General features: G+C 43.4%; 6 protein-coding genes, 2 long non-coding RNA genes, 1 other non-coding gene and 7 pseudogenes across 18 annotated transcripts; 9 read left to right on the top strand and 7 right to left on the bottom strand.

Annotated features, from left to right (window-relative positions):
- Nucleotides 1-5,532: 5,532 nt before the first annotated feature.
- Nucleotides 5,533-6,648, bottom strand: LOC128122552 (ribonuclease SLFN12-like; annotated as a pseudogene).
- Nucleotides 6,649-19,258: 12,610 nt separating this feature from the next.
- Nucleotides 19,259-19,467, bottom strand: LOC128123601 (uncharacterized; annotated as a pseudogene).
- Nucleotides 19,468-43,633: 24,166 nt separating this feature from the next.
- LOC128122551 (E3 ubiquitin-protein ligase RBBP6-like) lies at nt 43,634-47,581 on the top strand (annotated as a pseudogene).
- A 16,191-nt stretch (nt 47,582-63,772) lies between these two features.
- Nucleotides 63,773-64,887, top strand: LOC128122550 (ribonuclease SLFN12-like; annotated as a pseudogene).
- Nucleotides 64,888-65,273: 386 nt separating this feature from the next.
- LOC128122549 (E3 ubiquitin-protein ligase RBBP6-like) lies at nt 65,274-76,517 on the bottom strand (annotated as a pseudogene).
- Nucleotides 76,518-78,118: 1,601 nt separating this feature from the next.
- Nucleotides 78,119-80,202, bottom strand: LOC128122665 (E3 ubiquitin-protein ligase RBBP6-like). The gene has a single exon (XM_052758301.1). It carries the CDS (start codon nt 80,200-80,202, stop codon nt 78,139-78,141), a length of 2,064 nt encoding a protein of 687 aa, XP_052614261.1. The 3' UTR covers nt 78,119-78,138.
- Nucleotides 80,203-84,586: 4,384 nt separating this feature from the next.
- Nucleotides 84,587-84,767, top strand: LOC128123600 (uncharacterized; annotated as a pseudogene).
- Nucleotides 84,768-89,167: 4,400 nt separating this feature from the next.
- On the bottom strand, nt 89,168-99,737 carry Slfn14 (schlafen family member 14). Its single transcript, XM_052757770.1, has 4 exons — nt 98,682-99,737; nt 96,941-97,078; nt 93,284-93,998; nt 89,168-90,962 (listed from the first exon to the last, which is right to left on the bottom strand). The coding sequence occupies exons 1-4, from the start codon at nt 99,706-99,708 to the stop codon at nt 90,140-90,142; spliced, it is 2,703 nt and encodes a 900-aa protein (XP_052613730.1). The 5' UTR covers nt 99,709-99,737; the 3' UTR covers nt 89,168-90,139.
- Nucleotides 99,738-109,180: 9,443 nt separating this feature from the next.
- On the top strand, nt 109,181-114,795 carry LOC128123405 (uncharacterized). Of its 2 annotated transcripts, XR_008222661.1 has the most exons (3): nt 109,209-109,595; nt 111,869-111,996; nt 114,146-114,795. It is a non-coding gene; the product is annotated as an uncharacterized LOC128123405 (long non-coding RNA). The 2 variants fall into 2 exon arrangements; XR_008222660.1 differs by lacking the exon at nt 114,146-114,795 and having other exon boundaries at nt 109,181-109,595; nt 111,869-111,984.
- On the top strand, nt 111,656-111,752 carry LOC128123556 (Z30 small nucleolar RNA). Its single transcript, XR_008222731.1, has one exon. It is a non-coding gene; the product is annotated as a Z30 small nucleolar RNA (small nucleolar RNA).
- Nucleotides 112,431-115,819, bottom strand: Pex12 (peroxisomal biogenesis factor 12). Its single transcript, XM_052759776.1, has 3 exons — nt 115,687-115,819; nt 114,858-115,411; nt 112,431-113,902 (listed from the first exon to the last, which is right to left on the bottom strand). Exons 1-3 carry the CDS (start codon nt 115,810-115,812, stop codon nt 113,500-113,502), a joined length of 1,083 nt encoding a protein of 360 aa, XP_052615736.1. The 5' UTR covers nt 115,813-115,819; the 3' UTR covers nt 112,431-113,499.
- Nucleotides 115,820-116,335: 516 nt separating this feature from the next.
- Ap2b1 (adaptor related protein complex 2 subunit beta 1) lies at nt 116,336-243,505 on the top strand. Of its 3 annotated transcripts, none has more exons than XM_052759774.1 (22): nt 116,336-116,448; nt 124,465-124,524; nt 132,713-132,818; nt 137,346-137,481; nt 140,567-140,812; nt 150,921-151,111; nt 153,529-153,750; nt 155,195-155,315; nt 155,436-155,531; nt 158,265-158,380; nt 160,864-161,029; nt 162,220-162,318; nt 167,194-167,453; nt 170,308-170,500; nt 186,240-186,281; nt 187,086-187,232; nt 190,883-191,028; nt 193,871-194,000; nt 220,678-220,762; nt 221,821-221,907; nt 229,612-229,766; nt 240,889-243,505. In XM_052759774.1, exons 2-22 carry the CDS (start codon nt 124,488-124,490, stop codon nt 240,961-240,963), a joined length of 2,856 nt encoding a protein of 951 aa, XP_052615734.1. In that variant the 5' UTR covers nt 116,336-116,448; nt 124,465-124,487; the 3' UTR covers nt 240,964-243,505. The 3 variants fall into 3 exon arrangements, with proteins under 3 accessions (XP_052615734.1, XP_052615735.1, XP_052615733.1); XM_052759773.1 differs by lacking the exon at nt 116,336-116,448 and adding an exon at nt 119,060-119,197; XM_052759775.1 differs by lacking the exons at nt 116,336-116,448; nt 186,240-186,281 and adding an exon at nt 119,059-119,197.
- LOC128121435 (60S ribosomal protein L10-like) lies at nt 233,997-240,882 on the top strand (annotated as a pseudogene).
- A 4,344-nt stretch (nt 243,506-247,849) lies between the features above and the next one.
- Rasl10b (RAS like family 10 member B) lies at nt 247,850-260,127 on the top strand. Of its 4 annotated transcripts, none has more exons than XM_052756503.1 (4): nt 247,850-247,982; nt 251,067-251,423; nt 256,839-256,963; nt 257,648-260,127. In XM_052756503.1, exons 2-4 carry the CDS (start codon nt 251,208-251,210, stop codon nt 257,916-257,918), a joined length of 612 nt encoding a protein of 203 aa, XP_052612463.1. In that variant the 5' UTR covers nt 247,850-247,982; nt 251,067-251,207; the 3' UTR covers nt 257,919-260,127. The 4 variants fall into 4 exon arrangements, with proteins under 4 accessions (XP_052612463.1, XP_052612465.1, XP_052612462.1 ...); XM_052756505.1 differs by lacking the exon at nt 247,850-247,982 and adding an exon at nt 248,317-248,490 and having other exon boundaries at nt 251,072-251,423; XM_052756502.1 differs by lacking the exon at nt 247,850-247,982 and adding an exon at nt 248,317-248,490.
- Nucleotides 260,128-260,695: 568 nt separating this feature from the next.
- Gas2l2 (growth arrest specific 2 like 2) lies at nt 260,696-274,409 on the bottom strand. Its single transcript, XM_052756500.1, has 6 exons — nt 267,916-274,409; nt 266,109-266,350; nt 265,115-265,222; nt 263,993-264,089; nt 263,179-263,431; nt 260,696-262,485 (listed from the first exon to the last, which is right to left on the bottom strand). Exons 1-6 carry the CDS (start codon nt 268,298-268,300, stop codon nt 260,982-260,984), a joined length of 2,589 nt encoding a protein of 862 aa, XP_052612460.1. The 5' UTR covers nt 268,301-274,409; the 3' UTR covers nt 260,696-260,981.
- Nucleotides 261,099-267,922, top strand: LOC128121659 (uncharacterized). Of its 4 annotated transcripts, XR_008222231.1 has the most exons (6): nt 261,099-261,212; nt 263,545-263,939; nt 264,839-264,973; nt 265,104-265,371; nt 266,226-266,324; nt 267,752-267,922. It is a non-coding gene; the product is annotated as an uncharacterized LOC128121659 (long non-coding RNA). The 4 variants fall into 4 exon arrangements; XR_008222229.1 differs by lacking the exon at nt 261,099-261,212 and having other exon boundaries at nt 263,316-263,939; nt 265,104-265,150; XR_008222228.1 differs by lacking the exon at nt 261,099-261,212 and having other exon boundaries at nt 263,316-263,939.
- Nucleotides 274,410-287,225: the final 12,816 nt, after the last annotated feature.

Here is a 287,225-nt window from a genome sequence, read left to right as displayed (position 1 = left end):
TAAAGAGTTATCATTCTTACTCATTAACCCAATAACCCAATTTTTGAGAATCTAGAGGCATATGACAGCCTGTGCTCAGGTCGGTTGTTTTTTTTTGCTTTAAGGACATTAGACCAAAACAAAATCTTTAACCACCCTGGGCATTTTGCCATGTCCCAAGCAGTGTATTATTAACTCTTAGTGGTCAGAGTGGCCAGGAAAAATCCTCAGGCCAAAACTGCTGCAGTTATTATTTAAATTCTGGCATAATACAATCAATATTCACATTTATATCATTATAGAATTTGTCTATATGTCTAATCCTGGCATTCTGTTGTTCCTTGGTCATATGACCTTATAGTGGCTCTACATGAGCTAACTTCTAAGAGAGGGAAGTCCTGACACCTCATACGGTTATCATCTTTCCACTCTATACTTTACTTATCAATATATCTCTATGTAGGGCAGAGTTGTATGTCACGTAATTGTCTGAGTGTACAGTGGGAAGAGCCTTATAATCTGAACTGTGGACAATTCCTCTAGCCCACTGAATCTTGTTGACCTTTTTAATTTTACTTTGTTTTGAATATCTTGTTCCTGAGTAAGTACAGGGACAAATGTTTCAAGAATGTCTCATAGCCTCATAAAGAGACTTCTGGCTTCTTCTTTATTGGTCACAACCTCCAAGGCATAAGAAAGACCTTCAAGTAGATAAAGATATCTCCCTCCAAGTGTGTGTGTGGGAAAGATAGTATGTTCAGGACTTTCCTGGATAAGCTTAGAAGCAGCATTCCTGGGAGAAGGCATAAATGATTTATAAGGAATTTCCCATCAATCCAATATCCTCAAATTGTACACATATTAAAATTACCCCAAGTATGTAACAGGTAGAGATGAAAACCAATGGTGGCATGGCATCCATCATGTGGCTCGGCTTTGCTGGATCTTTGTCAAGCAGCTGTGCGGGCTTTATGACTTCTGCCATTCCATTTAGTTATGGCTGTGCCATTTTTCTTTTTCTCTGGGGTGGGGTTCAAGACATGGTTTATCTGTGTAGCCCTGGCTGTCCTGGAACTCTGTAGACCAGGCTGGCCTCCAACTCACATAGATCCATCTGCCTCTGGCCCCTGACTGCTAGCATTAAACTCATGTGCTTCGACTGCTCAGCCTGGAGAGCCTTTTTCAATCTAGTAAAGTTGAGTCTATAAATTCTAAAACCTATGACTCCTTCTTGACATAGTCTTAGACATAGGCCCGGTCAAGCGTAGTTATCCTACAAGAAACTACTAATATTCCTGTAGGCCTGGTTCATGAGCCCTCTGCTTCAATGTCCTCTCAGCAAGGTGTTTGATTCTCCTAGAGGTTCGTAAGGACCCAATGTCCTGCACTGTTTATTCTTGATTTCTAGCAAGGTGGCGAGGAGGAGTGACCTGAGTAAGATCCTTGAAAATCTCCAGGACACCATCTAATCCTGCAGAGTCCATGGCTGTAACCCTCGGAATATACCCTTATCATTGAGAAAATGAGACTTACAGTAGAACTGTCTGCCTGTTAGGAATTATTTTCCCACTGGGCAGCAATATAGACCTGGACTTTGTTGGGACTCACCCTTGTTGCATTTATTCTTGAATGCCCTGCTCTTTTCAGGATGCAGTTATTAGTTTCAGCCACGGGGTGGCACAAACTCACTTGTTGCTAAGTGGCACCAAATGAAGGAAGGTTGGGGAAGAACCGATTTATTTACCTGATATTCCAGTGGACACGGGAAGCTACATTTCCTAGAATCCAGGTCAGATTATTGAATAAGGAAAAGAAAAAGAGATGAAAAAGTGTTAGAAATTCCAGCATTTGGGAAATGATGCAGGGGGATAGTCACATATTCAAGGCTAGCCGGCTGAACTACATAGTAAGTTCCATGCCAGTCTGAGCTACAGAGTAAGACTTGATTACAAACAAAGATGTAATGTCTAAAAAAAAATACAAACATACACAGACACACACAGACAAACACACACACACACACACACACACACACACACACACACACACACACACACTCAGAGAGAGAGGGGGGTGGGAGACAGGAAAGATCCTATAAATATGTTCATCCATTAAGAGTACTTGCAGCTTTTCCATGGGACCAGAGTTCAGATTCTCACACACATTCTTGGCTTTTCTAGGTGTGCATGCACATGCTTACAAACACGAGCACACACACACACACACACACACACACACACACACACACACACACACACACCTAAATAAAAAGTGATACAAATAAATCTTTAAAAAATACATATTGTTCTTCCCCTTGCTCCTGCCACCTGCGGTGGGCGACAAAGCTGACCCTCCCCCTTAATATCTGCAGCACATGGGAGAGGAGGCCCTGCACCTGGCCTGGGCAGCACAGTAGAGCTAACCCTGTTGACTGGATGCAGGTGAGGCAGCTGGAGAATGTGATGCTGAGAGATCTGCCCCACCCCTCATCTGTAAAAAGGTGTTGGTGGGGAAAGATGCCCTGCTCCCCCTCCCCAGCTGTGGCTGGTGGGAGAGCTGGCACTGAGGTCATAAGAGTGCCAGAGCTGTCCCTACCCCCATCAGCTGCAGCACTCAGGCCCTTGCACTTCTTCTGAGCAATGCAGTGGATGTGGCCTGGATGGTGTAGGTGTGGGTGAGCTGACCCTGAGTGCATGAAAGCAGGAGCTCTGGCCTGGCCCTTGCTCATTGCTGCAAGAGGTGAACTAGCCAGGGCAGTGCTGGAGAGCTCACACTGGTGGTGAGGTCAGGGCACACTATGATCTACTGAAGCATGTAAAAGGGCTGGTCCTGCAGATCCAAAGCTGCAAGATCTCCATGACACAGGACAACAGGAATCAAGAGGAGTCCAGTGAGGGTCCAGTATCCTTAGTATCACAGAAACCAGAGGCCTCGAGCCGGACCAATGACTCTTTGCAACAAACACTTGCAAGTAAGGATATATGGATAAAACAGTTTACTACATGATTTACTGTGTCATACTACAGCTTCCAGATTCCATGATGAGATTTTCCTTTTTTTTTTTGTTTTTGATCCTTAAATTTTATTTTATCCTATTGTTGGGGGGGGGTAGTTTGCAAAGGCAGAGGTCAGATATAAAGGGATAGGGAAATAAATGGAAATGAGATGCATGGTGTGAAAGATACAGTAAATAAAAAGAAAGTAAAAAAATACTTCTTGGAATGAAGGAGAAGAGAAGGAACAAGAGATATAGGAATCTGAGAGGAAAGATGTAAAATGAGCTAAGTGTGGTAACTCTTGTCTATAATCCCAGCGCTTTGGAGCCTGAAGCAGGAATACCAGTTATGACTTCTAGGCCAAGGTGGGCTACATACATGAATTAAGTCTAGTCTGGGCTTGAGAAACCATCCTAAAAACAAACAAACAGACCAATAGAAAAGCAAAAACAATCCAAAGCTAGACTGAAGCTTAGTTGGTAGAATGATTGCAGAACTCTGCTTCGTCTTCAGCACTGTGTAAACTGGGTGTGAGGGTCCACACCTATGATCTCAGCACTCGGGAGGTAATGGCAAGTTCAAAGTCAGCCTCAACTCTATGGAACTATGTCTCAAAACCACAAATAAGGTCTTGGAAGAGGGATGACTCAGTCCATAAAGTACATTCATGAGAATCTGAGCTTGATCCCCAGTACTCATGTAAAATCTGGGTGTAATAGTGTAAGCTTGTAATCACAGTGCTGGGGAGGTAGAGACAGGACTATCACTGGGGCTCTCCTGCCGGAAACCTTGGCCCAAGTAGTAAGCTTCAGGTTGGTAGGAATCTGTCAGGGACAAGGATAGAATCTCTAGTCAGTGGAAAAATACAGACCCCCATAAGACAGGGAACTAGATCATCTTACAGTCAGGTAGCCTAGCAACAGGACATTGAGGCAGAGCCCTTGACCCTTTTACCCTGTAAACATCCTATACAAACATCCTGTTAGCTTGCCCCACCTTATGCAGATGACAGCTTCTTGCTCCCCTCACCCTGCAGGAACTATATAAACCCTCTTGGAGAAAAATAAAGTGGCACCTTGATCAGAATCTAGACTTGGGGTATTTCCTTTGTATCTCCTGTCCCTATCACTCCATTCTTAGGGTGGTCCAGAACCCGTTGAAGCCCTGCAGGTGGGGCAGGAATCTCATGTCTCAAAGGAGATGGACAGCATTTCTAATGATGATACTGAGGTTCCTCTCATCTCCACAAACAGGTAATACATGCAAGTGCACACATACATACATTAAATAATAACAACAAATGAATTTGAACTGAGAGATGAATTTGCTGGGTATGGTGGCACATGCATATAATCCCAGCACTTTTGAGGCAGAGGCAAGTGGATCTCTTTGAACTTGAGGCCAGCCTGATCTATATAATGATAGCCTGTTCTAGGCCAGCCATAGCTACATAGTGAGACCCTGTCTCACAGTCTCAAAGTACTAGTAGCAATAATAATATAAAACGGAGAGATGAGTTCAAGCTTCACCAACAATTTCACTATGGGTCCTCTTTGATTCACCTTGTCTGAAAACCAATAGCAGGTTGATGCTGGAAAGGCCTGAGTGCTTAAGGGGGTACTTCTCTTGCAGAGGACTTGAGTTTGGTTCCCAGAATCCATATCAGGCAGGTTACAAGCTTTTGTAACTACAGCTTCAGGAACACTGGATACCCCTGTCCTCTGTGAGCACTCTACCCACATGGGCTCACACACAATTAAAAACAATAATAAATCTTAAACTAAAAAATTTAATAGCCCTTTAATCCCAGCACTTGGGAGGCAGAGCCAGGTGGATCTCTGTGAGTTCGAGGCCAGCCTGGGCTACCAAGCGAGTCCCAGGAAAGGCACAAAGCTACACAGAGAAACCCTGTCTCGAAAAACGAAAAAAAAAAAAAAATCCAATAACATTTTTTATATGAAAATGAAGATTGCCCGATTCCCTTGTACAAAAGGAGTCATGCAGCCATCTTGGTGCCTGGCACAGGTTGATATTCTCAGCTACTCAGCTTCAATAGGCAGGAAGATCAAAAGTTCAAAGGCAACCTGGGCAAGTTAGACAATGTCTCAGAAAGTAAAAACAAAAGGACTGGAGGTGTGGAGCAGTGGTATAGCACCTGTGGAGCAGTGGTATAGCACCTGTGTGGTCCATACAAGGCCCTGGCAGCCATCCACTTTATTGGGAAAAAACAAAAACTGAGTTTTGCCTCCGTTAACCATTCATTCAGTGATGGGACATCAACGCAAAATTTGAGTGTTTGCTACAAATATGATGTTTTGTTAATGCAAAGCAATATAAAGATACACAATGATGGTATCTCATGTCTTTAATCTAAGCACTTGGGAGGCAAGGGAGGAAGATCTCTGTGAGTATGAGGCTAGCCTGGTCAAAAGTTCTAGGACAGCCAGGGCTACACACAGAGAAACCCTGACATGAGGAGTGTTGATGTTGCTGAAGTCCCAGAAAGCAATCTTCCAACCTTCAGAGTACAAGAAAAGTGGTTGTTAATCCCCCTTCCTCAAAATGGTGGGGCATCCACCTGGATCTTGACCCATTCCTCTGAGGTGAACCTATTCACACAGCTGTCTTCCACATGCCAGGAATCGGACTCTGCACAGCAGAACACAGCACAGCAGAATCTCTCCACTCTGAGTGCACAGACATAGGAACACACAGCTCCAGGTCTGTGGACTTGGATGAATTTGCATGTGTACTTTATCTTCTCCTGCTCCTCACAGAAGTGAGTGACAGGCAGCTGTTAGATTAATGCAAAGCAATATAAAGATACACAATGATGGTATCTCATGTCCTTAATCTAAGCACTTGGGAGGCAAGGGAGGAAGATCTCTGTGAGTATGAGGCCATTTCTTTATTACACGCTCTAGATGCACAAGATCGTTCCTCTCTGCTTCAAAACCAATGATTTGCTGTTTTTTCCCATCTAAACCAATGAACAAATTTCCCCGACAGCGTTCGCAAGTTCAGAAACAGTTTTAGGGAGAATCTCTATCACCTTTTCTTTAGGGGACATTTTAACCTCTGCATGTTTTAATTTAGGGAAATAGAATGGCTCCTCCAGGGTCAACTTTCCTTGTTAAAAAACGGGTCAAGATGTTCTAGTTTGAATTCCTCAGAGTCAAATGATCCATGCAAACATTGTCTTGAACTTGATCTCAATTCATCCTTCATGGCTTTGAGGAACCAAACTACATACAGGTGCTTTCAGTTCAAATGAGGATGACAAACTTCTCACATAAATATTAGATTTTAATGTAAGGACACGCTGACCAGAGATATCCCGGATCCATGGTCTTACAAAAATTAAAAAGTAGCCTTTGTTCTCCCTGTAGTGTAGGTATTTATGAGGAAATGGAAGAATATTATGAACAGAACTTTCCAAATCCAGCCCTATTCCATCTCTGGTGAAGCTGTAATTGGAACTCTTCATGTGAGCCTTGACTAAGCCCCCTCCAGAATTCAGCAGATTACACACAGCCTCTAAGATATTTTGGACCTCTCTTTTTCTCAGTTGAGGATCTTTTGTTGACTTCCCATTCTTCTCTCTAAGTGTGATTTCTCCTTCCGATAGAACCAGTTCTTCGTAGTCCATCTCCTGACCAACGACGATGCTCATTTTCCAAGCACTGCCTCTGCATCCCAGAAGATATTCTTTCCTGTAAAACAAACAGAGCCATTACAGTAGGACCTGAGCAGTCAGATCCAACTCTTTACAGTACAGACACAGCACCACCACTGAGCTGCTCTGAATGAGTAAGTGTGAAAGTCAGACTTGATGTTTTCTTTAGGGGCTGTTGGACACATTTGCAACAGAATACAATAACTTGTGAGAGTAGTAAAATTTCCAATTTTTGTCATGACTGTATATAATTTGTTTCTAATTGTTTGCAATTAAGAAACTTAATTGTGCTGTGCAAAGGTAGCATACCCCTTTAATCCTAGCAATTGGAATGCAGAAGCAGGTGGATCTTGTGAGTTCAAAGCCAGCCTGGTCTACAAAGTGAGTTCCGGGGCAATGAGGACTGTGCCAAGATCAATTCAGACTGGCCAAGTGTTCCAATAGGTCCCAGCTAAAAGAAAGCATTTGAAGACGCTGATGAAAGTCAGTTAAAGGAAAAAGTCTGGTCTCCCAGGAGATGAATAGCAAGGAAGCCAGACAGGTGTGATCACTCAAGTTAAAACTGAAAGCTTAATAATGGTGATAATGTGTTGTAACTCTGCAGAAAATATCCAGGAGGGAGTGTGTTCCCATTTGATGAGCGTTCTGCTTCATGGGAGGGGAATTAGTATGTGTTAGTGCCAATCACTACTTATTTCTACACAGGTGGGCTGCCCCAGATGTGAGTCCACTTTCCCTAAAGCCCTGCCAGAGACCTTCATCTCCATCCAAAAAACTGCAAGGAGTCAAGCATGGTGTTGGCCTTTGGAGCCTGATGTGGGCAATGTGAGCTTGAGGCATGCAGAACACACACAGTGAATTGCAGGCCAGCCTGGGGTACACATCAAGACACTGTCTGCCACATCCTTCCTTTAAAATACTAAAGCAAAACCACAACCAAAGTAATCTGGATCTAAAGCAGCCTGTAGTGCCCAGAAGGGAGCAGTTTGAGTTCTGTCCAGTTAGAAGATGCAGACCTGCCCTGCAGTTCCTCATTCTCTCCCAGTTACTCCTGTCCAGCACCCTCCTTATCAGGACCTGTGTGCAGAAAATACATGGCTCTTGTTTTCATGTCCATTCTGTTGGCCTGTGTCTTTTTATAGATGAATTGAGACCATTGATATAAATGGATTTTAATGACCAGTGATTGCTAATTCCTGTATTTTTCTGGGGGTATTGTTGTATGTTTCCCTTCTTTGGTATTTGTTGGTTTGGGACTATCTATTGCCTGTGTTTTCATGGGTGTATCTAACTTACTAAGGTTGGATTTTTCCTTCCAGTGCATTCTGTAGAGCGGGATTTGTGGAAAGATATTGTTTAAATCTGGTTTTATCATGGAATATTTTGTTTACTCTGTCTATGATGATTGAGAGTTTTGCTGGGTATAATAGTCTAGGTTGGCATCCATGGTCTCTTAGTGTCTCCATAATGTCTGTCTAGGACCTTCTCGCTTTTAGAGTCTCCATTGAGAAGTCAGGTGTTATTCTTATGGGTCTGCCTTTATATGTTACTTGGTCTTTTTCCTTTGCAGCTCTTAATATTTTCTCTATAGTCTGTATGTTTAGTGGTTTGATTATTATGTGGTGAGGGGAGTTTTTTTTTTTTTTGGATCCAGTCTATTTAGTGTTCTGTAAACTTCTTGTATCTTTATAGGCATTTCCTTCTTTAGGTTGGGAAAGTTTTCTTCTATGATTTTGTTGAATATATTTTCTGTGCCTTTGAGTTGGTGTTCTCCTTCCTTCTTCTATCTTAGGTTTGGTCTTTTCATGGTGTCCCAAATTTCCTGGACATTTTGGGTCATGACTTTGTTGGCTTTAGTGTTGACTGATGAATCTATTTTCTCTACCATATCTTTAACACCAGAGATCTGCTCTTCCATCTCTTGCCTTCTGTTGTTTATGCTTGCATCTGTAGTTCCTGTTCATTTACTCAGATTTTCCACTTCCAGCATTCCCTCAGTTTGTGTCTCCTTTATTGTCTCTATTTCAGATTTCAAATCTTGAACTGTTTCCCTCATTTGTTTAATTGCTTTCTCTAGGCTTTCAAGGGATTTACTGATTTCTTCCCATTTTTTGTTTGACTTTTCCTCAAATTCTTTAAGGGAGTTTTTCATTTCCTCTTTCAAGATCTCTATCATCTTCTTAAGGTCATTTTTAAGGTTGATTTCTTCTGTTTCTTCTGTGTTGGGATATTCAGGTCTTGCTGATGTAGGTTCTGAGGGAACCGTGGTGGGTTTTTTGTTGTTGACTGTATTTTTGCACTGGCGTCTACCCATCTCTTTCTCCCCTTGGTGCAAGTGGTGTCTGTGTCTGAGGGTGGCTCTCTTGGTCTGATTGATACTCTTGGTCCAGTGGGAACTCTTGGTCTAGTTGGTGCTGATGGACTGTTTGTCTCAGGGAGAAGCTCTTAGTCCAATTGGCCCTTGTGGGCTCTGTCTCAGGGAGTAGTCATAATCTTGGTACATGGGTGGGTTGGGGGGGGGTCTTGTGGGTTACAAGGTCTGGTGAGGGAGGGTGGTGGTCTGACCTGTCTGCAGGAGGTCTGCCTGCCTGCCTGGCCTAAACTAGGACTGCAATGGGTAGTGGTGGTAGGGGGCAGGGCTGTGCCCCTGGGCCCAAACCCTGGGGGCTGGTGTGTTCAGGTTTGAGGATAAAGACTCACCTCTTAGTCCAGTTAGGTGCTGGCAGGCTCTCGTGACGCTATTGCTTTAGACTGCAGCATTACTGGGACTGAAATGGCAGGTTTGGCTGCCGGCTCTGCCCACCTCAGTTTTCCAGCACGGCAGTGGAGGCAGTGGAGGCACACTCCTTTAGTCCCAGCACTCGGGAGGCAGAGCCAGGTGGATCTGTGTGAGTTCGAGGCCAGCCTGGACTACAGAGCAAGATCTTGGACAGGCACCAAAACCATATGGAGAAAACCCTGTCTTGAAAAACCAAACCAAACAAAAACAAAAACAAAAACAAAAATACCCACAAAAAAACAAAAAAACAAAAAACACACTGCAGGACACCCCAGTTTATGGCCCTGTGGCATTGGTGGTATAGTAGTGAGCATAGCTGCCTTCCAACATGACAGTGGTTTGTTTACCGCCAGCTCTGGCTCTAGGAACCACGTGCACCACCATCTCTTGGAAGCAGTGGGTGTATACCTCCATTAAAGCAGCGTGTAGTCCAGAGACCTTTTGTTGTTGTTGTTCTGTACTAGCAAAGGCTAAATCCACCATGGACCACACAGTGCGGCTTGGAGACACCTCTGTGTACTGTAGCGGCAATCTGCAGCCATGCCGCTTAGCTCAGTTTTAGTGTGCTTTTATACATGAATGTAACAAAGAAAGCAATGATATAAGGAACGTTGTTAGAGTTCAGAAAAACATGTAAATAAATGCCAGTAAGCACATACTAAACATGAACAGAGCAGTCATTTCCCAGAACTTTCTCAGGACACTCCAATTTAAACACTATTGTCTGGCACACGCTATAGAATATATCTGGGAATGCATGGAACAAAGGGTACACTGACCAGATTGGGTTCTGTAGCTATGTTCTGACATCCAAGAAGTATAAATATGTCTCCTAAATTGAATGTGAATGTTTAATACAGGAGACACAAAGTCACGAACAAGAACAATCCAGGGAACAAATGCACCTGAGGTAAAAGGCCCTCTGCCTTTTTTCCTGGAGCCTCTCTCACAGTTCCTCAAGGCATTGTTCACCATGGGTCATTCTTTTTTTTTTTTTTTAAGATTTATTTTATGCATATGAGTGCTGTGTCTTTATTTTTGCCTTTCTGCCAGAAGAGGGCATCAGATCCCACTATAAATGGTTTTGAGCCACCATGTGGTTGCTGGGAATTGAACTCAGGACCTCTGGTAGACAAGCCAGTGCTCTTAACCACTGAGCCATCTCTTCAATCCTACCCCAAACCCACTTTGAGACAAAGTCTTGTTAAGTAACTGCCAGGATCTGGGATTGCATGCATGTACCATTAGCCTAACAGACAAACAGAGTTTTTTTTTAATTTAAATAAGGGGGAAAGGCTAAAACCAGCATCTGACTACAAAAGATGAGTACTCATGTCTCAGAAAGAGTTGACTCTGCAAAGGAGCACATATGGTAGAGCCATGCCTAATCACTCCAATCCAGAGCCTCAAAGAAAGTACTTGGAGAACTGTGGGTAGGAGCATGGATCATTTAACCTTGGTGTTGCATAAGTACAGTTTTAGAGAAAAGAAAAGTTGTCCCTATTCATGAATGAGACTTTTAAAAATAATTTTTAGCCAAGCATGGTGGCATACACCTTTAATTCCAGTTTCTCATATGCTATGGACTCTATCATCATGATATAGCCCCACACTGTTTTTTATTTTTATATATTTTTAATTTTGAGACAAGGTCTCAGTAAGTTGCCCAGGCTGACCTTCAACTTGTGATCCTCCTGCCTCAGTCGGGGGAGTAGCTAGGACAACAGGCCTCCACCACCAGGCCTAGCTTACTCTAAGTTTTGTTCAAATGATTTAGGAAATGTGTAAGTAGTATATTTTCTATAAATGTGTAGTAGTATAGCAGAATACACACACACACACACACACACACACACACACACACACACACACACACACACAAAACAAAACCCAAATTCAAACCCTCATCCTTGTTTTCACAAGGCCCCCAGCTGTTTCCCATTTTTGCTCTTTGCTGTGGGATGGTCTGTATGTCAAATGTGTTACTGATTGGTCAATAAATAAAACACTGATTGGCCCGTGGCCAGGCAGGAAGTGTAGGCGGGACAAGGAGGAGAATAGAGCTGGGAAGTGGAAGGCTGAGTCGGGGAGACACTGCCAGCCGCCATGATGACAAGTTGCATGTGAAAATGCCGGTAAGCCACGAGCCATATGGCAAGGTATAGATTAATGGAAATGGATTAATTTAAGCTGTAAGAACAGTTAGCAAGAAACCTGCCACGGCCATACAGTTTGTAACCAATATAAGTCTCTGTGTTTACTTGGTCGGGTCTGAGTGGTTGTGGGACTGGCGGGTGGCAGAGATTTATCCTGACTGTGGGCCAGGCAGGAAAACTCTAGCTACAAATGGCGTCCAATGTGGTGGCAAGAGTTTCCACCTAAAAACTGAGGAAAAAAAAAGATTCTAAAATGGAGCTAAAAACAGCTTCCTAATTGTCTCTCTCAAATGAGCGGCAGCTGCCGGTTTGAGCTACTGGCAGGTTCCTAGCGTGCGCGCTCGAACTGCAGTATGGCAGAATGAGGCCTCTGCAAGTGGCACATTAAGCTGTGTGGTGGATTTAGCCTTTGCTAGTACAAAACAAAACAAAAAAAAGAGGTTTCTGGGCTACATGCTGCTTTGATAGAAGCATAGACCCACTATTTCTGAGAGTTGATGGCTCCCAGAGCTGGCAGAAAACGTATCACCGCCATGTTGGGAAGCTGAAGTGGGCGGAGCTAGCAGCGCCAGTGCCGTTTCAGGCTTAGAAGGCTACAGTTCAAAGCAATAGGCTCAAGCTAATATAAAAAAATAAGCCACGTAAAGATGGCTACCACACAGAGAATCTGGATTATGTTCTCTTTGATATTTGTAACTAAAGAAAAACATTTGATTACAAAAGCTGTTGAGTTATGCCAAAATGTGTATTTTAAAGGTACCTTGACTTCAAAATTTGGATGTAAGGATATGTTGCTTTGGAAAGGAGACTCTGCTTTTGTTTCCACAGAAAGCAAGAGACTATAGATTTGTTCCAGATTAAGATACATCAGGTTTGACCAGCCAAGACCCCCTGAAAGGTCTCTGATGACACCATGGCCCAGATGATCCAACATCCAGAATGGTTTCAGGCAACTGGCTCAGACGATACACCCTCATGGACTACTCCATAATCCTAAAATATTCTTTGTGTCCCCATAAGATACAGCGCCCCCCTCCAGCAGGAAGTAGTAAGAGAAACTACGCCCAAATTCCCAAATATACCAAGCTGACTTTGGAGATGTGTAAAGGTTAAAACCTTCCTTTTTAAGAAAAGAAAAGGGGAAGTGCTGTGGGATGGTCTGTATGTCAAATGTGTTACTGATTGGTCAATAAATAAATCACTGATTGGCCCGTGGCCAGGCAGGAAGTATAGGCGGGACAAGGAGGAGAATAGAGCTGGGAAGTGGAAGGCTGAGTCGGGGAGACACTGCCAGCCGCCATGATGACAAGTCGCATGTGAAGATGCCGGTAAGCCACGAGCCATGTGGCAAGGTATAGATTAATGGAAATGGATTAATTTAAGCTGTAAGAACAGTTAGCAAGAAACCTGCCACGGCCATACAGTTTGTAACCAATATAAGTCTCTGTGTTTATTTGGTTGGGTCTGAATGGCTGTGGGACTGGCGGCTGTCAGAGATTTGTCCTGACTGTGGGCCAGGCAGGAAAAACTCTAGCTACAGTTCTTTCATTTCCAGGGCTAGTACACTGGCAGATATGCTTTTGCTGAGTTGTAATGACAGGCACACTCCTCTTGGTGACCGTTTAGGCTGATGTTCCACAACTCCTTCCCACTCTGCAGTCTCCCACTTGGCAGACAAAGCATCTCCCAGGTCACAGCCTAGGGACAGCAGGTCCTTGCTGCCTTTGAGCAGGGAGAGGCTGGCAATGCTGGTTTCCTGCAGCCTGAGCTCAGGCCTGAGGTAGAGGAAGAGGGTGGTGGGTTAACATTTCACTTCAAGAAGGCCTTAAATCCCAGGGCAAGGGGTGTGGGTGGAGCTCCAACACTCCATGAGACATGGCCACAGAGCAACACAAGACAGAAGCATCTTCTCCTGTCATCTCCCCACTGTGAGAAGATGGCACAGGTGGCATTTGTGTCCTCCATGATGAGTGGCAGTTGCCAGGTACAGAATCCAGGAAGTCTGTAAGCAGATCCCTGCTTACCCAAAAGGTTACTAGACAGTGGTAGGAGATGCCACACCACTATATGCTGTTTTATTTAAGGCAAATGAAAACTGCAGATTTAAGAGAGACAATGTCTTTCTTTCTCCTCATGGAAACAGGAGAGGAAAATTCTCACATGAAGGATGCCCTCCTTATAGCAAAGAAACATGCTTCCATGGGAATCTCAGGGAAGGGAATCTATAGACCTTTTAAAATAAATCTTCCCTCTATAGGTTTTTTTATGTACCCTCCCTCCCTTTTCTCTCTGCCCCTTCCTCTCTATGCTCTTCCCCTTCAGGGCGTTTACCCAACAACCCCACAGTTCCCCAGAGTTTTCTTGAGTGCGAGCAGCAGGAAATATTAGATAGAAGGATTTAGATTGTGGAGATAAACAGATAGAAAATAAAGGATAGCCTCAAGAGGGCCTGGAGCCTATTCCAATGGGCCCTGACTGTATATGCCCCAGGGTATTTATAGAGATGCCAAGGGGTGGAGCAAAGGACCGCCCCCTAGCACAGCCAAGTGCAGACCATCTCAGACACCTGCACTCAGGCCTGTGGTCCTAATCATCCTCTCTATGCAAATCTGCTGAGTAAAGCCATGAGAAACCTGAAAACGGGCTCCCACAGGTCCCCCCTTTCTTAATATGTAAAAAATAACGCATTATTAATAGCATACAGCAATCTGCATAGCTGTTAGACCTTCCAGTATGGGAGTAGAGGATAATAAAGATGGCATTTCTCTTTTGGATTAGGTCTGGTGACCACAGCATTCTGTAGCTGCATCCAGCCCTTTCTAAACCAAAAACTCTTAATGTAATTGCAAACTTAAAGAATCCCTTATTTCATTATCACCAGTCACAGGTTAACATAAATATTGCTGTCCACAGTTACAATTATCTCAATCTTACACCTTTAATTCTTAACAAAATTATTTTAATTTCTTGCTAAGAGAACATAGGGAAAACTTCTGATGTATTTACATCAAACAAATATTTCCTTAACTCCACAAAACCAGGGTGCATTAATATCAATAGCTTAAACATAATTTCTGCAGATATACATTCAACCTTAATTCACTCATTGTCGCATCCGCCTCGAAAAGCAAGGAAGACACAACACCGAGCTCTTCTTCTAAACTGTTTAATCAGGTCTTTTCAAAATCTGTGTCCTTTGTTCTTCTCTCCTAGGGAGAGCCCGCCCAGCCTTATATAGGTCTCAGACCACCAGCCATCATGCGCCACATGGGATTCCTGGATAGGTGCACATATGCCTTAGCAAGCCGAAATCTAAAGCCAATCCAAATAAGGAGTTGTTTAACATAGAGAGCACTCGCCATCGGGGAGGGCGGGGGGGGGGGGGGGGGGGGGGGGGGGGGGCGAAAGCCAGAGCCATCTCAAGAAGGCAGCTTCACGCAGCTCTCTACAACTCATAACTCCTCCTTTTCTTTATAATTTTTTAAAACAAAATCTCAAACCTAGTTAGAAAAAACCCAAACTCATACAATTCCTACAAACCCATATTTAAAAGCAATATTTTCTATCTAACCAGTAACACTTTGAAAACCTTTAGCAAAACATCCAAAAGCAGTTTCTTAGTAAAACTCTTTACACTTTAAAATAATCTCTTAGTATACCCATTTGCATTTTTACTAACAAAACATAACATTAATCCACTCAAATAAGAAAATATTTTTAAATTAAATAGACTAAGGAATATTAACTCTCCCTTTTCTTTATAATTTTTAAAGCAAAGTCTCAAACCTAGTTAGAAAAGACAAACTTTTCCATTTAAACAGTTTCATTTGTAACACAAAACCAGTTTCATAAGTAATTCCATTTTTTACATAAACAGTCCCATAAAACAGTTCATGAATCACCAGTTAATAAAACATATGCATACGCAAAACTGCATCTTGACTCTAGGTAGAAACAATAAATTTCTTCATTTAAACAGTTCCATTTTTAACACAATTTCAGAAAATAGTTCCTAGGTCATTACCATAAGTAAATTCAAAATTGTCCCATGGCCATGAAATCGCTATTGTTCATTTCATTTTTAAAGTCCCAAAATTCAAATAATAAATTCTGGTACGAACCTTCTAAATATGAAGAAATCATAGCAAAAATCTTTTTGTAGTTTTATCTCATTTTTTTTTAAGTTCAAAAAGTTTTAAAAAAGTAAATTCTGGTATCAGGCTTTCACTTTCAAGTATGAAGAGAAGTTTTACAACCAAAACTTTTTGCAATAAACAATTTTAGTTCAAACAAGTATCTCTGCAACTTTTACACTCAAGCTGGAGACATTTTTAGTTATAGTAACATTTTAAACTGCACTGTTTTTGCTGTTAGCTCAGGTTTTTCTGTGTTTCATTGATTTTCCACAGATCTTAGCTGTGGACGCCTTGTGCTGGTTCTGGCGTCTGCCATTCTTAGCTTCTTAGTGGCTTCTGGAGCTTTTGAAAACTGCTCAGACTGCCTGCTTTGCAGTCTACTATGACACTAACTTCTGTGTCTCAGCTTTCTTCACCATAGACTCACACTTAACATTTACACTTTTTTACAAACTCATATAACGTATGCTTAAGCATAAACTCACTCAACATTTACACTTTTTTACAAACTCACGTATAACATTAACATCTACTTACTTATACTCCTTAAGGAAACTATAGAATTATTTTAGCAAATATATTTCTTATTTACTTCATATATTCATCGAAACAACTGCATCTTTACTTATTTACTTCCTATATTCTTATTTAAAACTTACATTTACAACTAGTATCTTTACTTCTTACAAGCTTATTACTACATATCTTAGAACTACCTCAGATACTTCTTGCTAACTAAGATCTTTATTTCTTAGCATATATCTAACTTAGCAAACACCAAAAGATTTAACAATTAGAGAGTTAACATTTTCTAACAAGACAGAATAATTTTCTACTTCTTACTCTTAATTATCATCACTATCTCTAATAGAAAGATTCTCTTAACTAGACAGAAAATACACAAATAATTTCTAAAGTTCAGAGCTTATCAGCTTTGCTATTCTAAAAGTTCTTGATAGATTGAAACCAGAGTGTAATTCTTAAATAGCTTTCTCTTAACTCTGGGACTTAGTGACTTCTGTTGCTATGCATTTCAGATGTTTTATAACAACTCTATTAAGAGCTACGTCAGTTTACAGCAAACCCAAAAAGGAGTTTGCATTGCTTCAGAGGATCTTGGCATTAGAACGATTAGAAGCACCTTTTCATTCTGAAATGCTCACTCAGAAACAAAACCCTTGATGCCTCAGCTCAGCTGTAACTGAAAAGCTCGGCTTTTTTGCTTTTTCCAGGTAAACAATTTCCTGCCCTATTGGGTTCTTTATGGCTCTTCACCTGCACTCTCCCAAGTATTTCCCTCAGGGTACTCTGACCCATAGTCTTTTACTAGCTTGAAGAGACAGAGCTTAGAAGAGGTTTTTAGGAACTCCATCCCTGCTTTCTGCTTTGCAGGGAGGATTTTTAAAGCTTGAAAGACAGAACTTAAAGAGGTTTTGCTGTTTTAAGATTTTTGTTGTTTTCCCTTAGAGCTAATCACAGGTGATTCCCATATTAATATCTTCAGGTGATTCTAATTTTTGTCTTTCTGAGAGAGAAAGTTAAAGGCTTTAGCTTTTAAGTTTTTTAAGAGAGCTTTAGTTTGAGAAAGAAAGATGAAGGCTTTTGAGTTTTTTCCCCAAATTTTCCAAGAAAAGCTTTTAGTTTAAGTGAAAGATTTTTTTTTTTCCCAAGAGAGACCAACTTTTCCCAAAACTTCATAACTTTAAATGTTTTGGCTTCTTACACCTGCATTTTTGCCTCAGGGAGAAATCACTTTCTCCTGCCACTTGGACTTAGCATTTCAGCTGTCCCCAGGACAAAAGCTTCCATGGGAAACTTTTGCTTCCCCATAAGCTCAAAGAGGAGCTTTTTTACTACCTGTAAAGCTAAAAGTTTTCCCCTAGTTTGCGTTCATAGCCCCCAAAGTTAGAAAATTCAAGTGTTTTTCTGTCTAGTTGCCTTACTTATCTTAAATTTTTGCTACACCATCTTACACTTCTAAGTTTTACCTACACTATATTACTACACTATACCTTATTCTTATTTTTCACAGATAGAAATTGAGAAAGAGATACAAGATAGAAAATTTTTAGAGTTTTTTGCGCGGAAGCATCGGACATCCTTCCAGTCCATTTTTCTCTTGAGGATGAAATCCCCTGCCTCTTATTTATATATATATATTAATATATATATATTCCATAACAACTAACACTGGGCATTCCCCTTTCCACTGGCAGGCCTGACTCAGCACTTTCGCCTAAAACTCTGTAATAAAACTATTATTTTCCTTTGTCTTTAGTCCCTATTGCTTTGTCTTTAGTCCTCCCCTGTTTTCTTCTTCTTTTCTTTCTTTAGTCCCTGTTCATGGCGCCATACTGCGGGGCATTTACCGACCAACCCCACAGTTCCCCAGAGTTTTCGGGGTGCAAGCACCAGGAATTATTAGATAGAAGGATTTAGATTGTGGAGATAAACAGATAGAAAACAAAAAATAGCCTCAAGAGGGCCTAAAGACTCTTCCAATGATCCCTGACTGTCTCTGCCCCAGGGTATTTATAGAGATGCCAAGGGGTGGACCAAAAGCCCTCCCCCCAGCACAGCCAAGTGCAGACCATCTCAGACACCTGCACTCAGGCCCGTGGTCCTAATCATCCTCTCTATGCAGATCTGCTGAGTAAAGCCATGAGGAACCTGAAAAGGGGCTCCCACTTTCTCCCATCACCCGTTCCCCATTTCCTCCTCCCCACTATCCTTTCTTCTCCTCCCTCTCCCTTCAGCTCCCCTCTTTCCAAAGAAATAATAGATTTTGCAAACTCGAGAAAATACTTCATATTTGTTATCCCAGGCCCCACTTTTTTCACTAATCACAGTCTCTTCCCTGACAAAGGTATCATTTCATTTTTATTAAGGCCAAGTAAAAATGCCATGGTGTACACTTTCTTTGTGGGTTCATCAGCTGATGGAAGAGAGAAAGCATTCACATCTTGGCTCCCGTGAGGAGTGCCACAGTGAGCACAGTTATACAGAATCCGTCCTTTGAATCCTTAAAGTCCTTTCCTTACCCAGAAATGTTTTGAGATTCTCTTACAAAGAAACCAAAACAAACACAAGATCCCATGTTTTAATTATGATAGAAGTCTAGGTCAAACTCATGGAGCGATAAAACAGGGCTTGATTTTTTTTTCTTTCTCTCCTATATATGGGATGTTATATTCATTATTTTAAAACGTTTTAATTTTAGTTTTTTCAAGACAGGATTTCTCTGTGCAGCCCTCCCTGGTTGTCCTGGAACTCACTCTGTAGACTATGCTAGCGTGCCTGCCTCTGGTCTGTGCCACAACATCGGGTGTGCACATTGTACAAGTTTAAAAAAAAAATCAAAAAGATTAAATGACACCCAATGGAAACGGGCAAATATTTAATCAGCTGGTTGAGGGCCAATGTTATATGGTGATGGTTCAGAAAAGAGAAGCTCAGAAGAGAGCAGGTCAGCTCAAGCAGTGGTAATGACACTGCTGAGAGACTGATCTTAGTTTAAGCTACAAAATTAATCCCCACGGGAGTTCACCGTTTGTGGAGATACTGCAATACCGGGTCCATGCGGGGGAGAGGATGCGGGAGCTTTCGGGGACTAGCAAGCTCCTAGTCCAACTCCTAGTGTCAAAAATCCATTTAATATATTGTCCTCGGGTAGAGGACATATTAGATATTAAACTGATAAGCACAGATACTATATTTGATCTTAGCCAAAAGACTGAGACCTGATAACTGCATTTCCACCCACACCAACACTACTGACATGCATGTAACCTCCACTGCATGGTCATAAATACACTCAGGCCGACAAACACGCACCCTGCATGGACTCCCTAGTTCTCTTGTGCCCACCACCTATACTCTAGAGAAAGTCTGTGAGATCCAACAGAAGGTGAAATTTTTAGTTGCACTTTTCGTTCCCAGAATTCTGAGGAGACTGGGGCCATATTGTTATTTGCATGCACCGCCCAGCGTGCTTTCGATCTTCAAGTTTCGAGAAGTGGCCAGATGCCTGATGGACCTGCAGATTGATTCTCGTGGTTCTCTCCCAGGTTCTTCTTCACAATCTTTCAGACACAGACTTGACAACACCCACCATAAATAGGTTCCCTTCCCCTTCCACACACTCCTGTTCTTATATGTAGTCCATTCTGCATCACCTCTTTCCCTGAGATAACATCCATGACTGAGGGGAGGGGACCGAAGCCCTCCCCGAGAGTGGACCCAGGGAAGACAGAGTCTGATCTGCTCATAGGGTGGAGTGAGCCTCGGAACTTGAGCCCTTGGAATTTCAACTCCTTTGCTGTAACTGTTATTCGGTTTTTAGTTTTTAGGTTTTTTTCTTTCCCTCCATCACTTTTGTTTATTTCTTTCCTTGTACGTCTTATTTTAACGTGCAATCTCTAGCTCGGACTGACGCAAAATTTTCGGTGATCCTCCCACCACAGCCTGGCCCAACAGCTGAGTTCATTCCTTTTATATTTTGAGACAGGTTCTCTCTGTGTAGGCATTGCTATTCCAGAATTTGCAATGTCAACCTGGTTGGCCTCAAACTCATAGATGTTCCTGACCCTATCACTCTAAAGGTGTGGACCACCTACCCAGCACAGTTCCTTTAAAAAAAAAAAAAAAAAAAAAAAAAAAAAAAAAAAACAGACCAAACCTCACTTTGGGTTGGGCTTTATGACACAGACCTGTAGTCAACTCCATAGGCAGATCCATAGGGGGACCCAGTGTTCCAGGTTGGTCCAGGCTCCTCAGTGAAAGGATATGCCATGAGATTAAGGGTGTGTGCTATAACTCTGGCTGGCTATTTAAAAATTTTGAGGTTGGGTTTTAAAGATAGCTTGGGTGTGGAGGAAGGGAAGGTCTACTGGAAGATAAAGCAAGAACTCATGTGGACATTTTGGAGACTAAATCACATGGGGGTCTCTTTGTTCTTTCCCAACAGCCTCCAGGAAGCATTGCTGAGTTACATGAGGAGGATGCAGGAAGAATGTGGTGAAAGTCATATTCATTCCAGGACATTGCTCAGACCTCATGGTTATTTTCTGTATTCCTTTTCTATTGCTCTCAGGGGCCCCTGGTGTGCTATTCCGTTCATACTGGCCAGTTTCTTCCACCTAAATAGCCTCCCGTCCGGTATCAGTTGGAAGTGTTTCTCCCTGGGATTTGGGTCAAGACCATTAGTCCTGATTTTACTCAGTTAGTGATCACCAATGGATGCAGTCAAGAGTTCATGACCTCTTGTCTTCTCCTCACTCAGAAGATGCCACACAGCAAGCATATGAGCTCCTCTTAGTAGTCCTGTGTGTGATCCTCAGCGCTCTGTCACAGTGGCAAGTCTCTGAGATTGTAAACATAGAGGAAGACACAGCTGTGTAGGCCTACAGCTTCAGAGTTCCATGTCTGTGAGCAACAGACACTGGTGTAGACAAAATTCTAAATAGTCTTAGTAAATAAGAAACACAGAGCCAAATACAGAGGTAATAGCAAAAGGGATCAGAGAGCCACGACTACCTTATCTTCCTGTCTGATCTGTGTTTTTATTGTCTTTCTGTTCCGCTTTCCCATTGGCTCTAAGCCCAGCCACATGACTTACTCATCACTGCCTGTCTATACAGACCTCCAGGTCTGTATGGTACCTGGGATTAAAGGCTCATGTCACCACGCTTGGCTGTGTCCTTGACCACACAGAGACTCTGCCTGCCATATGATCAGATTAAGGGTGTGTGCTACCACCATGACTTCTGCTTATGACTTGCTACGTGACCTTGCTATGTGACCTCTGATCTCCAGATAAACTTTATTAACATACAAATAAAATCACATTTCAGCACAATTAAAATATTACCACACACTGGTCCTTTTGGAGGCAGCTTGTTGGGCAGTGAGCCTGTGGGAGAACAAGGCTCTCTGTCTCATGGCCAATGATGAAGAGATGAAGGGGCCAGAGTCCCCTGAGTCCCTTCAAGGTCTTGGGAGACCACACAACAAACTCCTATAATACTCTGTTTACACTATTATGAGATTTTCCTGAGAGTCTCCACAAGTCCCCTAAAGACCCTAATTAGCATCACTGTGAGCAGCAGACCTTTATGAAGTGAAGGTCTGAGTGATACTCAAGATCCAAACTACAGCAGTCTATCCCAGGTCCCAAAAGTTCTTGTCATCTCACAAAGGAAAACACATTTAATATAGCACCAAGAGCCTTGAAGTCTCAACTGCTTCTGCCTCCAACCTGGGGCATAGATCCCTCTCCCCCTGGATATTTCACCCTGAGGACCTGTATAAAGCGATAAATCCATGGGAGTCTTTTTAAGAAGTATTAGGGAAATTTTTTAAGGTAAATTGAGGATATACACACACAAATACAGAACGGAGTAGACAAGTGAAGTCGTCCTCTGATCTGACTGGAAGCAAATCCACCTCATCGGCAGGAGCAGGGAGAAGGGACATGTGACCCTCCTCCATTCCTTTCTAAGAAGTCACATACAATGGCAGGAAGCACTGCCTCCTTCAGGCTTTTTGCTCAAGGTCATGGACAGAGCAAATACCAGTACTTTCCCCCTTTTTGTCTAAATAAGAAGGTTCTAAACTTAATGTAAACTATATCCAATAAAACAAAGTGTAATAACATAAACAAAAATGGAACTACAACCAACAAGAATAACATCAAACAAGAGAGACAAGCTACATGTCTAGATATGTCCAGAACATAGGTGAATGGTAAATTACTGAGATTGATCCAATAGCTGTCCTATCTTGAAGATTCTAACTCTAGTACTAATATGTTCTAGCTAAGATACAAGAAGATTGTAACTGTAACTATCTTGTCTTCAAACTCCATTGAAGACCTGAGAAGGAACATAATAATGCCTGAGAAAATGTAAATGCAAGCAAGCAATGTCTGAAAACTCTGTGAGAATAGACAGAAACAGCTGGCAGCCTGGATAGTCACCGAAAGTTTCTCAGCATCGTTGTGGCAACCAATTTGGCTACAGGCCTAGAATATCTGACAGGCCATTTTCAGAAGTGGGAATTTTGAAAGACCATCTTACCCTGTCTTGGCAGAGTTCAGTAGTTGTTTTTTCTTGTATCCTGCTCATCTGGAAAGGACAGAGTTCATACTGTCAGCAGTTGAGGCAAGGGCAGTTCTTTGCCCAGCAAGCCATTTGGTGCTAAGAAGAAGACAAACTTCCAAACAGATATGTCTTAGAAGTCCAGCATTCCCTTGGGATCAGATAAGTGCTTCCAGGAGCAATTGTGTCTCATGTCAACAGAATTCTAAGTTATCAAAACATTTGAATGCCATATTCTTTAGGTCTATGAAGTGTTTGAAGATTACCTATCCATCTGACATATGTTTTTGTAAATCTGGAGAACCTGGCTAACATAACTATAGAAATGTCAAGCATGGGTGACTATAGCTTTGTAAGTCTTATCTACCTAAATAACTTAAAGACTAAGGCTTCATATTAACTAGGTAAACAGTCTGTAAACAGGTGTACTGTATAAGGACAATGACCTTAAAATTGTGACAATACACAAAATATCTTAAACAGAGGTAGAAATGTATAGTGCAATATACAATATGACAATAATATCCTTAATGTGTATCAATATGCAAAATATCATAAACAGAGGTAGAACATACATATAGTATGATAAATATATTATTACATTTGTATCAATATAGAAAATATTTCAAACAGGAGTAGGAATATGTGTACAATATGACAAATATAGTTTTGTATTTGTATCAATATACAAATTATCCTAAATAGGAATATAAGAATAATTTGTATTTGTATCAATGTGACGGGAATTTTCTCCAGTCTGGACAAATCTCTCCCACCTAAGGTCCCATAGCCACTTATAAAATAATCACTCAGAGGTTTATATTAATTACAAACTGGAAGGCCTATGGCTCAAGCTTCTTGCTAGCTAGCTCTTATAAGTTACCCCATTTCTACTAATCTATAAGTTGCCATGTGGCCATGGTGTTACTGGTCTGCAGCATCTTGCTGCTCTTTGGCCATCAGCTGGCATCTCTCTCACTCTGCCTTTCTCCTCTCTGTATCTCTACTTGGATTTCCTGCCTGGCTAAAAGCTTTCTTGCTATAGGCCAAAACAGCTTTATTTACTAACCAATGGGAACAGCATATATTCACAACATACAGAAAGACATACTTTAGTACTTTCCTTTTTTTCTTTAATCAAAAAGGAAGGTTTTAACTTTAACATAGTAAAATCATATTTAACAAAGCAGTTTTCAAGCAAGAATCATATTTATAATATCTAATCTATTTATATTTGGCAAAATTAGGAAATATTCTACTATATATCCTATTTTGTGAGTCTAAAATTTTATATCTAATTTATCTTTTATCATGACTAAGGAAAGCTATAATTATAACTATCTGGTCTTCAACTCCATCAAAGACTCTAGAAGGATATAATATTACCTAAGAAAACAGGAAGTGCATTGTGAGCAACTTCAAAAAATCTAGAATGACAAAGACATTTGACTGCCTGGACAGTCACCCGAAGTTCTTCTGCAATGATGATGCATCCATGTTCAGCCTATAGGCCTAGAGTTTTTCAATCACTTCTCACTCTGTCCTGTAGAATGTCTGGCAGTCTCCTCTGCAAAGCAGGAACCCGAAGGACCATTTTGCCTTATTTTGGCATAATTCAGTGGTCATTTTCCTATGGGTCCTGCATGTCCAGTTAATACAACATCCAGTTTATACAAGCAGTTCAGGCAAGGGCATTTTTTTTGTCCAGTAGCTAACTTTTGCCACAAAGAAAGGAAACTCATTGAAGAAATGAGTTTCTTCAATGCCCATCATCCTCTTTGAAGTAATTGGTGCTGCCAGGAGCAGACGAGTCTTACTGTCCAGAAAAGTCTAAGTTCTTAAAACATTTTAATTGCTGTATTCTATAGGTCTTTGAAGTTTTTGAAGATTACCTACCTAACTGAAATATATCTTTGTATATCTAAGAAAGTAATTAACATGACTACAAATTTGATTGTCATAGAAGACTAATTATTAATCTGTATTTTTTAATTATACATTACAATTTAAATGAGTTGCATAAACATAATACCTTAAACAAGAGAAGAAATCATCCAAGGCTCATAGTTTGCTATATCAGTATACTAATAGATACAATAATCTACCTTATAATACTATACCTATCCATTCCCCCTTTTCTTTTCTAAAGGAGAATACTAAGTCTAAATTTTTTTATTCCACCCCCAACTCTATAACCATCCATCCATAACCCTGAGAAAAATGAAACCTTTGGTAGAGGGGCATCATTTTCTTAGAATTGCTTTCTGCTGTTAGGGTGTAATGGTATCTCTATGGGGTCCTGTAAGAAAACTTAGATAGTTAGACCTAAATAGGGCTAGCTATAGAGTCTCTTACCAGCCTCAGAGTAATGGATAAGATTGTCTGAGATTAAAGATAGAAGTGTAGTATGATGGATCATCTCATATTAGAACTGTCCTGAAGAGTTTTCAGTCCAAAGTTGATCACTGAGTAATGTTCTTAGGTGTGGTGGCATCCTTCTGGACCAAGTAGAGTCATTGTTGTGGGGCCCATCATCCTTCTGGAAACTTCAGAGATCGATATTGGGGAGACTTATTTTCGCTGTGGAAAACTTGAACATTATTGTTATCAAAATGTAAAGTTTGCATTTGCACTGGAACAAGAAGGGATTCCCAGAAAGCAAGGACAAGCATGGAAAGAAATAGAATCTTGACAACAATGGTCCCTAGATTATTGGTTTTCTTCTATCTCACACAAGTTGGCTCTTCCAACATGAGACAGAATCTCCTAATTTTTTCTTTTAGCGATATTCTTGGGTTTAGAGAAGGAGAGAGCCACATTCCAACTCAAAAGCCAGCTTGATTTATAATTGTATCAGGACCACAACTATTCTAGAGTTAAAGAGATATTGAAGTTAGGCAGTGAGATATTACCCTGTAGAGTATAATGGTACCAATATGTTCTTCCCTTCTTCTGTAGACATCTGGTTGTCCAAGGCCTTATGATTTCTTGAATATGGATATTCCTATTATCCTGTAAAGACAGAAACACAACCCTGCCCTGACCCTTGTTTGTTGAGTTTTTCTTACAACTTGTAGAGTTGTCACATTGGTGGATGAGCTATTACTTCTTCTCATCAAGGGGTTTCTACTATTCGAGGCAAATTTTTATTAATTTTATTGGTATCCATGGCTTTTTCTCTTCTGCAGAAACAAAAGTAAAACCCCTTCCCCAACATAGGTTGTATCCTGGTTTTCATTCCAAGGTCAACATATCTTTGAAGTAAACCGGTCAGTTTAGCTCAGGAGATTTTCTGTTGTCCAATGTCTCTCCACAGCTGTTGTACCTTTCTTATCAGCATTGAGAAAATTCAAGGTTAATAAAGCATTATGTATCTTATTTCTAGGAGACATTGTTACCTGTTGCTGTTTATTTAGCATATCCTTTAAAGTTTGATTGGATCTTTCTATGACTGCTTGGCCTGTGGGATTATGTGGTATACCTATAACATCCTTTATATGGTAATAACCAAAAAACTGTTTTATTTTATTTGACACATATGCTGGAGCATTGTCATTCTTAATTTGTACAGGTATTCCCATGATGGCCACAACTTCTAAAAGGTGTGTAATTACAGAGTCTGCCATTTCAGAACTCATAGGAGTTGCCTATTGAAATCCTGAGTAGGTGTCAATGGTATGGTGTACATATTTAATCTTCCAAATTCTTCAAAATGAAACATATCCATTTGCCAAATTTTATTTCTTTGTATACCTTTGGGATTATTTCCTGAGGTTAATGAACTTAGGTTGTAGAAGGAACAAATAGGACATTTTTTTTTTTACAATTTCCTTGGCTTGTTGTCAAGGGATGGAAAAGTCCTTTTTGCAAACCTTTGCTATTTACATGGTGTTTCTTATGAAAATTAGAGGCTTCTAGCACATTATCTATCAATAACTGATCAATCTCATCATTACCTTGTGTTAGAGGAACTGACAGACCCATATGAGAGCTGATGTGTGTTGTAGATATAGGATGTTCCCTATTTCTGATGATATCCTGTAATAGTATAAATAATGAAGTTTATTCTCTATTATCAGGAATAAATTTAGCAGTTCCAATATATCAAACAACTCTCTCTGCATATTGAGTCAGTAACTATATTGAGAGGTTTCGTGAAGTCTACTAGTACCATAAGAATGGCATACAGTTCTGCCTTTTGTACAGAATTGTAGGGACTTTAAACCACTTTAGTTAAGTCTCCTGATTTATATCCTACTTTTCCAGATTTATTTGCATCAATACAGAGTGTGGGAACTATAGGGATTGATTTTTGCTGTACAATATGAAGAAGGACCCATTCAGTTATTTTTATGAATTCTATTATCTTGCTTTTGGGATAGTAGTACTTAATCTCTCCCAAAAAGTTATTGGAGGCTCTTTGTGAGTATTCATTATCTTTCCATAAAGAGGAAATTTCCTCATTAGTTAAAGGTACTACAATTTCTACTGGGTCTATTCCTGTCAACTGACTAAGTCTTAATTTTCCTTTTAGAATCAAATCAGAGACCTTTTCTACACAAGTCTGTAACTTCTCATTCAGTTTACATGGTAGAGATATCCATTCCAATGTTTTATCTCCCCTCTGCATCAAAATCCCTGTGGGAGAGTGTCTGGAGGGTAGTATGACCAAAATGCAGTTAAGTTATGGATTCACATGATCCACATGTGCCTCTTCTATTTTCTTTTCTACTAGAGCCAATTCCTTCTCAGCTTCAGCTGATAATTCTCTTGGACTTTATAAATCCTTGTCCCCTTCCAGAGTATGGTCAAATTTGCTAGTTCATCTTTATGCATTCCAATGATAGTCTATAAGTTAGAAATGCTTTCTGACTATTTTTGAAAACCATTAAGAGTCCGCAAATGATCTCTCTTGAGTTGTACCTATTGGGGTTTATTTTTTTGTAGATCCTTCTTATATTGTAAGTAATTAATAGAATTTTCTATTTTTATTTTTTCAGAAACAATTTATAGTCCCCAGCAAGGCAAAACTTTCTTTACTTCTTCAAACATGTTTTCTAAGGTACCTAACATTGGATCAGCTAATAGGATATCATCCATATAGTGGTAGATTATAGATTGTGGAAATTCTGCATGAATTATTTCCAATGGTCTTTGCACAAATTATTGGCACAGGATAGGGCTATTTAACATTCCCTGTGGGAGGACCTTCCATTGATCTACTTGACTGGCTGGGAATTATTGTAAGTAGGTACTATGAAGGCAAAATTTTCTCTATCTTTTTCTTGTAGCGGTATGGTGAAGAAATAGTCTTTTAAATTGATAACTCTAATAGGCCATTTTTTTTTAGGTAACAGAGAGGGCAAAGGCATGCCATTCTGTAGGGAGCTCATAGGCTGAAATACTTTATTTATGGCTCTCAGATCTGTCAGCACTCTTCATTTACCAGATTTCTTTTTAATAACAAATATAGGAGAATTCCAATGGCTGGTAGATTCTTCAATGTGTTGAGCATTTAACTGCTCCTGAACCAGCTGTTCTAAAGCTTATAGTTTCTCTTGTGTCATAGGCCATTGTCCAACCCGACAGGTTTATCAGTTAGTCATTTTAAAGGTAGGGCTGTTGGTACTTCCTAGAGTTCAACATCAGTTGTTCTCTGTTTAAGTACAGCCTAAATGTTTGGTGGCTGCTTTTTTATAGTATCTTATAATATTATTCCCAGAAATGTGAATTGGTCTATATTCCACTCCTGAGACTGGAGGAATTTTAATCTGGGTACTCCATTGCTATAACACTTCTTGGCTCCAAAGATTCACTGGTACATTTGTCATATATGGCTTCAGCCTTCCTCTTTATCCTTCTGGCCCTATGCATTCAGCCCATCTTGAACTTTGTTTTACCTGAGGTAGGGTTTCAGTCCCTAGAAACTGGGCATCTACCTCTTGACAAGGCAATTCAGATGCCATGATTTTGGTGTCATTATAGTCACATCTGCACTTGTGTCCACTAATCCTTCAAGGACAATGTTATTCATTGACACTTTAAGCTTTGGTGTTTTTTTCATTTATAAAAATCTGCCAAAATATTCATTTTATGGAATTTTTGATTCATCTATCAAAGTTGTTCTATCATCCAGTACAGTATCATTCTTTCCATTAGGCACTGGGTTATTTAATTGTCCTGGGGAGGACTTTCCTCTACAGTGATTGGAAATGTTTGGACCACATTTAATTTGGGGGACTGTGAGAGCCCCCCCAGGCATTTTTCATTGGTAAAGGATTGCTTGGTATGTCTCTTTTTGATCTGCCTTCATTGGTCTAATGTTGGCATTTACCACATCTTATCCATAATCCAGAATGTTGGGTACTCTTGTTAGGGTCATTTCTAGAAGAAGCATTGCTTCTAGGAGCACCCTGTGTACAATTTCTTCTTATAGGACCTACTGCACCACAGATAAAACATTTGTTACCTTGATGCCTCCTTCCACCTTTGGAAATCGCCACTCCTATCCAACCCTTATTACCATAGTTAAGAGACTCAACACTGTTTATATGTTGAATCCATTCTTCCTTTAAAGGTGTAAGTATGCTTTTGCACTTGGTATTAGTATTATCAAAAGCCAAAGACTGAGTTAATATTTGTCTTAATTGTGGGTCTGATATTGCCTTTTATACAAACATTGTCAGTTTTTTTTTTTTTAATCAGTAAATGGTTCTTTTGACTCTTGGAAAAACTTTGTATATAGCTCAGTTGGTTTCCCTGGTTCTGGAATTTTTTCTAAGTACTTAAAGCTGCTGTTTGGCATAGGGATAATATATGCTTATCCAAGATAGTTTGTACATTTAAATCAGCAAAATGGCCCTCACCAAGAATTTGATCTTGGGAGATCTCAAAACCTCTGATTTTACCTTGCTGTTCAAGGTCCTTAGCCTCTTGTCTTAACCAGCTTTTTCATTGTAACTGCTGGCTGTACTCTAATACAGCTGAAATTAACTGATTCCAGTCATCTAGTATGATTCTATTTCTAGAAGAGCACGTATTTAACATCTGTTTTACATATGTTGAATGTATTCCATTGGTGACTATTGCCTCCTTAATATTTTAAAAAATCTTTCATATTAATAGGTTGCCAGGTATATTCTATATATTTTCAGCATGCATATCAACTGCTGGCTTCTCATGGATGGTGACAGGATAAGCTATTTTATAAGAGCCATCTGCAATCTTATTACTTCTATGGCTCTGCCCTTCTGCTTCTCAGTTTTTTTTTATCATCCTTACTGAGAGATTCCTCCAGAGCTTGAAATCGATTAACTACTGCTTTTTTTAGTGTTTGAACTTCTTCTGTTGTAAAGGAGTCTAGAGATTTTCTGGAATCATACAAATTTTTATGTTCTTTAGAAATGTATTATTTCACAGACTTTATTCTATCAATTAGTGATGATCTTTCCTCCTTAGAAATTTTCTCAATGGGATTAAGGTTATTCTGAAGAGTTATTATTTTATCCATTAAGTGTTCATATTTGTTATCAATAGAATTAAATCTGGTTGTCCAGTTATTATTAATGGACTGAAGTTCTTGTGGAAAATTAGTGGATTCCAGTGAAAGAATCCTTCTATTTAAGTCCTGTGTCAGTTTCATTAATGTCTAATTTTTGCTGTTATTATTAAGTCAATTTTTCAATGATATGAGATGAATCACAATGCTAATTGCTAGTATTGTGAACATTATATATGTCCCAGGAAAGTTGTATATGTTCTGTAATATTTCATTCATAGTACAAACAAAAAAGATCTTAAATTCCTGAGTGGTGAAATAGTCATTTTTTTTTGAGAAATATTCAAAATTAGTAAAGAAAAATTTTATTAATTTGATTATTTATTAATCAGTTTAAAGTGTAGAATTATCAAGTAATTTATCTCAGATAAAATCCTCAAAAGATTGTCCTATGTGTCCAAACATTCCAGGTGTAATTAATCAGGTTAGGCAAATGGCTGATTCATATGATGATTTTTGCATGTAGTATCATTGCTTGGCCAGTATTGTTCACAGGTATAGCACCAAAACAGGTGTGTTGCATGCTGACTCAGGCTCCCTGAATGGTTCCTGTGAATTAAGCACTGACCCAGGCAACCCCTAATCACTAGGTAGGGTTGCTGGGACCATAACAGATTCTATACAACAACGAGGCAATACACCAATGAGCTGGAAGTGGTCATGAGCCTGGCAAGAGCCAACTGTCTGGCTGGTGCTGTAGGGCTCGCCATGCATGTGTGCTGCACACAAGATGGAGGTAGTGGTCATGGCCAGGGCAGTGGCTTATGGTGTCCTGGAATTGGCAGCAGCTATACTGAACACTTTTTCAAAGTAAGGGAACATTCTGCTGGTGATCTTTAACCAGGCAGGGGTCTGTGACTTGTCCAGCTGCTACAAGCATGGAACTAGAGAGGCATCTAGTATGGATACCTTTCTCTCTGACATGATGCTCTATCTACCACAGAATGTGCATGCTTCTGGCAGTGGTTACAAGAACTGCTGCCACGAGAGCTGCCTGGTCTGGGAGTTCCTGGCTCACTGGCCTAGTGAGCTTCCTGGTCTACAGGCTCCCTACATGGCCACAGGGTCAGGCAGTCCCTGGGGGTTTGTACTGCTTGAGGGCTCTGCAAGGTGATGAAATTCATCAGCAGCCACTCATGGGCATTAGGATTTGGTCATACCAGTAGCCCCAGGAGAGGCATGTGGGGTTCAAATCCACATGTTTGGGTGCCAGATAAAGTGATGAATCCATAGGAGTCTGTTTAAGAAGTATTAGGATAATTTATTAAGGTAAATTGAGGAAATACACTCATGAATACAGAATGTAGTAGACAACTGAAGTTGTTCTCTGATCTGATTGGGACCAAAAACCAACTCACAGGCAGGACCAGGGAGAAGGGGCATGTGACCCTTCTCCCCTCCCTTATAAGAGATCACATAAAATGGCAGAAAGCACTGCCTCTTTCAGGCCCTGTAGCCCAAGGTCATGGGTGGAGCAAATATCACTACACCTCTACTTGTATTACAGTTTATGACTTTTTTGGGTTCCTTTTCTCTGCCAGTTAAAGAAATTGTTTATGTGTTGTTATTTCTAACAGCTGTCATACAAAATATTGGCACAAAGTTGGGCTATTTAACATTCCCTGTGGGAGAATCTTGCATTGATAGCTCTTAACAGGCTGAGAATTATTGTAAGTAGGTACCATGAAGGCAAATTTTTCTCTGTCTTTTCTTGTAAGGGTATTGAGAAGAAACAGTCTTTTAAACTGATAAGAATAAGAAGACATCCTTTAGGTAATATAGTAGGCAAAGGAATTCCAGATTGTAGAGAGCCCATTGGCTGAATTACCTTGCTAATAGTTCTTAGATCTGTCACCATTCTCCACTTACCAGATTTCTTTTTAATAACAAATCCAGGAGAATTTCAAGGGCTGGTTGATTCTTCAATATGCCAAGCATTTAATTGATCATGTACCAGCTGTTCTAAGGCCTATACTTTCTCTATTTTTAAAGGCCATTGCTGAAACCATACAGGCTTGTCTGTTTACCATTTTAAAGGTAGGGCTGTGGGTGTCTCTGAAAGATCAGCAGGTGTTGTGCCCTGTTCTTGTACTATCTGGATGATTGGTAACTGTTGTTTATAATACCTTCTAATATTTTTCTCAAAAATCTGTGTTAGATTATGGTTTGTTTCTGAGGTTGTTAATCTGAGTATTCCATTGTTGTAATAAATCACGTCCCAATAAATTCATTGCTATTATTAGCCACATATGGCTTTAATTTTCCTCTCTGTCCTTCTGGCCCTATACATTCAACCTATCTAGCACTCTGTTTCACTTGATATATTGTTCCAATCCCTAACATGTGATCATTTACCTCCTGAAGAGGCCAATTTGGATGTCAAGATTCTGGTGCAATTATTGTTGCTTCAGCCCCTGTGTCTACAAGACCTTCAACGAGAACATCATTTATTTGTGTTTTTAATTTTGGTGTTTGTTCATTTATGGAAGTTTGCCAAAAAATTCACTTCGTGGTTTCTCCCAGATTTTTTGTTCTCTCTTCTATACCTGTTCTATCACCCAGAGCAGTATGATTTTTCTTTTTTACAATAGGAATTAGATTCTTTAATTGCTCTAGGAAGGGGTTTCTTTTATGATGGCAAGAAAGGACTGCACTGAATTTGACATATGGGCCTATGGAGGTCCCTCAGGGAGTATCCCAATGGCAAAGGCAAAGGATTACCTGGTTGTACCTTGTTGATCTACATTTATTAGTCCAATGACTGCCTTTACCATACCTTCTGCACAATCCAGAAGGGAGGGGCATTCTGTTGCCATTGTTCCTTGAAAAAACATTATTTCTAGGAATGCCCTGTTTATAGCCCCTTTTCAGGTGACATTGTTTATTGCAATTGAAATACCTGACATTATTATTTTTCTTCAAACCTCTAGAAATCACCTCTCCTACCCAAGTATCATCGTGGTCATGAGATTCAATATTTACTGTATCTCAGATCCATTCCTCTAAGGGTGCTGATCTTGCCTTTAATGACCTATTTACCCATTTGCATTGTACATTAGCATTTTCAAAAGCCAGAGATTCAATTATTATCTGTTTAGCTTCTGAATTGGTAACATTCTATTTACTGCTGAAGACAGTCTTTGTAAGAAATTAGTGAAGGTTTCTTTTGGTCCTGTATAACTTTTGTAAATGACTCAATTTTCTTTTCTACTTCTTCAATTCTGTCCCAAGCATTCAAGGCTGCTATTTGGCATAAAGCCAGGGTGTGGTCATCATATAGAGATTGCCTTTCTACATTAGCATAATCTCCCTCTCCAAGAAGTTGATCTTGGGAGATTTCCATACCTCTAGCCCTACTCTGTTATTCAATGGTCTTAGCCTCATCCATCCAGCAGGTCCTCCATTGTAATTGGGGACCAGCTTCTAAGACAGCTGTAACCAAATCCTTCCAGTCTTGAGGGATAATTCATACTGACCATGAGTTTTAAGTCTGCTTCACAAATGGGGGATACATACCATATGAGGCTATAGCATCTTTGAATCTCCTTAAATCTAACATTTTCACAGGAGTTCAGTCAGCTCCTATAGAGCCTTCAGCATTTGGCAGTTCCTGTCAGGTTACTGGATAGATGAAGGTTGGCTGTTTGAAAGCCTTAGGCTGTTTTTCTGTAACCATATAATGCAATGCTGAGATTGGTTCACCTTTAAATTCCTCTGTCTGGGTCTGACTATCTCTATGATCTATTTTAACAAGTTTACCTAAAACTTTTATCTTGGCACTCATATTAACCCACTTCTTAAATCTGCCGACAATGACGATTCAGATGTGAGACTGACTGCTTCAGCGTAGGACAGTAGAAGCCCTAGTGGGTTTCAAGGCAGCTACCTAGTGTGGTAGCAGCCCAAGATGGGGATTCAGGGAGAGCCCACAACCCACCAGGAGAGAGGAAGCAGAGAGGCTGCAACAAAAAATTGGCCAGTGGGTTAGGGACTCCAGCCCACATGGGGTGGAGACTCTGGCCGCATGCGGCTCAGACCCGAGCCTGCAATGCCACAGGCAAGCAGCTTTTGGTGAATTTGTGCCCCTCAAGTCGGACACCAGATGTTATTCAAATCTTAAATGGTCTTATAATAAAAAAAAATCTCCAGCCAGATATTGGGGTGAAAGCTGAAAACTCAGAGAAGCAGAACAGTCAGCCACTAATTCTTACCTCTACAACATCCTCAGTCTAAAGAGAGTGATGTCCTGTTTCCTCATACCTTATATACCTTTCTGTTTCCCGCCATATTACTTCCTGGGATTAAAGGTGTGTGTCACCACTGCCTGGCTCTGTTTTTCTCATGTAGTCCAGTGTGGTCTTGAACCCATAGAGATCCAGACACATCTCTGCCTCCTGAGTGATAGGATTAAAGGTGTGTGCCGCCACTGCCTGACCCCTATGACTTATTAAGTGGCTGGCTTTGTCTTCTGATCCTCAGGCAAACTTATTGGGGTACACAATATATCACCACACAGGTGTGATCTTGTGTGTGTGCTTGGGGGCTGGCATCATGGTGTGGATTGGTTTCTGTTTGAGACAAGGTTACTCTAGGGACCTGAAAACAAGTACCAATCCCAGTGCAGGAAGCCTGGAGACAGATTTCAACACAGAGCTCTGTTAAGGCAAGGGGGCGTAGACATAGTCAAAGCAACCAACCCAGGGAGCCACAGTGAAACAACCTGGGAGTTGATAACTCTGTTGCTGAGATTCTGGAATGTCATCAGCACACCAGCTACAGGGACTGAGGGGTGGAATGCTTGATTGAAGGGTCCATTTATCTTTTTGCTTGGAAAAACCTGAGAAGACAAAAGGTGATTTTAAATTTCCCACAGGCCATACTGTTCACTAACTAGTACAACATGTATTAAAGGTCTCAGTTGAACTGTGATTTCCTAAGAGAAAATGTGGTTAGATATTGGGGTCAAATACAACTCACAAAAGTAAGCTTTGATGGTACTGAAGTGCTTGACACTACACTTAGAAAAAACCTAACAGCAAAAACTGCACTAATAGTAATTGAATGTATTAACAACTAAGTAGGTCTATTTTCCGTTGTCCTTTTAGAATTGAGACAGGGATTCACATAGACCATGCTGCCAATAGACCCACTATGTGGACCTTGGGACACAAGTGCACGACTATGCTCAGGTTTATGGTTTTACAAAAGGGAGGTAATTGAAGCCAGGACTTCTTGGTTGCTAGGCAAGCACTCCATCACCTGAGAAAACTTCCCAGGTTTGGTTTCTTTTAAAAGCAGTTAATTCCAGAAGGGACAATGGCTGATAAAGAAGTGAGTTTGTGAAGAGATGAGGAAGATCACATTTTCAGAGTTTGTTTTAATTTCTGGTGCTCATTTCAACTGAGGTATTTTTATTCTAAAGGAGATAAAATGCCAGCAATTTTTCTTTCCTTTTGAAAAAAATTTAGGGTTCTATTTTGTATAAAATGTGAGATGAAGCAGGAGGTTTTAAGGCAGAGGGGGGAATGGGAATAAAGAGGTAAAAAAGGACAGAGGAGCAGACTAGATGGTGGTGTTTCTGAAATAAACAGAGGTAACCACAGGCTCCAAAGCAATGGAGACAATACATGGTGGGTGGGTTCATACATCGAAATGCACCAGCAAAGGAACATTCCCTTTTCATAACTTGATTTTCTAATGTGTTTGTCACTGTTAGTGAAAGATGATTGACAGAGAAACTTGACAATGAGAAATGAGATCAGTGCCGTGGGTACCTGGGATGGGCTACGGAAGCCTTTGCAGTAGGAGAGAGTTGGACAAGCAAGCTAGACATAGTCTGGAAAGAGGCAAGGAGAATTTGACAGGCAACTCTGGGTGGCTGCGCAGACGCTCATGATGCAAAAAGGACAGTGTCCATGAAAGGCTCTACTGATCAGCTTTCTGATGGAAATGGGCATGCCAGTGAGGCTAGGACTGGGGACCACTTTCAGTATTCAGTATTCTGTTGCAAAAGTCAACCTGCATTTTGCCCATGGCCTGAGTCTTAGCAGGGATCTCAGCTTAAGCCCTGTGGGAGGTGAGAAGACTCCTGAAGGGAATTATTAGACCTGGCTCCTTCCTCTTCCCGCTTCAGTCCCAGCCACTGGAGAAGCAGGCTGTATCACACTTGGTCATTGTGAAGAAAATAGCTCATAGCATTACTGAATGCAGCTAATACAGGGAATCTCCTAAGTGGGGAGAAGAAAACAGGAGGTTGTGAACTCTGGGTTGTATCTAGCAGAGATCAGTAAATTAGCTGTTGAGATGTGAGGAGTTTTGATGTTGCCCAAATCCCAAAAAGCAATCCTCCAACTGGAGCCAAATGTAAAATGATTGTTAATCCCCCTTCCTCAACCTGGTGGGCATCCATCTGGAGCTTGACCCATTCTTCTGAGGAAAATCCCTTCACACAGATGTCTTTGTCGTGCCAGGAATCAGGCTCTGCAGCGAACACAGCACAGCAGAATCTCTCCACTCTGAGTGCACAGACATAGGAACACACAGCTGCAGGTCTGTGGACCTGGATGAATTTGCATGTGTACTTTATCTTCTCCTGCTCCTCACAGAAGTGAGTGACAGGCAGCTGCTGGATGCATTTGTCTATTTCACTCTCTAGATGCACAAAATCGCTCCTCTCTGCAGAGTACACACAGCCTGTGAGATATTTTGGACCTCTCTTCTTCTCAAATGAGGGTCTTTCATTGACTTCCTATTCTTCTCTCGAAGTGTGATTTCTCCTGCAGATAGAACCAGTTCTGCATAGTCCATCTCCTGATCAATGACGATGCTCATTTTCCAAGCACTCACTCTGTGTCCCATATGAAATTCTTTCCTGTAAAACAAACAGAGCCATTACAGTAGGACCTAACCAGTGAGAACCAGCTCTGCTTTACAAGACATTAAAAGACCCTAACCCTTCAGGCTTACACCCCCCCAGGCCCCAGGAGAAGGGGGAACTAAAAAGAAAACTAGTTCCAAAGGCAAGCTGACTCAATCATTACTCAACTACCCCCCTGCAACAATGTAACAATGTAAAAGGATTTCTGTTAAGAGATGTGCTCAACTGTGACTCGGAAAATTGCAAATGTTCCAGGCAGGACCACCATGACCTGTATGTAAACTCCACTCCCGCCCTGATACCCACCTTGAGGTTTCAAGAAAATGTGCACACTGACGTAACTGTATCCCCCTCTGTGATCACTCTGTAACCAGACAATGATTTTATGAAATTAGCTTCTAGACATAAATCAATCGAAATGACATTATATGGAAATTGTAATCTTGTGGGTTTTGTGGGTTTTTCCTTTAAAAGCCCTTATGGGGCTGCAGTAAGATGCGGCTCTTGCTCTTAGGAGCAGAGTTTGCCCATCTGTACAGATGCTTCAATAAAAACCTTGTGCTGTTGCATCAACTGGACTGGAGTCTGGGTTCTTGGGGCGCCCACTTGAGACCCTAAACTTTGGGGTCCAACAACATACAGCACCACCATCTGAGCTGCTCTGGATGAATAAGTGTGAAGGTCAGATGTGATGTTTTGTTTAGGGACTGTTGGACTCATTTTGAACAGAATGCAATAACTTGTGTGCTTAGTAAAATTTCAAATTTGTTGTCATGACTGTATATAATTTGTTTCTAATTGTTTGGAATTAAGAAACTTCATTGTTCTGGGAGACAGTGGCGACACACTCCTTTAACCTCAGCATTTGGAAGGCAGAAGCAAGTGTATGTCTGTGATTTCCAGTCCAGCCTGGTCTACAAATTGAGTTCCAAGACAGCCATCCCCAAAGATCACCTGGGAATGCTTTGCTCAACATTTCAACTTTTAATTTCGATTGATTTGGCTTATTGAATCAGCAGAGAAACTCACAACCTGAGATTCAAACACTTATCAGTTTCAAGACAGGGCTCCTCTGTGTAACAGCTCTGGTTGTTCTGGAACTTGCTTTGAAGACCAGGCTGGCCTTGAACTCACAGAAGTCTTTCTGCCTCTGGAGTGCTGGAGTTAAAGGTGTGCACCACCACATCAGGTGGGGTGCCTCTCTTAATTGACCACATGCTGCCATGTTTGGGCCCTTTGCCAATAAAGGATGTAAATTGAAGAAGAAGAGTTAGAGAATTAACCCTTTTCCTCACAGAAAGTTCCTAGACATTTTTTAGATTTATGTATGTATGTATGTATGTATGTATGTATGTTTGTTTGTTTGTTTGTATGTATGTATGTATATAGTATTCTGTCTCCATGTATGCCTGCAGGCCTGAATAGGGCCCCAGATCTCATTACGGATGGTTGTGAGCCACCATGTGGTTACTGGAATTGAACTCAGGACCTCTGGAAGAGCTGCCAGTGCTCTTAACCTCTTTGCCATTTGTCTAGCTTCCAGTTCCTAGACATCTTATATGACTTGGTCTGCCTCTACTGCAACCAGCCTGCAGAGAAGGGTTGAGTCACCCTTGTATATCCATGTCTCTCTACCGTAGGGAAGATGAGTCCCAAAGATAATAAGGGTGAAAAACGGAGAAGAAAATGCTATTAAAAGTTCTTGCTGTATCCCACTTTACAATAAGGGAAAACAAGGTTCGCGTGTTCCCAAGTCATTCAGGTAACATAGCCAGAAGTAAAACTGGATCTGTAATCATATATGATAGCTTGTATCTGTAATCTTAACACCTTGGACACAGAGGTAAGAAGATTGTGAGTTGAGGGTGTCCTAGGCTACATGAGACCCCCATCTCAAACAACAACAACAATAAAAAAACCCACCAAAATTATGGGGACAGAGTTATAGCTCAGTTGGTACAGCACTTATCTAGCATGAACAAACCCCTGGGATTCAACCCCAGCACTACCTAAAACTAGGCATGATAGAACACACCTGCCATCCCTGCCTTGGAGGATCAGGAGTTGGAGGTCATCCTCATTCACATAGCAAGTTTAAGGCCAACCTGGACCAAAAAAAAGTAGTTTTGTCAAGATGTATGTAGTAACAGACTCAGTGATGAAGATTTTCATGTCGTGGTGATTCAGTAAAGCTCTGATATAGCCAGGCTGTTGTTACCCTTAACTTTTGCCTCTTCTTCACCAGACTGACTTCTTACTCTTCCTCACAAAGTGCAGGATATCTAGTTCATGATTCAATCAGGCTTTGATAGAATCTAAAAAGGTGGGTCAAGTGGGAAGTGTTCTAGAACCCAATATTCAGAAAAATTAAATATGCCTACTCAGCAGCGTGACCTTCGAGCCTTATAAACAGGCCCTCCACCTCTTGACTGTCAGAACAGACTCCCCAAATATTCGTCATCATCTGGAGACAAATAGTCTGTACTCTTTTGCAACCAGTGAATGAATGCACAGTGAATGTTTGAAATATCTATAAGGATGTTGGCCTGATTTAATCTAATTCTGTGAAAATGTACTTTGACAGGGGAGTCCTGAATTTGAATTCTATCTCTCTACCCCTTAGCACTGTTAAGAATTGGGCCATGGTAAGAAGAGCTGGTGGGGTAACTCCAAGGTAAATCACTTGCCATGGAATCCTGACATCTGAATTTGATCTCCAAACCCCATGGTGGAAGAAGAGAATCAGCTCCTAAAAGTTGTCTTCTGACCTCCACACATGTACTAGGACACATGCATGCCCACATCCACGACAAAAACAAGGGTAAAGTCAGGCCAGCAAGATGGTTGAGCAGACAAAAGTGCTGCTCTGGAACTCACAGGATGCAAGGAGAACCGGTCCCTTCAAGCTGTCCTCTGACTTCCACATGCACACACACACACACACACACACACACACACACACACACACACACACACACCTCACATACACACAATAATAAATAAATGTAAAATTAAAAAGTAACTTAAAAATAGTTTAGCCAAGTTAAAGCTGGGCATGGTGGCTGAGAGTGACAATCCCAGTGCCTAGAAGCTGAAGCAGGAGGAGTGTTTCTAGTTCTAAGTGATCCTAGGCAATAGAGTGAGAACCTATCTCAAAACAAGCAAAAGAAGAAGAATTTCAGTAAGTTATTACCTTTCTATGAACTTTTTCCTATAGAAAAAATGATAATAATATCTGGTTCAGACTGTCTTAAGGTGGGAATGCAGCTCAGTCAGTAGAGTGTGTGCCTATTGCATACAAAGCTCTTAATTCTCTCCCAACATTGCATAAGACCAGGAGTCTGGGGCTGGAGAGAGAACTCAATGGTTAAGAACCTTGCCTCAGCCGGGCGGTGGTGGCACACACCTTTCATCCCAGCACGCGGGAGGCAGAGCCAGGTGGATCTCTGTGAGTTCGAGGCCAGTCTGGTCTACAGAGTGAGATCCATGACAGGCACCAAAACTACACAGAGAAACCCTGTCTAGAAACCCCCAAAATGTACATATTGTCATTTTAGTCCTAGGAAACTCCTTCAGGGAGGTGGTATTACTCCCATGCCATCGCTGTGGCAAAGTATGTAGTAGTTTTGCCAAAGTTCATCTTCAGTATACTCAGACAAAACATTTGGGCAAAGGTGCTATCTGCCATGCCCTGGTGTGGTTGGTGCTTGTGGTGTTTTCGGACAGATCTCACTGTGGTGTTCCCTGGTGGCCTGGACTCAGGGTCCACATGATCACCATGCCTTTGTCTACCACATAGCTTGAATTATAAAGACTTGTGCCCCTTTTCTTTTTAAATATTTATTTATTTATTGATTTTATTGAGACAGGGTTTCTCTGTGTAGTTTTGGTGCCTGTCCTGTATCCCGCTCTGTAGACTAGGCTGCCCTCAAATTCACAGAGATCTACCTGCCTCTGCCTCCTGACTGCTGGGATTAAAGGCATGTGCCACCACCACCCGGCTGCCCCTTTGCCTTTTAAATGAACATAATCACCTAGGTGTAGATATTGCTGTATTTTGAATCATTTCTTTCTGTTTTACTTTTTTTTTTGAGAAAGGATTTCTCTGTATAAACTTGAGTGTCCAGGAACTTGATTCAGTCTGGCCCAGAACTCACAGAGATCAGCTTGCCTCTACTCCCATGTTGGATTAAAGGCATGTGCCACCACTACCCAGCTTTTGCATTTTTTTCAACACCATGGTGTCTTCATAGGCACCTAGGAGAATAGTATCCACCTAAATCATTTGGAACTTGAACCTCGGTATAACTTAACTGACTTCATTTCACAGTAAGACCATAACAGGTCCTAGAAATTGACAGCTTGGTTTGGTTTCTTTCCTCTCATTTCAATATAAAGAATGAATAGGGCCAGCCAGAGTGCTCAGTGGGTAAAGGAGCTTACAGTCAAGTCTGATGATTGAATTTGATTCTTGAGACCCACATGGTATAAGGAGGACAATGACTCCTCCAACTTGTTCTCTGGCCTCGGTGTGTGCCATGGCACACACATGGGTATTTGAACACACATGCAAATGAATAAAAATAGTTGTAATTAAAAAAATAGGTTCAAATGTGGTGGGTGCACAACTGCAATTCTGGAATCTAGGAGATAAAAGTAGGGCAGGATTTCAAGGCCAGGCTTAGCTACATAATGCGTTTGAGCCTAGCCTGTGCTGCATGGGATGCTTTAAAAAAAAATGAACACATAAAAATTACCCAAACAAGACAGAAGAGAATAGGATTGGAATGTGCAGACAACCCCACCACCTTACTTTGTCATACATTAAAGCAGAATTTGTCTGGATCATTCCACTGATAAGTGGAAGCCAGAAACATTCCTCACAGAAGTGGGGGAGAGAATTGAGTCTACAGCTGCTGGGAGTGTGGGGAGGAAGAAGGATAGAAAAAGGATGGGTGTGGAGTATGGAGACCTTATTGGGAAGAAGTTCTAGTTCTCTGTAGCACTTATGGCTTCAATGAACAATTTAGTAAACATTTCAATATACCTAGCTAGAAGAGGGTTTTGAAGGTTCACAACACGAAGTTTAAAGTGATGAAAATGATAATTACTGTCATTTGATCATTATGCATTATATTCATATATTGAAATATCACATTACACCCCAAATTGTGCAGTTATTGTATGTCAGCTAAACATGAAAGCACACAGGGAGTGGTGGCCTTGAATCCCAGAGAAAGGCAGAAGCAGACGATCTCTGAGTTCCAGGCCAGCCTGATCCACAAAGTGAGTTCCAGGAAAGCCAGGGCTACACAGAGAGACCCTGTCTCAAATAAAAAAATAAAAAATAAACAGAATAAAAGCACACAACTTTAATCTCTGTGGTTTAGACAGAGACAGAGTCAAGTGGATCTCTGTGAGTTCAAGACCACCTAGGCCAGACAGGACCACATAGCTTGAAGATGTTGTATTAAATATAAATTTTAAAAAGTTGGGAGACCTGGAAGTTTCCCTAAGAAATATGGATAGTTTTATTGAACTTTTTAGGCTAAGTATTAAGACCATTTAAAATCCAGCCATGGAAGACAACATGAAGACAAATGCTTGATGCCAGATGGGACTCTTAGAACCTCAAATCTTGATGGTTTGTTTGTTTATTTTTTTTAAAGTCTTATGTAGCTTGGTCTCTAGCTCATATGTAGCTGAGTATGACTGTGGTGATATTTTGTTTGTGCCCTACCAAATAAAGGTTGTCTGAAGATCACAGGGCAGATCCAGCCACTAGTCCACCATAGAGGCCAGGAAGTGGTGGCACACACCTTTAATCCCACCACTTGGGAGGAGGAAGCAGGAAGATCAGAAGTTCAGGGCCACCTTGGGCTCCATATGATTGAATCAGTCTAAAACAGCCAAGGGGTGGGGATGGGTCATGCCTTTAATCCCAGGAGCAGGGAGGTGGAGACAGGAATATAAAGCCAGTGGATACAGGATTTCAGGTCATTCAGTCTGAGGATTTCCAGAGACCGCATCTACCCCTGTCAGCTGAGGAGTTGAGAAGGTGAGAGGTGGCTGTGGGTTGTCTCTTGGTCAAACTGATCTTTCAGCATTTACTGTGATATCTGATCCTGGGTTTTTATTATTCAAACCAATTAGAATTGGTGGTATAGCTGGTGCCCAATGTGGGGCAAGAACCAATTACCCTGAGAGTAAGACTCTTAAGCTCTACCCCACAGAGCTAGCTTTACTCTGAGACACCATCTCTGAAGACAGGAGTTAAATCCAAGTGCCAGGGCTAACTTCAGGCCCACAAAACTCGGTGCCAGAGCTACAAAACGCCAGGGTTCAGAGCGGCGCCCAGCCCACAGAATCCTGCGCCACCATGCCCTGTGTGCACTATAAATTTTCCTCTAAGCTCAACTATGACACAATCATCTTTGATGGGCTCCATATCTCCCTCTGCGACTTAAAGAAGCAGATTATGGAGAGAGAAAAGCTGAAAGCTGCCAATAGCGATCTGCGGATCTTCAACGCAGAGACTGAAGAAGAATATACTGATGACAGTGCGCCAGTTCCTAAAAACTCATCTGTGATTGTCAGAAGAGTTCCTAGTGGAGGCGTTAAGTCGGCAAGGAAGACACACGCTCTGAGTCGAACTGAACCAGCGATGGGAACCACACAGGCAAGGGATGCCTCTTCTGCATCTATTTCTCTGGCCCAGCTGACAGAGACTGCCAATCTAGCTGAAGCCAGTGCTTCGGAGGAAGATAAAATCAAAGCGATGATGTTGCAATGTGGCCGTGAATACGACCCAATCGGTTCCGTGAAGAAACCTCTGGGTCCACCACCTCCGTCTTCTACATGTTTTCGTTGTGGTGTCCCTGGTCATCATATTAAGAGTTGCCCAAGAAACAGGGATAAGAACTTTGAATGTGGCCGGAGAATCAGAAGGAGCACTGGAATTCCTACAAGTTTTCTGACCGAGGTGAAAGATCCTCACACGAAGGGTGCAATGTTCACGAGCACTGGAAAATATGCAATCCCAACCCTAGATGCAGAGGCCTATGGGATTGGGAAGAAAGAGAAGCCACCCTTCTTACCAGATGAACAGTCGTCGTCGTCATCTTCATCATCATCTTCACCAGAAGAAGAAAATCCTGTTCCGGAGGAGCTCCTGTGCCTCATCTGCAAGGACATCATGGTGGATGCTGCTATCATCCCCTGCTGTGGAAACAGTTACTGTGACGAATGCATTAGGACAGCACTCCTGGAATCAGATGAACATACGTGTCCAACATGTCATCAGAACGATGTTTCTCCAGATGCTTTAACTGCCAACCAGTGTTTAAGACAGGCTGTTAAGAACTTCGAAAATGGAACTGGCTATACCAAAGGACCTCGCAAACACTTCCCTCCACCCCCACTCCCAATACCACCACCGAGACCGCTGATTCAGAGGAGCCGGCAGCCTCTGGTGGGGACTCTGGTACGGAGACAACAGGATCCTCTGAGGATCCCAGTGACATCTTCCTCAGCACTCCCAGCTCCCTCTGTATGTTGGTTAACTTCAAGTCCGCCCCCCTTGGCTCCCTCTTTGCCTGGAACTGCATCCTCTGTGCCAGCTCCGGTACCTGATTTGACTGCCACAGTGTCTGTACCAGTCCATTCTGAAAAGTCAGATGGCCCTTTGCGGGATTCGACTGATCAATTATCGCCATCTGCAGCGGTTGAACCAGAACATTCTAAGGGAGCCTCCTCAATTGCAACTGGGGCTCTTACTGAGGAAAAGGGTCACGAGGTGCCTGTCCTTGCAACTCCGTCTCACTTGGCACAGTCATCATTGCAGGGCCAGGGGATCCCCACAACTGGTCCGGTCAGCCAAAATGCTGTTCGTCCAGGTGGTGGTCGATCAGGTTGGGGATATTTCAACAAGCTTGGCTACCTGGTTCCTCCACCACAGCCAGTCAGAAGAGGGGAAGGAAGTTGTTACAGGAGCACAGAGCGCCTGCAGCGACAGCACAGCCCAAGATCCCAGAGGGCTCAAGGCCCATCACTCCCAGGATCTCCAGTCTGTGTGCCTGTTCCTCCACTTCCTTTGTATCCTACGCTTCCCTGTATGCTCCCTGTTCCTCCAGGTGTCCCTCCCCTACAGTTCTCACCTGGGTTCCCTCCTGATCAGCCCCAGCCTTCAGGATACAGTGTCCCTCCTCCAAGGTTTCCACCAGCTCCTGCCAGTATATCGAAACCTTGGGTATGGTCGTCAGGAGTGCAGAATGCTCATTTAAACCCTATGCCTCCAACACCAACACGGCTTTTGTCCAGGGAAGAATTCTATAGAGAGCAACGACGACTGAGGGAAGAGGAGAAGAAAAAGTCCAGGCTAGATGAGTTTACAAATGATTTTCCTAAGGACTTGACAGACAAAATGATTCCGAAGAAGCATAGGCGCTCCTTTTCAAGGTCTAAATCTCCCTGTACTGGTTCATCGAATTCAAGAAGTTCATACACTTACTCAAAGTCAAGATCTGGCTCGACAAGGTCAAGCTCTTACTCTGGATCCTCCAGCCGCCCACACTCTTGCTTCTGTCCACCATCACCTTAGTACTCCAATAGAGGCAGAGGCGAGGGCCATCATCAACTTTCAGGATCTAGATCTGAAGGAAGTCGCCGATCCATGTCAAGGTCACCTGAATATAGACGTTATCATTCTCAGTCAAGATCTCCTCAGAGAAGGTCCACCCAGCTATGACATCAACTCCTATTAAGGGCCAAGCCTCCCCATCAGAGACCCATTTGAGAAATAACGCTATCACACGGGAGAGGAAATACCTACCGAAAGTGGTACAACAAAGGGTATGTTGTGGGGCACTGTCTAGAATCTCAGCTACCAGACACGACTTCTCTCCATAGAGACTTTCACCTCTTTTTTTTTTTTTTACATTGTCAATTTTCAGTTTTATTTCTTCCACAAAATGGCTTTTGCCTACTTTTTAAACACTCAATAACAATAAACAAGTGCTTAGTTTCCCACACTTGTTATTTTATAATAGTTTTGTCTATATAATAGGTGAGTAATAATTTCAGTGGCTAGTTTTTGGATATTAGTGAGGATAAGTATTTTTTTTTGCAATACAATTCAGTTCTACATATCAGCCACGGATTCCCTTGTTCTCCCCACTTCCGCTCCCCTCACCTTCCCCCCAGCCCCCCCCCCATTCCCACCTCCTCCAGGGCAAAGTCTCCCCCGAGGACTGAGATCAACCTGGTAGACTCAGTCCAGGCAGGTCCAGTCCCCTTCTCCCAGGCTGAGCCAAGCGACCCTGCATAGGCCCCAGGTTTCAAACAGCCAACTCATGCAATGAGCACAGGAGCCGGTCCCACTGCCTGGATGCCTCCCAGACAGATCAAGCCAATCAACTGTCTCACCCATTCAGAGGGCCTGATCCAATTGGGGACCCCTCAGCCACTGGTTCATAGTTGATGTGTTTCCATTCGTTTGGCTATTTGTCCCTGTGCTTTATGCAACCTTGGTCTCAACAATTCTAGCTCATATAAACCCTCTTCTTTCTCGCTAATTGGAGTCCCAGAGCTCCACCCGGGGCCTAGCCATGGATCTCGACTTTCACCTCTTAATATCAGAAATTCACCCTTCACAAGAGGGTGCCGAGAAGACTATGCCACTGGACAAAGTCATAGAAATAGAAATCCAGGTGGCAACTATCCAGAAAAGCTTTCAACAAAATATAGTGACAATTGGAAAGATGACACAAAATCAAAAGAGAAGGAGAGTGGGAACATTCCATGAGACTAAGACGGAAATAAGCACAAAGGACACGGAAAAAGAAGAAACTGGGAGGAGAGTGAGAGCTTCTGAGTTCTGAGCTGTTAGAGACTTCCAGCAAATCCAGGGAGTTGTCAGGTGTTGATGACACTAAGGCAGATACACCGTTTGTCCTCCCAAGGAGAGACGATGCTCCACCTGTTGGGGATGAACTGACGGATGCAGAATCCATCACTTTCAAATCAGTGTCTGAAAAGGACAAGAGAGAAAAAGATAAACCAAAAGTAAAAAGTGACAAGACCTAATGGAAAAGGGACATGTCTGCTACAGTCAAGAAAGAAAATGTTTTCAACCTTCTAAAGGACCCCAAGACTAAGTGGATGGGGGCGTGAAAACTCTCCTAGGTCTGAACCTCCCCTTCAAAAAGCCAAAGAGCAGGCTGCAAAGACTGACTCTATAAAACTCCGATCTTGTAGCTATATGGGGAGTGATGGCAGGATATCCTTGAGACTAATTTCTTGGACTGGGTGTCTTGAGGGCAGCACCTAGACCAGCATCTGATACTGTCTGTGGGGCTCAAGCTTCACAGGTTCAAACTCGATTTCCTTTTCCCACAATGTCTAGATTTGTCTCTTGGGGTTGACATTCTGCTAAGCAAGGACACAGAGGACAAACACATGAGTGAAAATGTCACTCTGTTAGTTTAGAGTGTGAACTGTATTAACCAGTGGGCTATGGGTGTTTTGTTAATTTGTGCACTCATTATGAACAAAGAAAAATAAAAAGCTCCTAAACATCTCATGACCCCAGTGTATTGTTTTGTTTGCTTGTGTTTTCATTTTTGCTTATTTCCACTCCTTTTTATATTTTACACACACGGCAAGTTCTGCAGTCAACTTTATATCCTATGCGGCTGCTTCTTCCATTTAACTTTTTGCAAAGCATTGCCACAGTGGTATTATGTCACATCTGCCTTTAGTTCTACACTTTGTGTATCTTAGCAGTAGAGCTACCTATTGAAAACTGGTATAGCCACTCTGGAAATCCTGAAATAGCTAAAAAAAAAAAAATCTACCCTCTAAACTCTCCTGGGCCAAATGCTCAAAGGACTTGACATCATCCACAGATACTTGCTCACCCACATTCATTGCCACTGTATTCACAATAACTAGGAAATGGAAACAGCCTAGATGACCTTTAAAACTGAATGGATAATGAAAAGGTACTTGTATACGAAGGAATTCTACTGAGCTGCAAAGAAAAATGAAACCATGAATTTTGCAGGTAAATGGATGGAACTAGAGTATATACTGAGTGAAGGAATCCAGACCCAGAAACACAAATGTGTTTTCTCGTATCTGCGGTGCTTAGCTCAGAATCTTCACATGAGTAGTCACAGAAATCAGGAAAGTAAAAAGAGACCAAGTCAGGGAAGCTCTAGATTGGGGGATGGCAGGTCAAGGTGCCATGAATCAGAAAATGGGGAAATTGGAGTTGGGCTTTAAGTAGGCAGTGGCAAAAGTGAGCAATACAGAGAGGTTAATAAATAACACTGAGAATGTTTCATACAACATATAGACCATGTGATTTCATGCTTACCTAAAATTACATGTAATATATATGTGTATACATAGATGTATAGTTTAAGGAAGTTATGACACCGAGTGATAATGCTCTCCAAAAGAGCCATGAACTATGTAATGCCCCCAGTACCATGTATGAGAGACATGAGTTCTCTTGAGTTGTTGCAAGGGTAGTCCAAGGGACGCCCCCAAACAAAACAACATAGGCTATTACTGTTGCTCTTGGTTGCCTCCCAGAATTTGAAGGTAAGGCTCTGTTGCTGGGGAAGTCCTGCTCTTCAAACACTGGACTTGGAGGAAATGAGCAGGAAATGGCCCTGAATTCCCCTCCCTGATGACTGGATCTCGGAGTATCAGAAGATTCTATGGAAGCTGCCAAGGGGTAGGTGCATTTGCTAGTCCTACCCCACTGTAAACCTATGTACACAACAGTGACTGGCCTGGCAAGATATCCATAACGGTGCAATACTGGCACTTTTATTTTGGTTACCATCAACTGTCTGATTGAACTTAAGGCCTGCTCAACAGGAGGGATTCACATCAAGTACTGTAATCCTAGTTAACTACCCATGGCTAGAAAGAACATAAACCCGGGAGGAAAGCTTACTACTCCTACTTCCCTAAACCAATAAGATTTGTTTTCTGCAGTATCTCCACAAACGGTGTACTCCCGTGGGGATTAATCTTGTAGCTTAAACTAAGATCAGTCTCTCAGCAGTGTCATTACCACTGCTTGAGCTGACCTGCTTCTCTTCTGAGCTTCTCTTTTCTGAACCATCATCATATAACATTGGCCCTCAACCAGCTGATTAAACATTTGCCCGTTTCCATTGGGTGTCATTTAATCTTTTTGATTTTTTTTAAATTTGTACAATGTGCACACCCGATGTTGTGGCACAGACCAGAGGCAGGCACGCTAGCATAGTCTACAGAGTGAGTTCCAGGACAACCAGGGAGGGCTGCACAGAGAAATCCTGTCTTGAAAAAACTAAAATTAAAACGTTTTAAAATAATGAATATAACATCCCATATATAGGAGAGAAAGAAAAAAAATCAAGCCCTGTTTTATCGCTCCATGAGTTTGACCTAGACTTCTATTATAATTAAAACATGGGATCTTGTGTTTGTTTTGGTTTCTTTGTAAGAGAATCTCAAAACATTTCTGGGTAAGGAAAGGACTTTAAGAATTCAAAGGACGGATTCTGTATAACTGTGCTCACTGTGGCACTCCTCACAGGAGCCAAGATGTGAATGCGTTCTCTCTTCCATCAACTGATAAACCGACAAAGAAAGTGTACACCATGGCATTTTACTTGGCCTTAATAAAAATGAAATGATACCTTTGTCAGGGAAGAGACTGTGATTAGTGAAAAAAGTGGGGCCTGGGATAACAAATATGAAGTATTTTCTCAAGTTTCCAAAATCTATTATTTCTTTGGAAAGAGGGGAGCTGAAGGGAGAGGGAGGAGAAGAAAGGATAGTGGGGAGGAGGAAATGGGTAACGGGTGATGGGGGAGAGTGGGAGCCTGTTTTCGAGTTCCTCGTGGCTTTACTCAGCAGATCTGCATAGAGAGGATGATTAGGACCACAGGCCTGAGTGCAGGTGTCTGAGATGGTCTGCACTTGGCTGTGCTGGGGGGAGGTCTTTTGCTCCACCCCTTGGCATCTCTATAAATACCCTGGGACAGAGACAGTCAGGGACCATTGGAATAGGCTCCAGGCCCTCTTGAGGCTGTTTTTTGTTTTTTATCTCTTTATCTCCACAATCTAAATCCTTCTATCTAATATTTCCTGGTGTTTGCACCCAGAAAACTCTGGGGAGCTGTGTGGTTGGTGGGTAAATGCCCCACAGTATGGCGCCATGAACAGGGACTAAAGAAAGAAAAAAGAAGAAGAAAAAAGGGGAGGACTAAAGACAAAGCAATAGGGACTAAAGACAAAGGAAAATAATAGTTTTATTACAGAGTTTTAGGCGAAAGTGCTGAGTCAGGCCTGCCAGTGGAAAGGGGAATGCCCAGTGTTAGTTGTTATGGAATATATATATATATTAATAAGAGGCAGGGAGTTTCATCCTCAAGAGAAAAATGGACTGGAAGGATGTCCGATGCTTCCGCGCAAAAATCTTTAAAAATTTTCTATCTTGTATCTCTTTCTCAATTTCTATCTGTGAAAAATAAGTATAAGGTATAGTGTAGTAATATAGTGTAGGTAAAACTTAGAAGTGTAAGATGGTGTAGCAAAAATTTAAGATAAGTAAGGCAACTAGATAGAAAAACACTTGAATTTTCTAACTTTGGGGGCTATGAACGCAAACTAGGGGAAAACTTTTAGCTTTACAGGTAGTAAAAAAGCTCCTCTTTGAGCTTATGGGGAAGCAAAAGTTTCCCATGGAAGCTTTTGACCTGGGGACAGCTGAAATGCTAAGTCCAAGTGGCAGGAGAAAGTGATTTCTCCCTGAGGCAAAAATGCAGGTGTAAGAAGCCAAAACGTTTAAAGTTAGGAAGTTTTGGGAAAAGTTGGTCTCTCTCTTGGGAAAAAAAAAAAATCTTTCTCTTAAACTAAAAGCTTTTCTTGGAAAATTTGGGGAAAAAACTCAAAAGCCTTCATCTTTCTTTCTCAAATTAAAGCTCTCTTAAAAAACTTAAAAGCTAAAGCCTTTAACTTTCTCTCTCAGAAAGACAAAAATTAGAATCACCTGAAGATATTAATATGGGAATCACCTGTGACTAGCTCTAAGGGAAAACAACAAACCTCTTAAGACAGCAAAACCTCTTTAAGTTCTGTCTTTCAAGCTTTAAAAATCCTCCCTGCAAAGCAGAAGGCAAGGATGGAGTTCCTAAAGACCTCTTCTAAGCTCTGTCTCTTCAAGCTAGTAAAAGACTGTGGGTCAGAGTACCCTGAGGGAAATACTTGGGAGAGTGCAGGTGAAGAGCCATAAAGAACCCAATAGGGCAGGAAATTGTTTACCTGGAAAAAGCAAAAAAGCCGAGCTTTTCAGGTACAGCTGAGCTGAGGCATCAAGGGTTTTGTTTCTGAGTGAGCATTTCAGAATGAAAAGGTGCTTCTAATCGTTCTAACGCCAAGATCCTCTGAAGCAATGCAAACTCTGTTAAGCATTGTATCCTAGCTTCTAACAAACAACTGAGAAGCAACTAGCCAGTGTCTCCAAGTTTGAGTGCATTCTGGAGATACTAGAGTTCCTGCAGTTGTGAACTCTCTGGAGCTTAGAACTGAGGCCAGAAGGTGCAGGACTGCCAGTGAAAATTGCTAATGAACAAACAAAGCAAAAGCCAGTGGGAACAGCACAGTTGTCTGCTTTCCTATTAAGTCCTGGGTTGATAGGTCCACACTTCAAAAAGAAATCTGAGAAAAGCTTTCCTATCAGAGAAAGTACATTTCTGGGAAAACAGTAAAGCTGAACTGTGTCTGAAGCACTTGTGCAGCTGAGTCAGAATGTTGTCTGGGAAAGAGCCCAGCCAGGACAGAACAGAACTATCCAGGAGTAAAGCTTTCTTTTCTATCAGAAAACATATTTTGAGAAAAGCTTTGTTTCTACTGACTCCAGGTGAGATGAGGGAGTGTAGCCCTAAGGGGTGATTGCCTCTGGCATAAGTTCTGTCCTTGAGCATCTGGACAAACAAATGCAACCCCTGGGAGGGCTGGGCCAGGTGAAGGCCTGATGAGGCAAAATACCTGTTGTAAATGCCAGTTTAGGGGGAACAAATACCTCCCTTATTTAAAAAAAAAAAAAAAAAAAAAAAAAAGAAGCTTGATTTTTTAACACAAACCTCACAGACCCCGAAAACAGAAACAGACAAAAAGCCACTACCTTCAGTAGCAGGAAAAGTCAGCACTTTAGTGTCAGAAACTGTTTCTGGGGCAGAGGGAATAAACTGAGACCAAACTGGGAACTGTGAGGGAGAAAGACTCTCTGAAGAAATGGAGAAGGGTCAGATTCCTCCCCAGAAAGGGCATGATCTGAGAAAAGCTGCTAGAGTTTGAGTCAGATTTGGGGAAAGCCCCTACCTCCAAAGGCAGAGAGCAGAGGTACAGAGCCACAGACAGTTACCTGAAGCTCTGAACAAGCAAAATGAGAATAAGATCAGTGGGGGAAAAAAATCTCTCTGAAGGAGCCATGGAAAAGCTCTGTTGTAAATGCTTTTGTTTTCTACTGACTGGCTAAGCCAAACACAAGCCCGGAGGAGAGTTGCTATTAGGAATGCCAGCCTCAAATGTGCTCTAAGGAGGCAGGTGCAGTTCTGATTTGGGGCATGTCAAATGAAGGAGGGACACATGTTGAGGCCAGCTCAGAGAGAGCAGACATCTCCCAATCTCCGGTAGTTGAAAACTTAAAACACTTTGTTCAAATCTCCCGTTGCAAAAGCAAAAAACTTGGTTCAAACCTCCCAGGCAAAAACTTCAGAAGTGAGCCGGTAAGAAAGCCACAAGTTGACTTTCAGACCCAAAAAGAACTTTGGGGAATGAAGTCCGAAAGCTAGCTTGCAACAAAGGACTGATATAAGAGAAATGCATTCTGGGAAAGGTAGTTTTTCCACTAAAGATGGCAACAGTGCCTGGAAGAACTTTTCAGCTCAAAAAGACATTCATAGTAAACTTAAAGTACAGCTTTTAAAAGAAAGAAGAAAACCATCTCAGAGTTTGTTGAATGTCAGTTCCAAAGAAAAATTAAAAGGATATGGAACTCGGAGGTTCGCCGTTTTGGGCACCTTTGCGAAAATGTCTTATTTTCCCTAATAGCTGTACAAACAATTTTTGCTAGGAGCTTTCTAGTGGTTCAAGGGGAATTTCACTCTCATTCTGAAGTGATGAATTTGGGTAAAGGGACAGCCTCTAACTAGAAACCGTTTGTCAACAAGCCGTTTTAAAATCCTTAACAAGGAAAAGCAGTCTATATACTGAACATTGTTTTAGAAGAAACGCATGGGAAATTTAAAAAAGTTCTTTGCCTTAAACAAACAGCCTGCAATGAGTGATTCCTTTGCAAATCTAATAAGGAGACAAGGAAACAGGCATTCAAAAAGAAATGACTGCTTTATAGATGGGAACAAACTTTAGAAAATCTAGCTGTTTTACAAAATATAGTTGTTTCATCTGAAAGTTCCGTACACAAAATCAACGCTAAATATCACTGCTGCTAAAAATAACATCAGGAGTTAAAGCTAATGAAGTGAAAATACTAAATCATGAAAATGCTTTTCCTCTGAGTAAGCTAATGAAGGATATGTTTCGTGAAAGAACATCTATGTTCTTGACTCCTTTAAATAGTAGCAGTTTTGCTGAAAATATTGGGCTAATAAAAATCTATCAGAAACATCAGCATTGTTAAAACTCATGGCACATACAGCTTTAAAAAATGAAGAAGGGGAAAACTGTATCAGAGTTTGAGTATGAAAAGCAGCTAAATTAATTTTCTTGATATTGAGGTCCTGTCTTGCAGTCTGGGGATAGTAAGAGTATAAAGAGGTTTCCAGACTGCTGAGGAGTTTGAGACAACTGTAACAGAGTTTCAGCAATGTTTTCAGACCTGTTGAAAGCTGCAGATCTGGAACCTCTCACTCCAACTTAGACAACTATCTTCTGTTGGGAATTTGACTGTTATGGAATGACTAGCTAAGCAATTCAGAAACAGAATATTCCTTACAAGGTTTTTCTTTTCTCTTTTCCTTTTTGGGTTTGCTGTAAACTGACGTAGCTCTTAATAGAGTTGCTATAAAACATCTGAAATGCATAGCAACAGAAGTCACTAAGTCCCAGAGTTAAGAGAAAGCTATTAAAGAATTACACTCTGGTTTCAATCTATCAAGAACTTTTAGAATAGCAAAGCTGATAAGCTCTGAACTTTAGAAATTATTTGTGTACTTTCTGTCTAGTTAAGAGAATCTTTCTATTAGAGATAGTGATGATAATTAAGAGTAAGAAGTAGAAAATTATTCTGTCTTGTTAGAAAATGTGAACTCTCTAAGTGTTAAATCTTTAGGTGTTTGCTAAGTTAGATATATGCTAAGAAATAAAGATCTAAGTTAGCAAGAAGTATCTGAGGTAGTTCTAAGATATGTAGTAATAAGCTTGTAAGAAGTAAAGATACTAGTTGTAAATGTAAGTTTTAAATAAGAATATAGGAAGTAAATAAGTAAAGATGCAGTTGTTTCGATGAATATATGAAGTAAATAAGAAATATATTTGCTAAAATAATTCTATAGTTTCCTTAAGGAGTATAAGTAAGTAGATGTTAATGTTATACGTGAGTTTGTAAAAAAGTGTAAATGTTGAGTGAGTTTATGCTTAAGCATACGTTATATGAGTTTGTAAAAAAGTGTAAATGTTAAGTGTGAGTCTATGGTGAAGAAAGCTGAGACACAGAAGTTAGTGTCATAGTAGACTGCAAAGCAGGCAGTCTGAGCAGTTTTCAAAAGCTCTAGAAGCCACTAAGAAGCTAAGAATGGCAAACACCAGAACCAGCACAACAAGGTGTCCACAGCTAAGATCTGTGGAAAATCAATGAAACACAGAAAAACCTGAGCTAACAGCAAAAACAGTGCAGTTTAAAATGTTACTATAACTAAAAATGTCTCCAGCTTGAGTATAAAATTTGCAGAGATGCTTGTTTGAACTAAAATTGTTTATTGCAACAAGTTTTGGTTGTAAAACTTCTCTTCATACTTGAAAGTGAAAGCCTGATACCAGAATTTACTTTTTTTTGAACTTTTTGAACTTAAAAAAATGAGATAAAACTACAAAAAGATTTTTGTTATGATTTCTTCATATTTAGAAGGTTCGTACCAGAATTTATTATTTGAATTTTGGGACTTTAGAAATGAAACGAACAATAGAGATTTCATGGCAATGGGACAATTTTGAATTTACTTATGGTAATGACCTAGGAACTATTTTCTGGAATTGTGTTAAAAATGGAACTGTTTAAATGAAGAAATTTATTGTTTCTACCTAGAGTCAAGATGCAGTTTTGCGTATGCATATGTTTTATTAACTGGTGATTCATGAACTGTTTTATGGGACTGTTTATGTAAAAAATGGAATTACTTATGAAACTGGTTTTGTGTTACAAATGAAACTGTTTAAATGGAAAAGTTTGTCTTTTCTAACTAGGTTTGAGACTTTGCTTTAAAAATTATAAAGAAAAGGGAGAGTTAATATTCCTTAGTCTATTTAATTTAAAAAATATTTTCTTATTTGAGTGGATTAATGTTATGTTTTGTTAGTAAAAATGCAAATGGGTATACTAAGAGATTATTTTAAAGTGTAAAGTGTTTTACTAAGAAACTGCTTTTGGATGTTTTGCTAAAGGTTTTCAAAGTGTTACTGGTTAGATTGAAAATATTACTTTTAAATATGGGTTTGTAGGAATTGTATGAGTTTGGGTTTTTTCTAACTAGGTTTGAGATTTTGTTTTAAAAAATTATAAAGAAAAGGAGGAGTTATGAGTAAATTAAGGTTGAATGTATGTCTGCAGAAATTATGTTTAAGCTATTGATATTAATGCACCCTTGTTTTGTGGAGTTAAGGAAATATTTGTTTGATGTGAATACATCAGAATTTTTCCCTATGTTCTCTTAGCAAGAAATTAAAATAATTTTATTAAGAGTTAAAGGTGTAAGATTGAGATAATTGTAACTATGGACAGCAATATTTATGTTAACCTGTGACTGGTGATAATGAAATAAGGGATTCTTTAAGTTTGCAATTACATTAAGAGTTTTTGGTTTAGAAAGGGCTGGATGCAGCTAAAGAATGCTGTAGTCACCGGACCTAATCCAAAAGAGAAATGCCATCTTTATTATCCTCTACTCCCATAATGGAAGGTCTAACAGCTATGCAGATTGCTGTATGCTATTAATTACGAGTTATTTTTTACATATTAAGAAAGGGGGACCTGTGGGAGTCTGTTTTCAGGTCTCTCATGGCTTTACTCAGCAGATCTGCATAGAGAGGATGATTAGGACCACAGGCCTGAGTGCAGGTGTCTGAGATGGTCTGCACTTGGCTGTGCTGGGGGGAGGTCCTTTGCTCCACTCCTTGGCCTCTCTGTAAATACACTGGGGCAGAGACAGTCAGGGCCCATTGGAATAGGCTCCAGGCCCTCTTGAGGCTATCCTTTTTTTTCTATCTGTTTATCTCCACAATCTAAATCCTTCTATCTAATATTTCCTGCTGCTCGCACTCAAGAAAACTCTGGGGAACTGTGGGGTTGGTGGGTAAACGCCCTGAAGGGGAAGAGCATAGAGAGGAAGGGGCAGAGGGAAAAGGGAGGGAGGGTACATAAAAAAACCTATAGAGGGAAGATTTATTTTAAAAAGTCTATAGATTCCCTTCCCTGAGATTCCCATGGAAGCATGTTTCTTTGCTATAAGGAGGGCATCCTTCATGTGAGAGTTTTCCTCTCCCGTTTCCAGGAGGAGAAAGAAAGACATTGTCTCTCTTAAATCTGCAGTTTTCATTTGCCTTATATAAAACAGCATATAGTGGGGTGGCATCTCCTACCACTGTCTAGTAACCTTTTGGGTAAGCAGGGATCTGCTTACAGACTTCCTGGATTCTGTACCTGGCAACTGCCACTCATCACGGAGGATACAAATGCCACCTGTGCCATCTTCTCACAGTGGGGAGATGACAGGAGAAGATGCTTCTGTCTTGTGTTGCTCTGTGGCCTTGTCTCCTAGAGTGTTGGAGCTCCACCCCCACCCCTTGCCCTGGGATTTAAGGCCTTCTTGAAGTGAAATGTTAACCCACCACCCTCTTCCTCTACCTCAGGCCTGAGCTCAGGCTGCAGGAAACCAGCATTGCCAGCCTCTCCCTGCTCAAAGGCAGCAAGGACCTGCTGTCCCTAGGCTGTGACCTGGGAGATGCTTTGTCTGCCAAGTGGGAGACTGCAGAGTGGGAAGGAGCTGTGGAACATCAGCCTAAACGGTCACCAAGAGGAGTGTGCCTGTCATTACAACTCAGCAAAAGCATATCTTCCAGTGTGCTAGACCTGGAAATGAAAGAGCAAAAATGGGAAACAGCTGGGGGCATTGTGAAAACAAGGATGAGGGTTTGCATTTGGGTTTTGTTTTGTGTGTGTGTGTGTGTGTTCTGCTATACTACTACACATTTATAGAAAATATACTACTTACACGTTTCCTAAATCATTTGAACAAATTTAGAGTAAGCTAGGCCTGGTGGTGGAGGCCTGTTGTCCTAGCTACTCCCCAGACTGAGGCAGGAGGGTCACAAGTTGAAGGTCAGCCTGACCTTGTCTCAAAATAAAAATAAAATAAAATAAAAAAACCAGTCTGGGGCTCTACCTTAATGATAGAGTCCATAGCATATGAGAAACTGGAATTAAAGGTGTATGCCACCATGCTTGGCTAAAAATTATTTTTAAAAGTCTCATTCATGAACAGGGACAACTTTTCTTTTCTCTAAAACTGTACTAATGCAACACCAGGGTTAAATGATCCATGCTCCTACCCACAGTTCTCCAAGTACTTTCTTTGAGGCTCTGGATTGGAGTGATTAGGCATGGCTCTACCATATGTGCTCCTTTGCAGAGTCAACTATTTCTGAGACATGAGTACTCATCTTTTGTAATCAGATGCTGATTTTAGCCTTTCCCCCTTATTTAAATTAAAAAAAAAACTCTGTATGTCTGTTAGGCTAATGGTACATGCATGCAATCCCAGACCCTGGCAGTTACCTAACAAGACTTTGTCTCAAAGTGGGTTTGGGGTAGGATTGAAGAGATGGCTCAGTGGTTAAGAGCACTGGCTTGTCTACCAGAGGTCCTGAGTTCAATTCCCAGCAACCACATGGTGGCTCAAAACCATTTATAGTGGGATCTGATGCCCTCTTCTGGCAGAAAGCCATACATACAGATAGAGCACTCATATGCATAAAATAAATCTTAAAAAAAAAAAAAGAATGACCCATGGTGAACAATGCCTTGAGGAACTGTGAGAGAGGCTCCAGGAAAAAAGGCAGAGGGCCTTTTACCTCAGGTGCATTTGTTCCCTGGATTGTTCTTGTTCGTGACTTTGTGTCTCCTGTATTAAACATTCACATTCAATTTAGGAGACATATTTATACTTCTTGGATGTCAGAACATAGCTACAGAACCCAATCTGGTCAGTGTACCCTTGGTTCCATGCATTCCCAGATATATTCTATAGAGTGTGCCAGACAATTGTGTTTAAATTGGAGTGTCCTGAGAAAGTTCTGGGAAATGACTGCTCTGTTCATGTTCAGTATGTGCTTACTGGCATTTATTTACATGTTTTTCTGAACTCTAACAACGTTCCTTATATCATTGCTTTCTTTGTTACATTCATGTATAAAAACACACTAAAACTGAGCTAAGCGGCATGGCTGCAGATTGCCGCTACAGTACACAGAGGTGTCTCCAAGCCGCACTGTGTGGTCCATGGTGGATTTAGCCTTTGCTAGTACAGAACAACAACAACAAAAGGTCTCTGGACTACACGCTGCTTTAATGGAGGTATACACCCACTGCTTCCAAGAGATGGTGGTGCACATGGTTCCTAGAGCCAGAGCTGGCGGTAAACAAACCACTGTCATGTTGGAAGGCAGCTATGCTCACTACTATACCACCAATGCCACAGGGCCATAAACTGCGGTGTCCTGCAGTGTGTTTTTTGTTTTTTGGTTTTTTGTGGGTATTTTTGTTTTTGTTTTTGTTTTTGTTTGGTTTGGTTTTTCAAGACAGGGTTTTCTCCATATGGTTTTGGTGCCTGTCCAAGATCTTGCTCTGTAGTCCAGGCTGGCCTCGAACTCACACAGATCCACCTGGCTCTGCCTCCCGAGTGCTGGGACTAAAGGAGTGTGCCACCACTGCCTCCACTGCCGTGCTGGAAAACTGAGGTGGGCAGAGCCGGCAGCCAAACCTGCCATTTCAGTCCTAGTAATGCTGCAGTCTAAAGCAATAGAGTCACGAGAGCCTGCCAGCACCTAACTGGACTAAGAGGTGAGTCTTTATCCTCAAACCTGAACACACCAGCCCCCAGGGTTTGGGCCCAGGGGCACAACCCTGCCCCCTACCACCACTACCCATTGCAGTCCTAGTTTAGGCCAGTTAGGCAGGCAGACCTCCTGCAGACAGGTCAGACCACCACCATCCCTCACCAGACCTTGTAACCCACAAGACCCCCCCTCCTAACCCACCCATGTACCAAGATTATGACTACTCCCTGAGACAGAGCCCACAAGGGCCAATTGGACTAAGAGCTTCTCCCTGAGACAAACAGTCCATCAGCACCAACTAGACCAAGAGTTCCCACTGGACCAAGAGTATCAATCAGACCAAGAGAGCCACCCTCAGACACAGACACCACTTGCACCAAGGGGAGAAAGAGATGGGTAGACGCCAGTGCAAAAATACAGTCAACAACAAAAAACCCACCACGGTTCCCTCAGAACCTACATCAGCAAGACCTGAACATCTCAACACAGAAGAAACAGAAGAAATCAACCTTAAAAATGACCTTAAGAAGATGATAGAGATCTTGAAAGAGGAAATGAAAAACTCCCTTAAAGAATTTGAGGAAAAGTCAAACAAAAATTGGGAAGAAATCAGTAAATCCCTTGAAAGCCTAGAGAAAGCAATTAAACAAATGAGGGAAACAGTTCAAGATTTGAAATCTGAAATAGAGACAATAAAGGAGACACAAACTGAGGGAATGCTGGAAGTGGAAAATCTGAGTAAATGAACAGGAACTACAGATGCAAGCATAAACAACAGAAGGCAAGAGATGGAAGAGCAGATCTCTGGTGTTAAAGATACGGTAGAGAAAATAGATTCATCAGTCAACACTAAAGCCAACAAAGTCATGACCCAAAATGTCCAGGAAATTTGGGACACCATGAAAAGACCAAACCTAAGATAGAAGAAGGAAGGAGAACACCAACTCAAAGGCACAGAAAATATATTCAACAAAATCATAGAAGAAAACTTTCCCAACCTAAAGAAGGAAATGCCTATAAAGATACAAGAAGTTTACAGAACACTAAATAGACTGGTTACAAAAAAAAAAAACTCCCCTCAAAACATAATAATCAAACCACTAAACATACAGAATATAGAGAAAATATTAAGAGCTGCAAAGGAAAAAGACCAAGTAACATATGAAGGCAGACCCATAAGAATAACACCTGACTTCTCAATGGAGACTCTAAAAGCCAGAAGGTCCTAGACAGACATTATGGAGACACAAAGAGACCATGGATGCCAACCTAGACTATTATACCCAGCTGTAGCTTAAGTTTTCCTGCCTGGCCCACAGTCAGGACAAATCTCTGACCCGCCAGTCCCAAGCCGTTCAAACCAGATCAAATAAACACAGAGACTTATATTGGTTACAAACTGTATGGCCATGGCAGGCTTCTTGCTAACTGTTCTTACAGCTTAAATTAATCCATTTCCATTAATCTATACCTTGCCACATGGCTCGTGGCTTACCGGCATCTTCACATGCGACTTGTCATCATGGCGGCTGGCAGTGTCTCCCCGACTCAGCCTTCCACTTCCCAGCTCTATTCTCCTCCTTGTCCCGCCTATACTTCCTGCCTGGCCACGGGCCAATCAGTGATTTATTTATTGACCAATCAGTAACACATTTGACATACAGACCATCCCACAGCACTTCCCCTTTTCTTTTCTTAAAAAGGAAGGTTTTAACCTTTACACATCTCCAAAGTCAGCTTGGTATATTTGGGAATTTGGGCGTAGCTTCTCTTACTACTTCCTGCTGGAGGGGGGTGCTGTATCTTATGGGGACACAAAGAATATTTTAGGATTATGGAGTAGTCCATGAGGGTGTATCGTCTGAGCCAGTTGCCTTGAAACGGTTCTGGATGTTGGATCATCTGGGCCATGGTGTCATCGGAGACCTTTCAGGTGGTCTTGGCTGGTCAAACCTGATGTGTCTTAATCTGGAACAAATCTATAGCCTCTGGCTTTCTGTGGAAACAAAAGCAGAGTCTCCTTTCCAAAGCAACATATCCTTACATCCAAATTTTGAAGTCAAGGTACCTTTAAAATATACATTTTGGCATAACTCAACAGCTTTTGTAATCAAATATTTTTCTTTAGTTACAAATATCAAAGAGAACATAATCCAGATTCTTTGTGTGGTAGACATCTTTACGTGGCTTATTTTTTATATTACCTTGAGCCTATTGCTTTGAACTGCAGCCTTCTAAGCCTGAAATGGCGCTGGCGCTGCTGGCTCCGCCCACTTCAGCTTCCCAACATGGCGGTGATACGTTTTCTGCCAGCTCTGGGAGCCATCAACTCTCAGAAATAGTGGGGCTATGCTTTTATCAAAGCAGCGTGTAGACCAGAAACCTCTTTTTGTTTTGTTTTGTACTAGCAAAGGCTAAATCCACCACACAGCTTAATGTGCCACTTGCAGAGGCCTCATTCCCACCATACTGCAGGTCGAACATGCACGCACGCCAGGAACCCGCAAGTAGCTCAAACCGGCAGGCTGCCGCTAACTTGAAAGAGACAACTAGGAACTGTTTTTAGCTCCGTTTTAGAATCTTTTTTCTCAGGTTTTAGGTGGAAACTCTTGCCACCACGTTGGACGCCATTTGTAGCTTAAGTTTTCCTGCCTGGCCCACAGTCAGGATAAATCTCTGCCACCCGCCAGTCCCACAACCATTCAGACCCAACCAAGTAAACACAGAGACTATTATACCCAGCAAAACTCTCAATCATCATAGACAGAGTAAACAAAATATTCCATGATAAAACCAGATTTAAACAATATCTTTCCACGAATCCCGCTCTACAGAATGCACTGGAAGAAAAAATCCAACCTTAGTAAGTTAGATACACCCATGAAAACACAGGCAATAGATAGTCCCAAACCAACAAATACCAAAGAAGGGAAACATACAACACTACCCCCAGAAAAATACAGGAATTAGCAATCACTGGTCATTAAAATCCATTCTAATCAATGGTCTCAATTCATCTATAAAAAGACACAGGCCAACAGAATGGACATGAAAACAAGAGCCATCTATTTTCTGCACACAGGTCCTGATAAGGAGGGTGCTGGACAGGAGTAACTGGGAGAGAATGAGGAACTGCAGGGCAGGTCTGCATCTTCTAACTGGACAGAACTCAAACTGCTCCCTTCTGGGCACTACAGGCTGCTTTAGATCCAGATTACTTTGGTTGTGGTTTTGCTTTAGTATTTTAGAGGAAGGATGTGGCAGACAGTGTCTTGATGTGTACCCCAGGCTGGCCTGCAATTCACTGTGTGTGTTCTGCTTGCCTCAAGCTCACATTGCCCACATCAGGCTCCAAAGGCCAACACCATGCTTGACTCCTTGCAGTTTTTTGGATGGAGATGAAGGTCTCTGGCAGGGCTTTAGGGAAAGTGGACTCACATCTGGGGCAGCCCACCTGTGTAGAAATAAGTAGTGATTGGCACTAACACATACTAATTCCCCTCCCATGAAGCAGAACGCTCATCAAATGGGAACACACTCCCTCCTGGATATTTTCTGCAGAGTTACAACACATTATCACCATTATTAAGCTTTCCGTTTTAACTTGAGTGATCACACCTGTCTGGCTTCCTTGCTATTCATCTCCTGGGAGACCAGACTTTTTCCTTTAACTGACTTTCATCAGCGTCTTCAAATGCTTTCTTTTAGCTGGGACCTATTGGAACACTTGGCCAGTCTGAATTGATCTTGGCACAGTCCTCATTGCCCCGGAACTCACTTTGTAGACCAGGCTGGCTTTGAACTCACAAGATCCACCTGCTTCTGCATTCCAATTGCGAGGATTAAAGGGGTATGCTACCTTTGCACAGCACAATTAAGTTTCTTAATTGCAAACAATTAGAAACAAATTATATACAGTCATGATAAAAATTGCAAATTTTACTACTCTCACAAGTTATTGTATTCTGTTGCAAATGTGTCCAACAGCCCCTAAAGAAAACATCAAGTCTGACTTTCACACTTACTCATTCAGAGCAGCTCAGTGGTGTTGCTGTGTCTGTATTGTAAAGAGTTGGATCTGACTGCTCAGGTCCTACTGTAATGGCTCTGTTTGTTTTACAGGAAAGAATATCTTCTGGGATGCAGAGGCAGTGCTTGGAAAATGAGCATCGTCGTTGGTCAGGAGATGGACTATGAAGAACTGGTTCTATCTGAAGGAGAAATCACACTTAGAGAGAAGAATGGGAAGTCAACGAAAGATCCTCAACTGAGAAAAAGAGAGGTCCAAAATATCTTAGAGGCTGTGTGTAATCTGCTGAATTCTGGAGGGGGCTTAGTCAAGGCTCACATGAAGAGTTCCAATTACAGCTTCACCAGAGATGGAATAGGGCTGGATTTGGAAAGTTCTGTACATAATATTCTTCCATTTCCTCATAAATACCTACACTACAGGGAGAACAAAGGCTACTTTTTAATTTTTGTAAGACCATGATCCGGGATATCTCTGGTCAGCGTGTCCTTACATTAAAATCTAATATTTATGTGAGAAGTTTGTCATCCTCACTTGAACTGAAAGCACCTGTATGTAGTTTGATTCCTCAAAGCCATGAAGGATGAATTGAGATCAAGTTCAAGACAATGTTTGCATGGATCATTTGACTCTGAGGAATTCAAACTACAACATCTTGACCCGTTTTTTAACAAGGAAAGTTGACCCTGGAGGAGCCATTCTATTTCCCTAAATTAAAACATGCAGAGGTTAAAATGTCCCCTAAAGAAAAGGTGATAGAGATTCTCCCTAAAACTGTTTCTGAACTTGCAAACGCTGTCGGGGATATTTGTTCATTGGTTTAAATGGGAAAAAACAGCAAATCATTGGTTTTGAAGCAGAGAGGAACGATCTTGTGCATCTAGAGCGTGTAATAAAGAAATGGCCTCATACTCACAGAGATCTTCCTCCCTTGCCTCCCAAGTGCTTAGATTAAAGACATGAGATACCATCATTGTGTATCTTTATATTGCTTTGCATTAATCCAACAGCTGCCTGTCACTCACTTCTGTGAGGAGCATGAGAAGATAAAGTACACATGCAAATTCATCCAAGTCCACAGACCTGGAGCTGTGTGTTCCTATGTCTGTGCACTCAGAGTGGAGAGATTCTGCTGTGCTGTGTTCGCTGCAGAGCCCGATTCCTGGCACGTGGAAGACAGCTGTGTGAAGAGGTTTATCTCTGAGGAATGGGTCAAGCTGCAGGTGGATGATGCACCACCATTTTGAGGAAGGGGGATTAACAATCACTTGTCATTTACTCAAGAGGTTGGAAGATTGCTTTCTGGGACTTGAGCAACATCAACACTCCTCATGTCAGGGTTTCTCTGTGTGTAGTCCTGGCTGTCCTAGAACTTTTGACCAGGGTGGCCTCATACAGAGATCTTCCTCCCTTGCTTCCCAAGTGCTTAGATTAAAGACATGAGATACCATCATTGTGTATCTTTATATTACTTTGCATTAATAAAACATCATATTTGTAGCAAACACTCAAATTTTGCATTGATGTCCCATCACTGAATGAATGGTTAAGGGAGGCAAAACTCAGTTTTTGGTTTTGTTTTTTTCCCAATAATGTGGATGGCTGCCAGGGCCTTGTATGGACCACACAGGTGCTATACCACTGCTCCACATCTCCAGTCCTTTTTGTTTTTACTTTCTGAGATACTGTCTAACTTGCCCAGGCTGCCTTTGAACTTGTGATCTTCCTGCCTATTGAAGATGAGTAGCTGAGAATATCAACCTGTGCCAGGCACCAAGATGGCTGCATGACTCCGTTTGTACAAGGGAATCGGGTAATCTTCATTTTCATATAAAAAATGCTATTGGATTTTTTAGTTTAAGATTTATTATTATTTTTAATTGTGTGTGAGCCCATGTGGGCAGAGTGCTCACAGAGGACAGGGGTATCCAGTATTCCTGAAGTTGTAGTTACAAAAGCTTGTAACCTGCTTGACATGCGTTCTGGGAACCAAACTCAAGTCCTCTGCAAGAGAAGTACCCCCTTAAGCACTCAGGCCTTTCCAGCGTCAACCTGCTATTGGTTTTCAGACAAGGTGAATCAAAGAGGACCCATAGTGTAATTGTTGGTGAAGCTTGAACTCATCTCTCCGTTTTATATTATTATTGCTACTAGTACTTTGAGACTGTGAGACAGGGTCTCACTATGTAGCTATGGCTGGCCTGGAACAGGATATCATTATATAGATCAGGCTGGCCTCAAGTTCAAAGAGATCCACTTGCCTCTGCCTCAAAAGTGCTGGCATTATATGCATGTGCCACCATACTCAGCAAATTCATCTCTCAGTTCATATTCATCTGTTGTTATTATTTAATGTATGTATGTGTGCACTTGCATGTATTACCTGTTTGTGGAGATGAGAGGAACCTCGGTATCATCATTAGAAATGCTGTCCATCTCCTTTGAGACATGAGATTCCTGCCCCACCTGCAGGGCTTCAATGGGTTCTTGACCACCCTAAGGACGGAGTGATAGGGACAGGAGATACAAAGGAAATACCCCAAGTCTAGATTCTGATCAAGGTGCCACTTTATTTTTCTCCAAGAGGGTTTATATAATTCCTGCAGGGTGAGGGGAGCAAGAAGCTGTCATCTGCATAAGGTGGGGCAAGCTAACAGGATGTTTGTATAGGATGTTTACAGGGTAACAGAGTCAAGGGCTCTGCCTCAATGTCCTGTTGCTAGGCAACCTGACTGTAAGATGATCTAGTTCCCTGTCTTATGGGGGTCTGTATTTTTCCACTAACTAGAGATTCTATCCTTGTCCCTGACAGATTCCCACCAACCTGAAGCTTACTACTTGGGCCAAGCTTTCTGGCAGGAGAGCCCCAGGGATAGTCCTGTCTCTACCTCCCCAGCACTGTGATTACAAGCTTACACTATTACACCCAGATTTTACATGAATGTACTTTATGGACTGAGTCATCCCTCTTCCAAGATTTTATTTGTGGTTTCGAGACATAGTTCCATAGAGTTGAGGCTGACTTTGAACTTGCCATTACCTCCCGAGTGCTGAGATCACAGGTGTGGACCCTCACACCCAGTTTACACAGTGCTGAAGATGAAGCAGAGTTCTGCAATCATTCTACCAACTAAGCTTCAGTCTAGCTTTGGATTGTTTTTGCTTTTCTATTGGTCTGTTTGTTTGTTTTTAGGATGGTTTCTCTAGCCCAGACTAGACTTAATTCAAGTATGTAGCCCACCTTGGCCTAGAAGTCATAATTGGTATTCCTGCTTCAGGCTCCAAAGCGCTGGGATTATAGACAAGAGTTACCACACTTAGCTCATTTTACATCTTTCCTCTCAGATTTCTATATCTCTTGTTCCTTCTCTTCTCCTTCATTCCAAGAAGTATTTCTTTTACTTTCTTTTTATTTACTGTATCTTTCACACCATGCATCTCATTTCCATTTATTTCCCTATCCCTTTATATCTGACCTCTGCCTTTGCAACCCCCCCCCCCCACCAATAGGATAAAATAAAATTTAAGGATCAAAAAAAAAAAAAAAAAAAGAAGGGAAAATCTCATCATGGAATCTGGAAGCTGTAGTATGACACAGTAAATTATGTAGTAAACTGTTTTATCCATATTTCCTTACTTGCAAGTGTTCGTTGCAAAGAGTCATTGGTCCGGCTCGAGGCCTCTGGTTTCTGCGACACTAAGGATACTGGGCCCTCACTGGACTCCTCTTGGATTCCTGTTGTCCTGTGTCATGGAGATCTTGCAGCTTTGGATCTGCAGGACCAGCCCTTTTACATGCTTCAGTAGATCATAGTGTGCCCTGACCTCAAGACCAGTGTGAACTCTCCAGCACTGCCCTGGCTAGTTCACCTCTTGCAGCAATGAGCAAGGGGCAGGCCAGAGCTCCTGCTTTCATGCACTCAGGGTCAGCTCACCCACACCTACATCATCCAGGCCACATCCACTGCATTGCTCAGATGAAGTGCAAGGGCCTGAGTGCTGCAGCTCATGGGGGTAGGGACAGCTCTGGCACTCTTATGACCTCAGTGCCAGCTCTCCCACCAGCCACAGCTGGGGAGGGGGAGCAGGGCATCTTTCCCCACCACCACCTTTTTACAGAGGAGGGGTGGGGCAGATCTCTCTGCATCACATTCTCCAGCTGCCTCACCTGCATCCAGTCAACAGGGTTAGCTCTACTGTGCTGCCCAGGCCAGGTGCAGGGCCTCCTCTCCCATGTGCTGCAGACAGTAAGGGGGAGGGTCAGCTCTGTCGCCCACCGCAGGTGGCAGGAGCAAGGGGAAGAACAATATGTATTTTTTAAAGATTTATTTGTATCACTTTTTATTTAGCTGTGTGTGTGTGTGTGTGTGTGTGTGTGTGTGTGTGTGTGTGTGTGTGTTTGTAAGCATGTGCATGCACACCTAGAAAAGTCAAGAATGTGTGTGAGAATCTGAACTCTGGTCCCATGGAAAAGCTGCAAGTACTCTTAATGGATGAACATATTTATAGGATCTTTCCTGTCTCCCACCCCCCTCTCTCTCTGAGTGTGTGTGTGTGTGTGTGTGTGTGTGTGTGTGTGTGTGTGTGTGTGTCTGTGTATGTTTGTATTTTTTTTTTTTTAGGGATTACATCTTTGTTTGTAATCAAGTCTTACTCTGTAGCTCAGACTGGCATGGAACTTACTATGTAGTTCAGCCGGCTGGCCTTGAATATGTGACTATCCCCTTGCATCATTTCCCAAATGCTGGAATTTCTAACACTTTTTCATCTCTTTTTCTTTTCCTTATTCAATAATCTGACCTGGATTCTAGGAAATGTAGCTTCACATGTCCACTGGAATATCAGGTAAATAAATCTGTTCTTCCCCAACCTTCCTTCATTTGGTGCCACTTAGTAACAAGTGAGTTTGTGCCACCCAGTGGCTGAAACTAATAACTGCATCCTGAAAAGAGCAGGGCATTCAAGAATAAATGCAACAAGGGTGAGTCCCAACAAAGTCCAGGTCTATATTGCTGCCTAGTGGGAAAATAATTCCTAACAGGCAGACAGTTCTACTGTAAGTCTCATTTTCTAAATGATAAGGTTATATTCTGAGGGTTACAGCCATGGACTCTGCAGGATTAGATGGTGTCCTGGAGATTTTCAAGGATCTTACTCAGGTCACTCCTCCTCGCCACCTTGCTAGAAATCAAGAATAAACAGTGCAGGACATTGGGTCCTTACGAACCTCTAGGAGAATCAAACACCTTGCTGAGAGGACATTGAAGTAGAGGGCTCATGAACCAGGCCTACAGGAATATTAGTAGTTTCTTGTAGGATAACTACGCTTGACCGGGCCTATGTCTAGGACTATGTCACGGAGGAGTCATAGGTTTTAGAATTTATAGACTCAACTTTACTAGATTGAAAAAGGCTCTCCAGGCTGAGCAGTCTAAGCACATGAGTTTAATGCTAGCAGTCAGGGGCCAGAGGCAGATGGATCTATGTGAGTTGGAGGCCAGCCTGGTCTACAGAGTTCCAGGACAGCCAGGGCTACACAGATAAACCATGTCTTGAACCCCACCCCAGAGAAAAAGAAAAATGGCACAGCCATAACTAAATGGAATGGCAGAAGTCATAAAGCCAGCACAGCTGCTTGACAAAGATCCAGCAAAGCCGAGCCACATGATGGCTGCCATGCCACCATTGGTTTTCATCTCTACCTGTTACATACTTGGGGTAATTTTAATATGTGTACAATTTGAGGATATTGGATTGATGGGAAATTCCTTATAAATCATTTATGCCTTCTCCCAGGAATGCTGCTTCTAAGCTTATCCAGGAAAGTCCTGAACATACTATCTCCCCCCCCACACACACACACACTTGGAGGGAGATATCTTTATCTACTTGAAGGTCTTTCTTATGCCTTGGAGGTTGTGACCAATAAAGAAGAAGCCAGAAGTCTCTTTATGAGGCTATGAGACATTCTTGAAACATTTGTCCCTGTACTTACTCAGGAACAAGATATTCAAAACAAAGTAAAATTAAAAAGGTCAACAAGATTCAGTGGGCTAGAGGAATTGTCCACAGTTCAGATTATAAGGCTCTTCCCACTGTACACTCAGACAATTACGTGACATACAACTCTGCCCTACATAGAGATATATTGATAAGTAAAGTATAGAGTGGAAAGATGATAACCGTATGAGGTGTCAGGACTTCCCTCTCTTAGAAGTTAGCTCATGTAGAGCCACTATAATGTCATATGACCAAGGAACAACAGAATGCCAGGATTAGACATATAGACAAATTCTATAACGATATAAATGCGAATATTGATTGTATTATGCCAGAATTTAAATAATAACTGCAGCAGTTTTGGCCTGAGGATTTTTCCTGGCCACTCTGACCACTAAGAGTTAATAATACACTGCTTGGGACATGGCAAAATGCCCAGGGTGGTTAAAGATTTTGTTTTGGTCTAATGTCCTTAAAGCAAAAAAACAACCGGCCTGAGCACAGGCTGTCATATGCCTCTAGATTCTCAAAAATTGGGTTATTGGGTTAATGAGTAAGAATGATAACTCTTTATTAATGATGTCAAAACTTGAGGGAAAATGATTGAAAATGATAACTCTGTTCTGTCATAGTTTATTAATAATGACTAAAAGATGAGCAAAAGGAAGTAAAACACATGTCCAAAAACAAAAACGATATGATCCATATAATGGAACACCATGAATGTATCCCTGCTAACTAAATTCTATATAAATAAAGAAACACTCTGGCTGCTAGTCAGTCAGGCTGCAAGATTCTCCCGACCACCATTGCCTAGCTCACTTCCTTCTCCCACTGACTCCTTACACCCTCTGCAGGACCCATCCACCGCCAGGGGATGGCCGACAGAAAAATAAAAAAATAAAAAAAACCACAAAGAAACAGAGTCTTACTGTGTTGACCAGGGGGCCTTAACTCAATGATCTGCCTGCCTCTACTTCCTGGGTGCCTGGATTAAAAAGTGATTGTCACCAGGCCCAGACATCCCCTTTCTTCTCTTCTTTGTTTTTTTCAAGATGTATTTATTTATTGCTTTGCCTGTAAGATGGCTCTGGGTTTAAAGGTGCCTGCCACCAAGCCCACACCTGAATTCCATTTTCCTTTGGGACTTACAAGGTAGAAACTGGTAATGTGTGTTACAAGTTGTCCTCTGAACTCCACAGCACATGGCATGATCCCCAACCCTACACAAAATAAAAAATTTTAATATAATTTATAAAAGATTGAATTTTTAATTTGTGTATATATGTGTTTGCATGCATGGGTTTGTGTGACCATGTATATGCAGGAACCTCTGGGGGCCAGAAGAGAGTATCAGATACCCTGGAACTGAACTTAGAGATGGTTGTGAGACATCCAGTGGGTGCTGGAACCGAACCCAGGTCCTCTGCAAAAGCATCAAGCACTGCTCACCACCCTCAAGATCCTGGGTCACTGTCTGATGTGTACTTCACTTCTTTTGTTTATGTGTGTGAGACAAGATCTCATTTAGCCTGTGCCAGCCTCCAAATAACTATAGCCAAGGATGGGCTAGAACTCCTCATCCTCCTGCCTCCACTTCTGGAGTACAAGTTCAAGGTCAACTGTCACTAAAATTCTACTTTCTTTTAATAGTAAAAACCCAGAGCCAGATATCAGAGGAAATGCTGAAAGATCAGAGAGACAAAGGAGCAAGTCACAGCTACCTCTCCCCTTGCCAACTCCTCAGCTGAAAGGGGGAGATCCTGTTTCTGTGAATACTCAGACTGACTGGAGTGAGATCCTGTCTCCACCCGTCTTATATTTCTTTCTCCAGCTCCCTAGAGCTGGGAATAAGGTGTGAGCTACCACCACTGCCTAGCTCTGTTTCCCTTTTAGACTGGTTCAATCTCATATAGCCCAGGGTGGCCTGAAACCTCAGGCAAGCTTTATTTGTCAGAGTACAAACAAAATATCACATTTCTGCTTTTTGGTCTAATACAAAAATAATTTATTTAGAACGAATATAAGAATATATACAGACTTTGCTTCTTCACGTAACCATTTGGTATCATAGGTGGCTTGATGACCATGAGGCTTTTTGTCTCTTGGGGGAGTAAAATTACTTTTTTTGGACTCTGTCCCCTTTTAAGGCAAATCTCTTTCTCTCTTGGCTCACTTTTCTGTCCAGCTGAGGAATGTTTACTCCAGGAGGGAGTCCTTCCTTCTTGCTAACTCCCTTCTCCCATCTCTGCTCTGAATGGCAATCCTCTCCGCTGTCACAGTCCATTTTCTTGTCTCTACTGGGAGTGAAGTCTTTCTTGGAGGAACCATGAAGGGATTCATGCTTAGCTGAGGTCCTAGGCTCTTTAGAAGTCTGAGACAGAGTCTTAGAATTTCCCTGTTCACTCAGACATTCCTTGGTGCTTTCCATCTCTGGCAAGGTGCTGCTCTTCCTCTTGTCAGAGATTTCCATTTCTAGCACTGAGTGATCCCTGTCTTTGGTTCTCTCCATCTCACTGGACACAGAGACTGTTGAGCTTCTGACCTCATGGGTCACCTTTTTTGTGAGCTTCTGTATTTTCTCTGACTGCTCACGTTTTTTCTAAGTGTACTTGACTAGATATGATGGCCTAGTAGTAATCAATTTTATAATATATAAACTGTGTATAGTTTATAATATATAAACTGTGTACGGTTTATAATATATAAACTGTGTATAGGTTCTGTGGTTTTCATATCTTCTTCTTCAGAATTGAAGTCATCTTGATCCCATTCAGATTGAGGATCCTGGATAATTATAACATCTTCAGCAGGAGCTGTATTATCATGGATCTACTCCTCCATAGGTTTAATGACTATTCTCTCTGTATCTGTATTGTCTTCAGATTTTCACACAGGACTGCCTCCAGTTGAGCTTGCTTGTACTGGTGTAATCCAAAAACGTAGAGCTGGAGCCTTCAGTCCCAGCTACTTTCCCCTTGGCCTTTCCCTTGACGTTTTCCTCTTTAATTTTGCTACACATTGACTGCACCTCTTCAGAGGGTTCCTTCGAAGTAGATGTATTTTCTGCACTTCCAATTTTTTTTCCCAGTTTCTCTGTTGAGTTTGATGGTTTTGGCTAGGGCAGTTGATGATACAAGCATGTCCTTTTCTGGGGTCCTTTCTAGTTTTTTAACATCACCTTCTATTTTCTGTTTTGGGGACAGTTTCACTATTTCAGCTCGTTCTACTTCAGAAATTTTCATGGACGATGACTCAAAATTCTTTTGTTTAGTTTTTGTCTTTCTTTGTTTTTCTTGCCACCAAGTAGATGATGTGTCTCAGGCTTCTTAGCTTATTCTTCCTTATTGGGTGGCTTTCCTAACTTCATGCCCTTGGAACAGTCCGTTTTCAATAGTTCCTTCTTGACTGGCTTTGACTCCGGAAGTCCATCCCAGATTTAGAGTGGGTTTCTCTGGGACCTCCAGTGATGTTGTCATTCTTCTGAAGATTTACAGAGTCAATAGTGGGAGCCTCAACTAGGGTTTTTTAAGTTGGTGTTCACACACTCATCTTCAGCAACAAAGGAGTTAGACACCAGCATATATAAAACTCTTATTTAAAAAAGAATTTTTGATATCTAGCTCTACTGCTAGGATACACAATTGGAACAACTAAAGGCAGATGTGACCAATCAGGCACAATACCACTGTGGCAATGCTTTACAAAAAGTCAAATGGAAGAAGCAGCCGCATAGGATATAAAGTTGACTGCAGAACTTGCCGTGTGGATCAAATATTAAAAAGGAGTGGAAATAAGCAAAAATGAAAACACAAGCAAACAAAACAATACACTGGGGTCATGAGATGTTTAGGAGCTTTTTATTTTTATTTTTCCATCTCTCAAGCTGATAGGATCACGTTCCCTTGCCCTCTTTTAACAATATTTTTGTTAAAATAGACAGTATCAGATGCTAGGCTAGGTGCTGCCCTCAAGACACCCAGTCCAAGAAACTGGTCTCAAGGATATCCTGCCATCACTCCCAATACAGCTAGCTCCAAGATCAGAGTTTCATAGAGTCAGTCTTTGCAGCCTGCTCTTTGGCTTTTGGAAGGGGAGGTTCAGACCTAGGAGAGGTTTTCACGCTCCCCATCCACCTGCTCTCAGGGTCCTTTAGAAGGTTTGAAAACATTTTCTTTCTTGGCTATAGCAGACACGTCCCTTTTCCATTTGATGTTATCTCTGCGATTGTGACTCTCTCTGCATGGAAAGCTTTCCTGGATAGTTGTCTCCTCGATTTCTGTGTCTATGACTTTGTCCAGGAGCACAGTGTTCTCTGGGCTCCCTTGGGAAGGGTGAATTGCTGATATTAAGAGGTGAAAGTCTCTATGGAGACAAGCCTTCTCTGGTAGCTGAGGGTCAAGCCTGTGCCCCCACAGCATCCCCTCGGTAGTCCTTGTTGTACCACTGTGGGTAGGCATTTCCCCTCCCATTCCCGGGAGCGTTCTTTCTCAAAGTGGTCTCTAAGTTCGACGAAAACGCTCTGCCCTTAATAGGTTTGGATGTCACAGGGAGTGGACCTTCTCTGAGGAGATCTTGAGCGTGAACGATAACGTCTGTATGGAGGGGACCTTGACCTAGAACCATGACATCGTCGAGACCTGGCCCCTGAACCGTGAGGACGGCTCTCGCCTCTGCCTCTCCTGGGGTACCGAGGTGATGGTGAAGAGAAGCCAGAGTGTGGGCGGCTGCAGGATCCAGAGGAAGAGCTTGACCGTGTGGAGCCAGATCTTGACTTTGAGGAAGAAGCAAAGGGACTTCTTGAATCCCATGAACCAGTCCAGGGAGATTTAGACCTGGAAAAGGAGTGCCCTGGCTTCCTCTGAATCTTTTCACACCCCGACAACGCCTCAAGAAAGCCATTGGTGAACTCATCTAGCCTGGACTTCTTCTTCTCCTCTTCCCTCAGTCGTCGTTGCTCTCTATAGAATTCTTCCCTGGACAAAAGCCGTGTTGGTGTTGGAGGCATGGGGTTTGGGTGAGCAGTCTGCACTCCTGACGACCATACCAAAGGTTTCCATAGAGTGGCAGGAGCTGGTGGAAACCCTGGGCAAGGGACACTATATCCTGAAGACTGGGGCTGCTCAGGAGGGAAGCCAGGAGAGAAGTGTGGGGGAGGGACACCTGGAGGAAGGGGCACAGAGACTGGAGTTGCTGCCAGGGATGGGCCTTGAGCCCTCTGGGATCTTGGGCTGTGCTGTGGCCTGTGGCGCTCTGTGCTCCTGTAACAACTTCCTTCCCCTCTTCTGACTGGCTGTGGTGGAGGAACCGGGTAGCCAAGCTCCCTGAAATGTCCCCAACCTGGTGGTCCACCACCTGCAGGAGCAGCAGCATTTTGGCTGACCGGACCAGTTGTGGGGATCCCCTGGCCCTGCAATGATGACTGTGCCAAGCGAGACGGAGTTGCAAGGACAGGCACCTCGTGACCCTTTTCCTCAGTAAGAGCAGCAGTTGCAACCCAGGAGGCTCCCTTGGAATGTTCTGGTTCCACCGCTGCAGCTGGCGATAATTGATAAGCCGAATCCCGCAAAGGGCCATCTGACTTTTCCGAATGGACTGGTACAGACACTGTGGCAGTCAAATCAGGTACCGGAGCTGGCACAGAGGATGCAGTTCCAGGCAAAGAGGGAGCCAAGGGGGGCGGACTTGAAGTTAACCAACATACAGAGGGAGCTGGGAGTGCTGAGGAAGATGTCACTGGGATCCGCAGAGGATCCTGCTGTCTCCCTACCCGAGTTCCCACCAGAGGCTGCGGGCTGCTCTGAATCAGCGGTCTCGGTGGTGGTATTGGGGGTGGGGGTGGAGGGAAGTGTTTGCCAGGTCCTTTGGTATAGCCAGTTCCATTTCCAAAGTTATTAACAGCCTGTCTTAAACACTGGTTGGCAGTTAAAGCATCCGGAGAAACATCGTTCTGACGACATGTTGGACACCTATGTTCATCTGATTCCAGGAGTGCTGTCCTAATGCATTCGTCACAGTAACTGTTTCCACAGCAGGGGATGATAGCAGCATCCACCATGATGTCCTTGCAGATGAGGCACAGGAGCTCCTCCGGAACAGGATTTTCTTCTTCTGGTGAAGATGATGATGAAGATGACGACAACGACGACCGTTCATCTGGTAAGAAGGGTGGCTTCTCATTCTTCCCGATCCCATAGGCCTCTGCATCTAGGGTTTGGATTGCCTATTTTCCAGTGCTCGTGAGCAATGCACCCTTCGTGTGAGCATCTTTCACCTCAGTCAGAAAACTGGTAGGAATTCCAGTGCTCCTTCTGATTCTCCGGCCACATTCAAAGTTCTTATCCCCGTTTGTTGGGCAACTCTTAATATGATGACCAGGGACACCACAACGAAAACAGGTAGAAGATGGAGGTGGTGGACCCAGAGGTTTCCTCACGGAACCGATTGGGTCGTATTCACGGCCACATTGCAACATCATCGCTTTGATTTTATCTTCCTCCGAAGCATTGGCTTCAGCCAGATTGGCAGTCTCTGTCAGCTGGGCCAGAGAAATAGATGCACAAGAGTCGACGGTTGCCTGTGTGGTTCCCATCGCTGGTTCAGTTCTACATAGAGCGGGTGTCTTCCTTGCCGACTTAACGCCTCCACTAGGAACTCTTCTGACAATCACAGAAGAGTATTTAGGAACTGGCGCACTGTCATCAGTATATTCTTCTTCAGTCTCTGCGTTGAAGATCCGCAGATCGCTATTGGCACCCTTCAGCTTTTCTCTGCCCATAATCTGCTTCTTTAAGTCGCAGAGGGAGATATGGAGCCCATCAAAGACGATCATGTCATAGCTGAGTTTAGAGGAAAATTTGTAGTGCACACAGGGCATGGTGGCAGAGGATTCTGTGGGCTGGGCGCCGCTCTGAACCCTGGCGTTTGCAGCTGGCTCTCAAGTCCACCCCGGGACCTTGATTGAACTCCTGTCTTCAAAGATGCTGCCTCACAAGAGAGCTAGCTCGCTCGTGGGGTAGAGCGAGAGACTCTTATCTTGGGGTCCTGGGTTCTTGCCCCACACTGGGCACCAGCTGTAGCACCAGTTCTAAATGGTTTCAACAGTAAAAACCCAGAGCCAGATATCACAGACGCTAAATGCCCAAAGTTCAGAGAGACCAAGAGGCAATCCACAGCCAACTCTCACCTACCTTTTCAATGCCTCAGCTGAAAGGGGGAGATCCCGTCTCTAGGAATCCTCAGACTGAATGAGCTGAGATCCTGTCTCCATCTGCCTTATATACCTGTCTCCACCTCCCCAGGGCTGGGATTAAGGGTGTGGCCCAACCCCACCCTGATCTTCCTGCTTCCTCCTCCCAAGTGCTGGGCTTAGAGTTAGGTGCCAACAGTCCCTGGCCTCTGTGCTGAACTAGTGACTGGATCTGCCCTCTGATCTTCAGGCAAGCTTTTTTGATTGGGGCACAAACAAAATATCACCACACTCACCCCCAACTACAGAGGAGTTAGAGACCAGGCTACCCAAGACACACACACACACACACACACACACACACACACACACACACACACACACAAGAATTTACCATTTCAAAGCTCTACTTCTAGGATACGCAAAAAGTAGAACTAAAGGCAGATGTGACCAATCAGGCACAATACCACTGTGGCAATGCTTTACAAAAAGTCAAATGGAAGAAGCAGCCGCATAGGATATAACGTTGACTGCAGAACTTGCCGTGTGGATCAAATATCAAAAAGGAGTGGAAATAAGCAAAAATGAAAACACAAGCAAACAAATCAATACACTGGGGTCATGAGATGTTTAGGAACCTTTTATTTTTATTTTTCCATCTCTCAAGCTGATAGGATCACGTTCCCTTGCCCTCTTTTAACAATATTTTTGTTAAAATAGACAGTATCAGATGCTAGGCTAGGTGCTGCCCTCAAGACACCCAGTCCAAGAAACTGGTCTCAAGGATATCCTGCCATCACTCCCAATACAGCTAACTCCAAGATCAGAGTTTCATAGAGTCAGTCTTTGCAGCCTGCTCTTTGGCTTTTGGAAGGGGAGGTTCAGACCTAGGAGAGGTTTTCACGCTCCCCATCCACCTGTTCTCAGGGTCCTTTAGAAGGTTTGAAAACATTTTCTTTCTTGGCTATAGCAGACACGTCCCTTTTCCATTTGATGTTATCTCTGCGATTGTGACTCTCTCTGCATGGAAAGCTTTCCTGGATAGTTGTCTCCTCGATTTCTGTGTCTATGACTTTGTCCAGGAGCACAGTGTTCTCTGGGCTCCCTTGGGAAGGGTGAATTGCTGATATTAAGAGGTGAAAGTCTCTATGGAGACAAGTCTTCTCTGGTAGCTGAGGGTCAAGCCTGTGCCCCCACAGCATCCCCTCGGTAGTCCTTGTTGTACCACTGTGGGTAGGCATTTCCCCTCCCATTCCCGGGAGCGTTCTTTCTCAAAGTGGTCTCTAAGTTCGACGAAAACGCTCTGCCCTTAATAGGTTTGGATGTCACAGGGAGTGGACCTTCTCTGAGGAGATCTTGAGCGTGAACGATAACGTCTGTGTGGAGGGGACCTTGACCTAGATCCATGACATCGTCGAGACCTGGCCCCTGAACCGTGAGGACGGCTCTCGCCTCTGCCTCTCCTGGGGTACCGAGGTGATGGTGAAGAGAAGCCAGAGTGTGGGCGGCTGCAGGATCCAGAGGAAGAGCTTGACCGTGTGGAGCCAGATCTTGACTTTGAGGAAGAAGCAAAGGGACTTCTGGAATCCGATGAACCAGTCCAGGGAGATTTAGACCTGGAAAAGGAGTGCCCTGGCTTCCTCTGAATCTTTTCACACCCCGACAACGCCTCAAGAAAGCCATTGGTGAACTCATCTAGCCTGGACTTCTTCTTCTCCTCTTCCCTCAGTCGTCGTTGCTCTCTATAGAATTCTTCCCTGGACAAAAGCCGTGTTGGTGTTGGAGGCATGGGGTTTGGGTGAGCAGTCTGCACTCCTGACGACCATACCAAAGGTTTCCATAGAGTGGCAGGAGCTGGTGGAAACCCTGGGCAAGGGACACTATATCCTGAAGTCGGGGGCTGCTCAGGAGGGAAGCCAGGAGAGAAGTGTGGGGGAGGGACACCTGGAGGAAGGGGCACAGAGACTGGAGTTGCTGCCAGGGATGGGCCTTGAGCCCTCTGGGATCTTGGGCTGTGCTGTGGCCTGTGGCGCTCTGTGCTCCTGTAACAACTTCCTTCCCCTCTTCTGACTGGCTGTGGTGGAGGAACCGGGTAGCCAAGCTCCCTGAAATGTCCCCAACCTGGTGGTCCACCACCTGCAGGAGCAGCAGCATTTTGGCTGACCGGACCAGTTGTGGGGATCCCCTGGCCCTGCAATGATGACTGTGCCAAGCGAGACGGAGTTGCAAGGACAGGCACCTCGTGACCCTTTTCCTCAGTAAGAGCAGCAGTTGCAACCCAGGAGGCTCCCTTGGAATGTTCTGGTTCCACCGCTGCAGCTGGCGATAATTGATCAGCCGAATCCCGCAAAGGGCCATCTGACTTTTCCGAATGGACTGCTACGGACACTGTGGCCGTCAAATCAGGTACCGGAGCTGGGACAGAGGATGCAGTTCCAGGCAAAGAGGGAGCCAAGGGGGGCGGACTTGAAATTAACAAAGATACAGAGGGAGCTGGGAGTGCTGAGGAAGATGTCACTGGGATCCGCAGAGGATCCTGCTGTCTCCCTACCCGAGTTCCCACCAGAGGCTGCCGGCTCCTCTGAATCAGCGGTCTCGGTGGTGGTATTGGGGGTGGGGGTGGAGGGAAGCGTTTGCCAGGTCCTTTGGTATAGCCAGTTCCATTTCCGAAGTTCTTAACAGCCTGTCTTAGACACTGGTTGGCAGTTAAAGCATCCGGAGAAACATCGTTCTGACGACATGTTGGACACCTATGTTCATCTGATTCCAGGAGTGCTGTCCTAATGCATTCGTCACAGTAACTGTTTCCACAGCAGGGGATGATAGCAGCATCCACCATGATGTCCTTGCAGATGAGGCACAGGAGCTCCTCCGGAACAGGATTTTCTTCTTCTGGTGAAGATGATGATGAAGATGACGACAACGACGACTGTTCATCTGGTAAGAAGGGTGGCTTCTCTTTCTTCCCGATCCCATAGGCCTCTGCATCTAGGGTTGGGATTGCGTATTTTCCAGTGCTCGTGAGCATTGCACCCTTCGTGTGAGCATCTTTCACCTCAGTCAGAAAACTGGTAGGAATTCCAGTGCTCCTTCTGATTCTCCGGCCACATTCAAAGTTCTTATCCCCGTTTGTTGGGCAACTCTTAATATGATGACCAGGGACACCACAACGAAAACAGGTATAAGACGGAGGTGGTGGACCCAGAGGTTTCTTCACGGAACCGATTGGGTCGTATTCACGGCCACATTGCAACATCATCGCTTTGATTTTATCTTCCTCCGAAGCATTGGCTTCAGCCAGATTGACAGTCTCTGTCAGCTGGGCCAGAGAAATAGATGCACAAGAGTCATCGGTTGCCTCTGTGGTTCCCATCGCTGGTTCAGTTCCACATAGAGCGTGCGTCTTCCTTGCCGACTTAACGCCTCCACTAGGAACTCTTCTGACAATCACACATGAGTATTTAGGAACTGGCGCACTGTCATCAGTATATTCTTCTTCAGTCTCTGCGTTGTAGATCCGCAGATCGCTATTGGCAGCTTTCAGCTTTTCTCTGCCCATAATCTGCTTCTTTAAGTCGCAGAGGGAGATATGGAGCCCATCAAAGACGATCATGTCATAGCTGAGTTTAGAGGAAAATTTATAGTGCACACAGGGCATGGTGGCAGAGGATTCTGTGGGCTGGGCGCCGCTCTGAACCCTGGCGTTTGCAGCTGGCTCTCAAGTCCACCCCGGGACCTTGATTGAACTCCTGTCTTCAAAGATGCTGCCTCAGAAGAGAGCTAGCTCGCTCGTGGGGTAGAGCGAGAGACTCTTACCTTGGGGTCCTGGCTTCTTGCCCCACACTGGGCACCAGCTGTAGCACCAGTTCTAAATGGTTTCAACAGTAAAAACCCAGAGCCAGATATCACAGACACTAAATGCCCGAAGTTCAGAGAGACCAAGAGGCAATCCACAGCCAACTCTCACCTACCTTTTCAATGCCTCAGCTGAAAGGGGGAGATCCCGTCTCTAGGAATCCTCAGACTGAATAAGCTGAGATCCTGTCTCCATCTGCCTTATATACCTGTCTCCACCTCCCCAGGGCTGGGATTAAGGGTGTGGCCCGACCCCACCCTGATCTTCCTGCTTCCTCCTCCCAAGTGCTGGGCTTAGAGTTAGGTGCCAACAGTCCCTGGCCTCTGTGCTGAACTAGTGACTGGATCTGCCCTCTGATCTTCAGGCAAGCTTTTTTGATTGGGGCAGAAACAGAATATCACCACAGTCTTCTTCCCCTACATAGGAATTAGAGACCCGGCAACATGATACTCTTTTTGATAAAATAAATTAATAAACTTTCATCAATATGTGAGGTTCTAGGAATCTCATCTCGCTTTTAGTATTTGTCTTCCTTTTTCTTCTATGGCTAGATATTTAATACTCTTAATGCTTCCCCTGAAATCTAACCATATTTCCTAGGAAAACCTCCAGGTCTCCTAATTTTTAAAATTTATTTTTGTTACCCTGTCATATTACGTGGTCTTTTGTTCCCAGGGTGTTACTGAACTCTCTCAGATCAATTTGTCTCTGTCTCTAAACTGATGAGATATAAGTTGTTTGCTTTAATTCTATTTATTTATTTATTTATTTATTCATTTATTTTGATGCAGAGTCTCTCTGTAGTCCTGACTGTCCTGGAACTCTCAATGTGGATCAATTGGCCTGAACTTAGATATCTGTCTTGCTCTGCCTCTGTGCTTGGATTCAATGCCCCCGCTCCCTGTGTGCTTTTATGCTTAACTGACATTAAATAACTGCACAATTTTGGGTTTAATGTGATATTTCAATATATGAATATAATGTATAATGAGAGTAGTTATCATATTCATCACTTTAAACCTCATGTTGTCAACCTTCATACTCCTCTTCTAGCTAGGTATATTGAAATGTTTACTAAATTGTTCATTGCAGCCACAAGTGATACCGGAAACTAGAACTTCTTCCCAACAAGGTCTCCATACTCCACACCCATCCGTTTTCTATCCCTCTTCCTCCCCACTCTCCCAGCATCTGTAGACTCAATTCTCTTCCCCACTTCTGTGTGGTATGTTTTCAGTTTCCATTCATCAGTGGAAGGATTTCCAAGGATTCTTCTTTAATGTATGACAAAGTAAGGTGGTGATGTTGTCTGCATATTCCAACCCTATTCTCTTTTGCTTTTTTTGGGTAATTTTTATGTGTTCACTTTTTTTAAATGTCCTATGCATAAAACTCAATATGTAACTAAGCTTGGCCTTCAAATCCTTTCCCACTTTTATGTCCTAGGTGCCAGAATTGCAGGTGCGTACCACCACATTTGAACCTATTTATTTTTTTAAATCACTTCTATATTATTATTTGAATGTGTGTTCAAATATCTATGTGTTTGCCATGGCACACCTTGAGGCCAGAGAACAATTTGGAGGAGTCCGTGTCCTCCTTATACCATGTGGGTCTCAGGAATCAAATTCAATCATCAGGCTTGACTCTAAGCTCCTTTACCCACTGAGCACTCTGGCTGGCTCTGTTCATTCTTTATACTGAAATGAGAGGGGAAAAAAACCAAGTTGTCAATTTCTAGGACTTGTTATGGTCTTACTGTGAAAGGAAACCAGTTAAGTTATACCTAGGTTCAACTTCAGAATGATTTAGGTGGATACTGTTTTCCTAGATGCCTTTGAAGATATGGTGCTGAAAAAATGCAAAAGCTGAGTGGTGGTAGCAGATGCCTTTAATCAGGAGAAAGAGGCAAGTTGACTCTGAGAGTTCTAGGCCAGCCTGGTCTACAGAGCAAGTTCCTGGACAATCAAGGTTACACAGAGAAATCCTGTCTCAAAAAAAAAAAAAAAAAGTTAAACAAAAGAAAAGCTGCAAAATGCAGCAATATCTACACCTCAGGGATTATGTCCATTTAAAAAGCAAAGGGGCACAAGTCTTTATAATTCAAGCTATGTGGTAGACAAAGGCAAGGTGATCATGTGGATCCTGAGTCCAGGCCACCAGGGAACACCACAGTGAGATCTGTCTGAAAACACCACAAGCACCAACCACACCAGGGCATGCAGATAGCACCTTTGCCCAAACGTTTTGTCTGAGTATACTGACGATGAACTTCGGCAAACCCACTACATTCTGTGCCACAGCGATGGCACAGCAGAGAAGTCTGTCTGGAAGCCTCTCCTTGCTGCACTCTCACTTTCCTTCCCCAGCAGCTCTCTCCCTTCTACAGAGAATGAATCTGACTTGATCTGTGCTTCAGGGAAATCCTTTCACTCCAATGGGTCCCTTCTTCCTGCTGGCTCCTCCTATGGATCAGCCTATGGAATTAATTACAGGTCTGTGCCGTAAAGCTCAACCCAAAGTGAGGTTTGGTCTGTTTTTAAAAAGAAAGGAACTCTGCCAGTTGTGGTGGCCCACACCTTGAGGGTGGCAGGGTCAGGTGCATGTGTGAGTTTGAGGCCAGCCTGATCAACAATGTAAACTCTGGGATAGCAATGGCTACACAGAGAGACCCTGTCTCAAAATATAAAAGAGAGGAACCTGGCTGCTGGGCCAGGCTCAGAAGGGAGGATCACCGAAAATTCCAGGTCAGTCTGGGCTTCATAGACTAGAGATTGCACGTTAAAACAAGACATACATGTGGTGATACATTGTGTACCCTAATCAGAGAACAGAGCCAGCCACTACGTTAGACACCGAGGTCAGGCAGTGGTGGCACACACCCTTAATCCTATCACTCCAGAGGCAGAGATCTGACTGGATCTCTGTGAGTTCAAGGCCACACTGGAAACAGAGCCAGGCAGTGGTGGCACACACCTTTAATCCCAGTACTGGGAAGCACGCACACCTTTAATCCCAGGAAGTGATGGCAGGGCGGAGAAAGGTATATAAGGCATGAGGAAACAGGGAATAAAGTAGTTCAACTGAGACCCTTTAGGGTGAGAACTCAGAGACTTTCAGTCTGAGAATTCGTGGAAACAGGATCGGCTGAGGAGTTGTGGAGATGAGGTAGCTGTGGCTTGCTCTGCTTCTCTGATCTTTCAGCTTTCACCCTAATATCTGGTTCAGGGTTTTTTTTATTATAAGACCGTTAGAAATTCCAACAACAGGTACAAAAAGAAATGAAATAAAGAGTGGGGGAAAGGGCAAAAAAAAACCCCAAAAACACAGCAATAGTTACAGCTAAGGAGCTGGAATTCCAAAAGCCCATTTTCCAAGCCTCAATCCACCCAGTAAGTGATTCCGAACGTGTCTTCCCCGATCCACATCCAGGGAGAGCTCTGGCCCCCTCCCCTCAGTCATGCATGTCATCTCAGGGAGAGGCGCCAGGCAGAATGAACTAGATATAAGAAGAGTGTGTGTGTGGGGGGCGGACACCTCTTTGTGGTGGGTGTTGTCAAGTCTGTGTCTGAAAGACTGTGAAGAAGAACCCGGGAGAACCGCGGGCATAGGTCTGTGGGTCCGTCAGTAATCTTGCCACTTTCTGCATTGGGAAGGCCGAAAACACGTTGAGCAGGGCATGCAAATAAGGACATGGCCCGGTCTCCTCGGAATTCTGGGAACCAAAAGTGCAATTGAAAATTCGCCCTCCATTGAACGTCACAGACTTTCTCTAGAGTTCAGGTAGTGGGTGGATAGAACAAAACAGTCTGTGTCGGCGCGTGTTGGTTGGCACTAGGGCATTTGTGACTGTGATGTTGAGGTTTTCGTGCATGTTAGCGGTGTTGGACAAGGTAGAATTATTGCTTCTTTGCCTTTTGGCTAAGATCAAGTGTAGTATCTGTTCTTACCAGTTTAATATCTGATACGTCCTCTATTTGAGGACAATATAGTAAACGGATATTTGACCTGGGAGCTGGAATAGGAGCTTGCTCTGTCCACTCTGCATGACCTGGTATTGCAGTATCTCCAGGATACCCTCCAAGGGGGGATTAATCTTGTGGTCTAAGCCCAACTGACCTGTTTGGTTTTGAGCATCTCTTTCCTAGTCGCCAATTGCCGCAATTTTACTTTGAGTCTTTTAACTTGATCTTTTTTCAACTTGTACAAGCTTTCACTGGTTGTACAGCCTTTGAGCGATACCTGGTGATCTTCACCACTGATACTCTCCAGGCCCTCGACAGAGTACTAAGAACAGTTTTAAAAATAAACCATGCACACCCAGCGTGGGAACACATGCCAGAGGCAGACAAGACAAGCCTGGTCTACACATTAAGTTCCAGAACAACCAGGGAGGGCTGCACAGAGAAATCCTGTCTTGAAAAACCTAAAATTAAAGTTTTAAAATAATCAATATAACACCCCATATATAGGAGAGAAAGAAGAAGAAAAAAAATCAAGCATGGTTTTATTGCTCCATGAGTTTGACCTAGCTCTCTATCATAGTTAAAGCCTGGGGTTTTGGTTTGGTTTGGTTTTTGTTTTATAAGAGAATCTCAAAACATTTCTGGGTAAGTAAAGGACTTTAATTATTCATGGACAGATTCTGTACATCTGTGTTCACAGTAGCCAAGATGTGAGTGGGCTTTCTTTTCCATCAACTGATGAACGGACAAAGAAAGTGTACACGATGGCATTTTACTTGGCCTTAATAAAAATGAAATGATACCTTTGTCAGGGAAGAGACTGTGATTAGTGAAAAAAGTGGGGCCTGGGATAACAAATATGAAGCGTTTTCTCTAATTTGCAAAATCTATTATTTCTTTGGAAAGAAGGGAGCTGAAGGGAGAGGGAGGAGAAGAAAGGATAGTGGGGAGGAGAAAGAGGGGTGGGGGAAGGGGGTCGGGGGATGAGGGAAGAGCATAGACAAGACAGGAAGGGGTAGAGGGGGGATGGGTAACCTTTTGGGCAAGCAGGGATCTGCTTACAGACTTCCTGGATTCTGGACCTGGCAACTGCCACTCATCACGGAGAACACAAATGCCACCTGTGCCATCTTCTCACAGTGGGGAGATGACAGGAGAAGATGCTTCTGTCTTGTGTTGCTCTGTGACCATGTCTCCTGGAGTGTTGGAGCCCCTCCCCCACCCCTTGCCCTGGGATTTAAGGCCTTCTTAAAGTGAAATGTTAACCCACCACCCTCTTCCTCTACCTCAGGCCTGAGCTCAGGCTGCAGGAAACCAGCATTGCCAGCCCCTCCCTGCTCAAAGGCAGCAAGGACCTGCTGTCCCTAGGCTGTGACCTGGGAGATGCTTTGTCTGCCAAGTGGGAGACTGCAGAGTGGGAAGGAGCTGTGGAACATCAGCCTAAATGTGCACCAAGAAGAGTGTGCCTGTCATTACAACTCAGCAAAAGCATATCTTCCAGTGTGCTAACCCTGGGAATGAAAGAGCAAAAATGGGAAACAGCTGGGGCGTTGTGAAAACAAGGATGAGGGTTTGCATTTGGGTTTTGTTTTGTTTTGTTTTTTGTTTTTGTTTTTGTTTTTTTTTTTTTTTTTTGTGTGTGTGTGTGTGTGTGTGTGTGTGTGTGTGTGTGCCAGAGTATGTTTGTGTGTGTGTGTGTATGTGAGAGTGTGTGTGTGTGTGTGTTCTGCTATACTACTACACATTTATAGAAAATATACTACTTACACATTTCCTAAATCATTTGAACAAAATTTAGAGTAAACTAGGCCTGGTGGTGTAGGCCTGTTATCCTAGCTACTCCCCAGACTGAGGCAGGAGGATCACAAGTTGAAGGTCAGCCTGGGCAACTTACTGAGACCTTGTCTCAAAATTAAAAATATATAAAAATAAAAAACAATGTGGGGCTATAGCTTAATGATAGAGTCCATAGCATATGAGAAACTGGAATTAAAGGTGTATGCCACCATGCTTGGCTAAAAATTATTTTTAAAAGTCTCATTCATGAATAGGGACAACTTTTCTTTTCTCTGAAACTGTACCAATGCAACACCAAGGTTAAATGATCCATGCTCCTACCCACAATTCTCCAAGTACTTTCTTTGAGGCTCTGGATTGGAGTGATTTGGCATGGCTCTACCATATGTGCTCCTTTGCAGAGTCAACTATTTCTGAGACATGAGTACTCATCTTTTGTAGTCAGATGCTGATTTCAGTCTTTCCCCCTTATTTAAATTAAAAAAAACTCTGTATGTCTGTTAGGCTAATGGTACATGCATGCAATCCCAGATCCTGGCAGTTACCTAACAAGACTTTGTCTCAAAGTTGAGGGGGAGGGGACAGCATTGAAGAGATGGCTCAGTGGTTAAGAGCACTGGCTGCTCTTCCAAGGTTCCTGAGTTCAATTCCCAGAAACCACATGGTGGCTCACAACCCTTTAGTGTGGGATCTGTTGCCCTATTCAGGCATAAAGCCATACATACAGATAGAGCACTAATATGCATAAAATAAATCTTAAAAAAAAAAAAAAGAATGACCCATGGTGAACAATGCCTTGAGGAACTGTGAGAGAGGCTCCAGGAAAAAAGGCAGAGGGCCTTTTACCTCAGGTGCATTTGTTCCCTGGATTGTTCTTGTTCCTGATTTTATATCTCCTGTATTAAACATTCACATTCAATTTAGGAGGCATACTCTTGTTGGATGTCAGAGCATAGCTACAGAACCCAATCTGGTCAGTGTACCCTGAGTCTGGATATGGCCTTCTGTCTTGATCCCCTGCATTCCCAGATATAATCTATAGAGAGAGTCAGGCAATTGGGTTTAAATTGGAGTGTCCTGAGAAAGTTCTGGGAAATGACTGCTCTCTTCATGTTCAGTATGTGCTTACTGGCATTTATTTACATGTTTTTCTGAACTCAAACAACGTTCCTTGTATCATTGCTTTCTTTGTTACATTCCTGTTTAAAAGTACGCTAAAACTGAGGTATGGTTGTCTACAGCATTAGACTTTCTGCCTCATCCTCTCAGGACCTCAGATCCCATGTCTATCTGACAAGATCTGCATAGGTCAGCCCAAGAGTCAACACATGGAGAGTGGCCTGCATCTGTCAGTTCTGGTACAAAACGACCTTGAAATCTCAATTGTAAATGATAAACAGCTGATCGAGTGGTAATTACTTGCACTTGGCTCTGAGCTGAGTTCAAGCTCAGATGTTCAAGGTTTCTCAATCATCTGTGACTGACGGGTCATCTAGGGCGAGCTCTTTGCATGTCATTCGCATAAATCCAAAAGAGCGAACATGCTGAAAGCACACAGTCAGCCTCTGTGCACATCACAGTTATTAACATGTCATTGGACAGCACAAGTGCCTGACCAAGACCACATCACAGGGCCAGCAAAATATCTCTAGCTCTCTTTTTAAATTAGTTTTTAACATTTTCATGCATGAACACTGCATCTATATCATTCCTACCTCTCTCTCTCTCCCCCTCCCAAATTCATGATGATCATGTTTTTAAAAATTACTACTGTTATATATATACACACATATGTGTATATATATACACACGTATATATAACATGCTGAGTCCTTTTAACTTTGTTCATATGTGCATGTGTTCAGGGTTAACCTCAAGATTAGACAGCCTATGTGGGAGTTGGTCTCTGAAAGCAACCAATTCTCCTTGTCTCCGCAGCCATTGACCTCCTGCAGCTTTCTGTCTAGGGGTGGGACCATGCGGACTTTCCCCTGTCCTCGTGAACATGTCAACTGGTGGTGTCATTGTGCTGGTCATGTGGAGAGCTCATGGGTGCAACTTCCCTGCTGTGTCTAGGAGATTCTGAGCTAGGAACCACAGATTAGAAAGAACACATGGCATTTGTCTTTCTGGGTCTGGATTCCTTCACTCAGTATATACTCTAGTTCCATCCATTTACCTGCAAAATTCATGGTTTCATTTTTCTTTGCAGCTGAGTAGAATTCCTTCGTATACAAATACCTTTTCATTATCTATTCAGTTTTTAAGGTCATCTAGGATATTCCCATTTCCCAGATATTATGAATACAGTGGCAATGAACATGTCTGAGAAAGTATCTGTGGATGATGTCAAGTCCTTTGAGCATATGGCCCGGAAGTGTTTAGCTGGTAGATTTATTTTTAGCTATTTCAGAATACTCCACATAGATTTCCAGACTGGCTGTACCCGTTTTCAATAGGTAGCTCTACTGCTAGGACATGCAAAGGGTAGAACTAAAGGTAGATGTGACGTATTAGGCACAATAACACTGTGGCAATGCTTTGCGAAAAGTTAAATGGAATAAGCAGCCGTATAGGATATAAAGTTGATTGCAGAAGTTGCATTGTATGTAAAATATCAAATAGGAATGGAAATAAGCAAAAATAAAAAAAATACACTGGGGTCATGAGATGTTTAGGAGCTTTTTTATTTTTTCTTTTTCCATCTCTCCAGCCAATATGATCATATTCTGTTGCCCTCTTTTAACAATGTTTTAAGAGCGTCATACCATAAGCAACTCTTTATCTTGGTTATTTTATTACACTAAATGCATTATCTACCATATTAAGGGAGAGAAAGAGAAGATGGAGGAGAGATAGAGAGAAAGAGAGGGAGAGAATAGCCAGACACTAGGTCCAGGCTGTCCCTCTATCTGTTCTTACTGTAAGACTCTGCTCACACCACATGGCTTCCTATGTTCTCGATGAATGTACAGATTAGCAAAACACCCCTAGCCCACTGGTTAATACAGTTCACACTCTAAACTAACAGAGTGACATTTTCACTCATGTGTTTGTCTTCTGTCCTTGCTTAGCAGAATGTCAACTCCAAGAGACCAATGTACACTTTGTGAAAAAAGGGAAATCAAGTTTGGACCTGTGAAGCTTGAGCCCCACAGACAGTATCAGATGCTGGTCTAGCTGCTGCCCTCAAGACACCCAGTCCAAGTAATTGGTCTCAAGGATATCCTACCATCACTCCCAATATAGCTACAAGACCAGAGTGCATGGAGATGGAAGCATGATCCAGGATGGGGTCAGGAGAGGAGCAAGCACCATAGAAAGCCTTGGGGACTGATTCCATCCAAAGGCTTCAGGAACTCCGTGGAGCAGAGAATTTCATAAAATTTGCTTTCTCTTTTAGGATCTTTCAATGACAGAATGAAAGCTGGATTGAGTTAGGAAAACTGGAGATAGGGAACCAATTGTACTTATCTTGTCACTGTCCAGGAGTGAATGAAAGGGCACAGCCATAGCTAGTGACCCATCAAAAAAAAACCAACAACAACAACAAAAAAAAAACCTGCTGTAGCTCCAGCATATAACGATGTGTCTTCATTTCTTCACTTGTAATATAAAAAAGGAAGTAGCTACCACCCATCTGGGAGGAGAGGTTGCTCTTGTATAGCTTCCTGTGTTATTTGCAATAGTCATCAGAAGGCCGTCCTCCTTTCATACAGCAAGTAGAGATGTTTAATAGCTCTTGAGGCAAAGCAGAGTTTATGAGCCCCGTCTGACCGCACACATTCGGGACTAAGCCCAAACACAATGTTCCTGACCATGCCTGAAAACTGCTGAACGCTGTCTAAAATTATTCCATCACTACAAACGTCAGCAGCGCTGCTGAATGAAACCTCTGCTGTTCCCTGAGCCATTGCTCTGAGCAGCATGTCCTTATACCGTCCTCTGTCTTCCCCTCTCCTGTACAGAATTGCAATGTCTTGGGGCAGATAGCCATCATGGAACAGGCTGTGGCATTTCTCTGCCACACAGCAGGCTATTTGTTCCAGTGTCAGGTTAGCCTTGATCTCACACACACCAGGCAGAGCCTGGGCACACATGGCTTCCTCGTAGGAAGTCTCTTGGAACATTGCCAGCATGTCTGGAGCTATGTTGGAGGGAGGGTTCCCTTGGAGTCTTTTCATTTCTTCTTTCATGACGTTTGCTATTTCCACAGCACAGTGGATCTCATTCGTGATCACTTTTCGAGGAAACTGAGCAGAAGGAGCAGGAAGGCCGCTAACATCTGCATGATAGATTTGGAAAGGATCCAGGAAAAGCCAGAGGATCCCATGGTGAAGGGTTTCACCTGCAGCCCCCTTCACTTTTGGATGGGTGATGCTCTTAGCCTTCAGGTACCAGTCACCGTGTCTCCTACAGAAATTCTCAGCCTCATCCATCACTATATGTTTAATCTTTGGGAACTCTTCTCTCATGAAGGTCCTCTGGGTCACAACTTGGCAAGTGACTTGTTGGCTGTAACCATAAAGGAGAAAAACAGGGTTTCAGGCATATAAACAAAGATAACAGAAGGTTTCCTAGCTCTCTGGATTGGAAATAGAGGCTAATTCTCCTTTGCAGACTGATTCATTAATAGAGGCAGTACAACAAAACCACTCTGCTTCCAAGGTACCTGGCAGATAGAATACAGAGTTTGGGGATTGCTTAGTTAAATTTTCATGTGAATTTCTACTCTGAAGTAGTTAGACAGTCAGGTGGTTTGTACCTATAATCCCATCACTCAGGAGGCTGGGGATCCTGAGTCCAAGGCCAGCCTGGGCTACATAGTGACTATAGGCCAACCTAGCCTGCATAGCAACACTTGATCTCAAAAAAAAAGTTAGGAAATTTTGCTATTTCTGCTGGTCCAACTGTGATGCTTGACAGGGGAAGACAAGATCACTACAGTAAAAGGGAATCTCAAAAGTAACTCATGCCTGTTCCTACTTCCTTAATTTGTCCTTTTAGAATTAGGGAACAGGGCTGGAGAGATGGCTCAGAGGTTAAGAGCACTGGCTGCTCTTCCAGAGGTCCTGAGTTCAATTCCCAGCAACCACATGGTGGCTCAAAACCATCTGTAATGAGATCTGGTGCCCTCTTCTGGCCTGTAGTCATGCATGCTGTATACATAATAAATAAATAAACAAACAAATAAGTAAATCTTAAAAAAAAAAAAGAATTAGGGAACAGTCTCCTACAGGCATATCGTAATCTATACATGCAGAAGAGGTATGTGCTAATTCAAATTTTGTCTACAGCAAGTTCTGTTTCTTTACTTGTCTGACAAAAACCAGAAACTCCTTTGGGTTTTGGTAAGAAAAACACCAGTTGCTGAGTTCCTTCAAGAAGACTGAAAGAAAAAAAAAAACCACAGGGCCCTTCCACTCTCTGGTTCATTTCCCTGTTGTAGTACATTGTAGCATGCATATATGCTACATAAACACGCTTCCCAGATCTGACTGCTTCTTGTCTTCTCTAAGGATCTAATAGGGTGCACTCATACAGATCTTATGTCTACAGTTCCTGGGGCTTTCCTCTCTGTGCTTTGACTTGTAACCACATCCATCCTCTTCCAGCTTGGTCTGTGTGGCTCCTGAAGAAAAGCACCGATTTTCAGCTCTCTTCATACCTTCCTCACATTAGGGGTTTGATAGGTATTTGGCAATTGGGGTTTTAACTGGGACATTTTAAAAATGTAGCTACAGAGCTTCATAATGTCCACGGTCCCTAGCACAATTTCCTCCATAATCTAGCATCTGTAAACATCCCAGCATCACCATTTCCCATAGGTCCACACTCTGGCTCTACTCCAGTTAGAGCTCATTTCTCACTGCCTTTGACCTTGCTGTGCCGTTTGCCTAGGAGGCCCTCCCCATCTCATTCACTTCTCCTACTGTTTATCATTGGCTTGATTGCTTTTGATACAGGGTCTCACTGTGTAGGCCAGGCTGGCCTCAAACTCTCAGTCCCTTGCTTCAGTCTGGAATTACAGGCATGCACTCTCCCACCTGGCTTCCTAATGATTTAGTATGGTCAAGAGTCTCCTTCCCTGGAGAGTATTTGCTGACCAACGTCCAGCCTGAGTGAGGCAGATCTTTATTATAATACCAATAATACAACACTTGCATTGATTGTTTTGTAAACTCTTTGTCGGTTTTTTTTCCTCTGACATTATACTTAATAGCATCTAACATAAATACTGCTCAATAAAACTTTTTTTGAATAATTAAAACTAAAGGAAAAAACATGAATTTTTCTCTCTGCTAAATTGTACAATGTCCACTGAAAGCTAGAAATTTCAATTAGAATTAAAGTTACATGTTTTATAAAATTACTGGTGCAGATGTGTGAATATTTTATGAACAAAGTTAAATTGCATTTAAATTTAAATTCCTGATAGATATAGTGACTAATTATATAACCTAAAGTAAGACAGGTTCATTTCTACTTTTCTTAGATCTAAGGACACATCGTGGGATTGAATTAGAGTCCCGGTTGGGCATGGTGGTGTATCTCTATAATCTCAATGCTCAGGAAGCTGATACAGGAGGATTGAGCTTAAGGAGAAAGACTGTCACAAACAAACAAATGACAAGCATCCCTGACCTGTGTGGGGGTTGAATATGATAAGGTGCCCATTTTAGAGGTCAACCACATTTGGAAATCTGCGTTAACTCAGGCCTTTGCACTCCCACAGTGAAAGAGCATCGCTAAACCTTAAACTTCAAACAAGTTGCTTTTATGACTATGTTGGGAGACTTTTTTCCCCCTGAATTTTAGATGGTAAAAATTCTCACATCACAAAATCCCTGAGGGAGTCATTTTCACAAACATAGAGGATCTCTTTTGGTTTGCAGTGGAATGAATCCTTGATTTTCTCTGTGATCTTTATGGCTAGAGCTGTCTTCCTGATTCCCGGAAAGCAATGGATGAACAATTCCCGGGTTTCCTGGAGGCTCTTGGAGAGTGAGTTGCATTGGTCTTCTATACGCTGCTTGAAAAACTCAGAGCCCAGCTTGTCACTCAGCACCGACCTGGAGCACAGTGAGACCACTACAAGGGCTTGTAGCACATTCTCCACTTCTGTTTTACTACACAGTGTGTAGGATCTGGGGTAGTACACTGGGGACTCATCAGGTCTGGGCCCTCTGCTGGTCAGGTCTATCTGCCTTGGAATGACACACACTTTCCCTGAGTAGCCGCCAAGAGTCTGGAGCTGCTGCTTTAACTGAAGGGCGGTGTTGTACATATAGTCAGATCCTCCATTCCAACTCGGGTCTGTTAAGATTGTGTAGAGTACCAGAGGGCTGTTGACTGCTACCAGGAGAGCATCACACAGGACGTTCTGCTCTTTTGTTAAACCAATGTCACTAGCCCAGCTTCTAGAAACTATCACAATCCCATGAGAACAAGGATATGTCTGTGCCTTCAGTAAGTCCTCCAGTCCTTGATGATCTGAGAACAGCTTCTTACAGAGGGATTCTGGCTGAAATTGTAGGTTTGCCTGTGTCACTGAAAATTGAAGGAATAGAAGTTAAAAAAAAAGAAGCACAGAGCTGCTCTTGCAACCTTGTAGAAAAGGACAACTCTAGCCATGGTTTTCCTTTTACAAAGAGAACATCTGAGGCTGTGATGAGAGACTCCCACACCTGGCAAATCTAGCTTGAAGGGAAGCTGTCAGGAAAAGGTCTACTGAGAAGGCTCTTGGAGCCTTTTCCTGGTCCCAGATGCACACAGCTGCTGGGAAGGCATTGCTTTCTATAAGGGCTTTCTGTGGAGCTGATGACTTGGGGGAAAGTAAGAGACCTCTTTAGGTCACACAGTGGTGGCACTCGGGAGGCAGAGGTAGATGCAGGCAGATCTCTGAGTTCGAGGCCAGCCTAGTCTACAGTCAGTTTCGGGACAGCCAGGGCTACACGGAGAAACTCTGTCTCAGAAAAAGAAAGTAGGAAAGGGGGGGTCTTTGTGGTGGTATTATGTTCCCCGAAATATTGTACATGCTAATAAACTTATCTGGGGTCAGAGAACAGGACAGCCACAATATTAAACATAAAGGTTAAGCAATGGTAGCACACGCCTTTAATCCTAGCATTCCAGAGGTGGAAATCCCTCTGGATCTCTGTGAGTTCAAGGCCACAAGGATACAGCCAAGTATGGTGACTCATGCCCTTAATCCCAGAAAGTGAGCCTTTAATCCCAGACAGTGATGGCAGAAAGCAGAAAGATATATAAGGCGTGAAGACCAGAAACTAGAAGCATTTGGCTGGTTAAGCTTTTAGGCTTTTGAGCAACAGTTCAGCTGAGACCCATTCTGGATGAGGACTCGGAGGCTTCCAGTCTGAGGAAACAGGATCAGCTGAGGAACTAGTGAGGTGAGGTAGCTGTGGCTGGTTCTGCTTCTCTGATCTTCCAGTGTTCACCACAATGCCTGCCCCAGGTTTGTTTTTATTAACAAGACTCTTTAAGATTCATGCTACGGGTCTTCTTTTAGAAAAGTTTTTGTTTGTTTTTGTTTTTTGAGACAGGGTTTCTCTGTGTAGCCCTGACTATCATAAACTCACTTTGTAGACCACGCTGACCTTGAATTCACAGAGATCTGCCTGCTTCTGCCTCCCAAGTGCTGGGATTAAAGGTGTGTACCACCACTGCCCATAGAATAGGAATTCTTTTTTGGGGGGACGGGGGGGGGGGGGGGGGGAGGGGTTCGAGACAGGGTTTCTCTGTAGCTTTGGAGCCTGTCCTGGACTAGCTCTGTAGACCAGGCTGGCCTCGAACTCACAGAGATCCACCTGCCTCTGCCTCCTGAGTGCTGGGATTACAGGCATGCACCAGCACTGCCCGGCAGAATAGGAATTCTTAACCAGAGGTCTGAAGACATTTTATTTTATTGTTACTTGTGTGTGTGTGTATGTTCAGTATATGTGGAAGTCAGAAGACAACTTCCAAAAGTAGACTCTCTCCTTCCGCCGGTATAGGCCCAGAGGTTAAACTCAGGTTATCAGCCTGGTGGCAGCTGCCTTTACCCATCAAGCCATTTCACCAGCTGAGACAATGTCTGGAGACTCTTTGATTATTACAACTGGAGGGAAGCTACAGGCATCTAATGAGTAGAAGTCAGGGATACAGCTAAACATCATATAGTTGACTCTGTGTGTGGTCTGTGGTGTGATTCAAATGTCAGTAGTGCTGAAGCTGGAGAAAATTTGTTTAGAAGACGTTTGTGTAACCCTGTGACTCCCTCTATATTAAAAAGCCATGACCCAGTTCTCATATGATAGAGACCCAAGGAACTCCTGTGGTGGTATTGTGTTCCCCAAAATATTGTGCACCCTAATAAACTTACCTGGGGTCAGAACAGTCACTAGATATAGAGGTGAGAAAATGGTGGCACACACACCTTTAATCCTATCACTTGGGAGGCAGAGATCCATGCGGATCTCTGTGAGTTCAAAGCCAACCTGGAAACAGCCAGGCATGGTGACTCATGCCTTTAATGCCAGGAAGTGATGTCAGAAAGCAGAAAGGTATATAAGGCATGAAAACCAGGAACTAGAAGCTTTTGGCCTGGTTAAGCTTTCAGGCTTTTAAGCAACAGTTCAGCTGAGATTCATTCTGGATGAAGACTGAGAGGCTTCCAGTCTAAGGAAACAAAATCAGCTGAGGAATTGGCGAGGCGAGATAGCTGTGGCTTGTTCTGCTTCCCTGATCTTCCAGTGTTCACCCCAATACCTGGCTCCAGGTTTGATCTTATTAATAAGACCATTTAAGATTCATGCTACAAACTCCAGCACTTTCCATTTTGAAGACTAAAAGACACAGGTGGTTGGAATTCAATACATATAGAAATTTGATGGAGATTGAGGACGAGGATTTAAGAAAACTTTCTTGGGCTGGAGAGATGGCTCAGTGGTTAAGAGCACTGGCTGCTATCCCAGAGGACCCAGGTTCAGTTCCCAGCTCCCATATGGCAGCTCACAACTGTCTGTTCCAGGAGACCTGATGCCTTCACACCAATGCACATAAAATAAAATTAAATAAATTATTTAAAAAAAAGAAAACCCTCTCTCTCTCTCTCTCTCTCTCTCTCTCTCTCTCTCTCTCTCTCTCTCTCTCTCTCTCTCTGTGTGTGTGTGTGTGTGTGTGTGTGTGTGTGTGTGTAATTGTAGGACCACATGTCTACTAACATCTTACATTTGACATTCTCTAAGGAAAAAAAAAAGAAGACTTGGATTACTTGCTATCAATTCCTTCCACCTTAATTCTTTTTTCAATGCTGGGTTTCACACTTAGGACCTTGCCTGTCCTAGGCAAACACTCTACCACTAAACAATGCTTTACTGTATAAAAACAATCTCCTAGGCTGAAATGAAGAGGGAATATACAAACCTGGACTGGGCCACATAGTGAGATACTGTCTCAAAAAACAAACAAAAACCAAACAGAGATGGGTATACCTGGAAACAAATGGCGCTGCAGGGCCTCCTTATATTCCAGGGCTTTTGTGAGATACGCTGGCACTGGCCTTCTTCGCGCAGGTGAAGCTGATGAAATCGAGTGAGCACTGGAATTGGTGCCGGGCAAACTGGAAGGATCTGAACATGTACACAGAAAGCGGTTTCAGATAAAATGAAAATCAAAAGTGGAAGAACTCAGGCCGGGCAGTGGTGGCGCACGCCTTTAATCCCAGCGCTCGGGAGGCAGAGCCAGGAGGATCTCTGTGAGTTCGAGGCCAGCCTGGTCTACAGAGCGAGACCCAGGACAGGCACCAAAGCTACACAGAGAAACCCTGTCTCAAAAAAAAAAAAAGGGGGGAAGAACTCTGCGATTGTTCTTTCTACAGAAGCAGGTGTGAGGTCTTGTGCTGCCTCACACAGCTGTGCACGGCAGGAAAGGGAGCTGGGAACTGCTCTGTGGGTCTCCAGTAGTTTACCTCACTAGGTAATTCATTTCAAACAAGTGGCATTTCTCCTATCTCTCATGAGGTGATGGTCCCTGAGTTTCCTTCCAACACTAAAATCCTGATGCCAGGTCACCTGTAAGAAGAAAGGGAAGCTGCTAGATGACAGCAAAGGGCCACGTGAAGCACTAGATGTCAGCAAAGGGCCACGTGAAGCACAGTTGTTATTTTAAGCTCTAGGACAGTGAGAGAAGCCCCATGTGGCCAAAGGGTTGTATCTATCTAGGGTAACTATCACAGGCTGTAAGTGATAGTTACAGATGATTTTAGTTTCCATCCAAGGTAAGAACCAAATTGAAAGGGGAAGGGTCTTCTGGGGAAAAGAGGAAATACATCAAACAAATTTAGGAAAGGACAAAGGATGATGTCATGAGTCTGCAATGACTGGCATCTGTATCCACTGATCTAAACGTTTCATCGAATTGGGAGCATGTGATCCTGCAAACAAGGGAATGAGCTTATTTATAAGTCTTTCATGGGTTGACTAGGAGGCACCAAGGCTGACTGCCAAACAAGATGTAAGGGAAGCACAACCACAGCGGTCCTCCTCCCTCGGAGTGGTCCCTTCCCAGGGTATCTGTTCTTGTCTCATTTCCCCATGTCGTGGTGCCTCGGGACCAATAGTTTAAGATATTTGGTTCTAGATTTACTGAAATGTTTCAAATTCTCTCTCTCCCCCTCCCTCCTCTCTGTCGTCTCTGTCTCTCTTCCTCCTCCCCCCATGTCTCTGTCTCTCTCTGTCTCTGTCTCTGTCTCTCTCATACACACACACACACACACACACACACACACACACACACACACACACACACAATTTCCCTCCAAATACTTAGTACAGTGTCATATTTAAATGGTGCTCTCTGGAGATTGCTTTTTCAGTGAAACTATTCCATGTACACAAGGAAAATCAGCCAGTTTTTGCCAACAGGGTTTTACAGAGCAGAAAAGGAACTCACAAATTAATTCATGGCTGATGATCTATGATAACTTTCCCCCAAAAGACTAAAATCCAAATTTTCTTTTTCTTTCTTTCTTTCTTTCTCTCTTTTTAACTTAAAGAGATCAGATTCTGAGTCTTCAGAACTAAGCCATTAGAAAAAGAACACCATTGTGAGAGTGCATCTGTAAACAAAAGCACATTTCTGGTTTTTAAAACTAAACTACGACGAGACACCCTCAAAAGGTGAAGAAGAACGTCCTTGCCCTTAGCCTCAGCAATGCCTCCTCTCTCTTTTTACCTGGCTGAATATCCAGCATCATGTCCACCCACTGTTGAGCCCCCAGCCTTTTGACAACATTGTCCTTCATGATCCAGGAATCCGGGTCCTCGGCAAACACGGCACAGCAGAAGGGCTCTACTCGAACCACACAGACATAGCCATACAGGGCTTCCTTTTGGTAAACCTTCAAAATTTTGGTCTTGAAATTCACCCTGGGCTTTTCGAGACAGAAGTGGTATGTGGGCAACTTTTCTATGCAGCTTTTTATTTCTGTTTTCAGTGATTCAGGGTTCATTTTTTCTTTCTTACATCCAAACACTTCTTTGCTCTTATCATCAACCCCAATAATTATGTATCCCCCTTGAGTGTTGGCAAATGCAGAAACATAATGAGCCAGTGTCTCTTTAATCCGAGGGACAATCTTTTTGGTGGTGAACCTTTTAAACTCGACGTGTGTTGACTCTGTGAAGTTAAGCTTCTCCTTATAAATGAGTTTATCTTTCTTAAAAAATTCTGAGGCACACACCTTAATATCTTCTTCTTCCTGAATAGATCTGTTGAGGGTGCATTCCTGAGAATGCACTCTGGGGGCACCTCTTTGGGCTCTAGACTCTTTCTCTTTGAGAAGCTCCAGGGCACTGCTGGCACTCAGGTTGATGGCAAATGTCACATCTCTCTGATATAAGTTGGAGCGTAAGCTGCAAATCTTCAGTGCAAGGCTGGAGGCATCCGGGCTCCATGACTTTACAAAAATCAGCAGGTTGTGGTTCTGTTGCATACAGTCAAGGTACTTCTGTGAACCTGATGGAAGGAGCTTTTGAAACGAAGTTTCCAAATCCTGCCCCAGGCCGTGGCATCGGTAACTATAGTTTTTGTCATCGATCTCTGCTTTGATCACACCTCCTCCAGAATTCAGCAGTGCACAGACAGCCTGGATGATACTGGAGTTCTCGTGTCTTTTCAAGCAACTATTGGTCATCTTCTTCCTGTTCTCTTCTCCTAAAGTCACTTTGCCCAAATTTACGGTGATCTCAGCATAGGGCATTTTCTACACTCCCAGCAATAGCAGAAAGGTGTTCCTACGTATAACCAGGACAGAAACATTTCTGTATTAGTGAGATGTTCAGAGATGATAATATTTTCTTCAAGGCTATACGTTATTGGAGATACATTTTAACATTGGACATAATCTTGAAAAAGACATTCTAGTGGGACTGGGAACTGAGCCCCCACCTTCTCCCATGCCCAGCAAGTGCTCTTCCACTGAGTTGCATCCCCAGCCTTCCCTTCACTCACCGTTTTCCCATGGGTCCTGCTGTCTCAGGCTCATGAGTAGCTGGGATTACAGGCCTGTTCCACTGGTCCCAGCTTTGGAAATAATCCTTGATAGCATTGGTTTTGAACCTATTTTACCAAATAGACTTCTCAACAAGAGTAGCCATAGGTTAAAAAGTAAACACTTAGTAGTTTTCCATAACGGAAAAAAAAAAATAAGTTGCTGAAGATTTCAGCTCAGTTCTGCTTAAATTTGGGATGCACCAATACTGAGTCCAGATATAAGGAGGATGGGTTAGTGCAGGAGCTCAGTGAGTTGTTAAAGCATGTGCAGAAATAGAAGCTGAAGTCAGGGGCTCTAGCCATTCAAAGGGGAAGAAAAGCAGCAATGGAAAACAAAGGAAACGGAGTTTGGGGTTGGGTGTGGTAGGTCTTGCTATGGAAATAAACATCAATCTGGGCATGGTAGCACATGCCTAGAGTCCTAGCACTCAGGTGACTGAGGCAGGAGGATCAAGAATTTGAGGCCAGATATATGGGCACACAACTGTAATCCCAACACAGCTGTAATCCCATCAGGAGATGGAGGCAAGAGGGTCAGCCTCCAAAGTCATTCCTGGCTATAGTAAGTTCAATACCAGCCTTGACTACCTGAGACTCTGTCTCAGACAAGCAAATAAAACAAAATGGGGCTGGAGAGATGGCTCAGAGGTTAAGGGCAATGGCTGCTCTTCCAGAGGTCGGGAGTTCAATTCCCAGCAACCAAAGGGTGGCTCACAACCATCTATAATGAGATCTGGTGCCCTCTTCTGGCCTGCAGGCATACATGCAGGCGGAACACTGGATACATAATAAATAAATAAATCTTCAAAACAAAACAAACAAAAACCAAAAAAACAAAAAAATATACAACACATAGAATGTGGTATTTCATATGATATTTTATACATTTTAAAGACCTTAATCTACTCTTGAAAGAATGCCAATCGAAACCAAATGCTGAAATTGCTTTAGCTCTTCACCCATGTCCTAAACGCACAGTGTGAATTTGTCGCAGACAATGTGATGTGAGGCAGGAATTTGCCTTTTGCTTCTAGTTTTTCCTTGTACCATGGAGCCTCTAAGATTTAGAAAAGAGCCTAAGTCTTTGAGGCCCGGTTGCAAAATTGTGACCAACAACCTTTTGTTTTAAGACTAGAGAGCAGCCATCTAAATTGAAATTAGCTCTGAAGAAAATATTTCAGAAAGGCCTCCCTGAACCGTTGATTAACTGTAAAGCAGAACACTTACTTATTAATGAAGCAAGTGGTCTTTCTCTGGGCAAGAGTGCCTATATGCTCCCTGCACACAGAAGTCCTGCAGAGGCTGTTTACAGTCCATTTTCTGGAGCTCTGTTAAAAATGGCTTCCTTATTTTCAGTTTGCCTTCCTGGTAACTTTCATTGGTGGGATCTGCACGACAAACCTAAGTGGCTTTGGACGATCACAGTGTATGTATGGTCTCACAGCTCCCAAGTCTCATTGATGTCATTTGGATGCTCATAACCACATAGATGACAGAGTGTTCTGAGATTCTGGATCTGCACATCCTTCCCACAAGTTTGAGAATTTCTCACTCATCTTCCTTAACTAATTTCCTCTTGACTGTGACCTACACCCAGCCCTTCCCGCTCTCAGACCTGAACTATGCCCAGTGTAACAATGAGATTTAGAAAAGCGATTCCTTACCTGGTGTTCTTGTTTCCTCCTGCTGCTTGAGTTCCTCATCTGGCTCTGGGTGGAATGTTTGGCTGCTGTTGAGGGCCCTGCTGCCCTGTGATATCTGCCTGGGAGGAACAGGAACTCTGCCAGACTCCCTCAGCCTTCATAACATTGCCCCCCTGAGGAAGGCTGATAAGGACTCACGAAAAGTCTATGTCATGGCAGATTAGCAAGCTAAGGTCTGACCTCAGGGAGTGAATCAGGTCCTCAGAGTGGGGGAAACATGGGGGTTTTCAAGTGAGCAGCCTGAGTTCAGTGTACATCTAAAAGGAATGAGCATCGCTTCCACACATAACATAAGCACCTCTTTCCTGGTTAAATTTGTTTGCAAAACTCTGCGCTCATTTTAATTTTTTGAAACAGGGTCTCACTATGCAGCCCTGGCTGGCTTAGAACTCTCTATATAGACCAGGCTGGCTTCAGACTCACAGAGATCCCCTTGCCTCTGTTTCATGAGGGCTGAAATTAAAGGTGTGTGTCACCATGTGTGGCTGCATTCATTTTAAATTTGGCTATCCTGTACATATTCATTGTGAGCAATGTTAGCTTATTTCATTATCTTCTAAAATTTCATGTTGTGTTTTGCTTACTTTTATCATTTTTCCTATTTTTTAAAAAATTATTTATTTTTAAAGTTTTCATACAAGTATATTATGTATTTCATACAAGTATACTATATGTTGAATGCATTCCCCCTATATGCCCTCGGCTCCCTTTTCTTATCCCTCTACCCTCCTGATAGTCTCCCTTCCTTGCACTAGAAAGCTTTATTTCTGCTTTCATGTCATACATACATACCTGATGTTACATATTTATATAGAACCTAGGAACCAGGAATGAAAAAAAACACAATGTTTTCCTGAGACTGTGTTAACTTGCTTAATGCTATTATTATCTTCCAATCATATCCATTTTCCTGCAAATGATGAAATGTTGTTCTTTATGGACCAAAACAATTCCACTGTTATCTATACACCACATTTAAAATTTTTTTTTTTTTTTTTTTTTGGTTTTTCGAGACAGGGTTTCTCTGTGTAGCTTTGCGCCTTTCCTGGAACATCACTTGGTAGCCCAGGCTGGCCTCGAACTCACAGAGATCCGCCTGGCTCTGCCTCCCAAGTGCTGGGATTAAAGGCGTGCGCCACCACCGCCCGGCTTAAAATTTTTATTTTGAAATTAAGATACAATTACATCATTGTCCCCCTTCCCTTCCACCCTCTAACCTTTCCCATGTTACCTGTCCCTTGCTCTCGCTCTCTCTCTCTCTCTCTCTCAAATTCCTGGTCTTTCTTTGTTGTTTTACACACACACCCTCCTAAATATATAAATACAACCTGTTCAGTCCGTATATCATGTTACTTATATGTATTTGAGTTCACCTCTGGCCACTTGGTATTGGATAACTGATTTGTGAGCTCTTCCCTGGGACAGACTGTTTCTCCCACTCTCAGTATTCCTTAGTTGTCAGTAGTTCCTCGTCTGTGGTTGAGGCCCCATGAGACTTCCCCCTTCCATATTAGCCTGTCTATCCAGGTTGTCCTTGTTCAGTCAGCATGTTGGTGAGACGTCACAGGTGAAGCGTCTCTTACACTCCTAGGAGAGACAATCTCACATCGAACTTCCTGTTCCGCCGACCCTTCCAATCTTTCCGGGCCCCTCTCTTCCACCATGGCCCTTGAGCCTCAGGTGCAGGAGCTGTGTTGTAGGTGTATCAGTTGTGGCTGGGCACCACACGGTTGCTTGTTCTCTGCAGTTTGATTGACTGTGGTTTTCTGTGATGACCTCCATCGGCTGCAAGGAGACAGTTCTTGGATGAGTGAGACCTATACGTATCTGTGGGTGTAAGGATAAAGATTGAGACCGTAGTTAGCGATTGTGCTGGTTTAGTGAAGCGGAAGTTGTAGGTTCTCCTCCCTGATCAATGACTTCACCAGTCCCAGGTATTTGGCTAGATTTCCAGTACCAGGCATGGTTTCTCCTTTGATTACAGCGTGGTAAAACTGATATTGAACCTCTTGCTATAAAAGAAAAAAAAAAAAAGAGGGGCTAGAGAGATGGCTCAGAAGTTAAAAGCACTAGCTGCTCTTCCAGAGGAACCTCTACCAGGTTCAGTTCCCAGCACCCACATGGTAGCTCACAGTTCACAGCTCCCCAGTTCCAGGAGATCCCATAACCTCACACAGACACACATGCAGGTAAAACACCAATGCACGTAAAATAAAAAATAAATCATTAAATTAAAAAAAAAATTGGGACCAGAGATATGTTTTAGTAGTTAGGAGTACTTGATTTTTCAGATGACTGTAGTGAGCTTTTCCTCTGTCCTGCCAGCTGGCTTCCAAATAATGACGTGGAGATTTATATTAATTATCAAAGCTTGGCCTTAGCTTAGGCTTGTCCCAATAGCTCTTATAACTTAAATTAACCCATTTCTATTAATCTACGTTTTGCCTCATGGCTTTTTACCTTTTGTTCATTTTGTATGTCCAACTCCCTTCAGGTCTCCTTGGTGTCTGTCTCCCTGGGCCTCAATTATCTCCTCCTCTTTCTTTCTCTCTGGAAATCCCGCCTACACCTCCTGCCTAGCTATTGGCCATTCAGCTTGTTATTACACCAATCACAGCAAATACATCTTCACACACTGTACAAGTATCCCACAATACATGTCTTTGGTTCAGTTCCCAGAACCCACATGGTGGTTCACCAGCATCCATAACACTAGTTCCAGGGAATTCAATACCTTCTTTTGACCTCCTCAGACACCACACATGAACACAGTGCACAGACATACATGCAACCAAAACATCCATACACATAAAATAGAAATAAATCTTTTAAATAAAAACACCCCATACATCTCTCCTGGATACAGTTTTTTCAAGTCAGGGAGGACCTCACGTCTCACCAGGTTTGTGGTAATTTGTTATGACAGTCACAGGAAAATGAACCTTATCCTTACATTAAGTCAGTAAAGCAGGGGTGGTGGTGCATGCCTGTAATACCAACACTTGGGAGGTGGAGTTAGGAGGACCAAAGGTTCAAGACCAACTACAGCTGTGTAGTGATTTGAATGAGAATGACCCCTATAGAATCATATATTTGAGGTGGAACTGTTTGGGAAGGATTAGGCAGTATGGCCTAATCACTGGGGTAGCCTTTGAGGTTTCAAAAGACTCAGGCCATTCCCCCTTAGCTGTCTCTGCCTCATGTTTGTGGACAGGGATATAAGCTCTCAGCTACTGTTCCAGTACCACGCCGGCCTGCCTGCTCCCATGATGGTCATAGACTCATCTTCTGAAAATGTAAGCCCCCGATAAATTATTTCTTCTACAAGTTGCCTTGATCATGGTGTTCTATCACACCAATAGCAAAGCAACTAAGACAGGATACATGGCACCATCTCAAAAAATAAAAATAAAAATTGAACTCAATGAACAATACTGTGTTTCTGCTTGAATTTGTTATGACGAAATGACATTCTTAAGTAGGTATCTGGACACCCTTACAGTTTACCATTGTTTTTCTTAGCTTGAGGCTACTACTCTGAAAACTTCTGGTTACTCGTTACACTTTGCCTACTTTGGCTGAATGGAATTTCCAGGAGAGGAAGCAGAAAGGACACCATGACACATAATCATCCCAGCAACATAGTAAGGTCTACTCTCAGCTCAAACTTGAACTTCGTTTACTTATTTCTCTTCTGAATCCAGTCTCACCTTGGTCCTACTGTCTATCAATCTCAATTCCCAGCTTCACTTTCATACTGAAAAACTGTTCTTACTTATTGCTAGAGGGATAAAAATAACCACTTTTTGCTGAAAAAGTGTTTACTAAATGCTGGGGGCGGGGGGCTGCCCTGGAAACAATATATCAATTGGAAGCTGAGATTATATAACAAGAAATCTGGGACGTAAAACCAGGTTTGTCTAATTCAAATGATTCAACAAGGATTCTAGGTCATTTGAGAAACTGAAACATCAGAAGTCTCCCTCAGTGCCTTTTTTTTTCCTTCCCACTCACCAGGAAGAACACCATTTGGGCAGAAGTCTGGGGACTGGATTGCCGTTCCCTTCTTACTCTTCTGCAATGCACTATTGGCAGCAGGTGTGTGTGTGTGTGTGTGTGTGTGTGTGTGTGTGTGTGTGTGTGTGTGTGTGTGTGGTGTTTCAAACCATTATAATAGACTAATAATAGAAGTCTCCTGGATATAGTTTGTCAGGCCAGGGAGGACCTCACATGTCAACTTTGATATCTGCAAATCAAATGTTCTTGATACAAAACAACTTGCAAACAGTAGCTTGAAAAGCATGTTCTCCTAGATGTTGAGAAAGTTATCTGGTTGTGCTAGTAATGACGATGTAAGAACTAGACTCCCATTTTATTCAAGATGTATTCCTTCTGCATTTCTGCTTATCAACAGTGTTAGTTATGGCACAGCCCACATACTCAGCAGATATAAAGTGTCAGAGGACTGGTGAAGAGAAGGGCTGGGAATTACCTATCTCTGGGTGAGTTTTTTTACATTCATTCTTTCAGTCAGTAAGGTACTTTGGAGGGTACCTAAGGTGTTCAAATCCTAGTGCTGCCATATTCTAGCTAGTAGACTTTGGTAAAGCATACCTAAGCCTCAAAACCTTTCTGTGTAAATCAGAGATAATATTGCCTTCTCCAGTATATGAAAAAGAATGAGATGATACACATAAAGATTTATCCATGGCACTGGACATATAATGTCAACTTTAGTAATCAGCTAATGAGCAATTAATTACTATGGTCCAAACAAAACAACCTCTTCACACTAAAATAAAAACTGCCATTTAGTGACTGCCTCATTCAGGCCAAATGTGCATCTTTTATTCTCTAGAGTCATCCTAAAAACTTAAAGGACATGGATTATTTTTATTGTCCTATAAAGGACAAAACAGTTCAACAAGATTAAGCTGAAGGTTACCCATCCAACAAAGAGCAGATCTGGGATTTGAACACTGGCCTATCTGAATCCAAAGACCATCTACTCTCATTCTGCCACACCACCTTACTGATAGCTGAAAGAATAAGACATTATCCCATTTATAAACTACAGACAGAAACCATGTGTATTAACTCATGATACCATTAATATCAATGAGCACTCAATTTATCTTATAACCATTCTGTGGGCTACACACTATCATTAACTTTTTTTTTCTTTGCAGAAGAGAAACTGAAGGACTGAAAGCTTAAATTTCTTAGTATAATCTATGATCTAAAGGTGTGTGCATGACAGATGCACTCTAGAGCCACTCCGGAGAGCTGGCTGTGTATGCACAGTCCTGACAAGTGACAATAGCGGTGCTTATAAGACTCCTAAATGACATGACGTGTGAGCTAGAACCAAATCGAGAAGGGAGACAGACGGGGGAAGGCAAACCAGGCAGAGAAAACAGCCCATGCAAAGGCACTCTCTCTTTGCTGTCGTTTGTCCTTGAACTACAGGGTTTTAGGACAGTCATAGACCAGACTTGAATGATCTGGTATAGATGACACTTTGTGTCCCTTCTACTCTCTGTGGTGATATTTTATTTGTGCTTTAATAAAGTTTGCCTGGAGATCAGAAGAAATAGCAAGCCATTTTAAGTAAACATAGAAGTCAGGCAGTGGTAACACACGCCCTCAATCCGATCACTTAGCAGACAGGCTCTCTGTGTGTTCAAGGCCACACTAGGGAACAGAGCCAAGCGTGAGACACATGCTTTTTTTTTTTTTTTTTTTTAAGGTTTATTTATTATGTATACAGTGTTCTGTCTGTATGTCTGCCTGAAGGCCAGAAGAGGGCACCTGATCTCATTATGTATGGCTGGTGACACATGCCTTTAACCCCAGTACCAACCATAGAGTCTTGGAGGTCTATACAGACAGGCAGTGACAAGGAAGTGAGGTAACTGGGCTAAGAGCCACTGAGAGGGCAGAACAGCAAGGCAATAAAGGCACATTTGGAAGCTGCAGAGCTGGTGAGGTAAGGCTGGCTGGTGGCTATTCCTATTTCCCTGATCTCTAAGGCTTTCACCCCTATATGTGGCTCCGTGTGTTCTATTTAATAAGACCATTTGGAAATTCATCTACAGTTCTCCCCTTTATTTCTTCAAGTCTTTTGCCCACCCCTATCTATCGCTATCACAATCCATATATGCCATTGCTTTGATATCTCTCCATTTCCACTGCCATTATCACTTATGCTCTTCTTAGCTCTCAACTTGAGATCGCTTCCAAGGTGTTTGCACTGTCCCGCTCTAATTTAAACACAATTGTACACTGTTTCCTTAACTATTACCCTGATCGTTTAATTACCTGGCTTCTGAAATATTCAGTCTCCCACTACTCTGAGTATTCTGAAGTCTACATCCAACCAGTTAGTGCTATTAGCAAAATCTCAGCCTGTCTTCCCAATCTCCTGCCACATTGGTAATACTAACAGGAGTCATTAAATTTTGCAGTGAATCAGAATGGCTCCTGGAATGCTTATTGAACATATTATCCTGGACTCAACCTTGAAGTATCCTTTCGGGGATGTTTTGGGCCCCAAGCATTTTGGAGTTTTTACTGTTTGCTTTTTATGCTGGATGCGACTGTATTAAAAGGTCTCCCTTTGTGTTTCTACAGCTCACAGAATTTTGAGAAACACCTCAACAGCTGTGATTTCTGCTTTGACAAAATTTGGTAAACTAGAATTCGCAACTATTTTATAATGAGTTTGAACAATTACTTCTCTCAGAATCTCTGTTTTGTTTGTTTATTTCTTGAGACAGGCTCTATATAGCCCTGGCTGTGCTGCAGCTCCGTTATACAGACCAGGATGGCCTCAAACCCAGAGATCCTCCTGCCTTGGTTTCAGGAGTGATGGGATTAAAGGCGTGCGCCACCATGCCCAGCAGAATCTCCTAATTCTTAAGGCTCTTCAAGACCTAGATGAAATGCCTCCTCTCCCAAGAAATCGTCCGTGTTGGTCTTGCCAATTTGATATTTAGGTGCGCTTTCTCAGGGCACCTTTATTTAAAATGTCCAAGACCAGGGTTTGATTACCTGGCACTGACGTGGCAGCTCACAACCATGTTCTGCATTGATATGGTGTACAGACACACACGCAGGCAAAACACACGTGCATAATCATACATACATCTTTTTAAAAATCTGTCTTTAAAAATGTTCAAGATAAGGTGGTCTCTCGCCTCTCCCCTTCCCACTCTTTATCAAAGTATGCGGAAAATCACTGTCTCCAGGAATCCCATGAATAGAGCATTCATTATAGGGAGAAGAAAAACAGCATCGCTCGCTGTACAGAACGCCACAGGCCTAACTTGTAGAACACAGACCCGAGCACTTAGATGTCCGGGAGAAGTAGGCTCCGCCATTACACCAGCTCCACCCCCTGCCTTTCATCTCGCCCTCCGATTGGCTGCTCTGCATGTCAGCCCCGCCTTACAGCTGCTCACGTGAAGCTCTGGCTGCCGCGGGATTGGCTGTCTGGCGCGCGCGGAGCTGTGGGATGCAGGCCGGCCGAAGCGGAGTGGAGAGGGCGCGGGAATCCTGTGCGGTCCGGACGCAGCGTCCGAGAGCTGGGTTCCGTCATCCCCTGCAGCCTGGAGGTGTTTCCTGACAGTACCGGTCCTAGCTGCAGAGGAGTCCAGGCTGGGTGCCGATTCAAGCCCCGGCTCAGTCCTCTTTCCCCACTAAGGATGGCTTCTGTCTCCCGAAATTGGTGGAGTTTGGACTTTATCTCTCTTTGCTTTGAGGATCTACGGTGTGTAAGCTCTCGCTGGCCTGCAAAGGAATCTATACAGAGCCCCATGTGTTAGAGGATGGGCGAATGAGAGCTTGGAGATGCCTGAGGTATGGTCCTTACCCGCGTGACAGCTTGGAGGTAAGCTGGCATTATACATTGTGCTGATGCTTTTCTAATCGAGGACCATGGAGCCTAGCGGGGAAGAGTTGCTTACTGGGGTCATTTATTGAACCCCTATGTTCCAGGCTCGTAACAGTCAGCCTCGGTTCTAGGAACTCAGTAAGATGGGGCTAGTGGGAGAGATGGAGGAGGGGCGGGGGAGGGGGGACTGGTGAACTGGTGCATAGTTGGCATGTGATGGTTGCTGTGATGGAAGAGAAAGCTGTGGAGGTCAGAGGAAACTAACTAAGGAGCTCAGGGCATTTAACAGAAAAGGTGACATTTGAGTAGCTCCGAAAGTATACCCAGCCTTTCTCCCATTGAGACGGGGGAAGAAGCTTCAGGTGGAATGTAGAGAGGCAGAGAACTAGGAAGACGTACCTTGCTGGGCCTGGCGGGAGCTTGGGTTCAGTTTGACTGCATCTTTAAGTGGAGTTGGTTCCACAAACTTTGCTTCCCTAATTCAGAGGAAGGGCAGAGCCCCCTTTGGGATTAATTGGGATAAAGCCTCATGTAAAAAGAGGCAGAGCAGAGGGTCACAGCGGGAGAGGCAGAACTGAACAGGAGGAAGGGTTTCTATCGAGGAAGGCACGAGTCAAATAGAGTAGATCTGAGAACTTACAAATAGTCTGGGTTGGGTAGTCTGTAAGAGTTGTTAGGGTTATGCTATTAATAGATAAGGAGAAATGTGGGTTTTTTTTTTTTTTATTGTCTTTAAGACGTGGTCTGTATTGCCAACGTCGGACTCAAACTCAGGATTTTTCTGCCTCAGCCTCCCAAAGCAGTAGGATTACAGGTGTATCCACTACTACACCTGGCTTGATTTTTGTTCTTGTTTTGGGGGTAGTTTTTGTTGTGGTGGTTCTGGAGCTGACCAAGGGCTTCACTTGTGACATTTCGACATCCCTTGGATGCCAAGCAAAGTAATTTTGGATTTTATTCCCCGGGCCATGGGAAGTAATTGGATGCTTGTAGTGGCCGAATCACACTTTTATAGGTTTTTGGTTAGTGTGTATATGTGTTGGTGCCCAGGGAAACCAGAGGCAAGAGGCCCGCTGAATCACAATGTTGTCAGGCAGATGGATGTAAAGTCAGTTACTGGTCCTATGTAAGAGCTGCTGGTGCTCTTAACTGCTGAGACATCTCCCTAGTGCCAGTAGTTTCTCCTATATTAGTAAAGGGCAGGAGTTGAGAAGAGGTGGGAAGATATAAAAACCTGGCATTCAGACCTCACATCTCTTCCTCATTCTGCTACTAATTGCTATAGACTGTTAGTAGAGCCCAGCCTCTCAGTTTTTGGACTAAAATGAGAAGATTCTGATAGAAAAAAATTTGTGTTGTATAGTTTTGTTTGTTCACTATAAGTTTTCCTGTGTTTTTCAGGCCTCTAACTCCTTGGCTCGAATGACCCTCCTGTCTTACCCTCTAGAGTAGCTGGAACTACAGCAAACATTTGGACTGTATTTTTAAATTTTTGTTGGCAGTTGAATTGTATGTTAAATGATTTATAATTTTGTAGGGAATCTTCCCTATAGCTACTACTTTAAATTAGGCTATATGTTTCTTCACAGACATCCCTAAGATTTTTTGTCCAAATAAATGGAGGTTGGACTCATTTAAATAACAACAAAAACTTTGTTGTTGTTGATTTGAGACAGGTTCTTGCTATGTAGCTCCGAGGGCTGTCCTGGAACTCACTATGTAGACCTCAAACTCAGAGTTTCGATAGTTCTTTGCCTCCTAGGTGCTCAGATTAAAGGCAAGCACCACCATGCCTGGGCTCTAAAAAAAATTTTTGAGTGATAAATGTTTCACTACTCTGTGTTGTGAAAACAAAACAGTCCCCTGCCCACAAACAAAACTTGTATAAGTTTTATTTTTGTATAGCAATTACTTACCGCATAGTGGAAAGTATTTATAGAAAATTCAAAATGAAACATCTAAAAAAAAAAGCAGCTGTTTTTGGTATGTAAGCCTAGATTTCTTGTGGATCTGAAAATAGGTGCTCCTTAGGTAATCCAGGGAGGGGAAATGAAATGATGCAATGATGAGCGAAGTATAGTCTGACCTGGTATTGCCATTGCTTCGGCTCTGGCTTTGACCAGGGCATGATCCAGTAATCTTCTCTCTGAGCTGATTGTGCTTGTCTTACCACACAGGTGTGTTTGAACCTGTGTGGATACTGGCTTATTGTGTCCACGTATTCTTTTCTGTCCTTGGAATTACTGATACTTTCATGTTTTCCTTCTTAGGTCCAGGTGAGAAGTCAGGATTGAAGACTTCATGGAGGAGTCACCATTTTGCCCTGAATCAAAAATCAATTCCTTACTGACTTATTACTGTATTAAAAGTGTTGTAATTAACTGTGGTATTTGTTTGGGTAAGGCCTTTGTTTTGATGAGGTTTTACAAGAGCTTGTAAAAGACGACAATCTTGTCTTCTGGTATACGTGAGCTTTAATATTTTTAAATCCACAGGATGGATTGTCCGTTTTAAAACCTAGTAAAATTATATTGTTTATGGTGCCAGAGAATATGCTCTCACTTGCCAGCATGAGTCACACATTGTGCCAGGCATTCACACAAATTATTCTCATTCATCCTACATTAATGATTTTTCAGAAGCCATTTCTCAGTCAGCTTGTTCATCCACTGTCATAAATTTTCCTAAATCAGTGACTGAACTGCTGGGTCTCTGGTAAATGCTATTTCCATACAAACGGTATTCTTGTTGTTAGAACAGGGTTTGTTCTCATTATTAGATTTGTCTTTTTAATAAGCAAAACTTTAATCAATACAGGAATGCTTCAAGAAGTCAAAGGGGATCTGAATGAAAATTTATTTTAAACCCTTGAAATAATCTTTTGAGTTTTCACACAATCATGACGGCATGGAACAATTCTTTCCCAGAATCATGTATTGTTAAAATTTACTTAAATGTTTCATAGAAACTTTCAGAATATATAGGATGATTCATGTCAATTGAGCAAACTGTCAATTGAGAAGACTCATAAGAGCAGGCAGAAAGCTTTTGCTCCTCATTAAGTATTCATTAGATAAGCATTCGGTAAACATTCGGTAAGTATTTTACTGCATCTCACCATTCCTTGCCAGCTTTCACTCACATGAAATTTCCAGACTCCTCCCTATAAACAAACTCTGTTTTTCTTTAACCTGTTTCCCAAGAGAGACAGGTATGGCTCATGAAGGACTCTTCAAATGCTGATAATTATTAGCATTTCTTAATTTGATAATTAGCAGATGTTAGTAAATCACAGTATATGGAAGGGGTTGTTTTTCTAAAATGTCCCTAAGTATTTCTATAAAGAGGAAGTCCATGTTTCATATTGTATGCAGTCTGATAAAACCTCTACTGCCCAGGTAAAGAAATACTTTGTAAAGAGAAGGCCTGTTTCCAAACCACCTCTTGGATAAGGTCTAACCTGGCTTTTCCTCTGAGCTTGTATCCCTCTTAATCATAGTCTCTCGCTTTCGTTTTACCTTTTTGACAGTCTCCCTCTGATGGCCTAAGCTGGCCTTGAACTCAGAATCATGCCTCCAACTGAGTGCAGATATCAAACTCCCACATTCAGCTCAAGGTCTTACTCTTGAGGAGAACAAGCAACACTTGTAGTGATCTTTAATCCACCTCCACGTTGGCCCTCACACCACCTGCAATCCTGATTCTCCTACGTAACCAGCTTGGTAGACAGCAAACCAAAAAGTTAGGATCAAGTGGATACATCCTTTTAAAGGAATCCATATAGTTACTGAAAATCAATGTAGTTATGAATTAGGGAAGTATCAATGTTGTTTGCTATACTGAAAACAGTCTTGTGGCCTTACAGGAGAGAACTTGAGCTGAGATAATATGCTAATCTCTTTCAGTTCTCTGGAGAGTAGAGTTTAATTAGATGCTGGACTTCTGTTGGATAGCCTGTGATGGGACAGGTTTGGTGACTCCTCACATAATTAAACACACAGCGGTAACAGAACACATAGCCAGAGGTGGCAAGAACTGTATCATTCACCCTAGTTTTACGACACAGCGGGCACACTGTCTTCATTTTGGGTAGCAGGGGAGAATCAGAGTTGTAGTCTAGGTGTACAGGTGGTGGTGGGGTAGGCAGAGAAGTCAGTGATTTGATGGTTTCTTGGTTCTCCGAAGAGTACCACCAGTCAAGGAACTGCAGGAAGAATATACCCACGGAAAGGCCAGTGGAGAGGGATAAGGCGACACCTCCCACAGCTTTCTTCAGAGCTGACTTTATCTTCTCACCAACGCCGCTGGGAAAGAGAACAAGAGGCAAAGAAAACAGTTGATTTGGGTGTGGTCACACAGTGACTAAGTGCAGTTTCACACTTGGTGGGAGTCACTGATTTGGAGATGGAGTGCTCTTGGACTGGAGGGTCTGTTGTAAGCAGTTCGCCCATTTAAGTCAACATGCTAGGTGTGTACACCTAAACTCTGGTGTTTCCAGTTTTTAAAATATTTTATGTTTGTGTCTGCTTGTCTGTATGTGCATGCAGGTACCAGTTGGGTCAGAAGATCTGGAGTTACAAGCAGTTGTGAACTGCCAAATGTGGGTGCTGGGAATCAATCTCTGGTCCTCTGGAAGAGCAAGCAGTACATGCCACTCACATAACCCCTGTGCCATCTCTCCAGTCCCATCCCGTCCTCCCCACCTCCCAACCTGTTTTTAACAACAAAAGATTAGGCTTTGATCTGAGAAAAGCATTAAAGATACGATTTTATAGAATTTTAAAATGGAAGATAATCCACCCAGAAGAAGAAATAGACTTAAAAAGTAACTTAGCAGTGTTGAGATGCATACATCTTTGAACTTGTGGGAGAATAAGCATTAGCTAGAGGTGGTGTAGCATCATGGATGAGAACATTCTTCAGAACTCTATTGCTCTGCATTGAATCTTGGCTCTGTGTTGTCTAGCTGTTGGTTTCCCCCAACTGTTAAATGAAGTCACTGCATTTAATCATCAGGTTGTGATGAGGCATAAGATAATATACACAAAGCAAATCCCTCCCATGAGGCCTTGCCTACAGCAGGCGTGCAGCAAGATGTACCTATTATGATAGGAAAGATCACCAGAATGGCAGTCCTTGTTTATGGATGTGAGGGATGACTTTGCTGTGACTTAATAAAAGACTGGGGTAAACCAGATGATTGATGTACAACTTTAAATTTTGTTACTGAAGGGGTTTTAGAAAATGTTACGGTCTTACCTTCTGACGGGGTCCTTCATGGCACTGGCTTCAGACAGTCTATGCTCTATAGCTTGTATGTCCTGCGCTGTCAGTCGACCCAGCCGGACTCCAGCCAGTTTCAGCAGGGGAGAGTGGTGCTCAGCTTTTCCTAGAATGTAGCGAAGTTGCTGTGTAAGAAACCAGCCTTCCCAGGCCATATTAACAAACGGGTAGGCCGCCAGGAAGGCTCTGTAGAATCGTTTCCAGTGCGAAGAAGGAGGGTGAATAGAGTATTCGTCCTCTTCTCTCAAGCTAGAAGCCAGCTTCTCCAGCTTCACTTTCAGATAGGGAAGAAGAACGAGGAACATGGTGGATTTCCAAAGGTGCTCCTTGGGAAGACCAGCACTGGCTGGTCTCTGAAGCTGCTGCGAGCTCCCTGCTACAATCCGCTTTAAGCCATAAAAGTGTTCAGAGAATGAGGCACTGGTTCTAGAAAGATAATGCTGCTGGAGCAGAAAGTCTAGCAGAGTGAAGATTTCATCAAACCACCTCCAAAAGAAGCCGAAGTGTGCAGGATTTGATTCTGCAAGAACCTGGAGCAAAAACATTCATTTTAGTACAGTCTTCAGTTTGTATTCACATTAACCTTTTCCTTCTAAAGCCAACACACTTAGCTTAAATAACTCTCGTTTGGGGTATAGCCTAAGCTCCCCGAGGTCTTAGGAATTGAGTCCAGGGCTCTTTGGGTGTAAATTAAGCCGTGGATATGGATGACACATGTTGATCAATGCAAACTCTTGGTTACTTGTAAAATAATTTGAGTTTCCTCCAGTCGTCCCTGAAACCTTCCAGAGAAATAATACCTTACCTTGACCACATGCTGAAGAGCGGGTCTCACTGCTGTCATTAAACTGTCCTGTGCTACCACCTCAAAGATGGATGGATGGTCGTCGGCCACCGCAGCAGTTGTGATATGAGCCCCGTGCTCAGCCATGGTATCCTGTGTGTCCTGGGATTCACTTTTCTCACAAATACTCTACTGAGCATGAACTTGTTTTATATCAAAGAGGTGCTGGGTCTTAATCTTTCTGCATGGCACCCCAAACTGAATATTTAATTTTACATGAGCAAAATCAACTGAGGTTTAAAATTAAAAAAAAAAAAAAAAAAAGACTCATGAGGCAGAGGAAGGGAATCTAAAAGTTAAGGACTGTTAACTCCGAAGCAGGGGACGTGACATGTGGGGGCTGGGGAATGACTTGTCAAATGCTGCACCTCACAGGGCGGAGCGTGACTCGGAGACAGGTGTGGGCCAAGGAACGTGTCGCTTGAGCTGCAGTCCGGAGCTGCGAGGCCCGGCTCCGGCCGCAGGCTGGGAAGCGCCCGTCCTTGCTTGCTGACCTCGGGCGCGGCGCAGAGGACCCGTGACGCCACCTGAGAAGGGAGGAGGTCTAGGCTTTGTGACAGAAGCCGCACCCGGAAACAGAAGCTCCGAGGACCTCCACACAGCGGGCGGAAGACGGGCACTCTAGCATCGAACGTGGCCCTGAGCCGGAACTGGGGAACTCTATGACCAACCGGGACTTCCGCTTCCGTCCTCCTGACTTTGACCAGACGACTGGCTAATGTGGTGGGTGGATTTGTTCCTGGTTCTCTCTCCGCGGAGCTTCAGTGCAGGGCCAGACTCGAGCCTCTGTGCAGAGCTGGGGCCTCTACCTGACACCCCTACCCATGAACGAGCAAGCCAGGGGGAAATATGGGCAGGTCCTTTCGACACAGACTCGGGCAGGTGGTGCTTAGCTCTAATTCGTCCACCTTCCCGAGAAGCTGAAGAGGCAGAGCTTTAGCGTTTATTATTGTCAGTTATCAGCAAGTTTCACTAAGATGAAAAAGGTTCTCCTTGTCCACCAGAATTTGGGACGATTACTTTTCATACAGGCTTAACTTGTCTTCCTTGCGTAAAACTAAGTTAACAATTCTAGGCACGTTCTACATGAAATTGGTTCCGCCCTCCGGCTCAGTAGATATGTTAGCGATACCAATACACTGCAACAATTCTGATGGTCTAGCGCGCGCTGAGTTTTGCTAGACTAGGTACTTTTCGGTTTGTATACGAAAAGTAAGCTGTCAATGGGTTTGTAAAGTCCAAGTTGTATACTTCGTTTGAGTTGTGGATAGAGTTAACGGGATTTGGATGAGTTCACCGTCTCCCTGATAATTCCAATCCCTTGCCTAAAAAGACTTTAGGACCTTAGGGTGTAAACGTAGGCAATTGGTTTGTATAATGAGAACCTTAAAAAAAAGGCTTGGGTTTAGTTGTTTCAATTTTAGAAGTTACCTTTATAGTTCTAAGATATGATTATACTTTACTAAAATAGCTGTCAGAAAATGCAATTGTTGAATTTCTAAAAAGTATTAATTAAAAAAGATGTTTGTTTCAGCTTTAAAAAGTGTCTTGCTGTGTACCTATCCTTGGCTGACCTGGTATTCACTATTTGCCTATGATCACAAAAATACGATAGCCCAAAAAGAACAGGGCTATTTAACCATATCAGAGTTCTATAGCTGGAATTAGCAAAACTTCATCTAAGTAACCTTGTTACAATGAAAATGAGTGTCAAGTTATCATTGTGCCCGTGGATCCAATTCTAACTGACAGGTAGGATGTGTTGGCACACACATGTAATCCCAACACCTGAGAGATTGGGCTACATGGCAGTGAGACCTTATCTTGAAAAAGGAAAAGTGGGGAGGAAGAGGGAGACAAAAGAAAAATAATCCAGTTGAACAATCTTGGTTCAGAGTCTCATTTCATTCTTAGCCAGAGGGGCAAGACACCTTGATTAATGGACCCATGAGATTACTCTTTAAAAAGGAAACTAATTATTACATGAGGAAAGAAACAGAGTTAAAAAATAATATGTCGTGGTTGGTAATATAACTCAGTGGTAGAGTATTTGCCCAACATGTGTGAAGCCCTAGGATTCATCCCCGGTTCTGAAAAAAAAAAAAAGTGTCAATTTTTATTTTACTTCGGTGATGTGTCAGCTTTTAGTCACCAAGTAATCAATACATCAAAAACCCCACTCTCAAATGTGTAGTTTAATGAAGACACATATGTGATTGCAGTTTCTATTAGAAGCAATTAAAGGCTAAGCCTGACCATCAGGTTTGGAGATCTTAAATATATAATAAATATGTTACATAGGCAATTATATAATAAATTCTCAGTAAATAACTAACTTGATTGTATTTTGTAATTGGTTTAATCTGCCCTGTGTTTTTGCTTTGTTTGCTTGTTTTTTCGTGTTTTTTTTTGAGACAGGGTTTTTCTGTGTAGCCCTGGCTGCCCTGGAACTCACTCTGTTGACTAGGCTGGCCTGGAACTCAGAGATCTTCCCGCCTCTGCCTCCCGAATGTTGCCATGAGGCAGAGGCAGGTGGATCTCTGTGTGTTTGAGGCCATCCTGCTCCACAAAGCAAGTTTCAGGACAGCTAAGGACTGTTACCAAAAAAAAAAAAAAAAAAAAGTTGGGTTTCTGTAGTAATCCTTAATAAATATTTGTTCAGTAGTGGAGTGAGAGAAGCCAGAAAGCAGCTGGGCAGAAGAACCTCTAAGATATATAGATAACAAAAGTTCAAAAAAGATGAGTCCTAGCACGCTAGAGGCAGAAGCAAGAGGGGCTCCTGTTCCAGACTAGCCTGAACTACATAGCCTGACACTTTTTTTCTTTTGTTTTTGAACCTACCTTGTACCACTTAAGCCCCAACAAAACAAAGAGCGTGAGCGGGGTGGGGTGGGGTGGGGTGGGGCACTAATAAATTTCCCCAGCCAAATTCAATGTAGGGATTGGAACTCAGATCTAAATGCTTCTTAGCCTCGTTGAGTCGCTGTCTCCTAGTCCACTGCTCTTGTAGTAAGGCGGTTTCTATCACGTGTATGAGCTTCTATATCTGGACAGGCAAATTACCTGAGGTTTGTGTTTAAGAAAGTAGGCTACCTCCATAGGTTTTACAAGAGTCTTGTTCACGGAGATAAATCCCGAGACTATCCACTTATTTAACATGTCCTTTGGGAAAGCCACTGCGGGTCCCTTGGTAGTATAGGCACTGCCCTGACCCAGAGAAAGGGAACCTTTCCGTTGCCGAGGCAACAGAGACACACAGCCGGGTTGCTTGGTTCTCCCGCGCGCCCGGATGACGTCACGCGGCGAGATTCTCTTACGCAAAAGCTTCCGGCCCACCATCTTTGTCCCTGGCAAACTGGGTTTTGCGCAGTGGCTTAGATCTAGAAAGAATCGTGACGACGGGGAGGAAACCATTACACCACCACCCGGGCTGTGCTCTCCGGCTGCCGACGCCACCCCGCCCTTGCCTCCGGTGAGTTCAAGGCGGCTGGCTTTGGGGTGTGTCCCTGACTGACTGGGGGTGGTTGTGAGGGAGGGGAACCCCAAGCCCGGTGGTAGGCGGCGGGAGGAAAGGAGATCCGAGGAGCGTGACGGTTGAGGGTGGAGGGAGTCCTCGGGTGTGACCGTTGTGAGGGAGAAGCTTGGGAAAAGTGCCTCCTCTCTGGTGGCCCTGGTGGCCGTGGTGGGATGGGGTTGCGCTCGGGTGGAGCAGCTAGTGGTTGGGGGCTTCGAAGCGAAGCAGGTTTCCAGGACAGGGTTGGAGAGGGTTGAGGCCAGGGGTGTGGCCGCTAAAGGCTGGAGGCCGAGGGAGAACCTCCCAGTTTTCCCGGCTGGCATCTGTTCATTGAAAAGCCGAGACGTGTCCAGCAAAGCAAAGGGAGAAAGGATTCCCCCCCACGGTTTGGCCATTGAAACCTCTCCTGTCGCCCGTGTTTGGGGTTTCCAGGCTTCTCTCCCGACCTGGTGAAAACTGAACAGATAGATCTCCAGGGTCTTGACCTGGGGGAAGTGAGTAAGGGGACTAAATGTACTTCGAGGAAGGAGAAACCTGCATAATTGACCCCCTGTGTGAGAGGGGGAAGCCAATGAAAGGAAATCTGAGCCCGGAATTGTTGGATTCTCCCCCACCCCCTTTCTTCCCTAGGGTCATCAGGAGCAGTCTAGTTTGAACAAGGCTGTAAATTCTACGAGAAGTGAAAAAACTGGAATTTCCTGCTGTTTCTTTATTCTTTGAATTTCACAGGATATATTAGCTTTCTGGGCAGCTTTCTATTTAGGGGAAGGCTCTTCATAAAACTCAGGCTATTTATTTCATTGTGAAGCAGTGTGAATGTGTCATGAATGCTTCGTTGAATTTATTTTGCTTCCTTTTAACTTTTAGAAGGGAGAGTGTTTTTAAATTGCCAAACACTTTTGCAACCGTTGTGGTTTAGAAGACAAAGAACACGTAATAAGTGCAGAGCGGCAAATTGACTAAGAAAGTGCTTTCAGTGAGGAACAGTTTAAATTATTAATTGGTTTCCTTTTGTAGTTCTGCTTAGCCTTAGGGTGCACTTACAAAGTAATAATAGAAAGAGGCAGGTGAAGGAGGCGCAGCAAAGGGAACACATCTCAGGGATGACGACATGAGGTGGAAAATGAGAACAAAATTGCAGGTGTCTTGCCAGGCAAACAGAAATTTCTCTTGCCTGAGAAATAAAGGGGAGTGTGTTCTGCAAACAGCCTCCCCATAGATGGATGGTAAACTTAATATAAAGCAAATATTTTGACGAATTAAGGCTCAAAAAAGTTCCCTTACATCTTTTCCTTCTGTAAAAGATTATTATTTTAAACTACTGTGTCTTAAAACACAAGCCTGAACCCACTTACACAAGGAGTATTCAGGGAGGACACCATCCCCTGTTTTCCTTATCCTAGGCTTGTTTCCCAAAATGCCTTGGCATTTCATAACAGTTGGGGGTAAGACTGTTGGACTTCTTTCTTTATGTATCAACGTATAGTTATTAAAATAGAAACCAGAGGTGAATTTGGCTTTTTATTGTTTTATTTCTGATAAGGTAATTAATCTGAAGCTGCTATTGTCCTTGTGCTATTGAACATTTGGCCAGATATGATCTTTACACCTCTCAACCTTGTAAGCGAAGGTTGCTGGAATGACAATTCTGCTTTACAGTTCACCGAACTTTGGCTAGCTACTGACTTTATGTGTACAGAAGGGTATAGTGGCCTTCCTGACCCTAGTGTTAGTTGCCATTTCCCAGAGAACCATTTAAAATTAAGACCTTATTAACTTATTTTCTGACCTTATTCTACTCAGCCTATTAATCTTATTTTAATGTTGAGTTTCTCTTTTGGGGAATTGAAGGAAGGGGAGGATGGACGGACTTTGACAACCTATATTTGGCAGAAACTAGGTTATGTTAATCTAGATCTATAAACTTGTACAGGCAGGCCTGTGAAAGGCGGTGCCATCACATGTGGGCTAGGACAAATGCAGGTGATTATGTGCTTTGCCTCGAGGCTGCTTTGTTCTTTAAGAGTGTCCCTAGGCCACACCATAAATCAGTTAGTGACTTTTCAGGTTTGATGTTGTATAAGGTCCTATGAGTTCAAATTCCATTGTGACTTACTTATTTTTAGGGATTTCCTGAAAAACAAAACTTCAGTAGGATTTTATGTTTTGAAGCACTAGGCAAGTTGTATTTTCTCTAGCTCCATTCTGGCTATTTTTCTATGGTTTCTAATATAGACATCCGTTTTCACATCATCTATTTGGAGAATCTGGCTGTGCCTATCTGCAAGTGCTTGGGGGTATTTCATTTAAAAATAGGTATATGTGATTATTGTGAGTTGAAAGTCACAGTGACATTAAGGTTCTGCCATTACCACCTCTTCTCATTTTTAATTAAATATTTAATATTCATATATGCATATAATGTGTTTAGCTCCAGCCCACCCCCATCCTTCCTTTCTACTCCTTTGCTTTTGTTTAGACCATTTTCATTTTTTCCTTGGAGGTTTTTTTGTTTATTTGTTTTTACTTAAGGCAAGGATAAACTTGTCACCATGATTCTTTGCCTGTATGGTGGGGATTATTTCATCATAATTGTTTACCATGGTGTCAGTTGTATTTTGTGATGTATTTATCTGCTTATTTTTCTTCCTTTTCGATTTTTTTTTTCTTTTGATGGAGAGATCTTATGCCTGCTAGGTAAGCACGCTACCATTGGGCTATATCCCTGCTCTAAATTGGCACTGAGGATTGAGCACAGGTTTCCCGTATATTAAGCAAGCCCTCTACCACTGAGCCCTTTTTTATTTATTTTATTTTATGTATGGGTATTTTGACTGCATATAGGACTATATACCACTTGTGTACTCAATGCCCTCAGAGGCCAGAAGAGGGCATCTGATCCCCTGGAACTGGAGTTAGAGACAGTGGCGAGCTGCCAAGTGAGTGCTCGGAACAGAACCCTGGTCTTCTGGAAGAGCAGCCAGTGCTCTTAGCTGCTGATCTATCTCCAGCCTTATTTTGTTTTTGAGACAAAGTCTCATTATATTATCCAGACTTACCTCAGCCTCCCAAGTATCTGGTCATCTCTTTTTGTTAGAGCAGAGATTCTTGGTGTAGGATCTATGTTGCAGGCTTCTTAAAAATTGTTATTATTTTATTTTATATTCATGGGTGTTGTACCCGTGTATATGTCAGTGTGCCATGTGTGTGCCTTGTGCTCAAGGAGGCCAGAAGAGGATGCTGGATCCCCTGGAATCAGAGTTACAGTGATGTGTCTCTATGTTGGGTGCTGGGAATCGAATCCTACAAATCATGCCAGTGTAGGCTGTTAATAAAGGTGACTGATTTGAACAGTGTATGTTGAGAAATCCTGTTAGAATTTCATGTTATCTGGGAATAATGGCGCATGTAACTGCAGCACTAATGAGGCAGAAACAGGAGGATCACCATGGGTGTGAAGCCAGTCTGGTTTTTATAGTGGGTTTCAAGCCTGTCAGGACTTACAGAGGAGATCCTATCTTAAAAGAAAAGAAAAAATAATTTTATATATGTGTATGTGAGCTTTAGAAGACAGAATGCTTTTGTGCACTTTTCCCAAGTAACTGGGTGAAAAACTTCTAAACAAATTTTGTTTTCAAGTCTTAGGTTTGAGGTTTTGCTGATTCCAAGGGATTTAAAGTGGTATAACCACGGTCTGTATGAACAGTGATGGTTTTGAGCAGTAACTATAGCACTCTTGTCGGACCCTAGTAATTGTTTCTGTGTGTCATCTTTGTTTGTACATGTAAACTCACAGATAAGATTTATATTACTAGTCTTTAAAAAGTTTTGTCGTGATTTGAAACAGGGTCTTTGTATGTAGCCCTGGCTGGCCTGGAATTCATTATGTAGACCAAGCTGCCCTTGAACTCAGAGATCCTCCTGCCTGTTTATGTGAAGAATTCCTAGTCAGGTGTGGTGGCACACACCCATATTCTCAGCACCTGGAAGGTGGAGACAGGAGAAGGAGGGATTCAAGTCATCTTCAGCGACGTAGCAAGTTTGAGACCTTCTTGGGCTAGATGAGATCTGTCTTAAAAAACAAAAAGAACTGTGTGTGGTGGCATGTTTGTAACGCCAGCACTCTGGACAGAAGTAGGAGGAGAGGACCTTTGCAAATTCAAGGCTAACCTCTTTTACATAAAGAATTCCAGGCCAGTCAGGGCTACACAGGCAATGCTGTTGCAAAAAGCACAGGCAGCTCACTGGTTAAGAGCACTTGCTGCTCTTGCAGAGGACCCAGTTTCAATTTCCAGCACCCACATCAGGTGGCTCACAGCCATCTGTAACTCTAGCTTCAGGATCTAACTCCCTGTTCTGGCCTTCTTCAGCATGGGTGCACACACAGGTGTACACACATACACATAAGTAAATAATAAAAATCTTTAAAACCAAAAAAAAATCCCTAATTTGTCTGCTTTCTATTTAATTTATACTATGAATGGATTGATAATAGCATTCTCTGAATTTTTGCTAGAAAGACGTGAAAACATTAATGCAACCTCTAGGTGACAAATATCAAAACAATTTCTGTATTCCGCATGGTGTTCGTGGTTTCTAGCTCTTTATTTCCTTTATGTTTTTGAGACAGGGTCTTATGTAGTCCAGGTTCACCTCAAAGCCACTGTGTAGCTATGCTGAGGAGAATGACTTCGAACTCCTGGTCTTCCTGCCTGTACCTCCCGGGGCTGGGAGCAAGGCAGGCTTATTTTTTCTGAGACCCTTTTAGCAAGCAGTATTTAACAGGTTGGCAGAATTGTTTCTGCCTTTGAGCTTTGCCTACTTTGAGTGACCCCATCCTGAGGCAGGGGAGTGACCAGGTTTTCCTGATTAGAAAGTTATGGAGTAATCTTTGGCACTAAGCCTTTGTCTTAAATGTTTGGGTGAGTGACTAAGATGTATTTACAAAGGTATCAAGCTTGTCCTTGGAGGCTACAGAGCCATAAGGGGTTCAGGTTATTACCCTATTCCATTTGTCCTTCATACTTTGCTCCTAGAAACTCCTTGAGGCAAGTTGTGGTTTTTAATTTCCTGTGCTGCTTGAACCGCAAATGGTGGTGGTAATAGGAAGAAACTACTCATTTTGTTAAAAAGCAGAAATTCTTAACCATAGATGTTCTTAAAATTAATCAGATGCCTTGCTGGAGACATTACTTGGATAACAGCATTCTTCACTCTTACCATAGGTACACTCTAAAGATCCAGAATCATGACTGACTCCAAGTACTTCACAACCAATAAGAAGGGTGAGTAGAACCTCAGCAGACCCTTCACATTGTTCAGTTAAGTTGCTGGGTTATACTGCCCAAGTAGAATGTTCTGAAGTTTTTTACATGTGTTTGCACCCTCTCCTTGGGAATCTGATGTTTCTACAAATAATTAATGTTTGAATAAGTTATTAAAGTGTAGGGGATTTTATATGCTTGCTTTCCAGTGCTGGGAACCTAATCTAGGGTCTTGCACATGCTAGGCTAGTGCTCTGTCATCATGCTACACCTCCAGTTCTTCATCACCTCTGTGGTCAGTAACATAATACTGGGTTTTACACGTGAGTGTGGGCCTAGGAACTAAGGATTCTTGTTGGGAAAATCTACCTTCCCAAATTGTTTCCAGATGGCAGATTTCTGGAGGTGTGGACAGCCCTTCCATCAGAGATAAATTAGTGTCACTGTCCTCAGCTTACTAAGCACGCAACTGAGCTCGCTTTGTTTCTCAGAGTCAGAATTCTTTGTTTTTGTATTCAGCAGGTCTTACATTTGCTGAAATATTCTGGGCATGGCACCAACTACTGTGATGTTTATTATTCTTGTTTTCCAGTTTCTTGGCCTGCTTCTCAGGTGTGAGTGTCCTCTAGTGGCTGAAATGTGGCAACTTTTCTGGCATAGAATTTGTCTTTATTTGCCTTGAAGTATTTTCTGGTGTGTTGTCTTGAGACTTAGCTGAGTTGGAGTATGTACTATGCACATTTTGCTTGGTACACTAGTGGAATTACTGATTGAGTACCCCAATTTCCAGTAAGTCAAAATAGGTGCCGAGGATACCTAGTACTCAATTTTGGTTTCTAAATAACATTTTTTCAGCCAGGTGGTGGTGGCACACACCTTTAATCCCAGCACTTGGGAGGCAGAGGCAGGCGGATCTTTGTGAGTTCAAGGCCAGCCTGGTCTACAGAGCGAGATCCAGGAAAAGCGCAAAGCTACACAGAGAAACCCTGTCTCGAGGAGAAAAAAAAAAAACCCCAAAATAAATAAACAACATCTTTCACTGAAAGGAACCAGAACTCTTGGGCCAGATACTGATTCTGGGGCTGTGTTAAGCTGAAGGTGAATGTCTTCTAAGTAAGGAAATGCTCAGAAAATAATGGGACATCAAGGATCCTCACACCTTAAAAGGGCCTTCACTGGCCAAATTTGGATAATTTGAACAACAAAAAAAGTGATCAGAGTAATGGATTATATCCTATTGAAAATAATCAAGGCCCTGGATTCGATTCACAACATCCATAATGGTGGCTCACAACTGTATATAACTCTGGTCCCAGGGAATCTGGCTCCCTCTTATGATCTCTGTGAGTACCAGGCAGAGCATTCATATATACAAAAAAATTTAACAATTGAAAAAAGACAAAATAAACAGAAACCCCCCAACAATAACGAAAACCAAATTTAGAACCTTATCCATATAGTCAATGTTAACATCACCACCAACAGGTCAAAGTGACACCATTCACCTTTGGGTGTGATTTTCTGTGAAGTTAACTTGCCAAAAATTCATGACCTTATTGGAATTCAGGAAACCCATGGCAAGCTGTAAGTGCTTCTCATAATAAGGGTCCTGTACTTAAAAAGTCTTATCATGACCCAGCACTCAAGAGGCAAAGGCAAGTGGATTGCTGTGAGTTCAGGGCCAGCCTCGTCTTCAGAGCTCCATGTAGCATGAATCTTAAAAGTTCTTATTAATAAAATCAAACCTGAGCCAGGTATTGGGGTGAACACTGGAAGATCAGAGAGACAGAACAAGCCACAGCTAACCTCACCTGGCCAACTTCTCAGCTGGTCTTGTTTCCTCAGACTGGAAGCCTCTGTGTCCTCATATCCGAATGGCTCTCAGCTGAACTGTGCTGCTAGAAGCCTGAAAGCTTAACCAGCCAAATGCTTCTAGTTTCTGGTCCTCACGCCTTATATACCTTTCTGCTTTCTACCATCACTCCCTGGGATTAAAGGCTCACTTTCTGGGATTAAAGGCATGAGTCACCATGCTTGGCTGTATCCTTGAATACATGGATTTCTGCCTCTGGAATGCTAGGATTAAAGGTGTGTGCTACCACTGCCTATCCTAAGTATCTAGTGGCTTTTCTGTTCTCTGACCCCAGATAAGTTTATTAGGGTACACAATATTTTGGGGAACACAATACCACCACAGTTCCAGGCTAGTCTGGGCTACACAGTAAGACCCTGTTTCAAAAACAAAAATATTATCATGAAAAGAAATTGTTTCAGATTAATGACTGAAGAGACATGATAATAAATGTAATGCATATTCTTAAGTGAATGTACCCTAGAACTGGGCCTGGGATGGAAGTCAGGTTGCTGTAAAGGGCATAGAACAAGGTCTATGTTTAGATTAGATGATAGTGGTGATATATTGATATTTTAATAGTACAATAATTAAGAAAAGTTCCTTATCCTTGAAAAGCACAAGTTATATATTCAGGGCTAAAGAGGAATGGTGTCTGCAACTTTAAATGATATAAGAAAAAGGTCTGTGTATATGTAGAGAATTGTAAAGCAAATGCAGCAACGTCATAAATGTGGGATAAATACAGTTGGAAGATTGATTTTATTTTTTAAGATTAATTTGTGTGTGTGTGTGTGTGTGTGTGTGTGTGTGTGTGTGTGTGTGTGTGTGTGTGTGTTAGGGGATCTTCCTTTAAAATTTTTATTATTATTTTATTTTATGTGCATGAGTATTTTACCTGTGTACCACATGCATGCCTGGTGCCTATGGAGGCCTGAAGAGGACATCAGATTCCCCCTGGAACTGGAGTAACAGCCAGTTGTGAGCTGTCATGTCAGTACTGGGATCAAATCCAGGTCCTTTGGAAGAGCAGCCAGTACTCCTAATCTCTGAGCCATCTCTCCAATCCCTGTTTTGATCTTTGCTAACTAATCTGTTTTATTTAATGTTGAGATAGTCTTACCACTAAGTAGCAAAGTTGTCCTAGAACTTGTGATGTACCCCAGATTAGCCTGGAAGAAATAGTCATACCACTAAGTAGCAGAGTTGTTCTAGAACTTGTGATGTACCCCAGGTTAGCCTGGAATTCACTTTTCTGACATCCTCTTAAATGCTGGGATTACAAACACATATATATCACCATGCTAGGCTGAATATTGAGATTTTTAAAGCTCTCCAGACTTTTTTAATGTATAGCCAATGATGAGAACCATTTTTAGCTGCTAGCAATGCTTGGTAGATTTGACTAGTGGAAGGAGTGAGACTGGGTACTAAAGTGTGTATGCAACATACTTTGGCTTTCCTAGTACCTGTCTATAGATCCCTCCAGTTTCTTCTCTATCTTTATTATTTATACCTCACAAAAAACATTAGCCTGCTGGTCATGGTGGTATATGCCTAGAATGTCTGCACTTAGGAAGCTGAGGCAAGATGCTTGGGCTATATAGCAAGACCCTGTCTCAAAAATCAAACAGGGCCACTGAAATGGCTGGCCAGTAAAGTAAAGATCAAACCTGAGTTTGATCTCTGGGGCCCATGTAAAGGTGGAAGGAGAGAACCAACTCCACAAAGTTGTCCCCTGTCCTCCATACACTTGGTAAGGCGATTTGCTTACACATACATCTCACATGCACTGCTGTGCATGTACACAGTAGTAAAAACCACACGCATTAAGTCCTTGGTATTCTTTCAGCTATCTACTTCATCATTTGGATATGTGTTATTTTTCTTATGCTAACACTTTATGTGTTTTGGTGACCAACATATTGTCTGTAACAACATAGAAGAGTTTTTGTTGTTGTTTGTTTTTTGAGACAGTCTCACTATGTAGCTCTGGTTATCCTGGAACTCACTATGTAGACCAGGCTGGCCTCCAACTCAGAGATTCTCCTGCCTCTGCCTCCTGAGTGCTAGGATTAAAGGCATACACCACACCTGGCCATTTTTTCTAACTGGTTTTTAAAACTCACCAGTTCATCATACTTTCTCTTGTAGAGGTGCAGATGACATTTATAAAAGCTTGAGACGTACAAATTGACTCACTGCTAGATAATATCATGTTTTTCAGAAATGGATAAACCGTGTTCCTTTTGCTTCCTGTGCCGCCCACCAGAACCGCCTCTGGAGCAGATTCTCTCCATTTATGCTTGGTTCTGGAATCATTTCAGTTACATCCTGTTTCAATTCTGCAGCTCCTGCTGCTGCTCACAATTCCAACTTTCTGAAGCCCTGCTGTTTGCCCTTCACTGTTCCAGAAGTAAATGATGGAGCTCTGACAACTGCATTTGGCAGCACAGGTCTCAGTAAAGAGAATGATGCTTTCAAAGGCCTGACCTTTCTGCCAGTGTTATTTCTTTAATTGTCAATTAAATGGAGTAGTAATTTTTAGAACAATTTGCTTGCCTACTGGGAATGGATATTGATAAAACGAGGTTTTTTTGTGCTCCGTTTTCATGTTTCTTGTCAATATACTTCCTGTCAGAGGCTTCAGGGAGATCACAGTTTGCAGACTGTGGATGATGTCCAGGTAAAATGAACAATGGGAACAGTCTAGGAGGTGGTAGACAAGGAGGCAATATTGTAGTCAAGTTTGGAGGTGGAGATGGAAAAGATGGGTGAGGTGGCACACACCTGTAATCCCCAACACTCTGAAAGCAGAGGCAGAAGAACTGCCTGTGACGTAAGAGGCCACCTTAGTCTACATTGTGAGTTCCAGGCCAGCCAGGGTTACATTGCAAGGCTCTATTGCGGACAAAACAGACAACAACAAAAGGTGGGGGTATCCGTAGAAGGAAGAAGTGGGAGTCGGCGTGAACACAGTGGTGTGGGGTGGCCTTCCTTCCATTCACCACCTCCTTGTCTGTCTGATGAGAGTTGTTGCCTTGTTCTCATGAAAATGGTGGTGTGGGATAGCCCTCCTTCCATTCTCCCTCTCCTTTGTCTGTTTAGGACCATTGCCTTTTTATTTTGTCCCCTGCATTCTAAAGGCAGATGAGGCTAGAGATGGTGCCTTAAAATAGCGGTGACAATCTTTGACACTTCTTGAGTAGTCATTCAAAATCGGGCCTTTAGAAATGACCTTAGTTTGTATGATTTTAAGCTTCACTCTTCCTCCTCCTTTTTTCTTGCTTTCTGAGACAGGATCTCATATAGCCTTACCTGGCCTGGAACTTACTAAGTAGTAGTAACTTACTAAGGCTGACCTTGAATTTATTGCAGTCTTCCTGCCTTTACCTCCCAAATGCCGGGATTACAGACGTGCTACCATGCTAGGCCATACTATATTGATTGAAGCTGAGACTAAAGTATTGACTAAGGTAGTGATTTCTTTCATATTTATTTTTATATTTATTGTGTTTGTGTGTTTGTGTGTAGGTGTGTGCCATAGCACACGTGCAAGTCAGATGATGACTTTCAGAAGTTGGTTCTCTCCATCATCTAGGTTCTGAAGCACCTTTAACCATTTAGCCATATCACCAGTCCATACGTATTTATTGAGGATTTCATACATACGTAATGTATCTTGTTCATATCCAGCACCCACTTCTCCCTCCAATTCTTCCCAACATGTTCCCCTCCCAGCTTCATGGTCTTTATTCTTCTTTTTTTTTAATAATCCACTGAATCCAACTGGTGCTGCCCTCATGCGCATGTGTATGGGCCATATAGTAGAGCATGGACAGTCTCAGTGGTCACATCCCCAAAGAAAAATGACTCTTTCAGCTGCCAAGACCTACCAATAGCCCTCAAGGTAGGGACTGAGCTACTTGTGAGTCCCTCCCTCCTCCATACTTAATGTTGACTGGCTTGTTATTGTGCACATAACCACAGGTACTGTGAGTTAATGAGTGCAGTGGCCATCTCATGCACAGAAACAGCATTTCACAACCCTCCTCCCCTCCTCCAGCTCATACATTGTTTCTACTACCCCTTCTCCTGTGATGTTCTCTGAGCCATGGGGCAGGTGAGGTGGTTGATACAGGTATTCCATTTAGGGCTGAGGACTCGGTCACTTATTCTCACCACTTTGAGTATTTTTGACTCTGTATTAACCAATGTTTAATTTAAACAAGCTTTTCTGACCAAGGTTGAGAAGAGCATCAATCTCTGAGTATAAATGCAAATATGTAGAAGGCAGCTGGACAACAGCAAATAACAGTGATAGATTGTCTACTATGGCCTAGGACCTCCCTGGCCTTGGCCTTTACCAGGTTTCCAGTACTGTTTTAGTTACTTTTCTTTCTTTTTTTTTTTTTTTTTAAAGATTGATTTTATTTATTATGTATACAGTGTTCTGCCTATATGTCTGCCTGCAGGCCAGAAGAGGGCACCAGATCTCATTACAGATGGTTGTGAGCCACCATATGGTTGCTGGGAATTGAACTCAGAACCTCTGGAAGAGCAGCCAGTGCTCTTAACCACTGAGCCTTCTCTCCAGCCCCCGTTAGTTACTTTTCTATTGCTATGACAGAATAACATGACCAAGGCAACTTAGAGAAGGAAGGGTTTCTTTGGGGCTTATAGTTCCAAAGAGATAGGAGTCTGTCACCATCATGATATGCAGGCAGGCAGATGGTGCTGGTGTGCAGCAGCTGAGAGTTCACATCCAAGTCCACAAACAGGAAGCAGAGAGGGAACAATGGGAGTGGTGACCTTTGAAACCTCAAAGCCCTCCCTGAGTGACACACTTCTGCCACTAAAACCATATATCCTAATCCTTCCCAAACAGTTCTACAAACTGGGGACCAAGTATTCAATCAAACATGTGAGCCTATGGGAGTGTTTTCATTCAGACCACCACAGGTACCAAGCATGAATTCCCTGTGAATGGACTTCAAGTCTTATTAGAAAGTGGACTATTTACTCTATACCAGTCATGCTACTGTAGCACTAAACTGATGATTTCTTTTTCATTTTTTACTTAACTCTGGTTTTACATTAGGATCACTTACAGACTAAGAGCTCTTTATAATCTAATTCATTTGGGCCAGAGTAGATTCAAAGCATTGATGTTTTTGAACATTTCTTATAGTGAGATAGCTCAGTAGGAAAAATTGCTTACTATGCACCCTGACCATCTGGATTATATCCCTGCAACCTACATAGTAAAGTTGATGGTACCGGCTACATCAGTAAAGCCATTATTCCTACTTCAGTGTGGGAGACTGAGACAGCAGAATCATCCTGAGTACGCAGCACAGCAGCAGAAACAAGAAGACTATCTGAACAAGGTGGAAGGAGAGAATCAACTCCCCAAAACTGTTCTTTAAAAAGTTATTTCTATGTGTATCAGTGTTTTTCTGCATGGATATATGTGTGCCTGGTGCCTGCAGAGGCAAGAGGGCATCAGGTTCCCTGGAACTAGTTACAGAGTTAACGCTACCATGTAGTGCTGGGAACTGAAGCTAGGAAGTGCTTGCTGGGGGGCTGGAGGCATGACTCAGCAGGAGAGGACCTGAGTTTATTCCTGAGTTTATTTCCTAGCACCCCCATCATGGTTCACAACTGTCCATAACTCCAGTTCCAGGGCATCCAGTGCCCTCTTCTGGCCTCTGAGGGTACTAGGCATGCATGTGGTGCATAGACATACATGCAGGCAAAAAAACTTACACACATAAATAAATAAATCTTGAGAGGGGAGGAAGGATGCTAAGTCCAATTTTGTAACTAATAAATTATGTGATTTTTTTTAGCCTAATTTATTTATCTGTAAAGTTGTTTCTCTTTTAGTTTGTAAACACTAATTTCCAAGCCAGCTCCCTACCTTACATTTATTTTCTTTTAGGTCCCTAAAATTCTACTGCAAAATCATCCCTCAGATACCCGTGTAACAGCTCTAGCTGTCCTGGAACTCACTCTGTAGCCCAGGCTGGCCTTGAACTCAGAGATCCACCTGCCTCTGCCCCCTGAGTGCTGGGATTAAATGTGTGTGCCACCACTGCCTTGACACTCTTATGCTTTCTAAAGAAAGGTCTGCATTGCATTTTCAAAGATGATGATTTAAAAGGCTTAAAAAATTTATTGACGGAGTCTTTGTTGGTGGGTCAGTTAATATTCTGGGGCTTTGAAATGCACATCTCAGAGTTTTGAAATAGTCTTACTTGTGGCTGCCTTGCTTCCCTTCTGATATTGCGTATTGCCGTATTCTACCCATTCTCTAGTCCTGAGACCATACCTGTTTGTTCTCATCTCTTTTAGGAGAAATCTTCGAGTTAAAAGCTGAACTCAACAATGAAAAGAAAGAAAAGAGGAAGGAGGCTGTGAAGAAGGTGATTGCTGCCATGACCGTGGGGAAGGATGTCAGGTAAGGGTGATGACTCTTAGACTGTAGAGAGCTCTATACCCATTTTGTAGCTCTTCCTGCTTTCATATAATATCATAGACCGCTGAGGTACAGTGGTGCATGTCTATACTCCCAGCTGCTTGAGAGGCTGAGGCAGGAGGATCACTTGAGCCTGAGTTGGGCGCCCAACTTGGGCCACATAGCATCTCTGTCTCAAAAAAAAAAAAAAACCAAACCAAACACATAAAACCTATGAAAGTGGAGTTCTCCCATTGAAATAAATATCACGGATATGTACATGCTTTTATATTAGATATGACTTATGTGTTTTGTTAGTTTGCTTTTTACATTTTTGTTGCATACAGGTTTAGCATGAACTGTCTTTAGTCCTGGCACAGGTACACACCTGTTGCTTGAGAAAGTTTTAGAAGATGATAAAAATCTACTGAACTCACATACTCTTTAATTGGGTTAAGCTAGTGCCCTCAGCTTTACAGCTCTATTGTTGGATTCCAGGGGAAAACCAACACTACCAATATTGCCTTGATCTTTGTTATTTGTTTCTGTGATTAGTGAGACTTTAAAATGAGTAGGGGTCATCTGCAGGCCTCACAGCATTCTGAGGTCCTCTCCTGGGTCCATGAGATCAAAGCTATTCTTATAATACTTGAATGCTCTTTGACCCTTTACCATTCTGAGCTGATAGGAAGCAGTGGTGGGTGGAATTGCCAGTACCTTACCGTGAACACAGGCAGTGGTCATTCTGTTTTTCAGTACCAAGAAAGAAGTTATGAGGACAAGAATGGTTTCACTTAGGACTGTCATTCATAATGCAGTAAAATTTTATTTTATTCAGTAGGTTTTTTTTTTTTTATTTTATATATGTGTGTGCTCCTGTGGAAGTTAGAGGACAGCTCTCAAGAGTCTGTTCTCTCCAGGTACCTGTGGAGTCCTGGGATTAAGTCAGGTTGTCTGGCCCATGTGCGAGCACTGAACTTGCTGAGCCATCCTGCCAAACCTTTTTCTTTATTAAAAAAGTTCTCTCTCTCTCTCTCTCTCTCTCTCTCTCTCTCTCTCTCTCTCTCTCTCTCTGTATGTGTTGAAGCTGTGTTTTTAATATACTGTGCGAGCACTGAACTTGCTGAGCCATCCTGCCAAACCTTTTTCTTTATTAAAAAAGTTCTCTCTCTCTCTCTCTCTCTCTCTCTCTCTCTCTCTCTTTCTCTATCTGTCTCTCTGTCTCTGTATGTGTTGAAGCTGTGTTTTTAATATACTGTGTGTGAATAGAGGGGCTGGAGAAATGGCTTAGTGGTTAAGAGTATTTGTTGCTCTTGCAAAGGACCTGGGATCAGTTCCCGGCACCCAGGAGGTCCAACACTCAACACCTTCTGACCTCCTCAGGCATCCAGCGTACATGTGGTGCACATACACACAGGCAGACAAAACACTATTATGAATAAAATAAATATATAGAGAGAACATATCCATTTATTTGAAAGAGATACTAAACTATTTCTTCATTTTCTGAGTCGTGTATTTATATGAAGCTGAATTTCTCCTTATACTGCAGCTGAAACGTTCCACAGCAGAGGTGGTAACGTGAGAATTCCTTTGTCTCTGCTTAACTAGAGTGTGTAAACAAGGGGCTGATGAGGTGGCTCAGTGGGGGAAGTCACTTTGCTGCAGAGCCTGGTGACCCGTCCGTTCCCAGAACCCAGCAGAGAACCACTTTTGGCAGGTTGTCTCAGATCTCCACATATGTGCTGTAGCATAGGTGCCCACAGACATACACCAGCAATAAATAAGTAAAATGTAAAGCACTGCCATCTTCTTATTAATTAAAAATTAACTTTAAAAAAATTTATGAAATGAGCTTATGATTTATTTTATTTTTGAGACAAAATATCTCTAGTACATACCTCTGGCAATCCTGGAACTCACTATGTAGACCAGGCTGCTCTCAAACTCACAGAGATCTACCTGTCTCCACCTCCCACCTGCTGGAATTAAAGGTATGTGTCACCATGCCCAGCTTGTGCTTGTTAATTTAAGTGGATTCTTGTTCTACTAAGTCTAAACTATTTTCTGTCTTGTCCTTTTATGAAATTTTACCAATCTTTGAATGAAACAGGAATGGCAGAAACCTTGCTCAGGGCATCAGGAGCATCGGAAGATGCTGAGCTGTCTCCTGTCCCACCATTGTTATCTGAGCTTCCTGTTGCTTATGGGGATAGCTCTTGGCTTTTGGTCTCAGCATCCATTGAGATGTCCAGAAAACTTTGGTTCATGTGGGTTATGCCTATTGACATTCAAACAGGAAAAACTGAGAAAATTTTGAAGTGTTAGTTATTCCACTTGAAGTAATAGTCATAAACCTTTGAAGTTTACTATAATTTTCTCTTGTTGGCAGTGGGGATTGAACCTAGGGCCTTGCCTATGCTAGGCAAGCCCTTCATCACTAAACTCTTTCCCAGCCCTCTTTCTCCATTTTATTTCAAGAGAGGTCTCACGATGTTGCTGAGGCTGTCTTTGAACTCTCCCTGAAGCACAGACAGCCCTTGGACTTGAGTCTTCCTGCCTCAGCCTCCCAGGAGCTGGGGTTCCAAGCATGCACCAGTGTGCCCAGCTTCAGTCTTCTTGTGCAGGGTGTTCGAGTTACTTAGGATTGTAAGCATTCTGTTGGATAATGTTTTGTAATTATTTACTGGTTTTGCAGCCATTCTGCATCTGTGTCTGGGCCAGAGAGATGGCCTGATGGCGTGAAATCAGTCACTAGGATCCACATAGTTCAAGGAGAGTACTGACACCTAAAGGTCTTCTTTATGAGTGCAGGTAGACATTTCTGTCCTTACAGGAGAATGGTAAATGGCTAGTACTTGGGAAAGGAATAGACCATTGTAGTTGATAATGCCAATGCTTTTTAAAAATAAATAAATTCATAAATTCTCCCAATTCCAAAGGGAATCAGCATACCTTGGAGAAATGATTGATTCCAGATCTTGATTAGGAATTTAAAACTTCATTTGAGAAATTATAGAAACACTTGAAAATAGAGGGTCATAATACAAGGACTTGGGAGCTACCTAAATTCCTACTGGTCAAAGGTGGAAGAAAATGAGCATTAAAAAGTTGGAGTGCGCCGGGCGGTGGTGGCGCACGCCTTTAATCCCAGCACTCGGGAGGCAGAGCCAGGCGGATCTCTGTGAGTTCGAGGCCAGCCTGGACTACCAAGTGAGTTCCAGGAAAGGCGCAAAGCTACACAGAGAAACCCTGTCTCGAAAAACCAAAAAAAAAAAAAAAAAAAAAAAAAAGTTGGAGTGCTTTGATATCACCATGAATTGATATGGAAAATTGTTATTTTTCTTCTTTCAGTTGATAAAGCTAATTATTTTTCTTAGAATATGCGTAATTTGTTATAAATGAAACAGCATAATATATGCTGAGTGTGGTGGTACACATCCAGGTCATTTTGGCCTACATGGTAAGTTTTAGGTCAGCCTAAACTATACATAGCCTGACCCTGCTTGGAGAACCAAGCACTAGGCATGTAGTTGAGTAAGAAATATACTTTCTGATTCATTTTAAAATAATTCCAGGGTTTGGAGTACAGGTCAGTGACAGAGCACTTCTCTAGCATGTGTGAGGTCCTGGGTTTTGTCTCCATCACTGAATAAAGAATCTAGAACAGCTAATCTGTAGTGGGAAAGAGGTTTGAGGGCATATGTGAGATTATTATTATGTGAATCTTGATGGAGCTATATCAGCATTTGTGGGTAATGTATATGTTGGGCTCATTCTGTTGCTCTCAAATTTATCATAATAGTTTTTCCCCTCCACAAAAACTTTGAGAGAGCTGAGGATGTAACTCAGTGGTAAAGCACTTGCCTACCATGCACAAGGCTGAGTTCAGCCTATGCACGACAAAACTAGAGTTTAGAGACCTGCCAGGCAATGGTATTTTCCCTTTCTTTCTTCTTTCTTTCTTTCTTCCTTCCTTCCTTTTTTTCTTTCTTTTCTCTCTCTCTCTTCCTTTCTTTCTCTCTTCCTCCCTCCCTCCCTTCCTCTATCTGTCTGTCTGTCTATTTATTTATTGGTTTTTTTTTTTTTTTTTGGTTTTTCGAGACAGGGTTTCTCTGTGTAGCTTTGCGCCTTTCCTGGAACTCGCTTTGGAGACCAGGCTGGCCTCGAACTCACAGAGATCCGCCTGGCTCTGCCTCCCGAGTGCTGGGATTAAAGGCGTGCGCCACCACCGCCCGGCTATTGGTTTTTTGAACAGAATTTCTCTGTGTAACAGTCCTGGCTGTTCTCACATTCACAAAGATCTACCTGCTTTTGCCTCCTAAGTGCTGGAATTAAAGGCGTGCACCACCACCACCCAGCTTATTTTTATTTTTTTAGTTACTTATTCCCTTGAAAATGAGTTATCAGCATTGTACCATTGTCCTCTTGTCAAGTCGTTGTGGAATCAAGGCTGTCACTTCATTATCAGTGGAACAGCTTAGCACTAACTTCGCTTCCCTCATTTCTCTCTTCCTCTTCTCTCCTCAGCTCTCTCTTCCCAGATGTGGTGAACTGTATGCAGACTGACAACCTGGAACTAAAGAAGCTTGTGTACCTCTATCTGATGAACTATGCCAAGAGTCAGCCAGACATGGCCATCATGGCTGTCAACAGCTTTGTGAAGGTACTTTGCCCAAGGATTCAATCTTCTCTACCTCATGCAACCTCTTCAGAAGTGACTTTTGATATAATTTGTGTCTGCATTGCAGATAAGCAACCTATGTTTAAGGGACGAAATCCTGTAGGGAAGTCCTGGCAGTAGTCAGCAATGTTCATGTTATTAGCACTCTATACACCAGCATGGAGCATCCAGGGGCATTGAAGCCATATGGCAAGCCTTCTGTTATTCCTTGCCAGATGAATAAAAGAAAGCCAAGTAAACCTCAGTGTTTACCCCCCAAGGCTAGTAGAGGTTGGGCATTTCATCATAATCCGTACGTGCTGACAGAGGTTGGACATACCATCATATTGTTCCCTGAGGATTTGTTTTATCTTTGTGAAAGTTAGGGTTAGGACTCAGAAATGCTTTGGCAGGAGGTGCTACTTGTCTTTGATTAGCAGGCCCTATAGCATTTGGCTAAATATTTTTTAGGGATACATTTTGTTATTTATTTTGAATATGAGTGCAGAGGCTTGGGTCCTCTAGAGCTGGAGTTGCAGGCAGTTGTAAATGCCTGACATGGGTTCTAGGAACTGAACCCGGATCTTCTAGAAAAACGGCAAGTGCTTTTAACTACTAAATCTTGCTTCAGCCCATGATTAAATATCTTTATTATGCAAATTAAAAATATTCCCATAGAGGAAATAGTAAAATACTCATCTTGTGATTTTTTTAAATAATTACTGACACATGGCTACTATTGTTGAGTTTATATTCCCTGTACATAAAACACTTTTCTGACCCGACCCCTTTTCTCAGCATCTTCCATCTGTCAGAATAAGAACCGTGGGGTCTCAGTTCCTCCCTCTTGTTCTCCTCCGGGCTGGTCCTTGTGTCTCGGCCTCTCCTCCTCCAGCTCCACCACCCATGTGCTAGAGTTCTAGGCATGTCTACCACCCCTGGCTAAGATCTCTGTTAAAATCATAACCTTACTACTGTTGTCACAGCTTTAAAAACTGACAAAGCCAAGCTTAGTGAGTTTGAAGCCAGCCTAGAACAGAGACCCTGTCTCAGAAAACCTAGATAAATAAGGACTGACACAAAGTTTCCTTAGTGCAGCTGAGTAGTCAGGGTTTCCTGTCATTAGCTGTGGTGAGTGTGGGAGTGGGTTATTCACATTAATACCCCTTTCTGTCTGAAATATATTCTGCATTTAAAAAACAGATATTTCCAAGATGAACTTCTGTTCGAACTTTGAAAAATAACTGATAAACTGTCTTTTTATAGGCTTTTCTCCCTCGTGTTTTTCTACATTTACACAGTCCACAACTTTTTGTTTTGTTTTGTTTTGGTCAAATGATTCTTAGGTAGGTAGAATATATTATAGGGAAGATTTTGTTAAAATTTTGAAAGAGTTGGGTATAAATGCACATGGCTTAAAGAGACTTTTTTTTTCTCATTTGAGACAAAATTTTATGGTTCAGCCCTGGCTATCCTAGAACTTGCTATAGGCTGGCCTCAGACTCTCAGAGAGCCACCTGCCTCTGCCTCCTGGGTACTAAGATTAAGCACCACCATGCCCAGCCTAAGGAAATTTTTGATATGGGAATTTTAAGAAAGTATTCTTGGCCAGGAAGTAGTACACCCACCTTTAATCCCAGCACTGGGGAAGCAGAGGCAGGTGGATCTCTAAGTTCAAGGCCAGCCTGTTCCAGGAAAGCCAGAGCTACACAGAGAAACCCTGTCTCAAAAATAAAAAATAAAAATAAAAAAAGAAAAGAAAGGAAGAAAGAAAGAAAGAAAGAAAGAAAGGAAGAAAGAAAGAAAGAAAGAAAAAAAGAAAGAAAGAAGAGAGAAAGAAAAGGAAAAGAAAGAAAAGGAAATAAGGACTGAAGAGATGACTCAGAGGTTAAGAGCAGCCGGGCGGTGGTGGCGCACGCCTTTAATCCCAGCACTCGGGAGGCAGAGCCAGGCGGATCTCTGTGAGTTAGAGGCCAGCCTGGACTACCAAGTGAGTTCCAGGAGAGGCGCAAAGCTACACAGAGAAACCCTGTCTCGAAAAATCAAAAAAAAAAAAAAAAAAAAAAAAAAAAAATTAAGAGCACCGGCTGCTCTTCCAGAGGTCCTGAGTTCAATTCCCAGCAACCACATGATGGCTCACAGCCATCTATAATGAGATCTGGTGCCCTCTTCTGGCCTGCAGGTATACATGCAGGCAAAACACTATACATACTAAATAAATACATCTTTTAAAAAGAAAAGAGAGGGGCTGGAGAGATGGCTCAGCGGTTAAGAACACTGACTGTTCTTCCAGAGGTCCTGAGTTCAATTCCCAGCAACCACATGGTGGCTCACAACCATCTGTAATGAGATCTGGCACCCTCTTCTGGCCTGCAGGTATACATGCAGACAGAATACTGTATGCATAATAAATAAATAAATCTTTAAAAAAAAAAAAAAAGAAAAGAGAAGTATTCTTTGTCGTGTTTTGCCAATGCTGTGTTGGAAAGAACTCCCTTGTAAAGGATACTGCTTGCTTGCTGCTGAGCCCAGAAAGCCCACTTTGCTGCTTGGCTGGAGGTGTGCTTCTGTCAGGCCCCAGTCAGATCATAGCGTCTTTGTTTTGTTCTGTAGGCCTCCAGAAACTGATCTCTTTTGACTTGGTTCTTACAGATTGACAGTGGAGGGGACACAGCATTTCCAATTCTCTACCTTTTTTCCTGAATAAGAATAGAAGAAAATGGGTCAGTTCTTAGAGCAAATCCGCTAATAGTTCTAGAGACGGCCATACCATGCATGTTTGTCTGTGTGAGGGTGTCAGATCTTGGAGTTACAGACAGTTGTGAGCTGCCATGTGGGTGCTGGGAATTGAACCCAGGTCCTTTTGGAAGAACACCGCTGAGCCATGTCTCCAGCCCCTGGCAAATTTCTTAACAACAGCAACAAAAAAGATTTCCTTCTAAGCTCTTGAGTAGACAACTAAGACCTTTAGGAAAGGAATAGCATGAGAGATTGGATTCTCATATAGAATGGTTTATGTCAACTGGAGTGTCTACTTGTAATCATCTTGTATTCATATAGTTGATTTTTTTTTTTTTTTTTTTTTTAGGATTGTGAAGATCCTAATCCTTTGATTCGAGCTTTGGCAGTTAGAACAATGGGGTGCATCCGGGTGGACAAGATTACAGAATATCTCTGTGAACCCCTCCGCAAGTGCTTGAAGGATGAAGACCCCTATGTTCGGAAAACAGCAGCAGTGTGTGTGGCAAAACTCCATGATATCAATGCCCAGATGGTGGAAGATCAGGGATTTCTGGATTCTCTACGGGATCTCATAGCAGATTCAAATCCAATGGTAATACATTGTGCTTTTATAGAGAGGGCAGCAGTTAAAATGAGTCCTTTCCAAGGCATGCTTAATAATGCGTTTTCTTTGAGACATTGACCACAGGGTAGTTGTGAGAAATAGTTTTGTGTAATGAATAGATTGTATAGTTCATATTCCTAGGTGGTTTTATTTATTTTTAGGATTAATTTTTCAGATAGTTGTTTATGGTAATTTCTTGTATGAAAATAAAACCAAATCAAAGTGATCTTTATTGGCCAACTATTGTAATGTATTCTCAAAGAACTCTAGGATAGAAATTGATTATGTTCTGTGTATTTAGCAGCCAGAATATAACACTTAAAATTATTTCTTTTCATTTGTTTGGTTTTGGCAGTGCTAAGGATCAAACCCAGAACCTTGTGCAAGTACCCCATATCTGAGCTACAGCCCTACCTCAAAGTTGGAGTTTATTTCCTTCTTGACATCTTAAGTTTTCTTTATGTAATGAAAGGAAGTCAGGTTCCAAATGATAGATTATTATTAAATTAAGTTCATTTAAATTGAGTGATTGATTACTCAGTATTGCTGCTGAAAAGATAGAGGATAATTGGCCACTTTCATTAAAGTACATCCCCCAACATTCTGTGTGTTAAAATAAGGCTTCATGTATTTAGGATGGCTTCTAATTTGTTATGTAGCTGGCCTTGAATTCTATCCTCTTACCTCTCAAGTGCTGGGATTATAGCCATATGCCACCACTTGACCTTTTTTTTTTTTTTTTGAAAAAAAAAAAAAAAAACAAGGTTTCACTGTCTTGTCTGATCATAGGCATGGGTCACCACACACTGCTAACTAATTTTTATCTGGTACAATGTTTCTTTGAAGATGAATTACACTAAGAGATAGTAAGTAATGTTAAATTATTTTTTGTTGTTGTTACATTTTAATGAATGGAGAGAGAGTTGGAATTTGCCTGAATTAGGTATCATCTTTCCTGGCAAAAGTTCTATTCCAGTCTGTGCTTTGGGGTCTTTCTTGTTCACCTTATTCCATGGCCTTGGCTTTATTATCCTTCTAGTGTAGCTGAAGGTCAAAGGATGAAGCTTATAACTTACACTGTTTAAAGGCACAGGCTGTGCTGAGTATCATTCATGGATTGTTGAGCCATTTTCTAGGATTAGGAGTAGATGTGGAAGGGCTTGGACAATGACTTCCAATAAGGTGTCATCATCATTATTAGAAAATGAACCCCACATTTTGTTTACTTTCCCAAGCAGCACCACCTGGCACCCTTTTAAAAAGATTCTATAAAAAATTAAAGAATTGAGTCTGTATGGCAGTACTATTTTTTTTTTTTTTGCTTTTTTAATTAGTGTGTGTGTGTGTGTGTTTGTGTCTGTGTGTTTGCAAGCATGTGCATGTACATGCTGTGGGTCTCTTCTCCCACCATGTGAGTTCCAAGGATCAAACTCAGGTCCTCAGGCTCTTGGTTTTAAGTACCATTACATGCTAAGTCATCTTACCAGTCCTGGCAATACCAGTTTTGTGGACTGCTTAGTTGGTACAGCGTACTTTTGCCATTGTTTGTGGTTCACTCTGTCATTCTGAGCGACCATCTTTGAAATTCTCTCTCCAAGGACAAATGAGGTGATAAAGTTCTAAGCACCAAGCAGATAGGCAGAATATCTTGTACCCTGTGGAAACCTATTAAATATTCAGTGAAGCTAAGAATGGATTGAGGCAAAAATAAATTCTAACTCCTACAAGCAATTCTAGGTTAAAGGGTTTAAAAAGGCACCTCTACGCTCATGTAAATTCTTCCTTATGAAGCCTAATAAATGTTAGGGTGTAAGGACTGGAAAGCAGTCGGGTTTTTGTTTGTTCGTGAGGAAATGGGATTTGAAATCCAGGTAACCCTGGAAGATCTGTATCAGGTCAGCTGAGAGCATGCATGCCTAGTTTGCTGATCTGTTTTAGGCCTCCTCTGCAGGGAGAGGGGTGTTTTTTGTTTTTTTGGCGGATGGTTTCTATTTAAATTTATATAAATATATATATATATATATATTAACTAATGTCCCCGTGAGTTGTTGACGTTTGTTTTCACTGTACAGTCCCGAATGTGTTGGGCACTCATTCTGCAGCCTAGGTTGGCCTTGAACTGTCAGTCTCAGTGTCTCAGACTCTTGAGGACTGGGATTGCCATCACTCCTGACTGTTGGTGACACGTTAGCTTGTTTTTTTGTTTTTTTGTTTTTTTTTTTTGTTTTTTCGAGACAGGGTTTCTGTGTAGCTTTGAGCCTTTCCTGGAACTCACTTGGTAGCCCAGGCTGGCCTCTAACTCACAGAGATCCGCCTGGCTCTGCCTCCCGAGTGCTGGGATTAAAGGCGTGCGCCACCAACGCCCGGCACGTTAGCTTGTTTTATAACAACAAATTGAGAGTTGATTTGAAGAGACTTTACAAGTATGTTTGAGGAGACTTACAGAAAACAATTTAAGGTTACTTGGTAGGTTTATGAGAAACTCACATTCTGGGTGGCCTCTCTCCCACTGAGAGAAACTGTTTTCTTCACATCCCTCTAGACTGTTTTATTGTCTGTTTATTGTAGACTTACAGTTACCAAAAAGTAACCTTAAGTAAATGCTAGAATTAATTAAAATGCATTTTCCTTTCATCAGTGGGATCAGATGCAAATAACGAATAGACCAAGGTGCATGAGTGGTCAGTAACATCTGAGGGCTAGTGGTGGCATGTTAGCATACTAGCTCAAACACCTCAGAAGCTCCTAAGGCTGACTATGGTTCTGTGTCACTTGAAAAGAGAAATTTAATTCATAATGCCTGTGTGCTAGGCACAATGACAGTTGTTTTTATGTAAAATATTTCACTTTGTTTTTGTGTCTGTCTGAAGTAGTTCCATGTTTCAGATCAAGAAATGTGCACTCAGAGACTGAGCTGTCTCAGTGTGCTGTGGCTAGTTGTAATGCAGCCAGGATTGCAGCCTGAGTCCCAGCCTATCCTGATCACTTTGTGGATATGTGTAAAGAAACAAACTTAATTGTATACATACCCCACACGTTTTCATTTTTTCAAAATGGTTTAGAGTTAGAATACATGAAAGCCTTTAATTATCTGTACCCTGTTACTATGAAGTCACCCGTCCTCTTACTCTAATTATGGGTATGAGTCCTTATCCTTGGGGAGATTCTCTTCCACCTTTTCCCAGGCTGTCCCACATGGTGGCAGCACTGCACCAACCAAGACTAGGTTGTCTGAAGGGACACGGTCCCACCTCAGTGTTCTTACAGATCAGAACAGCTTCCTAGAGGGAAAGCACTGGAACACTTGTAGAAATGACTTCAGAATCTTTGGGGAGGGCGCTTTTCAAGACAGGGTTTCTCTGTATAATCTCCCTAGCTGTCCTGGAACTCACTCTGTAAACCAGGCTGGCCTTGAACTCACAGAGATCCACCTGCCTCTCAGGTGCTGGGATTAAAGACATGCACCACCACCACCTGGCCAGAATCTTTTCATAAGAGAATAAAATGTAAGTCAAGAGCTGACAATGCTTGGAGTGATATCAGCTCTGAGTACTAGCATTGATGTGCCTTGCTATAAGTAATAGAACTTTTTTTCCCTTCTGTCACTTTTTAAAATTTACTTATTTTTATCTTATGTGCATTGATGCTTTGCCATGAGTGTCGGGTCCCTTGGAACTGGAATTGCAGACAGTTGTGAGCTGTCATGTGGTTGCTGGGAATTGAACCCAGGTCCTCTGGAAGAGTAGTCCTTGCTCTTAACCGCTGAGCCATCTCTCCAGGCCCTCCTTCTGTCATTTTTGGGGTTTTCCTGTAGTTATTTCACTACTTTCAGCTGACTCTCAGTGTCCTAGTTGACAGAGGAAAGGCTAGTTTTGAGGTAAAAACTGCTCGACTCTGTTTAGTGCTAGCTTTATGCTAATGCTGTTTAATCTTCCTGTTTCCTCCTCTGGAAAATGAGAGATACTGTCTCCAAGAGTTGGGAGTATCCAGGCTAGAGAGAAGGCTCAGTGGTTAAAAATGCATGCTGCTCTCCAAGTTCGGCAGCTTCTACATCATAACTGTCTAGAATTCCAGCTCCGGGGACTTCTACACCCTTTTCTTGCCTCTAAGAAGGACCCCACACTCATGTATGTGTGTGCACGCACACACACTTAAAAACATACACACATAGTTAAAAATAAAAAAAATTAAATATAAAAAAACTTAGGCCAGGCCTGCTTAATGCACATCTTTAATCCAAGCACTTGGGAGGCATAGATAGGCAAATTTCTGTGAGTTTGAGGCCACCATGGTCTATATAGCGAGTTCCTGGCCAGACAAGGCTACATAGAGAGACCTTTTCTTAAAAAAGGAGGGGGAGAGGATTGGGAGTATTAATTGGGATTTAAAACTGTACTTATTAAAGTACCTGGCATATTTCCAGAAGATGGCTGCTACTGTCATTATGAAGTAGACATTAGGTCAAGGTCAACATTATCCACATTAATTTAATACCTGTGCGTTTTGATAGAATAAGATCTTGTAATAACGGAGTTAAGCATACTTTCAGTTGTGGATTTTACTAGCCCCCTTTGTAAGGAAGCTTGTCTTCAGGATGAAGACACACCAGGAGCCACAGGAACACAGCTTCCGTGATTTCTTCACAAATACCAGAATTTTAGAGACATCATTTGATAAGTATGTTTGCAGGAAAACAATGCACTTGAATGAAGCGTTCTCTAAAGTTTTCGTCATGTTAGTCTCTTCCTTGCTTGATTTGGCTTTGCTCTCTGGTGTCTTGCGTTTTCTTTCTACAGCTAACATTTATACTAGGATCCGCTCTTTGAGAGTCTTCCTTGGCAGCGGGACTGTGTGTGCTTTGCTCTTTGGTGTTGAGCTCAGTGCTCTGCCCCTCTGGCTTACGACAGAACCCTTGTGATCTCCATTTCCCAGCCCTCCTATCACTCAGCAGCCCGTGGAAATACCCGTTTTCTATTGCTCCGGCCTCCCATAAAGTGTAGACTAATTAGTGAAGAATGTGTTTCCTCAGTGTACCCTGGTTCTCATCCTTCTTAGCTGTGTGTTCTCCCTAAGCTCTAGTGTCCTCAACTTCAAAATGGGAATGACAAAGTGCTGTGTCGTAGAGCTGTTGTGAGCTTTAGAAACATTTAATGCTGAGCTTAGTGTAGAATAAACCTTAGTAATGATGAACACATATTATTGTGCTGCAGTGCTGGGTTTTAGTAATTCTAGAAAGACTGCTCTTTTAATGGCAACATTCTTATTGTAAAAACTTTTGAGATCATTATGGATTTCTAAAAGTGATGTTGCTTTTTCTGTAACTACAAAGACATTATAATGCTCAATAAATGACAGATAATTATTTAAAAAAACTTTCAGGAATATTTTAAGAGAGAACACAAAAGGACATGGTAGTGGGATAAGAGGATGGGGTACTGAGTGTGACAAGAATGTAGTATAGGACTGGAGATGACTCAGTGGCTAAGAGGACCTGAGTTCCATTCCCAGCATCCCTGTGGTGGCTCACAACCACTGTGACATCTGATCCAGGGGGTTTGATGCCCTCTTCTGACCCTCTTGGGCAATACGCATGCATGTCGTGTGGTGCATATACATACATGCTGGCAAAACATTCATATGTATAAGATCTTAAAAAGAAAAATTTTAAAGAATGCATTATAAGCGTTATGAACTTGTCAAAAGAGTAAATTTTTAAAAACTTTTCAAATAAAATTTAGACTAAATTTTGTTTATATTGGCCTGTATTAATTACTTTTCGTACATGTGTATCATATATTTTGATCATAGGCGCCCCATTATATCTCACCCCTCTCTCATTATCTCCTTCCTCTTCCCAGTTAGTCTGTCTTCGACTTTCATGTCATGTGAGGTGTGTGTATGTGTAGGCCAGAAGAAGGTGTGATTGTGAGCACCGGTGTGAGTGCTGGAAATCTAACCTGGGTCCTCTGAAGACCAGCCCATTAACTACTGAGCTGTCTCCAGCCCTAGATGCCAATGTTTTAGAAAGCAGTTTGTGTGTCTAGAAAGCTCGGTCTCCCCATTATTACATTCTTTCCCCTCCCTCTGAACCAGGGGCTTATGTAATTAAGTCTGGCCCTGAATTCCTAATTCTCCTGCCTTCAAATCCTGAGTGCTGGGATTACAGATGTATGCTGCCACATGTGGCTATAAATGTACTTTTAAAGAAAACTTCCTTTAGAACTCTTTTTTCCCCTTATATGCTCTTAATCTTTCTGAGATTATAGCAACATTCCTAAGATAGATGATAATAAGGGAGGAAATACGAGACTTGTCTTAATAGTTGCGATTCAAAGTGATGTTGTGACTGAGGGAAGTGCATCTTTGTTTCACTGTTGGAGAGACGCTAGGGTGCTTACTGCTGCCTGAGCTTGCTCCGTGGGGACTTTTCACCCTGTCCCTACAGTGGTGTATTCTTCTTTGGGAAGAAGTGAATTCTAACTTATCACTCTATCTTTAAATTTTATTTTTGAAAACCAGGCAGCATTGTACAAAATTTCAAAGAAATACAGATTGTAGAAGCATTGACAAGAAAGAGGTCTGGTGTACACCAGCTGCCCACTTGTCGACTTGAACTCAGTCTTTCTCTTCATCTGCCTCAGATACAGTGTGACTGACTGGCTTCAGGTTCATCACAGTGTGGGGAGCACGCTTTACTGACCAGGAGAATGTAAAGCATTCCACCGTGAGCCTGCCTCGTGTGATTTCTGGAAACCCAGGAGTTTGAATTGACTGGAAGATGACAGTGGAGAGGTAGCAGCAACCTCAGGGAGTTTAGAGGAACAGGAAGTCTGGTGCAGGGTGGGAGAGCATCTCATCTGCCCCGTCACTTTGGTGGTGGCTTGACCACCACCTCTTCCTTCCCGCAGGCTCTGTTCACCATGGTCCTCTGATCTGATCTGATCTTTATATTTTTATTAGGCCGACCCTTCAGTATTTCCTTTCTTGTTTTAATATGATAGTAAATAGACATTGCCTACTTGAGCATCAGCACTTACCCTTCATTAGCTGCATTACACACTTGCTTTAATTTCTAATTGCCTGTAATGGTAACAAGGGGATTCTAATTCCTTATTGTGTTTAGTATCCTTCTATTCTCTCCCTATCTATTTTTAGTTCTTCAGTTCTCATCTTTTCTATTCTACGTTTTCTATTACCAGACCTTCTATTTAACTTTAAACAACACACACAGACACACAGACACACAGGATAGACAGATAGACACACACAACACACACACACACACACACACACACACACACACACACACACACACACGGTGGGGGTGAAGGAGATGCATTGACAGAAAGGGTAATTATGGTAGGAGGTTCATTTAAAACTGATGCCAAGGTTGGATGTGTTGACAGAGCAGTCAAAATAAGCAGTTGATATAGGACATTTTAATTTTTTTTTTAATTCTAAAATAAGGTCAATCATACCTACTATGCATGGGAAGTAAATTTTTTTCCTATATGTGAAGTACCTGGGAATGATTATTGTTTTTGTTTGTTTGGGTGTTGTTTGTTTGTTTGTTTTCAGACAGGGTCTCATGTACCCCAGGCTAGCCTCAGACTTCTTAAGTAACTGAAGATGACCTTGAACCACTGATACTCTTGCCTCTACCTCCCATGCTGGGGTTATAGGGAATTGTTTCATTCTAGTAGTGAGCAAAAGCATTTGAGAAAAGTAGCTCATGTATGTTATTATAGATGATACATTAGGTCGGTTTTGTTTTGTGGCAATGAAATGTCTAATTATATTTGCTAAGTAAGTCTTTGATTCTTTTCATCTGAGACTTTTTGTTCTGATCACCAAAGAGAGTTCTGTTTCTGCCATCCTTATCCTCTATATAATGATGGCTATTGCTACATTGTACTGTGTATTAAATCATTGTTTCTTAGATATTCACTTTCCTGTTTACTTTTATGATTAGTACAATCTGCCAATTACCTAGGCAATGTGGGTAATAAAACTGACAGCTAAGTTATAGCCATTGTGTTTCTCTCTTGCTAACATAATTATAAAACTCTGTTTCTCAAGCTTTCGTTAGGGGACTTCAGTAAGACTTGACTATGAATTAACATCCTTGAGAATTTTTTTTGATGTATATAATTGTTGAAGCTGACTTCTTGATGCATCTCATTTAAATTATAAAGTACTTAGGGTCAGCCTGACCATGCTAATCTTCGCATCTGAACTTTTGCTGTAAAACGTATTTTAAATCTCACCTGTGTAGAGCCACAGGGTAGTATTTCCATTGTGGTGTTTGTTTATGAGTGGTTTTGAAATTTTAAAATAACTTTAAATATTTGTTTGTCAGTTATATTAGAAATAATCTGTAATTTTGATTTAAAATACTGACTTTGTTTTGTAGCTACACATATTCCCATATCAGTGCATCAAGTACAAGTGTGCTTTCTTGTCTAGGGTAACAGTTTTTTCACTTCCTATCTCAAAGAAGAGGATATATTTGAAACACCATATTTCATTGAATCTACAATTTCATTAACTATAATTTATATGATTAGTTTCTGTATCCTTATATAAAACATTCTCCACTAAAGTATGGGTGACTGCAGGTTAGCTTAGCAGTTAAGAGCAGTTGCTGCTCTTCCAGAGAATCTGAGTTCAATTCTTATAAACCACATGGTGCCTCACAATCATCTGTAACTCTAGTTCCAGGGGATCCAACAACCTTTTCTGGCCTTCAAGGGCACCAGGCATACACATGGTATACAGACGTACAAACAGATAAAACATCCATGCACGAAAAAAAAAATGTGATGATTGATTATAAATGCCCTCCAGTTTTAGAGATATTAATGAAAAAATTTTTGCAATTTTTACTTGATGAATTATGGTAATGTTACTCCCTTAAATTTACATAAGGCTTTATGAAATTTTTGTTTTTGTTTTTTGAGACAAGGTTTCTCTTGTGTATTCCTAACTGTCCTGAAACTTGCTTAGTAAACTAGACTGGCCTCAGACTCAGAGATCCATCTGCCTCTGTCCCCCAAGTGCTGTGATTAAAGGCATGAGCCACCATGCCTAACATGAAACAGTTGTTTTAATGATTTAAATTATTTTTATTTTATGTGCACTGGTGTTTTGCCTGCATGTATGCCTTTGCGAGGGTGTCAGGTCCCCTGGAACTGAAGTTACAGACAGTTGTGAGCTGCCATGTAGGTTCTGGGAATTGAACTCAGATCTTCTGGAAGAACAGCCAGTGCTCTCAGCTGCTGAGCCATCTTCTCCAGCTCCGTAAATATTTCTTAATGTATACCATCATTGGACTTGTACCCTCCAGTTAAAATTAGTCTCTGAGGTAGATTCAATTTTCCCTGGTTTTCAGATAAGCAAACCGCATGAGGCAGAGATTATGTGTTCCCCTAGCATTATACTAACGAATTCTGGTTTCAAGTCTACTTATTCTTAATATAAGGTATGTGATAACACTGAATAATTGACAGTGCCACCTCCCTGTTGTCCACACGCACTTAGAGTTTGGCCTAGATTTTTCTCTGTCACATAATGCAAATATTTATTGAGATGTTTCTTTTTTGTTTTGTGAGGTCTCATTCTATAGTCCAGGCTGGCCTGGAGTTCACTTTGTAGCTAGCCCATGATAGCCCCAAACTTGAAAGTGTCCTCTTTACCTCAGCCCTCGTGTGCTGGGATTACAGGTATGAGCCACCACTGGTTTAGCTTCGTTTTTTCACAGCTGTTGTTCTGTCTTGATTTTAGCGACAGTTTTGGGTGTGCTGCAGTGGTTAAGGTTTCAGTAGTGAGTCATCTGTGACTCTACTAACATATGAATTACTTTAATTCTGGAGTGCCTGACTACTCAGAAGCTGTATATGCTGTCATTGGTGGCTTAATGCATGGTTTAAAAGCAGTTCATCTATTTCTGTCTATTTTGGGTAACATCTATTCTGTCTAACTGGGTAAAATGTTTAGGAGTGAATTGAGAGCTGTGAAGGGATCCTACCAAGGTTGTTTGCGTGTCATAGTTTTGGTTTTCTGAGTATATCAAAGTCATTATCTGTTTCTTTTGCAGGTGGTGGCTAATGCTGTAGCAGCATTGTCTGAGATCAGTGAATCTCACCCAAACAGCAATTTACTTGATCTGAACCCTCAGAATATCAATAAGCTGCTCACAGCCCTGAATGAGTGCACAGAATGGGGCCAGATTTTCATCCTGGACTGCCTGTCTAATTACAACCCTAAAGATGACCGAGAAGCTCAGAGGTCAGTCTGTCTTACTGGACATTAGCTGATGGTCTTACCTTACTGAATAATGTTTAATGTCTGCTCTTAGTATAAAGAGGCTATCAGACTGAGGAAGGCAGAGGGTTTAGGGGGACATTGCTATCCCCAGCATATTTTCTCACTGGATTTAGGGACACTGTAAGTGCTAAACCGCACCAAAAAGAATGTAGTTGTTTCATACTTCTGCCAAAACCTCCTTCATTTTATCACCTATCTCCCGATTCCTGGTAAACAAAAGTTATGTCTGTCCTTGTAATGACATACTGTCTATTCTGTTAGATTCTTCATACTAGTTATTGAGCTGAACAATACCTGTAATTTAGTATTAGGTTAGGTATTTTTAAGTCAGCAACACGTATGTGTCTTGCCATTGTACCTAGAAATCATGTTAGACTACATTTGGAGCTTTTGAGAATATCTTGATTGTTCCAGTCAGCCCTTTACCACTTCCATGTTTAGGTTTTCTTTGACTGTCAGAACTTTAGTACTGAATGTCATCAACACATCTGTACATAAGTACATTTCAGTTACAAAGTTGGAGTTACTACCCATTTTTAAATTGAGCACGTTGTATATATATGTAAGCACTTGACTAGGCAAAATACTTCTGAAGAATTGCTGGCTCTTCATTAAAGTTGACATATTTTAATTATGGTAGATAAGAACCTTCCTTGCTGGCTGAAGCTGATTTCCAAGCTACTAGAATGTAAGTTCTCTTCACTTGTCTGGGAAATGATTCCCTCTGGACTTAACTAATACTGCTGGTAGTTTCTTGTCATCATTGAAAGTACAATTATATTCTGGAGAGAACTTTACCAAGAATTTTATTTTCTGTTGGCCATTGACATTACACTCATTAATTCACCTAGCAAATACTTAAGCCCATGCTGTGTGCTAGGTTCTGTTCTAGGCTGTGAGGATTCCACAGTGAACAGACAAAAATCATGGTCCTCATGCACCATTCATTCTGAGGAGTGGGGATAGGAGTTTATATAATATGGATATTCAGTAAAATATATGATAGATCATATTTCATGATGGCTAGCGGAGGTAATATAGGGATCTAAGAAATGGCAGATGTTGTAGAGAAAGAGACCATGACGAGAATGCCCCCCATCTCTATCATTATTGTTTGTTTTGAGTCAGGGACTATGCGTATAGCCTGAGCTGGCTGCAAACTTGTGATCCTCCTGCCTCAGTATTTGTTTTGTTTGTTTATTTGTTCTTTGAGACAGGATCTTGAAATGTAACCCTGGCTAGACTTGAACTTACCATATAAACCATGGCCTCTAACTCAGAGATTCATCTGCCACTGCTTCCCAAGAGCTGGAATTAAAGCTGTGTACACCACACCCAGCAGGATTTTATTTTTGTATTTTACTGTTTGGAATTAGACTTTTTAAAAAGAGTAATCACGAAGGTCTGTGTGAGAGGGTGGACTTCGTTTTTTAAAGGCCTGGAGGAGGTCAAGAGTCAGCCACGTGGACATAGACAAGAGTAAGCAGCCACTTATCTTGTCTCTTTAACATTGTAAACAGTCATGCCAGGCGTGGTGGCGCATGCCTTTAATCCCAGCTCTTGGGAGACAGAGGCAGGAGGATCTCTGTGAGTTTGAGGCCAGCCTAGTCTACAAAGTGAGTTCCAGGACATCCAGGGCTGTTACACAGAGAAACCCTGTCTAGGAAAAAAACCAAAAAAACAAAAAACCATTGTAAACAGTCACTCATGATGTTTGTTGCCCAAGAGCTAGCAAGTTAGGTTGATTTCAGAGACCACTGCAAGTGTGAATATCAAGATTCTATGAGGCATCTAAGCATAGGTAGTAGGGCTAGAAGAAGTCGGGAGAACATTGTAATAATATTCTAATATTAAAAACCAAACCCAAACAAAACAAAAATATCATCTGTTTCCGAGTTTTTCTTACTAGCTTGAAAGCAAGAGGCTGTGTAGTTTCACCTGCCAGTCCACTTCCTCTTTAAGTCACAGGTGGATAACACCTCTCACAATGAATTAATTTTCAGGATGCTTGGTTTGACTTCCTGTAGGTTGAGTAGAGATGAGCTGTGAGGCAGGGAGCCCTAACATTATGTGGAGAGACAGGACTAAAATCAAGAAGGTAACTGGCGTGAGTGCCAGTGTCTGGGGGATTGCTAGTTCCCTTCCAGTTTGGATATCCAGTTTGGATAGTTGCTGCCTTCTAAAGTCTTCTGACGCCCCTGCTCTGCCTGTAGCCTGCTGGGCACGAAGCTTCTGCGGTGTTAGCCTAAGCATGGAGCTTTGACTTTTCTAGCTGAATCTTTGATTTCTTGATACTTGGGCCATGGAACTCTGAAGCATTACTTTATTGAGCAAAGGTACCATAATCCAAGATACTCAATTTCCCTTTCTGTCCCCAGCATCTGTGAGCGAGTAACTCCTCGGCTATCCCATGCCAACTCTGCAGTGGTGCTTTCAGCAGTTAAAGTTCTAATGAAGTTCCTAGAACTGTTACCCAAGGACTCTGACTACTACAATATGCTGCTGAAGAAGTTAGCACCTCCACTGGTCACTCTGCTATCTGGGGAGCCAGAAGTGCAGTATGTCGCCCTGAGGAACATCAATCTAATTGTCCAGAAAAGGTGGGGAAATAGTAATTTGGTGATTTTAAAATGTTTGTGATCTTGAATTAAGCTTAATATAAATGCTCCATAGACTGATGCTGATCTCTTTTGTTCTTTACTGTGTGGAAGTAAAATTGTTATATAGTAGCACAACTTCCCCCGGAATAGCAACTTAGTTATTACCATTCTCTCAGTAGTAATTATCTGGTGTTGTAGTTTGGGGTTGTTAAGTTGTTTTTGTTTATTTTTTGATTTTTGGAAACACTCTCTCACTATGTAAACCAGTCTGGCCTCGAACTCATAGAAGTCCACCTGCCTCTGCATCCCAAGTGCTGGGAGTAAAGGTGTGTGCCACCACACCCAGCCAGGTCGCTTTCTTAAGTGTTTCTTTTGGACATGCTACCCAGGAAGGTTATAGTTGAGAACCAAGTTGTTCTTCCTTAGCAGTTCTGTGTGGTAATACATAACCCCTCATACTTTAAAAGGACACAAATCAGATGTCAAAAGGAATTGATAGAGAATAGATGGGCTAGGAGTGTAGCTTTGTGGTAGAATGCTTGCCTAGAATGTGCTAGGCACTGAGCTTGACACCCAGCTTTACTGTGTGGAAGTAAAAATGTTACATAGTAGCGCAACTACTATATGGGGTGGGGAGGACAATAGAGTGTTGGTTGTTTTTTTACTCTTAGCTCTTGGGCTCTTTACTCTTTTGGGGGGTCCACTATCCAGCTCCCAAATAAACAAATACACACACAGTCTTATTTTCTTTTTATAAATGCCTGACCTTAGCTTGGCTTATTTCTAGCCAGCTTTTCTTAAATTAATCCAGCTACCTTTTGCCTCTAGGCTTTTATGTTTTTCTACTCTGTATACCTTTCTTTACCTCTTACTCTGTGGCTGGCTGTGTAGCTGGGTGGCTGGCTTCTCCTTCTGTTTATTCTCTCTGCCTACCAGCTCCACCTATCCTTTCTCCTACTTGGTTATTGGCCATTCAGCTCTTTAGTAGACCAATCAGGTATTTAGACAGGCAAAGTAAAATAGCTTCACAAAGTTAAACAAATGCAACATAAAAGAATGCAACACATCTTCCATCATTAAAAGAAATATCACGCCGGGCGGTGGTGGCGCACGCCTTTAATCCCAGCACTCGGGAGGCAGAGCCAGGCAGATATCTGTGAGTTCAAGGCCAGCATGGGCTACCAAGTGAGTTCCAAGAAAGGCGCAAAGCTACACAGAGAAACCCTGTCTCGAAAAAAAAAAAAAAGAAAAAAAGAAAGAAAGAAATATCACAGCATAAACAAATGTAACACATCTTAAAATAATATTCCACAACACTAGAGGCTGATACAGGACACTTGTAAGGAGTTTTCTTCCCCTCAAGGGGACAGGCAGAAAGGCTGAGCAGGACATGTCAGTAAATATGTTTGGTCATCTTCCTTTCTTGTGTTTTTGTCTATCACAGGCCTGAAATCTTGAAGCAGGAAATCAAAGTCTTCTTTGTGAAGTACAATGATCCTATCTATGTTAAACTAGAGAAATTGGACATCATGATTCGTCTTGCATCCCAAGCCAACATTGCTCAGGTCAGACCTTAAGCTGTCTCAAATTTATGCTGGCTTAGAGCTTAAGATCTGGTATTCAGAAGGCATGAAACTGCTGTTTGAGAATCTTTAAATGGTATCCACTTGTTGGATATTTGACAGGTCCTGGCAGAGCTAAAGGAATATGCCACTGAGGTCGACGTGGACTTTGTTCGCAAAGCCGTGAGGGCCATTGGCCGGTGTGCCATCAAAGTGGAGGTAAGGCTTCAGAGGAGGAGATCACACGGTATGGGGTTCCAAGTGTTCATTACTTTAGAATATGTATAATTGCAGTTTATCAAAATAATAAAGCATATACTTAATGAACTAAATAATTTAATATTTATGGGTGTTGTGTCTGCATTATGTCTGTGTACACTGTGTATGCTAAGTACCACTATTAGCCACAAGAGGGATGGGACCCCCTAAGTCATGAGCCACCATGTGGGTGCTGGGAATCTAACCCAGGTTCTCTGGACGAGCAGCCATTTTTTGCTCTTAACCCCTGAGCCTTCTCAGCCCCAGATTAAAGAATTTTTTTTTTTTTTTTTTTTTTTTTTTTTTTTTTTTTTTTTTTGGTTTTTCGAGACAGGGTTTCTCTGTGTAGCTTTGCGCCTTTCCTGGAACTCGCTATGGAGACCAGGCTGGCCTCGAACTCACAGAGATCCGCCTGGCTCTGCCTCCCGAGTGCTGGGATTAAAGGCGTGCGCCACCACCGCCCGGCAGATTAAAGAATTTTTAATGAAAAGCCACTGCCCTGGTTCTTTTCCTTCTTTACTTAGCCCTACTTTCCAAAAAGTATCACTTTCAACTCTCTTTTATGTTGGTTTTTCTTTTGCTACATCCATATCTATAAATAATTTTATTATCTATTGGTTTATTAGTTACAGATTTTTATCTTTTCAGCATACCCCACTCCTCCCCCAAGCATTTGGGGGTCTTGTTAGTTTTACTTAAGACAGGGTCTTACTGTGCAGCCCAGGCTAGCTCCAAACTTACATTCCCTCTCCCTCAGTCTCCCAAGCGTAGGATTCCAAGCATGAGCCACTATGCCTGGCTTTAATTTTGTGTTCTTTCCATACATTGCTTTTGGTAATATGTGTCCTTAGGTGTTGTACTTTGTTTTGGTTTTAACTTATTTTGATACTACCTATTTATTTTTTACATTTATATATATATATTGTTTGAGGAGACAGCATGTGCCAGGGTATGTATGTGAAGGTCAGAGGACAACTTGTAGGAGTTGGTTCTTTCTTTTCACCATAAGGCGCCTAGGGATCAAACAGGTCAGTAGACCTGGTGGCAAGTGCCTTTATCTGATGATCCATCCTGCTGGCCCTAATACCACATACTGATTGCTGACTAGACTTATAGACTTTCCCAGAGACTGGACTGTATCTTAATGGTTCCACTTATCTCATACCTCCATCCCCTTTACATGACTAAATCTGGAGGCATGGTGATACTCATGAGTTTTAGGTAACGCTGTGTACTTTTTGAATCCTAACAGGAGGCACATGATTTAGTGACCTGTGATAGTACAATGATAGACTTACCCTTGGATTTGGGGATTTTTCTCACAATCTTGTCCTAAAAGAAAAACCAATCTATCATAGTGTCAGTATCAGTTTGTATTCCATATTCAATTAGTAAAAGATTAATAGATTAATCTCTATTCTAGGGTTTTTTGAGCCATAGATAACTGAAAAGAAAATGAAAGCTATGGACCTTATATTTGTAAAATATTTTGTAAGTCCATACAAAATTTGACGATTCCTTTTAGGAGGTTTAAAAACACCCGTGCAGATGATGAGAGGGCTGACTCAGTGGTTAAGAGAGTTTTCTGATCTGTCGTGAGAACCGCGTTTCAGATTTCAGCACCCACGTCAGGCAGCTCACAGGCTCCTGTAACTCCAGCTTCCAGGGCTCTTCATGAGCACCACTGTGTGTATGTGTGCACAAATGCTGGTTTATCTTCCTCACGGTGGCTGCTCAGGCCATAGCCTGGGGGTAATTCTGTTTCCTCAGACAGTGGCTCTTTTGCTGCCATTAAAGGAGGTTTTAACTAAAGGCAGCTTTAACTAAATCTCTATGGTTCTAATAAAACTCAAGATGCAAAGGTTAGGGTGAAGACCTGTGAGCTCAGAGAGTCAGAGTAGCAATTGGCTAACTTTCTCTCTTTGCTGGTGTCCACAGAAGCCTCCCTCTTTCCACACCGCCCCCACTTTACGAAAACCACCTACACTAAGCTCCTCCCTGTGACTTCTTGTCAATTAGTTGCTAACCCCACCTCTCTGAGCCCAGGTTGATTTTATTTAAATAACGCAAAAGCAACACATCTTCATATAGTTAAACAAATGCAGCATAAACAAATGTAACACATCTTTGCCTAGCTAAACAAATATTCCATAACACACAAATGTGGGGGTGGGGTGGGGGGTTGGGGGAGAACAGTGAAGAAGTCTTTTTAAAGCATCAAAAAGGCCCATGCAGTCTCCAAAGAGTTCTAGTCAAGGACCTCCAACTTAGGTGTATTCTTTAATTGCCTTTCTTTCCTTGTACCCTGGCTATTTTTTTTTTTTATTTCTGTTCTTCCAGTTATCCAGGATAATGTTTACTCACTTAACTGAATTATCTGGGAGATAGAGGTATACCTCAGTGGTAGAGCTCTTGACTAGCTTGTGTGAGGTCCTAGGTTTACTCTTAGCAAAACACACAAAGCCAAAATATGTTTCAATTTGTTTTCTAATGAATAAAAGCTGGTATATTCCTAGAATTTCTAATATTGATATACAACAGATGATCTAGCCTCTAGTATAGCTTTAGCAAATTCAGTGCCTGTTTAATTTAGTGAATGTACCTGTATATTTCCTTTTTTTTTTTCCTTTTTTGTGTTGAGATAGTGTTATTGGATAGATTACCTGACTTATGTTTTGATGTTTTTCTCCCTAGCAATCAGCAGAACGCTGTGTAAGCACATTGCTTGATCTAATCCAGACCAAAGTGAATTATGTGGTCCAAGAGGCAATTGTTGTCATCAGGGACATCTTCCGCAAATACCCCAACAAGTATGTCAAAGTTCTTGTAATCTTCTTTCTCAAATTATTTGGGAAATGTTTAACTAAGGCACTTTGAAATTGACTAGGTAAGAATTATTGCTCTTAATATAACTGGTCATAATAGATACTTTATTAAAAGTCAGAGATACATAAGTGGGTAGCCAACAGAGACTAAACTTCTTGTTTAGAGATGGGGTTTGAAGTTGGCCCTATGTGCTGGGATTGCAGGCATGAGCCACCGTACCCATCTGCTTTATTATTTTTGTAAAAATGGAGCTCTGCTTGAGTATATACTGTCTTTTGGCAGTTACCATTAAACAGGAAACCTATATATTTCCTGCTGTCTGGACACACTCTTACTTTATGCTAGACAAATGATTATGTACTTTATCCTCTCAGAAGGGTCTTAACATATACGAATCATGTGGCCGCTCTTTCACAAAAGCAGGCCAATAACAGCCATGCTGTTTACTTTGCATGGGACCTGCTATTTTGTGGGAAATGACAGAATTTATTGCAATGAATTGCCCACCTCTGTCCTCTTAAGGAAGTGTAGTTCCTCCACACAGATACTCAGTGTCTGTATTTTCACATCATAAAATTTCCAGACTGAGGGTTCTTAGTTTATAAAACAAAAATAATAAAACAAATACTTTGGTTCTGAAGACAGGCAGGTCAGAATTCATGTGTGTGTGGTTTTTTTGTTTTGTTTTGTTTTGAGAAGTGTTATTTTTAGAAAGAGGACCACCAAAAGAAGGCTTTTACTGAATTCCCAAAAGAATGGAGGGTCAGGTTTCTAAATTGTTTTGTTATATAGGTTAAAACAAAAGTGTGTATCTCAATATGATCAACAGAGTTATATGTAATACTTGTGTAAATAAGGGGTTATGACAGTTTAATTTTAAGAAATCAGTCAAAACCCTGGTTTAGTAAGTAGGAATAGGGCAGATACTTGACCTAGTATCCTAGTTATCCACATTAATTTAGTCTATCTCATTCTGATGTTTAAAATTACATTAACCAGCTTGACCTGGTGGCCTAGACCTACAGTCTCAGCTACTCAGGAGGCTAAGGCAAGGACAAGCACAAGTTCAAGTCAGCTGCAGCAGCTCAGCAAGGTCCGATTTTAAACCATGGAGGAGATAAAAGGCTGGGGATACAGCTCATTGAGAAAGAGTTTGCCTAGCATGTGCTCGATCCTAGGTTCAGTCCTCAGTAATAAAAAACATTTTTAAAATTACATTAATGAAGAAGATAGATTCAACATGGTGAACACGAGAAGGCCATAGATCTGTAAGACTTAAAATAACCTATTGAATTTCTTCATAGAATCAGGTCATTGGAATATGTGCACTAGAACATGAAGATTTCTTTTACAAAAAGTAGATGGTTCTTGGGAGATTGCTCAGTTAAATCCCTGGCTGCACAAGCATGAGGACCAGAGTTCCTATCCCTGCCAGCCATAGAAAAAGTCCAGCATCCCTGATGGCCCACTTGTAAACCTAGTGCCAGGAAACGGGCTATCTGGGCAAGCTGGTAGCTCGACTAGCTCCATCGATGAGCTCTGGTTTCAGAAAGAGACCTGGCCTCCATTGAAGTAGAACATACTGTCAAGGAAATACTTCATATCCACCTCTGACCTCTGTGTGCGCATGCGCACACACATGAAAACAGAATGACAAGTGTAATAGGAGACAGGGTTATAGTTTCCTGTTGTTTTCTAACTCCATCTTCCTTAAAAGAAAGTGAGATTTCTAAATGTTTTCTACCATGAAGGCAAAATGCATACTAGGAAAATTCTCTAGAGTACTTAAAGAAGGATTGTTTTTAGACACAAGATAGCAGGGTTCTTTTATCCTACAGGTTAATTTTTTCCGTGTGAAATTCTGTCTCAGGAACTCTTGTGAAAGTTTAAAGCTTAGTTATTGAAACGTAATTCAGCTTGGCATGGTAGCTTATGTATGCCCTTAGTACCAACCCTCAGGAGGCAGAGACAAGTGGATTTCTATGAGTTCAAGGCCAGTCTGATCTACATAGTGAATTACAAGACAGCCAGGACTATTTGGGGGAGACCCTGTCTTTAAAGGAAGGAAAGAAGAAGGGAGAGAAGGAAGGAAGGAAGGGGGGAGGGAGGGAAAGAAAAAAGAAAACATAATTGAAGAATGGTGGCTCACAGTCGTCTGTAAGCCCACTCCCACGGGATCCAGTGTCCTCTTCTGACCTCTGCGGGTACCAGGCCTGCATGTGGTACACATACATACATGCAAGCTACTCATATACACAAAATAATAAAGTAAATCTAAAAGATATGTTTAAAGCATATTTGAAGAAAAATTTAAGCCATAAATTTCTGACTTACTACATTCTGTTAACTAAAATCCTTTGTAGTTTGCTGATTTGGCTTGGAGTTCCTGGTGTATGCCTCTAGTTCCCACTGTTAAATACAGTTCTTAGTTTTATCTTTAGTAACTGTAGTCCATTTGTTGTAACAGGTATGAAAGTATCATTGCCACTCTCTGTGAGAACTTGGACTCCCTGGATGAGCCCGATGCTCGAGCAGCTATGATTTGGATTGTAGGAGAATATGCCGAAAGAATCGATAATGCGGATGAATTACTAGAGAGCTTCCTGGAGGGCTTTCATGATGAAAGTACCCAGGTAAGTTCTCTTCTATCCTGTGTCCTACATCTCTTCAGGAAGATAATCGAGAATGGAAAACATTGGCTCGTTTCTTGTGTGCATTTATATGTCATGGTTTTTCTTTCTCAGGGGATGACCCTTTTGATGAGTCCTGCTTTCTAGAGTAACAGAGCTGCAGAGCTTAGGCCAGTGGTCCATAGACTAATGCGTATTGGAACATTTGGGGGCTTTTTGAAACATAGGTTGCTGGGCCTCAGCCCTCAGAGAGTGAGAAGGACCTATGTAGTCTGATTTCTTTCTTGCTGCAGGTGCTGCTTCAGAAGTGAGCTTCCCTGAGGTGGTTTAGAGCAGTAATCAGATTTTTATTTTCTGTCACTTAAAGATGATTACATATTGTCCTTAGCATTTGCTGTTGCTCATTACAGTACAACTTGGCGAGGCTTGGAAAGATTCTCTGTGGATGATTAGATTTCTCCCCATCTGTCCCTCTCCTATAAAATTAGAGTCAAAGGCCCAGAGAAGCAGCCAGATTATTAAGCCCTTTCTCTCTGGCATTTGTGCTCATAGCAAATAGAAGTTTGTGTATGTAATTCAATATAGTAATTTTAATAGGTTTAATATTAATAGTAGCACAGCAGGCTCCCTCTAATTGGCTCTAATCTGACATAATTCTGTTTTGGCTCTTATCCCAGTGTGACAAGTGATTTCATAAGTCTTTCAAGCTTGTAAGCTTTGGCCAAAGTAAATAATACACAATTTGATCAAGAGCCGGTTTTATTACTTTATAAATACAGTTGAGGGCTGGCCCAGAGGGTAAAGGTGATTGCTACACAAGCCTGGAGACCTGAGTTTGATCCCTGGAACCTGTGTAAAGGTGGACAGAGAGAACTGACTCTACAGAATTGTCCTTGACCTCTCCATGTGGACTGTACCACATGTACTTATACACATCATGTACACACAATAATAATTTTTATTGAAAAGAAAGAAAACAATTGAGAATCTGGCCCAGAGACAAGCCATTACTGATACAAAACTGCACCTGGAAAATAAGAGGCTAGTGAATGTTCGGTTGATTATTTCAGAGATCACCTTTGACTGCTGTTTATTCCATTGACTGACCTTTCATCTCTTAATAACAACAGTAATTCATAGCTGAGGAAACGAGAAGCTGCGTCTCATTTACTATGTTGAATTTTGTTTTTTAGGTGCAGCTCACGCTGCTTACCGCCATAGTGAAGCTGTTTCTCAAGAAGCCATCAGAAACACAGGAGCTGGTCCAACAGGTCTTGAGCTTGGCCACACAGGTGAGAGATCTGAGAGCTTCTGGAGGGCTGATTTGTGCTGCTTCAGATGGTGAGAATTGATGGCACTTCTTGTCCTGTTCAAGGCTGCTTTTGCTGTGTTGAACTCCACAAGGAAGAGAACTTGGGGAAGAAAGGCTTTATTTGGCTCACACATCATGAATCACAGTCCAGTGAGGGAAGCCAAGGCAGGAACCCAAACTTGGCAGGAACCTGGAGACAGGAGCTGATGCAGAGCCCATAGAGGGGTACTGCTTACAGATTTGCTGGTTCTTTATGGCTTGCTCAGCCTCCCTTCTTATATGACCCAGGGTTGACCTCTTCTACAATAGGTTGGGTCCTTCCCCATCTATCACTAGTTAAGAAAATACCCTATGTGCTTGCCTACAGCCTGATCTTGTGAAGGCATTTTTTTTATTTGTTTGTTTGTTTGTGTATTTTGGTCTTTCAGGACAGGGTTTCTCTGTGTAGCCATGTCTGTCTTGGAGCTCACTCTGTATACCAGGCTGGACTTAAACTCACAGAGATCTGCCTGCCTCTGCCTCCGGAGTGCTGGGATTAACGGTGTGCGTCACCACTGCCTGGCACAGGAAGGTATTTTTTTAATTGAGCTTCCCTCTTAGATGCCTCTAGCTTGTGTCAAGTTGAAATGAAACTAGCCAGGAAACTTCCCAAGAAGGTTCATTTGGGGCAGGTTTTAATTCTGAAAATATTAAAATTCTGCCTCTTAACAAATTCTGCTAAATTATATCTGACTAATGCAGCTTGTAGTTCAACTGACTGAGGCTACAGAAATGGTTCAGCACTTAAGAGCATTTGTTGTTCTCACAGAGAAACTGGTTTTGGTCCCACATGGTAGTTTACAACCAACTGTAACTCCTGCTCCATGGGATCCCACAGCTCTTCTAATCTATGCAGGCACATACATACATTCAGGTACACACATATACACATAAAATAAATTTTAAAAAAATTAAATTGACTGACTCTAGTTTTCTTGATAATTTTGAAAAAATTTATTTGGATTTTATCTTGTTGATAATAAACCTACATATGTGAAAATAACATTGAGTCTGATGTCCTCTAGGTGACTTCAGCTTTCATATGAAATGCTATGTGCTTTATCTCCTCTCAGAGAGGTGCCTTTCTCTCAGAGATAATTTAAAGTGCTTTGCTGTTTCCTTAGATGTTTTGATACTTGAATTATATAATGCTTTTCCTGGTGTTGCATGCCTTTAATCCCAGCATTCGGGAGGCAGAAGCAAGTGGATCTCTGTGAGTTCGAGGCCAGCCTGGTCTACAGAGTAAGTTCCAGGACAGCCAGGGCTACACAGAGAAACCCTATCTCAAACAACAACAACAACAAACAAACAAAAATACTCTGACATTCGACGTAAGGGAGAAAGGATTTATTCTGGCTCACAGTCCACATTACAGTCCAGCATGACTGAAAGTCACAGGAATAGGAATATAGGGGAGCTGGTGACATTGTATCTGTAGTGGGGAACAGAGAACTGCATGCATGTGTGCTGCTCAGTTCCCTTTCTCCGTCTATATCACCAGGACCCCCACCCACAATTAGAGTGGGTCTTTTATATATATCAATGATCTTAATGAAGATACTACACCTTCCCTCCCCAGCATGCCCAGAGACCCATCTCTCAGGTAATTATGTATTCTGTCAAGTTAACCATTAGCCCTAACCACCATGTAAGATAGTTCTGGTCAGAAGAAAAGACATTCAAGTGGAATCTAATTTGGGAATGTGGCCATTGGCCTTATAGACCAGGTCATAGCCAGACCTGATGGCACAGGCCTGTAATCCCAGCTACTGGGGAGGCTGAGTCAGGAGGATAAAACGTTCAATGTCTATCTGGAAAACTTAGTGAGACTCTGTCTCAAAATAAGTTTTAAAAATCGTTGGGCTGGAGAGATGGCTCAGAGGTTAAGAGCACTGACTGCTTTTCCAGAGGTCCTGAGTTCAGTTCCCAGCAACCACATGGTGGCTCACAACCATCTGTAAAGGGATCTGGTGCCCTCTTCTGGCCTGCAGTCAGTCATACATGCTGTGTGTATAATCAATCAATCAATCTTTGAAAAAAAAAATCGTTAAAAGTGCTGGGGACATAGCCCAGTCATATAGCACTTGCCTAGCATGCACAGGGCCCTACGTTCAAATTTCAGCAGTGGAAAAGAAAATTAGGTCACCATTTCAGATCCATAAAAATCAAAATAATTTCTTTATTGTAATGGAGCTAATATGATGATCACCAGTCCATCAGACTTAGTCATGTCTTTAATTGAACATGAGAACAGGCCGGCTTTAACACAATTGTCAGTTAAGATGTGTATCTGCACATTGAGTCCGATTCATATATTAACTGTTTTCCTGTCTATCACCTGTTTCTTCTATTATCAAAATTTCAATCTCTTCTATATTACTTTGCCTAGTTTTGAGCTGTCACTTTCCTATTACTAATTTTATATCTTAAAAATTCATTTGTAAGTGCTCTTGGAAATATTTTAAAATTTTATTTTAATTTTTATTATGTGTATGAATATGTATGAAAGTAGCTTATGGAGCAGTGTGTATAAGATAAAACTGCTTCCTATGCCAAAAGCATGTGTGTTCTGTTAAGACAGACACACAAACAGCTTGCTAGTCATGGTTATTGGAGGTGGAGAGTTGAAAGTGGGAGGGGATTGGATAATTGTGAGAGGTTTCTTTTTTATTTTATACCCTTGTAAATCTTGGTGTGGCGTGATTACAATTTGTTAGTTTTTGTTTTTCTTTCCATGACAAGGTCTCACTATGTAGACCTTGAACTTAGGGAATTGCCTTCTCTGCCTCCCAGGTGCTGGAATTAAAGGCATGTGCCACTAAGCTCAGCAGGGTATAGTTATTTTTAAGGCGTGAACATGCATAAAATTATTTTAAAACCACAACAAGAGGAGCACTAAATTCAAGTGTTGCTCCTTTTGAAAGCACATACATTTATATGTTCTTTAATGGTTTGTTGTTGGGTTGTGTGGGGTGTTGTTGTTTTTGTTTTGGGTTCTTTTTTTTTCAGTTAATGGTTCCTTTATGAGATCTTTAGTCAGGAATTGTATGTAGTGTCTTTTTATTACTGTGACTTAGCCAGTGTCTCCATAGGAGATGCATATAGATATTTGAATCAAGAAGGAAATTATAGGGCTGGAGAGTTGGCTCAGCGGTTAAGAGCACTTGCTGCTCTTGCAAAGGAACTGGGTTCAATTCCCAGCATCCACATGGTGGCTCACGATGTCTGTAACTCCAGTTCCAGGGGATCTGATAACCACCTCTGTTCTCCACAAGCCCTGCACACATGTAGTACATATATAAACAAGTACACGTATATACTCATAAATAAAAATAAAAAAATTAAAGGAGCATATGAGGAAAACAGATGTAAGGTAGAATATATGTTAGGAATATTCCTGCTAATATTTATGGCCCTATTTGTAGGCGGAGTTTTCCTGTTCTGTAGCCGCTCTCATAATCCTCAGAGGCTTAATACTAATTTCAAATGCTCAGCCAATAGCTCAGGCTTGCTACTAACTAGCTCTTACAACTTAACCCCATTTCTGTTAATCTATGTGCTTCAATGAGGCTCGTGGTTTTTACCTCTATCCCATTTTATGTGTCCGACTTGTTTTCCATCCAGCTAGTGACTGATTGCCCTTCCTCATCCCATCATTCTCAGTTTGGCTTTCCTGCCTAACTTTATCTTGTTCAACTATTGGCCAGTCAGCTTGTTTATTAAACCAATCATAGCGACATATATTCACACAGTGTGCTGAAGGATTATTCCACAGCACATATTTATTAATATTTATTAATTAATTTAGAGATGGGGTCTTGCTATGTAGCCCCAACTGGCCTAGTTCTCAGTGCACACCCCAGGCTGCCTTCAAATTCATGCAATCCTCCTGCCTCAACGTCCTGAGTACTGGAGTTATAGGTGTGTGCCTCCACATATGGCTTATATAACAGTTTTGGTTTTGGTTTTGTTTAAGCTGACACATGAGAGCTAGAGAGATGACACAGTGGTTAACAGTACTTACTACTCTTGCAAAGGACCCATCTTCGTTGCCCAGCACCAGCGTGGCTGCTTATAGCCATCTGTAATTCTAGTTCTAGGGGCTCTGACACCCTCCCTCCTCTGTCTTCTGTGGGTATTGCCTGCACATAGTGTATTTACATATATGCAGGCAGAACACTGGTACAGGTAAAATAAAAAATCCTTTTTTAAAGGCTGACACATTTTTTTATTTATGTGTGTGTGTGTGTGTGTGTGTGTGTGTGTGTGTGTGTGTGTGTGTTTGTGTGTGTGAGAGAGAGGGGGGGGCAGGGAGGGAGGGAGGGAGGGAGGGAGGGAACAGAGAAAGCATGTGCACACACTTGTCACACTGTGCTTGTAGAAGTCAGTGGACAGCTTGTGGGGAGTCAGTCCTCGTTCCTCCTACCATATAGGTCCCAGAGGTTGAGCTCAGCTCACAAGGCTTAGCAGCGTGTGCCTTTACCCACTGAGCTATCTCGCCAGACCTAATATGATAATTCAAAATACTATTCTTACTTTCCAAGGCCATTTAACTATTGCTGGATTAAAGTGGCTTCTTTCTTCTCAGCTTGCCTTTGAATTTGAGTTTGAGCATGAACCCATCTCAGTATATGTTAAAGTTCCTTGAAACATTAGCATATACAATTGTAACTATAAACTCTTATTAAATCCAAGTAAAGTATCATTTTAATAGCTAATGTGCGTAAGTCACTACAGCAGCACCTTGACAGTAACCTGGCACTTTGGTGCTGTGGACACAGATCCATCTAAATCTCCTTGCCTTTGCTTGCTTTAGGATTCTGATAACCCTGACCTTCGAGATCGGGGTTATATTTATTGGCGCCTTCTTTCAACTGACCCTGTGACAGCCAAAGAAGTAGTGTTGTCTGAGAAGCCGTTGATCTCTGAAGAGACAGACCTCATTGAGCCTACCCTCCTGGATGAGCTCATCTGCCACATTGGTTCTTTGGCCTCCGTGTACCATAAACCTCCAAATGCTTTTGTGGAAGGGAGTCATGGGATTCATCGCAAACACCTGCCAATCCATCATGGGAGGTAAGCGGTGAGAAGTAAGTTGTTGATTAGTCAGTCAGTCATTCTCTGCTCTGTACCTGGAAAGCAACTTGCTGTGCGCTCTGCAGTCTTGCTGACATAAAGGGCTTCTTTCTCTGAGTTCCAGCCTAGGAGTACAATAAAACTGTAGGAAATTATGGCAAATGCCTTCTGTATTGATAAGGTTTGAAAGTTGCATAAGTCTGGTCATTTATTAGATCGTGGGGTTGAGGAGCTAGCTCCTTTGACACACAGTAAATCTGATCCCCAGAACATATGTGGAAAAGTCAGGCGTGGTAGTGAGTGCTTGTCGTTGAGCACTGGGAAGGCAGAGTCAGGAAAGTGCTGGGTCTCACTGGCTAGCCAAACTAATCAGCAGGCTTCCAGGTCTCCTTGGACGTGGAACACATGCAGCATAACTTAAACAAACACAGACAGATGCACATAAATGGAAAAAAAAATAATCAAACTAGACACCTGAGGTGGAACATCACCTCAAGCTGTCCTCGGTCCTCTATGGGTTGGCACATGCACACATACAGAAAACATTATTAGATACTATTTCTCTTGTGTAAATGACTTACAGTAAAACTATGAAATGCTTTTGCAGGATTACAGTGTATAAACAGCTGAGATTCTATGTACAAATAGAGCTTTCAGTTGTATGTGCCTAGTTTGCTTTGTTTCACCAAATTAGTCTGATAGATGAGTAGGGCAAGTGTGGTTGGAGCAGACCACCAGTAGCATGCAGCTCTTGCTTTCTAACCCCTCAATTTTATAATCAGAGAAGAGGAACACTAATAAACTCTTTTTGCTTTTGTTTTTTGTTGGCTTTGTTTTGTTTTGTTTTTTGAGACAGGATTTTTTTGTATAGCCTAGGCTGTCTTTGAACTCACAGAGATCCTCCTGCCTCTGCCTCCCGAATGCTGGGATTAAAGGCATGTGCCACCTCTGCCCGGCCTGCTTCTGTTTTTTTTTTTTTGAGGCAGGGTTTATGTGCCCAAGGCTGGCCAGAACTTATTGTGCAGCCTAGAAGCTTTGATTTTCCTGCCACAGCTTCCCATGAAGCTGGGATTGCAGGCAAGGCTTTATACATAGGTCCTTATCAAAGCCCCCTTAGCCATTGTACTTTATTTTTGTCTTTAAAGATCGATACAAGAAAAATACCTTTTGGTATAAGTGAGGATGATAGCTGGGGAATATACTTCAGTGGTAGAGTGCTTGCCTAACACCTCCAAGCCTCTAAATTCAATTCCTAGCACCCCAACCTATCCAAAAAACAAAAAGACGGTACATATATATGTAATGAATTGCTGCAAATGGCATGTCTGTAAGGTCCATCCCTAACTCTTCTGCAACAAAAGTTAGTGATACACTCATGACATGAAATAAAGCACTACCTGAAGGCTCCCAGGTGGGATGTTTCTCCCATGCTTCATTTCCCATAATTAGGGGGAAACATCCTAGTGATTCACCCTATTGAGCCCGAAGTATAGCAGCAAATCCCTCAGGTCCCCTCGGTTTCTTTTTACATTTTTCAGGGGGCTGTGTGGAATGATTCATAGTTAAGTGTTGCAGGGGAGACCATTTAGGATTATGATACCTTGCTGCCTCCTCCTCCTCCAAGTCAGTTTCCTCCTCAGAGAAGGCACGGGGACAGGAACACCCCTATTCATGGCCGTAGGAGTGTGAGACAGCAGCTTGTTCTCACAGAAGTGAACAGGAAGCCAGCCGGGAGTACCTTTCAAAGCCTGCCTCTAGTGATCTACATCTGCCAGCCAGGCCCTATTCCCTAAATGCCCCACAGCCTTCAGAATAGTGTGACAAGCTAGGGACTGCATGTTCAAACCAAGAGCCTGTGGGGGACATTTCAGATTCAAGCCATAACACCTGTTCCTTCTCTTCTTTGATTACTGGTCTTGGTTAATTCAAAGGTCTGTCTGAACCTTTTCTTCCTGTGCTTCTCTTCATACTCCTTTCGGGAACTTAGGGGCCATAGTCACTGCTGATAGACTACAAGAGTCGACCACTTACACCATGCTCTCATTGGGTCCTTACTTTGATAGCCTGGCTTGGGTGGTATTGTTTGCATTCTCTTGATGAAGAAACTTTGTCATAGAGTTGTCACTTACAGTTAACACTGTGTAAAACCTACGCTTGATCTTAGATGAATCTAGATCCCCTGCTCTTAACAACACACCTTCCCCTGATCATTTACCTGAGATGTGTGTATAAATTTCTTTCTAAGTTTATTGTCTAGCTCTGGCTGCCAGTCACTTGTCTTTAATTGACTGCTGGGCATCTGTAGCTATTTTTCTTAATACATAACAGAATTAAGCATCTTGAAGTTGTGGTTGTAGCTTGGTGGTAGAATGTGTTTTTAGCATGTACTAAGAACACCAGAACAAAAGCGACGATACCTGAGTGTCTTGTTTCTTTTTTATCATCCTTCCAGACTCTCCTATTGGCAATGTCACTCATCTTTTCCTTAATGTTTGTTTACTGTCATTCTCCTTACTCTTCCGTGTTCAGATCTTGTCAGAGGCTACTGAAGTTTTGTTTGTAACATATATTTGTTTTGGGGTGTGTGTGTGTGTGGGTGTGTGTGTGTGTGTGTGTGTGTGTACATGCCTCATGGAGGACAACCTGTGGGAGTCAGTTCTCTCCTTCCACTCTGTGGATTCTGTGAATTGAACTTGATGGCAGGAACATTTATCTACTGAGCCATCTCAGCCCTGTTTCATTTCTTAATTGCATTTTCAGCATTTTGTGATTATATCTGTGACATCTGCTTGCGGCTTGGTTGTGTCATGGGTGAAGGTGGTTTTTCTCACTTCTCCTCTGTGTTTGATTACAGCACTGATGCAGGTGATAGTCCTGTGGGCACCACCACTGCAACCAACCTGGAGCAGCCTCAGGTTATCCCCTCTCAAGGGGACCTTCTGGGGGATCTCTTAAATCTTGACCTGGGTCCCCCAGTGAATGTGCCGCAAGTGTCCTCCATGCAGATGGGAGCTGTGGATCTTTTGGGAGGAGGACTGGATAGCCTGGTAAGCATCTCCTTCTTTTGGTTATTTTTAGTTCTTCATGAACTAGAGAACTTTATTCAGCTTTCTTTGATGAGCAGAAATGTCCTTTGTAAAGGACAGAATTATCTATCTTTACAGAGTTCATTACCATTCTGTTCATTATTGGGATGGAATATGTCTGCACATGTATAGATTTATCATGTTGACCTGCTCATAAATAGAACTTCTGGTATTTAGCCAAAATGTTATTTGGCTATCTTAATTATTAATACCCTTACCAGAGTTCATTATTTTTCCTGCTTCTTAACTTCTTATGCATTTTCCTTTGGTCCTGAGTATCATTAAAGTGGCTTCACAATGGTCACCATTTTTTAGGCCTATAAACCTCTGCCTTGTTGGGTGTGGTGGTACATATCTATAATCCCATCACTTGGGAGGAGAAGCAGGAAGATCAGGAGTTCAAGGTCAACCTTGGCTACAAAGTGAGTTTGAGGCAAGCCTAAGTTACATGAGACCCTGCTTCAGCATGCACATACTCTAAAAATTTTTTTAAAAATATTTTCTCTCTTTTAAACATTTATTGGTTTTGCCTTTTCCAACTCTGGGATGTTTTGAGGCAGTTATTTGAGCATTTCTGTCTAAAATGTACCTTTATTACAATTGGAAAGAACTGCTTGACTTTTCCCCTTCCTCCTCATTTCTGCCTTTGTCATACTTCCAATTTAATTAGCTTCCAGGATTCTAATAATAAAAGGCTCCAAAGTCCAGAACGTCTGTGGACATGGGCCACCAATTTTTGCTGTCGTACAAGATGGAGAAATTATCAAAGGGCAACAGTCAGTGCCTGGGGGAAAGGCTGGGGAAATGATAGGTCACACAGCTCCCTCAAATCAGGCGCTTAACCTTGGGGGACTTACAGCACGGGTGTCTGATACTCTGATGACTATCAAGATGTCTGACAAGTTGATGTATTTCCCAGCAGCATTGGAAGGCACACACCATAGGTAGGAAAAACGCTTTCAGAGATGATAGAAACAAAACTGCTTGTTCTCTTCTGTATGTAATACCGTTGTCTCGTAAGCTTTATGAAGATTGTGATATCTTCAGCTTTTCCATGTCAGTATAGGTGTGTTTAAGTTTTGGTTGCCAGAGAGTCCACTAAGGTAATAGACCTCTGTGAGTTGTGCACTGCATCCAGAGTCTAGTCACAGACCATGCAAGAGATTGGTTGTCACTAGTAAACACCCTGTCCTCTTTCTTATGAATATAGCATTTGGACTTGACTGATTGTAGAAGAAGAATAGTATTGTGTCATCATTCCGCATCGGGGTATAGCCTTTTTAGACAAATAATTTCAGTATCATGGAGCTGCCCAAGAAATGAAAATAGCTCTTGTTGTACTAATGTATCAACTCTAGATTGAATACTATATCCTTAGGTTTATGCTTTAACTTCCTTGCCGCTTTCCCTGGAGGGTTACTTCATGGTGGACTCATTCAATCTAAGGACAAACGGAGGTGGAAAAGAGGCCCTGATTTTGATGTTTCCAGGCCCACAATCTAATGGGGAACAGATAACGTAATACATAAAGATAAAACTCACTGTAAGTACTGCTAAAGATAAAAGGCTGCAGGAGGAGCTAGGGAGATGGCTAAGTCTTAAAGGGTAAGAACCTGAGTTTGGTTGCCAGCACCCACATAAAAAAACAGGTAATGGTGGCACACACATTTGTAAACCCAGTACTCAGAGACATAGACAGATGGATCCCAGGGACTTGTTGGCCAGCCAGCATAGCCTAATTAGTGAGTATAAAGGCCTTTAATCCCAGCACTTGGGAGGTAGAAGCAGGTGGATCTCTGTGAATTTGAGGCCAGCCTGGTCTTCATAGGAAATTTCAGGCCAGCTAGGGCTATATCCTAAGACCCTTGTCTTAAAACAAACAAACAAAAAAGTCCATGGCACTTTTCTTAATTAATTAATTAAATGTGCACGGGTGCTTTGTATTTTATATCTGTGTACCACACGCATGCTTGGTGCCTTAGAGTCCAAAAGAGGACATCCTATCCTCTGGGACTGGAGTTACAGACAGTTGTGAGCCATCATGTGAGTGCTCACAGCCCTTACTTTTACTTTGGATCTGGATGTAGTTTAATATATTCACTCAGAAAACAGAAATCTCTTTTACAAGAATATCACAAGAGAAGCTCAAATTTAGCTGCATGGAAAGTGAGTTTCTGAGGCATCAGTGGACTGTGACACTTTGAAAATTCCTGTTCAAGTTATCTAAAGAGGAAAATAATTCCAATTTTCTTATAACCTGTATAAATAGTGCCATTTCTTAAATGAAACCTTGCCTTATAGTAGCATTTCACAATATATCACATACACAATAATGTGTATAAAGATCTTGTACCAGAGTGATCCTGATTTAATTAGACTGTGGTAAAACCTAGTAGTTGGTATTTGGGGTTTTTGTCCTTGCTTTGATTGGTTGTATTTCTCTCTCTCTCTCTCTCTCTCTCTCTCTCTCTCTCTCTCTCTCTCTCTCTCTCTCTCCCTCTCCCTCTCTCTCTCCCTCTCCCTCTCCCTCTCCCTCACCCTCTCCCTCTCCCTCTCCCTCTCCCTCTCCCTCTCCCTCTCTCTCTCTCTCTCTCTGAGTGTGTGTGTGTGTGTGTGTGTGTGTGTGTGTGTGTGTGTGTGTGTGTGTGTGTGTGTTAGAGGATGTTGGGTGTTGGTCCTTGCCTTCCATCTTCCTTTTGAGGCAGAATTTTTTTTGTTACTGTTTTTGCTTGTTTGTTTTTGACAGGTTCTTCATATGTAGCCTAAGGTAGCCTCAAATTGATGATCCTCCTGCCTCAGCATCCCCAGTGCTGGGATTGCAGGCATATGCCCCAAGGCCCAGCATTAGTGTTGGGTATTAACTAAACCTCACTCCATGGAGGTCAGTGGTGTGCTGCTAATGAGTTTTGCCTGCCAGCTCCTTACCTTTTTAGGATTCTCATTCTAGATTAATACTTAACTCCACCTCAGTTCCACTTAAAAATACTAGCAATACTATTTATACATAGCAAGAAGAGCAATTAAATAAAACGTCTGTGGAGCAGGATCTTTTTGGAGACAAAGTCTCACTATGTATCCCTGACTGGCCTGGAGCTCACTATGTAGAACAGGCTAGCCTTGAACTCAGAGATCTGCATGCTTCTGCCTCCCAAGTGATGGGATTAAATATGTGTACCACCAAGCCTGGCCCCAGATACTCCTTTTTTTTTTTTTAAAGTTGTTCAAGCTGTTTTTAACTTTACAGCCAGGATTGAGAACATTGAGCCAAATAAAATTCCAAATGGAATTAGGTAGCTAATCTCTTATGCCAAACAGTGACTTCTCTATAGAAAAAATTTTCTGACAAGCTTCTTTGACACAGCTTACAAAAACAGACATCTCTAGCCAGCAATGGCCTAAGTTCAGTCCCTAGAATCCAGAGTGGAAGGAGTGAGCAACTCCTGAAGGTTGTCCTTTGATCTCTGTGTGCACACATGTATGCACACTTGCATGCATGCACACATGCACACTAATAATAAAATAAATAATAAAGTAAAATAAATAAAAATGAAATTTTAGAAAACTAGACATCTCTGAGTTTATCTTTTTTTTTCTTGCCATTGTGATTTTAAGTGATTCAGTCTGTCAAGGTTAGAAATTAAATTTGACCAGATATACATATATTGGAGACTGAAAAAATTGAGGGCATTTTATATTTGGGATTATTTACTTTTTTGGTCAAGATCTCACTCTGTCCCTATTTGGCCTCAGCCTTGAACATGCTGGGATCACAGGTGTGCACCAGCATACCCAGCTTTATTGGCTCATTTTCTTAAGTTTCTTTTCACTAACAGGTATTTTCAGTCTTCTGTTTTTAGGTTCTTCTGATCCTCCGGTTTGTCTTCTTTCACTGCCATACTTGAGAGATTATGCTAGTCAGTGACTTTTTCCTAGAGTTGCCGTGTTCAGGAAATACTGATTAATTGCCTAATCATGCCTGAGTAAAGCTTTCTCCTGTTAATGACAGGACTCAGAATCTGAGACTCCTACAGCAGAATAGGCTGGGATGCTTCTGTGATGCAGAACAGCCACACCGTGCTCCTGAGGCCTGCTTGGTTTCTGTTTTGTTTTTAGGGGGCAGTCACCTTTGAAAATCGGGAAGTTGGGCAGTTTTAAAGATGGAACGCCTTTTTAGCTCAAAATGTGAATGAAAATTAACTCCTGCCTGTTCTCGCAGTGTCACAGCCACTTCAGATGCTCTTCAGCGTCCTTCTCTTTTTGTTTGTACTCCACAGATCATTTCCACTTCTGTTACTGTAAACTCAACTTAATGTGGAGAATTCAAGTAAAATGTAACTAAGTGCTCTATCTATTCTACATGTAAAGCATGATGGCATTCGATTTAGGAGTAGACTTACATAAGTAGTTACCTTGACTTTTTCATTTCTTTGTATTGGAAGCTGTGTGTATTAATGCCATTGATAATCAATCTATAAAGCTGCCTGTTCTAGGTTAGGTATAGTTTTTCTCATAGTGCATATCCTTCTGGTTTGATGTAGTGTAGAAGATGACCTGAGGTCCATGTGAGTTACTCTTGTCTGTGTGTTATATTATAATCAAGAGTCTGATACCTGTGAGGACTCTGGAAATAACCATTGAGTCTCAATTATTTGTTGCCTTTACTTTTAATCTGTCAACAGAGGCCTTGACTGAATTGGTCTTTTGTTCATCCAAGTTGCTGTGTGTTATTATTTAAATGGTGCTATTGTGTATCAAAAAAATATGAAGAAAACGTTATTCCAAGTGCCCTTTATTCTGAGGAAGGACTTCCTACTGAAAGTATTCTGTCCCAGCTGAAATGAGAGCAGCATCTAGAAGAGCTGCATTTTCCTAACTTCTAGTGTGTGCTTTTCAAAGCCTCCCACGCTGTTCCTTGCAGTGCTTTACCTTGTTTGTTTGTCCTGTGCTACTTTATTAGTGGTTTTGAGTGCTTTGCCCGCAGGAAATTCTGCATCAGTTCCAGTTTTGCATTGTCATTTCTCCTTTGCAGTGGCTTAAGGGCTGAGTTTTCAGTTTATTGTGTGGAGAGATTGTCTTAGTTAGGGTTTCTATTGCTGTGAAGAGACACCATGACCACAGCAACTCTGATATAGGAAAACATTTAACTGGGGCTGGCTTACAGGTTCATAGGTTCAGTCCATTATCATCATTATGGGAAACATGGCAGTGTGCAGGCAGACATGGTGCTGGAGAAGGAGCTGTGAGAGTTCTACATCTTGATCTACAGGCAACAGGAGACTGTATGCCACATGGGGTGTATCTTGAGCATATGAGACCTCAGAGCCCGCTTCTACAGGCTCTCACCTCCTAATGTGCCACTCCCTGTGTTCCAAACATTCAAATGCATGTGTCTATGGGGGCCATACCTATTCAAACCACCACAGAGATCTTCGTAAGTTCTTGTCTCATTTTACCCATTACATTTTTCAGTGTGACTTCTGAAACTCCTTTTGCAGAGATTTAATTAAGGGGTGGCCTCAGTTGGCTAGTCACCTTTGTCCCTATAAGCAAAACCTGAGATGATCCGCCTATGACAAAAAGGGTTTATTTTGGCTCATAGTTTTAGAGGCTTCAGATCATAAATGTTTAGTCCTATTGTTTTGGGACCCATGGATGGCATTGTCATCTTGACTAATCTGGAATTAACTAAAATCCAAGCTGCTGGGCAAGTCTATGAAGGGTTTTCTTAATCTGATTATTAGAGACAGGGAGACCCACCCTAAATCTGGGCCACAGCATCTGATGCAACCCACATAAAGGACATGGAAGAAGGAAGCTTGTTTTTCTCTGCATGCCCTCATACTTGGTGGCAAATTCATCCACCCTGTTGATATGAAATCCTGCTTCTTCAAGATTCCAGTATAGACTGAAAACCAGCCCCTCTTCAGGAATCCTGTAGGACCCCAGTACTGGACTGGGACTGCAGAGACAGGGCCTCCAGTGAGATGGCACAGTACAGCAAGAGATCATGGAAGGCTGACGTCACTCACTCCAGGATGGGAAGTAGAGCATGAGAAGGGTTACAGAGACCCGTCCTATTCAGAGACCCTCTCCTAACGACCAGCACCCTTCTCACAAGGTCCACCCTTTGAACTTCTGCTGCATCCCATTCCTCCCCTAGCCTTTGCTTGGACCAGCCATTAACGCATGGACCATTTGGGGACACTTACCCAAACTATAGCAGGCAATTTAGAAGAAATTTACCAGTCATTTACTGTTAGTTCTTGTGCTAGGACTTGTATAATTTCTTAACCTGGATAGTTATCACCATTCTGTGATCCTCTGGTTTGTCTGTAATTACCATTTTCCTGAGGGAGAAGAGCTTAAACATTTTCCACTCAAGATCCCCTTCTACCCAAGAAATTTTTATGCAGCCCTCAGTATACTTAAATAAGTATACAAAGGGCTAGAGAGATGTCTCAGCAGTTAAGAGCACTGACTGCTCTTCCAGAGGTTCCCGGGTTCAATTCCCTGCACCCACATGGCAGTTTACAACTGTCTGTACTCCAGTTACAGGGGAACCGACACTCGTGGCAAAACACCAATGCACATAAAATAAAAAAATAAATAATTAAAAACAAACCCCACGTGTGGGCTACAGCATATATATTGTTGGCTGGTGGTGGCACACACCTTTAATCCTAGCACTCAGGAGGCAGAGGCAAGCAGATCTCTGTGGTGGTATTGTGTTCCCCATAATATTGTGCACTCTAATAAACTTATCTGGGGTCAGAGAACAGAACAGTCACAATATTAAATACAGAGGTTAGGCAGTGATAGCACAAGCCTTTAATCCTAGCATTCCAGAGGCAGAGATCCATTTGGATCTCTGTGAGTTCAAGGCTACACTGGAAACAGCCAGGCATGGTGACTCACGCCTTTAATCCCAGGAAGTAATGGCAGAAAGCAGAAAGGTATATAAGGTGTGAAAACCAGGAACTAGCCTGGTTAAGCTTTTAGGCTTTTGAGCACAGTTCAGCTGAGAGACATCCAATCTGAGGAAACAGGATCAGCTGATGAATTGGCAAGGTGAGTTACCTGTGGCTTGTTCTGCTTCTCTGATCTTTGAGCTTTTACCCCAATACCTGGCCCCGGGTTTGTTTTTATTAATAAGACCTTCTAATGATTCATGCTACAGATCTCTCTGAGTTTGAAGCCAGTCTAATCTACAGAGTAAGTTCCAGGACAGCCAGGGCTACTCAGAGAAACCCTGTCTCGAAAAACAAAACAAAAATAAGTATACAAATGAAATATTTTCTGACAATAAATCATAAATTTATTTTAAAACAATTACTTGTTGCACATATAGTTTCAGCATTTAAAATTTTTTTATGTTTTATATGTATGGTTTGTCTGCATGCATGTAAATGCACTGTGTACATACCTGCTACCTGCAGAGGCCAGAAGAGGGTGCTGGATCCCCTGGAACTGGAGTTATAGGTAGTTGTAGGCAGACATATAGGTGATGGGATCCAAACCTGGATCCACTGGAAGAGCAACAGGTGTTCTTAACAGCTGATACCTGTCCATCTCCTGTTTCACTGTTTCTTTTTTTTTTTTTTTTTTTTTTTTTTTTTGGTTTTTTCGAGACAGGGTTTCTCTGTGTAGCTTTGCGCCTTTCCTGGAACTCGCTTTGGAGACCAGGCTGGCCTCGAACTCACAAAGATCCGCCTGCCTCTGCCTCCCGAGTGCTGGGATTAAAGGCGTGCGCCACCACCGCCCGGCCTGTTTCACTGTTTCTTAATGATCAAAGCAAATCTGCATGTTAATGAGATGGGTATTGTTTATTTTTATGTGAAAAATTACTCTTAGTTGAATATTTGATACTTAAGCTTTAACATTTTTCAGAGTTGATAATTATTTACATTTTATAGTTGTTGATGCTCAGAATGCTGTTCTCTCATAAATACATAGCACAAAAATGGCAGAAGTATATTTAGGGCCACTCCATTGTTGGAAATTCAGCCCTAATCCCAAGCCAAAGTTCATTTAATGATTTTTTCTTTTAAATAGAAGTCAGTGCAGCAGCTCAAAATAGATATTCTAACACAATACAGAGATACATTAATTTGATATTTTTGTGGTAAAAAAAACAGATGGGAAAAATGTTACAAGTTTTTATTTTCTGTAATCAATCCATGATGTTTCAATAAGAGCAGAAAACTCTGTACAGTTCTTAGCAAACAGTAACATCCAGTCTGAGCCTGGTGTTTGAGCAGTATTGTTGGCTGTGAAGGAGCATGACAGACGCCATGCAGTACAGAGGTCAGGTGTTGCTTGTCCAGAACCAAAACTTCAGTGAAGTCACATGGTACAACATGGGTGAGAAGTGATTCATTATACATTTGATTTTGAATTAAATTTAATCATTGCATATTTAGAAACGTTGACTGTTTCCAAAATTTTCGTGACCCTGTATTCAGCTACATGGTTCAAAATTTGTGTTCCAGAGTAGAGTCAGTTGCACCTAACTTTGATGGATGTCCTGGGTAGTACACAGGACCGTGAGTGTGCATTTGAAGCTTTAGGATAAACATGACTGATTTATCACCTCGTGGTGTCGGTATTGCTTAATGGTGGTTAATGAAAGCATAGAACAAAGGGACATGTTAGAACAGAGAATTTAAATTACTTGAATGTTTAAGAAAAAACATGGGCTGGCTTCTCCCAGGTGTCTCTGTGCTGCACCTCCTATGACCGTGTCATGTGCCTTTAGGCTGATGTGTCATTAGGAGGTGCATGAGCATTGGACAATTAGAGGACTGTATTCCTTTGTGAAAAGAGAAACTGGCTAAGTTCATTGACCTTTCTTACAGGAAAGGAATCAAGATCTTACACTCTTTCAGGTGAATGCTCAAAATCCCACCTTCTCATCTACTTGGCAGTGATTCATGATAAAGTATAGGTGCCTTCCAAACAGTTAACTGACATGAAGGCACTCTTATACTGCCCAGATCACACAGATGCTGGGTGTGTAAGCTGGGTGAAGCTGAGGTCGGAGGGTCATTGGTTTGTAGCTAGCCTGGGCTATAATAGCAAATAAATGGCCATCCTCATCCATATATCAACACTGTCTCAAAAACAATCACAAATAAACAAAACATGCAGGTAGTACCTTGCTAGCCAGGCATTCGGCCTAGAGAGTTCATTCCCCAGTTGGTTCTTCTCATATGTACTGACGTTGTTGATATTGACATTGTGCTCTGGGCCAGTGGACAGTTTGTTGGCCTCTGTCCTTTTGGTGATTATTCTCTCCAATAAAATGATTAGTTGCAAAATTGACTCCATGAACTGTTGCCGGAAGCTATACTTACCTGGTTACTAGAACGTTGATTAACTTAATAAATACACATTGAATGCTTACTGGATGTCAGGCTGTATTCCAGGTACTACGAATAGAGTTGTGAGTAAAACAGTTCTTACAAGCTTCTCCTCTAGTTGGGGGAGAAATGGTGACTTCTGTGTAGAGAGGCAGTAATGCTATGAAGAGCAATGGGGCAGAGTGAAGTTTCTCCAGTGAACTTCCTATATTCAATCTACAACTCGGACTGACTTGTAAGTCCTGTAGTGGGCTTTGAGGGAACTTTTAAATTCCTTATCAGGAAGTGGTCTGATATAGTTCCTTGCTTTCCCCTTTGAGGAAGATGAGTCTATATGTTTAGTCATCGGTTTGTTTCTTGGCTTATTACATGCTCATAGAATTTCCTTGTGTATTTCACTGGTTATGTTTTATGATGCTTCTCTGCATAGATTTGAAAGATCTATTTCCTACCCGGCAGCTGAAAACCATATTTCCACCTCACAGGTTTCTTTGTTTGTGATGGAAATCATTGTGTCTTGTTCTACATCATTCTAGACTCCTGGGGAACAGAGCTATTAGCAAACTGTATGGGTTGGTGCATCCCTTAGAGTCAGAGAGTGCTTTCTAGAAAGCATCCAATGAAAGAGATGAGAGTCTAGACTGAAGTGTAGCAGTGTCTGAGCTTAAAGTCTGCTCCTGTAGTTAAGAAAATATCTTCAGGTACCTACACAGCTCCACAGTTTTAGAAACAGGTAGATGTGCTCTGGAATGGCCACGGGGTGGGGGTGGGGTGGTGGGGGTGATGGTAAACTGGACCCAGTCACTACTACTGTGTGGAATTTTTTCCCTTTCAATCAGTGGCTGTCTCTGTTAATATGCTTTTGTTATGCTTTTCTTTTCCCTTAGAGTTGAGCAGATTTGTTCTTTAATAGAATTTCCTTCTTCAGTCCTCTCTCTGTGTTACTCTTTTATAGTATGTGGCCATTCAAGCTGAGCTGACATTTCCCTTTACTGTCTAGAGCTCATCTGGAGCTTACTTGTGGTTCAGACTTTTGGCCTTGTCTGGTTCTGCTGCAGAGCTCATGTAATGTTCCTAAATCTGTTCAGCTTGTAAGTTACAGTGGAATCATTGCTTTCTGTCCAGTTCCTGGATTAGTTCTCAGTGACCTATTACTGTGTAATCCAACGTTAACTCCAGTCCTCTCATTAAGCATTACTTTAGACATGGTGGAGTGACCACTCCTTGACAGCAGCCAAATGTTAATGCTATTCTTAGTACCATTTAATGGCAACAAATCCTGAGGTTTAGATTGGGGAATAGGGAATTACACTATCCGTTGAAAGTATCAGCTAAACTTATTGAAAGTTTTCAGCATTTGAAATGTTCTTTTCCATAGCTATACATTCTGGCTCATGCTTATGGTCCCAGGATGCAGGAGACTGAGGCAGAAGGATTATCATTTCAAGACCATCCTAGGATGTATAACAAGGCCCTGTTTCAAAACAAAACAGAAACCACTCCCCTCCCCTCTCTGAGATTGACACCTCTCTTTCCTTCTTCCTGTATTCTGATTTAGTTGTCCTGTAGTTGACATTATTTTCTTCATGGAGAAAAATCAACCTCAGTAAGGCAATCCTAGGAACAATAGGATGTGAGATGTGGACAATTTGAAGAGACATTTAAAGCACAGTATCCGGACACCTAAGATAAAGCATAAGAGTACTGGGCAGTGGTGATGCATGCCTTTAGTCCCAGCACTTGGGAGTCAGAGGTAGACAGATTTCTGAGTTCAAGGCCAGCCTGATCTAGACAGCAAGTTCCAGGATAGGACTACACAGAGAAACCTTGTCTTGAAAAACAAAACCAAACAAAAAACAAAAACAAACAACAGTATATGGACATCTGAGATTGGGACACCAATTACTTTACTCCTGACTTTCATAGAAACCTGAATTTTATAAGTTCTGGTGTGATTGATTTAGTGTAGGATCCTGATAAGTGTGAGCTCTCAAAATACTCCCTGCTAGATGAACTTCATACCAGCAGTGAACTAGAGATAACTAATGTCTCATTGAGGTCAGTTTATGACTTTTCTAGGCATTTTTCTTAGTTATCTGTTTCATTACATTTGTCAGTGTGGTAGGTAGATAAGACCATGTCTTGGGTTGCTTCCATCCTTGATGATCTCTCTGTATTAGATTAGTCACTGCCTCTCACCCCTAATGAAGTGTTAATCTAATTAGTCCTTAACAATAAAAATACCTGGAGTTGCCGGGCGGTGGTGGTGCACGCCTTTAATCCCAGCACTCGGGAGGCAGAGCCAGGCGGATCTCTGTGAGTTCGAGGCCAGCCTGGGCTACCAAGTGAGTCCCAGGAAAGGCGCAAAGCTACACAGAGAAACCCTGTCTCGAAAAGCCAAAAAAAAAAAAAAAAAAAAACAAAAAACAAAAACAAAAAAAACAAAACCTGGAGTCAAATATTGGGGTAAGAACCTGAAAGATCAGAAAAGGAGGGAGCAGCCGCCAGTCGCTTCCCACCTCTACCATTCCTCAGTCCCAAAGGGGCCCCGAGATCCTCTCTCAGCCCCGCCTTACTACTTCCTGTCGCCTCTTTGTCTACAGTCCTCCAAACCTCTATGGTTAATTTTAGTCAGCTAGTGGCTAACTCTGCTCTCTGACTCCAAACAAGCTTTTATTTGTCAGAACACAATCAAAATATCATACAACACCCTAACACTTTGCTACCACCTTGCCATATTCTCAAAGAGGAGAATGACAACCCCTTGGAATCTTTTGTAATTAAAAGGAAAGACAAAATACAGTCTGAATAAGCTACAGTCTAGTTTTGCTAGCTGGAAAACATTGGGCTTTGTGCTTTTCCTTTACTGTGGGTATAGCACAATTAAGATAACCTTTGTGTTTCTGACTGTGTGTCTTATATCTTTTGGACCTTAAGTGTGTCAGATCCTAGATGATTTATGTGTTCTTGATTCTAAGTGGATTGTAGTATTAAAAAAAAAGGATCTGTAATGGCTAGAATGGAAGGCAGGTGGGTATAAAAAGAAAAGAAAAAAAAGGATCATCAAGATTGTTTTTCTTTTCTTTTTAAATATATTTATTTATTTTTATGTGTATGGGTATTTTTTCCTGCATGTATGTCTATGTACCACATGCATGCTTGGAAGAGGGTGTCAGATCCCCTAGGACTGGAATTGTAGACAATTGTGAGCCATGTGGGTGCTTGGAATTGAATCCTTGTTTTCTAGAAGAACAGCTAGTGCTCTTACCAATGAACCATCTCTGCAACCCCCAGATTGTTTCTTCTGTGCTTTCAAATAAAATTGGTCAATGTCATGGGGAAAGATGGTGTTTAGATCTTTTCCAGCTAATAGTCTCATAATATTCAAAGATGAGAATAAAAATCTAAGGAAAAAACCCACAATGAGTTAGGCTTGGAAGCACACACCCTATAACTACAGCACTTGGGAGGCAGAGGCAGGTAGATCTCTATAATTCAAGATCAGCGTGGTCTACTGTTCCAGGCTGCCAAGGGCTACATAGTAAGACCCTGTCTCAAAACAAGAACTACAAATGGGTTTTATGTTAGTTACTTCTTTCATCACTGGGATATATAAAACACCTGTTTAGTCCATCATGGCCAGGAAAGCACAGAGTTCATGGCAGCTGGAGATCGTGGTAGAGGCTCCTCTATCTTGATAGATCAGGAAGCAGAAAGCAGAACTGGAAATGGCTGGGTGTAACCCTCGAGGCCTTCTTTAGTGGCTTGTGCCCCCAAATTTCCACAGCTTCCCAAACACCACCAGCAGCTAGGGACTAAATGTGCAACTATCTGAGCCTGTGAGGGATGTTTCGGATCCAAGCCACAGCAGGCTTGATTTCCTTTAGTCTGAGGATCACCAATAGCTACCTCTTCTCTGTGCTTTTTACTGAATATTTGGTAAAACTATTACTTTTTTAATGTTTTTTCTTCTCAGCATATGCTAACCAGTTTGATAAAGAATTGTGTCTTTCCAGCTTGGGTTGCAAACCTGGCCAGAGGGAGTGGTTTGGGGAAGGGAGGGTTAGCCTATTAGGAAGTCATAAACCACATCAACATTAGGGCAAATGAGATGTTTCGTAGAGCCCTTCCATGGATTTGTATTTGGCTTTCCTTTCCTCCCTTAGAAAGGAATTATCATTCTGCTCACATTCTGACTCTCATTTTATAGAGAAGTCAGCTCTAAAGTCATTTTTTAACATAAGAATCTTGTCTGAATCCTAATAATTCTCAACTATGGTATTTTCAACTCTGGCTGAATGTACATTAGAGTGAACTAGAAGAACTACTTCAAATGCCCAGATGACACCTCAGAAAAGCAATCATTGTCTCTGAGGATGAGATTGGCAGTAGCAGCTAAAAGCTTGTGTGCACACACAGATGGTTGATTTGTTTTGTATGTAAGGTTGAAAGTAGTCATGGTTACTGCTGTATAACTAAAGTAGTTATTAATACTGTTTAAAAGTTTGAATGTTAGTCTCTGAAAACACCAGATTTTTGTTAACAGGAAAATTAAAAGATGTTTGCAAGTTATATTGCCTTTGCAAGCTTTTTTGGTTCAACTTTTAAAAGCAAAACATGTATCTGCCCTGTGTTTTCAGCCTTTGTGGATGCTGTTGAGAAACGACCCATCCCCCCCCCTTTTTTTTAAATTCTGCTTTACCATGCCTTTGAATCTTCACTTCAAAGAAGGTTCAAAGAAGGCATAGGGAGGTTTTTCCTCCAGAATTTCCTTTTCTATTGAGTTATCTGTACAGGTTTGCACTGTTCTCTATCTTTGCCAGTCTGTAAAGCCTGCCCTGATTAATCTGTGGTCCTTTCAGTGCTTGGCATCTTTTCATGCCTTGCGTGCAGTAAATGTTACATATGTTGTTGGTCTGAATAAAAAGAATGCATGCTTTTCAGATGTTATGCTGCAGATATGTGTCATTCTAGAACCAGGGAGAGGAGATGTGCAATGTATCTATTTTCTGTTGGCTTTGGCACCTTTCCAGTTACTTAAGTTGTTGGCTGCAATGACCTTTTTATTTGGTTAAGTATCTGGCTTCATTCAATGGCCTCATTAAGTGGTCGGTGAGAACCACATTCTAGAAATGTTGGCTTGGCTAAAGCACCTGCTAGGATTATTTTCCATTTTAAATGAAACAAAATTTGTCATAGGCCTCACTATTTTTGAGTAGAGATTGAATTTTAGGTTTTGACAACGTCATTTTATATACTACTCTCAGTTCATAAGTCATCATTCCCAAGTAATAAAGATGCAGTCTAATTTAGTCTCTACTACCACCCCAGCACAATGATTTCTAAATTATTACCACTAAACAAGAACTATTGCAGCACTTTTGGACTTCACAGAGGGTTGTAGATATGATGAGAGCTAGAAAGAAAGCAAACACAGGACCACAAACATCACCCCACAAAGGAGGTTCAGCTTTGTAAATAGTTCCATGAGTGTGTGTATGTGAGTGTGTGGGTGTGAGTGTGTGGGTATGTATGACCAGCTAAACAGCTCCAGTTTTTCTTCATTGGTCTTGTCATGGAAGACAAGACTGCCTTCAGGGTGAATTGTATACGTTATAGAGCCCTGAGGGGAAAGAAGTAAGACCAAGAGCCTGTGGAATTGTTTGCCTGTCAGCTAACCAATTAGTCTAATTCTCTACTTTGCCTCCTTTAAAAGACAGATTCCATATAAATCACAGCATCTCTCCTTAGAGGTACCGACTGTGGGAGGTTTGGGGCGATGCATGCCTATCTTTCTGTACTAGCTGTTTTTCCCCCAAGGAGCATTCTCAACTGAAAGCCTTTTATGTTCCACTGGTAATTTTTGAAGCTTGAAATTGCAACTCAATGCTGGTTTGGTTCCTATCATCTCAGTAAGGCAGCAGGTTTTGTAGGTTGAAGCAGTTTTGGTCTTCCTTTGCTTTCCTCCTCCGCCTTAAATTTCTTTGTAAAGGAACAGTAATGCTGCCTAGGCTTAGAGCTCTTCAGAGTATACAAACACTAAATCTTGTTTGGATTCATGCCAATGAATTGGGGTAGAAAATTGGATGTGAAACATCCCTCCAATATCCCAGCTCCATTTTCCAAGTTTTGGCTAAACTGTCCACCCTTTCGCTACCCTCACTTGGTTCCCCTGGAACATGTTTCTTGGCGATCTAGAATTCCTTAGGCTTTGGGAGACAAGTCAAATGGCATGTATTTCCAATGACTTGGTAGAACAATTTACAGAATCTATATGGGCATCTAGTACTTAGCTAAATGAACTCTACCTCTCTCTCCTCTCTCTCCTTTCTCTCTTTCAGCTTGGCAGTGACCTTGGCGGGGGCATTGGAGGAAGTCCGGCAGTAAGTGCCATCTGTTTTGTTCACCATGGGAAGCTCTGCCCTGTTTGATGCTTTCCTTCTCACGTTATCGGAGCAGCCACCACTGCTCTCCAGCACTGCACAAGCTCAGCAGCAGTGCGTGAGGGTAGAGAGTGCAGGGTTACTTGCAATTTGGGTCACATACCACATGTGTTCTAGGGACTTCTTTAGGGATTGATGCTGTGGTGCCTGTAGAGATCTCTGTGTTTCTGCCATTAAAGAGCTAAAGGAAATGGAACCTCCCATCTTGACTGCTTTTATGCCCTGGTGTCCAGAAGGAACTTGAATTTTCTGGATTCATAGAGGGCATTTTCCTCATAGATGAGTTCCTATGGGGTGTGAATATCATCTCCCTCAGGAGAGCTTTCTGCTAGATATTAACACCCACATGGGAAATAAGACTTGGCCCAACCCAAGTGGAAATGGAACTGCTGTTTAAGTTGGAGGCTTTTCCCTCGTTCTGTAGACACAAACTCCTCTTTTGTTAGGGTACCTGTAGGCCTTTTGCACAGAATCATGGAAGCTAAAATTGGAAACAAACAAGACAAAATCTTGGATCACTGTGTTCTTGCATCCTACCTAGTACTGTGCCTTGACAAAGCTTCTAAAGCATGTTTATATTTATCATTGGTGAAAACAAAGTAATTGAAACAGTATGCTGATTGGATTCTTACAAATACTGTAACTGCAGTATTCACTAATTGATTTCCCAGTGCTCTTAAATAAGTAACATTTTAAGGACAATTAATCTATTCTTTCTCATCTCTTTCCCTTTTTTCCCCAAAGGTAGGACAGTCCTTCATCCCATCATCGGTGCCCGCAACCTTCGCTCCTTCACCTACTCCTGCTGTGGTCAGCAGCGGTTTGAACGACCTGTTTGAGCTTTCCACGGGGATAGGCATGGCGCCTGGCGGATATGTGGCTCCTAAGGCGGTAAGTAGTTAGAGTGAGCAACACTTTCTCAGTGCACAAACCCTCGATTACTTCTAACAAGTGTTACTTTCACTAACACAGGGGTGTAGCTCTTGTTCTGGAGGATCTATGAGGAACTTAACCATAGGAAACACCATCAGACTTAAAATTGGAAATACTAAATACTTGAGTTTGGGCCTCGTGTTTAGAGACATCTAATTTGTCAGCATTAAGGTATATCTGGTAAAAACCTGGTACATCACTTTACAGTCTATCAGCAAGATACACACACAGTAGAGAAAAGTGGGGTTTTTGTTTTTGTTTTTTTTAAACTTCTTCTTTGCATTTCCCTTCCTCACTGGTACTATGTATGGATTCTAGGGTACAATTCCTCAAATTTTATTTTCATAGGTTTTAGTATACCTCTTTTCTTTTGTATCCCAAGCTCAAACTCATGGCCTTTTGCATCAGCCTCCTAGGTGCTAGAATTAAAGCAGTGTGCCACTGTTCTATACAGAGAATGATCTATGATATAGCCATGCTTGTAGTAAGTGAATGAATTTATTAATAAGTATGTAGCAGGCAAAAGTGAAAGAACAGATAGACCGCAGAGCATCATCCCATCAGGCACTTACAGTGGAGACGACAGCCGGGGTAGCACAATTGGGAGAACCAGCAAAAGAACATCATCAAACCAAGTGCTCACAACTGCAGAACTGACTGAAGTAGTGAGGCTGGAGTTCGTGACAGGAATCTCCAGGCAAGCCGAGTGTTTTCTCTAGATGAGTTTCTAGCTTCTGGTTCCCAAAGCAGGTACTTTTATTCCATGGGAGAGACAATAGTAGCATCTGTTGGAAACAGTTTGTCTCCTTCTGTTCATTCTCAAAGATGCAGTGTTTTAAATATCCTGAGCCGTTTGCTGTTCCTTTCCTCTTAGAGAGGCAGGAGGCCAAACCGACCTAGGACAGGGAGTTTGGGGGGACACGTGATGGAAATGCTTGAGTCTGAGACAAAGCTGCCCTCACTCCCAGAGTTCACTTTTTACAAACACAGTGCATGCCAGCTTACCAGTGCAATTCTGTTATAGCCACTGCGTCCCACTTCAGTGCTCCTCTTTAGAGTTCTTATTTAGCTATGCGTTTTAGGACTCTTCCAGTCTCAGTCCTGCTCGATGTCACTCAGATATAAATTGAAGATGGGAAACTCTGTAAATAAAGTTTCATTTAGGCTCTTGAGAGAGGTACTAGCCAGTCAATCTGAGTATAGTCTTATCTTTCTCAAGAGAGCATCCCTGATTTCTATCTTTCCCTATCTAATTCTCTACAAGGAATCCTGCTGTAGCAATGTACACTGGTTGTCGGCTGAGAGTCATTCCTTGTATATACAGCCATTATATAGCACAACCAAAAGTAGACTCAGAACGGAGCTGTACTGTTTTGGCACAGCTTTGTAGGTTTGTTATAAGGTCTACTGTGTTGGATATAATTCCTCACAAACTTTGCACTTTAAACAGTATCCAAGGGCTGGAGAGGTGGCTCAGTGATTAAGAGTACTTGTTGCTCTTATAGAGGGCCTGGGTTTGATTCCCAGCAACCATATGGTGGCTCACAAGGTCTGTACTCCAGTCCCAGGAGATCTAATACCGTGTTCTGACCTTTGGGGGCACCAGACACATCCATGGTGCACAGATATACATGTAAGCAAAATACTCAGACACATAATTAGGGGGCTGGAGAGATGCCTCAATTGTTGAGAGCACTGACTACTCTTCTAGAGGACTCAGGTTCAATTTCCAACACCCACATGGCAGCTTACAACTGTCTGTGATTCCAGTTCCAGGGGACCCAATACCCATGGCAAAACACCAATCCACATATAAAATAAATACATTAAAAAATAATAAAGTTAATAAATTTTATTATTTTATAATAATAAATAAACATTTTAAAATATCAGGGTTTTGTTGTTGGTGTTGTTGTTGGTGTTTTTTTTTTTGTTTTTTTTTTTTTTTTTTTTTTTTTTAAGAAAGTTACTATTGCCAGGTAGTGGTGGCACACACTTTTAATTTTAGCACTTGGGAGGCAGAGGCAGGCAGATCTCTGAGTTCCCAACTGTCCAGGGCTGCACAGTAAAACTCTGCTACACAGAAAAACCCTGTCTCGAAAAAACAGACAGACAGATATTGATTGATAGATAGATTAAAAAAAAAATCTATCATTGTAAAAACTATACCTACGAATGACCAGTTGAAATAATTTAAGACATAATATTAAGCCTTTTCCTGTTCCCTTTTCTTTTTTTTTTTTTTTTAAGATTTTTTATTTATTATGTATACAGTGTTCTGCCTGCATGTGTCCTTGCAGGCCAGAAGAGGGTGCCAGATCTCATTACAGGTGGTTGTGAGCCACCATGTGGTTGCTGGGAAATGAACTCAGGACCTCTGGAAGAGCAGCCTGTGCTCTTAGCCTCTGAGCCATCTCTCCAGCCCTCCTGTTCCCATTTCCCCATATATAGTCACTGTTAACTTTCTTTGTATGCTTTCAAAACAGAAAGGAAAAACTGTGCATATTCCTATATATTGTATTCTTTGAAAAAAACTAGTCCCAGGATATGCTGCTTTACATAATTTTGTAATTATCATATTCTGTTGAGTGACTATATTCACTAGATTGATAAATCAGTTTATTAATTATTCTGTTAACGAGCATTTATATTATTGCCTGGTGCTTCCTTCATTCTTTGTTGTGATGTTGTAGAGAACATCCTTGTATATCCTGGTATGTTTTTGTAAGAGTATCTATAGGGCAACTTTGCAATTGGCTTCATCATTTCACATTTTAAAATAGACATTACCATTCTGCCTTCTCAAAGGGTGGTGTCAGATTATTACAAATCATAAAGAGAACCAAGTCTCTCCCATATTCTCCCTTACACCAGGAAGCAACTGGTGTTTGGTTTTTACCTTCTCATAAATGAAAATACCTTATGTTTATATTTTCTCTTTTCAGTGTGACTGGGTAAATTATGATTATTCACAACCCATAAACTCTAGCTAGGGGTCATAACAGCTCATAAAGTTTCTGACTTTTTTAAGTAGCATGAATCAGAAATATTAGATTCTGGGGCCAAGGATGCATAACCAATTATATAGAGAAAAAGCATTTAATTAACATCCGAGGCGTTAACTTTGTCAGAAATGGGAATAGATTTAAATATAACATAACATATGGTCCTTGCCCTTAATAGAGTGCTGACAATGTTGGAAATGTCTTGAAAGATTACAGTCATGCTATTTTCATTAGTAGATTCAATTTCTCCCCTTTAAGTCTCTTTTCAAGCCTAACAGGAACATGGTACTCATCAGAATGTTTTTTATTTGTGTAAGCGTTTGGCAGCAGTACTTAAGACAGTAAAATGACCAAATTGAACAGAAGATAGAAAAAAATGCCAATTGCTCATAGACTTTTATTTTAAATTGGCTCTTAAATAATTGAACATGATCTCAAAATTCGAAAAAATACTACTTTATTCAGAGCCTTTCACACAGAGTTAGCATTTGTTGTCTAAAAATCTGCATGATTTCCCAGGGGGTGGATTTCCCTTTATATGTTGGGAAAGAAGCAGCATGGAGGTAAACTTTCCTTCCTGGGCTTTGTGCTGTGTTTCATCAGGTCTGGCTACCTGCAGTAAAGGCTAAAGGCTTGGAGATCTCAGGCACGTTCACTCACCGCCAAGGGCACATCTATATGGAAATGAACTTCACCAACAAAGCTCTGCAGCACATGACGGACTTTGCCATCCAGTTCAACAAGAATAGGTAAGAAGTGCACGTCCTGGGTTTGCTGTTGAGCAGTCCTGTGCCCAGTACTGAGTAAGAGTGCTCCATTCTGTAGGGGCAAAAGCGCCAGCTGTAGACCCTGAATGTAAAGGAAGCTTGGCTCTGTTCAGTTGTCAGCTTCAACTCTGGAGAATAAGGGCAAAATTATGCACTCACCTAGCATGCACAGAGCCCTGGGCTAGATTTCCAGCAACACTCACTCAGACACACACACACACACACACACACACACACACACACACACACACACACACAGAAGAGAAAGAGGGAGAGAGGAGAGAGAAGCAAAATGGTTTTTGTTGTTGTCGATTGGTTTTTTTTTTTTTGAGACAAGATATCCCTGTGAAGCCCTGTCCTGGAACTCACTCTATAGTCCAGGCTGGTCTCGAACTCAGAGATCCGTCTGCCTCCTGAGTACTAGGATTAAAGGCGTGCAACACCACACCCAACCAAAATGGTTTTTAAAAATAAATTTTGCAGTCAAATTGGGGCATGATGACACATGCCTATGATCCCAATACTCAGAAGGCAGAGGCAGGAGAATTGGGAGTTTAAGATCACCCTTGGCTATACAGTAAGTTCAAAGTCAGTCTGGCCGACGTGAAACCCTGTCTCACAAAACAAAACAAAACAAAACCAAACAAAACAAAAAACCCTAATCAATAAATGGACTACTACACATGTGGTTCTCCAGAGAAGAAACACAGTGAAAAAAATGGTAATGTAAAACTATTCGATGTCCTTAGCTATTGGGGAAAAGCAAATTGAAACCATTATTGAGAGTCTATCTCATCCAGTCAGAATGGCTATCAGGAAAATGACAAATACTGGCAAAGAAAAGGACACCATTCATCGGTGCTACTGGAAGTGGAAACTATCCATCTGGAGCAACAACAACAACAAAAAGTTTGCTGTTACCCTCCGCACTGACCAGACAGGTTATTAAGCCAGTGACATAACATTAATTTTCATACTTTGCTCTACAAAGTGAATATTCCTTGTGATCCTCTTGTCCTATCCTCCCAAGTGCTAGGGTTACTCACAAAAGAGATTCTTAAATCTTTTTCTGAAAGATTATGTATGGAAAATATATATATATCTTTATGAGATGCTTATCAAATCTGTCCCTTCTGGAGAACATGGTCCACTGAATCAATAAGCAGGGCTCATATGGGCTCACAGGGACTGAAGTGGCAAGCTCAGGGCCTGCATGGGTCTGCACCAGGTCCTCCGTGTACATGTCATGGCTGTTAGCTTGATGTTTCTGTGGGACTCCTAACGGTGGGAGCGGGTGTGTCTCTGACTCTCTTGCCTGCTCTTGGGACTCTTTCTCTTGTTGGGTTGCCTTGTCCAACCTTGATATAAGGGGTTTTGCCTTGTCTTATTGTATATGATTTTGTCATGTTTGGCTGTTGTCTCTTGGAGGCCTGTTTTTTTCTGAAGGGAAATGGGGGCGGGGAGTGGATTCTGGGGGAGATGGAAAGTGTTGGAGAACTGGGAGGAGCAGAGAGAAAGGAAAATCTGGTCATGATGTATTGCATGAAAGAAGTATCTATTTTCAGTTTTTTAAAGAAAAAAAAAAAACTGTCCTTCCAGCAACATGATACACAGAAGAATCTTTCAGAATCATAGATAGCATCAGCAATAGTTCCTGCCCATGAACATTGTCTCCCTTTTCTTCTCTTTTCAGTTTTATTAATTTATTTTTATTACATTTTTTTCATTTAATTTACATACCAAACACAGTTTCCTCTCCCTCCTCTCCTCCCATTCCTTTCCCCACCTCACATCCTCACCTCCCCCTCCCTCCCCCCCCCCCCCCCCCACCACCACTCCTCATCCATTCAGAAAGGGGCAGGCCTCCCATGGGAGTCAACAAGCATGGCATATCAAGTTGAGGCAGGACAAAGCTCCTCCCCTGTTGTTCAAATCTTAGATGATCTTTTAATAAAAAACCCAGAGCCAGATATTACGGTGAAAGCTGAAAGATCAGAGAAGCAGAGCAAGCCACAGCCAACCTCACCTCGCCAACTCCTCAGCCTATCCTGTTTCCTCAAACTGAAAGCTTCTGAGTCCTCACCCAAAAGGATCTCAGCTGAACTGCTTTAGTTCCTGTTTCCTCATGCCTTATATACCTTTCTCCGCCCTGCCATCACTTCCTGGGATTAAAGGTGTGGGATTAAAGGCACGCGTGCTTCCCAGTACTGGGATTAAAGGTGTGTGCCACCACTGCCTGGCTCTGTTTCCAGTATGGCCCTGAACTCAAAGAGATCCAGCCAGATCTCTGCCTCCCGAGTGATAGGATTAAGGGTGTGTGCCACCACTGTCGCCTCTATGTCTAATCTAGTGACTGGCTCTGTCCTCTGATCTTAAGACAAGTTTATTAGGGTACACAATATATCATCACACTTGGTGGACAAGGCATCCCAAATGGAGAATAGGTTCCCCAAAGCCAGCTCATGTGCCAGGGACAGGTCTGATCCCACTGCTAAGGACCCCACAAACAGACCAAGGTACACAGCTGTCATCCACATGCAGAGGGCCTAGGTTGGTCCCATGTGGTCTTCCTAGCTGTCGGTCCAGAGTCCATGAGCTCCCACTAGCTCAGGTCACTGTCTTTCTAATCCTTGTAATGGAAATAGTAGGAAAATTTGATACACCCAGTGTTGGAGCAGGTCAGCTGAGCACACTGTTTCCTGCTATTCCTTCCATCTGATTGTCTTGAAAGTTATTTCATTGTGGTAAAGCCATGGAAACCTCCAGGTGTGTGAATCCTGCCTCTTGACTGACGTCTGGGTGTTCCTCCTCCTCCTCTTTCCAGTTTTGGTGTCATCCCAAGCACTCCCTTGGCCATCCATACTCCACTGATGCCAAACCAGAGCATTGATGTCTCTCTGCCTCTCAACACCTTGGGCCCAGTCATGAAGATGGAACCTCTGAACAACTTGCAGGTCAGAGTTTTCCTTCACTTGCAGAGTGTTTGTTAGGATCTTGCTGATTTTCCTTTGTGTGTAAAGTGATCCATCTATAGTCATTCCTTCTCCATTGCTATAACAAAATATAACCCCATATAGAGGCTTATTTAGCTTACAGTTTGGCAGATGTAAGAGCCTGGTATTAACATTTCATCAATCTGGTGAGGACACTTTGACTTCCTTTTATCGTGCACAGAATTATGGTAGATGACATGTGACACAGAGTCACAGGGGCAATAATGGAAGCAAAGGAGAAGCAGAGGCAGTAATTTTTTTTTTAAATCAAAATTTACTGTTCCAAAACCTAGATAGGCTCTCACAAGAACTATTGTAATGTCTTGAAAAGGCCGGCATTCCCGATGACTTCTCCACTTCCCACTAGGCCACCCTACCTCACGCTAAAGACCCACCCTCCCAATATGAAACCTGTAAGGAAAACCTCTTATGATAAAGTTGGTAACAAAATAGTTTGAAATGACTCTGTTGAGGGAGACTCGCTCCCTCCTATTCCCCAGGGTACTCTTGCGCAGGGAGAAATGAGGAATTTGTAGATAGAAGGATAGAGAGAGAGACAGATAGAAAACACAGGATAGCCTCGGGAGGGCCTGGGTCCAAACCCACCAGCACCTTCTGTCTCTACCAAAGGGCTTTTAAAGGAATGCAAAGGGGTGGAACAAAAGACCTCCCCCAGCACAGCTAAGTGTAGACCATCCCAAATACCTGGTGACCATGCACATGGTCCAGCCATCCCCTAATGCAGCCCTGCTGTGTAAAGCAAGCTCAGATCTCACTAGGAAACCTCTGTGGGCTCCCACACTCTATGGTAAAGAGTTTTTATTTTATTTTGATAAACAAAAACCAAAACAAGCTGTGCAGTAACTTAAAGAGGTACTTACTCAATAAACATTTTAAAGTTTATTTCTTGAGAGTCTCATTTATCCTAACTTGACTGAGAATAACTTTGAACTTCTGATTCTCTGGGCTCTCCCTTCTCAAAGTGTAGGGTTATAGGCATGCAGCACCATGCCTGGTTTTCAAAGAAACTAGAGACATGACTCAGCAGTTGAGAGCACTGGCTGCATTTAGCAGAGGACCAGGTTTGGTTCCCAGCACCCACATGTAGCACACAGCTGTCTGTAATTCCAGTTCCAGGGGGCCTGACACCCTCTTCTGGCCTCTGTAGGTGCTGTACACACATGGTACACATACATGCATACAGGCAAATACTCATACACGTAAAAGTAATAAATCTTCCTTTAAAAAAGATTCCCAGGGGCTGGAGAGATGGCTCAGAGGTTAAGAACACTGATTGCTCTTCTAGAGGACCTGGGTTCAATTCCCAGCACCCACATAGCATCTAACAATTGTCTGTAACTCCAAGATCTGATACCCTCACACATACATGCAGGCAAAACACCAATGCAAATAAAATAAAAATAAATTATTGAAAAAAAAGACTCCCACCTGAAAAGAAAATATGTTGATAATGAGCTCACACTTGATCAAAAAATGAAAAGGAGGAAAGGAAGAAGATGCACTGTGGCAGACATAAGACTTAGTGGGGGATATCCTTGCCTAGAAATTGAAATGACAGAATAATTTGAATGAGACTGAAATATATTTAACATGGTGAAAGAAAAATATTAACCATCTACTTTCCAGTCCAGACAGATAGGTCAAATTGCTCGATGTTCTAGAAATACCGATGTGAAATGTGACTATGGTTGATAAAACAACGAGCTGTTGTGTTGAACTTCGAACTAAACATTCTTCAGTAGTGTAGACACCAGCACATTGCCGGTTCACCGACTACCTTGTTGCCACAGTGGCTGATTGTGGCTTTTCTTAGCACTGAGTAAGAATCTTTTCGAGTAGACAAGTGAGTCAGAATATAACTTAGCTGAGTCTAGAGGAAGAAAACTAGGGTTATTCTGTAGATAGAATTGGCTGTTACTATGAGGAAAGTAATGTGTTAAGGGCGTTTCCAGTCACAGTCTTCAAGTAACTAACCCAGATATGCATCTGCTCTCTGTCTTGGAGGCTAACCTCCCATTGGCCCATTAAGCCCCAAGCATGATGTCTAGGACAGTCGGCATGCATGCATGAATGCTTTCCTTCAGAAGTAGGAAGGATATTTGGGTCACAGAAACTAGGGCAAGTGTTCAGTTCCTAAAAGAAAACAAAGGAATGTTAGTTCACTTTTCGATTTCCATTTCTAATCTATTGAATCCCAGATAAGAACTCTCCTAAAAGAAGGTGGCTCTTCTTACATCTAAAACCCTCCACTGAAGGCACTGATACAACGTTGGGATTAATAAGTTATTTGTCACACATCTGCTGTTGTAAAAAGCAGTCTGTAAAGACTGTCTTAAAGGTTGGGCCTGTCACTTGCCTAGCAAGCCCAACCCACCCCACCCGCAGTTCCATCTCTAGTCAACTACTGATTCTTCAAGTTTTCCTCGTGGGCTCTTTTCTCTCAGGGATAGCATAATTGTGACTCTCTTATTAATTGGCACTTCTCAGTGGTAAAGATAAACAAACCCTTGAAAAGAAAAGCTTTCATCCCCTCTGCCGGGAGAAGGAAGCGAAGAAACAGCTGTAGTGAGGGAGGGACTGCAGAGTGAGCGTCTCCTGTCCTGATGTGAACAGACGGGTTAAGACTTACCTGAAGACGAGACCAAATAGCCCAAACTTACTATAATACTTCAGAAAAGTTTTTCATTAAAATGCTCATTAAACTACCATTTGTTAAAGTGTGAAATAGTATATGTTAAAAAAGATACCATTTCAGCTGGGCGGTGGTGGCGCACGCCTTTAATCCCAGCAATCAGGAGGCAGAGGCAGGTGGATCTCTGTGAGTTCGAGGCCAGCCTGGGCTAGAGCGAGATCCAGGAAAGGTGCAAAGCTACACAGAGAAATCCTGTCTCAAAAAAAAAAAAAAAAAGATACCATTTCTGTTCATGTATTTGTGCATGGTGGGTGCATGTGTACATATATGTGTACATGTGGATAGGGAAGCCAGTGGCTGTCATCCACCTTATGTCTTGAGACAGGATTTCACCTGGAGCTTGTTGATTTATCTGGTCTGGTTGTTTGATGAGCTCCAGGTATCTGCCTTCTTTGCTTTGAAGTTCTCGAGTTACAGATAACTGACCACCACACCTGGCTTTCCTGTGTGGCTGCTAAGGCTCAAATTCAGAGGCTCAGCCTTAGACACCAGGAACTTTACCTACTGAGCCTTTTCCCAGGACTGCTATTCCTCTGTGTGTGTAAACCAGAGGTCAACCCCTGGTGTCCTTTTCCTCAGGAGAGCACCTTGTTTTAGGACACAGTCTCTCATGGGCCCAGAGCTCACCAAGCAGGCTAAGCTAGGTGACCAGCGAGCCCCAGGGATCTCCTGTCTTTGCCTGATTTCCCACTGCTGGTATTAAAAGCATTTCACACTGTGCATGTTTTTGCTTTAATAGTTTCTGGTCATCAAAACCAGGTCTTCATGCTTGCAAAGTAAAACACTTTACTGACTGAACTGTCTCCCCAGCCCCAATTACTTCTTAAAGTAGAAAGTTGATTATTATGCCACAGATACAGAATGAAATCTCTACTATAGAGATTTGAACCTCGAATGATGTTACTGCCATTCCAGTGTTGACTAGAAAAACTTTTGTGAGGTTGACGGTATAGTTCAGTGGCAGAGTTCTTGCCTACTGTGTGTAAAACTCTAGGTTTGATCCACAGCCAGCGTGCGCGCGCACACAGCCTTTAAATCCAGCTTATAAATAGCATACAGAGTAAAATTTGCCCCACTGTGGAACTCTTTTGAGTTTATTTATATCAGATAATTATATCCTAAAAAAGAAAAGATTATTCCCTCTATTTAAATAAAACAAAAACCTTAACAAGTGTCTAAATAATTTTTCTCTAAATGTGTTTAATTGACTCCAGTGTCATTGTTTTTCATTCCACATGTGTTAGTTGCTTAGAAACATCTTCCCAATATACTCACTGGCAAGTAACTGCTTCTTCGAGTCAGAGCCTGCACAGAGACAATGGAGTTATGACATGCCTTAGAGTTCCCATGGCTACATGGCTTCCTTTTTCACTGTGCTGTAGATGATTATACTGATGGCGTCATTCTTTCGTGATCCTTTTTAGCAGGGTTATATAAGTGTAGCTTAAAGAATCATCTGGGGTTGGACATGGTGTCTACAATCTCAGCACCAATAAGGCTTAGGCAAGAAGATTACAGCAAGTATAAGGCTAGCCTGGGCTACATAGTGAGCGTCAGAATAGCTAAATAAATAAACTAGGCCAAAGTGTGAGAATCTGTCTCTAAAACACAAACACTGATTCTGCAGGAAAAACTCAGACCCCAGCCTTCTCTCCCCAGTGTGGGCCCCAGTGCTCCTCCACAGAAGCAACCTCTTTTACCTCTTCCAGATGATCCTTATGCTATTTGCCTCTATAAATAAAACGTTCTCTACTGGAACTTCTGGGTTTTAGGAGTTCTCTTCCTTGCTGTCTACATGTTTATTTTCCACATTTCATTTTCCTGAACACCTTGAAATTTGCTTAAGTCAGTGATTACTATTATTATAAGGCATAGTCATATTGAGCCATATAGTAAGGTGTGGTTTTTTTTCCCCATAAAACTTTTTATAAATCAATAACTTAATGTCTTCTTTTATGTTCTTAAGCACAGTTCAGTCCAAAGTGTTATGGAGTTCACATTCTCCACGTAGTCTGGCCAGCTCACCTTTCTGGACTCTCTTGTGAAGTCTTAGAGCCTGTCCCCCCCCCCCCCCCCCCCCCCCCCCCCATGCTGAGCTGTCAGCCTGACACGCTGCGTCACCTCCCTCATCTCCCACGTATGCTCCCCTCCCAGTTTCCTTTCGTTTCCTTGGTTTATTCTTTCATTTTGATAAAAGAGATCTTCTGAGACTACCAAAATACATTTTCGGATATGCCATCTTTTCTTTTCTTTTTTTAATTTGCATGAGTGTTTGGCCTGCATATATATCTGTGTGCCATGTGTGCAGCGCCTATGAAAGCAAGAAGAGGTTGTTGGATATACTGGAATTTCAGACAGTTGTGAGGCACCATGTGGTTGCCGGGAATTGAACCCAGGTCCTCTGGAAGAGCAGCCAGTGCTCTTAGCCAGAGCCATCTCTCCAGCCCTAAGGTTTCACCTATTTCTTTACATATCTCCTTTATTGTCTTCACACTTGTTGAACACTTTTTGTATAACTTCTAGGTTAAGAATCATTTTCTCTCTACTCTGAAGCCTTCATAGTTCTTCATCCTGTTCTATGCCCTGTACTTCACCAGTGAAAGCTTATAGAATCCTCATCCTTTCCACAGACTGCTCCATTATTCTAAAGCAAATCCCAAACATTGGTATCACTTCATCTGTGTGTATTTTGTCATATATCTTCAAGTAAAAAAGGTTCTTTTTTTAAAAAGAAAAAGTAAGCCCACACAAGTGGTTCACTGGGTAAAGTGCTTGCCACACAAGCACGAGGAGCTGGGCATGGCAACAAGTAGTTTCAGTGATGGAAGGTGGAAACAGGGTCTCTCGGTAGTATGCTGGCAATCCAATCTAGCCAATCAGTGAGAGAGCCTGTCTTAAAAATAAGTTGGAACCAGGCATAGTGATGTGATCTTTTAATCCTAGCACTCAGAAGATATGATGTGATCCTTTAATCCTAGCACTCAGGAAACAGAGGCAGTTGGAGTTCAAGGCTAGCCTGGTCTTCAAAAGAGAGTTCCAGGGTGGCCAGGACTATATAGTGACACCTGGTCTCAAAAAAAAAAAAAATTGGAACATGTCATAGTTACTTCTCACTGCTGTGACAAAAGCAGTTTACAGGGGAAGCATTTACTTTGGCTCACATCTGTAAGATGAATTGCTAAACAGTCTTATTAATAAAAATCCTGGAGCCAGATATTGGGGTTCAAACCCAGAGATCAGAAAAGCAGAAAGATGCCAGCCACGTTCTTACCACTAGGAGATCCTCAGCCAAAGAGACCTACTTCCTGTATACCCACACATACATACCTTTCTGTTCTGCATCTCACTTTCTCTCTCCGCCCAGCTACATCACTTCCTCTTCCTGCCCAGCTCTGTCACTTCAGACCTTTATGTCTGTACAGACCTCCAGACCTTTATGGTTAGTGCTGGGATTAAAGGTATGTACCACCACTCCTGGCTCTGTTCCCAGTGTGGCCTTGAACTCACAGAGATCCAGATGGATCTCTGCCTTGTGAGTGATAAGATTAAAGGCATGTGCTACCATTGCCTGACCTCTATGTTTGCTATAGCGGCTGGCTTTTTCCTCTGATCCTCAGATAAACTTTATTGGGGTACACAGATAAAATATCACCACAGATATTGCCCATCATGTCGGGAAGGACATGGCAGCAGGCAGGGAAGAGCAGGAAGCTGACTGGTCACCTTACATCGGGAAGCAGAGTGAACAGAAAGTGAGGGAGGGCCATACATACAGCCTCAAGGTCCAGCCCTAGTAACCCACTTCTTCCAGCAAGGCTCTACCTCGTAAAAGTTCCACAGCTTTCCCCCAACTGTACCAGCAGCTGGGAATATTTAATATTCAAACCATAACAGTGATTAAAGAGGACACCCAACATCAATATCTGGCCTACACACACACACACACACACACACACACACACACACACACACACACACACACACACAACTACAGTGATTATTCTCGCATCTTAAAAATATTACCAAGAATTTCTTGGCAGCAAAATATCCACTTCCATTCAAATTTCTAATTTGTCTTAGTATCTTAACTGTTTTGTTTTCCGGTTCTGGGAGTCCGACACAGAGCCTCGTGTTTACTAGGTGACCGTTCTACCCCTGAGCTACATCCATATCCCCATGGTTTGGTTTTACTGTTTCTATTTATTTAAATTGGCAAAAATGGGCATATTGTAAAGGGCAGTTGCTGTTTTCTTAAGCCTCTGCCGTGTTGTTTGTTGTGTTTGGGAGGTGGCAGTGTTGGTGATCGAGCTGAGGAACTTGTGGCATGCTAAGTCAGTGCTGTACAACTGAGTACATCCCCAGCCCTCTCGAGTAGTACTGTTTAATATACTAGCCATTAGCCTACATGTGGTTATGTAAATTGAAATTAATTAAAATTAGCTAAGCATCTCAATTCCTCTACTACATATAAAGCTGACTTGTGGAGCTTCTGGAATCTGTGAGTTGATCGTTTTTCTCAAACTTGGCTTTGGTCCTTAATCTTTAGGCTTTTCCGATGCCCTGTTATGTTTCTTCTCTCCTAAAACTCTAGTCATGCCTTTTTGAATCATCTCTTAGGTCATTGAGGCTATTATTGGAGGCGGGGGTGGGGGTCGACTTGGTTTTGTTTTAAAATTGGATGATTTCTGTGGTCTTGTTTGCTTGTTTGCTTTAAATCATGTCCTTTTTCTTTTTCTTTTTTTTTTTTTTTTTTTTGAGACAGGGTTTCTCTGTGTAGTTTTGGTGCCTGTCCTGGAACTCACTCTGTAGCCCAGGCTGGCCTCCAACTCAGAGAGATCCGCCTGGCTCTGCCTCCCGAGTGCTGGGATTAAAGGCGTGCGCCACCACTGCCTGGCAATGTCCTTTTTCTTGAACTGCCTTGAATCTTTTTTTTTTTTTTTTTAAGTCTCTAAATATCCTGAGTGTACCATAATAACTCTTCCAGGCTTTAGGAAAAGACTACAGTCTTAGCATTCAGTCTGTAAGGTCACTTATACCAACCCTCAATGTTTTATCCTCTCTAAAGAAATTACTCTTCTGGTTTTACACAGAACTAGGGCCTCAGGTGCTATTTTCCAGGATGGGAAAGATATGGAAATCTGGGTCTGTTGATGGCATCGTAATCTTTTTTTTTTGGATACAGGTTTCTCTGTGTGTAGTCCTGGCTGTCCTGGAACTCACTCCATAGTGATCCACCTGCCCAGCCTCTTTTTCCTTTTTTTTTTTTAGTAGAGCTTTGCTGTGGGTTGAACTCAGGGCCTTGAACTTGCTAGGCAGACTGCACTCCCATCCCCAGTCTTCTCTTTTAAATGGCACTACCCCACCATACAAGATTAGAGGGCTACCAGTCATGACCAAGATTCTATGGCATTATTGCCAATCTGTGTGTTTTCTATTAAGATGTTATTGCTCTTATGTTTCGCATTCTTTATGGATTAATGACTGTAACACATTTTATTCTCCGTTAGTTATAGCAGAATTCATGTATTTCAGACCAGCTTCTAACTCTGTGTAGCTGAAGATGACCTTGAACATCTGCGTTTACAGGTTTATGCCACTACTTAACGTTTATGTGGTGCTGGGAATTGAACCCAGGACTTTGTGAATTCGAGGCAAGCACTCTGCCAACTTAACCAAATCCTCAGTCTTAAAGTGATTTGTATTTCTGTCTTTGCTTAGAAGACTGATAACACCTTCTTAAAAATTCTCTTTTGAGCCGGGCGGTGGTGGCGCACGCCTTTAATCCCAGCATTTGGGAGGCAGAGGCAGGCGGATCTTTGTGAGTTCGAGGCCAGCCTGGTCTAGAGAGAGAGATCCAGGAAAGGCACAAAGCTGCACAGAGAAACCCTGTCTCAAAAAACCTAAAAAAAAAAAAAAAAAATTCTCTTTTGAGCCTGCAATATGGTTCATTCAGTAAAGGTACGTGAAGCCTCAAGACAAACCTGAATTAGATTCCTAGAATCCACATAATGGAAGGTGAGAGCAAGGTCTTGCAAGTGTCGCCCGACCTCCACATACACACTGTGGCACATGTGCATCAGTAAACACACACGAGTGGGGCAAATAAGCAAATGTAATTTTTTGAAGTTTTTCTTTTCCTTGTATATAGATTCACATTCAAGATTAATCTGTCTTTTTTTATCTCTTGTCTCTTAATCTCAACTAGACTGTTGGATAAGAGACTGCAGTGTTGATTAGGGGAAAGATAGGTATGTGTTTCTTGATTTTCGTCTTTGCACTCATTCGTTTGACAAGGGAAGAGAGTGTGAAGACAGCAGCTACAAAGGACACCTTCTAATCCTGTTTAGTCTTGGCTTTAAGACCTTTATCAGCCAGAAAGAGTTTTGTGACTATGTGGCCCTAAGGAAATTCTGTCCCTTGTCACTCCTACATTGTAGTCTCAGCTTGTGAGACAGTCAGTTGCAGATGGTGCCTGGCCTGGTATTTCTTGTCTCCCATATGTCCATTCACACTCAGAAAATCCACAGCTGTAGCCATTGGACCAGAAAAACTGGTGAGTGCTTCCAAATGGAAGACCTTTGCAGCAGCGTCCCTTGGATGAAGCCGGCTGCCTGGCATTTGCGGACTTTTCTTGACTGACACACAGTGCAAACAAGTTCAGGGTTAAAGCTTCTTTGGCTTTTCAGGATCCACAGTTGTCTCCATGTGGCCTTCATGGGTGCTGCTTGTACTAAGTCCTTGGAAATGGCTTGCTAGGTGGCTAGCACAGGCACGGTGCATATGGCCAGATGAATGGATCCAATGTCATATACACTCAAACAGTCCTAAAATAGCCCAGAGCATTGTGTGAGGAAATGGGGTCTTAATTATGAAAAATTAAAATATTTTTCTAACCAAAAATAATTTCTGATTGGCTATTTCAATGCATTTTTCTTGTCACATCAAGACTATATACACGTTCAGTTTCATCAAAGAAATTTGGTATCTTGAATTTTAGATAGTCCTTTTTTGCTAGATTGTGCTTGATGGTACATCTTTTTTTGTCAGGATAACTGAGATTCGGGTTGAAGGTGGAACTCAGAGCTAGAATGCTTGCCTAATGAACACAAGACTCTGGGCTTGATTCCTAGCATCCACACTCATTTCCCTCAGAAGATAAACAAGATTCTCCTGAGGAGTCCCTTTCGTTTTTCTGCAACCAATACACCACTACTAGATGCTGGGATTTCTTAAGAACATGTGTGTAGTTGGGGTTTCTACTGTTGCTGTAAAGCACCACGGTGAAAAGCAACTTGGGGAGGAAAGGATTTATTTCAGCCTACGGTTCCACAGCACAGTCCACCACTGGAACCTGAAGGCAGGAGCTGATGGAGAGGCCATGGAGGAGTGCTGATTACCGGCTTGCTTAGCCTGCTTTCTTATAGCAACCCCAGGCTACCATTGTAGAGATGGCACTGCCAGGGTCAGCTAGGACCTCCTGTATCAATTATCAATCAAGAAAATTTACCATAGGCTTGCCCATTGGCCACTGTGGTGGGAGCGTTTTCTCAACTGAGTTTCTATTTCCAAAATGACTCTAGCTATGTCAAGTTGACATGAAACTAGCCAGCACAGAGAAGAAAGGGTTTATTTCAGCTTACAGTTCCACATCACAGTCTGTTATTGAAAGATTTCAAGGCAGAACCTGGAGGTAGGAACTAAAGCAGGAGCCGTGGAGGAAGGCTGCTTACTGGCTGGCTGCCTTCCTCATGCATGCTCTGCCTGTTTTCTTTCCTCCTCCTCCTCCTCCTCCTCCTCTTCCTCCTCCTCCTCCTCCTCCTTTTCTTCTTCTTCCTCCCCCGCCCCTCCACCTTTTTCTCTTGAGGCAGGATCTTACTGTGTAGCCCTGGCTGTCCTTGAACTCCCTAGTAGACCAAGCAGTCTTGAATTTATAGAGATCCTCCTGCACTCTTCCTCCAAGTGCTGGGATTAAAGGTGTATACCACCACATCTGGCCTATTAGCCTGATTCTTATATACCCTAGGACCACCTGCCCAGGGGTGGCACCATCCACAATGAGCTAGGCCCTCACACTTTAATCTCTAATTAAGAAAATGCCCCACTGGCCTGCCTACAGGCCAGTCTTAAGGAAGCATTTTCTTAATTGTGGTTCTCTCTTCTCAGACATGTCTGTCAAACTGACAAGAGCCAACAGCACATCTGTTAATAGCAGCTGTCCCAGCTGAATGACCACATGTAAGCAATAGGCAATTACATTATATTCTTGTGAGCCCAGGCACTCCGTGAAATTAGAAATCTGCCGTCAGTGTCAGAAGACAGTTGTTACTGAACAAGGTGCTCAGTTCTCAGTATACACAAGCTCATATCATAGAAAAGGGCCCTGTGCGGGCCAGTCATTCAAGGGAACAGAGGTGCATGTTAAGACCTTGAGCAAAGGATAATGAATTTAAATACACACACACACCATGTGTACAGTAGTAATAAAAAGTGGTCTGTATTGCACAGAGAATCCTTGTCTCAAAAAACCAAAGAAAAAGTGATCTATAGCTGGGCAGTGGTGGTGCATGCCTTTAATCCTAGCACTTAGGAGGCAGAGGCAAGTGGATTTCTGTGAGTTCAAGGTCAGCCTGGTCTATAGAGTGAGTTCCAGGACAGCCAAGACTACACAGAGAAACATCTCAAAAAACAAAAGTCTCAAAAAACAAAATAACAACAAAAAGTGATCTGTAGACTTTTTTTATTTTATGTGCGTTGTATTTTATGTATGTTGCCTCCTTGTATGTCTGTATGAGGGTGTCAAATCACTTGAAACTGGAGTTACAGACAGTTGTGAGCTGCCATGTGGGTGCTGGGAATTGAACCCAGGTCCTCTGGAAAAGTAACCGGTGCTCTTAACCCCTGAGCCATCTCTCCAGTCCCAGACTTTGGTTTATTAAAATCATACTCATCTTCTACCATAATTATAAGTCATAAGTGAGTGATAGAAAATGAAATCTGTTTGAGACTTGTAGTTTGTTACCTGGTTGGAAACAGTTTTCACTATATGATCTTTATGCATTTAGAGAATGTTGAATTTTTAGTGCAACACAGGTAACCTTTCTAGTCCCTCTGTTCTCATTATCCTGAAAAATCTTTACACAAAGCTTTAATGCACATTATAGGTTCAAGTTAAAGAGAATCCTGAGATTTCCCTGAGCTGGACTGAAGCCTATTTTAGAGTCACATTCACATTTACTTATACTTATTTACTTAAAATGCTCTCTTATGTTTTTCTCTAGTGTTATGTTTTATAAGATATGAATTTTTTACTTTAAAAATGTATGGGTTATTGAGGCTTCATAATATAAAAATCTTTACATATTGAAATAAAACTTGAGGGCTTAGAGTATAGCCTGGTAGTATAACTCTTCCTATCATGGTCCAGATCTGGGATAAAATTCCCACCACCTAAAAACAAAGAAAAACAAAACATGCACATAGTAGAAGTAGAAAAGAGATGCTTAGAAAAGCCCCATGGACGTGTGAAGACTGTACAGTCTTGGGGCTCGGGCTGTGGCCCAGTGGCACAGCTCTTGTCTAACCTGCACAGGGCCCTAGGTTCCATTCACAGTGAGAAGAGAAAATCCTACAGGCTGTTTCTGGTAGAATTTATACTGCCCTGGCAGTGGTTGGGGTTTGAGTATTTGCAGGAATACTATCAGTGTTTTATTATCGTAAATTCTCCGCTGTCTTTGTAAAATTCCATAAAAAGTTATTTGAAAAGAAATATGTCTTCCTTTAGCATCTCTGTAGATACCAACTGTGATTTTTCAGAATAAGTTTCTTTCTGAATCAAGGTACACAGATTAAAAATCAGTCATGAGAGCATGTAATGAAAATGTGCTGATTCTGGATTCATTTTCCCTTTTATTTATATTTTATATTGTTTTGAGATAAATTTCCCCTGTGTTGTCCAGTTTAGCCTTGAACTCACCATCCTACCTGAGCATCCTGAGTAGCTGGAGTTAGAGGTGTACACCACACCTGGCTTGGCTTTCCCCTTTGTTCCATTTCAGGAAAGCCTGGTTTAAGGGAAAGCACTGATACAATTGTCAGTCTAAACCCAGGTAGAAGTGGGGCTACTGGTGAATATAACCAGAATCTATATAGTTTAGAAACCAAGAAAAATACTGACCAGTCGTTTTTGAAAGGTGTATGAATGAACAGTGGTCCTTGGCTTAGTAGCAGCCTTTGTTTCCAGGAACCATTGAAAGAATTGGAGGGTAAATACTTAGAATCCATTGTTTTACTTGACAGTATCTGCCCCTTCTGTATATGACCTGCTTCCCAATGGACTACCTAGAGATAGCGTCTGTGCTCAGTGACCTGTCCTTCTCTGGCATCTCAGCAGCCACATGTCTTCCTTTTGTCCACATAAGGTTAGGTAACACACTAGGCAGTATGTAGGCACAGCCATGACTCTAGTTGATTTACAGCTAACCTGAAGCTTTTCTGCTTTTTCTAGGACTTCTACAGCATACTAGTCTAGGATGTGGGGTGTTACTTTAACTGATATAGTCCTGCTTTCACAATCTTAGAACATGGTACAGTTTATATATAGTAAATGTGTTTTAAAGGGTCTTTTTACATTATTTATTTAGTGTATACATGTGTGATGTGGAGGTCTCTGACCTTCAAAGTAACAAATCTGCGGGAGGCAAAAAGGCAGTTTGGTTCAACATGACTCAGTAGCCAGTGTTGGTTCAGACTTTGGGAGTCTGACCCTGAGTCATTTATTTTAAACATATTTAAGCACAACACAATTTGGTGAAAACTTTGCTGGTGATAATTAACTCAATCCCATGTGCAAAATAAAGCATACATAAATCTTGAGGAACAAAGTAAGCTAAATAAAGATCAGATGGGAATGTGACACTTTCCATAAAGATAGGTTCTATAGATTGACCAAGAAAAACAAGCTCATGGGGGAGGATCCAGTATGGCCACACAACTAGCACACCAGGCTATTAACCATGTCTGCTCCCAGCCTTCTGGGGAGATAACAGGTTATGCATCCTTTCCTTTGAAAGAACAACCCTGTGTGTTTAACATTCTGGCTTCCCCCAGTGCTCATCTGTGAGCTCTATGCCTCCTACAGTGTGAGTGTGCACAAGGGGGGGGGGGGGGTCATAAAACAGTTTGCACAAGTTGATTATCTCCTTTTCCCATGTGGGTCCTGGATATTTAACTCAGGTTAAGTCCTGCTTGGTGGCAGGTGCCCTTACTCACTGAGCCATCTGCTAGCCCCTCTTTCAAAGTTTAACAGCAGTAGGAGGTATAGCCTAAGGGAAGAACACTTGCCCAGCATGTATAAAGCCTCTGGATTCAATTTCTTGAAGCTCAAAAAAAGGGGAAAGTTTAATTGTAAGTTCTCACACTCTATCCCTGAGTATTACTGTTATGATATTAAAGATGTGACAGAGTTTCTCCCAGTCCTGGCAAGGTAAAAATAGCTGTCATTGAAAGAGAAAAGAGGGACTGGAGAGATGGCTCAGTGGTTAAGAGCACTGACTGCTCTTCCAGAGGACCTGGGTTCAATTCCCAGCACCCACATGGCAGCTCACAACTGTCTGTAACTCCAGGATCTAACACCCTCACACAGACATACATACAGGCAAACACCAATAAAATAAAAATAAAAAAATTTAAAAAAAAAGAAAGAGAAAAGAGTAATGCCTGTGGGTGTGTTTGTTTATTTGTTGTATAGAATATGCAGAACTGCTTAAGGTAAGTGTTTAGCATTTGGAGGCTTGGAGAAATGGCTCATAAGAGTACTTGCTGCTCTTGCAGAGGACACAGATTCAGTCCCCAGCACCCACATGAGGCTCACAACAGTCTATAGAACCCCCAGTTCCAGGGGACCTGATGCCCTCTTCTGACTTCCTTGAACACCAGGCACCAGAATGGTACACATACATACATACATACATTCGGGCGAAACACTCACACACATACAATAAAAATAAATAATATCTTTAAGTTTAGCATGTGGAGAACTGACCTGTCTCTAGACTGAAAAGCCTGTGAAATTATTGATGTCTGTTTTTGGCACCTGCTACTATATAAGGGAATTCTGCTGCAGGCTAACTAGAGGAATGAAAAAGTGAAGGTTTGTAATAATGCTGTTTGGATAGCCACTGGGCTAGTCAGTGTAGTATCCCAGGTTAGTCGTATTTAGGCAGAAAGAAGTCGAATATACACTATAAGTTCCTGGTTTATTTTCCTGTTGTAAAATGTTTTTGGTTTTTTTTTTTTAAGTGAGGACTGTGGGGCTGGGTATATAGCTCAGTGGTGGAATATAAGGCCCTGGCTTTAATCCTCAAACCATGAGGGTGTGGGGGATGCTACCTGGAACAAGAGCAGAGCCATATATCTTGCTGGACATTATTTTCACTTGACCCCGAAGTTCCTTGTAAGGCATACAAGTCATAGGAATGAGCCTGCTGGGGTGAAAGTAGCTTGGCTGTTGTTAAACCAAAACCCTTTTCCTTTTCCTTTAAGCTCGCATTCCCAGACAGAAAGACTGTGCATGTATAATTATCTGAGCTGAAAGCTGAGGTCCTGACAGCAGGCTTCAGGACCTTATGTGTCCTAACCATGTCCTCTTACCTTGTTGACTCCATCTGTTTCTCCACCCCTTTCTCTGCTGAAGGGCTGGCAGTAGGTCCACTGCTGCCTTGAAGCCTTTAAATTGACCATTTTCCTGTCTGGAGTGTGCCCTCCCAATTCTGTCTGCATGACTTATTTACTCCATGCAGGCCTCTGTGCAGCAAACTTTCTTGTCAGACTGTCTTTGGACCACCAGCCTGCAGATAATGACTGGGAGACTTATTAATTATGAAAGCTGGACCTTAGCTTAGGTCTTTTCCTGACTAGCTCTTATACCTTAATTACCCATATTATTTAATCTATGCTTTGCCACATGTCTCAGTTACCTCTTCTTAGTGCAGCATATCCGACCTGTTCCAAATCTGCTGGCGAAATCATGAGCCTCTCTTCTTCCCAGCTTTCTCTCTCTCCCAGGAAATCCCACCTATTCGCTCCTGCCTAGCTATTGGCCATTCGGCTCTTTATTAAACCAAACACAGTGACACATCTTCACACAGTGTACACAAATATTCTGCAACACCTCTGCTAAAACAGTATCTTTTCAGTAAGGTCTCACTCCACCCCTCCCCCAGCCCCTCTTAACCCTTTTTCCCCCTATGCTACTTACCACATTTTAAATACGGTTTTTCACTTTTCCTACCTTCTCCACTCTGACTAGAGCAAACTGTTGAAAAGCAGCAGTTACTGCCCGCCCACCCCCCATTCCCAATACCTCAGTGCGTAGAACACTGCCAAACAACACAGTAAGTGGACAGTAAATATTTGTTATCAATAAGCCTTTTCTCCATGTGGAAACATCGGATTCCTCTAGTTCTTAAACATCACCCAGAAGAGCAGCTCTTCCTGTAAGCAGGGTGCCCTCACCGGAACATCTGCCTGCTGTTGCTTAGGGTCTGAGCTTTTTATTAGGTGGGGCGGTCCCCAGCCTAAATTCAATTTCAGATCAACAATTCACAGATTCGTTTCTGTGGGAAGGAGCAGGGAAGGAGCTGCTGCTTCAAGGCATATCAGTGTATCCCGAGACTGGAGATGAGGAGACAAATAGGTCATCTTCTAACATGTGGAGAATTTCTTTGTCACTAACCTATGCCTGTACTTCTTAAGAATAAAACAAACTGCCAGCCCTAAATTACCCACCTGTGTCCTAAGAGTTCAAGACTCTTTTTATTGGTATTTCTAGGGTAAATTTGGAAGCTCAAGCTCAGGGTCAATGAAAAAGTTCAAGGATGCTCTCAAAGTGCCTTGGGGAAAGCAAAATCATTTAGACCGCTGATGGGAAATATAGCTGAGCAAGATGTTTGCACTGAGACCAGAAGGCAGCTTGCTTGCCTTTTTATAACCCCAATAAATGAAAAGATGTATGTGAGAGAGACACATAGACGGAGAGGTTGGGGAACTTGAATAGAAAAGGTAAACTGGGCCCGGTCTCCAGAGCGAGATCCAGGACAGGCACCAAAACTACACAGAGAAACCCTGTCTCAAAAAACCAAAAAAAAAAAAAAGTAAACTGGGCATGGTCACTCATGTCTGTAATTCCAGCACTCAGAGGCTGTAGCAAAAGGACCATTAAGAGGCTAGCCTGGACTACTTGTTCAGACCCCAGCTCTGAAATCAAATAAAATTAAAAGGACATGGTGGTTCATTTTATCTGGTCATTCATTTATTTACTTTAAGGATTTGATTTGCTTTTAAAGATTTCCGAGTCAAGCATAGTGGCACACACATTCAGGAGGCAGAGGAGGTGGATCACCATGAGTTTGTAGCCAGTCTGATCTATATAATGAGTTCTAGGTCAGTTAGGGCTGCAAAAGAAAACAGTTTCTAAAGATAACAATCAAATAGTCTAGCATTTGTTTTTAAAAGAAAAAATTCTGTTCCAGGTTTTCTTTGCATGCAATCCAAAAGTTTACATTGGTAGAAATAGATGTGATTATAAATTAAGAGACAAGAGGTACAGAAATTGGAATTTCTAAGCTGAACTTGACTTTGGGAATGAGTTGTCACCTGGCTGTTATCACACTAAGGATTGTGTCGGCACCTTGCGGGTATGAGTTTAGCCTGTTCTCTGAAGTTCAGAGAGCTTCCGTAATGACTGTAGGTAGGGCTGCTTGGATCTGGTTTAAATTGCAGTAAGAGTTGCAGAACTTGGGTGGAAAGATGGCTCAGTGATTAGTACTACTTGCTCTGCTCCTTCAGGGAGCCAGTTCGGTTCCTAACACCCACACCAGGAGCCTCATAACCACCTGTAACTCCAGCTCCAGGGGATCTAGCACCCTTTTCCAGGCCCTACAGGCACCTGTATGCATGTGCACATATACACATTAGTAACAATTAAAGATAAATCTTTATGCATTGCAAAACTTAAGTAGTTCTGATGCTGCAGTGCCTTGGGCTTCTCCTATAGACAGCCTTGAATTCATTCTTGTACTCCTCTGCCCAAATCAGAATTCTTTCAGTTGAATCTCTCATTGAAACCAGTGTCTATCTATCTACTTTACAACCTTAGTCTACTCTTTGGTGTTTTGGAATTTAATCTATATACATTCTAGTCCATGGTCTAAATGACTTGAGAGGTGTTTTTGATTAAGTAGCTATTATGACAGAATGAGGATTACATGAGTCATGGTTCTGTTTTACCTCCTCTTAAAACAAGGCCTACAAAAGAGATTGGCTCATAATTTGTCCTACTTGAGGATTTGGAGTTTTAGGAGTCGTGGGGTGGGGTGTTGAAAGCTTTGGTTTCTGTCAAAGCTACAAGTGCTGAAGTGCATTTTGTTGCCCATGGGGCTTTCACCTAGGAACCTGGAACCGCTGTGTTTATGAGGAGAGGAAGCTGACATCTTTCCCTGCATAGGGTTCCCATTCACCATCCTCTTGGCAGGGAATAATACCCAGCGTCTCCCAAAAATCAACAATATAGCCTTTAACTAGGATACTCAGCAAATTGGTACGTCTGAGCGCCACTCAACTCATATGAATCCTGACCTATTGGATGGTCAAAGAAAGAATATGGAAAGAGGGTTGTTTACAGCTCATCATTGAATTAAAGATTAATTAGCATGTGACAGGAAATAAATACATTGACCTTTTCTATGAGAATTTCATGAGCATTTCTGCTATATTTTGATTGCATCCAGATATTGTCAGACATTGCAGATAGCTCTGCTTTTTCAGGGTTCTCTGAGGGTCCACCCGTAATTCATTGAGCAACAGGCCTTGAAATGGAAGGCAACATTGCAACTTAAGGTAGAAGACATTTTTGGCATTGACTAGGAATGAAGAAAGCTGCAGGTCAATTGAACTCGTGCAGCTAGCAGAAAAGGCCATTTCTGCTTGAGTCTCAGATGACATATATCACACTCAGAATCTGTGCCTAAACACCTGTCACTCAGAGCCATTCCCCTGGGATCTGTTGACTAGGTTGTGTGGTACTTTAAAAACACATCTGAATCATCATTCCTCAGAGAACTGGAGATGGTTGGCGTCACTACTTGGTCCTAACTTGGACCAGTCTGCAAATAATCTTTCCAAAAGCTAAATGGAGAAAAAGGAATAAAAAGAAAAAATACTCTTCAGAGACTTGGAAAGGTCACATGTGACGTCATGAAGAGTAAATGAGATAATCTCAAAGGTGAGCCCTGTCCAACTCGACTGGCTTCTGTTGTGGTGGTGCCTCCTTTGGTCACCTGTGGTGAGAGGTGTCGTAAGAGGCCTCATTTGCCCGAGTTCAGACTGAGTTCATTTCAGACCTTTTTATAGTACTTTTAAATGCACGAGCACACAGTTAGAATATTAATTTAGGCTGCTCGTCTCCAGCTGTGCCATCATAAAGAGGCTGCAGCTACTGCAGCCAGCCTCCTGTACTATGGAAAGAACGTAATTGCTGGGTACAGGCTGAAGCTGACAGGCTACTCTTTCCCCAGCAGCCCCTGAAAGTACCTTTAAAAAACATTATTATGGTTATTAAGCATTTTTAGCTTACTTTTGTGTTTCAGAGTGCCTTATAATAATCATTTCTATTTGTTTTTCCTGTTGATATCCCCGAGAAGGAAGCAGGTTCATACTGTTATGACCACATGTTGCATATGGCATATGAGGAAGGCAAGCCTCTCCATGTACCATCTGTGGCCTGCTTTGGGCAGTCTTGAAACTGTAGCTGAAGTGGGCATTCTGTTTCTTTGCTCACTGAACTCATTTTTTTAAAAAACCATTTTTTATTGGGAATGTGAATATTGTGAGTTTTATGCTCTTTTTAACTGCAGTTTACAGTAAGAAATATATTTTATATCATGTGCATTTATACAGGTGAAATGGATAGTTTTGCTTCTTGTGGGTTTTTTTTTTTTTTTAAGGCATGGCCTTGCTCTGTAGTCCAAGCTGACCTCCTGCCTCTGATCCTCCTGCTCTTACCTCTTGGGGAGTGGGATTACAGGCATGCTCCATATGTCTGGATACTTTATATATTTTTAATATGAAATATAAATAAACATTTTCACATTTTTATACATACATACATACATATATTTCTGTATTGTTTTTCAAGACAGGGTTTCCCTTTGTAATAGTCCTGTAACTCTTAGACTAGGCTGGCCTTGAACTTACAGAGATCCACCTGTCTCCGCCTCCCAAGTGCTTAAATTAAAGGCATATGCTACCACCCCCGACCTTATAATGATTCTTACATAGCACCTGTCCCACATTCATGTGGGTACTGAGAATCCTGGAGTAAACAAAAGACAAAAATTCCTTCCTATAATTCATGTTTTACTGCGAGGGGTACAATCAAGCCAACAAATGAATGTTAAAAAGAAAAATGAAAAGCATGTGGGACAGGAAAGAGAACAATGAAAAAATAAGCTAAAACAAGGATCTAGATGTGGCTCCTGGGATTGGAGGGGGATGATACGTTACTATGATAATACATGATCCAAAAAGACCCACCTGCCTGAGAAGATCAACTGTGATTCACCAGAGCCCTGAGGAAGCAGTAAGCCATGCAGATGTCTTACTGGAAGATCAGTCTGCTCTTCCAGAAGTGTATTCCACAGAAGAAACAGCAAGTGCAAAAGCACAAAGTTGGAAGATGTGGGCTGTGTGCAAAGAACAGACCCTGTGTCTGGAACTGCAAGGGGGAACCATCAGAGGGTGAATGGGGACCAGACTATAGGCAGTTGTATTCTGAATGAGATGGAAAGCCATTGAAAGTTTGAGCAGAGAAGTACTTGCCAACCAACCTACGTTTTAAAGCCCTTCTGGCTACTGCATTGAGAATAAACTGGGGAGGCTGAATGAGTGGAGACAAGTGCAGAAATAGGAAGATGCTAAAAGGTTCTCTGCATTCCATTTATTGAGTTTGAAATGAAGGCTGGGGCTAGAGAGAGCTCAGTGGTGAAGAGTGCAGTCTGCTCTTCCAGAAGACCCACGTTTGATTCCCAGCATCCATGTCAGGTGGCTCACAAGCTCCTGTGACTCTAGTTCTAGGGAATCGATGCCTCTGGCCACCATGAGCACCCACGCAAATGTGCACAAAATCACACACAAGACACACATACATACATAATAGTTTAAATTATCCTTAAAAGCAATGGTAGCAGGAAGGCAGACTTAATAGTGATCCTAGCACTTGAGAGGCAGAGGTGAGAAGACATAGCAAGCTCCAGGCTAGCCTGGGCTACATAATTAGACCCACTATCTTATAAAAACGTTTTTGTTTTAAGTGGTAATGGTTTATGCCTGTCTCTCCATGGGTCAGAGGTAGGGATCAGGAGTTCAGACCCAGCCTGAGCCACACAACAAAATCCTGTCTTTAAAACAATGAAGGCCCGGGTGTAGCTTAGTCTTAAAGTACTTGCCTAGAATGTGGAAGGCCCTATTTAATGTCTAGCATCCTAAAGAAAAAATAAGAGGCAAGGCTTAGCAGTTAAGAGTACTTGTTGCTCTTGAAGGGTTCAGTTCCCAGCACTCATGTTGTGATTCACAGCCATTTGAAACTCCAGTTCCAGGCACTCTGACTCACTCTTCTGACTTCTGCAGACACCAGACATTCACATGATGCACAGACATGTGTAGCTGGAAGTTTTTCTGTGTCCCGCCTGGTCCTGCAGCCGCTCAGATCCAAATAAACATACAGAGGCTTATATTAATTACGAACTGTATGGCCATGGCCTATGGCTCAAGCTTCTTGCTAGCTAACTCTTATAACTAAACTCGGCCCATTTCTGTTAATCAATATGTTGCCATGTGTTCCATGACTTTACCTGTGTGCCATTACATGCTGTTCCCTGGATGGTGGGATGGCGTCTCCCCTGCCTCTCCTTTCTCCTTTCACTGTCTCCTTTGGATTTTCCCGCCTGGCTTCATCCTGCCCTGCCATAGGCCAATGCATCTTTATTTATCAACCAGTCAAAGCAACACATTCACAGCATACAGAAAGACATCCCACAGCAGACATGTATGCAGGTGAAACATCCATATACATGGGATTATCTCAAAGAGGGGAACGGATTCTGTTTACTCAAAGAATGGTTGGCATTTCCATGGAGCATCCAGCTTGCTTTTTTTGTTTGGTTGGTTGGTTTTTAGTTTTTTCAGACAGGGACTCACTATATCCTGGGCTGGCCTGGAACTCACTCAGTAGACCAGGCTGATCTCAGATCCACAGAGATCTTTCTGCCTCTGCCTCCCAGATACTGGCATTAAAGGCATGCACCACCACTGCCCGGCGTATCTAGCATTCTTTGGGGTGCAGTCTACTACCTTAAAGTGCTAGATAATGCGTAGGCTCTAATCTCAAACTGAAACCACCACCATCATCTCCCCTCTAACCCTGGGCCTCATTGAGAGTCTGTGTTCCTGAGATCTTAAGGGAGGGAAACAAGTGGAACAAAGCAGCGCATCAGTCCATTTGTATAACGTCCTTCCCTCAATTTCAGCCAACAGATACTGGTTGAACCAGGCAGTGGACTGGTAAACGAGAGATGCCCCTGCACTCTCAGCGCGCTGTGTCGGCAGTAGCCCTATGTCAATGAGCATATATTCTGCACTGTAATAGTGGGTACACTGGGCACTGTGAGGGGGCTTAGAGCTTTCTAAAAGTGTAAGGCTGAACCGAGTCTTACAGTTGGATAAGTTAGACAAAGCTTAAAAACAAGAATGTATCAGATGGAAGGAACAGCATGTAAAAATGTGGAGCTATAGTTTCCATATTGGGGAACAAGAAGTGATTTGGATTTTCTGAAGTGAAGGAGGTAGCTTGGAAAGGTAGACAAGAGGCAGGTCCATGGGAACATTGCTTCCTGAAATGAATGCAGTTCTCCCCAATGGTAAAAGTGGGAAAACTGCAAAATACAGTTTTGAAAGTTAATATGAAAGAGATTAAAACATTTCCCCAGCAAGTAACCTGGGCAGTTACTCCTAAAAGATGGTCTCTTACCAAGCCACAGTAGGATCGTGGTTAGCCTAAGCAGTCTGCCAGTAAGCTTTTTAAAACTCTCTGATCCCTGTGTAGCATGGTAGTAATACTAAAAAATCTCTGAGAATCCAATGTGGTTATCCTTAATTATAAAAAATCTCCATAAAGATTGAAACAGGAGGTGGAGATAGTGAAAGCATTGTTTTTTTTTTTTTTATTGTCGTGCATTCCCCATTGTGCTGAAGAGTTAGATAGTGTTCTATGTGCTTAACAAGTGTGAACAACTCTCTATGACAGCCCCGTGAGTGATGTGCACAGGAAATTAATCTGGATACTGTTTGCCCTGGAGTCACACAGCAAGCAGGTGTCAGAATTGGAAATCAGTTGTTCCGACCGTCAAGACTGCCGGCACTGTCTGCTGCCTTCGCCTAGAGTATCTGCTTCGCAGAATTATTCTAGAGCAGACATTTGGAGAACCCTGTAATTGTGTCACAGAGTGGTGGAGGGTTCCTGGCTTTGAACTGTTCATGAGGTCTAGACAGTAATCAATTGGTTTAGCCTGCTGACCTCAAGGGACTTCTCATGGCCTTCCATTGCTGTTGAGCTGTGACTGGAATAGCAATCTCAAGACAAATGTTCATGGACTCACTCAGCCATCTTAGAAAGCACTGCTGTAAATTAATTCTTTCTAGATGCTGTTTCCAGAGGTAGAGGTTGTAATTCTTTCACATAGAGTAGATCCCTAGTGCCTATTGTGAAAAACCTGTCAAGATGGTTCTGTTAAAAGCCTTTGCTTAAGAACCACTATCCCCTGGGGAGATAAGCATTATATTTTCTCTATTTTTAGTTTTATCACAAGTGCTTGGAGTATAGTGAACACCCATAAATCTTTAAACTGGCACATTGTGAGATCTGAATGCTTTATATTCAAGGATGATAGTAATAATAGTTATTAGTATTCATGAAACCCTCATTTGACCATTTCCCCAGTTTTCACTCGAAAGTGCCCTTTACAGAGCCAGGCACTGTCCCGAGATCTTCTTGAGGCCCTAATTTGAAGAAAGAGTTTCCTTTTCTCTAATTCTTCTGCTGAGAATCAGGTGAATTTGAGCATAGCTCTCTTCCAGAAGCCCACAGCTGGCTTAAGCCTCTGAAAGTGGTACTTCAGTGCACTGGAGAGTACTTTATGATCTCTTTCCTGACACTAGTTACCCTGCTCTAACCTACCAGGCTCGGTCTCTGTGAGAATCGGGCTGTGTGGTATAGGTCAGGACCTTGTGTGTGTGGAAATTAGAAGGTTAGAAGCACAGCTTACCAAGAAAGGAATTGAAGGAATTCTGAGAGATCAGAGAAACTGTATCAAGGAGGCACACCACATAATGATGGAGGAGGAAGCAGAAGGCTAGTTAAGTTCAGAGGATGAGTTGGTAAGAAAGGCAAGGACTGCACATTTCAGAAAGGAAACTAGCCACAGTTTTGGTGAAGAGGCGGGTGTGTAGTTTAGGTAGAAAAGAGGGGAGGGTGGGTGGGTCAGTGCCTCAGTCAACCCACATCAGAGAAGCTGCTTCTTGCAGTAGATGGGAGTTAACACACACCCACAACTAGACAATGTGCAGAGAGTGAGAGACTTCGGAGCACCCAGTCCTAAACGGGATATCTCCATCAAATCCTTCCCCTCCTCCTCTCAAGGATGAGGGATCCATGGGGAAGAGGAAGCAGAAAGATTGTGAGATCCAAAAGTGATGGATGAGTCCAAGCAAACAGTGTTCTCCAGACAGCAGGACTGATGAACGTACGAACTCACAGAGACTGTGGCAGCATGCACAAGACCTGCACAGTTCAAGCCAAATGGGGTCCCAGCACTCAGGGGAAAGTGGACCCGGAGTTCCATTCCTAACCAAGAGGTTATCTACAAAGGGAAAATCAGTTTTCTTCAGTGGAGTGTCGTTAGATAGATTAGCCTGTCTAGAGCAGGCCCATACCCAGGAGTACTCAGCGGACATGTAACTCTGGTATTTTTGTTTCATTTTGCTTTGTTTTGTTTTGGTTTTTTGACTAATTGGTCCTTTGCCTGTTTGCTTTGTTTTGATTGTAGTTTTTGTGGGGTTTTTGTGTTTCTTGGATTTTTTTTTTTTTTTTGGTTTCTTCCTTTTTTTTTCCCTTTTTTTTTTTGAGAGAGAGAAAGAACAAAGTTGGGTGGGTAGGGAAGTTAGGAGGAGTGGGGGAAGGGAAAATAAAATACATTATATGAAAAATTTCATTAAAATATGGAAAAGAGGAGAGGGAGAATAATGGTGCTAGATAAGCACTTTTTAGCTTTACTTTCTTATTTGTGTATTTGATTTGGTTTTTTGAGACAGGGTCTCTGTAGCACAGGCTGGCTTGAATGCTTAGCAGTCCTCCTGCATCAGCCTCCTGATGACCAATTTCTTCAACTCTTTAAGAGCAAAATGAGAAAGAAATAGGCTTTGTTAGCGATCGTAGATCTTGCTCAGAGGAACATTTTCTGCAGTGCTGGGAACATGGGCAGGAAGTCTCTGGCGGGAGCAAGCAGTGGGAGGCAGCGTCTTAGAGCGGCCCCTCTCTCTTCCCACCTCACATGCTCCAGAGCCTGCTGCAGCCAGGAGTCAGCCTGTCTCCTCGAATACACTAGTGGTAGGCCCCAAGTAAAGTGCCTGCAGCGGCTTATTTAGAGCAGCATGCGCACACCAGAGTAAACTGTAGTCCAGCAGTTGTAAGAAGAAACTCACTGCCCTGCTTGAAGGCTTTCCTCATAACCATCAAGTTCAGCACTTGAGCCCAATATGCGTTTGGATGGTAGGACCTGAGGAATAGGTTTTATCAAACCCATCTCTGGGAAAAGTTCTGAGGCACTGTGGCCTCTAGCTTTTGTGAAGGAAAAAAACATAATCAAGGCTGAATTGAAAATCAGACAGGTTTGAGTTTGAATCCTGGTACAGTCTTTATGACCTGCCCCTGGTTGTCCCTTTTCCTTTTAGTTTCCTTATCTATAAAACAAGAAAGGGAATGGTACCGACCTTGTTTAGAATAGTTATAAAGAAGAATAGAAATATCACCGGAAAGAGGGCTGGAGGAGGGTTTAGTCGGAAGACTGAATTCCATCCTCAGAGCCTCTATAGAAACTCAAGGTGTTGTGGCAAGTGCATGGCAAAGGTGGAGACAGGAGGATCCCTGGGCCGGCCTGGCCTAATTGGTGAGCTCTAGGCCAGTGGAAGATCCTGTGTCAAAGCAGGTAGATAGTGGTTTTAGTATGACACCCAGAGATTGCCCTCTGACCTCTGCACATTCATCTGCACATGTGTCCATGTGCGCACACACACACTCAGAATTTTAGAGTGGTTTTTTAAAGTTGAAAAGACACAATTGCAGAGATTATTCTTTGTCTAGAGCAGTGGTTCTCAACCCTTCTAATGCTGAGCCCTTTAATACAGTTCCTCATGCTGTGGTGACCCCCAGCCATGAAATGATTTCATTGCTACTTCAAAACTGTATTTTTGCTAGTTATGAGTCATAATTGAGTATCTGATGTGTAGGATGTCTGATAGACAGTCCCTGTGAAAGGGTCATTTGATCCCCAAAGGGGTTGTGACCCAAAGGTTGAGAACCACTGGTCTAGAGGGTATACCATAGACAGTCCTGAAGAAAGATTGCCTACAGGTGATCACAGTTATGTGTCAGTCAGTGAGTGAGGATGGATGTGCTTTGCAGAGATGGGCTGGTGTGTGTTGATCTGGAGGCCTGCACTGACTGAAATAGGAAGTAGATTTCTAGACACACACCTGTTCTCTTCCTCCTACCCGGCTCCTTATTGATGTCCACATTTTTCCATTTTGCTTTCCTGCCAGGTGGCTGTTAAAAACAATATTGATGTCTTCTACTTCAGTTGCCTCATCCCACTCAATGTGCTTTTTGTAGAAGATGGCAAAATGGGTAAGTGTGTCCTCCTGTCCTGCTAAATATACCTTTGGCCAGCGTCTGAATGGCAAGCATAACATAGCCCTAGAAGTACAGACCACTTTGGAATTTTAAAATGGGATTAGGATATTCTAAAGCCCTAATAAATAATTGATCATTGGTCATTTGTCAGTCACTGTTCTTACTCTGCCATCCCAAATCCCAGAGCCACTTACATGACTGATCCAGCTACTCCACACTCAGGTGAGAGGGTTGGGGACAGCTGTGAACTCAGTCTTTGCCGATTATTATCTGTGTGATTGTGGTAAGATGCTCAGCCTCTCTGTTTTGGTTTCTACCTTTGCAAAAAGTCATTTTTTTAATGAATTAGTATGTAAATTAGCACTGAGTCAACACTGAGTTCATACTAAGATAAGAATTCAGTAATTGGTAATAAACCATTAGTTTCCTGTCCTACCCCAAGGTAGCTATTAGCTTTTCCCTTTCCTTACTTAAGAAACCACCATCCAGCTGGGTGTGGTGGTGCACCCCTTTAATCCTAGCACTCAGAAGCAGAGACAGGTGGATCCCTGAGTTTGAGACCAGCCTGGTCTACAGAGGGAGTTCCAGGACAGCCAGGGCTGGCTACACAGAGAAACCCTGTCTGGAAAAAAGAAAGGGCACAAGATGTGCCCCAAATCACACAAGTAGGAATACAAAGAACCAAAACTAAACTTTTTTTTTTTTTTTTTTTTTCAAGACAGGGTTTCTCTGTGTAGCTTTGTGCCTTTCTTGGAACTCACTTTGGAGACCAGGCTGGCCTCGAACTCACAGAGATCTGCCTGCCTCTGCCTCCCGAGTGCTGGGATTAAAGGCGTGCACCACCATTACCCGTCTCAAAACTAAACTCTTAAATGCAAACTTTTTTTCCAGTGTATATTAGTTCAGTCAATAAGGGCCCAGTATACAGTACCTTTACATATCAAAAATTTTGCTCCAATCCAACCTGCTCCTAGCATGCCAAAGGAAAATTGGTGGAAGCATCAGGAAATAGAATACTGACATAACCCACCCTTCTCCCTTTCCCCATACAGAGCGCCAGGTCTTCCTTGCGACTTGGAAGGATATTCCCAATGAAAATGAACTTCAGTTTCAGATTAAGGAATGCCATTTAAATGCTGGTAAGTAATAACTCTTGATTTATTTTCTTCTTAGTAAGTCAAGTTAGATATTTAAATTTTTTCTTTCCTGTCTCCATCTCTTTCTACATTTAACATGATTCTGATGGGTTATATGTTAAATATATTACTTTGCAAATCTCTCTTAAATACTTGGCATGTTACCCAGACATGGTGGCACACACCTATAATCCAAGAACTCAGGAGGCTGAGGCAAGAGGATTACAAATTCCAGGCCAGTCTGGGCTACATAATGAGCCCATCTCTTTTTAAAAACACACACACGTACACACACATACACACGAGCAATATGTCCAGGCATGGCAGTGCATGTCTTTAATTCCAACACTTGAGTCAGAGGCAGGCTGAACTCTTGGGAGTTCAAAGCCAGCCTGGATGTATACATAGTGAGTCCCAGACCAGCCAGAGCTATACAGTGAGACCTTCTCTTCCAAAAAGGATGGAACCAGGATATTGTGATGTAAGGCATTAAATTACAAGCTATAAGAGCTACTATATTTAAAAGAAAGACACTAGCCCTAACTTACAGAAGTCTCTAGGTTTGCTCTCTCTAAGCACTGCAAAATGTAGAAAAATATGAAAGAAACAAACCATGAACCATATAACTGGCCCATGTACTCCACTAGTCCTTCAGTAGCATAAATAAATGTCAATCATGTTACTTAAATATCCTCAGCATCAAGTAATTAGAGTGGTACTTGAGGATAGCCACACTCCTCAGAATTGAAAGACTGTTTCATCTTTCGGATCAGTGTTTGGCATTGGAGGAAACTCTCTGAGAGCCTGTATTTAGAATTCTATTTATAAATAAAGCATGTATCACGGTTGATTAAAGCCTAGCCGCTAACCTTTACTGTTCTCCCTTTTGTCAACTTTCATATAATGATAATAACCTTTTCAATCACCGTTAATCCCTAAACCCTCTTGTAGTTAATTTTGTTGCTATAGTAAAATACAGAAAGAGGTAATCCAAGAGGAGAGAGACAACAGCAGCTGTCTGTCCCTAGGGCTTTGTTTCACTGAAATGCTTGCTCTTCCGAATACTGGCTGTTGTAGCAGCCTTCCTTCCCCTCCTGCTCAGCACCTTCCTCGTTTACCCCCTTCCTCCTCTGTACAGTGGTGGTCCTCCTCAGGTTCTCAGCGTCCTGCCATTCTCCATTGCTGTTGGAGCAGAGCAGTGGAGAAAGGAGGCGTATACAGCACAGAAAGAAGAAGAAGCAGCTCTCACTGCCTGTCATTCCAACTTTCCGGTTTGAATTTTAGGTTGTTGTATTTCTCTTCTGTGTTCAGACAGATCTTTGTGTGTAGGGCTTTTGAAATCCAGATATTATCAGCATCTTCCTGTGCTGGCTCTCAAATGTGCTGATCCAGTCTGGCCTCAGAGACATTCTGGAGGCTAAATACCTGCTTGAAGCCTCAGACATAAAAGACAACCTGGCATCCTTTCAGCATAGACACTTCAGACAGAGCTTGGCTGTGATAAGGGTTACCTCAAATCTCCTCTGCCCCTGGAGAGGGGTTTAAGGAGAGACTCTTACTGTTTTGTTTTGTGGGTTTTAGGTAGCTGACTGAAATTCACTGGTCAGTTACAGTGAACCAAATTTGGTGAGCACAGCAGCTTTCCACAGAAGGGACTATTTCTCAGGAAATAGGAAGCCTTCGATAGAGATTCCATGGTGCTGGTGGCAAAACCCAGAGTGTGCCCCATTAGACTCAGTCTCTGTACTCCATGCCACAGAGACTTGGCTCTGGGTTAACCACCACCCTGTGGCAGCTGGTCCAACATTGTATACTTGAGCACATCTGTCCCTTAATAAAAGGTGGGGAAGTTTCCCTTTAGGGATTAAAGTTAGAAAATGCAGCATATGGAATGCCTTTGTAGTCACACACTGAACGCTCTGTCTGACTCGGTGTTAAGGGAATGCTATTTTCTTGTAGCGCTGCAGATCACAGGTGCTTGTTGTTAATATCTGGTGGACCGCCACAGGTCCTTCCCTACAGAGAGCAGGAACTAGCCAGAGTAATTAGGAAGCAGTTTTGGTTTTAGGGGTCCTGTGGGAAAAGGGCAGGTATTTGCATGGGGAATTTGATGAACCAAGGACTTTAATCTGGCCTGCTAAAATACTAGAAAGAAAAGAATACATACTGCACCGAAGCTTGTGGCCTTTCTCTCAGGGAGGCCGTTTCTTCTGAGGTAGTCCTCACAACAGATTCGGTTTTGAAAACTGCCATGGCCTCATGCCAGTCCTTCTGTGTGTGTGTTCCAAATGCTATTGAACCAGTTTCCTGGTGACACACGCTGTGGCGGTGGGGCACGTGGAGCATAAAGGAAAACAGCCAGTTTGTCTTCTCCAGCTGCCCAAGACCATTCCCCATGCGGAATCACTGCTAATCTTGCAAGACCAATTTCTTCAGCTAATCCCTTCTTACTCTTCCTTGTCTCCACCCTGAAGTATGGAATGCCTTGGCCTTTACATTTCTTCCCAGTCTTGAGGACTCTATTAACAGGAGCCTTTGCAGGTTTGGTGCCTTCTGATTCAACACCCTATGTCTAGCTGAGAGCTAAAAATACCATCCTTTCCAGCTGATCTTCCCTAATCACAATAGCACCAACACTTAAAATAGATCTTCTGTGCTAGCAAAGACATTTGACAGATGGAACGAACACTCTGGGCTACAGGAAGTCACAGCCTTAAAGGACTCACCAACTTAGCAGTGAGCTTTTTTTCTATTTGTTCTCTGATCTCTTTCTAGAGAAGAAAGAAACCCTCCGTGGGTCTTAGTAATCAAACCTTAATAAAGATGTCTGTGGTGTGGGTGTTGATGGTATTGCTATTTGCTGTAAATACTAGAAAATTTTAGGTTAAAAAGGCACTAATGGACAAGACTCCTGTTTCCAAACAGCAAACATCTCTACAGGTGTCTTTTCCCCCCCTTTTTCTCTTCCCTTCCTTCCTTTCTTTCTTTCTTTCTTTCTTTCTTTCTTTCTTTCTTTCTTTTTCTTCCTCTTTCTTTCTTTCTCTTTCTTTCTTTCTTTCTTTCTTTCTTTCTTTTTCTCTCTCTCTCTCTCTCTCTCTCTCTCTCTCTCTCTCTCTCTCTCTCTCTCTCTTTCTTTCTTTCTTTCGAGACAGGGTCTCACTGTTCTCACTATGTACCCCTAACTGTCCTATAGACCAGGCTGTCTTCGAACTCACAGAAGTCCGCCTGCCTCTGCCTCCTGAGTGCTGAGATTAAAGGCATGTGCCACCACTGCCTAGCCATATTTTACCTTTTAGCTACATTTGGGATTATTATATATCTTGAGACACTACCTTAAGTGCCCAAGAGGAAGGTACATTTCCATCCATATCTAAAAAGGAGTACATGTGTTTTGCAAGCCTGTTTTTACTTGTTTACTATACTCAGGAAAGCTCAAACACCTGGTTTATATCTTCAGTTGTCTGGCACCGTGTAAAAAGAGCTATTTCTTTAGGCATGGGCACTGTGTGAGAATGAGTTAGATTTCTGTTTTATTGTGGCTTTCCCATACTTTGGAACACTTCAAAAAAGGAAACTTAACTGTAGTTTTTTTTCCCCAAATGATTTTTCCAGTCATTTTCAGCAGTCTTTTTCTGAAACATCCTTTTCAGATGAACAGTTTTGAATTTACTAATAATCAATTCCCCAAAGGGGCCCAAATGCAGATTTCCACCATCTACTTTGTATTCCTTCTTCATTCTTATGTTGACAAAAGTGTGACCTTAGCTAAAGAAGAAAGCTGAGAGAAGGAAGACCACACTCACACCTTCCAAGAGCCCAAACATCCAGACCTACAGAGTCAGATCTGTGGAAGAAAGAAAATGAACAAGAAGAAATCACATCTTGAAGCAAGAGTCCAGTCATGTTTGACCATTACCCTGCTTTGGGACAGATCTCAGTATCTTGTACCTGAGCTAGAATCATTTGTAGACACCGAAGCAGTTGACATTACACCCTCTTCTCACAATCTCACAACGTCCAGATTCTGTTGTGGAAGCCAGTAGTTCAAGTGTGTAAAGCCAATGTAATGTTTTAAGAAGTCTGTTCCAGTGTGGCTGGAAGCTGCCTCACATCTGGCTCTCACTACATCTTTTCCTGTCTCAGCCTCCTGGGTGGAGGTGGAGGTGGGCGTCACCAGCATTTGCCACCCTTGGTTGATGATAGGTACACTTAGCAGAGTAAATATCCTTCAGTCCTTAAATCCTCAAGCTCAAACCTAAGACTCCAGTGGTAGGTCCTTGTCTGATATATGCAAGGCACTGGGTTCAGGGTGTTGTACTTCAAAAATTAAATTTAAAAATCAGTGGGTATGGTGACTTGTATCTGTAGTCCCAGCACTAGGGAGGCAGGAATAAATCACTGCAGACTGGAAGCAAGCCTGACTTACACATCCTACGGTGTATAATGAACCCCCCAAACAAGCACACACCTTAAATAATAATAATATGGTTTAAATAAATAGATAAAAAATATAAAAGTTGATCATAAGTACTTAGTTATAGAACCCTCCTTCCATTCAGCCTTCTGATAGAAGTCACAGTACATGCATCCATTCAGCATGAGCAAGGCCCTGTTCCTTCCCTGACATCTGTTATACAAATGGCGAGATCACAAGAAGTCTGCAGGCATCTGGGCCTCGATACATGGATAAAATGAATGTAGGCCTATGCAACAAGACTGTTCAACAAAGGCACCTGCCTTTCTGGAACATACGCAAGCACCTTGAAAGTTAGGAAAAGCTTTTGCAACTTAAAGCAAGTCCCTGTGTGTTGAAGACAGTCCTTTCAAAAAGCATTAGCCAAACTCCAGCTGGAAATGTTGCTTAGCAACCCATTAAGTTGCAAGAGCACTTCACTGTAGGAACCAGAGTGACAGCAAGAGCTGTCTCCCCACTACTAGATGATTGCAGTTTATTGAGTCTCCCTCCTCCAGCAGGATTGCATAGAACTACCCTGAGATAGACTTTGGCTGGAATAAAGCCCCTTCCCTCCTTCCCTCCCTCCTTCTCTCTCTCTCTCTTTCTTTTTTTTATGGATATGAGTGTTTTGCCTGCATGTAAGTCTGCACCACATGTATGCCTGGTGACCTCAGATGCCCTAGACCAGTTGTTCTCAACATGTGGGTCACGACCCCTTTGGGAGTCAAATGACCCTTTCATAGGAGTGGCATATCAGATATCCTGCTTATCGGATATTTATATTAAAGTTCATAACAGTAGCAAAATTACAATTATAATGTAGCAACAAAATAAATGGTCGGGCGATAGTGGTGCATGCGTTTAATTTCAGCACTCAGGAGGCAGATGCAGGTAGATCTCTGAGTTAGAGGCCAGCTGGTCTACAGAGCTAGTTCTAGGACAGCCAGGGCTACACAAAGAAACCCTGACTCGAAAGTCAAAAAGAGAGAGAGAGAATTTTGTGGTTGGGGCCACCACAACATGAACTTTATTAAAGGGTTGCAGCATTAGGTAGGTTGAGAACCACTGTCCTAGACATTTGTGAGCTGGGGATGAATCCAGGTCACCTGGTAGAGCAGCTAGTGTTCTTTACCACTGAGCCTTCTCTCCAAACCCTAAAGTCATTTCTTAAGTTGTTACTACTTTTTTTTTTTTTTTTTTTTTTTTTTTTTTTTTGGTTTTTCGAGACAGGGTTTCTCTGTGCAGCTTTGCGCCTTTCCTGGGATTCACTTGGTAGCCCAGGCTGGCCTCGAACTCACAGAGATCCGCCTGGCTCTGCCTCCTGAGTGCTGGGATTAAAGGCGTGCGCCACCACCGCCCAGCTACTTTTTTTTATATTAGTGAAAACTTTATAAATAAAAGGCAAAAAGTTAAGTAATAACTGATAAAAATATGTAATGAATGAATGGCAGCCTTCGTGCTGCCATCCCTGAGCTACCTGACATCAGAGTGAGAAGTGCCTCTAGAAGCAGCTTCCATCTAAGCAGATGCTTTAACCCTGTAGCATCTTAGCACCTGAGTCAATACAAAATTCGAATACATATTTACAGATACTGGCAACGGGTACCTGTCATGTCCAGATGCTGAGAAAAGCCCGTGGTAAAAACATGAGGTTGCCTGTGCTGAGATCTAACCGTTCACTGTGGTAGAGGGCCACCATGCTTCCTTTTCCTAGAGACCACATCAGAATATAGCAGACCTTTTGTGAGAGAGTTTAGTTCCTGAACTAGGCTGAGTAACTTGAGTTTGTATCTGAAATTAACGTAATAAGCAGCTAACAAATTAGCTGTGTTTATCATCTCTCTCTCTCTCTCTTTTTTTTTTTTTTTTTTTTTTTTGAGACAGAGTTTCACTTTGTAGCCCTGCCTGTTCTAGAACTCACTCTGTAGACCAGGCTGGCCTCTAACTCAGAGATCCCTCCTGCCTCTGCCTCCCAAGTGCTGGCATTAAAGGCATGGCCTGCCACACCTGGCATATCCTCTCTATTCTTAAAAGTTTATCTGTCTCTGACTCCAATATCTCACATGGAAAAATGACCTTTAATTCTAGAACATTGTGTCTCTGTGCTATAGTCACGAGAACACACACCAACCTGCTCTTGCCCTGAGCTGGTGAGTGCAGAGGCATGGCCCTCGTGGTACCTGGGATGTGAGGATCTAACAGCAGTCATTCACACGGTGTTAGTCCTCCTCGGTGTCTTTAGTTAAAGAACTTCGTTTCCTTGTTTCTTTGAAAGCATGATTTTCTCTGGCTTCTAAAGAATTAATTTGCCTGCTTAAAAATAAATTTAAGTATCCAGTTTATTAAATCTAAGGTGAAAAGACTTGTGCAGCTCTGCCCTTTTCTAAACCTGGGAAACTGAGGCCCAAGTGGCTCAGAGTGAAGTAACAGTGACTTGGTAAGTGCAAGTAATCATCAGTGGAACCCCCTGGTTGGGGAGCAGTAACATCCACACTGCAGGATCTGTGAGGACTCTCACACCCAGAGCATTCGTACCTGTCTACCATTGTGATGCTTGATGTTGTCAATTTGACAAGGTTTAGCATCACCTGGGAGGCAAGCCTCTCGACACACCTGTGAGCAATTATCTAAATTAGGTTAGCCTCTAGATTAGTTCATTGAAGTGAGAAGATCCTCCCTAACTCTGTGTGTGTGTGTGTGTGTGTGTGTGTGTGTGTGTGTGTGTGTGTGTGTGTGTGACCATGCCTTGTGGTGGAGTCCTAGACTGAATAAAAAGGGCAAGCAAGAGAACACTAGCATTCATCTCCTGCTGACGGCGGCGGATGTGGATGTGGTGTTGACCAGCAGCCTCGGGCTCCTGCTGCCGGGACTCCCCACCATGATGAGCTGTGAACCTAAAAACCTTCCTTTCTTAGGTTGCTGTGGCCAGCGAAAGTTGTCAGAGCCATGAGAAAAGTAATTGCCATTAGTTCTTAGTTTGGTCTTAGTAAACCCTGAGTCTTTCTATTGTGTAATCTCCTTAGGCAACTCTTAAACAGTGTCGATGCACCTTATTCTGTTTGCTGCCTGATAATGTAACAGAGAGGCCCTTCATTCTGCCTGTCTGTATTAGCAGAGCGCCCTGAAATGTGTGTGATAGACTTCATCAGGGAACCCAGGCCTATGTGATGGCTCACAAGAATGTCAGAAAAGGAAATACATCCATCTGAGATTTTTACTGAAGTCTTTATGCTTTGGATCTCTATTTCTAGACACAGTTTCCAGCAAGCTGCAAAACAACAATGTTTACACGATTGCCAAGAGGAATGTGGAAGGGCAAGACATGCTGTACCAGTCCCTGAAGCTTACTAATGGCATTTGGATTTTGGCCGAGCTACGGATCCAGCCAGGAAACCCCAATTATACGGTAAGATCTTTCCCAGAATGTGTGAGATAGATTAGTAAGAAGGTAAGAACACATACATTTGTTCTTACTGCCCTACAGAGACCTGGAGGAAGTACTTCTGACCTGAGATACCCAAAACAAGCATTCAGTAAAGGAGTCCTTAGTTGCCTTCAGGGAAGACCTCCTCTCCTCACTGTAGGTCCTGACATTCAAAAGGCATGGTGCTGGGTAGATGAGGGTGGAGCATTTGCCTTTGACAATAAGGAGTTCTGCAAACCTATGGCTTCCCTGACACATAGTGATGTTTCCTCAGCATCAGTTTGGTACTATAATAGGCTGTTAAGAGGAGTGTTTCTAACTGGGCATTATGGTACACACCTTTAATCCCATCACTCAGGTAGTCAGAGGCAGGTGGATTGCTGTGAGTTTAAGGCCACCCTAAGCTTCATAGTGAGACCCTGTCAAACAAAAAAAAAGAAGAAGGAATGTTTCTGAAGCTGAGAGATGGCTTAGTGAGTAAAGGTGCTTGCTGTATAAACATGAGGACCCAGGTTCAGGTCCCCAGCGCCCCTATAAAAGCTGGGCATAACCACACATACTGTAAACTCACCATTGCACAACGGGGAGCCAGGAGGGACCCTGGAGCTTGCTGCCGAGCCAGCTTCGCACGCTCACACGTGAGTGCACATACACACACAAAATGGTGAGCTCCAAGTTCAGTGAGAGACCTGTGATGGAAAGGATAGAACAGGATGCCCAACACACTGACTTCTGTACATGGACACACACACACACACACACAAAGCAATTTCCTAGCTGACTTAAACTGGACCTTTGGAGTTCTTGGCCTTAAGAATGTCTAGACCTAGACACAACTACTGTCTCAAAGGCATGATTTGAACAGGTCACTAATAAATCATTCTTAACCATGGTTTCCTTAGCTTGGAGGGAAGTCTCCAGCCTGCAGGCTTCCACTTTAGCTGGAGGAACCTCCTCAAGTATCCCACTGAACTGAAGTCAAGTTCTGGAATGGCTTCTACAGCAGAAACCATTGCCTTGCCAAACCGCAGAGACTGGTCCTGCAGCCCTGAGCTCTGGTGCTGATGTAAAATGTGACCTCCCGGTAGGTAGGGACCACTTGTGACCTGCACTGAGAAGGTAGTGCAGCAAACCTTGAGATGGGGAAATGTCTTACTCTCCTGTTAGACTGTCTTGAAAGATGTGACGGGGCAGAAGATTCAGTACTCACTAGTTCCGAGGCAGGTGAAAAGTCAGACTCGGAGCCTGTTATTCTCCTGACCCATCCCTTCATGTTGACAGCTGTTGTTTATACTAGCGTACATCAAAGGAATAGTACCACCCCAGACAGACGTTCTCAGTGTTTCCCTGGTGTTCGCTGGACTGCCATGTGTGTGCCTGCTGCTGAGTCCTGTCAACTTGGGCTTTCCCAGTGAGCATCTGTGAGCTTTCCCTGGGAGGTAGATACTCCTCCCTTCCATCTCTGCTACCATCTCTTAATCTGCTTCGTTTTGTTGTTTGTTTTAGGTTTTTCTGAGATGAGACAGGGTCTCATAATGTAGCCCTAGCTATCCTAGAATACAGTATATATATCAGGCTGGCCTCAAACTCACAAAAATCTACCTGTCTCTGCCTCCCAAGTACTGAAACTAAAGGGAGTTCTGGGATTAAAGGTATGTGCCACCAAGCCAGGCTCATCTCTTACTTTTTCAGAGTGATAATCTACCCTATCATTTATCTTAAATACCCAGGACAAGAAAACCTTCTGTCCTCTTCCTAGGTCAAGGTCTTGCTATACAATTCAGGGCTTGTAAAATAGCTCCATTTATTTACTTCTCTAGACATTTGCTCAAAGTCTGTGTGCATGTTTCTTTTTAACTCACCTTCCTTAGTGTGTACATTGTTCCATCTTGGCTAAATTAAAGAAGCGTATTAGTCCCAGGTTGTAGACCAAGAAAGCTGGATAAGAGTCATCAGAGAGGGGCAGGTGAGGTGACTCAGTAGGTAAAGTCACTCGCCACCAAGCTTGATAATCTGTTCAGTTCCTAGACCTCCATGGTGAAAGGCAAGAACTAGCTCCCACCAATTGTCCTCTGACCACCACAAGTACTGTGGCAAATGCACACACCAATAAATATAAAATTTTAAGAATAATTAGTGACACTAGACCCTGGTGGTACAGACCTGTGATCCCAGCTGTGTGAGAGGCTCAGGCAGGAAGATCATAAATTCAGGGCCAGACTAGGCAACCCAGAGACTGTCTGTTTCAAAGGAAAAAGGAAAAATAGGGCTGGGGCGTATCACTCAATGGCAGAACACCTGTCAGCTGGGATAGGACCTAGGTTCAGGATAGGACCTAGGATAGGACCCTGGTACCAGAAATGGGGAAAAAAGATTTGTTCAAAAGCATGTGATCTTTTTTTTTTAAACAGACAAATGATATTTAAGGTTCAGGTGTTTGTTGACAGTTCCTAAAGCACATTGTTTGAGAAGGGCTGTTCACTCTCTTAGATATAACTAACACTTTAAAACATACTTTATTTTGAAATAATTGAGAACTCCATGGTTTTTAATGGGACTTTTTCTTTTAGCTCAGTTTTTTATATTGATAATATCTTACACATAATATACTTTGAAAACTAGAAAATAACTACCATAACTGTAGACATAAATGAGATTGTACATTATATATACTCTTTTGGGATGCAAAAGAGTGACTTGTTTTTTCTGTGTGGGAGAAGTCTTTTGTGTTTTTTGTTGTTGTTGGGGTATCGTTTGTTTGTTTTTGAGACAAAGTTTCACTTTATAGCCCTAACTGATCTGGAATTCACTATATAAGCCAAGCAGGCCTCAAACTCAGAGATCAGCTGCCTCTGCCTCCCAGGTGCTGGAATGTAACCCTAGCCTTGGCAGACACTCATTGGTTGTCCTACAATGATTGTGTCATTTTGAGAATATTGCGGACAATAAATCATACATCACGTAGCCTCTCTTTTACATGTCATCTGTGTGTGGTATGTGCATGTTTATTCTTGTGTGCCAGGGCACCTGTGTGTCTCAGTCGTGTTCTGTTGCTGTGAAGAGACGACATGACCACGGCAACTCTTATAAAGGAAAGTACTTAACTGAGTCTGGTATTAGAGAAGGAGCTGAGAGTTCTACATCTGGATCCACAGGCAGCAGAAAGAGAAATAGAGACACTTGGACATTTGAAACACCAAAGCCCAACCCCAGTGACACACCTCCTCCAACAAGGCCACACTTACTCTATCAAGGCCACATGTCCTAATCCCTATCAAGTAGTGCCACTCCCTAATGACCAAACATTCAAATATATGAGCCTAGGGGGCCATTACTATTCAAACCACCACATATAGGTGTTTGTATATATGTGTGGAAGCCTGAGTCTGACATTGGGAGTCTTCCTCTGTCACTCTTCGCCTTACTCATTGAAGACAGCGCCTCTCAATTGAACCCAGAGCTCACCAGTGCAACTAGTCCAACTTACACTGGTATTGCAGACAGGTAAGCATGAGTGCTCAGCATGTATGTGGGTGATGAGAATCCAAATTCTGGTCCTATTGCTTACACTGAACCCTTATATAATCTATTTGAGGTTATTTTTTTGTATGTTCCATAATATCCTTGGCTTCTACTAGTTGCTAATGTGTACCAGTAGTTTGCTTTTTGTGTGATCATCTGCTAGTCAACTCTATGCATCAACCATGGATTCCTAAATCATGAAGTGAAAGATATTTTCTCCTCTATATTCTTTTAAAATTTGAGATATTTGTAAGCTGGACGGTGGTGGTACTGCCTTCAATCCCAACACTTCAGAGACGGAGGCAGGTGGATCTCTGTGAGTTCAAGGCCAGGTTGGTCTACAGAGTGAATTCCAGGACAGCCAGGGATACACACAGAAGCCCTGTCTTGAAAACAAATAACAAAAAAAAAAAAAAAAAAAAAATGAGATATTTGTAGATTGACAAACAGCTATTGGAAGTAATATGGTGAGCTCTTCCCGTGAGTGAACTAAGGAGATCTTAAATGATCTCTATTCACTTGACCCAGAAAGCACAAGCATGGGAATCAAGACATTCAGGTCTCCTTCACATTCACTTTAAGAACACCTGGGAGTTTTCAGGCCATCAAAAGCACACACAGATCCAAAAGCCACCAAGTACCTCACGGTAACACTTTACAGAAGAGTGTGAGTCTTTTCATCTTGCAGTGATGGAGTTGGTAGGTATGCCTAGACCAGAGTATGCTGGACACAGGGTTGGATTGCCAAAGTTTTGTTGCATATTAAAGATGCAGAGTAGATAAGTAAGGGTGTGGATTCGAATTGTGTGGTCACCTGGCACTTCCGTTGAACACAGCACAAAGATCAGTCACCCTCCTGCAGAGCTCATGGTGAGGTTAACCCATGTATGAGCTCGAACACCACATTGAGATGATCCTTAAGGAAAAGTAACACATTATCCCTAAAACAGAAGAATACACAGAAGAAAAAAAATATCCCTGAAGAAACAAAAATGTATTGCTAGTCTTTTCCTCCCTCAGGCTACCAAAGATCCTGAAGTCATCATGATCTGCCACCGCACCCGGTGTTAATGGTTTGATGAGAACAAGTATCTTAGTTTAGGGTTTCTCCTGCTGTGAAGAGACATCATCACGACCATGGCAACTCTTATAAAGGAAAATATTTCATTGGGGCTGGCTTACAGTTTCAGAGGTTCAGTCCTTTATCGTCATGGTGAGAAGCATGGCGGCATGCAGGCAGACGTGGTGGAGAAGGAGCTGAGAGTTCTACATCCAGATCCATGGGCAGTAGGAAGAGAGACACTGACTTGAGCATTTGAATTGCCAAAATCCATCCCCAGTGACAGATTTCCTCCACAAAGCTACACCTCCTAATAGTGCCACTCCCTTTGAGCCTATAGGGGCCATTTTCATTCAGACCACCACAACAAAGCCTCACTTCTGCCAAAGCATCCCTGATGCCAAGAGCTACATCTTAGACCTGTGGTGGAAGAAGGCAAAAGTGAATTAACTCCACCTGATGGCCACATGGCGTCTGATGGATATGAGCACCTGTCCTTTAAAGCTCTAGAAGTACTTGTATTTATGCCAACAAATATATGGTTAAAAGGTTTTGGTAAAGTTAGTATTCATATTCAAAGCTCCACCGTTTTCATATCATCTACATCAACAAGCTGTTATCCTGTGCTGGGGCTGACAGGCTTCAGACAGGTATAGGCCAGTACTTTGAGAAGTCTCCAGTAACAGGGGCCAGGGTTTACACTGGCCGTGTGCTCTTGACTGCAGAATAAGATTGAAGCCCTGTGCAGGCCAGTGTTCAAGTTCCCTGGCCTCCAGAAAATCCACATCTCTAAGCGCTGCGACTTTACCATGTTGAATGCACTTGAATTTGAAGACATGGTAGCTGAGAAGCAGCTTATCCTCCATGGCGGAGGGTCAGAGTCATTCCTGTGTGGTCCTCTGGATAAGTGGCAAGCCCTGCACCCTTAAAGACTCTCACTGTGTTAAACCCTCCCCACCTCATCAGTCATGTTCACTAATAAATCTTATATCCAATTTTAAATAATAATAATAATAATAACCTATGCCCTAGGAGTAAATTCAGTACACTATGTATAAATAAAAGACTAAAAAAAGAGGCTGGGTCTTGGCCTAGCGGCACACACCTCTAATCTTTTACAACGCTCAGGAGACAGAGGCAGACAGATCTCTGAGTTTGAGGCCAGCCCAGTTTACATAGAGAGTTCCAGAGCAGTCAGGGCTGTATAGTGAGATCTTGTCTCAAAAAAACCAGCAGAAGACAGTGAAGTTCTTGTCCTCCTGGAACCCTTTTTAAGCTATACCCACCTTCCATTCACCCTTACATAAAACCTTTTTGTTGTTCCTGAGGGGTTTTGTTATTGTTTTAGAATCTTGGGGGGGGGGGGGTACTTTTTGTGCATTTATTTTTATTTTTTCTGTGGAAACAGGTCCTCTGTAGCCCAGTCTGGCTTTGAGCTACTGATCCTCCTGTATCCACCACCACAGTATAGGGATTACAAGCCTCCGCTATTGTTCCCAGATTTCTTTTAGGCAATGTCTCAGTCTTATAGCCTAAATTGGCCTCAAGCATATTACATCGCCCATGTTACCCTGGGACTCACAGTATTCCTTCTGCCTCAGCCTCCCAAGTGCTGGGATAAAATGAAAGAGCTTGCTCTGTAATTTTAAATGATAAGTGTATTTCTTTCCATGCACCCTTTCCTAATCTAGATTCTCCTGGCAACTAGGTTTCTTATGTCTACACTACCACTTCTGTCGCCAGAAGCACTTGGCCTGGGTCTGATCCATTCTCTAAAGTGGCACTCCAGACTTCAGAATCTCTGAGATCCATCCCCTGCCCTTCATAATCCCATACACCCATTGTACTACTAATCAGGCCTGAAGTCAGCATTAAGGAGGAGAAATATCTGGTCGAGGCAGTACTAGTACATGAAAGACTCAGGGACCCCTAGTCACATAAGGAGTTGAGAAAGTGTTTTCCCCAGGCTGATCCTTACATTTCATAAAGGGATAGTTAGGCCATGTGCAAGGCACTCCTGTAATCCCAGCCCTTGAGAGGCAGAGGCAGGAGGATTGCTGTATCGATCCAACCTGCTTGATAAAGGAAAGAGAGAGAGGAAAACTGTTTATAACACAGAAATGTAAGGCCACGTCCCTACACAAATGAGTCTCCCTGACTTAGTTAAGTAGGACAGGTGACTCTTCTTGGTAGATCTAGGTGGGCAGTGTTCCTGAATGGTTAATATAGAAGATATATCACATAAGCACCATAGCAGTTCAAAACTAAAACCTGGGGAAGGTTTCTTTTCTCCTAGGAGTGATACAAAAGTGAAACCTAGGGTCGGGGCTACATTGAACAGACTTCCACCTTTGCTAAGGGAAGGGGCGGAACAAAGAGCACCATATTGGCAGAAAGGTACTAACCCTCTTTAGCCTGGGGGTTAACGCCCCTCAACTGTGTCTCCTTGCTTGTCTCTCTTGAAGCATGTATTCTCCCACTAGAATTTTCCACGTTGACAGTGGAGAGGTTATAGGGAAGAGGTACAAGAATTGCCTGTACTGTGAGAAATTTAAAAGTTGGGGGAATGTGAATGGGGGGATGACTCAGTCAGTAAACTGATTGCTGCACAGTCATGAGGAAGACCTCATTCAGGTCACCAGCACACACATAAATATCTGGGCGTGGGGAATGGAGGGATGCTGCCCTTGCAGGGGATCCTGGTCCAGTTCCCAGCAGCCTCATGGTGGTTCACAATCATCTGTAACTCCAGTTCCAGGGTCTCTGACACTCTCTTCTAGCCTCTGGTGGCACTAGACACACACATGGCACACATACATGCAAGCAAAACACTCATACACATAAAATTTTAAAAAGTAAATAAAACCTTTTTTAATTAAAAAAAAAAGAAAAGCTAGGTGTGGCAGTACACATTGACCTTAGTGCTGAGGAGGCAGAGACAGGACGGTCCTGCAGCCTGCTGACCAGTCAGTCTAGACAAATGGGTGAACTCTAGGATCAGGGAAGAGACCTCGTCTCAAAAATAAGGTAGAGACTGGTGAAGACAACTAGGTCAGCCTGTGGCCCCAACTATGTCCACACCTGCACACACCAAAAACAAAAAAGGCAATAATGGTTGTAGACATGATTCTCAGATAAATGCTAAAAAGTGAGGGGGTGGATCTAAAGCTGCACCTTTTACCATATCTGTGTTTTTATATTAGTTGTAGATTGTTTTATTTACATTTATCAGAATTCTCTTCATGACTGGTAATAAAATAGCAGTTTTGCAAATGTCCTAGAGACTGTAAAAGACCAGTTAGGTAGCTCTGTGGGGGCGCACTTGTGGTCCTGCTAATCCAATCCTAACTGGGTCTCACATGGTAGAAGAGTAAGCCAACTCCCCACGGGTTGCCCCCTGAATTCCAAACATATAAATGGCTTTAAATAAAATATCCACAGCATTCTTTTATGTGTATGTATGCATGTTTGTGTGTGTGTGTGTGTGTGTGTGTGTGTGTGTGTGTGTGTGTGTCTGTGTGTCTGTGTGTCTGTGTGTGTGCATGTGTTCATGTGTGTGCATTGGGTAGCCAAAGGTTAAGGGAGTGTCTTCCTCAATTACTTTCTACCTTATTTTTAGAGACATTGTTTCTCACTGAGCTCACCATTTTAGTTAGATTGGCTGGCTACCACACCACAGGTGTCCTGCAGTTTCCACCTCCCCACAGCACTGGAATCACAGATGTCTGTCACTGTGTCCAGCTTCTTACATGCTCATGCTTGTATGGCAACCGCTTTACCTCCTGACCCATCTCCCCGGCTCGGTGTTTGTTTTTATGGGATAGTGTCTCACTCTGTAGCCCAGGCTGGCCTCAAACTCAGAGCAGTCCTCCCACCTCAGGCTTCTAAGTGCTGGGATTCAGTCATTAGCTACCACCTAGCTAACTTGAAGATTTTAGGATGTTAGTGTTTCAGGAAATCCAGAGTTGACCAAAATCTTGTTTACCCTTGTATATTAAAAGGACCAGCCTTAATATTATACATCCCAGGGGCTCAGGAGAGAAAACTACGAACAGCGAGGACTGTTTTTGGGAAATAGAATCTCAGCACACCACTTGCTTTTATTTCTCTGGGATAAAATCCTATCTATACAGCTTTAGTTCTGCTCTCATGTCTAGCTCCTTTCTTGCCTGATTTCTCTCTATATTTATCTACTGTTCCCTCTAAGTTCTATCTTAATTCTCTCGTCTTAATTTTGCCTCATCTAGGTCCTTCTCATCTCCTTCTTACCCGGTTAGTTCTTCCTCATTTGGCTCTTCCTCATCTTCCATCTCGTCCACATGTTCTCTCTGATCAAAATCCTCCTTATCCCTCTCAGTTCTCCATCCTCAAGTTTTTTACCCTCTCTTCCTCTCCGTCTCCTCATACCTCTAAGTTCCATCTCCCTCTGTAAATTAAGTTTTCCTGCCTGGCCCACAGTCAGGACAAATCTCTCTCACCCGCCAGTCCCACAGCTGCTTAGACCCAACTAAGTAAACACAGAGACTTATATTGGTTACAAACTGTATGGCCGTGGCAGGCTTCTTGCTAACTGTTCTTACAGCTTAAATTAATCCATTTCTATAAATCTATACCTTGCCATGTGGCGTGTGGCTTACCGGCATCTTCACATGCTGTTTCTCATCATGGCAGCTGGCAGTGTCTCTCTCAGCCTTCCACTTCCCAGCTTTATTCTCCTCCTTGTCCGCCTATACTTCCTGCCTGGCCACTGGCCAATCAGTGATTTATTTATTGACCAATCAGCAACACATTTGTCATACAGAACATCCCACAGCATCCCTCTCTGAAAATAAAACTGCCTTTTTATCCCTTTGACCCTCATCTGTCCAAGCTATCACCATTTTTTCTACAGGGTGGGGGAAAGTGTGCTCGGTCACTAGGCAACCTGTGTACAGCTAGATGCCTCTGGTGATAGTTAAAGGGAGATCTGGAACTAGAGGTAAGATTTGGGAAAGGAGAAAGTTAAGCTTAATTGGCACATCCACCAGGCCTTCTCAAATAGGTAGTCTGGATGCTAGGGTCTCTGACAAGGTACTTTCTTCCGTCTGGGGATGGACCTGGCCGGATGCTGCCAATGACGGTAATTACAGGGAGGAGACTTGAACTGGGGTTCTGGCTGTGCATAGCTGTCATTGCAGAAGGTTATCTAAATATTCCTAGAAGTGATTAGGTAAGGAGTTAGAGGTCTATAAAGTTAAGGCTGTAAGAAAAGGAGGATCTGAGCTAAATTGTGCGAAGCTATTACTTAAGGCCCACCTGACCTAGGCTCTGTCTCCTTATGGAATTTACCTTAAATCAGGAGACTAGCATGTGGTGGTCTGGACTGTTATTTCTGTTAGTCCTTGGATGTGGCTAAGGGAGAGATCTGATTCCAGTGCTGAAAGGGGAGAAACAGATGGGCTGGGGGAAGGAAGCCTTTCCTGAGGCTGTTCTCCAAATACCTTGAATGTATATGTCCAAAGAGTAATCAGTCCACAGTGTTAGCAGTTATTAGGGAAAAATCAATTGGGAATAGTTTTATGAAGGCACACATGTTTTTCATAACAGAAGACAGCTGATATATAACAAGCCAAATAACACCAAATGCTCCCTGGGATTTGGCTTCCTCTGAAGGAATTCCTTGATCCCTTCAGGTAGTAGCTTTGCCATAACCAGCAGAGTTCTTATGATATATTCCTGTGGCCCATAGCAGTTTACCTCCCCCCTACCCCCTGAAGTATTTTCATCTTGGGTATCATGGTAAATCGAACAGGGTCTCTACAGAGAGAGTAAAGAGGTAAAATAATGTAAAATCTCACAGCAGTACACTGGAGAATAACTGTTACACATATTGAACTTTCTGTGTAAAGAGTATAGTTTGCATGCTTTGCTGTTATAATTGATAATATTTTGTTTAACCCAGATACAGTTAAAGAATCCAAATTTGGGCTTAGTTTTTGTCCTTTAACATGAGAATCTTTTTATGCTGATGTTTAATTTGATAATTGTTGGACTAAAAGAAGAGATGGTGGTAGAGGAGTAGTGTTATCAGAAATGCCCGAATCCTTTGTTTAAAGAGGGAGAAAATACCTTGAAGCAGCTGCCAAGAGTTGCTGTCCAGTTACACTGTCCTTCCTTGGTGGTGCGGAAAGGACCAGTACCGTGGACCTTTACTTACCATGACTCTCTGTCCTTGTGAGAGGTCCATATCAGACATAGGAACTGAGATCAGCAGCTGCACGGACTGTCACCAAGTTAAGAGTACCTCAGTACTGGCCTCTGCACCCCTGGATCACGTGGGCTGTAGGGAGACACACAGCACAGCTTGATACCAACCAAGTTGAAGTTGTGAAATCTATGGTTTGTATTAGTGTGAGCTCTCTGTTTGGCTGTTCTAATTGTAGAGTGTCTCAGAATGTCAGAAATCGTCGTGACCTGAATGCTTGGGTGCATTTGGAGCCAATGCCCTCTCCATGCTGATGTCTTTTCTCTTCCTTTTCACAGCTGTCGCTGAAGTGTAGAGCCCCTGAAGTCTCTCAGTACATCTATCAGGTCTACGACAGCATTTTGAAAAACTAATAAACGGGTCCTGTACCCTCCAGCCACCCTGTAATCGGTGCAAGCCAAGAACTCGTAACTGAAGGAAGTCGTACTGCTGTGTAGAGCCTGAACACTGCGCCACCCACCCCGGTAGTGACCAGTCACCCTGTGCTGACATTAGCATTCACCCCGTTGGATAGGTTAGCTTCCTGTGACACGTGTGACCACTGCTTCCATCATTCCCCACCTCTGCCACCTGCCGCTGCCCTCAGGCCTTCCTCATGAGCTTCTCCATGCTGTGCCAATGGCTAGCTTTTTCTACACCCTCTTTTGAGTGTAGTTTGATATTTTGTAATCAGAAGCTCATTTCACAAGCAGAAAAAGGCAACAAGTTAATTAAAGCAAGGAAAAGTGTCGCTGAAACATAAACTGCACCTTATTGTTTTATATTTTTGTACAGATGAGAAATTGAGGTAGAACAGTGAGTTGAAAGGGTTAAGTGACATCATCAAACACAGTCTTAGGGGAGATACAGGTACGGCCCCTAGCCCCTTCTTGGGAGGGGGGTTCTCTTGTCTGTGGCAACCCTGCTCCTGATCATTTGCGTTTTCACTTTTCCCCTCTATCCAGTCTTTCCTTGGCCAGGCCTTCAGGCTCCTTTATGTCCCATGCTGTCTCGTTTGGTGACTCTGTGCTTGACAGTGGTGGTCTTCATTGATGTTTCCAAGTGCAGGACACTGGGCCTGTAGGCACAAAGCTGAGAGATGGTAGAGCTCTGTTCCTTTGCACTGCACTACCCCAGTAATCCCACTGACTGAGGAAGATGAGGAGAGATGTTAAGAACTCCAGTGCCCTCCCTAGTCTTCTTCCCTCTGTTCCTCAGGGCCAATTCAGATCTAAAGTCAGAGTTTTAGAGTTAAAATAGACTTTAATGGCTTATCCAACCTTGTTTTTCTACAAAGAAAGGTAACAGGCAAAGAGTTTATTATTGCCGAAGCCTCTTGGCTCTTGAGTAGCAGAGCTGAGGCTGGTTCCCTGAAACTCCACCAGCTTCCCCGTATGGCTGGCTCATTGTTCTCATCCTCGAAGCCCTGCCTCTCCTGTGCCCACCTTGGCTCTTTGCATACTCCATGCTGAGTTTGGTGCTCTCCCATTCGTTGGTGTCAGGTGGCCGTTGGCATCTTCTCAGTTACCTGAATGTACATGCAGGTAACAGAGTGAAAGGGAGCTAACCTTTGCCGGGCTCTCTTAGAGCCACATTCTGGAGGCCAGCCAGGGAGGGTAGAGATGTTGCCAGTTCTCATTGTCCCCCAGCTCTCTGATCTGCTCTTCATCCATGGTACTCAAGCTCCAAAGCAAAGTAAGATCATCCCAGAAGTCCAGGTAGTTCTTGTCATCTCTCAAAGGGCTGGGGATGTGAAGTCCTCTCCCTTAACACATTGGTGTGATTCATCAAAGAATGCCTCATACCCACTCCCCTGCTCAGTACTGTTGACACTGTTTGAGGTGGTACAGCCTGGTACCTGGCATTCAGGCTCCATTCAGAGTTCCCTGCTCAAGTCAGAAGAATGCCAGTATCCAGAGACCTCATGCTGGACTCAGCCCTACCCACTGGATCCAGAGGAGAGGTTGTGGAAAATCAGAGCAGAGAACAACTTCCTTCAGCCGTGTGTCTGGAATGATCCTGTTTCCTCCCAGTTGCAAAGCTTCTCAAGTTCCATAAGCCTCGAGAATCTTTAAGAGGATTGCTGGCTGGTGGAAGGGAAATACATCCCTCCCTCACCATGTGGGGAATAGGAAATACTGCAGGGTTGTGTGGGAGGCAGGTAGGTTGGTGATACGTTGGGTGGAAAAGCAAGTTGACAAAATTCCCTTGTTGAGACTCATTCATGGAGTCAGTTGGGGATGAGTAGTGTAAGGGGTTCACACTACAAACACAGTTTTCTCATCTCAAAGCAAACTGTAGTTCCCAAAAGAAGAGTATGTGTCAGGGCAAGCAGAGAGAATAATTGATGCCAGAATGTGTCTACCCCTGAAACTGAGGCCTCTCAGCTTCGCCAGTGATGGGTAACAGCTGCTGTTCTCTGCTGGCCTAACTGAGCCGATCCGTGATGTCTGACCCCATGGGGAAGGCACCTCTCATTTCACCCCAGGCAGTTGCGTGGGGGGGGATGCTGCTTCACATGAAGGGGCTCTCCAGAAGAGACAGTGTTGCCTCTGCCACAGCTTCCCTTCGGGCCCCTTTCAAACTTGACCAGATTGGGAGAACAGGGGTCAGGTTCCCCTGTGTCCGCTCTCCTCGGCCTAAGTGTGTCTCTGATGCACGCTGGAGTATAGAGGGTAGGAGAGCGAACGCACCAGAGCTCTTTCGGGTCAGATTCCCTGAGTGTGTCCTCAGCCAAGCCTGGTCCATGTGTCTGTGTTGTGAAGCTTGGGACCATGGAGCCAGGTGTGAGGGTAAAGATTGCCCTAAGAATGCTTATTCTTCTGTTCTTGTTGGGATCTGTTCGTGGGGGGATGGGGGGATGGGGAGAAACTTTACCTTGTGTATTCATCAATAAACTCATTTACACAAAATAAAGTTTGGTGTGTACTACGTTCTCAGGACGGATACCCCAGGACAAAACATAGCTGGCCAGAGAAGAGATAGCAGTAACTTTTTTTTTTTTAATGACCCTTACCCCCCAGGGGTTCAGCCAGATGAAAATAGGATTGAGAAAAAGCCTTTATCTCAGGAAGCCACCTGTTGTTCAAGTCTCAAGTCCCCACAACTTCAGGAAGGGGTGTGCAGGGGAGCCAGTCTCCCTGGCAGCCGTTCCTGGGACACTGGGTAGAACGGTAGTGGCCTCGTCCCCTGGGTCATCAGTATCTGCCAGCATAGCCAAGGGCAGGAACAGCAGAGCTGCTGTGTGGCACCTGTTACCCAGGATGTCTCAGCACTCAGGTGCAAAGGCCTCCTGAAGCCAAGGTCCACATGTTCCTAAGCAAATGGGATAGCCACTGCTTTAAAGAAATCAGCCCGAGAATACTGTTTTGTATTGCTTCCAGAAGCCCCTGGGCAAGTCCTTGCGCGTCTCTCACAAGCATAGACAGAGTTTGGAGTTTTCAGCCCTTAGTCGCTCAGAGTAGTTGCTTTTGGTGTCTAGACAAAGAACTGACTTTGGCAACTAGTCTCCCTCCACCGGGCTCCCAAGCTCTAGGGGGACCCTAGAAAAGAAAGGGTCCCTAAGTTGAAGTAAATTCCAGGCTGCTGAAGAACAGTCTTGAGATCTGGGATACGGTCAGGCAAAGCCCCAGAGGGTCCCAGCTCAGGTCCAAGTCACCTGGAGAGCTTTCGGAAATGACAGATCACCATGTTCAATGAGTGAGTCAAGGTGAGGGTGAGATGGCCCAGTGGTAAAGGCACCTGGCTGTCTGATTCACATCCCTGGAACCCGTATGGAGGAAGGAGAGGACCAACTCCCAAAAGTTGCCCTCTGGCCTACATACATACAACACACACACACACACACACACACACACACACACACACACACACACACACACACACACCATGGCATGCCTGTGTTCCACACATACACATAAATAAATTACTTTAAAAAAATTTAATACCCAAGGTTAATGCTGAACTACTTAGGACTCACTGGCAGGGAGAGGCTTGAGCCTGTTCGTCCCTGCTCATCTACAGTAATACTTGTGGTGGTAGAATGGTAAAGCACTCGGTGCCCATCTGAATTCAGCATCACCTGCTCTTCAGGGGAGATGTGGCACCACATCTGACTGCATGGCAGTTTCCTCTTTCACTCCATAAAAGGTTCTCCCCTCCTACTCACTATATCCAGCTTTGCTAAGTCCTGAGGATGGCCATATGCTCAGCGCAGCTGACCACCCCCCACCCCCAACTTAAACCTGTTTTCAGAGATGGCACTGTTCTCTGCCCCCAGGATGGGCCTCAGATACATTGTTTCTGAGGACTCCGATCTGGACCTTCCTCCTCCCACTGTATGCATTAGTACTTCCGGTCTTGCTTGGACCCTGATTTTCCCCTGCCACCCTCAGCTCTAAGAAGCAAGAGCCTGTTTATTTTAATAGCTGGTATGGCACTTGGGAAGGATCACACCTCCCCCGTTGTTACCCATTTCTATCTCCTGAACACTAATCCTAGAATCCCAGCCAGCCCCCAGACATGGTATTAGCGGCAAGGATGTTTCTTGAAAAGTTTCGAGTTGGCTTTGAACTTGCCTTCTCGATTTCTCGGTTTCTCATTTAGCTTTTAGCCTGCTGTGCTTGATCTGCCAACGAGGGGAAGACTCAGTCGGGGGTTGGTCAGACAGACCTACATTCTTATTTGGAGAAGTGGCTTGAAAAGCCGTTTCCAGAGCGTTGTTTGGGGACAACACTGTCATCTCTAGGATCAGATCCTCCGTCAGGCAGAACCCCAAAACACAGGGTGAATTTTGGTATTAGCTGGCTCTCCCTCCGTTCACACTCTCCTCACAGCCCGCCTCTGACATCGCAGTGGGAGTCCTCAGCTATAATGGGGCACAGGTGGATCTGGCCCTTTTCTCCTTCCATACTCTGGCTTCTTCACATGCTACAGAGGGCACACACAATTGCTCACCTAGAACCTGAGTTTGTGAGCTTGCCCCTCAGCCACCAGGTATCCTCAGCTGAACCACAGTCACAAGAGCCACAAAGCCCGACCGACAGATCCAAGGACCAAACCCCTTGAACTTCCTCAACAAGGTAATCCTAGTGACACAGAAGAATAAATAGGCCCAAATGGGCTCTCAGCAAAGCAAAATGAATTCGCTTCAATTCAGGCAAGTAGACCATTTTATAAAGATACTGCCACTGTTTCTTCTTTAAATAAAAGCAGTGCTTTAAATGACATGCCTCTGAAGGTTGGTATGCCGGTCCCGTAATCTGTAGGGTAGAGCCTTGCCGGATTTCTCATTTCTAGTCCCCCTCAAGCTGAAGTGGACCTATGGCCTGGGGGAATAACAGAAAGCTTCAATCCTTGGGCAAGATGAGGAGGAAAGATTTTTGAGATGCAGGGGAAGGGGTGTCCTGGATGAATGAAGCTAAGGGGGTGTCAGCGACTCTACTGGAATCCCGTGGAGCCAGTCACATCTGATCCCCAGCCAGCCCCAAAGTGGTGCTCTGAGAGAGGGGCCCTGACCTTTCCCAGTCCTAATCTTGTTCCAGGTACTGCCCCAGGCCGCCTCAATCCCACATCCTAACTCTAGGAGCCCACCTAGAACAAATGGAAATGCTTTCCCCCAGTGGTGTCCATCCTGAAAGATAAGGCCACACACTGGGGCTCCATACTGTATTGTGTAAAGACTTGACACACCTTGGCTCAGTTATGTCCTGTCTGCATCAGTGGGGGAAAGGACTGGAATCTGTTTCATAGATACAGGTTCCTTCTTGCCTCCATCACACAGTACAGGGCAGGGCTGGAGTCAAACACAGAGCTGTCTGCCCGGGGAAGCCAGGCTTATGACTACTGCACTTTCTACACAGCAGAAATGGGGACAGCAGTTGGGAAAATGCCCCAAACACAGAGGCCAAAGGGAGAAGGGCAAGAGGGTCTGTGAGCTAGCCGGAGCCCACCGTAATAGAAAGCTTTGGAGGAGGATGCAGTCCCAAAGGGGAAAAAAAATCCCTCGGTGGGTGGATACAGACCAGTTTCTCCTTGCCACCCTAGAGATATTTAGTGCCCAACTGTGATGCCCTCCTTCACAGCCCTTCCCTGTTTCCCATCCATCCAGACAGGACTGAGAACAATCCTGGTGGTTTAGGTCATTGATAGTCTTCAGCATCAAATCCGCTGGACTTGGAAACACCCAGGAAACACATCTCTCTGGGTGTGCCTGTGAGGATGCTTCCAGAGAAGTTTAACCGAAGGGGGAAAACCCACCTGCATGTAGGTGGCACTATCCCATGGACTAAACAAAAAGGCAAAGGGGAAAAATTGAGCTTAACCTAGCATTCATCTCTGCTTCCTGGCTGCCCACAGAGTGCCAGCCACTTCTCATTCCCACCGCCTTGCCTCCCGGCCACAATAGACTGTCCCCGTGAACCGTGAGCCAATATAAGCCCTGTCTCCCTTAAAATCACTCTCATCAGGCATTTGCCACACCAAGGAAATAGAATAGGGTCTCTGAGATTCTTTGGGGGGGGGGGGCAGGAAGCAGTCAAGAAGGCACACAAGCCGCAGTATGAGGTCAGAGGGTGTGTGGGAGTTCCCTCCTTCTGATCCCAGGGACCAAACCTCATGCACAGCGGTAGGCACCTGAACAGGCTGACATCTTGCAGCCAGAGACCTTGTGTTAACCTCTGCCAACATCTTCTGACCCCCCTTCTTCCAGCCTGTGGGGTTCTTTCAGGTCTCTGGGCTCTCTCCTCAAGCCCCTACAATTGCTCCAAGCCTCCGCTGCCCTCTCTAAAGAGCTGGCCCACCAGCTCGGCCCTCCTAGACACCTTGACTTCTAACACAGCCCTTTATCTTTGACTCTCCCACTGGACTGTGAGCCCTCCGCTGAGCTTTTTCACAGCTGCCTAGCTAATGACTCAGCCTTTGCATTCCACATTTTGCATTTAAGTACGAGGAGTTACTCATCTTTTCTCAGCCTCAGTGATCTCATCTGTAAAATGGGGGGAGAAACAGAACCTGCTTCATAGGATGTTCTGAGGATTTAACTTGAGGATTTAGGCAAAGCTCTTACCACACTGGGATGTTTCCTACTGGTAAAAATATGTTGGTGAGGATGGTTTGAGAATAAACACAAGAGGAAACTGCGCCCTCAAGCCTGGCAAATGCTGGGCTCTCACAGAGGAGAGGGACTGCAGATTTAGAGGAGTGGAGGTCATGCTTTGGCAGGGGACCAGATTTGCTTGGCGCTAGCCTGGCCTGCTGTTCCCTGCCGCAGTGGAGGGTGAGAGTGACCACCCTCCTACTCTGTCCTCTAGGGGTGGAGGAGCAAGAACCTGGATGTCAGCACCCAAAGCAGGACACACGCTGGGCACCTGCCAGTCACTGACTGACTAGACGGGTAAGGGTCAGAAGGACAGAACGTGGGGAGGAGGGGAACCGAGGGCCCAGCCGAGGGCAGGGTGAGTGGCTGTGAGGGCAGGGAATCGCAGCAACGGAGCCACAGGCACCGGGGCCTTTCCGGTCCCCGCCTCCAACTCCTCCGGGTTCGAGCCACCTTTTCCCGGGGGGGGGGGGGGGGGAGCCGGGAGGGAGATGAAGGTCGAGGTTAGGGGACTGGGGAGCTGCTCCCGCGGCGCCCGAGTGAATCCGTCGGGCTCGGGGACCCAGCGGAACCCCCGCGCCCGCCTCCCCCTCCGCCGGTGCGAGTGGGGCGGCGCGCTCCGCAGGGCGAGCAGCTGAGCGACCCTCAGTGCTGCGGCCCCCCGCGCCCCAGCCCGCCGCTCCCGGGCCGCGGGCGGCGCCCCTCACTCTCCCCCCGGGCGGGGGAGCCCCAGGCAGCGCCGGAGCCCGGGGGGAGCGCGGCCGCGCCGGCCAGGGCAGGGGGCAGGCAGCCCGGACGGCCCCGGGTAAGCGGGTGGAGGAGGAGCGGGGCGGCCGCGGGGTGAGGGGCGGCCCGGTGGCGGGGGTTGGGGGGGGGGGTGGTGGCGGGGAAGTGGCCGCGGGAGTGGAGCTGGGGCCGGAAGCCAGCGGGGTTCCTGCAGCCCCCACACCTGCCACCGATCGGGTCATCGGGAGCCCGGCATCCGCGGGTGCCCCCACCCCCCACGCGAACGTCGTGGGGACACACCGCGCGAGGACTTACGACCCCCGGCCTTTGGGATCCTCAGAAGCCCCTGACCTCCCCAGTGTGAGGTAGAGACCCAAGTCCAGGCCAGGGAAGGACTGGAAAGGGGCTGTGGCCTGAGTGTGTGACCCTGTCTCTTGCTGGGAGCTGTCTGCAGAATGACTGCAGACTGCAGGCCCTGGGGAAGCTCAGGGGTCCTGGGCCCTGCTTCCTGAGACAGACCTTTCACCCCCACATAACTAGGCATGTGGGTTTAGTAAAACGCTTAGACCCAGGATCTGTGCCTGGGAAGAAGGAAGGGATATCTGTCCCCTTTGAGTTGGGGACAGGGCCACACTTAGGCCTGGTAGTTCCAGAGGCTGGCCCGTGCTTAGGGGGGCTGTTCTTGCACCTACTCCTTGACTCCCAGACTGTACCTGGTTTTTTGTTTCTGCTACTGCTAAGAAAAGAGTTGGTTTGGGGGCTTGAGAATCTGCAGGTAGGGTACGTCCTGAAACCTCCAAATCGCCACACCCAGAGTGACTCCGGACTCTGTTTCCTTGTTCTTTGCCCTCTCTTATTGCCCAGGACTCCCCCATCCCCACATGCTTGTGCTGTTATGTAATTAACCCAGCTGAGCTTTGCCAAGCTGGCGGTATCCAGGGATGCCCCAGAGGCCTAAGGACCTGAAGGGACGCATGTGGTGGGAGAGTTGGCCCTGTCTCAGCTGGGAGCAGGCTCAGCAGAACACCTGTTGGGGAACAGTGCGTGAGGCACAAAGGAGGTTAGAGTCCTAGACTTAGCTTCCCCGAGTCTCTGGGGTCTTGTTTTGTTGGTGGTGGTTTGTTTCTTCAGTAAAATGACAGGCATCATATACATGCACATGGGTGCCGAGGCAAAGACACTACAAGTAAATGAGTCCATGCAACAGTAGATAGTGACCCCTTCCAAGATTGCCAGGAGGTCCAGCTGAGCGTCTGGGAAAACCTTAGATGACCAGTAACCACTGTTCACTGCATACCTATTCTGTGCTAGGCACTGAGCTTTCCATGAACAACCTCACAATACCTATGAAGTTTCTTGGCCAAGGTCATACTTTAGGTGAATGGCGGAGCTGGGAATCAAACCTTGATGGTTCTCACTCGAAGCCCTGTCTTTTATTTACCATTGCTCACACATACATACCCATAGATTAAGTGCTTCAAATAAGGACAGCCTAAGGGACATTCAGCTATGAATTGTGCATGTATGAGAAGAGCATGCATCTCCCAGAACACACACACACACACACACACACACACACACACACACACACACACACACACACAAACACACGGGCTGAAAACCATGGCACCGTCAGAACCTAGTAAACCTACCTCCCCGCACCCATTTAACTGTGATGATCATCATTCAATCTTCCAGGAGGTGTCTTGGAAACCAGGGCTGTTGACTCCACTTTACATATGTGTAGAGCGTGGCTCCAAAGCAGGTGTTTTACCCATAGACCTACAGCTAAAAGATCATCGAAGCTGGGCTTTGTGTCCAAGCTCTGAAAGTCACAGGCACTGAGCAAGCGAAAAGCTAATGAATTCATCTCCAAAGTCCAGCCCCTTCCTGGGCAGCAGCTGTGTGCTGCCAGGCCCTCTGAGCTCCGAGGGATGTCAAAGACTCAGACCCTGCTTTTAGCCTGTCACTGTTTAGAGTCACTAAACTTAAACACCTGTAGGAAGTAGCTGCAGTTCGTAGCTGTGTGGTTTGGGGCACACGGAGCTTCTTCTCTGAAGTGCAAATAGGAATACTTTTCCCTTCGGGGTATTGTATTGACCGAGGATAACCGTGTGGGCGGGCTAGCAGCCAGTGCTCAACTGTGTTGCTCTCCAGAGTCAATGCAATCATCTAGTTCAGTGGGACTTTGGGAAATGCTGAGGGCATTTTGGGTCATCATGGTAACTGGAGGCTGCTGTGTACAGTTATCTCCCGAGAGCCACAAAATTAAGATGTCCGGAATATGAGTCCTGCACAGAGGGAGTTTCCTCCCCCGCCCCCTCCCCAAGATGCCAAGAGGGCACATGTTCATTAGGATGTGACTGAGACCATGAGGAGTTGCCATGGCTTGGGGCTGAGACTGGAATTTGAATGCAAGTCTAGTGCTGTCTCCACTGTGCATCGGAGTATGCTTTGGTTGAGGGGAATCAGGCCACAGTGGGCGGCAGGGGCCGCAGGAAGAGTGGATAAGGAAGGTGAAGAAGTGTGGGGGATAGATTGAAAAGGGCGGCTTTCCAAATGGCAATGACAGCTTCAGCAAAGATGCAGAGGTGAAAGACAACAACACAAGCCGAGGGATGAGCCAGAGCACTGAGCCCACCTCTTGTCCCCCAGTCTAGGTGGTGGCCGAAGAGGGCCAGAGGCAAACGGAGGGAGCAATGGCTGGTCCTGACGGTGGCTGAGCCCCCAGCCCCTGGAATATGCAGCCCGGAGGAGCCCCAGGCAAGGACGCGGTGGCGGAGTGGGGCGGGAGGCATGGTCTCCACCTACCGGGTGGCCGTGCTGGGGGCGCGAGGTGTGGGCAAGAGTGCCATCGTGCGCCAATTCTTATACAACGAGTTCAGCGAGGTCTGTGTGCCCACCACCGCCCGCCGCCTCTACCTGCCTGCTGTGGTCATGAACGGCCATGTGCACGACCTCCAGATCCTGGACTTTCCACCCATCAGCGCCTTCCCTGTGAACACACTGCAGGTAAGCTGCCCACGTGGGCGGTCAGGCAACGGGGGGGGGGGGGGGGGGGGGGAGGGAGGGGAGGCTCCAACCCCCTCTAGCTCTCCAGTTCTGGCCCCACGGCCAGGAACTCTACACTACACCCTGGGCCTCCCTCCTTAAAGCCATCCCGAGAAGCTGCTCATTGTGTGCTAGTAAATTTCAAAGATGTGTTGATGATTGTTTAGTGTGTGCCAGGCCCTGCACTGGGCACCAGGACTGAATAGTCAGCAAAATCAGATATGGAATTTGCTTTCAAGGAACTCAGAGTCTGGTGAGGAAAGACTCACAGACAGTTATTATACAATGTAATGAATGCTGCGATCGAGGGAGATGGGAGAGCAGAAGCAGCCCTGGCTGGACGGGTCTGACATTCTCAAGTGTGTGGGGTCTCCACAAAGTAGAAACTGTGGAAGACGAGCAAATAACACCAACTGCCTGCTCAGACGCTGAGCTCTCCTGCCGTGGCCTCGCACCCTCATTGTCAGGCTGTAGAAGAGGGTCAGCAGGACAGACTGAGACCTGAGGAGGGGTGTTCTCAATGACTCTGGAGACCCCAGTCAGATCTTTTGCCCAAGGCCTGTTCTCCCTATCCCCCGGCCTCAGGACTGCCTCTGGGCCCCTTGCAGAATTAGATCCAACCATCTCCATTCCCTGCACCACCCAGGCACCTTCCCCAGCTTTTAGAACCAGGGCCTCTACACCTCTCTCTCCCTCTGGCTTGAGAGGAAGTTGGCTGCAGGGGAAGCAGAGCTTCCAGATGTGTTTGCTCACTGGCCAGAGAATGCAGAGGCTTGTGGGTATAGCCTGGTGACAAGAACCAGCCCTGGCCAGTTGGGACAGCAGACTCAGTTGTCTCTGGCTGGGGTCTGATGAGCTCAGTCAGCAGTGTTTCAGCAACCCCAACCTCAGTCCATCCTGCTGTGAATATGTGACTCAGCACCCCAGGGAGAAACCTGATCCAAGCATGTGATCCACAGTGTGCCTGAGAGGTCAGGGCAGTGAGTCGCAAGCCAGGACCTTCTGCTTCTCATTTGGAAACTTAGGTGAGACCTGGCTCCAAGCCCAAGTTACACGTTCAGTTGGGTATTTATCTTTACTAATTTCAGAATGGGTCAGATGCAGTTTGAACGCCTCAGCTGTGACCTAGAGCAATCCGTGTCCACTTCTGGCCCTTCACCCTATGGTTACTCTCCCTAGTGAGGCCATTCCTCACTGATGGTTCATTGACACTCAAGTAAGAAACCATATTTTCGTTCCATCTCCCCCCTGTCCATAAAAATAAGCCCCACAATGCCTTGTGTCTTGTTTGGTGCTTAGGGTAGAACCCAGAGTCTCACACATGGTAAGTTAGCCCTCTACCGCCCAGCTACACGCCCAGACTTTTACCTTGTTTTCATTGAGAAACAGGATATCGCTGTGCTGCCCAGGCTAGCCTTGAATTTGATCCTCCTGCATAGTCCTCAGAGTAGCAGGGATTGCAGGCATGCACCTCCAAGTCTGGCCCTTGCTTCTTTAACGTAATATTTTCGTTTTTGTTTGTTTCATTTTGTATTTGTGGGTTTGTTGTTGTTTCATTGTGTAGCCTTCCCTGGCTGTCCTGGAACTCATTATGTTGGCCAGGCTTAAAGAGATGCCTCTGCCTCTGCCTTCTGGTTGTGGGATTAAAAGTGTGCGCCACCACACTTAACATGATAACTGGAGCTACTCTTTCCTGCCTCTGTCTGGAGGACATCCTCATTCTTTTCTCATGGCTGCTCAAACTCCACTGTGACGTTTCGTGGATTCCGCACTTATTGGGCAAATGGGTGGTTTCCAATCTCACACCATTTGGGTCAATGCCAAAATGAATAAACAGCCTCCTGTATAAGTCAGTTTGCACGTAGGTCACTCTATTTGCAGGATCAGTTACTGGAAATGGCCTCGCCAGTTCAAAAGATAAATAGACATGGGATTTGGAAGGTGTCTCCAAAGTCCCTTCTCTAAAACTTGTATGTGTATCCTATGAAACTCTGGGATTTCTGACACTCATTTGAACAGTGGTTCTCAACCTATAGGTCATGACCCCTTTGAGGAGTAGCTTACTAGATATCCTGCATAACAGATATTTATGATTCATAACAGTAGCAAAACTACAGTTATGAAGTAGCAACAAAATAATTTTATGTTTGGGGGTCACCACAAGAGGAACTGTATTAAGGGGTCGCAGCATTAGGAAAGTTGAGAAGCATTGCCCTAGAACATGAGAGAGGATATTCTCGGTGTGGTCTGTATCTGTATTTCTGATTGTGAGTGAAGTTGTGTATTTTTCTATATATTTAAGGCTTTTATGTTTCTGATTTTGTTTTGTTTTGTTTTCTGAGAACTACTAATATCACCTGCCTGTTTGGATTTTTTATTATCGGGGGTTTGTGTTTGTTTTTCAGACAAGATCTTGTGTAGTTCAAGCTGACCCCGAACTTTTTCTGTAGCCAGGGATGACCCTGAACTACTGAGTCTCCAGCCTCTACTTCCCCAAGTGCTAGGATTCAAGGCACGCAGCACCATGCCTGTGTGATCCTCCTCCTCCTCCTTCTGTTTTTGAGACAGGGTCTCTCTACATGCATAACCTTGAATATCCTGGAGCTCACGCTATAGACCAGGCTGGCCTCCAACGCACAGAGATCCACCTGCCTCTGCCTCTCAAGTGCTGGGCTTAACATTGTGCGCCACCACACCTGGTGACCCTTTTCTTCTTCTTTTTTTTTTTTTTTTGGTTTTTCGAGTCAGGGTTTCTCTGTGTAGCTTTGCGCCTTTTCCTGGAACTCACTTGGCAGCCCAGGCTGGCCTCGAACTCACAGAGATCCGCCTGGCTCTGCCTCCCGAGTGCTGGGATTAAAGGCGTGCGCCACCACCGCCCGGCTGACCCTTTTCTTCTTGATTGAACCTTATCCTAGATGCTAAGGTCTCAAAGATTCCACCCCTGGAGCACAGTGAAGGGGCTTAGAGTACAGACGTCCTAAGGAGGGACCTTGAAAGCTCTACCATCAAATATCAACCTTAAGAATCTTGATGGCCGCTTTCTAGGAATAAAATAAAACAATATGTCCTTGGGTCTGAGCCTGTTACCTTCCACAGTCCCTTCTCCTCCTTCAGAGCAGGAAGCTGAAGTTAGAGGGCATGTGTGCCCTGCCAAAGGAGATGCCTGAAAACACGTGACTAAGGCCAGGTGGCTGAGCCCCTCGAGCCATATCCCTGGAGCTGGACTCCATTCCCATGTCTCCTCCTCTGTCTCTGTCTTTGTCAGCTAGAGGTTGAACCCAGGGCTTTGTGTACAATAAGCACATTCTTTACCACTGCGCTGTGTGCTCAGTCCATCCCTTGACTCAATACAGCCCGAAGATGGCCTCTGGGGGAACAAATTAGAACGTGACATGGAACACAGTGGCAGGAAAGCCGAGCTTTCTCCATTCCTCCCTTCAGTCAAGGAGTGGGGGGACAGCCCAGCCAATCTGGAGCTTTCTGCCATTCCCTTTTATGAGCCTCCTGAGAGGAGTGAGTGGGAGGCATCCTGGGGTCCCCTGGAGGAGGCAGTATGTTGGAGGAGGGGTGGGGCTGTCACCCTCAGAGTCTGGCAGCCTCTCTCCAGCAACCAGGCAGAGGGCTTGCAGAATGGAACCTCTCCTCCTCCCTCCTCCCAGGGGTCTCCATTCCCCGCATGGGGTGAGAGAGGAGTTGGCATAGGCATGCAGGCCCCCTGACCCCCAGGAGGTGATGGTGCCCCACCAAAACCAGTGTTCCCTGGTCTGGGAGGAAGCAGGTTTGTGATTTCCTACATTCTTAGATCTGTCCTCTGCATCCTGCCTCTGCACCAAAAATTAAAACCTCAGCACAAAGATGCCACATCATCTCCCCAGGGAAATCCACTGCAGCATCTCCCCAGCCTTTGAGCATGGAAGTGCCGTTCTGAAGTCAGACTTCCCAATGCACAGCTGCCACCCAAGTCTGCCCCCTTCTACTTCAGCTGAAACTCTTACCTCAACCGCATGCAAGCTGACCCTGGAGCTATGCCTCCACAGCCTTCTGGTCATTGTGTGTACTGGAGATGGAGCTCAGAGCCCCGCACATGCCAGGCTGTACCCTGTGACTGCACTGCGTCCCTCGCCTCCCCTTCTCTCCCTCATGAGAAGAGGCCCTGGTTTCCTTTGTCCCAAAGCTTCAGGGACTTGCTTTCTGCACGCTGTCTCCCTGAACATCCTTTTGCAATGACATCTGTTGGCAGATTAACCATCTAATTAATCCTTAGGGAACCTTCTCGTCAGCACATTTAACCTTTCCAAGGGCCTATTCATCTTAAGCTGAAACCCCCTCCCCATGAGACGTTCTCACAGACAAAAAAATTTTTTTTTAAAATTCAAGTAGCCAAATAGCTAGGCATGGTAATGCATGCTTGCGATCCCAGCATTTGAGAGGCAGAAGCAGGAGGACCAAGAGTTCAGGACTAGTTTGGGCGACATAGGAAGATTTAGTCTTTAAAGCAAAACAAACAATCTTGTCTTCCTGGAACTCCTTAGGCCTCTTCTCTGTCTCCCCTACTCTGCCCCCTTATGCTCCCCCCCCCCCTCTTTCTTTTTCTCTGTCTTTTCAGGCTGCAACCCAAGGGCTGTTAAGTTAGGGATAGGATTTACTTTGCTCCTGGTTGCCGATGCTGTGATTTTCAGCACCACGGAGAGAGCTCACCAGCAGGATTACTGCGGTTAAACTAAAAACAAACGAAAACAAAACAAACACTACCACTCCACCCCACCCCACCCCCCAAAAAACCAGGGTCCTGGCCTTCTTGGGTGCTCACTGCAGTTGTGAAGAACCAGAAATAGGATAGCTGTAATCAGAGTCCACGACCTCAGACACAGGAGAGGATGGGCACAGTCCTCTGATTGCAGGAAGTGTGGCAAATCCGGGCTGTCCTGGGGCGGGAGGTGGGGGGGCTTCATCTGAGCCTTGGAAGATATTACAGTAGGTACAACCACTAGGTCAGGGCTGTGCTCTTAGGGGAATTCATAAATGCACTTTGAACAAAGGACTGGTTGAATGGATGGATGGGTGGATGGGTGGATGGGTGGGTGGGTGGATGGGTGGGTGGGTGCGTGGATGGATAGATCAGACAGAGCTAGTCTCCAGATCCTCACAAGATAGTGTGGTGGGCCAGGAAGTCAGTCAGTCTGTGACTTGCTCTTTCCTGGCTGGGAAGGAAGTTACAGCTCTGAGCACATGTGTTCACAGGAACCTGGCCTTCTGCGGGGGAGGGGATAGGAAGCTCCGGTGTGGTGGTAGGTGAGAGCACTGTTTGACAGGGTGGCTGGGGGCTGGAAAGCCTCATGGCTGCTCTGACTATGGTACTGGCCGGGGGTGTTGCAGGAGTGGGCAGACACCTGCTGCAGGGGACTCCGGAGCGTCCACGCCTACATCCTGGTCTATGACATCTGCTGCTTTGACAGCTTTGAGTACGTCAAGACTATCCGTCAGCAGATCCTGGAGACGAGGTAAGGAGCTGTGACAGTCTATTGCTGCCTCAGTGGATGCCCTAATGCTAGCCTGTCTCCAAAAAAGGGGGACACGGGCAAGGGTTGGGGTGGAGGACACGGTTCACAGGTGAAATGTATGCGTTTTCTATTCCTACCCCTTTCTTTTCTTGTTCTCTTTCTCTCCTCCTCCTCCTTCTTCCTCTCTCTCTCTCTCTCTCTCTCTCTCTCTCTCTCTCTCTCTCTCTCTCTCTCTCTCTCGACGGGGCTTCACTATGTAGCCAGGCTGTTTTGAACTCAACCCCCCAACACACACACACACACACACACACACACACACACACACACACACACACACACACACACCCCTCAGGCCTCCCTAGTGCTGTAATTACAGGTGTTTGGTCACATACCCCACTTCTGTTGACTCATTTTGGGACCCCTACTTATGACGTAGCTACATTAATGGTGAAGGGCAGGGTCTGGGGGTACATGGCCTCGGATCAGTTGACATATAAGCCTCAGTTTCCTTGTCTGTAAAATAGAACGATAGTATGGACTTTTTTTTGGATCCAAAGACGTGCTCTTTAGAGATGTAGACTTCCCCAAGGGACTAGGGCTGCACCTGGAACAGAGTACACGCTAGCGCGGAGTCCAGTGGTTTCGAGACTAGCAGCGTCTTCAGAATTCTGCTTCGACCCGCAGGGTGATCGGCACCTCGGAGACGCCCATCATCATTGTGGGCAACAAGCGCGACCTGCAACGCGGACGCGTGATTCCGCGCTGGAACGTGTCGCACTTGGTGCGAAAGACCTGGAAGTGCGGCTACGTGGAGTGCTCAGCCAAATACAACTGGCACATCCTGCTGCTCTTCAGCGAGCTGCTCAAGAGTGTGGGCTGCGCCCGCTGCAAACACGTGCACGCCGCCCTGCGCTTCCAGGGCGCGCTGCGCCGCAACCGCTGCGCCATCATGTGACGCCGCCGCGTGCGCCCTGCTGCAGCACTGTCCCAGCGGAAGGGAGGGCAGGGCGGGGCCAGCCTCCCTCGGGACACCAGGGCTAGAGCGGGGAAGCCCCGGGAGGAGAACTCTGGGCTCCCGGCCTGAAGCACCCCTGCAGCCACACACCTCCCCCACCACGAGAATCAGAGGGCGAGAGGGAGCCTCCCCGCCACTCCCCAATCCTCCCCTCCGACCTGGGTCTCCCTGGGACAGCCACCTTCAGTGCTGTAGTTGTAGTGCCCGGTCCCAGGGGGCGCCACAATCTGTGGGCTGAGAGGGTGAGCGTGTGAAAAGGAAGGTGGGGTGAGGAGGTGCTGTCTTGGCCAGGCCCCTGCTCATCTTCCCCACAGTGTGTCTGTCTTTGCCCCATGTCCCCTTTTCCAATGTCTGTCCTCTCGAGTGTCTGTCCGCCCTCATTTGTCCTGTCTTCCCTCCAGTGTCCCTCTCTGTCCCCCAGCTCCGCTCACAGGGCTCTCATTTCGTTCATCCCCCTGTCGCAGGTCCTGGCAGCTTTGTGATGCCAGGCCTTCTCACCGGCAGCGCCACCGGCACAGGGCAGAGAGATGCAAGCGGCCCGAGGACCGAAGCCAAGGGGTCCGAGGGCTGAGGTCCCACAGCCGTCGGGGAGAGAAGGCAGAGCTCTTCCTCATCCAGGGAGACCTCCCTGCCCAGCAGCCCCCAGAGACGCAACCACCTACCTTCCAGCCTTAACTCAATGGTCCCTGCCGGGTGCCCCTCCCCCTTCCTAATCCCAAAGCCAGATTGCCCCTGGGCTAAAATTCCTTTTGTTTTGTTTGACCGCATGGAGAGGAAATTCCCCCAAAGGACAATTTTCTCTCCATGATGCTAGGTCCTACTTCTCTGTTACCTCCTGCACTGGGATGGTCTGCTATGCTGTGGGATGTCGAGTTGTGGGGGACTGGTGGTGGGTGGGCAAGGTGGTGCCCAGGAGGGGGTCAGGTTATACCAGTGATAATTCTGTGTCCCAGTCCCACCCCAGTCCAACTGCCTAAGACTCTGCCTCCATCAGGTCTCAGGTTGTCTTGCTCAGTCTGTGTAGGGGCAGAGCCAAGAAAAGAATAAGGGAGCTTCTTGTGCCTGGGGGAGGTAGGCATGCATCCTTACCCGTAGGTGGAGGCCCTCAGGATCTGACCCCTTGTCCCAACACCAGGTTGGCCCTATGCCCTAACTCACCCACCCCATTTTCTCCGGCTGCCTGGCCGGGTTTCTACCTCTCGTCACCGGAGCTGATCACTGTCAGTTTTGTACCGATTTAGAAATAATAATAATGGAGATTCTAGGAATGGCCTGAGGGATTGATGGGGGACTTGGAGGGAGGAAGAAGGAGTGGTGCCACGTCCCCTGCCCCGGCCGAAGAGAGTTCTTGAGGCTGAACCCTCAGCCTCAGCCTCAGCCCTGGTCCAGTTGGGAGGATAATAAGGACCCCTTGTTAAGAGGGGTACATTGGATGCCCAGCCTTTTCCAGGGCTGAAGTGCACAGACCAGGAAGTCAGGTACCCAGAGAGGTGATGGGGAGGAATCTGGGGGCAGGGGTGGGGGTGGGGAATTTATGGTGTTCCCGTGTGGGAGGGAATCCATGATTCTCTCTTCTGCTTCCCCTACTGAATCTCACTCCCTCCACCCAGCAGGGGCACTGCAGTACAACAGCAGAGGCCCTGACTGTGGGCAGCCCAGTGTTCTGGGTTCTAGTCCTTGCTGCCCCGCACAATTTTGGGCTAGCGACTTGCCCTCTCTGAGCCTCCCTCTGAGACAGAGGTGGTGGCTCCCCTTCCCCACACTTCAGAGTGGCTGGGAGGGTAAGGAAGAGGGATGCCCACTTTCCTCTCCTGCAACCCCGCCCCTGGTTCCACGGGGCATGGGGTAAAGATGGCAGCATCTCATGTGCCCGATCACCCCCAACTCTGAGGCACTCAAGGTGAGGGTGGGGGATCCAGGCCTCTGGCTGCCCCCACTGGGGGATCCATTGGAATGTAGCCCCTCCCCTCACCCTTTCCTCTTCATCCAGGTCTTGGAGTTCAGGTCCCTCCACCCCCATTCTGAGTCTCCGTCCTTCCCCTCCCCAACCAGGGTTTCCCACACAGGGTCTGGAAGTGTGTGTGACACCCATCGAGCTGTTATTGGAAGTCAGATTAAAAATCAGGGAGCGTTTTCCCTCGTTTCTCTACCTCAGTGTCAGCTCTGTTGGTCATGGGGGTGGGGGTGGGTCCCTGCAGGGCACATGTGCTACATGTAAAGAGTGGGGCTCCCCACCCCCAAAGTCCAGGTCAACCCAGGGATCAAAGGGAAAAGGTCCTGGACATAACTCTTTTCCCTCCAGCTAACCACAACCACACAGAGGGCACATCACCTGCCCTCGCTGCTGCCTGGAAGACTCAAATGCTAACTGCCTCTGCATCTTCCTCCCAGTCAGGGGTCAAATTTAGGGCCTCCAAACATAGCTTCTTGGACACAGAAATGTGATGGATGCCATCAACCAGCTCTCGTCACCCTGAGTGATCCCTGTTCTCAGGACCAGGGGCAAATCTTTGAAGTCCATGTCAAGGGTGGCCTTCAGGAGCCTGTGCGGGGCCGCCTTTGTCGCTGTCCACGGTCCTGACCACCAGGACCTGGTAGGAAGCCTCCCTTGCTGACAGCTCCCTCCACCTGGTCTCCATCACCTCCTGCAGAGAGGTTTGAAGCTGCACCTCTCTACACCTCTACAGTCTTAGTGAAAGGACCCCAAAAGATGTATCTCAAGGACAGACCCATGTGTGTTTAATAACTTACAGCTGTGGAAATGTCCAGGGGCCGAGGAGCTGTTCTTAAGGGGCAAGAATAAGATATCGACTCTCCCCAATGCTGCTGGCCAGATGCTGACTTGCAGTGGAAGGTGTGGGCTGCCCTTTTGCTCAGCTGAAGAGATGGGGGTCTTCAAACCCACTCCTGGCCAAGGCCCTGTGCTGAGTGAGGGACTGTCCTTCCTCACGCATACATTGCACTGCATACGTTTTGCTGTGGTCCTCCCCATCTGCAGGCTCTTCAGACCCAAGACTCCTCCTCAGGTGGAAGTGGAGCCCCCTCAGGCTGCAGAGGCTCCTGGTTCGCTGACACCTGGGAGCTGTTCTCCAGTGAGATGCTGGCTTCTTTCTCTTTCTCTTCCTCCTTCTTTTCACCAGCTTGATCCACCTGGCAGGTGCCCCGTCCCTTGCCACCCAATGTGGCTTTCAATAGCCTACTTCCAGGAGCTGCCCTGGCTGGACCCAGGCAGAGGTAGGCCAGTGGCTTGGGAATTCTGGAAGGTCTTTTCTCAGGCCTGTGGTCTCTGCGGGGCCGGATTCTGGGTCTCAGCTTCAGCTTGTAAATGGATGGGATCTTCTGGGGCTTCCGGAGTGTTCTCTTGCCCTTGCCCAGACATACCCTGGCTTTGTCAGAACTGGGGTCTGAGCCTGAATGTGTGGGAGCCTCCGGGGTGGCAGGCACAGTCAGAGTGGAGCAGTCCTTCGCTCTAGTGGATGACACAGTCCTCACTGGGGTACCCTTGGCAGTCAGGCTTGCCTTTATCCTTGGCCCACTCTCTCTGGATCTTGGCTTCTCTTTGGGGCTTCTTGGGCCCACAGCTGACTTAGGGGGGGCTTCAGAGCCTACCTTCCAGGCTTTCAGATCCACTTTAAGGAGAGGTGGGGGGCCCTGAACCAGTTCTTGGATGACTTTATCATAAGGACCCCCAGATTCAGGCCACCTCCCACCCAGGCTGGGAACATAGACTCCGCTTCGAGGGATGATTTGAGGCCTTGTACCCTGATTACAGGCAGCCCCCACCTCCAGCAGTTTCATGTTGGCCACAATCTCCTCTTCAAGGCTATGGTAGAGAGCTTGCTCTCTGGTCCTCCCCAGGGGCAGAGGGGTGTGCCTCCCTTTCCACTTATGTGTGCCTAAGCTCCTGGGATCCTCAGTCTCTGAAGTAATCTGGATGTCCATCTGGTGGTCCCCATGGCTTGCTTCCACAGAGTGATGCCCTTGTGTGGATATATCCAGGTTCCCTGTGAGGGCCTCTGATGGGATGGATCCTCTCTCCATGGAACCTCCACTTTCATTACCCAAAAAACTTCTTGGAGTTGGGGGTCGGGCAGGGGACAGCCGGATGGGGATCTTGGTGAACCCTTTGCTGGGGGGTGGGGATTGAATAGGCATGGGTTCTCTGAGCTGTGGGGAAGCACCCCGATGCAGAAGCCAGATACTGTGAGGATTGGCTAGGCTGGAGGAACGAGGTGGGGGAGATGGTCCTCTTACTGATGTCCCTTTACTGGTGGCCTCAGGGCTTTGGAGCCTCTGGGAGCTGAGGGCCTTGGTATGTGTTCCTTGGCTATCTGATTCCTTGTGAATCCAAGATGTGGGAGTCCTTCCTCTGGGCAGTTCACCTGGGCATCTATTCTCTCTCTTTCCTGACATGGTCCTCCATAGGTCTGGGCTCCTACAGATAGGTGAGAATTGGGGACCGGGTGACAACGTTCTCTGAGATGGGGTCATTGGCCTCTCTTGTGACCTGCAAAGGAGAAAAACATGCTGGAAAGAGAGACTCAGGACCATCAGAGGCATTTCCCATGGGAGTACCATGAGGTACTAGAGAACCTGTGTTCTTCCCGAGGATGGACCAAGAGGTCCCTATGCAGCTGTTCCTCCTGCCTGTTCTCTCTTGTTCCCCATGCAGCAGATAGAAGTGAAACTTCCAGCCCCAAAGACTGATGATCAGATACCCACATTTGGGGCTGGTCTCAGTCTTAGTTTAATCATGAAATGGAAGGACATTGACTATTGCCATTCCTTTTCTGGGCCTCAGTTTCCTTGGCTACAAAATGGGTAGCTATTTGGAGCAACTAGATGCCCCTTAAGTCCTGGGTGCTGTTTTGATCACAAAACACCTGAAGCTTTTTGTCTTGTTCTGTGGCCCTGGGGTGTGGAGTCCGGGGTCTTGTGCACACTAGGAAAGCATTGTCCCATTGGACTATATAACCCTTTTCTTTTAAATTTGGTTTTGTAATATGGCCCCCCAAAGTGGCCCAGGAAAGACCCAAATTCACAATCCTCCTGTCTTGGCTGCCTGAATGCTAGGACCATAGGCATATGCCATCATACCCGGCATAGATGAAGTTTTGTTGGGGTAGGACATTGTTCCCTTTATCTTGGGACTTGAGCCACTGAGAATATGGAGGAGACCCTTACATGTCCCTCTCTTTACCTTAGTAATGGAGCTGTCTCTCGGAGGGTCCTGGCCCCTGCTCCCCGTTGACCATGGGGTCGGGGAGAAGAGGGAGTGGGGGGCCTCAGCTTTCGGCTAGAAGAGGTGTATGTCCTCCAATCCACTGGAGGCAGTGGGCTCTGTGAGCGGCTGATGGTCATTGTAGGCTGGGGCTGTGAGGGTCCATCCTGCACCTTCACTTCATGCTGCACCGGTGGCCCTGGGGGCTTCAGAAAGCTGCCTGGTTTGTGGGCTACCAACAGAGGCCCCCAGAGAAAGCAGAAGAAAGAAATGTTCAGTTCCTGTTTATGAAACTCATTGTTCCTCCTCTCCACACTGTGAAAGTCTCCTCATTCCTCTTTATAGGCACCAGAGCCTACAGGGGCAGCCCCAGTTTTTACAAAAGGACTCAGAGGACACGATCTGGTCAGAGAACCCAACATCGGGATTTGCTGATAGCTGTGTTGTATAGCCGATCCTCAACTTTTATTCAAGTTGTATGCTTATTCGGGTTTACTTGACGTACTGAAGAGGATTAGGGAAGGACTGAAAACCTTCGAAATCAGTCTTCGGGCTACCAGTGTGGATTCCAGGCCAGACCTGAGCTCTCCTGAGATGGACCTTGGCCAACGCTGTTTCTGCGTGCCTTGCGCGCCACCTTGTGGTGATTCGTAGTATTGCGCCACGACTGCCCTTCTGTCTTCACCCACAGTTCCCGCACAGCTGGAGCCCCTGGGGATCAGGCCTATTTGCCCAATCAGGTGCTACCGTCTCTCTAACTAGCCCCACAGCCAAAAACTCTTGGGGAACTCACAGAGGGACGTACACCGGCAGGGGTCATGTTTGTCCAAATAATGGCCCAGCGTGTCCCAGCCGCCCCCAACACGCACCATCACGTGGCTCCGGAGGATCTGAGGGGGCAAAGATGAGATTGAGAGCCAGTGGAGAGCTTCCCCTATTCCTGTATACTCCTTTACACACGTTTGTGATCGGGAGACAGGATATTTTTCTATTCAGTCTTACCCATGACTGCCTCAGACATTCCTTGTAAAGCGAGACTCAAACCGGGAAACAGAAAGTTTCCTGTTCTGCACCCACAGCTGGGGACGCTCTCTTTGCTACACAGGGGTTTGCACTTGTCTCTGCTTGCAATTGATATGGGACCCTCACGCCTCTGTGATGCAACAGAGACGGTGGGAGTTCTGTCCAACTCTGTAATGAGACAAGTCCCATAGTCTTTCCAGACTTTAATTTCCATGGTTCAAAAGTGGGACCACAAATTCCTGGCCTATACCCACATCACAAGACTAGTATCCCAGCATCTGGGGGGGGGGGCTCAGGTGGCTGGCTGTGCTCCCAGGTATGCTCTATGCCCAAGGAAAGGCCTTGGTCATGCCCAACTGCTGACCACACCCCTGAGCACAGACATCTCTGGGGAGGTGACGTTAGGCATGGGGAAGGGCAAGTAGAAAACCCATCCCAGACCTATACTGCTGTTCACTCTACAGAATGGATGGGTCCAGGGTCTCAGTGGTGTACTTTGGGATCCACATGGCTGGGGCCACACACTGAACACAAACCCAGGTTCTCAGGTCTCTCACTCTGCCCTATCCTGTGGAATGGAAAAGTAAGAGTACTTTTTTTTTTTTTTTTTTTGTAGACCCTATTTCTGCCTGTGGGCATCCTGTAGATTCATTCTGATGGAGGTGGTGGAGGGTGGTGGTTCCAGCTACATTTGAAGGGAGGATGGGATAGCCTTGTCAACTTTGCCTAGACTCTCCTGGAAAATTCCAAGGTAGGGGAGAGCCTCAAGGTCTGGTGACTTGGGGTCTATGATGGCTGGCTTCCTGTCCTTGCCCTCAGGCTTAGCCAGGGTTCTATGGGAGGAAACCCCATTTCGCTGACCCTGGATGTCCCTCCCTTAGGCTCCACTTACCCTGATGAAGATGAGAGTGTTGGAGTCCCCTACTCGGTACTTCCCCTCAGATATCTTGACCATGGAGAACTGTACTGGGCATGTGCAATGGCTCACGAGCTTCTGCACCTGTGGGCAATGGCAGAGACTCAGTCCTCTTCTCTGTCTGAGTACCCAAGTCCATTCACGTACTGGGTCAAGCTAAATGGAGCACCTGTCTGCCTCTAGACAGCCCCCTCCCCAAGGCCGGTGCTGAAGTCAGGGCTGGGGGCTGAGAGGTAAGTAGGAAGAGGAAGGCTTTACAGAACCCATCAGTGTAACAGCTGGAGCACCTCACTGTGGCCCTCTTCCCCTTCTGACGAGGGATACAGTGGGTTGTGCTCTTTGACCAGCATGGGGCAGAGTCCTGTGTGTTGCATCACAGGCCTTCTGCTAAGAAACCTTCCTGAAGGATTGCTTGGGCTCATGACTTAGAGACCACGTCTGGCAGCCTTGCAAGGGAAGGGAAAGAGAAGAGCAAAATAGAAGAGGAGAAGAGAGGGGAGCGGAGGAGAGAAAAGTGGAAGAACAAAGGGGGAGCCCTCCAGGAGCTCCCTTTTCCCCAGTGGCAGGAATGGGGCTAGCCTCAGGGAAGTGCCGCCTCCTGGGATGGGATTCTACTCTGGAACCTGCTCCACACACTTGATGTTGGTTCACTTAATTCTCAAAGCCGTCCCAGAAAATGGCTACTGTGCCCCAGTACACTACATGCAGGTGAACGGAAGATCGGAAAGGTTAAACGATTTGCCCAAAACTACACGGTGGTGTTAGCTGGTAACGAGGATGCCATGTCCTTGGCACCTAGCCCACAGGGCTAAATGAGAGGTGTGCAGTGCTAGGCTGGTGCAAAGGCAGTGAATGGCGATGGCCACTGTCACATGTGGTAAGTGTAGGGGCTCTGAGTGGAGCACGAGAGGACTGGGGAAGAGGAGGGCAGGGCACAAGCTGGGCCTGAGGGCATGGCCGGGCGCCTCACCATCTGGTCCAGGTTGTGGAAGTGGCAAGGCCTGCGGACAGGGGGTGCGGGTGGTGGAGGATCCGGCGAGGGCAGGGCCAGCTCACGCCGCAGCTCCTCATCAATCTCCTCTTCCAGATGGACCAGGGCCGGCGCCGCCACACCGAAACGCCAGGCGCGGCGACCCAGCTCCAGCAGACACAACAGCACGCTCTTCACGTTCTTGCGGAGCACCAGGTCCTCTGTCTCGAACATCAGCACCTCTGGTGTGGGACAAAGGAGAGAAGGGGACGTGGGTGGCTTAAGTGCTCCGCTAGAGACCATCCCAAGGCAGGGGTAGCAGACACAGGAGGGTGGCTCGGATTCCAGCATCTCGGGGTGAGGAGGCGCCTGGAAGGGATGCGTCCACACAAGGCAGCCAGGCTAACTGCAGAGGCTGGTGAGTGGGTAAAGTATTTGGAGCCTGATTTGAGCCTAGGGCAGGGAAGAGGACATTCTCTATCCTGCTCTCTGATCCACTTAGCCACCAAGAAGATTTCAGGAGCAAGAAGCAGTTTCTTCCTCTTCTTACCCATCCTGCGGATACCCCAAATTCAGCTTTAGATAACCAGGCCGACTTGACTATAGGCTCTGGGTAACTCACCCTATAATGGCTCTGACTTGACTACAGGCTATGAGACCTTTGGCTAGTTCCAGAGTCCCAGATTTTATCTTCTCAAAAATGAGGGTGTAGCCCATCTCAACAGAAAGCAACAGTTGTTTGGGGGTTCGGTGATGGGAATGATACATAAGCTACATCTCCAGCCAGATCACTAGCTTTGGTTCACCTCTGACCAGCCCCTCACCTCCTTGCCACCAGCCAGGAGTCCAAACCTGACCCTTCCCCTGTCTCAGCACAGTTACCTTTGGTCTGGAGAATTGTGCAATCACACCTAATCCCATTCCTGGGTTCCAGGCAAACAACTGCTGCTGCCTGAACTCTACAAATCCCTGCAGGCATGTGTCCCTCCCTGTAGAGTGCTCCCCCACTCCTGGCATTTGTACCATCTTTTAATAAAGAGGTTCTCAACCTGTGGGTCATGACCCCATTGGTGTCCCACATCAGATATTCATGTTGTGATTCATAACAATAGCAAAACTACAGTCATGAAGTAGCCACGAAATGATTTTATGGTTGGGGTCACAGCAACATGAGGGTTGCAGCATGAGGAACATTGAGAACCACTGCTCTAGTCCCCCATGTTCACTGGCCAGCTTCTCCCAGTTTATCCGCCTTTCTGGTGCTTTGCCATTGCCCTCTCCCCCCCCCCCCCCCCCCCCCGCCCGTGCCTAGTTAATTCTCTTCCCCAAATTTCTCTCCTTACCCCAAATCTCCTCTCTCTTGTTGCCCTTGCTGGTGTCCACAACTATATCATCAAGCTGCTCATTCCCATTCTGGATCCGATATTAATACACTTGACTTTGAAGCACACATCCCCCTGGGGCTATAATTCCTGAATCTATCCATCTGTCTGCCTTCCTAGGCCATGCATTCCTGGGCATTGGACCCTATTCTTCTCAGTCCTTGGTACCCAGCATGCACTGGGAGCAGAAAAGGTGATTCATACACCTTCACGGATTGAGCCATCAACAGATGTCTATTGATCATCGCTGTGTGTTTACAGGAAGGATTTACTGTGAGGTGAAGAAACTGATGCACAGAAAGAGGAGCTACCTCATGGAAAAATCTAGAAGAATACCTCAACGCCTGACCCCCGGACCCGGCTTAGCTTGAGCCTCCAAGGGATGCATGCCCCCATGAGATAAGGGTCTGAGACGGACGTGTTACCTTGGATGCCCATCTCCTTGCGACACCACTGGATGAAGTTGGAGATGTTGTCCCTGGCCTGGAAAGTGCCCGGCTGAGCAGCCCCATTGCAGAAAACGCCAGCCTGGGGCATGGGAATCTTTGGAGCTCGGTCAGGTGCCTCAGCCAGGAAGGCCAGAGCAGCCTCTGTGACAGTGTTGGCATGCCGGCACAGCACCAGGCCAGTCTCCAGCACCTGCAGGAAGTTGGCTGCATCAATGTCCAACCCGTACAGATCCCGAAGCCACTCAGCCAGGTCTTCCTTCATGGCCTCCAGATACTGCTCGCTGGACTTGAAGGGCCGGATGCTGCGCACGGGAGGCCCTGGGGTCCTGGGCCTCCTCCTGGGTCCCCTATGCTGAGACATTGCTGGAACGGAAATACAGGAGGAAGTAGGAGCCTCCTGTCCCCTACTGCTGTCTCTCTACTCTTGCTACAGGCTAGGTCAAGGTCCTGGACCACTTCTCCTTGGCTCAATGGGGTCCCTTTCTACCCTCTGAGAGCCCAGGGCTTCTGGCTCTGCAGCTTGCTGCTGGCTTCAGCCTCTGGGCCAGGCCCAGCCCCCACTGCCCACATTCCTTAGTCCCTGCCTGAACTTTCCCTTTGGTGGCCCTGCAAGCGACCTCACTCTCAGTTGCCCAGTCCACTCAGCTCAGCGCTCCCCCAGGACTGGTGGAAGTGAGAGCATTCCTCTCTTCCCAGGGCCAGGTGGGTCATCCGCTGCCTCCAAGCAGCCCTCCACTGTCACCAGCCAGGGAGCCCGGAAAAGCATCCAGGCTGTGGCCTCGCCGCCGCTGCTCTGCTTTCTTTCCTCTCCTTGGAGACAGCAGCTGCTACAAACACTCCTTGTTAACACTCTTCCTTCCAGCAGCCAAGCGCCTGTGTCCTGCTGAGAGGCCTGAGCAGAGGGAGCAGGGCAGGGAGGCTGGGGCAGGGTTCTTGTACCCACTGACTCCTCGTGGGGGGAGGTTGAGGAAGGTGGGGGAGAAGTGCAGAGAGATAGGGCTTAGAGATCATTGAACACTGAGGAATGAATGAGCAGGAGGGAGAGAGAGAGACAGCAATAGAGACCCAAGATAGGAGTTTTGCCCTACATCCCTTTGGGGGTGGCATACCCTCCCTGGTCTCTCTGTGCCTTAGTTTCTCAACTGTCAGATGGGAAGGACAATCTCTACCCTTCTGGGGTGTTGCGAGGAACAAAAGAGTAGTGTGTGTGAAAGCACCAGACCCTTAGACCACGCAGGCACAGCCTGGGTGAGCCCCAGCTCTCACCAGCAGCCCTGTCTACGTACTGGAGAATCTGTTCCATCCCTGCTCCTAGAACAGGGATGAGTCTTCTAGAACAGTCTCATCCCCTAGTCACGGCGATGCATTCATTCAGCAAAGATTTCTTTTTTGTTTGTTATTTTGCTGTTGTTTGGTTTTTTTTGGAGACAGGGTTTCTCTGTGTAGCCTTGGCTGTCCTGGAACTCTTATCTGTGGACCAGGCTGGCCTCAAACTCACAGAGACTCACCTGCCTCTGCCTCCTGAGTGCTGGGATTAAAGGTGTGCACCACCAGTGCCCGGCTTAACAAAGATTTCTTAAGCCTCTACTATGTACCAGACACTATCATGGGGCTGAGTATACAGCAATAAACAAAACACCACTTGCCTGAACTTACGGAGGCTACTTATATGGTACTGGGTGATGGGTGGTAGATGGACAAATAAGTCTGGCTAGGAGTTCTAGCACACACCTGTAATTTCAGCAGCTGGGAAGCAGAGGCAGGATTGAGAGTTCAAGTCCAGCCTACATAGCAAATTCAAGTCTAGATTGGAATACATGGTAAGGCCCTGCCTCAAAAACCAAAAGATGAAACAAATAACAAAATAAATGTGCAGTAAGTCAGGCAGTGATAAATATTGGGAGAATAATACAGGGAGAGTGGGTGGCTTTATGGAAGGGGACACCTTCCATAAAGGGAAGGCCTTGATGCTAAGCTGTCATCTGGGCAGAGAGCTGAGAGAAGTGAGGACATGAGTTCACATGAGGAATGAGAGCAGCCAGTGCACTGGCTTGGAGGCAGGAGCATGCTTGGTATGTTCTAAGAATAGCAATACTAAAAAAAGAAAGAAAGAATAGCAAAAAGAGGTGGGGGGGGGGCTGGAGAGATGGTTCAGCAGTAGTTAAGAGGGATTGTTGTTCATCCAGAGGACCTGGGTTTGGTCCCCAGCATCCACTCCTGGGAATCTGATGCCCTCTCCTGGCCTCCATGGGTACCTGCACACATGTGGCATACAAACACACATGTATGTAAGTTTAAAAAATTGAGTTTTAAGAAAGTGAAGTGGTCTGGAGAGACAGTTCAGCAGTTAAGAGCTCTGGCTGCTCCTGCAGAGGATTTGAGTTCAGTTCCCAGCACCCACAAGACAGCTGACAGCTACTGGTAATTCCGGTTCGAGGGATCAGACACCCTCTTCTGGCCTCTGCTGCCACCAGGCATGCACATGGTATGCATACACATATGTAGGCAAACACTCAAACACATAAAATAAAAATAAATAAATTGTTTAAGGGGGGGTGGGCTGGAGAGGTGGCTCAGAGATTAAGAGTACTGGCTGCTCTTCCCAAAGACCTGGGTTTGATTCCCACATGGCAGCTCAGAACCATCTGTGACTCCAGCTGCAGGGGATCCAACATCCTCTTCTGGCCTCCATGGACATCAAGCCAAGAATGTGTGTGGTATGCAGACATACATGCAGGCACGTAAAATAAACAAACAGATAAATAAATAAGTTTTGAAAAGAATAGTAAAAAGAAGGCAGACATGTGACTGAGAAGAAATGAGGCCCCAAGACAGGACCTGGCAGGTGAATGCAGACAGGGCCTGGCAGGTGAGTGCAGATAAGGCCTGGTGGGTGAATACAGACAGAAGAGGGCCTGGTGGATGAATGCAGACAGGGCCTGGCAGGTGAACACCAAGATGCATTTTCTCCTGGTAAAATGTCAACTGTACTAGAGTTCAGGGCAGAGGAGGGACGTGCCCTGACTCAGCAGTTGTGTGGAGGGACTCCCGAACTACAGGTGTTACTGGACAACATTTGAAATTCTGGCAGCACCCAAGGAGGAACAGTGGTAGCTTAGACCAGGAGATGACAAGTGGCCACATTCCATGTAGCTCCTAGAGAGTTCATAAGATTGGTCTAAACAAGTGTTCAGCCTTGGCACTCTGAGACTCTGGTTAGCTAGACATAAGTTTTTGTAAATCTGGAAAGCATAACTGACATAACTATAGAAATAACACTCATGGGTGACTATTAATCTGTAAGTCTTATCTATCTAAATAACCTAAGGACTAAGTGTAACTTGAGTTTTCCTGCCCGGCCCACAATCAGGACAAATCTCTCTCACCTGCCAGTCCCACAGCCGCTTAAACCCGACCAAGTAAACACAGAGACTTATATTGGTTACAAACTGTATGGCCATGGCAGGCTTCTTGCAAACTGTTCTTACAGCTTAAATTAATCCATTTCCATTAATCTATACCTTGCCACATGGCTCGTGGCTTACCAGCATCTTCACATGCTGTTTGTCATCCTGGCGGCTGGCAGTGTCTCTGACTCAGCCTTCCACTTCCCAGCTTTATTCTCCTCCTTGTGCCATTTATACTTCCTGCCTGGCCTCTGGCCAATCAGTGATTTATTTATTGACCAATCAGAGCAACACATTTGCCATACAGAACATCCCACAGCACTTCCCCCATTTTTTTTTTCAAAAAGGAAGGTTTTAACCTTAACAAAGTAAAATTACATATAATTTGGGAATTTGGGCATAGCTTCTCTTATTACTTCCTGCTGGAGGGGGGCACTGTATCTTATGGGGACACAAAGAAAATTTTAGGATCATGGAGTAGTCCGTGAGGCTGTATCGTCTGAGCCAGTTGCCTTTAAACCGTTCTGGATGTTGGATCATCTGGGCCATGGTGTCATCAGAGACCTTTCAGGGGGTCTTGGCTGGTCAAACCTGATGTATCTTAATCTGGAACAAATCCATAGCCTTTGGCTTTCTGTGGGAACAAAAGCAGAGTCTCCTTTCCAAAGCAACACATCCTTACAACTAAATTTTGAAGTCAAGGTATCTTTAAAATACACATTTTGGCATAACTCAACAACTTTTACAATCAAATGTTTTTCTGCAGTTAAAAATCCCAAAGACAACACAATCCAGATTCTCTGTGTAATATTCATCTTTACGTGACTTATTTTTTATATTAATTTTACTGTCTCTTTAAAGACTTTATTTTTTAAAACTATGTATTTGTTTCTATAACTGTATATATTACCTTTTTTTGTCTCTTTCAAGCCTACGTATATTTTACACACATTGTAAACTATTACATCTGAATCTGTCTTATTGTGAATCTATTGCTGTAAACTGCAGCAGCTGTGGCTGCTGGCTCCGCCCACCTCAGCTTCCCAACATGGTGGTGGTTTCCCGCCAGCTCTGGGAGCTATCGTGGGTCTATGCTTTTATCCAAGCAGCGTGTAGCCCAGAAACCTCATTTTTTTGTTTTGTACTAGCAAAGGCTAAATCCACCACGCAGCTTAATGTGCTGCTTGCAGAGGCCTCATTCCCGCCAAACTGCAGGTTGAGCATGCACACCAGAAACCCACAAGTAGCTCAAACCGGCAGCTGCTGCTCATTTGAGAGAGACAATTAGGAAGCTGTTTTTAGCTCCGTTTTAGAATCTTTTTTCTCAGTTTTTAGGTGGAAACTCTTGCCACCACGTTGGACGCCATTTGTGGCTTGAGTTTTCCTGCCTGGCCCACAGTCAGGACAAATCTCTCTCACCTGCCAGTCCCACAGCTGCTCAGACCCGACCAAGTAAACACAGAGACTTATATTGGTTACAAACTGTATGGCCGTGGCAGGCTTCTTGCTAACTGTTCTTACAGCTTAAATTAATCCATTTCCATTAATCTATACCTTGCCACATGGCTCGTGGCTTACCGGCATCTTCACATGCTGTTTGTCATCGTGGCGGCTGGCAGTGTCTCTCTGACTCAGCCTTCCGCTTCCCAGCTTTATTCTCCTCCTTGTCCCGCCTATACTTCCTGCCTAGCCAATGGCCAATCAGTGTTTTATTTATTGACTAATTAGCAACACATTTGCCATACAGAACATCCCACAGCAACTAAGGCTTCACATTAGCAAGGTAAGCAATCTTTAAACCAAGGTACAGTATAAGGACAATGACCTCAAAATTGTGACAATACACAAAATACCCCTTAAATGGAGATAGAAATGTATAGTGCAATAGGACAACACTATCCTTAATATGTATCAATATACAAAATATCCTAAACAGAGATAGAACATACATATAGCATGGTGAATATAATTTCACATTTATATCAATATATAAAATATTTCAAATAGGAGTAGGAATATATTTACAATATGACAATCAAGTTTTGAATTTGTATCAATATACAAATTATCTTAAATAGGAGCAGAAAAATAGTTTGCATTTCTATCAATATACAAGAATCCATATCAGTGCAAATTATCTAAGGCTGATAGTTTGCTAAATTAGTTTACTAGTATATATAATAATCTCCTTAATATACTATACCTATCCATTCTCCTTTTTCCTTTCCCAAAAAAGAATCCTGAATCTAAGTTCTATTGTTCCCCCCAACCCTGTAACAATTTACCCATATCCCTGAGAGAAATGAAAGCTTTTAGGAGAGGGGGCATTGTTTTCTTAAAATTGCTTTCTGCTGTTGAGGGGGTGACAGTATCTCTGTGGTATCCTGTAAGAAAGCCAAATGGTTAAGTCTCAGTAGGACTAATTGTAATGTTTATAGCCAGTCTCAGAATAATGGGTAAGGTTAACTGGGGTTCTGGCTAGAAATGTAATATGATGGACCATCTCATCTTGGAAATGTTCTGAAGAGTTTGCAGTCCAAAGTGTTTTTTGGTTCAATGGCATCATTACGGACTGGGAAGAGTTGTTGTTGTAGGGCCCCATCTTCCTTTTGGAGACTTTAGAGATCGCCTGTGAAGCATATTGGTACCAATAGGTTCTTCCCTTCTGCTATAGATGTCTGGGTGTCCAAGTCCTTTTGATTTCTTGAAGATGGGTATTCCTATTATCCTGTAAAGACAAAAAACAGACCCAACCTTTGTTAGTTGAGTTTTCCTTAAAACTTATAGAATCCTCATATCGGTGGATGAACTATTACTTCTCCTCATCAATGGATTTCTCCTGTTCAAATTAATTTTTTAATTAACTTTGTTGATATCCATAGCTTTTCTTCTCCTGCAGAAGCAAAAGCAAAACCCCTTCCCCAACATAGGACATATCCTGGTTTCCATTCCGAGGTCAACATATCTTTGAAGTAAACTGGTCGGTTTAGCTCAGGAGTTTTTTCTGTTGTTCAGTGTCTCTCTGCAGCTGTTGTCCCTTTCTCATCAGCATGGAGAAAATCCAAGGTTAATAAAGCATTATGCAATCTATTTCTAAGGGTCATTGTTACCTCTTTCTGTTTATTTAGCATATTCTTTAAAGTTTGATTAGGTCTTTCTATGACTGTTTGGCCTGTGGGATTGTGTGGTACACCTGTAACATGTTTTTATTGTAAGAAGCAAAAAACTGTTTCATTTTATTTGAGACATATGCTGGAGCATTGTCAGTCTTAATTTGTACAGGTATTCCCATGATGGCCACAACTTCTAAAAGGTGTGTAATTACAGACTCAGCCATTTCAGAACTCATAGACATTGCCTATTGAAATCCTGAGTAGGTGTCAATGGTATGGTGTACATATTTTAATTTTCCACATTCTGAAAAATGAAACATCCATCTGCCAAATTTCATCTCATACCTTTAGGATTGCTTCCTGCAGGTAATGGAGTTTGGTTATAGAAGGAACAAGTGGGACACTTTTTTTTACAATTTCCTTGGCTTGTTGCCAAGTGACAGAAAAGTCCCTTTTCAAATCTTTGCTATTTACATGGTGTTTCTTATGAAATTCTGAGGTGTCTAGCACATTATCTATGAATAATTGATCAATTTCATCACTCCCTTGTGCTAGAGGACCTGGCAGACCCATGTGGGATATATGATGAACCCATATATGATGTTCCCTATTTCTGATGATTTCCTGTAATTGCATAAACAGTCAAGTTAATTCTATATTATCAGGAATAAATTCAGCAGTTTTAATATGTAAAACAACTCTCTCTGCATATTGAGAGTCAGTGACTATATTGAGAGATTCTGTGAAAGCCATAAGTACCATAGGAATGACACACTATTCTGACTTTTGTACAGAATTGTAAGGGCTTTGGACCACTGTACTTAAATCTTCTGATTTATATATCCTGCCTTTCCTGATTTATTTGCATCAGTATAGAATGTGGGGACTCTAGAGATTGGTTTCTGACTTTTAATGTGAGGAAGGACCCATTCAGTTCGTTTTATGAATTCTATCCTCTTGCTTTTCGGGATAACAGTTGTTAATCTCTCCCAAAAAGTTACTGCAGGCTCTTTGCCAGTATTCATTATCTTTCCATAAAGAGGAAATTTCCTCATTAGTTAAAGGTACTACAATTTCTGCTGGGTCCATTCCTGTTAATTGACAAAGTCTTAATTTTCATTTTAGAATCAAATCAGAGATCTTTCCCACATATGTCTTTAATTTCTTACTTGGTGTACATGGTAGAACTATCCATTCTAATATAATATCTTCCCTCTGCATCAAAATCCCTGTGGGGGAATGTCTGGAGGGTAATATGACCAGAATGCTTTGAAGTTCTGGATTCACAGGATCCACACGTGCCTCTTGTATTTTCTTTTCTACTAGAGCCAATTCCTTCTCAGCTTCAGCTGATAATTCTCTTGAACCATTTAAGTCCTTGTCTCCTTTTAGTGTATTGGCCCAATTTACTAGTCCATCTTTAGGTATTCCAATGATAGTCTGTAAGGTGGAAATACTTCCTAACAATTTTTGAAAATCATTGAGTCCACAATCAATCTCTCCTGAGTTGTACCTTTTGGGGTCTAATTTTTTGTAGCTCTATCTTATATTCTAAGTAATTAATAGAATCTCCTCTTTGTATCTCTTTAGAAGCAATTTGTAATCCCCAGCAAGGCAAAACTTTCTTTACTTCTTCAAACATGCTTTCTAAAGTATCTGATTTTGGGTCAGCTAATAAGATATCATTCATACAACAGTAAATTATAGATTGTGGAAATTGTGCATGAATTATTTCCGATGGTTTTTGCATGAAATATTGGCACAGGGTGGGACTATTTAACATTTCCTGTGGGAGGACCTTCCATTGATATCTCTTGACTGGCTGGAAATTATTTTAAGTAGATACTGTGAAGGCAAATTTTTCTCTATTCTTTTCTTGTAGAGATATTGTGGGGGGAAAAACAGTCTTTTAAGTCAATAACTATAAGAGGCCATTCTTTAGGTAACAGAGAGAGTAAGGGTATCCCATTCTGTAGGCAGTCCATAGGCTGAATTGCTTTATTAATGATTCTCAGGTCTGTCAGCACTCTCCATTTACCAGATTTCTTTTTAATAACAAATACAGGAGAATTCCAAGGACTGGTAGATTCTTCAATGTGTTGAGCATTTAACTGCTCCCAAACCAGCTGTTCTAAGGCTTGTAGTTTCTCTTGTGTCATAGGCCATTGTCCAAACCAGACAGGTTTATCAGTTAGCCATTTTAAAGGTAGGACCATTGGTACCTCTGAGAGTTCAATGGCAGTTGTGCTCTATTTATGTACAGTCTGAATAGTTGGTGGCTATTTTTTTATAGTATCTTATAATATTATTCCCAGATACATGAATTGGTCTATATTCCACTTCCGAGATTGAAGGAATTTTAATCTGGGTATTCCATTGATGTAACAGATCTTGGCCCCAAAGATTCACTGCTACATTAGCCACATATGGCTTCAGCCTTCCTCTCTGTCCTTCTGTCCCTATGTATTCAACCCATCTCATACTTTGTTTTACCTGAGATAGGGTTCCAATACCCAGAAATTGAACATCTACCTCTTGAAGAGACCAATTCGGATGTCTTGATTTTGGCATAATTATAGTCACATCCACACCTATGTCCACTAAGCCTTCTAGAATAAGATTATTAATTCATATTCTAAGCTTTTGTCTTTATTCATTTATGGCAATCTGGCAAAATATTCATTTTATTGTGTTTTTTGGAGTTTTTGATCCAGCTATCAAAGCTATTCTATCATCCAGTGCAGTATTGTTCTTTACATTAGGTACTGTATTATTTACTTGTCCTGGGGAGGAATTTCCTCCACAGTGACTGGAAATGACTTGACCACGTTCAATTTGGGGGCCTGCAAGAAGCCCCCTTGAGGTGTTTTCCAATGGTAAAGGATTGCCTCATTTGTCTCATGTTGATCTTCATTCATTGGTCCAGTGTTGGCCTTTGCTGCATCTTCTGCATAATCCAGAAGATTAGGGTCTCCTATTTGGGTTATTTCTAGAAGAAGCATTGCTTCTAGGAGCACCCTGGTACAATTTCTTCTTATATGGTCTAGTGTCCCACAGTCAAAACATTTGGTACTTTAATGCCTCCTTCTACCTTTGGAAATTGCCTCTGCTATCCAAGCCTCATCACAATAGTTAAGAGACTCAATATTGTTTATGTATTGGATCCATTCTTCCATGGGTGTGATCTGATCTTTAAAGGTGCAGGTATCCTTTTGCATTCTATATTAGCATTATCAAAAAGCCAAAGATTGAGTTAATACTTGTCTTAGTTCTTGGTCTGATATTGTCTTGTTTATATCCTTGGTCAGTCTTCATAAAAAAAAATCAGTAAATGGTTCTTCTGATCCCTGGAAGACCTTTGTATATAGCTCAGTTGGTTTCCCTGGTTCTGGAATGGTTTCCAAGCAATTAAGGCTGCTGTACAGCATATGGATAATGTATGCTCAACAAAGGTAGATTGTGCATTTATATTAGTGAAGCAGTCCTCACCAAGAATTTGATCTTGCGGATCTCAAAACCTCTAATCTTACCTTGCTGCTCAAGGATCTTAGCTTCTTCTCTCAACCAGCTTTTCCATTGTAACTGCTGGCTATATTCTAACACAGCAGATATTAACTGATTCCAATCATTAGGCATGACACTGTTTCTAGAACATCACGTATTTAACATCTGTTTCACCTATGTTGAATGAATACCATAAGTAACTACAGCTTCCTTGGTATTCTTTAAATTTCTCATATGAATAGGCTGCCAGATATATTCTACATATCCTTCAGGATGTTTATCATTTACTGGTTTTTCACAAACGGTGACAGGATCTGCCACTGTATAAGAACCATCTGTTACCTTTAGTAAGTCATCTCTAACTCTGTAAGGTACTGGCAATGTTATGACTTCTATAGCCTCGACCTTCTGCTTGTTATCACCATTATTCTCAGTTCTATAAGACTCCAAAGGCTGAGATTGATTAATCACAGCTTTTTCTAGAATCTGTACCTCCTGTACTGTAAATGATTCCAGTGAGTTCATGGACTCCAACAATTTTTTATGTTCACCGGAAACATATGATTTCAAAGACTTTATTCTATCAATTAATGATGATCATTTCTCCTTAGAAATTATCTGTATGGTATTAATATTGCTCTGAAGATTTACTGTTTTATCCATTGGGTATTCACATTTATTACCAATAGGATTAAATCCGATTGTTCAGTTATTATTAGCAGACTGAAGTTCTTGTGGTTAACTATCAGATTCCAAAGAAAGAATATTTTTGTTTAAGTTCTCATTACCATTTTGCAAAGTCTGTATCAGTCCCATTAATGTCTCATTTTTGATGTTGTTATTAAACCAGTTTTTCAGTGATTTACTATGCTAATCGCCCATATATATGGTAAAAATTGTATGTATCTTAGGAAGGCCGTATATTTCTTGTAAAATTTCATCCATAGTATAAACAAAAATGTTTTTAAATTCCTGAGTAGTTATATTATCTGCCGTTGTGTGAGAGAGACTTAAAATTTGTAAAGACACTTTTTAACATTTTTATGTGTTAATTAATTAATATCAGTTTAAGGTGTAGAGTTATCAAGTAATTTACCTCAGATAAGATCCTTGAGAGATTGTTGTAAGTGTCTATCTGTTCCAGATGTAACTGAGCAAGTTGAACGAATGACTGGTTTAGTCAATGATTTTTTGTTTAGTCAATGGTTTGCCGGTAGGTGTTGCAGATGTGGCACCAAAACATGTCTGGTGTGAGCCGACTCAGCTCTCTGAATGGGCTCCTGTGAATCAAACACTAACCCAGGCAACCTCTACCCATGAGTACTGGGCAGAGGAAACAGGATCACAACAAATGAGGCAATACACCTAACAGTTGGAAGTGCTGCCTGGGACACCTGTGGATGAGATAGCTCTCAGACTAGAGGTGCTGCAGGGCTGGCTACCTGCTTGCATGCCAAGGTGGCTGTGCACAAGATGGTGGCGGTATCAGCTGGGAGCAGGTATTTCAAAAGATGTAGTTGGCATCAGCCACACCGAATTGTTTTAAAAGTAAAGGAACAGTCCCTGAAATACTGCCTGGCTCATATGCCGTTACACACGCATGTGGGTGGGCAGTGCATCTGGCGCTCAGCCTTGATCCTTGGCCTGGGATGAGGCTGCGCCGATCTGCTGGTACTGGTCTGGGGAGTGCTGAAAGTGCTGGTCCCGGGAGGCTCATGGGTGTGAGCAAGCAGCCCCAGTGGGTCTATTTATGAACCACACAGACTCGAGTGGGTGGTTCTGCGAAAGGTCACTCGGCCACGTGCAGCTAGCTCTGGACCGCAGAACACAGGTGTAGGTTAGATGGTGTTGCGGGTGTGTGTCTGGCGGAGCAGAAATTACTGGCCTCCATGGGCAGGATTTGAGCTGCTGCCAGCAGGCAGGAGTTATAGGATTCTCCATGTGGATAAGGGATGTGGGGGATTGCTCATCCATGTAGGCATGAAGTAAAGCAAGAAATTCATGGAGCCAGGTGGTGGTGGCACATGTCTTTAATCTCAGCACTTGGGAAGCAGAGCCAGGCGGATCTCTGTGAGTTCAAGGCCAGCCTGGTCTAAAGAGGGAGATCCAGGACAGGCACCAAAGCTACACAGAGAAACCCTGTATTGAAAAACAAACAAACAAACAAACAAAAACCAAAAACAAGCAAACAAAAAAAGAAATCCATGGGAGTCTGCTTAAGAAGTATTAGGGAATTTATTAAGGAATAAATTGAGGAAATACACTCATGAATACAGAATGAATATGAACAGCTGAAGTTGTCCTCTGTTCTGACTGGGAGCAAATCCACCTGGCCATCCGCTCATGTTAGGAAGCAGGAACCAGGGAGAAGGGCCTCGTGACCTCTCTCCCTTTCCTTTTAAGAGGTCATGTACTATGGCAAAAAGCACCGCCTCCTTCAGGCCGTGTAGCCCAAAGGAGTCTGCTTAAAGGGCAAAGAGATTTATTAAGAAAGGAAAACTCACAAGACAGAACAGAGGAATTGTCGCAGGGTCCTGGAAAAGGTGAGGCACAGTCCCATGCTGTTCTTCTGCCTGGAAACTGTCCCAGCATCCAAGTCCCACGAGGGAGCAAAGAGAGCCAGCCTTTGTGCATCTCAAGTCTTAAGGGTATCCCCGAGCCATGCCCCAGGGGCAGGTACTTAGGGTAATTACCTGCTACATCTCTAGGGTTGGTGCTTTAAGGTCATAGACAGAACAGCTATTCATTACATCCTGGTCTTTACCCACCAAATGCCCACAGTATTTATCCCAGACTGTTGCAACATCTAAGAACATCTCTAGCTGTTGCCACATGTCTTCTGAATCCCAAAATCTTCACCCTTCTCCTTGGAAGCTTCTGAGCTAGGTAAGCATGTGACTCAGAATCATCCACACAGACCTCTATCTGTGATTTAAATTTTTAAAAAACATTTATTTTTATTTATTTAATGGGTGAGTGTTTTGTCTGCAAGTATATCACATACCTGGTGCACATATGTGCATACCATGTGCATACCTAGTGCCCTTGAGGCTGAAGAGGGCATCGAATCTCCTTGAACTGGAGTTACAGAGGGTGTGAGTCACCATCTGAGCACTAGAAATTGAACTCAAGTCCTCTAGTAAAGCATCCAGTGCTCTTAACCACTGAGACATCTCCCCAGCCCCTTTCTCTGTGGTTTCTGAATTGGAGCTACCAGGACAAGGTATTTTCCCAATTGGATATTAGGGCTTTGGGGATGCAGATGCAAAGCCATGTCCCCTGCACACACAGAGATCCCTTTTGCAAAAGGGGGAAGGAAGTTGGCACACAAACACAGAGGTAGAGGGACAGAGGACCCTGGGGTCCTGGAGTTCTTGTTTTTGTTATCTAATGGTCAATCACTTGTCTATCTATCTACCTGTCAATCAACAGGCCAGACAGAAAACAAAAAGATCACCTAAAACAGTGGCTCATACAGAAGGAAAGATTTTCCCTCCTGTCAGAGATAGGCAAATGGTTGTAGGTAGATGGATGGCTGTCCATGACATTGCCCAGCGATCTTTCTATCTTGAGGCTCCCTTCTGCTACTGTCTTCACTTACAGGATCAACCCTGGCTTCCCAGTTCCTTGTCTTCTCCAAATTTGTAGGAAGAAGATGCAGAGACTGTGTGGTCTCTGACAGCTTCCTTTTTAAGGATGGGAAATGTAAGTTACACACGTAACTTTTTTCACATGAGCTGGGCCAAGTTTAGGCATCTGGTCCCCACATAGCTGCAAGGAAGACTGAAAACATGTAGGTGATGGCCATGTGTCCTGTCAATATTCAGTGGTGCCTCTTTAGTAAGAGGAAAAAGGGGGAGAACTGAGACGGGGGCAACTTATAGTCCCAACCATACAACAGTCCCACAAACAAAGTCTTTGTGAGTCTTGGCTTTATAGTCTGTGTAAAAAGCCAGATAGCAAATCTTTTGGCTTTAGGTGCTATATACTGTCTGTGTTACATATTATCCTTTGTTTTTATTTTATCTTTGCAACTCATTAAATATGTAATGCAACATTCATACAAAATCAGACTGTGCATAGATACAGGATCCAACATGCCAACCCTTAAATTATATAAGCTAAATTTCTAAAACTCTGTAGTCTTTTTCAGTTAAACACAATGTTTACTTTAATACCACATTGGATAGGACATGATTTATTATGGAGATTAAATTCAGGGTCTCATACATGCCAGGCAAATACCTGATCACCAAGCTGCACTCCCTAACTCCAGAAATTTTTTAAACTTTTATTTATTTATTTATTTACTTACTTACTTATTTATTTATTTATTTTTATGTGCATGTGTGTGTGCGTGCAAATGTGCACATTATGGTGTGCCCACAGAAGTCAGAGTGCAACTTGCAGCGGTTTTATTATATATATATATATATACACACACACATACACACGTAGGCAAATCATTCATACATATAAAAGAAAAATAAATAAATCTAGCTGGATGGTGGTGACACAGACCTTTAATCCTAGTACTCAGGAGGCAGAGAAAGGTGGATCTCTGTAAGTTTGAGGCCAGCCTGGTCTTCAGAGCTAATCCCAGGACAGCCAAGGCTACACAGGTAAACCCTGTTTTGAAAAGCCAAATTCAATCAATCAATCAATCAACCAATAAATCCTGTATTTAAAAAGAAAGAAATGAGAAGTTCTGTGCTTATCCGTTCCTTAGGTCAGAGGACATGTTGATGCATAGAAATGGGGATTAAGACACAGGCCTCCATCTGTGACAAAGGAAAGGCACACTCGCCCTTTTATCTTGAGTCAGTGTGAGTTGGTCCACTGTCATTTACAGCCAAAACGGCTTTGGAAGCCACAAGTCTACTACTAGTGGACAAAGCAGTTTCCTTCAGAGGCAACTGGGAAGAACCATGAATCTTACAGCCTGGATCAGGAGGCTGAATGCTTCTGTGGTGTGCTCTCTACCCAGAAGACACCTGGTTATATCTTTGGGAGTTTGACAGGCTCCAGTCCCTTTTGATTGGTTCATGAACATGTGACTTTAGTTGGAATCAGTCAGACTCATGAAATGGGGCCAGAAGCAGTGAAGAACTCATTCTTAGGGCAGCTGTGATGACATGCACACATGAAATCCTGGAGCCATAGGTACAATGCTTCACAATTCATGTTCTGTGATAGAAATTTAGCTGTGTTGCCAGGCCTCAAAATTTCCTTCATCCCAACTGATTGGTGGATCTATGGACTCTCCCATTACTTCTACGGACTTTCCCATAACCAGAAAAATCCTTTTCCTGCTTGCTTTGGCCAGACCTATTTTCGGTTGCTGATGGCTAAAACCCCTACTGACATGCATAGGCATCCTTCAAGCCCAGGAGACTGGTCTTGTCCTGAATCCCTTTCCTGATCTCCCCCTAGAAGCCACATGCTCCTCTCTCCAGCACTGCCAGCTCACCGACTCTCAGGGCCAGGTAGCAGGTGACTTTAGTGCCGCTCCACCTTAAGAACAGGGACCGATGGCTGTGCTGAAATCACAGGCCTTCTGGACAGTTGAATAGCAAGCATGTGCTTGTTTCCTAGGGCCACTTGTGTCTGGGAGGATGGAGAGATGATGTCTCAGATTTTGCTCAGTGGGTCCTCCTAGAAAACAAACAGGCTTAGGACAGGAATCCTAGCAGGTTCCTAGGGACTGTGGAAGGAACAGGTGATTCCCCCAGAATTCAGTGTAATCTGGATCTAGGGAAATGCCTGAATTGGGGCACAGAAGGAAAGGCCAGTGGCTGGCCAGCTGAGGGGGAGGGAAGGCAAGGGGAGGGGAGAAAGAGGAGGGAGTGTCTGACACCCACACCAGCCTGTGGCAGAAGGAGCTTCAGTGACAGAGAGTTGTCTATTTCCAGAGTTCTCAGCACAAGCCATAGAATCTGATGATGCCTGTGGCCGGTAACAATGTCATCAGGACATGGAACCAGCCCTGCATCCTCTACCTCTGGCTCATTGAGTGAATCAGTGGTATGAAATTGGAGCCATTGCTAGTTAACCGTTTTAATCTTTGACCAGGCAGATACATTTTAGCTGATGCATGTGCAACCTTCCAAAACCCCACTCTACTCCCTTTCTCTGCACAAGCTAGGATGTTCCAGATGGTCCCAACAGAGGCAACTGCGACCCTATTGGATAATTTAAAGTTATCTGTGTTGTCAAGTAAGATAGATATTGTACCAACCTATCCTCTTTCCTTCTCTCTCTCTCTCTCTCTCTCTCTCTCTCTCTCTCTCTCTCTCTCTCTCTCTCTCTCTCTCTCTCTCACACACACACACACACACACACACACACACACACATCAGGGTCTCATATATAGCCCAGGCTGGCCTCAAACTCACAATCATTCTGTCTCAGATTCCCGCATGCTGGAGTCACAGGTGTGATTCACCTTTTGATATCCGGCCTCACCTTGCTCTTTGGGCATAAACTCTGTGGACAGCAGGAAGTAGTGCTTGGGTTTGTCCATAAATGCAGCTCATTCTCTTCCCTTTCTTTGGATGGAGAGCAGCCCATTCCAAGTTTTTATTCATTCCTAATGGGGGGGCCTCCTCTCCAGGGGGTTTCTGAGTGGCACTTAAGTGCAGGAAGCATGTACCCCATATTCTGGTAAGATTGTTTCCTCACATGTTTTCACTTAAGACTGTTTTTATTCTGTGACTGTTTTTATTCTGAGAACAAGTCCTGACATGATTTTATGCTAGTGTTATTTTTATGACACTCTAAAAATTTTTTAAAGACTTATTTTTATCTTATGTGTATGTTTTTTTTTTTTTTGCCTGCATGTAAATGTGTGCTCCACGTGCGTGCCTGGTGCCTGCAAAGGCCAGAAGGTGGTACCAGATCCCCTAGAAATGGAGTTGTAGAGTCACCATGTGGGTGCTGGGAACCAAACAGGGTCCTCTGCAAGAGCAACAAATGCTCTTAAACGGCCGAGCCATCTCTCCAGTGCCCCGCCCCCCATTAAAAAAGAAAATTCCATAAACTCCGGAATTACCCTGAGAAAAGCGACAGACAAAAGGCTGTTGGGTGGATCGGGTCTAGGGAGACAGGTGAGATGAGCAACTGGTCCTTGGGACATTTGTGTCTTAGAATGTTTCCTAAGTCACAGGCTGGGTTTTGTTGGCTCAGGTGTGCCTGCCAAAGGATACTGGGCCTTAGGGAACGACTCAAGGAGATGACTCCCGGTGCCCACATCTAGGTGTCGCCTCCAGCAGGCCTAACTGAACTGTTCCTGTAAAATGTTTTTTGCTGAAGGTCTGACAGGTTTTACATTTATGCAGTAGAGCTGGGATTCGAACCCAGTCTTATGTGGGGCCAAAGCCATCTTCTATTCTTCATTGGGGTCCTCCTTGGGGCAAAGTAGGGGACATGAGGGGTTTGAGCCTGGAGGTTCTGGAAAAGGCATCAGTCCCTAAGCAGAGCCCTATAGGCAGCTGAGATTCTATCCCCACCCCTCTGTGATCCAACAGAGGTCCTGGAAACCGTATGGAGTTCTATAGGCACTGGGCATCCCTTACACCCCAGTCCCTGACCAGAGGAAACAGAAAGTACAACATTAGAAAGAATGGATAAGCATGGTGAGTGGGGCTAGACAGGGTATGAACCAAGATAGGACCACTTGACCCATCTTGGATGAACCATCCCATCACCATGGTGACATTAGAAAAATTGAACATTTTCTCAGTTACTCATCCATGTTGCTATAGCCCTCTACTTTCTCCTTCCTAAATATTCTTGTCATCCACCGTCAGTTCTCCTTTCTCTTGTTCCCTTTTAGACCTCTTTCTGTCTTCTCTGGCCTGGATGTAAGTGTAAGCATCGCAGCTTGGATAGAGAGGTATTCTGGCAGTCAGAAGCCACGTCACTGTAAGCGTAGCAGCTTACAGCTCTGCTCCAGGGAAAGGTTCCCAATGTAACACCTCTGCTCAGGCAGGGGTGGGTTTCCCCAGCTGAATTGTTACAGCTCTGCTCTGCTCTGCTCTGCTCTGCTCTGGAGAAGTGTTACAGCTCTGCTCAGCTAAGGGAAAGTTTCTCCAGTGAAAGTGTTGCAGTTCTGTTCCGCTCTACTCTGCTCTGGCTCCAAAGAAAGTTGTTATAGCTAGACTCCACTCCTGAGAAAATGTCACATGGTGCAACAAACCTCACTCAAGAGATTTGCTGGACAGGAAGAATCCAGGAGGGTGGCCGTCCCTAGGGTGAGAAGCAGCAGCAAACTGAACAGGGTACAGAGCTTACATAGGCTTCTTGGGGGGTGGAGGTGGAGCTTTCCAGGGTGGCTTGGGGTTGGTGGGGTTTTGTGATCTGATTCTGGGGCAAGCTCGGGGGATTGGTGGGATTCTGCAGCCTGACTCTGGGGCAAGCTCAGGGATTTCAAGCTCTGGTCCTGAGGTCAAGTCAGGGAGTTTTTTTCTAGTGAGGTACAGGGAGTTTTTTCCTCAGCCCTTTTCACCCCACAGTAAAGACCTGTTTCAGAGTGGAGGGGGGCCAGGCATGGTGGCACATGCTCTTGATCTCAGCAGTCAGGAAGCAAAGGCAGGTAGATCTCTGCGCATTTGAGGTCAGCTTGGTCTACATAGTGATTTCTAGAACAGCCAGAGCTACATAGTGAGGACCTGTCTCAGAAATAAATATTAAAAAATAAAAACTAAAAAAACCCAAAAAAATTAGAGTGCAGGAGGTTGAGACAGGGACTCAGATTGTAGCCCAGGTTTGCCTGGGACCCATTACATAGCACAGGCTGCTGGCCTGACCTCTCAGCAATCACCCTGCTGCAGCCTCTCAAGTGCTGATATCATCAGCATGAGCCACCACCTAGCTTGTCATGACTCTTAAAATGAGTCCCCTGTCCTGTTGGAGGGAACATTCTACGGTGCTGAGCATGTCTCTCCATCAGAACACTCACGGCTTCTTGTCAGTGACAAACAGCTCCAGGTCCTAACCTCCCTTTCTAACCCCATTCCCTCCCCCCCTTCCCAAAATGTCCCAGCACCTCCCTCTGGATGTGTTAGGCCTGGCCTTTCACAACCAGCGTCTCCATCTGTTTCCCTGGGTCTCCACCTGCGGCCAGAGCAAGAATGGGCAGTTTCAGATATTCTCGGTCACATTTAGAGACCCCTCTGTGACCCACCACGTCACCCACATTACAGACTCCGGGATCATGCAGCACCGTGAAGAGCTGAGCGCGTGGGCTGCTTGTACGTGGTGC

This window comes from Peromyscus californicus, unplaced genomic scaffold, assembly GCF_007827085.1.
Source record: "Peromyscus californicus insignis strain IS unplaced genomic scaffold, ASM782708v3 Scaffold_3__1_contigs__length_106647218, whole genome shotgun sequence".
Lineage (NCBI taxonomy): Eukaryota > Metazoa > Chordata > Mammalia > Rodentia > Cricetidae > Peromyscus > Peromyscus californicus.
Note: the sequence above shows the minus strand (reverse complement) of the source record. Positions and strands in the feature narration are given on the sequence as shown.

What these genes read in the sequence shown, in the direction of transcription:
- LOC128122665 (XM_052758301.1), bottom strand. Translation starts at nt 80,202, where the DNA reads ATGGGAACCACAGAGGCAACCGATGACTCTTGTGCATCTATTTCTCTG.
- Slfn14 (XM_052757770.1), bottom strand. Translation starts at nt 99,708, where the DNA reads ATGCCCTATGCTGAGATCACCGTAAATTTGGGCAAAGTGACTTTAGGA. An exon ending in GATGCTGGATATTCAGCCAG is followed by an intron (nt 97,079 to 98,681) that starts GTAAAAAGAGAG and finishes GTACATGTTCAG; the next exon opens with ATCCTTCCAGTTTGCCCGGC. An exon ending in GCAGCGCCATTTGTTTCCAG is followed by an intron (nt 93,999 to 96,940) that starts GTATACCCATCT and finishes TTCAATTTTCAG; the next exon opens with TGACACAGGCAAACCTACAA.
- Pex12 (XM_052759776.1), bottom strand. Translation starts at nt 115,812, where the DNA reads ATGGCTGAGCACGGGGCTCATATCACAACTGCTGCGGTGGCCGACGAC. An exon ending in CTCTTCAGCATGTGGTCAAG is followed by an intron (nt 115,412 to 115,686) that starts GTAAGGTATTAT and finishes TTTTTGCTCCAG; the next exon opens with GTTCTTGCAGAATCAAATCC. An exon ending in ATGAAGGACCCCGTCAGAAG is followed by an intron (nt 113,903 to 114,857) that starts GTAAGACCGTAA and finishes TCTCTTTCCCAG; the next exon opens with CGGCGTTGGTGAGAAGATAA.
- Ap2b1 (XM_052759774.1), top strand. Translation starts at nt 124,488, where the DNA reads ATGACTGACTCCAAGTACTTCACAACCAATAAGAAGG. An exon ending in CTGCCAATCCATCATGGGAG is followed by an intron (nt 167,454 to 170,307) that starts GTAAGCGGTGAG and finishes GTTTGATTACAG; the next exon opens with CACTGATGCAGGTGATAGTC. An exon ending in GAGGAGGACTGGATAGCCTG is followed by an intron (nt 170,501 to 186,239) that starts GTAAGCATCTCC and finishes TCTCTCTTTCAG; the next exon opens with CTTGGCAGTGACCTTGGCGG.
- Rasl10b (XM_052756503.1), top strand. Translation starts at nt 251,208, where the DNA reads ATGGTCTCCACCTACCGGGTGGCCGTGCTGGGGGCGCGAGGTGTGGGC. An exon ending in TCCCTGTGAACACACTGCAG is followed by an intron (nt 251,424 to 256,838) that starts GTAAGCTGCCCA and finishes GGGGTGTTGCAG; the next exon opens with GAGTGGGCAGACACCTGCTG. An exon ending in CAGCAGATCCTGGAGACGAG is followed by an intron (nt 256,964 to 257,647) that starts GTAAGGAGCTGT and finishes TTCGACCCGCAG; the next exon opens with GGTGATCGGCACCTCGGAGA.
- Gas2l2 (XM_052756500.1), bottom strand. Translation starts at nt 268,300, where the DNA reads ATGTCTCAGCATAGGGGACCCAGGAGGAGGCCCAGGACCCCAGGGCCT. An exon ending in ACACTCTCATCTTCATCAGG is followed by an intron (nt 264,090 to 265,114) that starts GTAAGTGGAGCC and finishes TTGCCCCCTCAG; the next exon opens with ATCCTCCGGAGCCACGTGAT. An exon ending in CTGCCGGTGTACGTCCCTCT is followed by an intron (nt 263,432 to 263,992) that starts GTGAGTTCCCCA and finishes CTCTGTTGGTAG; the next exon opens with CCCACAAACCAGGCAGCTTT.